This window comes from Centruroides vittatus, unplaced genomic scaffold, assembly GCF_030686945.1.
Source record: "Centruroides vittatus isolate TY-2023 unplaced genomic scaffold, ASM3068694v2 contig_466, whole genome shotgun sequence".
Lineage (NCBI taxonomy): Eukaryota > Metazoa > Arthropoda > Arachnida > Scorpiones > Buthidae > Centruroides > Centruroides vittatus.
Genome location: NW_027122260.1, coordinates 1,251,252 through 1,513,064, shown reverse-complemented (window position 1 = coordinate 1,513,064; position 261,813 = coordinate 1,251,252). Strand labels below are relative to the sequence as shown.

The following is a 261,813-nucleotide window of genomic DNA, read 5'->3' as shown; positions in this document are numbered from 1 at the left end:
AAAGGTTTATTTAAAAATCTTTATTGAATTTTAGATCTAATTTAAAGTTTGTAGGATGCTGCGGTGAGAGCGTGTGAATTAAGACATGGTTTTGATAGAATTTTATAATTTTTAATAAATTTTTTAAGCATAAAAGATAAAGAATAAAAACTAAATTCATTTTCAATTACCATTTATTATCATGCATCTTGGTTGATAAGAGAAATCGTCATTGTTAATCAGAAGATCAAAGATGGAGTTTGAAATGATGATGAGAGAAAATACAAGAATAATCAAGAATTATGTAAAAACACAATTAAAAATTTTTAATTAAATTTAATATTTAAACAGAATAAATATGTGTTATTATTATTTTTAAATATAAACAAATTTTTCAGAGCAAACGAAACTTCAGTTCCAATTCGTAACTGATGCTGATACCTTGGTTTTAAATAAAAGAGAATTTATACGTGACCTAAACAGGCTAAAGCTTCGGGCCTTATAATTAATCTAGAGCCTTAAATATCCTAAGCTGTAGTTTTTTAAAGGCCCACTATACGAAGCAGTAGTTTATAGTCTCATCGTTAAAAAAATCATTATTTAGTAGAAGCGTGTCACAACTTAGAGCTGCAACAAGTTTAAATCCGTTCCCGAATAAGAGGCCTTTAATTATTCATTAAATATGCCAGAATTAATCAGATTCGTTTCAATAATCTTCAAATTATTCATTTATTGTACCTAATAACAGCAGTATAATGAGATTATGGAACGAAGATTACGTAAGAATTCATTAATATATCATTTATAATACGTAATCGTGAGATATCAGCTAATGAAGTATATTTAGAAATATATCAAATATAAATTTAAGATCTCGCGTTATAAAATTCATAATTTGGTGGAAGAGAGGCCTGTTAGCATTGAGGCTTATCGTATGCCTGAGTCACACCTTTGCAAATTTAGAACTGTAACTTTTGATATGAATTCCTAGAAGATATTATCATAGATAAATTCAAGAAATTAAATATATTTTTTTAAACTAAAAAATAAATAATTAAAGTTTTAAAAGGATAAATTGTGCTGAAATGGGCTGAATTTAGACTCGTCGTGGCTCTAAGTTATAGAATATAATGAGACCCTTCCTCACTAAATAATGAATAAATTCAATAATTAAGTTTAAGGCCCTAACTGTGTCCTTATAGCCTAAGATATTTGCAGTCCAAAGTCTCAACTATATCTTTGTAGCATATATTTCTAAACCCGTGTGTAAATCTGGGGCTAAGTTATAACGAGTGCATTATTTACTGTAAAATTTATAAAGTTAATTAAGTTACGACATAAGAAACCTCATATCCTTAAATTTAGGCTCAATTGTGGAAAAGACTCGTGTATCTACGAAAAGTATATCAGGAACAAATATAGGTCTTAAGCTCATTAAAACAAGTTTTTTTTCCCTAAAACGTTCGCTCATAAAGCTTATATATATTCTTAATTAGAATTAAATTATTCAATAATAGGTATTCGAATTGATTTTAATTGTAGATATCTCATTAAGAGAGAGAGAGAGATAAATTATGCATCTTTTTATTTATTTAATTTAATTTTTTTTTATGTAATAAAAGTCTAGACGAGTTTAGAACAATGTCCCTTCTATAGACATCTAACACATTGCACATTGTCTTTAAGCGGTTGGTAACTATGTAATAATCTTTATTGAGCTATAGAGGTGAGTGAACTTCACACAAGACTATGGATTTACAGTATGTCTCGACTGATTAATGGCGTCCTGTTTTTAAGTCGCAGGAGTTCGTATATCCTAGTTCGTGTAGGATAGGCCAACTCGTAAAACCAGAATCTTAGTTTTATTCGTCCTGTTTTTAAGTTAAAGGAGTTCGCATATCGTCGCCAGGAACGTGTAGGATAGGTTAACTCGTAAAACCAGAATCTTAGTTTTATTTGACCCATAAACATATTCACTAAGTGAATAACCTATTACAAATCTATTGCTAATTTAGATCGTTGTAAGTGACGTAGGATTCTGCATTATTTTCTACAAGTTACACGTAACTGTTCCCAGTGTAGCATATGTGTTACGCTTGTGTTTGTTATACGTGCACGCTCTTTTATCATCTGTAAAGTTTTATAAGAATTTTATAAATAAACTTATTTGAAAATCTTACGAAATTTGAATTAATTATATGCATTTAAAGACTTTTTTAAATATAAAATTATATTCTGAATCTTCGTCAGAAGTAAATTAATGGTTAAATCAGTAGAAAAGTAATTGCTAAATTATAAAAAGACAATAAAAAGTTAGTAGTTAAATTAGCAGAAAAAAGTCGCTTTTTACTGGAATGAAAGTGGAAAACTTTAAAAAGTTTATAAAAATTTAAAATAAGAAACAAACAAAATAGTATATTTTATAAAATTTTTATATTTAAATATTATATATTTTGCATTATAAATGCATTGTATATTTTAACGAATTCATTTTTCCTTTGTTAAAAATGGCGCTGCATTAAAAATGCTTTTGTTGAATGAGTAACTTTAAAATTTCTTAATAATACCATTTTTATAAGATATAATAACAATTATAAATATAAATAAAATTTATTAATATTAAAATAAACTCTAACTAAATTTTTTAATAAATGATTTAAGCTTATAAATGCCAGCTTAGTAAGGATTTATTAAGGAATTTAACGGATTTATCTGTATAAATTCATTTGAATATGTGCATTTTATGTTTTAAATTTGAATTTTAATAAGAAAATCTAAAATTCATTATAATTAAATGTTAAATGTGATTACTTACAAGATTATAAACTAATTTTTTTTGTCCTAAAACTAAATAATAAGACTTTTATAGAATTTTTAATTCTTTCTTGTGCATGTATAGGGATGGTTTAAAAGTCAATTAATCAGCGTAAAGTTAAATTGTCGTCTTATTTAAACACTTCAGCATTTAAAATTGTTTAATGTGAAAGTGCTTTTCTTTAATAAGCAATTAAAGATAACGTTATTTAGATTCTTTGATAGGCTTGTTTGAGCGATTCACACGATCAACTGACTTTCGATCCATCCCTGTTTGTATACATTCAAGCCTGTAATAAAACAATAAACTATATATAAACAAGGTCAGAATGGAGAATGTTCTAAAATTTTGAATTTAAAAATTGACCCAAACCTTTATTTTCTTTCAATAATTCAAAAGTTTCACGTGTCAAAACAAACGTCAGCCCTATGGGATTGTGTATTTTTATCGACTTATTATCTAGTTAAAAGAATGCCAGTAAGCCTTGGCCTATAAAATTAAATATTCATTTTTAAAAATTATTTAAAGTCTGTTTATTGTTCAATTCCGGCACTTGTAAACCTTGATCCTTAATAAATTAATAGCCCAAGGCATAATTTTTGTGAAAATTTTGTAAAAAAAATAATAATAACCCACAATTTTAATGTAGTTCAAACAATACTTTTCAATAGGCAATGTGTGTAAAGTATTATTTAAGAAGTAAAGTAATGGGCTTATAATATAAAATTGGGTCAAAAAATAATGTTGGATCACTTATTAACTTTTAAAAATAGAAATTCTAATTAATAGATGAGATATATTTAAGTAAATATTAAGAAAATGAAAGGATTTAGTGGAGTAGTGATGGAGAAAGGGTTCATTTCTGATTGTACAAATTCGTTGCACAAAGGTATTTGTTTATAAATACAGCACGAACGTGTCATTTTAACGGTTAAGTCGAAGCCTAGCAACAGAAAATCCAAAGGAATTTGTCTTGCAAAACAAATCTTAAAAAGTAAATGAACCAGACAATCACCTTGACTAACTGCTCGGTCATGTTACGCTGTCTGGATGTTGTCTGGTTTTCTTAAACCTCTGATTGGTTGTTGCCATGAGACCGTTGGGACGTAAATTCTGGTGTTCTTCATATCGAGTGGTCCGTTCTTGTACTTAGGGGTGTGTGCAGGTCGATGGAAATCAAAAATTCCAAACCTAGAATACGGTTAATTTATTTCGTTTATTCGTTTTGTTTTTTACGTAACGGTCGTTTTGAAAAATAAAAAAATCATAGAAAATAAAATTATAACAGGGATTAACTTTATGCATTTTTTTCTTAATTTTTATATAAAATAAGAGTCTATAAAAGTGTCAAGTTGTAAATTATTTTAGTTACGAAGAAAGTTATAATCTTTTATGATTATCCTTATTCATATGAATAATTTAATATCTGTTATCTTGCCCTTATAACAGGCTCTTTATTATCTCTTAATTTGAATAAACAGGCCCTTTATCTGACTTTTACTTCTGTATAAACCGGCCCTTTATCTGACTTTTACTTCTGTATAAATAGGCCCTTCATTTAGCTATTTAACTGTCTATAATAGGCATTTATTTACCTGTATAAATAGTCTTTTTATTTGAGTCTATCTGTTTATAATAGATTTTTATCTGATCTGGTTATTTGTGTTAACAGGCCCTTTATCTGGTTCTAAAACTGTATAAATAGACCTTTCATTTGTCTATTTATCTGTCTATAACAATCTTCTTACCTGTTTATCTCATTTTATGTATAACTGAAATCAACCAGTAGGCCTATTGTTTTATTATTTTAAGAAAAATGTAAGAAATGTTGATAAAATATTAAGATTACTTAATTGATTAACAAATTTCACAAGGGCTCCACTGATTTTTAAAGTACGAGTATTATTGTTATTACAAAAATAATAACAATAATACATCATGAATCTTTAGTATAAACTTAAAGAAACGTTAATTAAAATGCATGAAACACTCGTTAAGTATTAATATATTATAAATATTATGTTTGAGTCTTTGATTTTGGTGCGAATTAATAAATACTTATACTAATCGATTTTTGTTATGATCATTTATAAGCTAATCCTGTTTATCTCTATATAGGCTCTTTATCTAAACTTACTTGCTGACAATAGACTCTTTATCTGATTTTTACCTGCTTATAGCAAGCCCTTTATCTGTGTAAACAGGCCTTATATCTCTCTTTATCTTTTTATAATAGAAACCAATCATTACTAATGTGTGCAGTAGTTATAACAGGTCTTTATTTAGTCCAGTTAATAACTGTTGGCTGCCTGAACAAACAAAACAGGACAGCCCGGAAAATATCCAGGAATGTATAAGATCCTATATTTTTGCCTGTTTCTAGCTTTATAGCATATCTCTTAAGCCCTGATCATAAACAAAACTGTGATTAACCTATCTTGATAAGTTGTGGGTTCCACTCATCTTAACCTATCTTACATATCCAGGAGTGCATGAAGTCCTATATTTATGACTGAATTAAGTCTCATAGCATATCTCTCAGGCCCTAATTATAAACAAGATTATGATTAACCTATTAAATTCATTTAATTTCTAAATAAAATTTTAAAAAAATATATTATTTTAATAATTTTAAAACGTTCTATTTAGAGTATTTACTAAAAAGTTTATGTACCGGTACATTTATATAAATAAATATTTATATTTGTAGATGCTTAATGAAAATTTCAACGGAAATATTCAGATAAAATTAAAATTAAATAAAATCGTTTAAAATTTATATTAAAATTAAATTAAATATTATATAAAAATGAAATCAATATAACTTTTTTAAACATTAATTTATAAACATTTTTTCGTTTTTCTATTCACTTAAGTATACTACGGTATAAAATTATTATATTATACATTAAATCTGTTTAAAAACTCAAAATAACTTTAGATTCTTAATAAGAAGCAACTTATATTTAGTCTTTATTAGTTAAATAAATGCAATAATTGTAAGTATTGTAAATTTAAAACAGAATTAAATGCCTTAGACATGAATTCTTAATCCAATAAAGTTTAAATATTATAACAAAATCAAAAAAGGAACTAACTATGTTTAAATAAAAAAAAATATTAATGAATAAATTCTAATATTGTTTAAAACTAATTAAGCTCCTTCTTTCTTCAATAAATCTCTAAAAAGTCAAAGCTTCAGAGATCCAAGTTTACATTATTTTTGTAATATCTATTCTTTTTTTTGCGTGTTATATTTGTGTAGCCTATTTTATGCATTAATTAATTTAAATCTGAGTTCAAATAGTGAAAAATTAGGCATAAAATATAGTAGAAATTTATTTTGTTGAAGGGACTAATCGATAGCAAAACCGAAAATAAATGTGCATTGTACGACGAAACATAAACAGCGTGCATTCAATAATATCACTCCACTTTGTACAGGTGATAACACCTATATATAATTTGAATTTCGGAGTACTCAACAGACATTCCCCTCAAAATATATTATAAATTGATTGTTTCTCCTTGCTAGTTTCCGAAGTTATACTATAATGAGCTTGTCTTTGTTCTCTTTCAGATTTTTTTTTTTCTTCTACATGATGGAGAGAATCGCTAAGAGATGATGATTATTATCTCTAAAAAGCAACAATTTTCTAATATCTCCATCATGTAGTTTCTCAACTAATCTCTCATCTCATTCATAAGCATTAAACTGTAATGTAAAGTAGACGTTGAGAGAGGCCTTTAGTATCATATAACTTATTAAAACAACGTTGAAAACTGTATTATATTTTTTTAAATAATAAAATTTGACAAAAAAGAGGGCTTGTTTTCTTAATAAACAAGAAATACGACATAAAATGAATAATTTCTTCCAAAAGTTATTAATAAGGGCTCTATAAATTACCTTACTGAACTCGCTATGAGAGAGGCTGATTTGTATTGAAGCATAAAATCTTTCTACTCCCTTCTAACAGAGTTACAATTTATATAATATAATTAAATATAACGCATTGTACGTTTATCTACTTCGATAAATTTATGAAATAAACAGAAATTAGATAAAAAAATAATTCTAAAAATTATGATTATTTTATAGCTTCTTATAAGATTTTTCGCCGAATGGATGCTTTAAAATTACACATACATATTATTTTATATGTTAAATGATGTAGAACAGCAGCACTAATGACAATTAGAAGCACTAATGGCAATTGTAATAAGCCAAAATTCGGATAATGGTGCTACTACTAATGGAATGCTTCTGGTAAACAATAAGCAATAGGAAGATTCCTCATCCTCCATCGAGATTAGCTCTCATTTTCTTTGTTCCTTCAATATATATTGATATCTCTAAATAAATCGATATATTCAATTAATTATTGCCGAATTTTAAAGATTTTAGACATAATTTTATAGTATTTTAACTTTTAAATTATTCAAGCCGTAAATTTTGGGAAATTTGCTATGAGTCAATTGCAATTACAATATTTAATTAAATTATTCAAATATTATATTAAAATAATTATATTAAAAATAAAAATTTGTTCCTTTATTTTTATATAATATAAAATATACAACTTTCGTTAACATTTTTAACATTAAATTAAGCTTTGATCTTTGATTTCTCTATACGAGAGTTAAATTGAAATATACTTTCTTTAAATGTAAGACCAAAAATAGTTAGAAAGGGCTATGTTTTGGGCCTTACATACAAAGAAAGGCCTCAAAATTTAGTCTTCTACATGAAAAACACAATAAAAAAGTAATATAGGCTAAATTAAAGTTTAAGTTAGAATAAACCACAGTAGGACATTTTGCAAAGCTTCCTACACAAAAAAGACTGCAAAATTTAGTGTTTTTTTAGTAAAAAAATATAATAAAAACATTGTAAATTAAAATTTATTATGATAAATGTTAAATAAATTTTCTTTTATTGGTTTTATTCATGTATTTTTTTATAACTTTCGGAGATGAATGAGACTCAAATCTGTGACTAGTTCATGCCTCACTTCACTCTTTAAGCCCTATTTAAGAGGATATTTAACACAGAATTTAATAAATAAGACATTTAATTAAATAATGTTTAATATATATAAAATTAAAGATTGCGCTATGGATATAGCCTACTCTTGTTGCTTGAACTTCTCAGAATTATTGGCTATTTGTTCTTTATAAATATATAGAAATAATGGGATTAAATTAGAGTTTTAAAACTGAAGAAAATATTTATAATTTTTTAAAATTATTAACGTAATTTATGTACTGAATTAAGATTCTAATAAAACATAACTTGTAAGAATTTTTAAAAAAATATTTGTTAAAGGTTTGCTAAATATGATTTATTTCGAATAATTAATTTTTAAACGTTCTTAATATTGTATTTCTTTTAAATTGCAAATTTGACGTCGTATTTAAAAATCTTATTTTATATGGCAACTCCAGATGGCGTTACGTGTTTAGTTTCGGGAAATTATTACTGTTTCAGTTAAATTTTGAATACGTAAATACGAATATTTTAATTATTTTATATTAAAATTTATTGGCATAAATTTTATAAATTCATTTTTATCAGCAATTTACATTAATTTTAAAATTAAAAAAAAATTATATTTTTAGGTTTGAGAGACATCTTTTAACGAAATTTACGTACTCGACGATAAAAAATAGGGGCAATTTTGATCAAATTTATTTTAAAAAATAATATTTTTTCTCAATTATTTTCATTTATATTTTCACAAAAATCAAATTAAATATATTTTTGACTAATTTAAATCTAAATGACGTATTCTTTATAAATGATGTAAGATTCAAATCTCACATAAATTTGATATTATATTTTTATTAAAAGATATATAAATATCTTCAAAATGTATAATTTATAAACAAATTAATTAGTTCTCCGATAAAAATTATATTAGAACTCTCTTTCATAAATGTTATTTTATATGACGAAATCATAATAATACTGACTTCGTTTGAAACGTGAACTCATAAACGCTACCCATTCAAATTATACGCTACAAATATTAAATCAATGACTGTTGTAAATGTTGTACACCATTAAGAAACATGCTTGACAAATTAGTCTGTAAAGCACAGAATATAAAATTTGTAACAAGTGTTTGAGACCGCTATAAATTGAGACCTAGGCAAATGGCCTTACTGATATCACTATTGATTTATCGATTTATGAGTGTATATATATTGTATATTGTATATATAATTTACAAGCCTTCATCATGAAGGCCTATAGTTTAATCCTGATCACTTGTGAAAGATCATACCATTTAGACCTCTTTCAGAAACAAGAACGCCCTACAACTGAAATGCATAAAGATTACAAACAGTAATACAGTAGAGCGTCGATAAGTGGAACGTCGGTAAGTGGAATGGCCGGAAAGTGGAACGATTTTCAGTCGGACTGTGTCGTGCCGAATCGAATGTTTTTGATACTAAATTTACTTCTAAAGTATAATTTTCATGTTTTTTATATTCTTTAATATATTTATTTTGTTTGTACAAAATGCAGAAATAATTTTTAACGATACGATAGCCTCGATGATTATTATAAAAATTTTCGTTAGGCTTAAAATCGACGAAAATTCAACAGGAAGCGATACGCAACGGAGAAAAATTTGAACATCGGACAGGTTAATGTATTTTTTCGTACAAAGTCGGAAACTGGAACAAATCATTAACTGGAAGGACCCCAGTCCCCAATTGGTTCCACTTATCGACGCTCTATTGTACTCGTATCAAGAAATTTACTGTGTGCACTGTAAACCGAGGCTACTTTGTGACATCTTACGAGAACGATTTATTTTGAATATGACGGATCTATATCCATTCCAAAATTTATTTTCGGGTAAGATGCCAATAGCCAGTACAACGATGTTACCTACACGAAAGTCGAAAAGTACAGTATAAGACATCTTATTTTACACTATTGGTGTTCCTTCCGATGACCAAGAAATCGAGTGGTGTATGAACTTGATGTCTCAAAAGTATATTTAAGTCAAAGTATTATTCTTACTTATAATTATTAATAAATAGAATTAACTTTTATTAACTGGTTTGGGTGTACTATAGATTACTCCCTAAGGAATTTCAGGACTCTGATTATATATTTGAACTCAGGGGACCGAGACGAGTTCAACGATACCCTACTTTTGGACCGGAGACGAAAAATAAAAAAGTTATCATACTTTTTTCGGCGATCGCGCGATGATAGGGAGTCGCGTCGCTCTCCGCTAAGTCGGCCTCGCTATCGCGATCGGGAGTCCCATCGCTTGCCGTTAAAATTGCCTTTAGTAGACGTTTCCCCCTTTTTTACTTCGTTCAAGAACTACCGTGAATCGATCACTAGTTTAGCACATGGCGGCGTGTGGTGGCGCCCATACGAGAGGTCAAGTCGGGCCGCCATGTTCGCTGCCATAACCGAAACGGCTTAAAAGCAATAGTCTCTAAATATTATCCTTTAAGGTTGTTTTCACCGTAGGCGAACAAGAGTTACAGGATAGAAAAAGTTTGTAACTAAAAAAAGCCATTGACAGAATTTTTTATTTTTAAAATACGAACCAATAGAAATTGAAAAATTGCATCTGCATTTCTCGTCAAAAATTACGAAAAAAGCTTAAACATTTGAAATATTAAATACTATATATATATATGTTAAAGTCAAAACCCGTTTTTAGTTAGAACGCGTTTTAACTAATTGAAACTAGTTTATACTGGATGTCTTTGTTAAAACCCGTTTTGTCTAGTCAAAACTAGTTTTAACTCAAATTCATTTTTGACTAGCAGTAAATTCTCGTTTTAACTAGACAAAACGGATTTTGTCTAGTTAATTTACTGCTGTACATGTTTTGATTTTAGATAAAACTAGTTTTAACTTTTAACATTAGTTAAAACTAATTTTAGCTACATAAATATGTTTGGAAGAAATAAATAGTTATGTACAGTGGTGCCTCATATAACGTACTTAATCCGTTCCAGGTGCACGTCCGTTAAGTGAAACGTCCGTTATACGAAACGCATTTTCCCATAGAAATACATGTTAAAACATCTAATTCGTTCCGCAGCATAAAAAAATCAACATGGGGTGCGTTCTTTTATTCCTCCGCGTAACTCTGCGCGAGCGACATCCGTTTAAAAATTCCTGCGGAACGCGTTCCTAAATTCCGGTGGGAGTGCACGCCGCCGAACGGCAAAAACGGCCGCTTGTAGCAGTAGTTTACCGTGGAAAGCAACATGGCGTCCTCCATGGCTCAGATAGTTTCGTTTCCGGGCCCATTATGTGGTTTTATGAATGAGAATTTAGAAATTGTGAAAGCGCGAGTTAGCGCACGCGGTGATGTAACTGTCTTTACGAATTTTTTTTTGAGGCTATTTTGAATGCTCTTTCAACAAATAATCCATTTTATGGTTAAATTTTACAATTGGGACTCTTCTTTTGCCTTTTAAAGCTCATATTTTAGAATTATAGATTCCTCCATCACGATACTATCGATAGTGCGGGCGCCGCCATCTTTCTTTCTTTCACCGTCGTTCCTAAATGCCTACAAACAGCAGCACACCTGTAGTAGCGGAGACGCAGAGCGACCGCTATTAAAAAACGCACCCATGGAGCAGTCACCAATTATGCCGGAAAGTCCGTTGTTCGCAGCCAGTCCGTTGCTCGAGTCACGTAACGGCCAAACAGAAAGTCCGTTGTTCGCAGCGTCCGTTATTCGAGGCGTACGTTATACGAGGCACCACTGTACAGTCATACCTCGGTACTCGAACGTTTCGAAGCCCGAAAAAATCGGTACCCGACCAAAAATTTCGAAAAAAAAATGCCCCTGTTTCCGAACAAAAGTTTGGTACTCGAACGGGAAAGCCCGCCAAGTCGACGCCGACGCCACGGCGGCGGCGTCAGTTACGAGACAGTCCAGTTAGGCCTAAATTTATTTAAATTATTTAATTAAAATTTTAATTATTAAATTTAGCAGGATATGGTGCCTAACGCCTAACTCTAGTACCAAATTATCTTAAATTATTAATATTACTATAGCCATTTGCTAGCCCGATAATATGGCAGTTGTTGGGTCTTTACGAGACGGTCATTGTTTCTAATGCACATTAACTTACGCTGTGCTATATTTTTTGGATTAGCATCCTTTTCTTTTGATTTATTAGCCATTAAACATGGGTCCCAAGAAGAATAAAAGTGAAAGTGGTCAAGTGAAAAGGAAAACAGTGAGAACAATAATCGAACTGAAAAAAGAAATCATTGCTAAACACGAAAATGGAGTGCGTGTTTCGGATCTCGCTGTCCAATATTCTATGGCTAAGTCGACGATAGCGACTATTTTAAAGAATAAAGAAACAATAAAAAAAATACTAGCGAATCAACTGGGGATTGGAACGCATTAATCCATTTTACATTATTTGTAATGGGAAAAAATGATTTGGAGTCCGAACATATTGGTACTCGAACCTCTTTCTGGAACGGATTATGTTCGAGTACCAAGGTACCACTGTATAGTGATTTGGGGGAAGATGCCTAACATTTTGCTTATGAAGGAAATTATAGCGATAATTTGGAGGCCTCTAACGAGAATATCATATTTTTGAGTATGTTTTTCAAATAAAACTTTGGAGTATATGAAAAATAATTGTATATTGTGTTTGCAATGACGACGTTTTTACTGTCTGGCATTTTAGGCATCTCACCCTAAGTATCCGGGGTGAGACGCCAAATGCCATTAGGGTAAGATAACAAATATAATTGCATAAAATTAATTTTCGAATATCTTAACCAAATTTAATTTATTGCATATGTAGTACAAAGTACTTCATATTAAGTATAACAGCACAGTATAAGTATTGTTAAGTTTCCGCCCGTTCTAATGTGCTCTATAGCTAGCTGAAAGCTTTTTTCAGCCCAAAAACCTTTTTGAGAAGTCCTTATATAATTTCTATGCATATCCTGCAATAAAACGAGAAAACAAAAATTTATAAAAATAGGCATATTGGATTAGATTCAACAACTGAAGTGCCTTTGATCGGTGTGCTTCTTCTCTCTTTCTCTGTAAATCGCAAACGTTTTCGAACCTCGTTGGGTTCTTCCTCAGGCGTAACGGAATTCTGTTCTACAAATTTAAATATCCCGTCGAAGTTGACCGTTGATTTAGAAAAACCTGCATTCTGGAACGCTGTCGCCTGGAATTCAATTAACAAAAAATAGACGTTACCCCAAGAAAAATGTGGCATCTTTCCCATTTGTCGGGGTAAGATGCCTAGTGGAGTCACGTGTTCTAGCATGTCCGATCGAGATCGGCGGTAGCTCACAATGGAAACTTTAGAATCTTAACTCACACATTAATTGTTTTTCGCAATTTTTAATAAATTCTATTTTAACTTTCAGTTTTAAAATGATTCTAGAAACATTTCACAACAAAAACTTCGTTCTTATCTTGCTTTTATTCTTCTCAGATGTAGAAAATGAGGTAACGGTAGCCAACTACAGCTTTCCGCACTCAATATTGGACCAACGATTCATCATACAAACACATGACAATATCTGACGTCACCGTTTCAAAATATCAAAAAGTAGGCATCTTCCCCCGCTTGCCATCTTACCCCGAATCACTCTATATGTTGCAGTCAAAACCAGTTTTTAGTTAGGATGCGTTTTAACTAGTTGAAACTATTTTATACTAAATGTCTTTGTTAAAACCCGTTTTATCTAGTTAAAAATAGAATTTACTACTAGTCAAAAATGAATTTGAGTTAAAACTAGTTTTAACTAGACAAAACGAGTTTTAACAAAGACATCCAGTATAAACTAGTTAAAACGCGTTCTAACTAAAAACGGGTTTTGACTGTAACATATATATATATATATATATATATATACAGTGTGAACCAAAAGTAGGTGGACAGTAGGTGGTATAGGGTTTGTGTTAGGGTTATACTGTAACAATGGTGTATATTTAACTTGGTTATGGTTATGGTTGAAAAATTACATCAGAGATGCATTTCAAGAAATTAATACACAAAGATACTTGTGCAAAAATGCTTGACGAAGCGTGAAATAGTGAAATGTAGACTTAAAAGCTGTGTAAATTGTGATGGACAGGAGTTTGAGCATCTGCGTTGATAAAATTGTATTATATTGTATATGCAATCTCAATATATCTTTTGTCCACCTACTTTTGGTTCACCCAGTATATGCATGGATTAAATCAAGTTTTGTGAAGTCATCTGATTTGATACAATAAAAGATAATGTATATAGATAGACATTTATGATTAATTAATAAAAATAAGTAAGATATACAAGCTTTTATGATGATGATTCACATTAAAAATCAATTAAATGCGCTTATACCTTTTTAGAAATACAGAATTTCTAGTATTATCCAGAATACGAACAGAGCCAATGTGCTGGATCTTGAATGTGTATCACTCCATCCCCGTAGCTAAAAATTTACAAATTTAATATATCACGTTATATGACATTGTATAACGTTTTTGTTTCGTTTTTAATATAGTAAAACATCGAATTAACGTATTAATTCGGGCGATGGCGTGTCCGTTAAAAGCCGAAAGTCCGTTATACAATAATGTAGGTTTTCTGAATGTATGTTAAAAATTGACAAATGACTTAGTTCCGTTTTTACTTATATACAGCACATACGTTTGTGTAATTAAAATTAGGTATGTACAAGAAGTTTAATTTCACATAAAACTTTCTGTATGTATTATTGTAGTTCTAAGACTAATAAACAAGTAGGCCTATACAATCTAAATCGAAATAAATTTGTTTATTTTACTGGAAAATACACTTTAATTGTATTTAAGTAAACAGATAAATAATGTTCTTAAAAAGAAAAAAGAAGCCTTATCCGTTCTTATTCTAAAAAAAAACTATAGACTTCCAGAAGATTATGTGTATATAAATATCACTGTTTTCACGAACGCTTGTACTGTACTGTACATCTTGTGAATATACGCAAGAATTGTACGAGCACCGTACACTACCTCCTCTCAGAATACATTGTAAATAGGCCTATCCTATTGAGATCAAGCATAAAAATTGCCTGGCCAGTTTATTTGTTGAATATTAATTTATCTCTATCATAACATGCTAAGAAACGTTCTGATTTCATCACTCATCAATCAAACTTACGCCCATTAATCATAAATGTAGTTATATTATTGCCGTCTTCGATTTAAATGATATATGTACAGTACTTCAGCTCTATCCTTCTACAGAGGACTTTAATAGGACGTGAAATATACACATCAAAAGCACCGAATATACACTTCTTTCTGAAAAAGTCTTCCAGTCCAGTTGATCTCAAAATTCTGAAAATGCTGCTCTAGAAATTTAATATAGTAAAAGTTCTTTTTTAGTGGTTATCACTAGAGAACCATATAATTATCAGAAACTAGCTCTGTAACTTTTAGGAAAAGTGTAAGAAACGAGAATTAAAAAGTAGCCTGTAGTGACTCTAGCACGAGGTATGGAGAACCTTCAAGAGACTGAGCTAAATCATTCATCTCATAAAAGACCTGAACATTTGTTCATTATATGAAAAGTCCACTGTATCTGTAAATTAAAATTTTCAAGATAAATGTTTTTATATGCAAATAAGAGACAGAATATAAAATTCTACATTCAGGATGGATGACGATGATTTGCAAAATCCTATTCCAACTTGTGAGGAATAAATGATATCGTTTCCTGTTTTCCACCGATCACAAATACTTGTAAGATTTATTGGGACAAAATTTTATTTGGTGTATTTATATTACATGCTTTGGTCACCTCTGTGGCCTCTTCAAATTATAGTAGTTGAAATCTGTACATAATTCAGAGGTAGGATATTCCCTATGTACTAATAGTACATAGGGAGTATTAATTCTCCTTACTCTTTCTTGTAAATGTGCTTGAAAGAATAAGAGGAATTAATTTGCAAAAAAAAAAAAAAAAAAAAAAAAAAAACAATAAATGAGAAAGAACTCTATATTTTCTTTTAATAGATAATAAATAATTTGAAAAATTGTTAACGTGTACTACTGAAATATAACACATTTTAATATTAATATTGAAAGTGTTAAAAAAAATAACATTTTTATCCATAAGTGCATGTTGTTAAAATGCATATAATTTTATACACAACACCCCTGCGTAATGTTATTAACTGATGTAAAAGTTAGTAACGTTATACGAAGACTGTACATTTTATACGTAAATTAGTTAATAGGTGTGAACAATTGAGATACTTCTAGTACGTCTTTTTTAAAAATGTTATATAACATTATTTTTACAACTTATGCTAAGAAAAGTGATAAAAACAATTAAAATAATAATAAAAAGACTAAATCTCTATTTTGACATTACGCGCAACAAAAGCCTAGTAACAACAGGTGCATCTTCACTTTTGCAGCATCCACTGTAACCGCTGCATAATTTTGAGGCTTTTGCAAACATTTTTCGAGGATGCCCATCGATTTAAGAAAGTGCAAATCGCAGTTTTTCAATCATTTTTTTTTCGTATTACACTAAAACGTGTAAATACAGAATAACAAACAAGTACAGAATTTAAATACTTATCGTTATCGAAGATGAACCAATGTTATCATTTTTAATCACCGACTTTAATATTACGGTATATCGGTTGTGTATTGATGTTATTAAGAACAGGTTACACCATATTTTCCCAAACACTAATAAATTTTTCCAAATATAATTACATAAGGTCAAACAACTTGAGCTAAAATAGGATAACGTATTAACATGTGTTATAAGCAGTGGTGATATTCAGCGGGTTCGCACAGGTTCGGCCGAACCCGTTAATAAAATTTTCAGTTTTCCGAACCTTCTTAAACACACGGAACTTTTCTCAGTGGTTTTGTTTTTTTTTTTTTAAATATATTAAAATATACGTATTATACTCTGTAATACCACTAAACTAGAGCCTTATATCCCGTTCGCACCGAGCATTTCAATCTAGATTGTGAGCAAGGTCGGGGACTATGTCTTGGTGCGATCTCTCTCGACCGACGAGGTTTAATCGCGATCGATTCAAGAGAGTTCTTGAAACTAGATCCAGTCATAAGAGAGATCCCACAATCTCACGCGCGTGAGATAATACAAGATGGCTGTGGAACACGTGTCGGGCTATGGACAGCGAAATAAAAAGGATATTGTATTTCGAGAGATGATGACATCTGTCTATTATCAGCAGTGCCATTCGGGGTGAAAAATTTCTCTGCCTAGAGAAAAAAAAAAAAGGTCGACAGCACTAATATACTATTGTTACCTGGTCTTCGCCCAGGGCTCGTTACGTTCCAAATACGCCACTGATTATTAGATATATCGCAAGAAAAATATTGTATTTATTTCTAGCCAAAACTTCCATTTCGTTTGTCGGTGATTGCCAGGGAAAAATTTTCTGCTAGCGAACCCTTTGTTAAATATTTCGAATATCACCACTGGTTATAAGTACTGTATACTGCTATATATAGTACAACAATTATAGTACTGTCTTACTACTACATCATACTTTACCTGTTAACAATGGAGTCATGACGGTCTCTAACTCCGTTCAGGAGAAAATTTTTCAATCGAAATGAGATTTTTAGGCCAGACCAGAGAGTTCGCATATAGTTAGCCGGGGCATCCTGCTCTAAGCTTTCGATACCTGGTCTCGAATTTCATTTATCTAATTCCGTTCTCGAGATTAAGGAAAGACAGACAGACGGTCTGACGCCAGGTTACAATTTTTGAAAATTGTAGCCCGACAGCAATTGTAGGATATACAAGTATATGTCGCTTAACGAAGGACCGCATCTACGTCAGAGGTCTCATGAGGTTATAATGGAACTGAAAAAATTTATAGCCGGCTGTACCATTTTTACATAAATACTTGTCATTGTTGTAACGTATAGCCTATAAGAGAAGTCGACTATAACATAAGTTTGTCCAATTAGCCTGAACTACGATTTTTCGGAACGTTGTGAGGTGCAAGAAAGATTGTTTGATTTGTAATTACACTGTATTTAACTTACATTATTCATTTTTCATTTTGTTTCAGTTATTTTGAGTTTTGGGATCGAGCTGTGTCAATATCGACGTTTCCCAACTAGAACTTCATTTGCATAATTCGTAGTAAGACTTGAATAATGAATGGAGAGGAATTGCATCCCATTTACAATTATTTTAATCATATTTTTTAAGATTTAATCTTATAAATAAATGTTGATAGAGACAAAAGTTAAGCAAAATCGGTTAATGTTACCTATGGTGCTAAAATGGCGGCTCGTCTCTGATTCAAGGAAAAACAGTGGGGACGCACCTTCTAACCTAACCTATTCTAATAAATTATCATAATTATTACCAACCAAATTATTAGAATAGGTTAGGTTAGGTTAGAACGTGCGTCCCCACTGTTTTTCCTTAAATCAAAGACGAGCCGCCATTTTGGCACCATAGGTAACATTAACCGCAAAATCTCATTTCTTGTAATCTGTTCAGTGTAAAAATCAGCAAATCTGTACAAACAGCGTTGTCAAATTATACACTCACTTCTGCTAAGTACTTATCCATAATCAAGTTAAGTAGCGGCCGGATGGCCGAGAGGTCGAGGTTAGCAGCCTGCCGCCCTGGGGGACCCGGGATCGATCCGTGGTCCGTCTGGATATCTCGGTCCCCGTCCCTCACCACCCGGCCGCCCCATTGTGGGCCTGGCCGAACCCATAATGGCTTGCTATAAGAGGCCCTCTTAGTGCCCACAGGGTGGAAAGAGTTACCAAAAAAATCAAGTTAAGTGTTTTGAATAATTATTGAATTCAAATTGCAAATATTTTAAAATACAAAATAAAACTTTAATGAAAGCACTTACCGCAACCAATTTGAAACAAGATTTTTTAGAATATGTATATACATTTTTACCACAGCTTAACTTACATGTTAGATTCCAACATACACCAACAAATGTCGAGAATAGTCTCAAACTATGGTCTGACTTTTTTAGTAAGTTTCTTCTCGTACATTTTTAAAATGTCACTTCAATAACTGATGTTAACTGGAAGAAAAAAAAAAAAAAAAAAAAACAACCGAACAGACAAATCATCGTAACGATGATGCGTGCGATCTCTCTGAACACATCATTTTTGCATCGGTCATATACAATAGTTAATTTCGCAGTGGCGTGCCGTCATTGGAAGCGGTGGAAGCGCCGCTTCCACCTTCCAATGACCTTCCCTTGTAGTTTCTAAAATATAAATTTTCATATTTTAACGTACTTTGAATTAATTATAATTAATATTTTATTATAACTGCATTATGTATCTTATTACAAATTTCTATACTACATGTGAAAAAAACGATAAGATTGCTATTGTATATTTGAATATCAGTGGCGGAATGGAAGCGCTTACGAGACCACTTCCACGACGAGAATAACTGAATGGTGTAAAGCAGCCGGAGGGCATTGGCGCATGCGCTTTACAGAGCACCAACATCAGCCGGTTTAATTGGTGGAAGCTACACACGTGTAACGCTTCCAACGATTCTATCCCTTAGCCACTGGCAGGGAGCTAACTGACTAAGTGAATTGTTTAAGATTTAAAAAGTAAAGAGTATTCAATGTTATTTTTATGTACGTTTTTTTTCGCCAAGTTATATTTAATAATAATTTTCTTTTAATTATACTGTAATTATATTGACAGATTTTCAGACAAAATCTTTAGAATTTTTATCACTTTTAGATGTTAATAATTTTAATATTATGAAAAACAATTTTTCCAAGCGTGTTTTAATTCTATAAATTAAGTAAATTTTATGGGAAATTTTTTGATTTATCTAAATTACGCAGTGAATCGCAATATTTACATTCGTGTCCGGACTATTATATATTGACAAGTAACTCTTAAACATAAAACATATTATAATTAATGTCGATCCGACAAAGACGTACTAAAAGAATTATATGATTTAATATCATTAATTTTTATGGTACCATCTACCAGTGCGTCTGTTGAGCGCATTTTTTCGACCACGGAGCGAATTCATACATTGGCCAGAAACACTCGGTCGGAGGAAAAATTGTCGTCGCTAGCATTACTTTCGATAGAAAAAGCTTTTAAATACGCTGATGGAGTCGACGACCAGCGACTTTTATGATAAAGTAATTAACGACTTTGCGGAAAAAATCGCCGAATAGAGTTAGTTTATAAAAAATTTAAAAAACAAGTTTTTCTATTATTGTTTGTATCGTATCAATTTGTATTATGTATGTATTATTTGTATTTTAGAACTAAAATACATAAATTGTTTATTTTTGTCATTTCCAGTATTTGTTTAAAACTTTTATAGAAATGTGAGGTTCCGGACAGGCCCGAACCGTCTCGAAAGACGCGAAAAAACGGTTAATTTAGAGAAAAATGTATTAGTTTAAAAAAACATAGGTAAAAGTCGTTAGTAGCCGGACACCCATTGTTTATATCAAAGTGCCAAGCAAAAACCATAAATCACGGTAGGACGTTGTCCTATGATCGGTGGAAGATCGAATTCGTCTTCGATTTTGACTTTTCTCGCGCTCCAGGTAAGAGTCTCGTTACGCTTAGTAACGAGGGACCAACCACTCGGAAAGCGTGATTGAGGGAGAATGACCAATCAAATGGACGAAACAAAGACCGGAGATTGATATAATCCCCGACAATCGAGGATACCTGGCACTCGGTTAACGTTCTGAATAACCAAAACGCCGTATGTAAATGCGCAAAAAAAAAAAAAAAAAAAAAAAAATACAATTTCTCGTTTATTGTGCCAACCTGTAACCCGTGTCACTTCGGACTTAGACAGTGTTCCCGACGCCAACAGATGAAGTCTCCCCGTGCCCTACAGACTTGTCAATGCCACTGTCCCGGGGCCACCTTCGATCGACAATCGAAGAACCACATCGACGCCCAGGATGTCCGAACGGCTGCTTGTCCTAAAGCAGTGATTCCCAACCGGTGGTTCGCGAACCCCTGCGGGGGTTCGCGAAAATAATATTGTAATGGCGGATTTTTTAAAACGCCATTAAAATCAAAAGCAAAAACAAAACAAAACAAAAACACAAAAATTAAAGAACACACCCACTGTAAAACAGATTGTTCGCTGCCTGTTTGTTAAGAAATCTATAATAAATTTCAATATTTTCATTTTTTTTTCTTTATTTGTTTTTCAAAATTACTTCATCAATATCAAATTATATCAACAATTTTATACATTATAATTTATTCCTCTTATTCAAGTAATCAAATACTATTCTCTTTTTATTACAAACATTTATTTATATTTAAAACATTTTATCAATGTGATTAGTATCATGTTCTGCTTTATATTTAAAATCATTGCAGCAGTTTTCCCTTCTATGTAATATTTTTTTTACAATACAATTGGAAATAAATATCAAATTAAGGCAGTTTACTACAGATTTTAGAATTAAATACTTGTTCACAACCGGAAACTGGGAGAGTAGTGTTGTATTAACCGACGTTCATACATAGGCTTAGCACTTGTAAAGCTTGAGTGATAGTGATACTGTGACTGTCAAGTTCTCGTGTAAATGATTTAATAATTATTAATTTAATTATTATTATAGCTTATTTTTATTATGGATCGATGGTTAAAAACGGGTCGTTTAGAAACGAGACATGATAATCGAGATGATAGTACTGAAAGCTGTAGTGAGGTACCGTTTCACCAGACGAAAAACAAAGGAAATGATGATAGAAAAGGGAAAAAGCGAAAATATGACAGCGACTATCTACAATTGGGTTTTCATTTTACTGGGGATGAGTCAGAACCTAAACCGCTTTGTGTTATATGTAACGAAGTTCTTGCCAACAGCAGTTTAAAACCATCACTTTTTCGTAGACATATTGAAACAAAACATCCGACACACAAAGATAAACCTCTTGAATATTTCAAAAGAAAATTAGCAGATATCAAAAAGTGTAGCCTTTCTTCTTTCTTGACTTCAAACGAAGATAGTAAAATGGCCCTTGAAGCACCATTTCGAGTAAGTTATAGAACTGCAAGATCTGGACAAGCGCATACAATAGCAGAAAATTTAATTGGACCATGTGCGAAAGATATCGCCAAATGTATGCTTGGGGAAAAGGCAGCAAAGAAAATTGAGCTAGTTCCCTTATCAAACAACACGGTGTCGCGTAGAATTGACGACTTGGCTAATTATGTGGAGAACGAACTTCTAAAAAGAATAAAATTGAATTATTTTGCAATTCAACTTGACAAATCGACGGGTGTAACAAATGCCGCAGTCTTGCTTGTCTACGTTAGATATCTTTTTACGAATATTGTTCAAGAAGATGTACTATTTGCAAAACCTTTGAAAACCTACACAACTGGAGAAGCGATTTTCGATATGATCAATGGGTATTTTGAAAAGAATGGAATAAGCTGGTCTTATTGTGTGGGTGTGTGTACAGATGGTGCAAAATCAATGACAGTAAAATTTTCTGGTTTTGTGGCACGGGTGAAGAAGATCAACGAGAAAATTCAATGGACTCATTGTTGTATTCATAGACAAGCTTTAGTATGTAAGCGTATTCCTGCAGAGTTATCTACTACTTTAAGTGATGCTGTGAAAATTGTGAACTTTATAAAATCGCGTGCTACAAATTGCCGTCTATTCCGTACGCTTTGTGAGGATTTTGAAAGTTTCCACGTTTCTTTACTACTTCACACAGAAGTTAGATGGCTTTCCCGTGGTAAAGTTTTGACGCGTTTGTTTGAATTGAAGTCTGAAGTTCAAGCATTTTTTATTGATCATCCGTTTCATTTGTCTTCTTGTATATCCGATGTTCTTTGGCTGCAAAAGCTTGCGTATTTAGCTGACATTTGTTGTAAACTGAATGAATTAAATATGTCTTTACAAGGCGAGGGTGTCACCATTTTCAGTGTACATGATAGAATTGAGGCTATGTTGAAAAAGATCAATTTTTGGATTCAATGCCTGCAGATGAATGATATGGATGTTTCGATTCTGTCAGCACTTTTTTATCAGAAAATTCAATTAAACTTGACGAAAACATTAAAAGGAGTATATGTGAACATCTGAACTATCTTCGATTAACTTTCGATGACTATTTTCCCAACAGATGCAATATATCCATCTCAAACAACTGGATACGTAATCCATTTCAAGGAAATGTAAGTTCAGAAACCTCTCTAAATATACTGGAAAAAGAAAAACTCATAGAGTTATCTTGTGACAGTTCTCTAGAAGCAATTTTTAAAGATCAATCTTTAATTGACTTCTGGCTCAGTATACAAAATGAATATCCTGTTCTGTCAAAAAAAGCCATTGAAGTTCTATTACCATTTTGCACAACATATCTATGCGAGAAAGGATTTTCAACATATACTTATCTGAAAGATAAATACAGAAACAGGTTAAATGCAGAACCTGATCTAAGACTGAAATTGTCAGATATTGAGCCTAACTTTGAATTGCTTTGTTCTATCAAACAGCCACAAATATCCCATTAAGAGTTTTTCCAAATGTAAAACATAAGACCAGTTTGTTAGATTTATCTTGTTTTCAACTTTTATAGCCATCATTTTAGTCTTATTAATGTTTTATTTAAATGTTTCACGATTAATATAATCAATTATTCTTCAATATGTAAAATATATATTCTATCAAATTTTACTGCTTTTTTTTACCTGTCATTAACGACTACATAGGGGGTTCGTCAAATTTTTTCGGACCTTTCTTTTGGTTCGCGAGGAAAAAAAGGTTGGGAAACACTGTCCTAAAGCAAACTATTTTGTACATAATATATGTTTATTTTATGTTTCTTCTTTGTCGGTTTTTGTCAGGCACGTCTCTTCCGCCACCACGCACGTACGAATGGACCCTAGGCCATCACTGACGCGCAATTAACTGATTGCCCCTGGAAGTCGGCTTCTTACAGAAACACAGCTTCCCTATCATCAAATGTCACGGCACGCCACTGTAATTTCGTACACGCAAATGGGCTTTCGCAGACTTGTCCCAATTTATTTATGACGTAATTTTTTATACGCGCCAGTTTCGACTTCATTTTTAGAGAGAGATCCTTCTCGAAACTAAAAATTTGTCAATAAATTTTTTATAAAAAGTGTTTGTACTGTTTTATTGATAATACACACACACATATATATATAACGTGGTCAATATTTATTGCTTCCAGATGGTCGAAAATCTGAAGCAAAACCAACATGTTTACTTATCCATGCTGTCATAAAAAATTTTTACTTGAACAAATATTCAGTACTATCAGATCTATCCATATCGTTCTTCAAAATGATGTTGGCCTTATGTTGTTTTGTAGCAAAATTTAGAGCTGTTTCATTTCCAACACGCAGAAATAGTTTTATTTTATTTTCAGATTGTATGTTATAATGGTTTTTAATCTTTTCCAAATGCATCTAGGAATTAGTGGAATAACTATAATTTCCTACAAAAAATTTTTCGATTCTCATCAATCTAAAAAAACGTTTGGTTTGATTTAATAAGGCAACGCAACACGAGAGCGTTCTACCTAACCTATGCCTTGGGAGAACTATGTAAAAATGGCATCTATTTAGTGTCCGTATTAGCTCCAAATTAAGCGCGCAACCTGGAACTAATAAGCGTTTAGTGGTTTTATCCATTTGTGCCATTACAGCTACAAGAAAAACAAAAACAGAGATTAGACTTATTTTCAAATTTAACATGTACTGTATATTTCACACACGAACAAAATTCTGTCAGATTCTATACACGAGAACGTTTTATTGTTAAGACCTTGACCGGGTGTCCTAAATGTTTGGAATCGTGAATATTTAGAATTTATAAATTCTATAACTTAAAAAAAAATTCCAAAAATTCAAGACTTTCTTTAAAAACCGAGACAAATACTAACTTACAAAATAATAATACTGTTTATATTGGTTAGTCCTGTTAAAAATAGCAGGAAATTATAATAACGGAATCTATTGGCTTTCATAGATCAGTGGTATAACTAATTTTATTGGAACGACTACAATTAAAACGTAGGCCTATTTATATATTTGTACATTAGTAAATAAAATTAGGATTTTTAACATGACGCTGTATGTATCTTACCAGATTTGAACTTTAATTTGAAGCCTTATCTTCCGGTCGATGCTATAATTCCCTCTTGACAAAATTATAGGCAATTTATTAAGATGAAAAACCACCATTAAAATAGATTGAAGTTACCGTAAATTGATTCCATGCTTCTTAGTTTTATTTAAATAATATTTATCTAAACATTTGAACATTTAAAAGGATAGCAATTAAATTTAAAAATTTAATTTATAGGCTTGTTTCAGCAGCAAATTTTTTTCTGAGATTAGAAAATTAGTGTAGTCAGTTATAATTTTCAGAATACAAAGGAGAAAATAGCTAATAAGCCAGTATTCCTCTTGCCAATGCAGAACTGGAAGTCAGTTTTGCGATGTCTTCACAGGTCTTTATTGCTACACTATCTACCAGAAAGTAATTGGACACCTGTGATAGAACAGAAAAACGAAGTTTATTCATCGTCAATAGGTGGAACCTCCACGGGCGGAGATTACAGCTGCGACCCTTCGGGGCATACTCTCCATTAGTCCTTGTATGACGACTGGCGGTATTTTCTTCTACTCGGCTTGGACATATGAGACATATGAGTTCCTTCACCGATTTCGGGCGGTGGGGACACCCCTTCAGTCGACGTTCCAACTCATCACAGAGGTGCTCGATAGGGTTCAGGTCCGAGCTCTGAGCAGGCCAATCCATTCGTTTAACCCCAATGTCACTATGCCAAGCAATGGTGGTCGTCGCAACATGACAGCTGGAGTTGGAAGTAACATTGGTCTAACCCGTAAAACTGCCACAACGTAAGAAGCATGTGGTTATCCAAAATAGTGCAGTAGGCATCAGCGTTGAGCCTACCATCGATTGCGACCAAGGGTCCCAGGCCATACCAGGAAAAACACCCCACACTATAACTCCACCTCTGTCAAACTTCACTGTTGGCACAACGCATTCCGGCAGGAGGCGTTCTCCAGGCAGACACCAAACCCAGACTCTGCCATCCGAACGGAAGAGGGTGAACCTGGATTCGTCATTCCAGAGAACCTGTTTCCACTGTTCTACAGTCCACTGTCTACGTTCCTTGCACCAAGCTAGCCGAGCAGCGCTGCTGGTCCTGGTGATGAAAGACTTGTGGGAAGCAGCATATTCACGATTACCGAGCAGATGGACTTCTTTACAGATGGTATTCATTGAAATAACAGTCCCAGCTGCCATTTGAAACTCCCCACGGATGTGGGCCATCGGTTGGGTGCAGTTCTTCCGAATTTCTCTGGAGAGCACCCGTCGGTCTCTAACTCCCAGTTTCGTGGGCCTGCCTGGTCTGGGCTTATTCTGACAGTTACCGCTCACCTTCCACTTGCGAATCACGTAGAACCACTGTTGATTTTGGGTACTTCAGCTCGCTGGATATGTCACGTATGGAACGGCCATTTCTGTGATAAACAATGATTACGTCTTTTTCGAAATCAGACAGCTCCGAACTGCGTGGCATTTTCCATGCGACCAATACCGATTTTCTTTCCCACTCGATATTTATCCGTGGCGGCCGTATTAAGACAGTGAATGTCACTGTTTGCAAGGGTGTCCAATTACTTTCTAGTAGATAGTGTATAGCTTGCAAGTCTGCTTGTGACTGGAACTTATAACCCTTCAACATCACTGTTATTTTAGGAAATAGACAAAAGTCTTCCATCTGTGTGAAAATGTAAGATGAACGTAGCCAATTTGTCAAAGCAGAACTGGGTTCTTCACCATGAATGCCTCTGCGCATCTGACTTCCTGATCAATAAATATTTCACCAGAAAAGGCATAATAGTGCTTCTCCAATTTCATTGCTTCCCTGATCTTGCTCCTGTATACTTTAATCCGAATTTGCGGATAGATAATAAAAGGAATGACATCAGCAATAAATTTAAAAAAATCTGAAGTGAGCACAGCATGCACTTGCACAATTCGTACAAAAGATTTTTTTGAAATTTACTAAGGACAGGTATTATTCTGTGGATCACTTCTTTGAATAATACCAATCTAGACTGTAAAACGAAAGTAATTCAAAAATAAACCCACAAGCATTATAGACAAGGATGAAAGGCATTAGCCTATATCAGGGATGGCAAACCTTTTTGAATCCGCGTGCCATATTGTAAGCATACTTAGCTTTAAAGATGTTAATGCGTGCCAATGTTTTAGACTTCGAATAATGATATTTAAAGAAATTAAACGAGTACGCTTTAATTCGAATAAATGTAAAAATCTGATTGAAAAAAAATGATCAGGTGATAAACAGAAAGAATGATTGAAAAAGACAGAAATCATGATACATTACGTGCCACTTTGGGCACGCGTGCCATAGATTTGCCATCCCTGGCCTATATGATATTAAATCAGAAATTTTAAAAGTTTTAAGTCCTCCTCAACAAAACATTAATCAATATAAATACAATAGAGGATGACCCTTTAAAATTATGAATACTCTGGAACGCGTAAACGTAAGAGCAAGTTGTAAACATCTGAATATACCTTATTTAATGTTAAACAAATCTACATTACAAAAGTGTTGAAGTATCCACACACAATGAAACATAAGGCTCCATATTCGCGAATGCATGTCACTATCGATGACAGCAATTTCATACTGGATGTTTTCTTTCGGTTGTCTGAGAGTCTTGAGTTTGTTTGCATAAGTCTTGTCTTTCAAATGTTCCCGCAGAAAGATATCTGGAGAACTTAAATCGTGTGACCGCGGTCAGGGCCGGATTTACCAATCCAGGAGCCCTGGGCACAAATTCGGTGGGGGTCCCCCCTTTAAGAGTAGGCAAATTTGATGATTTAGAAAATTTACACAAAATACTGTACTTTCAATTAGATTTGAACTAGGAAGTTGTAAATTTCATTTAAAAATAAGGTTATTGTAAACATACATATATTTTATTGTGTAAAACTAATTATTTTAATTTAACTGAAAAATACCTATGTGAAATTTTTTCTCGAAATTTTCCGATGTTTCATAGGTTTTTTCCCCGGGTTTGGTTTTCTCTGCCTGTTGCCCTCATGATTAGGCCACACTAGGCTGTCGCGGTAATAGAAAAAAATTATGTTTAAACATAATTTTTTTAATAGTTTTGTGGGGGCCCTGGGCACAGGCCCCAAATGCTCTTATGTAAATCCGGCCCTGACCGCGGTGGCCACTTGTTGAGATGACGCTTCACCAAAAACGACTGGATCTCTTCCATATTGGCATGAGAATAGCAGGTCACCCCGTCCGGTTGGAAATAATCTTCTTGAAGTTCATAATCGTACAGTACAGTTGGTTCACAAATTTGTTAAATATGGACAAAAATCGGTTGATATTCAGTGTCTTCAAAGAAAATTGGCCAAATGACAGGAGAACGGGCTCCTCTTGCTCCTCTTTACGGAATGTAATCAATTGTGTATGAAATAGTGAACATTTTGAGCCCTATTTCGTGTATGTGTATTATCTGTATGTGTTGCAAGGTTATTCGCAATTACAATATAAAGGGTCAGCTCCGAGTGAGACATCACGTATTAGCATATTAGCACGTATGCATCAAATTTTTATGAGTCTTATTTTGTATTGTAATAATATAAACAGTATTAAAAACTCAACTCTGACACCGTACATATAAAACAAGAAACGCTAATGAGTTTTGAATATTTATCCAATTGTTCTTTCTTTATAAACAGATGCTGAAGATTAAATTGTTAACAAGATCATTTTTTGACAAAAATTACTATTTCTTAAGTTGCTATTTCTACAGAAAATTAGGAAACAATGAATAATATACAGGGTACTGAACCAAGGTACTATACATACTAGTAGAATACACTTTCTGATAATGCTGAATTAAATCAATTTGTTATTAAGATTGACAACTTGATTAATCTAACCAACTAAATATTTTTAATTATTTAATTATTATTATTATATAAATTGATTTCTCAAATTTTTATTTATATTTTACAAATTTTAGCAATGAAATAAAAAAGGGGTATTAATTAAAACAGTGAATTCTTGATTTAGAAATCATTTGATAGTGAACAATTTTGTTGAACTTTGCTCTTAAGTGTATATTAAACTATTGATATAGTGAATAATTAATTAACTCAATACATTGAGTTCACTATATTTTATTATCCAAATAATAAAGTCGTATTCGCACTAATTAAAATGTTATAGGATTAAAATTTTCTATTGGAAAAAAACCTATTCCAAAGTCATTCAACAATGTTAATCATTTTTTATTCTAGAATTTTACTCAAAATATACCAAAATATTCTTGACCATAACCTCATATTATTGTAAGCAATAAATGTTATGTTGTTTTCTCTCAAACTGTAAATATGTTATCTAACTTATAATTAAGCCATATATTTTGTATGCAGGCTGAGGAGGAAGAGAATCTGAAGCTATCTTTAATTTTAATTATTTATGCAGTTGTGTTAAATTTTAGTCTAGAAGATCAATTTATATAATTTTAAGTGTATAAAGAGAGAAAAAGAAATGATAAATGTAAACTTAATCCTTTTTTGTAACATTTCTTTTTACTTAAAAAAAAAATAATAATAAAGACTTAGCAGACCCTAGTTTCACACCCTATAGTGGAAGCTTTTCAAGTTTTTAAAAATAAACTCTTTATTTAGACTATATAAAGAGAAAAAATATAAGTTAGTTTTACTTTAAAATGTTTGAATGAAAAAGTTTACTTGCAGGAGTGGACTTGATGATGCTGAGTTAGCCATTAATATTACTGCTTTGCTGTAAGAAATACTTGGATCTTACATATTTATTTACTATGACATTAAAGGATGAAACTTGTCTCCAGGGTCGTCAAGTCTGCTCGCAAACAAAGTTTTTGTTTGACTGCCCTGTAATGAACAGTACCAATAAGAAGTGGAATAATACATACTGTATATAAATAAATAAATACGTCATATCCTGATTCTAGCCGCAAGGAATCCTTTCTCAGGTTTAGCTTATTTCAAAATGGTCTAATCATCCAAGCGCTCACTTGAATAAACTATATTTAATATGTCTAGAGGTAGATCTAACTTTTCATCTGGTAATGTTAAGAGGATGTTAGTTGTTTCTTCTTCAAATGTTTCAATTAGTATTAATTCTGTAACTGTTGAAGATTTACAAGAAATTTTACAATTATTTTGGATAATAGAACATTTAGGAATATTAAAGAAAAGTTGTAAAGTAGACGATGACTTGATACCGCAAGGCTTTCAAAATAGTATTACGAAGATGGGAGAATGTTATGAAGTATCTTTATCTCGGAAAGAACAAACTAATATCGTAGAAGATAATAAATCTGCAGCATTAAAAAGACTTTGGTTCTCTTTTAAACTTTATGATTAATGAATAGTCTTGTACAATAGTTATTAGAAGGAGATTAACTCACAATTGGAAGCAGAAATAATTCAATATGTTCACAATTTTCCCTAAATTATATGCTTGAGATTGGACCTAACATGTTACCCTATTTAGATGATGTTTCATTTCAATTTAGAAAAACTCCTGTTGCAATAGCAGGAAATCTTGAAAAAGCATTTCTTTAAATTTCTGTGGAAAAATAAGATTGAGATGCTTTGTGATGTTTTGGCCTGAAATTACACATCACAGAGAGATCCTTATCAAGACATTGTGAATGAAAAGAATTTTGTTATGAGCCTTACAGAGTCATTTTTATTACTAGTGACCATTTATTGTCATTAAGATAATACAAGAATAAATATCCAGATATTTGCCAAATCATAGTAATAATCAAAGTACAGGTACATAGAAAATTAAATTTCTAGTGTACATGACGATGAAAAAGCTCTAAGAGTGAAATGGGAATCACTGAAATATTTAAAGATGCAACAATGACCTTGAACAAGTGAAATTAGCTATATTATGTAAAAGGATTCACCACTCTAGTGATGAGACAGAATCCATCCAATGCCAAGATATTAGGTCTGCTTTGAAATCATGACGATCAGACTCAGTTTAAATTCATTTTTTGTAATCTTGAGAGAATTTAAAACAAGAAATACAAAGAGTGATGATTCAAACAGTTGTGCTATTTATGGTTCCCTAGGATTTGGTTCTTCCATTCACTATACATGGTAAAATGTTCTAAGAAACTCTGGAAAGAGAAAATTTCAGAAGTGATAAAATTAAAGATCAGCTTCTTAGGGAATGAAAACAATGACTCTTGGAGACTCCATCTTTGAGAAATATACAAATAAAATAATATTTTGGGCACATGACAGAATCCAGACCAAAGTGAGATTCATATCTTTAGAGATGCAAGTCCCCTAGCATATGGAACAGCAGCTTATTTGAAGAGATTTCATAAGGGAAAACATCATGTTACTCTGATTTTAGAGGAAAATCACTAGTTTTTGCTATAAACACTTACCTTACCAAGAAGAGAATGATCAGCTGCATTATTATGTGCTAAATTGTCCTCCCGATTGGTGAATTTATTGTTTACTTCTCTGATATTTCTTTAAAGTGATTGTAAAATTGCATTATGTTGAATAAAAGATGATCATAATAATTGAAACCATCTATAAAAAACCAAGAGAGAGAGAAATAAATAATAGGACAAACACTACACAATGGATTTTCTGAGCTGACTAATACCCTCTTAACATTACCAGAGAACTACCTCTAGACATATTAAAATGTAGCTCATTTGAGCAAATACTTAGAGTAACTACTTTGATGATAAGACCATTTCAAAATAGGTGAAATAAACCTGAGAAAGGACTCCACAACAGAAGAGGTAAATGAATCTGAAATTATTTGGGTTAGAATATTACAAAAAATTTAATTTGGCAAAGTAATTAAGTTGCTTACTCAGAAAGAAGTATTGAAAAATTCTAATATCAGCGATTTACAGCCTTTTCTTGACAAAAACAGACTTAAGATTAGGAGAAAATCTCCAAAATACCAAACTAACAGACTGAATAGCAACCCTTTATTTTACCTGAAAGACATTAATAAACATCATAAACTGTTACACAATGGAATGAATGATATCATTGTCAAAATTAGAACAAAATATTGATTTTCAAAGATAAGGTGAAGAGTAAAAACTGTCATCATGAAATGCCTCATCTTTAGGAAGTTTAAAGTCAAACTGGCTGTTGAGCTAACAGTTTCCCTCCCTGCTGATCATATAATTGCTTCACCATCCTTAAAAGAACTGGAACATATTTTGCTTTTTTTACATACATGGTAACCAGAGACATACAATTAGATCTTGTAATCAATATGACAAGTAACAGTTTTATTCTTGTCTTGCCTTTCAATGATTTTATTTCAAATGAGGAACATCTTCAGTTTTAGACTCAGTTAATTCTAAAACTTTCAAGAAAACAGATAAGGAATTACTCTTGTTATTTTCTGAAAACAAAGTGATGATATCCAGAAATTTTGTCCTGAAACAGATTCAATGGAAATGGTGAGGTAGTTTTTGGGAATGTTTAGCACACTTTGTAAAGACCTGTCTTAAGAAAATATTTGATAAAGTCTCTTTGTTACTTGAGGAACACAGTTTTGACAGAGAGAAAACTTATTATAAATTCATGTCTCCTTACTTATGTCATAATAACTGACAATCAAGAACTGCTTACTAGAGTAGAGAGGAGACTTGTCTTTACACTAGTTTAAATGAATAACATACAAACAGTTGGCATCTTAGAATGAAGATAATAAATCAGTTATAGAGATGTTTGATGAGAGAATATTTGCTCAAATTGAAAAACATCTATAACAAGATGTCCAAGTACAGATTTAAATTTAAACCTGATAGTGGTGTACTTATAAGGAAAACAACCAGCCATTCTTATTATGGAAACTAAGGCCAATAGAGATGTGCATGAGAGTCGCAATAGGCACATCTGTTCCTGCTCCCTAATATTACTAAAAGGAAAGGATATACAGACACCAGATGGTCTGGCAATTATGTCCACTGTAGAAAATTGAAAACTTTGTTATTTGTACAGTGCCAAAGAAAAACGACAACCCCCTTTGACAACTCGTAGATGTGACAATGTTTCTTATAAATAACTTTTGTTCAGTAAAAGTCTTGTTTGTAAAGTGTACATGTGTCACTTCTCTTTCATTTTTTTTGAGAGATGAACAAAGAAAAATTGGTGCAAATTTATAAATATATGAAAATACAATACATCATAATCTGATTCTTAATAGTAAAAATAATATGGTTTTTAGATCTTTTTTGATCTAAAAACCATATTATTTTTGGATCATGATTTCACTTATTAATTTACTAAATTACAGAATTTGTCTAAGTATGCAATAAAAAGCCACTAATTTATGCTAAGACTAATAATTATAAATAAATTTTGATATTTAATTAAATAATTTAAAATAGTTCTTCTTTCAGAATTTTGTAATTTAATTTAAAAATTATTCTGCTTTTAAATAAGTTTGACTAATGTATAATATAAAGATGGCCCAAAAGAAAGTTATGTTTATAAAAATGAAAAAAACTAACTTGAAATGGCTGCCTATTATTCATAATTCATTCACTTTTAATGAAGTGAAATGCACACAATATCTGCATTAACTGATTTTTGGCTAACCTGTATTTTACAAAATATCTTTTAAATTCAAAATTAATTATTCGAAATGAAGAATCTATTGTTTTTCAGTTAATCAACTTTTCAAAATGTTAAATGCTCAATTTTGTTAAATAATATAACATGCAGAAATAAAATCATACAACAAAGCATCAACACATCACATTTTATTCTTGCTATTAACAAAAATTTGCATTTATATCATTGATAACAATGTATTTGAAATTCCAAACAGCTCATCTTATCAAATATATATTGTATTATATTTCACCTACAAAATATACACATTAGCAAATACAATAGTTTCTTTCATTCTTGATTAAACAATAGATTGTTACCTGATGCCGATATATATATATATTATATGTTCTCAAATTTTGGTGTTATATGCAATATACAATAAATTTTAAGAAATTTAATTTTATTAAAATTATAAAAGGAAAAAGTATTTAGATTTAATGTTTTTAACAATAAATGGAATTTATAATTGTAAAATTTACAAAAATAATCTCTGTACAAATTATAAACTTAAATATACAATTGTAGTGTTTTGGCATAGAAATTTAAATGCATACTAATTCAATCGAAAGATATTTCCTGAAAAATTTAGTAACAATCTTATTAAAATTTATAATTTTAATTATAATAATAAATGCCAGTAAAAATATAATTTTTGGAAGAGATTTAAGAAAATTGTATCAATAAATTTCATAATATAGTAATGAGAAATATTGTAGATGATATATTAACAAGTAATAACTAAAATATTACAAAATGTGGAGAAAATACAGCAGCATTGCAAAATATCATCATAACTTCTTTTTTTCTAAATAATATTTACTAAATGTACCATTTTCATTACCTTCATTCATATATATATAATATATATATATATATATATTCTGTCATTGTAAATTTAGAAATATGAAAATATCTATTAATCTACCAAATATACTGAGTTATATTTTTTAATTTTTGGCCAGCTAATCTCATATTTTGTAATAAATTAGAAAATATTGTTGACACTGAACAATAAAAAAAAAGAGAGGAAGACCAAAGAGAACTTTCATTTTTATGAATCAATGTTTGGTTGTTACAAATAGGCTGTGGACACATTACATAAAAACTGCTGACCCCAACTCTGGCTCTTCAATTTTTTTCATAAAAGCTTAATTGTATTACTAACCACAAATCTATTAATATGGTAAATGGTACCATAAAACATTTCATGTGAATCATCTTGCTACTTTTTAGTTATAACCTATATTTAAATGCAAATTTATATTGAGGTTAGAGTCTGATTCCACCAAAAATAGCTTCTGACTCTGACTCCAACTATGATTCCACAGCCCTGGTTTTTAAGACTGAACTGAAGATTGGAGTAAGAAACTCAAATATCTTTCTTGTTAAAAATTTGATTTGCGAGCCAGGTTATAATTTTTATTTTTGTTTACTATTTTATAATACAGTCAAATCTCATTACAGCATAATGATACAAAATATAGTTCTCGTACAGTTCGTAATAGCTTAACGTAAAATTTCTACCAATTAAATGACATCCTCTACTGGAACAAATCTCTGTTCATCAATACAATTTTTTTATGTACTCGTAAAATGCATAGTATTTTCCTTATTGCATTACTATTGTTATAGAGAAAATTAAATTTTAATTAATTTTAATTTACAGCTCTTTTTTTTGGAATCAAAGTGTACCACTCTCTTAATATAGTGATTCCAGTAAAAATGTTATCTGCAGTCAGTTGGCATCAGTACTGATGATAACAGGTTTCCAGATTTAGCAGCATGTTTTTGCTGTTTTAGCACCTAATTTTTTTTTGTTAATAATAATTCCATAATAATATACCTAATAATACTATGATATTTTGTTCAAACATTGTCTAACTTTGTAGAACTATCTCTATCTATAGTCAAAGACAAATGAGGAAGAAGAAACTTAAAAATTTTCACTATAACAATAAATCTTTCTATAACAGTATTTTTTTTCTTGTTTCACTAAATATTGCTATAGAGGGATTTGACTGTACTTGTAAGATACAAAGATCTGATAATTTTATATTTGTATAATTAGATGAATTATTTAAATATATTGGAGCTGAACAAATCTAATTATTAATAATGACTATAACACCATTTTTAAGACACAATTAACTAAATAAAACAATACCTTCAATTGAAAATTATGCTTATAAAAGAATAAAGCATCATCCATAATTAATTTAACTATATTTTCTCCTCATTTTGTAAAATAAATGATTAAAACTGCTGCTTTTGTTGGAAGAAAGAGTAAAATTTTTTATTTTTGTCTTCAAATAGTAAAATTGTTTTTTTCTTTCTCATCTCGATGAAGATTAATATCTTTATGAATAAGAATTTAGCAATTCACAATTATAAAATTTCAAATAAATACTTATTCAAGTACTTTCATTACATTTACTTTTAAACATTAACTAAAAAATGATAATAAAGATTAGTATTACACTCTTTTAAATTAATATTTTATTAGATATATATATATTTTATTGATTTATAGATTTAATAATAATTTATCATGAATAAAACAATTGTAAAAAAAGTCTACAAAATTCTAAATGAAAAAATGCTTTTTTAAAAAGCATATTAATTCCAGAAAAAAAAAGTAAACATCAAAATATAATACTAAAATTACAGAAGAAGACAATTCTGTCATATATACAAGGAAGTCATTCAGTTTAAATCCAAATTTAATGAATATTTAATACAAAATTAGTGCTTCAAATGTGACTATTGTAAATTGTGTCTAGAAGATTCATAAATTTGATTTTAAACTGATGAAAAAAGAGATTTATGAATTGATCATTAAATAAACATTCTAAAAATTTTATCACTCAGTTTCTTTTAAAAATATAAGAATTTTTGAAAAAAGAAAAATAGATTTGAAGTGAGATTCACTAAATATTTTAAAAATTATCTAAAAGAAAAGCTGAAGTCAATTATCCAAAGTACATTTTAAATAACTGAATAATTCTATTTTATTTTTTTTTAATTTAACAATGTAAGAAATAATTTTTTAGAATTTCATATAATAAAATTTTAACACATTTGATTACTTATATTAATAGTATAGGATGTGGTCACAATATCTTATCACTCATTAAATTTTGAACTAACTTAACTAAAATTTGTTTTGTTTGCAGTAGAAATGTATAAGCATATATATGTGTTTATATCATTTTAAGGAGTATATAGTTGACATTAGAACAAGATCAATTCTAATGAAGAGCACATGACATTTACTTAATCAATTCTATTATTTGCAAAGTTTCATAGGAAGCAGAGAAGAAACTAGTGACACTATTTGATGTAATTATCAGATTGAGTTAACTGCCATTGGATTCATGTCAAAAATTTTTTCTTTCAAAACATTTAATAGTTTCTGTAATTTGTTTTTATTTGTTCCATCAATTTTCAAGATGGAACCAATTGAAGAGTATGTGTTTTGGTGAAATTTTGATTTAAACTTGGAAAGACAACAATAGAAACATGTCAAATTTTGAAAATGGCCTTTAAAGAAGCTGCAGTAAGTTGAACCATAAATTATTAGGAGCTTCAAAGAAGACAAAACTTCAATCAAAGACTTAATTTGCAAAATTGATGAAAAGATTATCAAAGTTCGCAAATTTATTCATGCAAATCAGTAACCATTTTAATGTAGAATACTTTTTTATATACAAAAAGTTTATGATGTTAGTCCATGTATTTTTGATCAAAATTTTTATATACAATTCCTTGTATTGTTGATGTATTTTCTACTAGAAACAATGAACAATATTTGCAACAAGTTTTATTGCTGGTTACATAATCATATTGAGAGGTACAAAACTGAAGAGAGTGAAAAGACATTGTGACCATTCTGTACATTAAAACTGATTATCATCTCTATTTTTAAGCTTTGAACCTATAACCATGGAAATGAATTAAGATATTATAAAAATAATATAAAATGATATTATTATTAAACGTAGGAGTTAAAAAAATATAATTTCAATAAGAAATACGTTCAATATAATTAAAATTCTTTGGATAATCAACAATTGAAACAATTATATTATTATATGCACAAAGTAATTATTTATCCAATAAACATACCATAAAAAAATACTAATAATTTTTATAATATTTTATATTATTATTAACTCTCTGTACAATATTAAACAACAATACATATTCAAAATTTTGAAAAAGAAAAAAAATAATTATAATTATAATAATAATAATACAGTATGAAATATTTCATATACTTAGTCCAAAAATATATATTTTATATATCACAGATTATAACAAATATTAAATACATTTCCATCTGTATTGTAATAAAAGAACAAAATGCAGAAAATTAATTTAATTCCCTGAATGTAGATTTTTTTATATGTAGAAAAACTATAATACAGATGAAAAGAAAAAACAAGTGCAGAAATATTATACACAGTATATATATATATATATATATAATTTTTGAAAAAATGTTAAATATATTTTAATTAGCTCTTAGAGCAAACTCAAGACATTTATGCAACTATTAGTGGTTCATCATCAGAAAATCCACGTATCATTGGAGAATCTTCTTCCTCATCTAAAGAAATAAAAATGTAACTTGTAATTTAAACAACAGCTAAATTGGTTAAAATTATGCTAAATAGCTAATTAATAAAATTATTGTTTATGATATGTATCTCAAGATTTCAAAATAATTATTGATTAAATTGATATTAATGAAAATTTTTTCAAAAGCTTTACAATTATCTTAGAAAATATAACTATGTTGATTCTAAAAATTAACGAACACAAAACAATAAGATCATTAATTTTATAAAACTGTTTAAAAATATAGTTAAATTAGGTGAATTTCATTGATATGCTTTCACCAGAGGTGCTGGTCATTACAGGCTACAGATATCACCAATAATTTTACCAAACCAAATAACTCATTAAAAAAAGCAATTTGATTATCAAATTATTTAGTTTTTTATAATCCAAATTATTATTATTATTATTATTATGAAAACAAAAATAATTTTCTATTAAAAAAATGTATTTATTATCACATTCTATCATAATAGGAGCTGACCACCAAATAAATAGTGTGAGGTGATATTAGATATAAGAATGCACACTGTTGCTGTTATTTATCACTATAGTCCCTGCAAAGAAAGAGTAGATATGAGTCATCATGAGCTGGAAGGGTCTATGTCAGATGAAAGGAGGCATGGCTTGGGAGTTAAGAAATGTATCTGATCTCTTTCAGCTGTTCTGATTTTTATTTTTCTAAAATAATTTTTTTACACCATTTTTATCATAAATAATTTTATTCATTTATTTTTTATAAATTTTTTTATTTACTCTTAATTCTAGTGTTATTCACATGTCTCCATTCATCACTTTCGTCTAACATCCCTTCCAGCTCAGATGACTCATGTCTATTCTTTTGCTGTACAGACTATAGTTAGTGCACTGTTAGAATGTATATGAGTTTATGTATATGAGCATTGGGGCAGCTCTGTCAAGCCCTGTTTGGAATGTATTCTTAACTGTTTATTTGTGTTTAAGAATATGTGTATTACTACACACTTGCAGTTCTTATCTTTAATTAGGAATTACTGAATCATTAAAAAATAAAATCTTTTGCAATTGTTATCATATTTTTTAATGATTCAGTAATTTTATAATTAATGTTTATTTTTTCCATTTTTATTCATTGTATTTATTTTAATTTTAAATGCTTAAAAATTTTTGCAGTCTTCATTATTGTCCATTTTACTAAATTATTGATTGAAATGATAGTGCTTGTTTTAATTCAATTCAATGTATATAATTAAATATAGATTGAGTCTGTCATCCCAGTATTCTTCATAACTTTGAAGATTAATACTGTAAATCTGAAACAAATAAATAAACCATGCAAAAATAGACATGTTTGCTTTATTATTTATGTTAAAATCCTGATTTTATATTATTAAACAACTTTTTAAATCTGGTTTTATCATTTTTTGGGTCCACAAGCTTCATATTATTTTAATTATAGATGAATAAATCAAAGAACTGTGTAACCAATACTTTTAATAAAAGAAATGTAAATGGTGAAATAACTAACTATATATATCTATTATATCTACAACTACATATATATATTATAACCACACTATAACTACATAACTATATATATCAAATGAAACTGCAGATTTACAGTATTATAGTTTGGAACAACTTTTTAAAAAAAATTAAATAATGTATAACACAAACAACAAAGAATTCTTATCTTAGAAGTGTTGGTCTTAAACTAAGCAGTGTCTGTTCTGTTTTATTTATATGATATCATTTTAGATATATGTAAAATATTAAGTTTTTTCTTAAATCTGATGATAAATTAAAAGGGTTCAGATAATAAAAAAGTCATATAGTTTAAATATTAATAAACGAAAATATAGAAAACATACCCAGTTCTTCATTATTTGAAAAAGTTGCAGAAACGGCATGTGCATCATAATGACTATTTGCAAATGACAAAAAGCTTCTCTGCAGTCGATGATGTCTAACAGCAAAGAATACTACAGCAGCAATTAAAACAGTGATCACAATTACAATGGGCACCACAATGCTAACCAAATTGTTGATGGATACAACTATTTTTTGTGCTTCTGTAAAAAAATGTTTTTAAATGTTAGAATAATCTAAGTAAATCCTGTGGGGAAATTTGAATATTTTCTTAATTATTATAATTTTTCTTAAAATTTGAACTGTTTTCATTTTAATTTACCCTACAGAAAATTATAACACTTACATTGAGAAATTTAAATAGTAAATCTAATCATTGGTAATTTAACAAAGCCAATTTATTAAATGTAAGTCAATTTCAGAAAATTTATTTATTTTAGTTACAATAGGAAAAGTCTGGTTGAGTATATTAAAATACATTAGAACCAAAATGTCAAGAAGACAAAGATGAATTGAAAACAAAAATAAATATAAATGTCCAAACTATATTTAAAAATATGCAATATATTATGGTAATAGCATGCTATGAAATACAAAAATAATAAAAAGAAAGTTGATTGCTAAATCTCAATATTCATTTATTTTGAGATTTAGCAATCAACTTTTAAAGACATAAATGTCACCTCTTTATGTATATAGACAATAATTATGGGCTATATATAAAATCATTCACACTGATGACATTAGTTGTGATCTACCATCAATCTAAATAAACAATACATAAATATAAAAAAAATCAAGAATATTACTAAAATATGATTTTTAAATGTCATTAAGTTCTGCACAAAACAGTATAATATTTTATTCTTTTATTTCTTATTTTTATCCAAACTTCATAGCTAATTATTTATTCACTAAAAGATGCACTCGTGTATTAATTTATTCTTAAATATTTAATAGATTTATTAAGTTTGTTCTAGAATGCAATTTTTTTGGTAGTCTATACTGAGACTACCAAATAAATAAAAGTGGAGTAATTTCAAAGTTATACTTAATTTTGAAATTACTCCACTGATCAGAACTTTTCAAACAAATATTAATTCACTTCATTCTTAGTAGTTTACCAATATCAACGTTACTTTAATTTTCCAACATTAGAGGAGTTCTCTCATATGGACTGCAATTTTGTTCAGCATCTAAATTATTTTCTATCTTATGTTCTCTTCACAGGCTCCTTTACATGCTATTATCCAAGTCTTAGACTCATACAAAGCCTGAATCATTGAATAGAATCAGAAGCATAGAAACAGGCATCAAATAGAGCATATAAGATTGAATACAACTTGGATGTTGAATAAAACTGATGTTATGAAACTGGTTTGACAATTGTTTTTATTATAAAGTAATGTATTAAGAAACAATGTATTTTAAATTCATATTTATGATGGCTTCTTTGGAAAATCTATATCTTGCATAAATACTTACTTTTCTAAAATCAAAACTTTTCACAATTTTTTATAATATAAATTCTGACAATTTTTTGCAAATCAAAATGCTGTATTTCTATTTTTCTTGTTCTATAATCCTAAACTATTAGAGTTGAGTGTTTCATCTAGTAATTCTAACATCCAAAGATTAATGAAGACAAAATAGTTGGAACTGCTGAGTGAAACACTCAACTCTAATAGTTTAGGATTACAGAATATAGAACAAGAACAATGAATTCTGACATCAAAAGTAAACAGAAAGAATAACCTCAATCAATAAAATTAAACATTCAATTTTCAAAATTTTCAGAAATGGTTTTTATAACTTTTTCAATAGCTCTATTTTATCTTTTATGAAAGCTGTATTAGTTTTTGTAAAATCTTTAATTTTAACCATATAAGTAATTACAGGATTGTCAGAATTTTTAATAAATTGTAAAGAGATTTTAATTTTTTTTTTTTGCACTTTGAAGCTTAGGACTTTATTTGGAATTTCAAATAAATCCTTAATCAATTTTATTTACTGATGAAAAGACTTATCAAATCCAATAAAAAAATATAATACTTATACTAAAGAAAACATACAAAGAAAAAATAAGTTATCTTTAAGATAATTATTTGTAATAATGATATTAGACAATCTTAATTGAATATAAATCAATAATAAGATTATGTTTAAATTTTCAATGTATTTTCTAACTTCAAATACTCCCAAACCTGTTAAATAAACATATTTTTTCTTTTTCATTTATTTTGAATGCTCATAGTTCATGCTTCCTGTTAAGGTGTTTAAATTAACATACAATTGATTATATTATTTTGTTTAATTATTACATATATATATGGTAATATTCACATGTAATATACACATGTTCAACTCTTTTCAAATTTCAACTCAACTTGAATGTTCAACTCTTTTCAAATTTTATGAATTCGTCATTTAATTTACAATATGTATAAATGTTACAATAATCATTTGAAATGATTATTGTAACATTTATACATATTGTAAATTAAATGATGAGTTAATTGTGAGTTAAGTTTCAACTTCATTATTACAGCCAACTTGCATTAACACAAATTGTTATGGGAACAATAGTTAATTCATTTTATCAAAAATTTGTATAAACGATTTTCAAGGTCAAGGTTGTATAATTTACAGAGTTAAGAATTAATAGGAAACCAAAATATCTAAATTATAATATTTTGAATTAATTTACTAAATAAAATAAAATAAAATTTATTTATAAAAATAAATTAATAATCTAAATCAAACTTTCCCAAACTTTTTTGAAACATTGCCACCTTGGTTCCATAAACTTATACTCAACACTTCAATCCATTTTTCCTTTTGTGAGAAAGGCTTGGAAACATTCTTAGAAAGACTTTTGAGAACCTCACTCTTACCGAACATTGTTCTCCACATCTGAAAACCATTAAATGCAATGTTTCTTCTTACCTGTTTTAACAGAAGAAAGGGAAAGGTTGTCTGCAATCCCAACCCTTGCCTACAATTACCATTCAGTACCCTGCCTCCAGTGCCCTCCTACTGCCCACTTGCTTCTTTTCACCCACTTAGATTTACTCACCACTCCCTTGTGGGCAGTACAACCATTTTGGCATCATCACCTATCTAAATGATTTTCAAATCAAACAAAATGAGAAGGACACAATATATATGTTTAAGCATGGAGCAACACTTCAGTATGGATAAATAAAACAAAGATAGACAAAATCTATGATTTCTTTCTGTTGAAGATTGTTTGAAAAAGTATAAAATACTTTTTGGCATCAAAAGAGTAAAATGGAGCCAAATTTGGCATAAAGTATCCAAACTGATATGCAAACTATCACATGTTTGCATGGGACTGCATCCATTTAAAGAGGTGGGAGTCCTTAAACTTTAATCCTTATTTTCTGAGTACAGTAGAATGATCTGCTAAAATCAGATGTTTGAATTGCTTTATAATTGAAGATCAAACCAGTTTTTGCTTACTGGAAGAAGAAAATTTTTCTACACAAAATAAAACATTTATTACAGTACCATTCTACTTTTTATACTTTTTGACATGAATAATAAAATCATTATTGAAAATAGAATTTTTCTTGGGGGTTGCGAAGGTAATTTAGAGTTCGATTTAACAAATTCTGGTAAAATTTTTGTTTGCTTTATCACATGAAAATTAATATTGTGACAATGGTGTTTTGCCAGGGAAATGCAAAATTCACTTTATCAGTGTTCATTTTAAGGCAAGTCGACTGTATTGTGTTATTGTTTTTTTTTTATTAATGTACTTTATAATCAAAAAGTAAAGAATTAAACATAATAATTATCAGAATTATTTAAAACAAAGTATAATAATATAAATATAAAAATTTTACCATTTGGATTTCCAAAATCATTCCAATCTGAAAGTTTGCTTTGATATCCTTCTTTATCAACAATATTAACAGCAACATGGTAAATTTTGCCTTTAGGAACCGAAGGAATTATAACTGGTGGTGTTGAAGCAGTATAATGAGATGCTTTATTTATACTTTTATCTTCACTTAACCAGACAAAATACTTATAACTAAAACGAAATCAATTTTTTATGAAAATTTTCATTTTGTTAAGTATATCAGATTTAGATATCTTCTAATCACTATTTATCATTATATACTTATTTATAAGTTAACTATAAAAATTAACAATAATAATTGTAATCAAAAAAGAAAAGTATAAAACTAAAACTTCATTTAATACATTAAAATTTTAGTTTTCACTTCTCTTTTTTGATTATATTAAAATGAACTTTTATTGCCATGGCCATTGACCAATCAAGTGAAGTCATGGCATAACTTAAAAAAAACTTGTTGGACTATTTGTTTCAGAATTTTCTACAATGCAAACTAAAATGTTACCCTAGGATCCAAAATGGCGGCGGGGGAAATTTTTCCCTATGTTGGAGACTGCGACGGAGAAAAAAATTTTCCCTCCATTCAAGATGGCTGCGTTTCCGGCCGCCATCTTGAATTTCTCTGCACACTCCGCGGATATTAACCGAAATAAACAATAAAAAAAAAGAATTTTTTTACTCACTTTTCGATGGTGGTTGCCTGCTTCTTCCTATCTTTTTTTCCTTTCCGAACGTATTTTTAAATATACGCCCTTTCTCGTACTTTCTTTTACATATTACGGTCTCGTCGATTTCCACCGTTTTATTCGGCACTCCTTTTTTAAACGATGTCAAATTACTCAAAGCTATAAGCAATACCAACCGTATGTGATTGGACCAATCGACTCCCGTTTTTCTGGATTTGCCCGCCGCAATCGCCGAGGTTGTCGCCGTACATTCCAGACATAGTTAGTGCCATATAAACAACAGAATGCAACTCCAAGAAATGTGGCCAAATTTACTTTTAAATGTTCCATCAAAGGCAGAGGTCTTCATTCCGCACTTACTACATCGCAAGAAACAGCTTTCTCTATTACTCCGATAGTATAATTTGCATAAAGAATCGCAATGAATGCAAACGGACTCGGTCGGCTGTATGCCTAATTTTACAGCAAATTTCAATGCGTTATCGATACTGGGAGGCAAACCTGGTTCCAAAAAGTCGTCTTCAATTAACATGGAGAAATCACGGGTGGTGCATTTTGACCAAAATTCGTCGTTGCAACTCAAATCTGCAAAACTACTCATTATCGAACAATTGCAAATAAACTATACGTTTACCGATAATAAATTGTGCGAGAATGAAATATCATAACGAAATAAAACAGCAATTATTCCAATACGCAATTCGTCGCAACACTACAGCAAACGATTCCAACTGGAAACTAGTCGATTTGCATAAAATTGCCCGGAAAGGAACAGAATCACGTCGTAGATCATGCATTTGCATATTCGTTCGTAACACCCCTACGTATTTCCCGCCGATTTTACTCTCGCACGACGCTACGAAAAAGCTCCCTCTACCTTCGCAAATACACACTACCGTCTGTTTCGAGGTTACAGGAAACTCGGCCACGTCGAACGCAGGGTCGAAACCGAACGGGGAAAAATTCTCAACGGCATCGACGTCACGACTCTAGGGAAAAATTTTTTCCCCGTAGTAGTCTCCGAAGTAGGGAAAAAATCCCACCGCCGCCATTTTGGATCCTAAGGTAACATTAACCAAAATTTTTTCCTCTTTTTCTGAAGTTCTCATTATGTTCTAAGCGTCTGTTTACTTTTGTTTTTTTTTTATTGAAATTATTCAATAAACATTGTTTTGTTATTGACAATAACTGTCCATCTTCACTCTAACAATATCATTTATATGTAGGAGCTATCTACACAATAATAATTTATGCTATTATTGACTAGACTGTCATCCAATAGATAAGGCTAGGCTGACTTTAAAAACAATTTGAATGGAAGGGATGGTCTTCAAATCATTCCACTCTAAAACTTTTTTGAGATCAAGCTCCATTTATTTATATTTTTGTTATTAAATCAATTAAAATAACTTTTAATTGATTTAAATTATTCTTATTACTTTTAATAATTTCATTAAGTGTCGTGTTTTTTAATAAACCATCCTGCACCCTGTGACAATATAATAATAGATTTTAAAATATTTACATAATCTAATAATTGACTGTTCTAAAATATGCAGATATTTATTATTATTAAGGCTTAATGAACTTGTCAAGTTCCATGGATAGTATAATTAACAGTTATCATCTATTCATAAAATTTGATTATTTTCTACTTTAATCAATTCTTCCTCAATAATCTATAAGTAATAAAAAAGAACAAATGATGAAGCTATTATTGCCACAACTTTATAAATTTATTTAAGTTTTCATCAATAAGAACAATTAAATTAGTTTCTATATAAATTTAAGCTGAACCTAAAAAACAATCTGTTTATTACATATGAGATTTTGCAGAAATAAAAACCAAACCAAAACAAACTGTTTTAAAGAGAATGTACTTTTATATCTTCATTTTCACTAACTCTTAACCAAAATCTAGCACTTCCTTCAATTATGAATTTGGGAAACAAACTATAGTGCAGTTAGTAATATCTGTGACTTTAAAATAAAAATCACAAATAATTTCATATCATATTACAATTGTTGTAGATATCTTAAAATATTCTTTACACTCATCACTATATATTGTTGAAACTAATATCTCAAATACTATAGTAGAGATAACAGAAATTTATCACACTGCTACTGGTAACATCAAAATGACACTTCTTTCATCCAAATGCAACTTTATTACTGGTAGCATTTTGGTACACAAGACCCTCATTAACTATACATAAAAATATATAGATATCTACAACAAAATATATGTTTATATACAATTGAAATAACTCAAAAAAGTTTAAAACATCATTACAAAAAAATTTCTCAAAACTAACCTGTTGTAGAACAAATTTGCAGAGAAATTGACATTAATTACAATCTGCAATTTAAAACACACCTAATATGATTTTAAAAATCTATAAATGTACGTATACATATAATACTGGTTTACAAACTGTCCTGTTCAAGATTTATTTCCACCCACACTGCACAGTACTATGAGGATTACATTATAAACAGGCCTAAATTAATATAATTTAAGTCCCATTACAGACATGTTAATTATATATCAGCAGTTTAAAAAAAAATTAAATGCAATATTTAAAAGAAAATCTCTTGATAATCCACTATACCACATATAGCAGTCACAATTATCAAGAGATTTTCTTTTTTAAAGATTCTAAAATTTAAAAATTGTAAAAGTTTTAAAGACTTCTCATTTCCTCTCCAAAATTTGGCAGTTTTACAAATTACAAAACACTTGTACTAATTTTAACTTATCATAATGAATAATATACCTAAATATAGGTTGACAATTAGCATTGAAATAATAAGTTAAATTTATTACTTACGAATGATTTTTCAATTCAGAAGGCATTTCTGGCTCTTTCCAATCTATGAAGAGACTTCCATTTTGTTCAAGTATAACTTTCACTTGCTGTGGGACAGGAATTTCAGGTGCAGTAAAGGAAATATTTGTAAAATGAGAGCCAGAGGCATTAGTTCTCACTTTAATCAAATATTCTGCTCCTAAGTGAATAGAAGCATTTACACCTAAATGATTACTGTTTGAAGTTACATATAATTTTTCTGTTTTGTTGGTGATTAGATCTTTTATGACAACCTGTATGAAAAAAATACAAATACATATATATTAATAATAATTATGCAGCAGATGCTCAATAAATCAAACTTCCTTAACTCAATTTTTATTTTTAACCCAACTTAATGCTCATAGACTCAGTGTATTGTGTCTTTATAGTTGAAGTAGTTCTATTCTGTTTCAAAATTTACATTCTAAATTCAACTTGGAATATTTTCTATTTTAAAAATATAGAGAATATTCAAAGTTGAATTATAAGCAATTCTAAATAAAAAAAAAGTCCTGACAAACAAATTTAATATCTTCAGAGCAAAGTATTTAATTATACTGAATGTTACTAATAATCAAATGGTAGAGTTGGATTAACTATTGAGCTAGAACTTGGCTATTAAGTTATACAGATTTTATATAATTTAGACTAAAGATAGGTTACAGTTATCTTGTATTAAATTTAATACAGTAAAATCTGTCTAAACAAAAAAAATTCTTTAGAACAGAGTTCTTTTTTTTGGTTAAATTTTACTATAAGCCAAAAACGTGTCCAATGAAGAAATGGAAGTTTTTCAATACAAAGAATATAACTTATATAAAGGAGAAACTTAAGATTTCACTTGTAGACAAATAAGAAACATCACCTTCAAGTACTGCATCACTGCAGAGCATAACAAACTGTATTCTGAAAACAATTTCAAACCTTGTCAAAGAAATTAGCCAGGAGAAGAGTCAAATGACTTTCTGAGAATACAGTTCTTGAGAACAAGCAATGAATGTAATCTGTGAAAAACAATGAGATGAAGTAACAGAATACCAATGTGCCTTGTGTGGAGTGGTTAACACTTGCACTGAGTATTCAAGAACAAGTTCATTAACATATTGATGATTACAAACATTGAAGTAAATGATTAATTGGAGCATTAAAATTCCTTGAGAGTCACAGAGTAACATGTTCTCTGTATTTCTGTAATGTAATTAGAATTTCCAATGGCAGAACCAAGCAAGCTAATTCGAATATGAAGACAGTTCTTGGTAATCAAACTGGCTTGTTTGTTGTCATGTGAACTCATGAGGGCATCTGAGAACTATTTGAATACCTAGTACAAATTTTTGAGACAATGAAAACTTTTTACAATCAAACAGTTCTCAATTTTTGCATTCAAATATTTCCATCTTTAATCAGAATTACTTTAGAAATAAGACTAGTAATAAAATTTATGTATTTAAAAGTAATTTTACTATAAAAAATAAATGTAGTTGTGTAACATTTAACTGGTGTAGTTTAAAGATTACAAAAAATGTATTAAAACTTGTTCAAAAATAAACCTGCCAAAATGGAAAAAATAATTTGGCAGGGGTGCAAAATATGTCTGATCATGGAAAATGAGGTTCTGAAGAAATTAAAGCTGTCCTGGGGAAATCTGTGCTATAAAAAATAATATATGGCAATAGCTGCAAAAAATATTACAATAAATTAGAGTGGAGTCTCAGCTAAGCTTATAGATGTTTATTGAGAAATTTGTCAAAATGCAGGAACCCCATGTTTTAACAGTGAAATCAGAATTGTTTAGTTTATTTCTAATCAAAATTTGATCACTTGTTGCATCACTACCTATTTACATGGTTATGTTCTTGAAAGAACAAGGATAAGTTGATCTCAATTACTAAATCATGATGATGGCACATGCTTAAATTATTCTTTTAATTTATTAGTTTAGCATTGCAAGTCAAATTATGTGGTAGGCTTATTTAATTTGAATTTTTGAAACTAATAGTAACAATTCTTAACTGGTTCATAAATGGTTCTTTTTTTTTGCATGCTAATGAGCAATAATTTTTGGGGAAATTTTGAGCCCTGAAAATATTCTGCACTCAAATAATTTAGTACAGTGTAATTACAGTAAAACCTTTATAAATCAAAAGGTTTACACAGGTTTTATTGTAATTGAAAATAAATCAATTAATTAATTTAGACTATTCTGGAAGAAAAGATTCATTTGAAAAACTTGAACTGCAACTTCTTATCATGCAGATGCTTTCCCAATTATGCCACCAGGACCTTTATCCAATCTTTGCTTCCAGAACAATTAATTTACAAGATCTAATCATACAAATTATTAGCCAAGTTCTAGATTGAGAGAGCCAGTTTAACTATCATTTGATTTTTATAAAAATGATTAAAAAAATATACTGTATTTACTTGCATATAGGACGAAGTGTGGCTTTTAAAGATCAAAATAAAGAAAATTAGATTTATTAATCCAATTCTAATTTTATTTTGTTTAATTACAAATAAAATATTATCAAATGCATGTAAATGCACATATTGTCCCACAAAAATTACTAGCATTTTAAACTTTAAAGAAAAATCTTGTAAAATCGACAACATAATTTGTTCCTGTAATGCTGGATAATCGGGAACCTTTTTTACTAAATCTTAAGTCCAATTGCACTTTCCGTCGATTACACTTAAAGAGTTTCTCTGAATAATCATTGTGGGAACGGATTAAAACTTATATTGGGCTCCTGTGTGATTTTGGAATTTTGTTTGTTTTGTTAAGCTACGGCAATGTAACACTTGGGCAATCTGCCTAGGGGATGCCTTTTTAAGGATAACTGGCCCATAGTCAAACGTTACACATGTGGAGAAAATCTGAAAAACTGTACATGGACAGCCCATCCTGGTGAGGTGTGAACCCATGACCGAACTTGCAGTGCTCAGAGAACAGAACCACTTGGCCACTGGTGGGTCAATTTCAGAATTTAAATTTGGAATTCAATTCAAAAGCTTTGTTTTTTCTATTGCTATTCATTTTTACTCCTGATAATACACAAGAATGATTCAAACAACCCAGATAACATAGTTTTGTTTTCAAACACAAGAGGGTGAACATCTGGTAAAAATGCAAATACATAGTTGACAAAAATTATTGCAAAAATGCAAAAAATCCTTCACTTGCATGTATAGGACAACCTAGGTTTTTGAAGCAGTGAAAAATAAATAAAATCCTAGTCTTATATGCAAGTAAATATGGTAGTAAAATTATTTATTTGAATAATAGAACAACAACAATAACAACAACAACAACAACAACAACAAAAGATAAATTTTTCTTATGTATATTTATTATAGCTTGACAAGATGTTTTACTTATCATTATTAATTTATGAAAGTTTATTTTTCATTGGATTCTAAATTTAAAATTAAATTTCATAAAATATTAATTATTTCAAATCTATTCCATAATATTTATATTCCTTCAAGAATCATCTTCAATTTTACTCATAATATAGGATATTTAAATTTTATCATAATTACTTCATTATAAACTATAAATAAATAAATGCTTTGAGTGTATAATACTTCTTTCTTTTAAAATGAGATTTTTAGGAAAAATTTGATGTTAATTGGAAGTAAATATGTTTTAAAGACTTTACTAAAGAGTAAAAATGCTAATAATATATTTCAAAGCTATGTAATGTACATATGCATGTGTGAAACAAAATAATAAAACTATTTTATTATTTACTTTACCTCATATCCAAGATTTCCACTTGATGACAAACAAGATGCATTCCAGCTGATGGACATTTTGTTATTTTCTTGAGATAATTTTGCAGCAAGATTTTTAGGAGGAGCAAGATTATCAGATTCTGTTCTCACAAAATAAAATCCTCCAGAGGGCCCAATTCCAAATGGACCAATAACTCTAACTTCAAGTGAATACATTTCACAAGGATTCAAACCAGATAAAGTGAAATTTGTCAATGATGTATTTCCAATAAGTACTAAATATTTAAAACAGAAATTTAATAACAGGTTTATAACTCATAACAATAATATATTATTAATAAATATATAATATTTATATATTGTTATTGTTAAAAATTATCTACTAAAATTTGAAGTTAAATGTCTTAAAATATATTACATGAAAACCAAGTAATTGTAAAATGTCATTCCATTTTTTAAACTACTTTCAGATTTTAAAATATTCTAATTATTTATTTCCAATTAATTTTGCCTGTTTCAAAAATAAAATTAAAACAATAAAATTAGTTAAAATTAAATACTAAAAGTTTTTAATAACAACTCAATAATATAACAAGAAACTTTTCTTTCTGAAATACATTTTTATATGTATAAGTCTTTTTAGATTTATAAAAAAAACTGTATGCACAAATCGATTCTCAATATTCCCTTATGATAAGTTATCAGATTACATCAAAGGTTAATTTGCCATAATATCATCATCAGACACTATTGAAGAATCTTACCAAGTGGCATACTAAATCAAAATGTAATGAATCAACCCATGGACCACAAATTTTAATTTTCTGGCAAACAACCTTATTAACATCTTTCTAAATGTGGATATTACTAACACAAAGAAGTCTACAATATCCTTCTAAACTTCCCATCCAGAATCAACTACTGTTTTATACCAACCTCAATTATAATCTGAAAACACTATTTATACAACTTTGGCTGTACCCCTATGCATTATCTCTGGTAAATATTTTTACCCACTCAAGTGCTATCATACACAGGAAAACCTGTCTTAATACAACTTTTGATATGTACAAATTATATTAACTGCTTTAAGCAGGTAATTAAGCAGGTGTAGTATATTATAATCCTTAAAGCTCAAATTTAAAGAAAGAAATCATAGTGAAGTGCTGAAAATCCGGACATCAAAAATTCAGACTTGGCCACTGAAAATTAATATTAACCTTTTTAATGGTAACTTCATTGTCAATGTTCTTTTGGCCTCACTCTATTGATGTTTTAATATTTATTTAGAATTCAGAATTTTTTCATTTTAAAATTATGATTAATGTACTTTTTATTTAGATACAGTGATCTGTAAATCACATTTTGAATCTTTATAAGGACTCCTACATTCCTTGTGAAATACTGGCTTAAATTCAAGTTTAGGTCTTCTATTTAGAGTTTACAGTACTTAAAATGCTAATTTACATGTATATTCAAAAATCCAGATAGGGTCTAGCATCAATTAGTCTAGATTTTTCAATACTTCACTGGTATGACACTAAAATTATTTATTACAAAATGTTTTTCAGTTCAGCCCATCTTTAGCAGATATGTATACTAAAGATGGCCTAACCTAAGGCAAAAACATTTCATATTAATTTTGGTGTCATTAACCAAGCAGTTTTTGATTATTGAATATTATGGTATACTTACAAAAATAGCATTTTTTAAAATTGAACTTAATAAAATTTAAAGTTTTTAGTTAACAAATAAAAAGTTTATAAAAAAAAAATATTACCTAATGTATTAAAAGATTTTTGAAACATGAATATTCCATAAATCCATTTATTACTTCTTTTATCATTGATGGAATCCCATTGAAGAATGACTTTAGTTCCTTTCACTATACTCTTGATGTTTGACACAGAACTGAGAGGCTTTCCTATCAAATACATTTGTAAGTAATATAAATTTTAAATAAGTTAACTACATTTATACTATAACAATTTTTTAAACAGTTGTTTAATTATTTCAAGTTTATTAATTATATATGAATAAAATTCATTATTATTTGTTATTTATTGTGAACAAAAAAAATTTAATAGCATAATTATTTAAAAAAACTTGACTAAAAGTGGTGTTTATTTTTTAGATCAATCTTAATAAGATTTTTCATGAATTTATGTTACATAGAATTATTATTAAATCAGAAGTTTTATAAATAATAATTAAAACTAAATTTATTAATCTTATTAATTTTCAGAAGAAAACTAATTGAGAAGAATATATGTGCAGCTAGTCTATGACTTAACAATGGAGTTTCATTCTGGGCTTCTTTGTAAGTCAAACAAAAATTAATAATGATAATATGATACAATTCTATAAGGCCACCTATATAGTGACAGAGCATATGTATGTTAATTTCAGTTGCTATGTGTATGTACTTCAAATCAACATTTAATTAATTAATTATAACAGTTTATTAACAAAGATTCATGGATACCACACAGACTTTACCATGTTCAAAAAAATCAAAAATCATAGTGAGGGAGTATTGCAATCTTGTGTGTGAAATTTATTTTATTGTTAATTTTTATTTAGTTAATTTATTAAAAATTCAGTTTAGCCTTATAAAATTAAAACTAGAATGATAATCCTGAACCAAGCAGCTCTGCAGAGAGTTTTATTTTCAATTTTAGAGTACTAGTGATGCATACTCAAACTAATAAGAGTACACTTATCAATTATCGTTAAATAGAACATGCTTATTGTCCATTATAGTACAGTGGGTCATCGGTTAACAAACAAATCGGATAATGAACACTTTTGTGAAAGATTTTTATGTTCGGATAACGAACACCTCACAGAACAAACACAAGAAGAAGCGACGTAAAATAATGAATAACGATTGGTCTTCCCTTGTCTTCAGGCAACAATTCGAAACTTTTTGGAGTGTGGGAAATGACGACATCGATGCTAAACCTGGTATATACTAATCGGATAGTATTTCTCCAAACTTTGAAACTCTCCCTTGTAATTCCAGCCTTTTATTTTTCTGACAGAAACAATTCTTTTATAATATTTGTGAGGCTGTTGGGCGGGCACTCGTTAAGTTTTGCATTGGTTTTTATTTTTGAATGGAGAGAGTATAATAGCAAAGGTAGAGAGTGGGCAGATGTCTGATGTTGCTGGGCAGTATGGCTTAAACAGGTCTACAGTAGGCCACAGTTCAATCTTATCTAAGAAAAATATCAAGAAGACTCAAGCACATTAAGGAGTAACAAAAATCACATCTGAGAAATAAAGAACATTGAAGAGCTCATAATGGAACCTGAAACTGATCTGATGACAAAAGAATTCCAAGAAACTCAGCAAGATATGTTTCTTCTGAAAAAGAGGATTAATGCCAATATCTGTTATTAAACATCTTTTGAAGGAAGAAGTGGGAGGATATCAGAACAATGATCTTAGAATGGCATCCAATCCAGGTTGAGGTTAATAGGCTTGGAGATCCCTACAATTACAATGATATTAATTACTTTTGAAAAATCCAGAAGAAGAGAGAAAAGTGTGAGAATTCGAATTTACCGGCAAAATATAAATTTAAATTAGTCTTTATCTTGACATCAATAACCAAATTCCAAACCAAAAACCGACCCGTCTTAGGGGAATGACTGTACTTCTCCTCCCCTCGAAACTCGAAACTGAGTCACACTCGGAACTAAAGACAAAATTCGCTTATTGGCGAGAAAATTAACGAGGGGACGAAATAAAAAGGAGGGGAGCCAGACCCAAGGGGTCGTCGTTCGTAGCTCCCGCCTCTAGTCGAACTCGAAGCCTCTACGCCGAAATTCTACGCTCGGAGCCGCTACGCCACTACGATTGGATTTTGTATTGACTCAGTCATCCGACTCCAATACTTGTTGAGGTATGACGACCACTTATTTGTAAACTCTCTCTCGGGTTCGAACTTTCCTATGTCAGTCTCTAATATCTCTGTCAATGTTATTCGGTGTAACTGTTCTTTATTGTTTCGTAATAAATTCTGTTTGTTATTGTAACTGGTGTCATTTATTCGAATCTCGCCTCTGTCTTATCAACGATCACCCTCTCCTCCTCCACTCGACCTGACAAAGAATTAGTTCCAGACTGGACAAGCCATCCTCGACAGTGGGCAGGTCTTAACCGACCTGTTAACCGAAATAAAGGAGGCCGACTCCGTCCGACCTCCCAGTGATCCCACAAAAACAATTGACATTAGATAGATTCTTTAACCCCCACAAATGGAAAAACATGACTAATAAAAATGCAAGACTGTATATATATATATATATATATATATATACATATATGTATTTTATTATTACATATAAGTAAGTGTAGTAATAAAGTATATAGTTTTTATTTTTTGGGGTCTCCAAAACGAATTAATCAAATTTCCATGAAAACCTATGATAATTTGATAATTGGTTAATGAACAATTTGGATAGCAAACAAAGTCTTGTAATGGATTATTAACTGATCACCCACTATGTTATTTTTTAACATTTAACTGTTGAACTATGCTATTTTTTGAGTCAAAACAATCACTTACCATAAATGCAAGTGATTGTTTGGACTCAAAATTTTTTATTTATTACACTAATTTTGGCTGTTGTAAGTGCAGATGTTTGAAGTCAGGACAGGGACTGATTGTATGCATATATAGTGGGCAAAAAAATAAGCAAATACTGGTAAAATTGTGTGTGTGTACTTAGTTTAATGCAAATAATGATTCAACAAGCTAAGCTAATATCACAATTTTAATACAGTTGGATAGAACTTTTATTGGTATAAATTTTAGTTGTTGTGTTTGTTTATATTGACTTACAGGGGTTGGTCAAAATAACTAACACCAATGAAAGTTCACTTTTTGTTTATTAATAAGAGGTACAATCCCCTTTTGCTGATAATACAACTAAAATACATTGAGGAATAGACAAACATAAACCATAAACAATATTAGTGTCAATTTTGTACCATTCTTCAACCAATACTGATGCTAATTTCTTGACTGAAGTAGGCAACAGAAATTTGCAATTAACATTTTTTCAAGAATACTTCACACAGGTTCAATAATATTCAAGTCTAGTAATCGGTGTAGTGGTCAAGGTAGATGTTTAAATTCAATGGGTGTGTTCATCTTGGTTTGAGGAGCATGAAGCTCCTCAAACCAAGATTGAACACACCCATCAGTGTGGATAGGCACATTGTCATTCTGAAAGATTGCATTGCCATCTGAAAACAAAGTTTGGATCATGGGTGGAGTTGGTCACTCAGAATAGCAGATACCTGCAGGCTGTTATTTTGACTTTGAGGATGACTATTGGACCCAATGAGTTGAATAATATTGCTCCCTAAATCATACAGGAACTTTTGTCATGTCAACAGGAAGTTCATTATCTCATAATGTTGAAGATATTTATATATGTAAATCGCTGGATTGGTTTGGCATATTGGAATATCCATACATTAATAACTATATATTGACAAACTTACCATTTAACATTAAAAAATTCTTTATTCAACTTAGACTTAACAAAGATGTTATATTGATTAATAATAAATTTTATGTGTATTCTAATAATGCTTGCCTGAGATGTAGTGATAATTTTTCAAAATTTCACTTGATTTGTAGTTGTGAAAAGGCTAAAGAATTAAGACAGAGATATGGTCTTCATTTCTTAAGTGACTATACCTTGGAAAAATCGATGTATAGTTTTTTTACTCAGCCAACATAGAAACAATATATAAATTGTATAATTATGTTAACAAATTTGTTGTGACCAGTTGGGAAGCATTAACCACTTGACTTAATATAATGATAATGTACCAATAATAGCTCCCTATGTTATCTTTAATTAATATAAAGTGAATTTCTACAATAAAAAGTTTAAAAAATGAAACAAGTAAATCAAAATAATAATCAATCAATCAATCAAATCTAGCCTGTTACATAACAACTAGATACAGTTTAAAATATTATTATTATTTAATAACTCTTAAGTTAGAAAACAGTAGCAAAATAAATGTTTTCTTTATAAACAGCAATTAGACAAATGAAGCAAAATTATATAAATAAGTTCACCTATGTTTGAACAAGTATAATAATAATTATTACTTTTGATATTTAAAACAGTTCAATTTCAAATGTTCCAGTTTTTCTGTTTAATTTATTTTATAATTACATTTACAATAAATTGCTAATAGAAATAAAATGAAAGAAAAGGGAAAAATGGAATTTGACAAAATGCCTTCTAAACTGCATACAAGTTAAATTGACATGTTTTTAACAACTTCAGAAATGTAAGGTATACAATGATGTGAATTATGTGATAATTTATTTTCATTTTAGTAATCTCTTATGAGTTATATGTCAATGTAGATTATATACTAGAATTTACAATAAATGTAATTAATATACTTTCAAGTTATATATTTTTAACATGTCTTTTTAATGTCAAAGTCAATAAAAGTAGCATTTCCATTAATTGTAGTTTTATTTTCTTACCCCACTAAATGTTTTCAGTTGGTTATCATCATCAGCATGGTTGAGTCTCAAAGTGATTAAAATAAGCAGACGTCACTGTATATAAATTTAACTAAACATTTTATCTATAAATTTTGCTATTATATATTTAACATTCTAAAATTTACAATAAATAAATTAATTAAAAACATGATTTCAAATAATGGTAGATTAATTTTTTTGTTTCTTACCCAATGTTGTTCTTTCTATGCTTTTTGCAGGTCCTGAAATATCATTTTTAAGTGCAAATATTTTGAAAATGTAAGTTGTTCCAGGTGAAAGTAAATCAACTGAAAAGAGAACAGTAACTTTGTAATGTTTAGTTTATTATAAAAATTATATATATTTTTTTAATATTAAAATACAGAATATTTTTGTTTACTCAAAAACAGACAGTACCTTTTACATTGTTAGATGTAGTATTTATCTGCTTCCAAGGCAAATAATCATTTTCATAATTTGGATGATACAATAGACAGTATTTATCAACTTTATCAAAATTGTTTTTCCAAGAAACAACAAGGGAATTATCTGTTATATTTGAAACACTAAGATCTTCAATTGGACTAGATATATAATCCTTATCAAATTCCAAGTAGACTGGTGGAGAATTTTCACTTTCCAGATTACCAGATAAAGAAGTTACCTATAAAATATATTAATTACAATTAGATTATAGAAACTATAAATATAAAAAATTAAATAATCTAATTCTCCCAAAGTATATCAACAAAAATAATATCTACTTCAAGCAGAAATACATCATAATATATTAAATTTTGTTTATGATTTACAAAGTTTTAATAGCAGAAAGTTAAATTATTCTTTTCACAAAACTGAATCTCAATCAAGGACGCCTGCAGGATTTTATCTCAGAAAGTTAAGTACATATTTTTTTAATGTCAATTTTTGACTCAACAAAAAATCATGTTCCTTAAATAGGTTTCTATCTACTTATACAGAAACCTGTTTAAGTAGACAGAAACTCTGTTCTATCTTCATCTAGCTGCAAGAGTAAATAATAAATATGTATAAAAAAACATTACAAAAATCCAGCAATGAGTTGCTTAACTTTTCTAGCAACGTTTTGGATGGCATTTGTTAACCAGTTGTTTGCGGAGTACTCCCATTGGAGTAACTGGTTTTCGTTAAACTGTTGTGCAGTACTCCAGTTGGAGTAAGTGTCAATTTTTTTTCATAATTAACTAGTTGGTGGTGATTTAAGCACTGATTGGCTTTTACCTACAAAGACTAAGTCTGTTTCAATGAATAAGTTATTTGTTACCACCCTGTATTCTTAAATTTACTAACAAAACTCCTCCTTTCCATGTTAAGTCTATGAGAGATTCTTCTTTTGTTCATTTGACAATAAAATACTAGTTAGCATGCCTGTTGGGCTTTAATTGGTATATTATAGCTAAATGACTATCCTTTAACCATTAAGCATCGACTTGGGTTTGTGGAGTGGGAACTTTCTTGGAAAAAGTTATACCAACTTGAAGCTACATTGTCAGCTACAAATGTAAACAAACAATTATAAATCATTATTCTTCTCTATTTTTAGCTTGAATTTAATAAATTTTTATGTATATTTATCCTATTTAACAAATAAGCATGTTTTTTAAACCATTCGGCCATAAATTTTTCAAAAAACAAAGTACTTCCGGTTATCGTGGTACTTCCATACTACATAAGAAATATATGTATAGTCGTTAATATAATAAAGTAATAATCGCTTATTATAGTCTACTATTAGTACAACAGTGTAAATAACGTATAAATAGAATCAAATACACATCATCAATAATAAAAGTGTATTGACCTAGATTTACAAAAGGCCACCACTCCCCACGCTGATCAGCATTATAATCTATAGCAGAGGTGGCCAACTTTTGTGCACATAAGATCTACTTTTTATCGTAAAAATGTGTCGCGATCGACTTGTTGTCATAGGCATAGTCTAAGTGGGGAGAGGGAAGTGTGAAATACATACTATGTTTATACACTGTTTCAGTACAAAGTGCACTCACTGCTTATGAGTCGAGTCATAACTGCATGCATACAGTTGCGTTCGGTTACAAATATAATACATTAAGTCAAGACATTGCTAGCGATCGACCAAAATTGGCTTGGCGATCGACTGGTCGATCGCGATCGACTTGTTGGCCACCCCTGATCTATAGGATGTATTATTTCTCTACGTCAATTTATAAAACTGCAGTTTTTTTTATTTGACAGAAAATAGACATATCTAAGTAACGTATATAACAAATTAATGGATTATTTATAAAAAAAAATATTTTAAAATCTTAAATTTTATTAATTTTTTTAAACATACATAATATTTTGAAGTAAACAGTCGTAAAGTGTAATATGTATGTGATAGAAAACCGAAAACAAATCATATCTACAACAATTTTTAAGTGAGATATCGCAAATTGAAAAACTGCTTTAAAAATCACAAAACGTCTACACAACAGCAGTGTTGTTTCAGATTATCGAGTACACAGCTGACAGGTTAAAATATTTTATTAAAAAACTTTTTCTATTTTTAACTATTATAAAGTGGCAAAAAGCTTAATTTTTAGGGTAGAGATGAGTCTTATAAAAAATTGTAAATGCTAATAATGAGTAAAATCGTTATTAAGTCAGACCCTACTCGAGATATGTTACAATCCCCTTTATCTCCCCACCTCCTCAACATTTAACCACCAAAATTTAACAGCGTCAATCCCTCTAATATACAAATCTCCCTGCAAAATTTCAGAGAATTTTGACAAAAAGCACAGGAGTTATTAAGCTTCAAAGATGGTGAACAAAATCGTGCCTCATGCACACAAATGTCCATACTTAAAGAAAAAAACCTCTGAATTTTTCTTTTGCATTTCTTGATGTTTCAAGGTGACTCGAGTCCAAAAATGCAAAAATCTTGGAGAGTCATTTTTTTGACTGATCATATTTTCCTTCTGTTATATATAATAGAGTCAAGGAGAGTAATAAGATACCAATAAAAACTCAAACTTCCCTACAATACATGGTGTCTACCAAATAGTATAGCATCTCCATATAGCTTAAAGAACTAAAAAAGATCATTTCATCATGCATAGATTATAGTTACTTCAGTGTATTGACTATTAAAATAAATTTACTCTTACAAAATAACTTTGTTTCATAAAATCATTATTTGAAAAATATGTTAAAAGAAAGAATAAAGCAGGTCTCAGATGAGGCCCGTCCCACTGAGCACTGTAAATCTGAAGGTTATAAAAAACAAAATTGAAAATAAATTATTGATCAATGAAGAGATGGTATATGAGAAATTAAACAGTGTTCAGAAGAAATTATTATTATATTTTTATTTATTCTGCTTTATAAGTTAAGCTAAGTTGTTTTTCTATCTAGTAACAGATTATACAATTTAGCATTAGATAATGTCCAAAATGCAAATTTTAATCTGAAGAAAAAGCATGTGTAAAGCCCAATCAATAATGATAAGAAATATTTATAAATAGTGTATGGATATTTTGCAATTATATTACAAAAATAAGTTATTGTTCATATACATTTTCAATCGAAATCAGAATTGTGAAAATATAAAAGGTTTATGTTTCAAGAAAAAAATTCACAAATAGAAAAAATAAACATAAATTTGAGAAATTAAACATTTTTAATGAATTAAAGTTTCTGAAAATTCAGATTCCACAAAGCTACAAAATATTAATTCATTAAAAAGTTTATGCTTTGTATTTTCAAATTATTTTGAAAATTATTAATAAAGAAAATATCAAAGTTAATGCCTGAGTAAAATTTCAAATGTTATAAGATAATTTTTAAATATTCTAAAAAACCAAAAATAGGCACAGAACTGTAACACAATACATTTGTGAAAATAATTACACATTGAATGATTGTTATGATTTACCTATGTGATCTTATCGCGTGGGTGGAGGGGGGTGCAAAAGTGAGTATACAGTTGAGAATCTGAGAAATACAAATGTTTGGATTTCATTATTATTTTTTTATTATCTTTTATTAGTTTGTATTCCTTATTTGTGATTTAATTTGTACATAAGAATAAATGTTTTTTCTTCCTATTTTTTCCATAACAACTACTGTTTACCTACTTTTGCACCCCTGTATATTAAAATTTCTGCCAATAAATTTATAAACATTATTTCATCATTTAAAAAATATCTTTTCTGCAGTTATATAAATATTAATTTCTTTTTATTTTTCTTACATTGAAACTTAAAATCCATATAAAATTAAACATTTATATATTATGTTATAAATTGTACATAAATTTATAAATTTTTGAAATTTTTTTCATTAATCAGTCAAATTTTAAATACAAAAAATAAAAATGAAAAATGTAAAAAAAAATTTCATTTCTTTAATAATAATATGCATTTATTTTTATTAAAAACCAATTATTTATCAAATATTAAAAAAAATCATTAAAAATAAATTCAAAAATAGTATAATTGTTTTAGCAGAAACAAAAGTTAATTACTGAAATAATAACTACTATCAGATAAGTAATTTCCCTTGGATACATTAGCTTTATCAGCATACACCAGATAATCAAATGAAAGCAAAATTTCCAAGAAGCAGCTTCACAGGATAATATGCATTATGTGTAATAAATATAACTTCAACTTTGCAACAATTATATTTTAAGACTTATTTAAATTTTAAGTTCTCACAGCTAGTAATTACTATTTTATTCTATTAATTTATTAATTCTTTTCTTTTCTTTTGAAGACACAATGTAGTGACGTAAACTTAAACACTGGGCGAATTTTTCATCCTTTTTATTCGGTTGGAATAAACCAACTGAATAAAAAGGATAAAAAATTCGCCCAGTGTTTAAGTTTACGTCACTACATTGTGTCTTCGAAAGAAAAGAAAAGAAAAGAAAATACAAAACACGGTTTCCTCAAGATAGAATTTATTAATTATTATTTTCATCCTTGCCACAGCTGTTTAAAGAAAGAAATTCAATAAAGCAAAGATTTTCTTCTATGTAGAAACAATGTTAGAAATAAAAATTTGATTAAAAAAAATTAATACTAAAGACTACAAAATATACTTCTACTAGATGTAATATTATGACTAGCAAGGAAAGCAAACATATTTACTAATTTTATTTAAAAGTATTATGAAGTATTGTTGCAAGGAAAGTGAACCACACATATTGTACTGCAGTCTTAACTTTAGTATACTACATAAGTATAAATATATAGAGAGGATATTATTGCATTTAAATTGAATCATTGAGTCTCATTATTGAATTTTTTTATTGAAAATTTAACAGATATTTAAAAGGATAATGTTCATGTGGTCATTGTTTCAATGAATAAAAAACTAAAATCAACAAAGTATATAATAAAAGAATACAATATGACATAGATAATGTTCGGTCATATTAAGTATGTTGTCATGATAGTCTTCCAAATAACTTTTCATCCAAAACTGAATAGAACAGTATACAGTAAATGCTATTGAAAGTGCCTGATTATTTATGTCTACTATATAATGATTTCAGAATAGTTTATACTGCATATAAAATTTGTGTTTCATAGCTTTCCACAAATATATACATACATATTATACAAATGTAATATCATACCCAAATGGTATAATTAATTCCTGGAACAAAATCATATTGTAGTACTGTCTGAGTTGGAATTATTTTATTTAGTAATTCTATATGTGGTGGTGTTGGAGGGAGAACATAAATCTGAAAAAAAAAAAAAAAAAAAATTCATATTAAGAAGAAGCTTTTCATTTGTAATTTATTTTACAGTATAATTAATTATAATTAATAAATGCAATTAAAACAAATACATCCTTTATAGCTCTAAATATTTAATAACTAGATTAAACAATGTTTCACGGTAAATTAATTCCTTGTGGTTATAAAATATAAAAAAAATAACATTTCTTGAATAGATAATAAAAGGGTGAAAAATAAATTTATGCAAACAACAACCATTAAACATTTTAAATAAATATAATTTACATAGCATATAATGTACAACATAAAATTGTAAATATTAGTAAATTGAATGTCTCATTGATATTTATTGCTTGTCTGAATTAATATTGTAGTATTAGTTTTAATTTAAGAATGTGAAAAAATACAAAGACATTATTCAATTAGACTTATTGCTGAATTAAAGAAGGCATTGAATCATTTAACACAATACTTTATGCAAGTTTTTAAAATATTACTTAATATGGACTACAGACTAGCATGTAACATACATTTATATCCTAATATAATTAGCAAATTTCATTGTGTGTTGGATATAAAGGAGCAACACACATTGTTGCTCCTTTACACAATACATTGATGATATGAAGATACTGAAAATGTTGGATTGTACAAACAAGGTTTGAGAAAAATTTGCAGTAGAAAACAATATTATAGCAAAAACCACAAAAACGTTACAATAAAATTGAGTAATATCTCAATTAAACCTATACACATCAATTGGGAAAATTCACTGAAATACAGGATACTACATAAGTATCCTGTACTCAAAATAGAACATTTATTACATCATCATTCTGCTTTTTACACTTTTTGACATGAATAATAAAATCATTATTGGAAATAGGGTTATTTCTTGGGGTTGTGAAGGTAATTTAAGGTAAATTCTGATTAAATTTTTGTTTGCTTTATCACATGAAAGTTAATGTTGTGACAATGGTGTTTTTCCAGGGCAATAGCATAATTCACTTTGCTGATGTTTGCTTTAAGGCAAGTCAACTGTATCTAAATTATTAACAGTTCTGGATGGAAAGATTGGATGGAGATCTATGCATCTATATGGTAAGTGGAAGTTGTGGATTTAAGTCCTACTCTGGGTCAATTATTTTCTTCTGGAACTTTCTAGATTAAATATTAATTTATTTATAATTACAAAATTTATCAAGAGATGGCACCTAATGTCTACCTCTAGGCAAAATTACTTTAGATTTAATTATTAAATAGTAAGTATATTTTATCCCAATATAATCCTGGCAGATCATTTTTTTGCCATAATAGTTTAAATTATAAATATCTAATCACTTGATGTGGAATAAGATATCTTGTTAACAAATTTATTTACTCGGGTATTTATTTAATTTTTCAAAATCTTCTTCACTAAGTACTGCTGTTATCAAATTAGTGTCAAAACTTTAAATCCATGTATTTCACACTGTTAAAATGACATTTTATTTAACATTTTGACATTAAAAATTTAATGTTTCATAAAAGATACATTTTAATTTAAACATTATGGAGAAAGAAAAAACAGAAAGTAAATTTTCACTAAATTAACCTAAAACAATCTTAAAAAACAGAGAGATAGATTTTTACCTTATATCCTGTTATAACTTCATGAATTTGAGGTGCTGACCATTTTACAAATATTCCTTGTCCTTGCTGTTGAGCTGAAAGATTGCTGGGTGCAGAAGGTGCTATAAAGATTTTAATCACAATTGCATAATATTATAATTAGGTAGAGAAAATATATGTAATAAAATATTAATTTTGAAAACATTTCTATTTTTAATACAAAAATAAATCTAAATAAAATGAAATAAAATTTAAACTAAAAGCAATTCTTTATTTTTGAAACAGAAATTCAAACATATACTATATGATTGTGACATATTTGCAAAATATATTGTGTCTATTAGTCTGAAATAAATCTGTAAGATTTGAGAAATCTTAAACTTTTCTCAAGAAAGCAAGATCATGCAATTTATAGAGAATAATTTCAACTTTTTAAAACAACACACAAAAGTCAGAAAAATACTGTTAATTTCTTATTTGTTTTCAGGAATATATTAGTATCATCAGAAGTTTTTAAGAAAAAAAAATTACCTAAGCTATATTTTCAGTAATATAATTTGGAAATGATATTTTGTGAATATAGTATTATTCAAAAGTCTTTTGATAACTTCTTTTTGGAAAACCATAAAAGGTATATGAAATACATTGCAAACTGGGATTGAAAGAGAAAATCTGAAAATTTTATTTATATACTACAAGGACCAAAAGAACCTGTAATGTGACAAGGTGCAGAGAGAGGTCTCCAGTACCTACAGGCAATTCACCTCTATTCTGTTAGCCTCCCAGGTTATTAAATGTCACCCTTGTGACTTCTTCCTCTGGAGTATCCTCTTATATATGTTCCACTATTGGCAAAGGATTTATTCACATTTAATCAAAGCATTGCAACAGTCCTTAAATGTTTGAACCCAATATGCCAAAAAAAGTATAGCAGAAACTTGGATGTGTGTTATATAGGTGCACACATTGAGTTTTTGTAATTTTACAATGTGTATAGTATAAAACTTCCAGATTTTCTCTTTCAATCTTGACTTCTCAGATATTGTTACCACTTGCAATTTTCCAAAGAAAAATAAAACAAAGTTGTCAAGGAACTATGCAAGATTATATATCTAGATCATCTTACCCATTGTTTACCACAAGTCTGTAATCAGATACTCACAATTAAAAGAAACAACATCTAAGAAAGAGATGAGAAATAAGATAGGGTGCATAATAAATTCATTTTTTATACCATCCATACCAGGAGCTGATTTTCTTTTTAGTTTGCAAATTGAAGTTTTTCGCAGAAAAGAGAGGTGTTTTTATTAGACCATAAGGACAGAATCCTTGCAAATCATTGAAATGTTTAGTAATTTGACAATGATTCTATAATATGCAGTAACTTATTATAATAAAAAAACTGTTAAGAATAAATAATAATGTAAATATGAACTTACATATAAAGCAAAATTTTAGGCTACTTGTTTGTTTATTCTTAAACATCAAACAAGTATAAACAAATTTTACATTAAAATTAACAGTTATATTTTATATAAATAGATTAAAAAAAAAAAAAAAAATTTTAAACACTTTTATTACCTTTGTTTTCTGTTATGACTGTTATATAATCAGAACTGTGAGAGATGTATGAATTGTGTACAAATTTGACATCAACTTTAACTCGATACTTTCTTCCAGGATAAAGTCCAGAAAACGTATAATTTGTATTTGAAGTCCAATTTTGTTTTTTCCATTCCAAATTGTCAAAATCACTACATTAAAAAAAATTAAATACTTTTTTTTCTAGAATATTCTATTATATGAAACGTATAATACTATAATGTTGTTTAAATGTCAAAAAACAAACTTTTCAGGAGAGGTAAAAAAACACTTTTTAGTGAATGAATTCATTTCAATAATATAATAAAATGGTAAAAAAGACACTAGGTTACAAATTCTCTGGAATACTAAAATGGTGTAAATATAAGCCATAACATTTTAAGTGCCACTATCACCACAATATTTTTTTGCATCAGAAAATACTGCATTTAAAATTCAATTCTTCAATAAAACATATTTAGAGAAAAATGGCATTGCACACTTCATATAATTTTAACAGAATTAAAACAAATTTCATTAATAATAAATAATACTACATTAAATTAAATTAGTTATTGATATAAAATAATATTCTATTGTCAAGTAGAAGATATCAAAACAAAATCACACAGATTTTATAGTAGATGGCATTCACTCATGAGAAAAAACTAATTCAAAATTTATGACATTCCATAATTAAAATTTCAATAAGCCATTACATTTAATCATAAGTTGAAGAAATTACTATTTGTTAATAAACTACAAGTCACAGTCACAAATATCATCCCTCTGTTATGAAGACAGTAATAAACATCATAAATAATAAAGTTTAGAAATTCACAAATCCAAAATAAAACATTTTTAAAATATTACAAAATATATTAAAATTGAAGTCAAATATAAAATAAAATATTCTGATGCCTTTTTACATATCTTCATCAAGCCAGGAATATAATGAAAACATTAATAGAGTATAAGTATCTGATGCCAGATGAACTTAAAAATTTTTACATGTTTATGAATGAAGACAAACCTACAAGAAAGAGATGACCCTATATAACCCTTTCTTTTATTAATGTTTTAATTGAGTCCTAGGATTGAAGAAAATGTGTAAGAAGACATCAAAATATTTTATTTTGTATTTGTCTTTGATTTTGATATGTTTTCTAACATTTAACAATAAATTAATGTAAACATATTTTGCATATAAATATACCTTAACAGTTGTACACACATTAATTTATTAAATTAATATTCACATTATAAATATATTAAATAATTACCAAATTACCAACAATTTTTTTAATTTTTATAATGCATGAGATTATTATCTTTTGTTGTTGTTATTACAAATATTATATATTTAAAAAAACATTAACTAATCCAGCACCATAGGCATATCAATAAAGGCATGCAGCACCATAGACCATAATTATATTTCTAAGACATCAAAATTTATTAATAGCAATTTAAAGTTCATACTTTCAAATTAATCAAGGAACATTATAATAAACTTTAAATTGAATTTTTGTACACAGCACCTACTTTAAAGGTTTTCAATACTGTTTATAAAAACAGAACCGATATGCTTGATTTGATGGTATAAACTTAAAATCAAGTTTTAAGAAATGTAACCTCTCCCTAATTAGATCTACCAAAATTTAGTAATTAGATAACTTTTTTTTTTTATAAATATATCACAAATCTGAAATTTTTTCTTTTTCTATAACAATATTTTAAATGTTAAGAAACTCTTCAGAAACAGCTGATATGTGTTTGTAATTAAATATATACTTTAGCTAAGACCAATTACCATAGAACAACATTTTTGAAATTTTAAGTGTTCTAATAAAATTTATATGTAAAGAAAAGATTTAAACAAATAACACACCATCAACTGCTGTAAATCATCAGGTTATAATTTGGCAATAATAATAATAAATTACAGATAAATTTGGCCCTAGATTTAAACAAACAGAACAGCATTCCATTTATTATTTATATATTTCAATTTTCAGTCTTACAGACTAAGTCTACCTTAAAAATATTTACCTTAATAATGGTAAATATAGGAACTCCTTCACCTTATTTAAATCTGGTGATTCCCATGTTATAGTGAAATTTGTAGGTGTTATTGTTTTCTTATCAACCATAAGGTTTTTAACTGCATAATATAAAGCTAGAAATAAAAAAACACCATCAAAATCCTATTATTGAGTGTATAATATTAAATATTACTATATCATCAACAATATATAAATATTATTTTGTAGTTCTAATATTACAATTCATTTGAATATCTACCAATGTAAAATTATAAAATATTGCAATAACAATAAATATATTTTAATGAAAGTTAGAAATATTTTTCACAATGACAATCTTAATGCAATATACTTTGAAATAGACAGAGATCAATAATAACAATAGCAATATTTATATTCACATTTTCTGTAGAAAATTTAAGACAAATAAATTTTATATAAACAAACTAATTTATGTATTCTTTTTTTCCATGTAAGTTATAAATTTTTTATAGGTGTTCCTTTTGGTTTTTACTTTGTTATAAATAAATATAATAAAGTAAAGAACAAAAACAAATAAAAAAAAAATTATTAAAATGTTATAATTGTAAATTTTTGTCTTACATCATACAAACAAGGAAAGGTAAACTGTATATGAATAAATTAACATAATTTGCATCACATTTATAACAAAGAAATAAAAAACTATTAAAGATAAAATAATATTCTAGCACTGGATATAGGTTCTTGGAGTATGTTATTTAATACATCCCGGTGTTTTGGGGTATTATTTAATATTCTAGCTTAGAATAAATTCCTTTTATGTACTATTTAACTTAAAAAAATTAAATTAAAAATATATATTAAGAGATTTGTTTATGTTTTAAAGTAGGAAAATCCTAGTGATTAAGATAATAAATTTAGTTTTTTTTTCCTCTTCTATTTCTACTTTGTGCAAATTGTGTGTGAATTATGTTTTTCATGTCATAACATTTAAAATATTATATTTAATTTTTTAAATATTTATTGAGATATCAACTCTTGAAACAGAAGTACAATATACATACATTCTTCAGGACAATTCTGTTCATCACTTCCATCATAACAATCTTCTCTGTTATCACAATAATTAATGATATGGATACATTCACCACTATTACACTTAAATTGTGTATCAGATTCACACGTATGAGGACTTTCTGTAGCTATTAATGAAAGTAAAACAATATATATGAATATAAGAATTTTACAATTTTATAATTAAAAAAAAAAAATTTATAATACACACATGCTTTTGGCCCACAACCCCATTCATCACTGCCATCTCCACAGTCAGCTTTTCCATCACACAGATCAGAAGGAGATACGCAACCGCTACTATGCACACAACGAAACTGGCTTGTCAAACAAATGACACCAGCTAGAATAGATATTTAAATATATTTTATGAAAAGTTTTAATTATTTTAAACATAAAATGGTCCAAAAGTCAGTTAAGATATATTTCTATTATTGTTTTTTAAGAATGGTTAAAACCAATTTAGGATAGCTGAATGATTCATGATTTAGTCACTTCACTTGAAAATGAATCAATTATGAATTCAATCTTAAAGTATACCTAACTTAACTAACTTTTTGAATCACCGTGTACATTAGCTAGGGATAACGATCTACTTAAACAGTATGGAATACAGTTTGGCATCTCATAGTGCTAAAGCAGGAATAAACAAGATCTTTTCCTCACCATTTCCATATATCTAAATGGTGTACTAACAGAAAGACGTGCTTTTGATTTTTAAAAAAAAAATGCATAAAAAGTCATTTTTTCATATGAAATATATTTAATGTAAAAAAAAAAAAAAGAGAAATGTTAGTATCAAATTCACTAACATACAGCATATAAGAAATGTAGTATTCATCATGTCTATCACAATGAAAAAAATATAATATATTGATAACTCAATGTAATGGAGTTCTTGGGTTGAAAAAAATTTGATCACATTGTACACAAGATCATATCAAATGGAGGACCCTTTTCTGCCATATAAAGAAACAACTCATGTCATATGACAGCCACAGTTTGTCAAGTTACTGTTCACCTATTTAGACATACCTATCTGTCTATCTTATTCTGACTTTTTTCCATATGAAGACAATTAAAGATTAAGCAGTGTTTATGTAGTGGTAAATGCAATATACTGTGGTAAAATTTGATCAGTATGCATAATGTATAAATGGTGTTACTGATTACATTCTCCTGGTCAAAGTTTCCATTTTGTTGCTCTTGTTAGTTAGTTAACAGCAAAACTGTAATATAATATTTTAAGTTAACAAAAATAATGAAAATGGAAACTATGACCTGAATGTTGTTGATAACCCCATTCATAAGTCATATAAATTGATCAAATTACATAAAATCTACTTCAGTAGCACTGGAAACATGTAATATCTTCTAATCATTAAACCTCTTCAGCTTCTGAAAAACAGGTAAAATGTATCAAATTTCACTATGGCATATTGTAAAAAGTATAGGCACAGTTGGCAAAATATTACAAATTGAACCAATCAATTTTGAACTGCGTTGATAATTGCCTGTTTAACTTGGTAACCTATAATGAAATAAAAAACAGTAGAATCTGAAGAAGCTAAACAATAAACTGAGGTCTATGTTGTCTGCATTCTACTAAGTCACCAGTGTATTTTTTTTTTTTTGTTGGAGAATAAAAGTTTCTATAAAAACAAAAGTTGTAACTTAAATGGAACTAATATGAAATAAATAAAAAACTAGTAGCCCGGGATGCCCCCTAGTAGGCATTCTAGCAGCATTACAAATTCCTATGAGGCACATTTGTTGCACTTAATATATGAAAGTTTTGTGCGCTTAATATGTTCCTCTCCAGTGGCGTATTTCTTTGGTGGTGTCATAAAAGGTTTCTATTATCAAAATATTACTTTCCGGGAGTCCACTATATAATTTTCAAAACTATTTCAAAACTATCCATTTTTTCGTCATTTGCCCCTAGTGCACATTACAGACACTCCGTGACAATAATAAATTCCTATTACAAATATACTGAATTATTTATATTGTTATTAGCCAAATGGATAATAATAATTTACGTTAATTTAAATGTTTGAAATATGACACACGATTGGGGCGCCTCCAGTGTCCGTTTTTGGCATAACATTACACGGACGAACAGATGAACACATGTTCAATGGGTTATATATATAGATTTAAATCTATTCCACTTTATAAAAAATAAGCTTTTCTATAGTATAAACTTTTTCAGCATTTATTTCGTTCTGTTGTTAGAACCAAATCTGTGTTTGTAACAACTGACTCTATCCAAGTGTGAAATTCAATTTAATTTCCTTTGGTATCTATATTTAAGATAGCCATATAACTTACATATTTTTAAAAATTGTCAGAAAAATGAAAATTTTAAACAAATCAAAAAATAAACAATTAAGTCTATGAATGCTAAATGATTGATATAAATTAATATCAGATTATTCAGTTTATATACCAATTAAATTGATGATAGCTTTATGAGAAACATTGCCAATTCTATGAAATGATAGATTAAAAAGTTATATATAGACTAATTTAAAATAGTTCTTAAGAAAATATAAAAATATTCTTGAAATTTTGATATAAAAGAAAATATAAAACTAGAAAACACAGATACCTGAACAATCTTTTTCATCTTCACCATTCTCACAATCCTTTGTTCCATCACAAATCCATGAATTCCAAATACATTGTCCTACAGAAAAACAATTTATTATATATGTTATTATTTTTGAATTATAAAGAAAAAAAAAAATATATATATATAAAATTATATTAATTTTAATGTAGAAATAAACTGTCAAATTCACAATATTTACTTAGATCTAATTAAATGTTTTCATTATTGATTTTTTTCCAAATATTTCAAAATTTTCAAATAAAAATAATTCAATTAAAATTAATGTTATAAATAACAATTACTTCTTTCATTACTAATAAAAACTCTTAGCTTAATTATTTTATTTTATAATTTAAAAAATTAATATTTTTTACTAGATAATTTCCATTTAAAAAAAATATAATATGAATTTTAAATTTAAAGTATAAAACTGCAAATATTATAAACATTTTCTTCAACAATAATTCCATTTATGTAATGTTTGTGATTTACAGATACTTTATATATATATAACTGATATATATAAGTTTTTTGCACTTTTAATTTACTTTGCAAAACACAAGCTTCATTATCAGCAGTTACAAAGGTTACATTCATTCACATTATTACAAGATAAAATGTAAATAAACTTAAAATATTTATATTATTAATTTTCCTCACAAAATTCACTATTATTCACAAATAGTTTTATCTGAAATCCATGTCTCAAATATCTCTACTTGTTTTTACAACATTTAATTATTCATGTAAATTTTCATTTTTATTTAGCAATTAATGTTTGATTAACTATAAATTATAATCTATCAGAAACAATATAATAATTATTCAAAAATTTTAACTCATAAGAAGAATGTGCATAGAATATAGTATGCAAATAATTACAATAATTTACTGAGATCGATAATTAAATTTGAAAAACAAATGTTTACCTGAATTGCATCTGAAACGATCTTCACCACAATTTTCTGGCTGCTTTGTAGTTAAAGGAAATCCAGTTGAAGTCAGAACCTTTTCATTTTCTGCAATTAATAGAAATTTATAATTAACAATAAAAACTTAGATTATCTATTTTAATAATAAAAATTCAGTAGTGCTTATTTCTCTTAGCAGCTAAAGTCTTTTAGAAGGTATATCTAAACAAATAATGTTAAAAATAAAAACACATTTCAACTAAATAAAGAGCCAACATAGTTTTGGAAGAAGAAAAATTATTTATCTAATAGCAAATGCAAGAATATATTTCTGTTTTGGAAGTATTAATATATCTGTCAATTAGCATTAAAATATAGATTGGTCTATGTAAGAGTTCAGCAAGTAATAAAACTTAAAAATATATCTAACTCATTTAAGAAAGTCAGTTAATAGTTACTTGTAATAATTTTTGAAGATTTCATGCTTTATCTTCAAACCATTACTTCATGAAAGTTTGTTCTATTTAATCATCATTCAAATTGGAACACAGTTCAGATTTTTCAAAATATACATCTGACATGCAATGACTGAGTTGTTGAAATTAGTTGAAATCGAAAAATGAGTTGTTCTTTCATTTGCATTACTTTAATTGTGATCTTAGTCCTTTGTTTACAGGTACTAGTAATACAGATACTCCCTTACAGTGAGTTGGATATATTTTTAAGATAAAAATTTTTTATCTTATTTATAATCATAAAAATAAATTTAATAATTATTTAAAGAATTAACACTGTGATTATCTTATCATCACTACATAGATACATTATAAATAAAAAACATGCTGAAATTAATGTTAGATAATTCTAAATCACCTACCACACATATGTTCATCAGAATTATCATCACAATCATTTACTTTATCACATCTCCACAAGCCCGGAATGCAATTACCATCATCACACTTAAACATCCATGCAGAACATGAATGTGGTTGAGAAGTACTTGGAGTAATTGGCTTTGGAGTAGTAGTAACAGCTAAGAGGAAAAAAAATAATTTATTAAAAATGAAAATTATTGTTATTTTAAGAACTGATATTTAAAAATTATTATAACCATATGAAACAATTAAATCATCAACCAATATATAACAATGATAAAATTTAGATAAATATGAAAAAGACTATATCAGTTTCCCAACTTAGCATGAAGCACTTCCAGAGGCACATGAAAAAGTTGGTAATGGCTACCATAATAATTTTAAATCAGTATTTTTTAATCTAAAAGAAGTTTATACCTAAATTTAAAGAAATTTTTTAAATTGCTTATGACCATAAGAGTTGCTAGCTAACTTTTTATGGACTGCACAACATTCTATGTATTTCGGAAGTTCTCAGCTTAGTTATGTTAAATTAATATTTATTTTCAGTTGACTAACTTCATGTCTATATTACTAAAATAATATTGTCATTATAGTTAAATTGCAAATTAATAATGAAAAATCAATGATTATGGAGCAACCATTGAAAATTGTTTGACAACATTCTTTAACTGTTTTCAACTTTTGAATGTTGATTATACATGAAATTTTCCATTTACATAAAAGAGTACATAAAGTGCTGTTCTATATTATTGGAAATAAGATAATTTATAAAAAAGTTTTATGTACTATAGATTACAGATTATTATATATTTATTTACAGAATATTTCTAATTTAACTGACATTTTAATTTGTTCATGCTTTTATTAATTAATTGTCACATAATCTTAAAGATGTCAGTACAGTACACTGTTTGTCATTCAGAAATCAATGAGATTCTGTTTTTATAAATACACATTTCTCAAACAAATCTAAATATGTACAATTTTTTGTATTATTCATCACAGTTTAAACATAAACACTAATGATAAATAACCAAATGTGTTTTCTGAATTAGAAAGTGTCATTGTAAGATTTGCAATGTTTTTCTTGTTTATCATTATAACAAAAAGATAATTCGTAACAGTTTCAAATAACAGTGATTTCAATATTTCACTATTTTAATCTGTCCTGCATTGTTCCTGAATATTTTTGTGTTGACCTCATTTGACTTGCCCTGGTGACCACAAATTTCTGCATCAGAACATTTTTGATACTAGATCAGTGGTTCCCCAACCGGTGTTCCGTAAGCACCTCTTAAGTGTTCCGCAGATTTAGTCGCAAATCGGAAAGTGTACAATCGTATTCGAGCCGCCGAATATCAAAAAATTAAAATCATAAAATTTTCATATACTTAAATATATATGTACGACTCGTACTTATGGAGTGTACTACTGTTTCGAATAAGATAAAAGCAATGATAAAAACTGAATGAAATATGTGAAAAACATCAGGCACAAGTTTCTCATTAAAGTTATTTAGGTATATTTTTTCCTGTCTTAGAATTGGCATTAATAATATGAGTAGAGATTTTGAATTATAACTGCTCAATTCTAATAAAATAACTGATGACAAGCTTATGTATTTCATATTAACTTAAGTAAGTGTTCCGCTAAAGAAATTTGCTCACAAATATGTTCTGCATCCTAGAAAAGGTTGGGAACTACGGTACTAGATGTTGCTATGCATCATAATTTTTATATTAAAACAAACTTTCAAAATATAATGTTTTTTGTTTTTATATTTTTCAATATATTTATTTTGTTTATGCAAAATAAAAAATAATTTTTAACAATACAGTAGTCACAATTATTATTTAAAAAAAAAAATTGTTTTTTTTTTTGTTAGGCTTAACATTGACAAAAATCCAACATGGATGCTACATGCAACAGAGAAAAATTTCACCAAGGGGTAGGTTAAAAAAAAGTTTTAAAGAAATTGTTTTTATTCACATGAATGCACTAAAAAGTAAAAAATAACTTTTCTTAGGTTTTCACAGTATTATTTGTATTATATGACCAAAAATAAAATAATTTGGCACTCATGGAAAGCCCATAAACATTGATAGAAAGAGTAAGTAAGAAGAGTATATTTATTTTTTACTTTTTAGTGCATTTATGCAAATAAAAAGTATTTCATTAAAACTTTTTTTTAATGTTCTTTTATTTTGTACTGTTATTTTATACTTTTTTATAACACTGACTTATCATAATTCTTTTTGTTTTAGCACTTAATTGGAAAGTGAATAAAAAATTGAGTTACAAGTTTTTATGTAGACAGTATGACTAAAAAGGAGCAAGGATTTCCCATGTGTAGTGTCATCTATTATCAGATTTTTACAAACTTTAATTTTTCGTTAGTTTTTTGCTAGTTGTTAAAGTTGTTTCGAAACTAAAAAAAATGTATTGTTATCAGGAATACATATGTATGTAAAGTTTCAACTATTAATAGATCAGAAATCGAGAAGTGGATGAAAACTGAGTTACTTTATATGGACAGACAGGCAAATGGAGTAAGTTAAAAAAAAGCATTTAATAATTCAAACAGTTAATCAATAAAAAATTGAGTGATATATTAATAAAAAATAAGTTTAAGAAAGGAAATGTTCTGAAACAAAACTTGAAAACAATAACAATATTTAATGAAAGAGTGTGTTAATTGAATACAGGTGGTCCTCTACTTTTGTACATAATTGGTTACTGAAATGTGTATGAAAGTTGAAATGTACGAAAGTAAAACAATGTAAAAAAAAACATCAAAAAGGGTTTTCAAAATATTTATTTTTTATTGATTAGTATCTGGTGTTTTTTTTTATAAATTTGTCAAGAGACAATTGAATTGTACTCTTCTTTTTCTTTTCTTGATAAAGAGATCTATAACATGCTGTGTCTTTTTCTATTGCCCTTTACATGCTCTCCATTGGGATCACATTCTTCCATGATGATCAAAAATTTGTCAAGATGCATGAAGGCTAACTCAAGACATCCCTGTTCAAGACTGAACCTGTGACACTGAAAATGGATGTGATTAATGTTGAAGAGATGGAGAGGGACTAGTGACTAATAGTTCATGAGAAAGGGAGAATCTACATGATAGTACATGCGTTATGCCACATATATCAATAAAATCAAAAGTCACGAGGTCGTCCACGATGCATTTTCAGTGAAATTAACCTATCCAATTTCAAAATTTCTCTCTGTTGCATGTCTCTCCATGAATTTTTGCCAATGCCTAACAAAAATTTCCTGTATTTGAAAAAAATAATCGTGGCTATTGTATTGTCTGTTTGTAGAGTGTGTCTGTTTGTAGAGTGTGTGAATTTTACTTTGACTCAGTTCTCGGTCCACCGAGTACATACAAATCTGGTTTTTTTTATGCGCGCATGATTTGGGCACTTAATACTCTGTGCCAAATTGCAACTCCTTCATACCTCTAAGCTGGTTACCCAGCAGGCAGTATGATTTTATAAACAAGACATAGTCTTGTCAATAATAATAATAATAATAACTAATAAGCTGTTCACTGAACTATTTTAAATTAAAATTAAATTACTAAGCATTTGATGACAATCAGAAAATGATAATAAAATTACAAATAACAAACATTTTATTATAATAATGTATTGATTGGTATGTCTGCAAATCTTAATAATCATTTTATTTTGTTCCTGACAATGACCATTGTTCAAAAGCTCACATTTTTTATTAATTTTTCTTCAATTAAAGCAATTTTGTTTGAGATGAGTTAGAAAAATTTTTTTTGACAAATTCAAACATATTGAAAATATTAAAAAAATAATAATTAACTTACAAATTAAGGTTCATTTTCCTAATATAAACTATTTGGAGCTCATGCATCCTTTTTATAAAATTGTATTTAAAAGAAAAAAATTATTTCATATATAATTTAAAAGTTTAAATTATTATACAATTCAATACATTTATAATTTATAAGATTCAGAGTGTAAATAACATACATTCAACTTTTATTATTTCTAATAAGAAATGTGGCATCCTGTATTTCTTTCATTTCATAGTAAATTCTAAGATTTTCCAAACAATATGCTGAATTTTTATTGGGCTAAATTATTACTACTTAATCAGAAATATAGCAATTTGGCCAGAGGTAGGCAGTTAAACTGCCATCTCTTGATAAATTTAATAATTAGAAATAAAATAACTTTCAATTTTAATTTAGAATATTCTGGAAAAAAGAACTGGTCTGAAGAGAGACTGATCTTTGCTTCCAGTGCTATTAATTATTTAATTTTAATATAGCCATACTAGTTACTACATTTATAAGAATAATTATACTGGTTATTCTTATATATTATTCTAAGATGCTTGAAAATCATTTTAAGCTTTTCTTTAATACATCATTAATAATAATAATAATGTAATTTTTTCTATATCATTTTTTATGTAATAAACCTATTTTCAAAATAAACTTTGAACTGTTTACTAATCATAACTCAGAGTTTTTCTATAAATCAAATTATAAATATTTAAAATAATATTAAAACTTACTACAGTTTTCTTCATCACTATTGTCTTCACAATCTTTGTCACCATCACAATACCAAGTACTAAATATACAGTGGCCACTTTTACATTTATATTGCCAGTCTTCACATGTTTTAATATCACAGTTATTTTCATCACTTCCATCTTGGCAATCTTTTTCTCCATCACATTTCCAAGTTTTAGGTATGCACTGCTTTGAACTATTGCAACTAAATTCGTTATGATGACAGACTGAAGATGGTGCTAAAAATTATTATTTGTAATTAATATTTGCAAACATTAGACATTTGCAAATTATACTTGACAACTATTTCTAATTACTAATTTTAAATTAATAATAACATCTATAATTTGTATTGGATATCAAATTATTACTTAAAATTTCTTTTCAACATTTTTAAATTTTAGATTTTATCAGAGCAAACAAAGATGTCAAATTTTATAACTATTAAATGAAATTATAAATTGTATTTAATAAATTGGGTATTTAATTTTCTTTAATATTAGATTTTAGAATTATACTTTAGTTGCTTAGAAATTGTTAAACACTATAAATATACCATATTAAATAATAATGATTACGTAAATATTTTATAAATTTATTATTTTATAAGATGAGAGAGAGAGAAAGAATCAAATGAAACATTTATTTGGTGAAGTAGACATGGTAATACTATGAACTATCCATGCTGGTTATTGACTTGCTGTAACAGCTGTAAGAAATTCTTAAATTCCGCAATTTTGAAGATAGCATTAGTTTTGCAATTTGTCTGCTCATGAGTTCGAAGTTCATAAAAAGTTTTAGTAAGAATTAAAATGAATTTAAAAGTTTTAAAATTTACTTTAATTTTTGATTATTCTTTGCTAAGTAATCACCCTGAAAGATGAGCTGAAAGGTTTGAAAGTACTGAGGTCTCATTGGATTTTAATTTAAATTGCCAACAACACAGGGCTTCATTAAACATTTTGATTTGAATATTTTTTTATTTATATGGAAAGAGATAATGAACAGATAAGTACTAATTTTATTAATACTTATCTCTTCTTAGAGAAATACATAAAAAAGGATACATTTTAAAAAGTTACTAATTTTCATATAGTTTTAGTTACTAATTTTTTTGTTTTAGTTTATATAAGAATTTAACTAAAACTTGCACTAGTTGAAATTTGTATTTGAATTTCCTTTGATTAAATTGTAGCATTTGTAATTTTGTAATTATAATAAAAAATAAAGCATTACTTACAAGTACAGTTTTCTTCATCAGATCCATCAAAACAGTCAACATCAAAATCACAACGAAACTTCTCATTTATACATTTTCCATTTTTACAACGAAACTGGCCAGTTTTACATGAAGGATAATCTGTAAACAAATATAATTCAGTAAAGACTACAAGTATAATTAGTCAAAATTCAAATGTTAAGATTTATACTTACTGCAATGTGCTTCATGTGATTCATCAGAACCATCACCACAATCATTTTCAAAATCACAAACCCAACTTGACGGAATGCAATGATTATTTTTACATTTAAATTGATTACTACTACAAGTTGGTAAGGCTAAAAAATTCAAATAATAATAAGTATAATAAGAATTATTAATTTTATAATGTTTATAATATAAAAATATCAAGTTTACAAGTAGCATATCTTATAATATAATCAAGGTGGGTTGATGATGATGATGATGATGATAATAATAAGTGCAGAGCCCAAATGGTTAGGAGTTGAAAGTTGAAATTTGGTACACAGTTAGGGTACATCATGAGAACGTACACCAAGAAAGGATTTTTCGAAATTCTCCCCACGGGGAAAGGGAAAGGATTAAGGCTTATCCTAAAGAACTCAGCTTCTACTGTACTATTTTAGATGCAATTTTTTTATTTTTAACTGCATTTTGGTAGGGTACCATGTGGGGATGAAAGAAGTGTATTTCTTAACAATGGAAGTGTTAAGAGAAAGCAACATGCAAGATTTACAGGTGCAGATGCGGTTTTGACATGAATACGTCTTTAAATATGCTTCTGTAGTGGGAGGCAATTCAGAAAACTGATGATAACAAAATTGGGGGATATAATTTGGCATTGCAGCTACATATCTATCATCTACATCCAAAATTTAATTACACCACTTGATAGTTAAAGGATCAAAGAATTCATTACGTTGAGTGAGGACTGTGGTGCATTGTGCACAGCGGAGGGGGAAGCGCTGCCATTTTGAGGTCGTTTCGCCACATCACATATTTTCCGTTTAGTATACATTTTGACCTGGAGAAGCTATGACACTTGTTTGCGTTTCAATTTACAGCTCTTGTCAATATTTATCGATTGCATACACAAAACATTAGTATAGAATAGTTATGGTAAATATATATAGTGTTAAAGTTAAAAATTAAGAAAACTTAATACAATACTCATCAAAAAGACAAATTAAAATATAGAAATCATATACGGTTGAAAAGGGCTTCTCAAGAACAATCCAGTGATACCCATAAAACACCATATGACAGAGTGAAGTGGTGCCGGGAACGTAAAATACTCGGCTGTGTGTACATCCATCTGGGCACAGCATTAGCAGAAATTAAGCTCTGTATGTTACGATCATTGCTAAAGTATTCTGAAAACATCATTAAGATTATACCTGAATACAAACCAGATCTCACTATACCAATCATGATTGCCAGAGACTTTAATGTCACTGTCTCGCAAGACTTCTTGTTGCCCGACTTCATGCTCAATGAGTTTAATTTGTCTTATATTGAAACTCCTCCAACAATGCTAGGCAATACCTGTATTGATTTAATGTTCACCAGAAATCTCGATGTATCCTGTATGCCATTTATATCATACTTTTCATATCACAGACCTATCATTAATAAAATTATAACACTAATTATTTGATTTCTTTCCTGAACCCAATGAAAGGAAAATGTTGCGATCATAAATAAAAGATGGAGATCCGAAGGACTTCTTACTGTTAAGGAATAATTATGACATACATATAATATGCTCAAAGAAAATATTACCCATTAACGTACACGTATTCATGTAAAACACGTGGCCATGTCCCCGACACAACCACACCCCCTTTTTATTGCATTTTTGTGGGAAATCAAATGTATTTTTAGACCCATCTAAAAATTCTCTAATTAGTCTGGAAACAGGGTACCTAATTCTTGCATTCTGTGAAAATGGGTAAGATTGGCTACAATGTAATCTTAATCTTCACTATTGTTACTTTTTGCCCAAGCAACGCCGGACTTATCTGCTAGTTATATTATAGTATCTTCAAAAATATTTGATGGAATATAACATTCTTCAGAATATATATATGTCGTATTATTTTGCAGTCGTAGTCGTGGGGTCGAGTGTAGGGTTAGCAAGACAAAAGAAAATTGGAGACCATAAAAACACGTCCGTTCACTTTCAGGTCCTCACTCGAACTCTCCTTTATTCTTTATTGGTGTTGTTAACCTCATTCCAAAAGGGGTGAGATTAACAAAGTAAATTACAGAAAAATATACAAAAATATATACAAAATTTAAAATATGTTAAATGCCCCCCTCCTGAAAAGGCGACATCATGGAGCCTCAGGGAGGTTGGGCTGGGTGTTATACAATTTATCGGCTTGAACTCTAAAGTTGGTTGGATTATAATACGGTATAATTTTATCTACATTCACAATATCAGTTAATTTATTTAATGATTGGACAGGTCTGTCTATTTCTACGTTACAAGGAGATACTATCTTTAATATGGTGAAAGGTCCATGATACTTTGGAGCAAGTTTTCCTTGGTCGGGATGGAAAAAGGTTTGTAGTAGTATTTGGTCTCCTACTTTGAAGTTTGGAGTTTGGTGTTGACTATTATATTTATCTCTGCTTCTTTCATGAGCTATTTCGGTTCTTTCGGTGGCAATCTTACGTGCTTCACTGAGAGGGGGATAATTCAAGTTGTCAGGTGAATCGGGGATTTCTCCGTACATTAAAAACATTGGAGGGAATCCTGTTATAGTATGAGGCGTTTGATTGTATTCTTTCACAACGTCACGTAACATTTGAGTCCAGGATCGTTTTGGATTCTCTGAATATTTTATTCTTAGTCTAGAGACAAGTGTGGCGTTTAGTCTCTCAACTATCCCGTTGTGCTGAGGTCGCTGAGTACTTGTTAGATGTTGTTTGATTCCATTCTTTTCTAAATATCTTCTGAATCTAGAGGAGGTAAATGAAGGTGCTCTATCTGTTAGTAGACGTTTCGGGCTGCCTGTCTGTAATATTTTGCCTAGACAATCTATGTAGGCGTTTATAGAAGTAGATTTGGATGGAAAACACCAAGCAAACCTAGAAAAGTGATCGATGGCAACATGAAGGTAGCCTTTAGTAGATCCGTATCTTTGCATTCCAGAGACAGTGTCCATAGATAACATGTCAAATGGAGCTTTTGATGAAGGTAAATCACCTAACAAGCCAAACCTTTTATGGTTGTATGTCTTTGCTTTCTGACAAGCATCACAATGTTTAACAAACTCTACAACATCGTTGATGACATTCGGCCAATAGTAACGTGGACTAATTAGTTTCAGCATCTGTGTTATACCTGGGTGACCATAGTGTGCATGTGCCCTGGATAGCACCTTGTATTGAAGCGATGGAGGTATGACTTTCTTTGTAAATCCCTTCTTTCTGATACAGATTACATCTTCACGATCTCGGAAGAATTTGGGTGAGGTGAGTAATGAGGTATCCTGGTTGGAAAGGACTTCCTCAGTGGTAACAAAATGGCTCACGGGGGCTCTGGATAAATAATCAGCTTCTACATTCTGGCTTCCCTTCTGATGTTTAATATCATACTGATACATGCTTAGTTTCAAAGACCATCTAAATAACCTTCCAGATGGGTTTTTTATACCTTTCAGCCACTGTAAAGCCTGATGATCAGTGTGTATGGTGAAATAGATATCATGAAGATAAAAGTGAAACTTTTCAATAGATGCTACAATTGCAAGGCATTCTCTCTCACTAATGGTGTAGCTTTTTTCATATTCACGTAAGGACCTGGAGAAATAGGCAATAGGAAGTAATCCTTTAACAGGGTGTTCCTGTTTCAAGATACTCCCTATACCATCTCCGCTAGCATCTGTATAAAGATGTGTAGGAAGCAAAGGGTTATACATGTTTAAGATGGGTCTGGAGATAAGTGCTCTTTTTAATTTCTCAAAAGATTCTTGACATTTAGTCGTCCAAACCCAGTTTTGATTTTTCTTTAGGAGCTTATTTAGAGGAGCTCTTAAATTTGCATAATTTGGAATAAATCGATGGTAATGGTTTATGGACCCTAAAAAGCCCTGTAATTGTTTGATATTGGTTGGACATTTTAACTTTTGTATTGTTTCTATATTTGGTAATGAGGGGGAGTAACTTTCTGGTTTGATGTTGAACCCAAGATAATTAATTTCAGATCTAACAAACTGACATTTTTTAAGATTTAAGTAGAGACCCTCCCTTGAACATAATTCAAATACTTGCGTTAAATGTTTTAGGTGTTCGTCCACGTTCTGACTAAAAATTAACAAGTCATCAAAATAATTGATGAGAAAAGGAAATCTATACTTATTTAGGATATTTTTTAGAACTAGCTGAAAAATCTGGGGTGAAGTCTTTAGGCCAAATGGTAAACGATTCCACTGGAAATGACCAGAATTCGTTACAAAGGCAGTTAGTTCTTTGTCTTCAGAATGGAGAGGAACCTGCCAATAGGCTGACAGAATATCTACCGTAGAAAATATTTTCGCACCTATAAGTCTATCCAGTAGCTCATCTATTCTGGGAATAGGTTCATTGTTAACTTTAATCTTCTCGTTTAACTTCCTATAATCCATACATAATCTAGTTTTTCCCTCATCTCTTTTCTTGGCTAATGTGACTGGGGCAGCGTAAGGGGACGACGATGGTTCAATCAATCCCGACTTTAGCAATAGTTCCACCTGTCTATCAATCTCTTCCCTATCACGGTAAGATGCTCTGTAAGGTTTTAAAGTTATGGGTCTTTCGTCTTTAAGTAATATTCTAGGGGAAGCTATTTTTAGGGCTGGCACTGAAAACTTCTCAGCAGAAAAAACTTCCCGAAATCCTAAAACAATGCTCTTTAGCTTCTGCTTCTGATCATCCTTCAGATTAGGGTTAACAACATCCCTAATGTTAAAAATATTTAACAGAGATTCCTTTAAGGAAGTAGAACTGTTCCTACCCCTACAAGTTCCTGCTGCATTTTGAGCCAAAGGAGGTGGGAAGACAAGGTTAGGAGCCTGAGGGGTCTCCTTCTGATCTATCTTATATAAGCTATTACTATTTTTACTTATTCTATTACAAAAATGATTAATGTCTCTACTATAGTAACTATTTGTGGAACTAGAGTGATTTGAACGTACTTCAAAAGTATTAGGATCTAATGCTAGGATAGTCTGATTTTGGGAGATCTGATTAAGACTAGAATCTATGACAAGACTAAATTTTCTAATGTCTGGATAAGATAAAATTAAATAAGGGAAATACCTGGATACTACATGTAAAGTAATGTTTTTTGTCAGGTTTCCAATCTTAAGAGGGATTGATACATTAGCCATGCTTGTGGTAGATCCTGCAGCTGTAGTGATAATCTTCACATCCGATTGGTATTGAAAGTATTTGGATAAAGTATCTAATAGTTTTTGGGATATAAGGCTGATGGAACTTCCTGTATCGATGAGCGCAGGCATCGTCTTGTTCTCCATTGAAACAGTTAGTAGTAGTCAAGATGGTGAAGTTGGTTCTGCCTCATTTGCTTCAGATACCTTGTGGACGTCTCTGTGAATAGGAGCTGAATATCTTTGGGGACAGTCTCTTCTCCAGTGCTGTGCTGGTAATCCCTGCTGATAGCAAAAACGGCAAGGGGATGGCGGTCTGCTCATGTGATGTACCAAATTTCTGTACTGGGGTTGACCCCGTGGTGGAATCCAAGATGGCGTCGTTTTCTTTGTGTGCGGCCATGACAGTATCTGGTTTTTGGCAAAGTGTTGGGATCCTGTGTAATTTTCTCGATTCGGTTTAGTTGCCGGATGATTTTCTTTCTGGGTCTTCGGCGGATGATCTGCTTCTTCTTGAATTTTTATTAACTTAGTAGCCTTCTGAAGCCATTCGACAGCGGTGGCTGGCGGTGCGGCTATCATATATTTTCTAATTTCCGCATTTATGCCGGCATTGAGACCTGTAATGGTCTGTTGCATGTTTAACTTAGCTTTTTCCGCCAAGGAGGTTTTTTCCCTATAGTAAGTTAAGACGTCTTCATCTCGCTGGTGTTGTCGATTTACAAAATCGGTGAAGTAATCTTCTTCTTCCTGTGGAAAGTACTCGAGTAATTTTTGTTTAATTTTGTTCCAATCCGTTTCCTCCACTAAATTTTCACAAAAATAGTCGAAAGCTTCATGCTGTAAATATTCTGGTATGTAAAAGTGGAGCTCTTGTTCGTCAATCCTTTGTCTCGCCGCTTGCTTCTCAAACAGTCTCATCCACAAAGTTAGACTTAGCTTTTCACGTGGGTTAAACGGAATAAGATTTAGTTTAGGAGGAGAGGTAGAACTACCTGTTTCTGGGATGGATTTGTCTCTAGATTTACTCATTGCTGGATAAGGTAATCCTGTCGACTCTTATAAATTGTCGTATTATTTTGCAGTCGTAGTCGTGGGGTCGAGTGTAGGGTTAGCAAGACAAAAGAAAATTGGAGACCATAAAAACACGTCCGTTCACTTTCAGGTCCTCACTCGAACTCTCCTTTATTCTTTATTGGTGTTGTTAACCTCATTCCAAAAGGGGCGAGATTAACAAAGTAAATTACAGAAAAATATACAAAAATATATACAAAATTTAAAATATGTTATATATATATAAGCCCTGTGAGCACTTTAACTGCCTTAGGCCGCGACTCCACTAGCCGTAAAAGGGCCGTAAAACCCCTCACCGTAAAAGCTTTTAATCACGTGACCATGATATTTTACACCTGAGCAGGTCGTAAAACCAACGTAAAAGCGAGTTGAACACTGCTCAACTCGCTTTTAATCACGTGACCTCATGGTCACGTGATTAAAAGCTTTTACGGTGAGGGGTTTTACGGCCCTTTTACGGCTAGTGGAGTCGCGGCCTTAGCCATCTGGCTGCCAAATTACAACTTAATGTTATCTCACTTGGTTGTTTATCATTCCCCTGTGCAATAAATGGGATGCTCATCTACAATTCTCTGTATTATAATTTAATATGTCTGTGTTTTCTTTCTTTTCTCTGTAAACCTTACAAGTAAGTTTAAGAATTTCAATACAGCATTTCTAACATCTAAAGTCATCACCATTAAAAACCTTTGAATGTTAGAAATGCTGTATTGAAATTCTCAAATATACTTGTAAGGTATACAGAGAAAAGAAAGACAGAATTTCATCACCTCCTTATCTACATAATGTCTGTGTTTAATCTTTTTAATATAAGTCTTACATATACAGTCAAACCTGTTTTTATGCGGGGGATAGGGACCGCATTAAAAAAAATCTCACGAAACTTCACGAATGGCTGTAAATAATAGTTTCCGCGACACAATTAAAAAATATTTTTTTTTATGCGGTCAACAGGGACCGCATAAAAAAGTCTCACATAGAAAATAACTCAAAACCGTACGAAATAGAATTTATTGACAACAGATGTCAGCACGTGACTGCATCGTCTGGTCTATCGTCTGTCTTACATATTTTTGTCCAGGTGGTGTTTTGTTGACTTAAAAAGTAAATTATTTCATTTTTCGCATATTCATGCAATAATATTACTATAATAAGTGCATTTATGCTATAATAAGTTTATTTAGCTATAATAAGTCAACGTGAGACATGACGAATCGCACGACACTAGTCGCCAACTATACCGCACAAATTAAAAATTCGCATTAAAAAAATTCGCATTAAAAAAATCGCACATAAAAAGAGCGCATAAAAACAGGTTTGACTGTAATTTGTAATTGTAAAATTAGAAAACAATTATAAATAGAAAACTGTTAGAGAGTGTCAACAAATGATTTGATGACTTTAAAACATTTATCAGTTCTTATGGTGTCAATTAATACAAGAATTTTCCATTTTTTTGTTAGTTAAGTAGGATCATTCAATTCATGCTTTGAAAAAAACCATTTTATCATTTTACATGATATAAAGGTTATGTCAGGAAATAGACTTTAAATGGAAATATGCAGCTAAACTGGAAAGTATCAGATAACAAATTTAATTAAAACTAGAAATCCTTTTAATACAATAAAAAAACTTTTCATTTTTAAACATAAGCAAGGAAAATATGGTTTTTTAAAATATAAACAACAGATAGTGCTGAGATCAGTGTCACTGGTTCATTTTTTATATATAATTTTGTGATCAGGCTTATCAAAGAAATATTTATTTAGAAAAACATTAAAGACAGGGGATGGCACTACATTATTTAACAGTGCTGGTTCAAAAGGGCTTGTGTATGCAATCACCTTAATAGAATCATTTTTATTTTGTGTATGGTTTTGATTAAAAAATTAATTTTAATTCTGTATAATAATTTATATAATTACTATATAACAACAACAGACGTTATTTTGTGGTTATTTTTCCTTTGAGGGCTGCTGCTGTAACCAATTGTCAAAACATTTTAGAATGTTTCATATAAAAATATATATTAATAATATAAATATATATATTCATGTTTTTTGATTAATTTTTATAATTTTCAGTTTAAATATAAACCTACAACAAATTCTGTTTACTAATTTGATATCATAAATTAAATCTGAAATACTTATTCTAAAAATAAGGTATCATCAATGCTCAGAAGTTTCACTTGAACTGAAAATTGTTAAAAAAATCTAAGACTTCTAATTATTTTATTTTTTATTAATCATTTATGGGGTTATTTTCAGATAATATTTAATATATACTCACCACAATTAACTTCATCACTTAGGTCACCACAATCATTATCACCATCACATTTCCACAAATTAGGAATGCAAAGTGCATCTGAACACAAAAATTGTTCAGAAGAACAAGTTGAATGCACTAAAATGAAAAATGTTATTAATTGCAGTTAAGTAAAATTTAATTATTACTAATTGTTTTTATTTTTAATCTTTACTGTTTCTAATAGGTAAAATGTTTCCTGAAAAACAACTCATGTTTAAAAATTGGGAGAAATGCAGCCTTTTACATACAAATTTTTTTAAAAAAGTTATTTATTTATTTTGGCTGTGAGGTAAATACATTTTCAGTTTCTTCCTATCATTTCTGGACGTGATTACAAGACATGGCTAATAATACACTAACAAAAAAGTTATACATCTAGATAGAATTATCTGATTACTTCAAAACTCAGCATACAGCTATGTCTCAGACAAGTATGTAAATAATTACATCGGTGGTCCAATTGTGTACTACATAATACCACCAAAATTCTTAAAATCACTACCCCAGTATCTTATAAAAACACTTGCAGAGACTCGCTGTGTTCAGAATTTTCAGTGTACTTGTTCTTTGGAGGTCTTCAAATGATAGACATGCCTGTATGATGAAGTTAACGACATTACACATAACAGATAACATTTGAAAGGCCACATCATCAGGCTGAAGGAAGCAAGATGGTTGTTTTGCTGAATTGCCTATCATCTTGTCTGTTTTGATCTGACTGTCATGCAGGCACACATATATGATAGCCAGGCTGTGAATGCTCCTGACAGACTTCCAGGAGAGATGATCATCTGATCATGAATAGCTTTGACAGCATCTTTGTCCATCATCCAGAGACAGGTAGAAGCCTTGCTACTTGTACCTGTCCTGTCTGTTCTTGTATAATTGGCAGGTGACTAAAAGAGACAAGTTTGTATGCACAGCAACTGCTATATCTTTTGTCATTAGCACCCTAACGTTGTTGACTTTTTTTGCAGTAATGCTGTGATAGAAAAGTATAGAATGCTATGGATTGGCAATGTCTCATCTTTAGCAACAAATTTTAATTCTGTTTGAGAATGGATGACCATTGTATTTATATACTATTATCTTGTCTTTCATATTTATAAATATTTAAATTTTTTAGAAAACATTAAAATATCTTTTATGATGAAATGTTTGGAAGCAGAAAGTTTTCAACGGATACTATTTCTTTTTTTAATATGGAAAACCATTGGTAAGTACTTAGCCCTCACCTGTACTGTTGAGTATCATACTATCACTATTGGTGTGGTGGTCTGGAGAGCCAACTCACATGACAGTTAGTCATCCTCTAGTAGTAGTGTGAGAGAAAGATCAACTGCATTGTTCACATTCAGAAAATTCTTCATCCTCATTTGTGGTCTTTTGTAGCAAGGCCGAAAACAGTCATTTTTAAGATAAGCAAAATAATGCTTAGCTGTACACAATTAGGGTTTCTCAGGAATATTTCCATCATGTTTCTACACTTTTTTGGCCTGTCCAAATTTGTTGGCTGTCAACTATTTGTGGGACCAGATGGGATTCCAGCATTGGTCATCTATCACATGAGGAATCTGGAGTAGCACTTGTAACATTTGTGGAAAAATCTGTTGCAGGATGTTACCATCACAGTATGCTTCCATGTCTGACAGGAATTTTGCAGTATCCAGCAAGAGAAATCTTTCATACTATTAAAGTTTCTTTGAAATTATACCATTGTTCCATAGGAAATTGTCTCTCTGCTATGACATTGTAATCATTTATTACCATTATCATTATGCTCATACAAAAAAGTTTTATTTAATTCCAATGTTTTCTTCTTGGTTTGTACTTTTTGTCAATAAGCATATAACAGATTTTTGTGCAGTCATAAATACAAATGTCATATAAAATAATAAATAAAAATAAATATAAATTCTGAACTTACTATTTCATTTTCCTGTAAAAAAACATTTTAAGTCATTGAGCAAGTGAGTGAGTAAGTAGGTAAATCAGACCAATATAACTTTACTATTTTACAGTTTTTATTATAATAATTCAAGGAATTGATATTAAATATATTACTTTGAATTTTATAAATATGTTTATATTTAATTTGTTTTTTGATAATAAGTAAGTTTTTTATTTTCAAGTGAAAAGTGAAGAATCAGTGAATGAATGTGATAAGATATTCAAATGTAAAAAAAATTCTAAATTGTGACTAAACTAAATTAGATATCTGAAGAAACTAACTTTAAGATAAATTCAAAATTATTTTATATTAAAAAAAGAAATAGTATCCATTGAAAACTTTCTGCTTCCAAACATGTCATCATAAAAGATATTTTAATGTTTTCTAAAAAATTTAAATATTTATAAATATGAAAGACAAGATAATAGTATATAAATATCTCAAAAATATTTTTGTTTTGTCATCTGAAATGTTATTTTGCAAATTTAAATATTTCCATTTTTTTAGAAGAAATAAAAAAGTATTACTATACACAAAAATCAAAATAAAGACTTGATTAAATGAATTCTAAATAAAAGCCAATTACTTGAATTAAAAAATTAATAATATTTATTCAGAATTGTTTATTTCTAAGTTTTTTTATTCAAAGATATTGAATAAAAAAAGGATGAAATTAAAAAAGTTTGAAAATTTTGAGCTATTTATTCTTAGAAAAAAATATATCATGTTATATGAAAAAAATATATATTACAAAACATTTTGCCATTTTTTATATCTCAAAAGCATAGCGCACATCATTTACAAAGTCTTGAATCAATTGTATGTGATTATGACTTTATTGAAAACTATCAATATATTTTGTAACTAGTAACAATATTCATATGTTGTTTTTTTACATTACATAATCTGATCTGTATTGAAACGTATTTATTTTTGACCAATTCTATTCTTATTTTTACATAACAGTTTGTTTTGAAGATAATTTGAACAGAATCATTTAAAAATTTTAAAATCTGATAGAAAATAATAAAATTATGTAAAAAGTAACAAAAAATCATTCTTTTAAATCATTTAATCATTAAGACCTTAGTATCTTCAAACTAAAACATTTTACTTTTTGTTTAATTAAAAATTTTTATTTCAGATGGAAAAATTTTATTTTCTAAAAATTAAACTCCAATGTTTAAGTTTATTTTAAAAAATTAACATTTCTTGATTATTAAAATCAACTTGTTCTTAAGTCTTACAAAAGTCTGAAAAAAATCAAAATAAAAAAAATTATATATTTTTTTTATTTTGATTTTTTTCAGACTTTTGTAAATGCAAATGTTACTAAATGCATTTGTTACTTGTTACTTGGATGCAAATGTTAATAAATTTTTAAATGATTTACATCTGTAATAATGAAAAACAGAAATTGTATACAACTACATTAACTCAAAATAATAATGATGTAAGATATGGCTATTAAATAGTTTAACAAATGTTAAATAAATACTTTTATGAATTACATATAAATAACTTCAATTGATTAAAAATAATTTTTTTTAAATGTATTTTTTATATTAGAAAAAAGAAAGAAAAAAAATCAGATGAAAAAGATCTTATAAGTATGAATATGCATAAACTTTGATATTTTTTAAATTCCTACTATTAGTTCACACTCTCCCTATATATATATATATATATCTTGTTCAAATTTTCAATCGTTAATAAAATACTTTTTATTCATCCACTCAAGTTCAAATACATTTTTTTAAACTTGTAGTGGATTACACTTGATGTTAATACAGTTTTTTCAAATATTAATTCATTAATTAAATTTAATTATTGGTTAATATTACCTGTGGTATCAAAGATGGCAACGGGGAATTTTTTCTCTAGGTACTAGATGGCGACGAGGAATTTTTTTTCCTCGTCGCCGTCAAGATGGCCGCGTTTCCGGTAATCTCGAATCAGATTCTCGAGTGATAATCTGGAAGCAGATTAACAATGGATAATCTCGAAGTAGAATACTGAGTGATCTAAATGTTAGGGGGCATACCTGTACTATCTGTCGCATTATGCAAATTAATAAATTTCCCCGTCGCCGTCTAGTATCTAGGGAAAAAATTTTCCCATTACCATCTTCGATACCACAGGTAACATTAACCTAATTATTAATACTTTAAATAGAGTTTTAGCAGTTTGTAAATCAACAGGCAGTAGCTCAATCGGTAAACTGCAAGGATTTCAGTATTTTTCATGTGAAGGTGAAGAATGCGAGTTCAATTCTTGCGAAAATCAATAATTTTTTGATAAATTTTTGCTTTAAGTAGACATTTTATCCAAATGATTTTCGAGAGTGAGTTAGCAGTTGTAGCTTAGTGGTTAGAATGAAGGATTTTTCTCAAAAGTAAAATTGAAGAAATTTTATGCTTTGGGTTCAATTCCGATTTTTCTTTCTATTTTGCCACTTAATATTGTGATTCTGTCATATGTATATACATATTTATATTAATTGTAATTATTTAACAAAAAGTAACTAAATTAAAATTTTTCTTTGTTGACCTAAGTAGGAATTGACTTTAAAAAAATTTTTTTATATTACTTGTTCATTTAAAAAGTGACAAACAAAAACTGTTTATATACACTAGTTAAAAAATGATACATCATAAATTTAATTCGTTATTTTTTCTCTCTCTTCACTTCTATATTTTAAATCCTTCATTATTATTTTATTAAAACTTGCAAAATTGTGGGTTCACTGTTTAATTTGATGGTAATAAACCCGTTGAAGAAAATTAATATAATTTTTATCCTTAAATAGTTGAGCTTTATTTGATTTGAGGCATAAAATTTTCCATTTTACATAATGACAGTTTTTCTGAATAAGACCACAAAAGATAAATTTTCTATAATTTTATTCACTGCTCAAAATGTTTGTATCTTCCTTTTTTTCTTCAACAATTTTGTTTTCTTGTCAATGTTTTTGATATATTCATTCATATTTTAAGAAAAAATATATTTTTTTCATATTCAAATCTATTGTTAAAATTTATCAAAGTATTCACAAAATATTCAATGATAATTAGTATTTATTTTGAAAATCAATATTCAAATTTTAAAACTGTGTATTGTTATTTAATGTAAAATGAACAAGCATAAAAGAACATAACAGAAAAGATTATTTGACTTTAAAAATATATGCGTAAAAATTAAATTATTTTAAATTCATTAAACCAAAAAATTAATTTTCAATTTACCTGGAAGGCAAAAACCATCAGGTTGCATTAAATAATTTCCAGGACATAAGCATTTTTCACTTCCATCTTTTAATTTTTGTACATTTGCTCCATCAGGACAAACACATATTCTACTATTATGTGGATATGGAATACACATATGACTACAAGGAGTAAAACTTGAATTTTTACACATATTACTGCCTGTAAAATATAACAAAAAAATAAAGTGAATAAATATATAAATATAAAATACATTTTAAAACAAATAAAAAAAACTTAAAAGTGATTGTGCACTATTTTCTATTCAATTTTTTATTACTTCAATACAAGTTGTTAACTATGATAATTTTATATGTATAAATTTATATATCTATCTTTAAATTTTTATCCTAAAAAGTATTTACAAGTAGTGGTATTGCCTAGATGCAATTTTGCAATTTACACAAGAATCATATTACTTTTAGTCCAATGAATATAACTATAGTCAGTGCATACTATATTGAAATAAAAAACATTTTGCACATGTCACATAAGTGTATTTAAAATGATTCAAAAAGCACAATTAATTTATTGGCTTCTGTTGCTCGTGTTTCTGAAAATATTTTAATGGAGATTAGTCAGTATCATTGATTATTTTTTCAATTCTTGCCATTTTTGGAATATTGGTATTGTTATTGATGAAAGTAACCATCATTGTTCACTTACAAAACAATGCTATATCCTTTGACCATAACCACAAAAACACTATCACTTTGATCAAGGAATTTTCCATTATAAAATGCTGACAGTTGAGAAATATACTTGAAATTATTTAAAAATTATATTTAATTTGAACTTACTTCATTCAAATTATGCTTGAAATGATCATCATAAATAGGGACTGCTTTTTGTAAAAATACAGTAAAATAGAGAGAGATAAAATTCTACACAAGTCTATAATGTTTTTGATTATAAGATAGCAGATGGTAACTATAAGTTACCATGGGCTATGGGGTGCAAATACACTCCATTGAACATTTTTATCAAGTACAAGTGCAGTTGGTAAAAATAATAAATAGTAGTTTGATTATTTGATGTTGATACATTACAATGAAATGGAATGAACTGCAACAATGCAAAAAAGTAAAAAAATGTTTTAATAATTTATAAATTTAGTTTTAATTATTTTATTAACTAATTTGATATATTCTTATTGTATAAATATGTTTTTATAAAATTCTGTTATAAAATGCATTTTTATGATTAAGTTTATAATTTATTTTTATTAATAATTTTTTAAATGTTCTGTATTTTTAATTTTGTTCTACAACATTCAATTTACATGTAACCAAAGATGGTCAAAAATATTCTTAATAAAAGATTTTAGTTACCTGAAACAAACAATTTTGTTTTTTATCGTAATAAACAGTAACAAATTTAATGATAAAAAAAAGATTAAGTGTTTTAGAATATATATATATTTTTTCCCCAATCTTTCAACTATTTTAATCAAAATTGTGTAAATTGAATTTTTTAAAGTAAATAATTTACCTTAAAATATTCCATATATATAATTAAATTAAGTCCAACAGTCTTTTATAAGTTATTATGCTATGATTAAATATTGAGTGATGAAATAGATTTTCTTGCAAGAAGTAGAGTTGATAATGCTTTTTTCTATTCTGCTATAAATCATGAGAAATACTTAAATCTTGAATATTTATTTGCTATATACTCTAAGGATAACATTTGGAATCCATCATATCATTAGATCTGTTCTTTGCAAGTATACTTTTCATGTGTGTCACTTTCATATTAATGGTCATTAAGGTACAATAAGTAACATTTTTTTTCATGAATTGTGTTTTTAAAATAATTTTTTTTAAACTCGTTTAACTACTGCTTTTTCAATTTCTTAAAAATAATTAAATTCTATGAACTTTTTTTCCTTATAAATCCTTCAAAGAATTGAAATTTTAAAATTTGTATCAATTATATATTCCAAACAGCTAGAAATATAAAATTTAAATTTTTAGAAATTTTATCTTTTTAGATTAATTTAATTAAAATTTTCAATTTACCTTGCTGCATTCCTGATGAAAAAATTTTTAAATCCATTGGATGTTTAATTTCTGCCAACTGAATTAATCCAGAACCATCATATTTGTTTGCCATAAATATTCCTTTTTTAATCCAATCATCAAAATAAATCCAATCCTGAAAATAAAAAGACAAAAAATCTAATTGTTATTGATGAAAAATAAAAAAAATGAAATCATGAAATTTTATATAAAATTTTGTAGTTTTTTTTGCATCATATTTTTACATTCATCTAAAAGATGATATATACAAATATGAGCAATGCTCAAGTAAAATTGGGACTTTTATAAAAAGGAAAAGTTTTTAATTACTGTATGTCAAGGAAGCTTATCTTGTAGGTGACAAGATAGGTCAAGTTTTCTCACATCAGAGCATGTTTTCTGGAAAGGGACAGTTGGTGAGTCATCTTGGACAAGTTGAGACAGGTATGCTAACCAAGGCAGACCCAATAGAAAGCTCAACTCAGCTCCGGATTGGTTGGCTAATTCAGAACTTAGATATAAGGCAATGTTGGATCAAGGAAAGAAGAGCCTAGCCCAAAGATGGCCAACATACAGCCCGCAGGCCAGATCCGGCCTGCGTAATGGGTTTATGCGGTCCGCAATTAATTTTTCAATATTAGCTACTTAACTTCTAATAAATGGTCGAATGGATGATTTGTGATACTTCTTCATTTTTAAAAAAAATTTCATTGTAGAGATTTACAACTTTTGTATTCGTCTGTTATAAATTTACACTATTTGAAGAACAAAAGACCCCACACTCACTGAAACTCATCTGCCATTCTGCCATGTCACTCTGTTTGTGTTGATGTGTGATGCACAGCACCGCCTGCCTGTCAACTTTTTCTTTCTTTTTTTTTTTTTTGCTCATATGTTTCTTCGCATTGTAAATGACATTGCACATGCGTCAGGAACTTCTGTTCAAACAAACCTGACCTGTCGCCTGGGTCAACGTATTTTTATTTAACCCTTTGCCCCCGAAGGATTGATCGTTACCCTGGTTTGTTAAGCGAAACTTCAAGGGTACCGATTCATCGTTACTTTGGTAAATATTGATCTTTGTAAAATTTATCAACAACAGATGTCAGCACTTGATGGCATCGTCTTGTCTATTGTCTGTTTTACATATTTTTGTCCAGGTGGTGTTTTGTTGACTTAAAAAATTTTAATTAATGCCTTTTTTTTCTTAAAAAATTACCAGAAAACAATAAATTATTTCATTTTTAGCATATTCATGCAATAATATTACTATAATAAGACCATTTATGCTATAATAAATCAACGTGTTATAAATATTTAAGTTGTGGTCTTCAGTTTTGATATTTTACATATTTTTTATTTTAATCGAAAATATCAGCAAATGTTACATGTATTGCTAGTGGTAATCATATGTTTATTACAAAAATATATAATTTCATTCGATATGAATTGAATAAAGTATATTAGTTCATTATATTAGTTGATAGCAGAATAAAATTTTGATTTCAAACACATGTTTGATATAATGTGCAATAATTTTACAACGAATAAACGTACATGCATAAATTTTATATTGAATTGTACAAAACAATATTCTGTGTCTTTCTAGCTCAGTGCCAGCAAACAACTAGGTAACTAGACAATGTTAATTTTCATAAAATGTTACAAATTATCAAGTTTATGTGTCAGTTCTGATATATATTATTTTTTTCTTATGAATTTTTCTAATAAAATGTATTGAAAAACATTGTATTTAAAACTAAAGATATTAGTAAATGTGCGTGATTTTTTTCATATAGATATAATGATAATTTGATTTTTTGTGAATTTTTAAAATAATATCGCCTGACAGACCTATATTGCCTTAGGAGGATCTCAAAATAAACATAAACAAGATGTTGGGGGTAAAGGGTTAACATGATTTAATTTTAATATTTTGTTCGGCCCATGAAAAAATTTTTCTTTCCAATTTGGCCCGGGGGCAAAAACTGTTGGCCATCCCTGGCCTAGCCTAAGACTGTATGAGGAGAAGGAGGTCTGGACTAAGACCTTGTAGTTAGAAATAATCAAGATGTATTGTTGTGTATCTCTGTAAATAGTGTTAAATAAATAGACTTAATTTGTGTTCAAGGAGTTGTAAAGTGTTCTTTTTGATGAACCAGAAACGGGAAGACATGATTTGAACTTTACTCTGTATTTTAGAAACATTATTATTTCCAAATAGTAGGATAGATGCATTTTCTCAAAAAATATATCTATTCAATCATTTTACAAGTACTGATATTTTCAAACCTAATAAAGATTTATCTGACTTCCATAATCATTACCAACTACTTCACTTACCAAAATGACCACTGTCAGTCTTTCAGAAAACTAAACTCACAATCTTTTAGAACAGTGGTGCCCAAACTTTTTGACTGCTGGGTGAAAATGAGCATGCGTCATAGATACAGTAGGTGGACAACAGATAAGATATTTTTTATATTCCATATATACCAAAAGTAAGCCTATTTATGTGTCAAATATTTTTGCAGGCATGATTGATGGGCCAAATTCAGCCAGTGGTACACAAGAATTATAGTTTGGGCATGACTGATTTAGAAGATTAAAAAAAATTACTAGGAGAAAATTTAGAATTTATGTAAGATAGAGAATATTAAAGCTTTTCATTTCAATGGTCGTAGAAATTGCAATATTATAGAGTACAGATATAATTCGTTCTGAAACAGAAGCAAAGTTTAATTAAATCAGAAAATTTTTTCTAAAATAAGATAAAGAACTTTATATCAATATGATAAATATTAAAAAATTGTATTTAAAGTGATATTTTGTTTATGGAAAAAATATTATTATGAAGTTCCAACTTTAACTCTTACTGTGAGATAACTATAACCCTGCTGTAAAAGGGGTACAGTACATCTAAGTATCAACATCTTCATGGTTCAAATAAACACAGAGTACCTTTCTGCGAGAAAGTAAAATGTCTATATTACTTTGGTGAGTCATTGAACAAAATGCAACCTATAATCATACAAAATTATAATCAACTAGTTAAGTAACGCTACATCAGCGTGTAGTCGGAACGAAGCTGCTCGCACCTTTATTTTCTAGATTATGAGGAAAAAAGAAACAAAGAATCATTCGTTCTCAACAATATATATGATTTCTATTGGATCATTTAAAGGTACAAATATAAGGTCAGAATAAGCCATTAATTAATTGCTATGCCAATGTCTCATGAAATTCTGTCTATCACTATAGGCCTTGGACTTACAGATTGACTCGTTGCGATCTTTATTGTAACTCTTTAAAAATACTATGTCAGTTATTTTTTTCACTGTACTCAATGTAACATAGATAAGACCGATAGTTGAGTCTTTTTTCCATATATCTATTTTGATTTTTGGAAGAGTTAATCTCTGTGATTTATGTATAGTCATCGAGTATGCGAAGGTAAGGGAAACTGTCTACGAGATCACAATATACTGCCATCGTTTGAAGTGCGTGTTATGGGGATTATTGGAAACAGATTATCATAGATGAAAGGTCCCTGATAGCTATCGAATTCCACTAAAATAAACAGAGGAAGAGCTGGAGGGCAAGCATTAGAAACATATATAATGTAGTGTATAGTTCCTAGTGAACCATTGACGAGACCTCCTTGCACCCATAAGTTGACTCTCAGAATGATTCTGGCATTAACTGAGAGATTCAAAAACTTGGAGGGACCGAGAGACCAAGAACTTGAGTCATGTTTGGACGAAGGTGGGGCAATATCCGGAATGTTTTCAGATGATATATAACAGGCATGGCAAGTGCGGCTCTTTTTGAGTTACATGCGGCTCTTGCTGAAAGTGCTATCCTTTTCGGCTTACCATACTATCCACCACGATAGTACAGAACTGCGGCTCCATGCATTTTGCAAAACCTACATTTCGGCTCCCACTGAACTCTTGCTTGCCTCCCCTGCTATATAAGCAAAAGGGCATCAAATTGACTGCAAGTAGTCTTCATTGCTTTGTTTAACTTGCTCGTTTGTTGGATATAGCTCTACTGCCGTTTGGAACTGATCAAGTTCATCTCTGGATAAATAGGCTCGATTTCTTGTCGTCAGAATGTTCAGATCTGTATCAGAGAAATCACCTGAAGCTAGATGTTGTAAGACATCCGTGAAGGAACTATCTGCGCTATTTTGTCTATGAGAATTACTAAGTTCAATGAACTTCTCAAAAGGATCAAATGCGAATCTACCTTGTTGGGACATTACATCATAAAAAACACTCGAGTAGAGAGGAGTATCTTTAACAGGAGGAAGCTGATGAAAATCACCAAACAAATAGATAAAGAATCCACCAAACGGCTCATCTTTCTCGGGGTTTATCTCTCTCAATCTTCTCTCAATCATGTAAAGCATTCCTGCACCAATCATTGACATTTCATCGATGATGATGAATTTGACCGACTTCATCTCAATTTGGAATCTCTGCGCAGCTTCTCCATTTAGAGATCGAAATTTCGTACTAACGATAGGAAGACGAAGGAGAGAATGGATCGTAAAGCCATCAATATTGATCGCTGCTGCTCCACGTTTTAAAAAGAAGACTTGTTTAAACTTATTATTCTATAAAGATTCTTTATATTTGTTGTGTGTCCAGTTAGTGACAACATTTACCCAGGGCCGGATTTACCAATCCAGGGGCCCTGGGCACAAATTCGGTGGGGGTCCCCCCTTTAAGAGTAGGCAAATTTGATGATTTAGAAAATTTACACAAAATACTGTACTTTCAATTAGATTTGAACTAGGAAGTTGTAAATTTCACTTAAAAGTAAGGTTATTGTAAACATACATATATTTTATTGTGTAAAACTAATTATTTTAATTTAACTGAAAAATACCTATGTGAAATTTTTTCCCGAAATTTTCCGATGTTTCATAGGTTTTTCCCGGGTTTGGTTTTCTCTGCCTGTTGCCCTCATGATTAGGCCACACTAGGCGTGTGGCCTAATCATGAGGGTAACAGAATCATGTCGCGGTAATAGGAAAAAAATTATGTTTAAACATAATTTTTTTTTAGTTTTGTGGGGGCCCTGGGCACAGGCCCCAAATGCCCTTATGTAAATCCGGCCCTGCATTTACCTTTTCAAAATTACCGTTTTAATGCTTGTCATATTTTCCAACCACCAGATGGCGCTTCTACACATGTGTGCAGGAAGCGACTAACACTTGACTTCATGCATTCCTTGTCAACAAAATAACTCTAGAATGAGTTGTCCGATCTTGATGAAATTTTCCACAACGACTCATCATCACTCAAAGATGAACTGATTAAAATTTCAAATCTCAAAAATGATCCATAATGAAGAAAAACACCTATATCCAGTTCTACAAAAACGGATCATTTTTGAAAGTTGAAATTTTAATCAGTTCATCCTTGAGTGATGATGAGTCGTAGAAAATTTCATCAAGATCGGACAACTCATTCCAGAGTTATTCTGCGGACAAGGAATGCACGAAGTCAAGTATTAGTCGTCACTACATTCCGACAACAAGCCTAGAGTTTACAAAAAGCAGAAAGAAGGAAAAGACAATCCACCATAAGATCCACATTTTATGGAGGAGAAAATGTCTTAGTGCTAAACTCAAAAGGGGGATAAACAAGTTCTTGCTGAGGAAATCAATTCCAATAAAATTGGAAATACATGTGCAAGGAACACATAGTGGAAGTATTTAGATACTTAACCAAACCATCCGAGGAACTCATCAAAAGAATGGAAGAATGTCCATAGATGTCAATGAAGCAATGGCAGGAGAGACCCCCAAGGGAACCAAAAAGAAACTGCTTCCATTGGTTACTGTTATTTATGGTTCTCTCTCTCTGTGAATTAGTCAAAAATTGTGTTGTATCAATGTATATATATGGTAGAGTACAAGTCCTCCCTAAACAGTTAATAAAATTCTTTTCGTTAAAAATTTGTTGTTTTTGAGCAAATAATTGTCTGTTTCTATATGACAGTAAACTTTTCACTAAGACACATCACTATTTAAAGGTGAGGACATTGCCTGGTTACCACTTGTGCCATAGCTGACATAAAACCTGTAAAGGGCAACTTGAAAACCTCAAATTATCATAGTTTATATAAATCAAAAGTGATATTATTATTATTATTATTATTATGTTGGGTTAAGTGAGATATACTCGGTTAACACCGGTGGTTGTGTACTATGCCGGACCAAAGTCAAGGCATAGTAACCAAAACAGAAATTAAAGAAGTGTGTGTCTGTATTTAGGAATTTCCTCACAATATGACATGTATTCAATATAGTGGCCTTCTGTAGTGTGATGTATGTGTTTCTATTCAATTGTAATGTGCCCAGGCTTTTGTGTAGTGTGTGTGGTATGACACCTGTAGAGGAGAGAACAACAGGTACAATAAGCACCCTATCCATCCTCCACAGATGCCTTATTTCCTGGGCGAGTTCTGTGTACTTGCTAATTTTTTCAGTGCATGCGTTTTGTATATTGTGAGTGTTTGGAATGGATATGTCTATAATGTATGTGATTTTATTGTGTTTGTCAATGAGTGTGATGTCTGGTCTGTTGTGGTAAATTGTTTTATCTGTGATTATGGCTCTGTCGTAGTACATTTTGTGCGTGTTGTTTTCCAATACTGTCTGTGGGATGTATTTGTAGTATGGTTCGTGGATGTCTACTAATTTGTGTTTCTTTGCAAGCTCTTGGTGTATTATATTTGCTACTTGATTATGTCTGTGTAAATAATCTGTCTGTGCCAAGAGCTTGCAACCAGAGGTGATGTGTTGTATAGTTTCTGGCATGACGTGACATTTTCTGCATGTGTCATTTGTGAGTGTTGCATCTTTGAGTATGTGTTTTCTGTAGTTTTTAGTATTTATGACCTGATCCTGTATGGCAATCATGAATCCTTCCGTCTCCCCAAAGAGGCATCCCCGAGCTAACCAGCTGTTTGACACAGTTTTGTCAACAAAATCCTGGGCCAGATCATAAGGATGCCTGCCATGGAGTGCCTTTCGAGCCCACGATTGCTTAATGGTGTCTATGCTTTTTATATGTTGTGTTGTGTCCATATGATGTGAGTGTAAGTTTAATGGTGTGTTATTCGAGTCTGCTAGAGTTACTGCTTTATGTAATTGTGATGTTTCTTGTTTTTTGTAGAAAAACTCTCGCAGTGACTGTATTTGTTTGTAGTGAAGGTTAACTATGTCAATCAGGCCACGTCCGCCATCTTTACGTGGAAGGGTTAATCTTTCTGTGGCGGATTTAGGATGATGTTGTTTATGCTTAGTAAGTGTTGTTCTTGTTTTCCTTTGGAGTTGCTCGAGATCTGTGTGAGTCCAATGTATAACTCCAAAAGAATATGTGAGTACTGGGATGACATATGTGTTTATTGCTTTAACTGTGTGTTTTGCATTTAACTGTGTTCTGAGAATAGCATTTAACCTACTTTGGTATTCTTTAATTAATCTTTGCTTTATTTGTGCATGTTCTGTTAGTTTGGCCTGTTGGAATCCTAAATACTTGTAGAACTCGCCCTCTTCCATGGATTCAATAATGTCTCCATTTCCAAGTGCAAAATCTTCTTTCTTCAGGATTCCTTTTTCTATGTGAAGTGTTTTGCATTTATCTAGGCCAAATTCCATTTGTATGTCCTTGGTGTATGAATGTGTGATTTGTAGGAGTTGATGAAGTTGTTTTTGTGTGGATGCATAAAGTTTTATGTCATCCATGTACATGAGATGTGACAGTGTATACTGTGTTGTTTTTTCATGCCTGATATTGTAGCCATATTGTGTGTTGTTTAACATGTTGGATAATGGATTCAAGGCTAGGCAGAACCAGAGAGGACTCAAGGAATCTCCTTGAAAAATTCCTCGCCTAATAAAGATTTGGTTTGTTTGTATGGAAGTGTTATGAACCCTGAGATGTAGTGTTGTTCTCCAGTGCTGCATAGTGTTTTGGAAGAATGTAATGAGTGATGGATGTATTTTGTACATGTGTAGAATATGTAGCAGCCAACTGTGTGGAACACTGTCGAATGCTTTTCTGTAGTCTATATATGCCATGCGTATGTTTCTGTGTTGTTTGTGTGCTTGCCATAGAATGACTGAATCTATGAGTAACTGTTCTTTGCATCCCTTGTGATTTCTACGGCAACCTTTTTGTTGTTCCGTTAGAATGTCGTGTTCTTCAACATGTTTGTATATTTTGTTTGCAATACAGGATGTCAATAATTTGTAGAGTGTTGGAAGACATGTAATTGGTCTGTATTGTGTGGGGTCTGTGGTATTGTTGTTTTTAGGTTTCATGTAGGTGATGCCCTGAATAAGAAAATTTGGCATGTCTTGTGGATTGATGATGATGTGTGTTAGGTGTTTAGCTAGTTCCTGGTGCAGTGATGTAAACTTTTTGTACCAGAAATTGTGAATGTTGTCTACACCAGATGTCTTCCAGTTGTGTGTTCTGTTAACAGCGTATTGGAAATCATGTATGCTTATTTCAACACAGGGCATAGTTGGTATGTTGTGTAAGTTTTTGTTCTCCTCCTCAATCCAGCCTGCTTCAGCATTGTGCGTGACAGCACTGGACCAAAGAGAAGACCAATATGTTGTGAGTTCTTCTTCTGTTGGTGTGCCACTGTGCTGTGTATCAGTGTTTGCTTTGTTATTAATTTGTCTGTAAAAGAGTTTTTCATTGTTTGTAAATAATTTATTCTGTTGTTTTCGTAGTGTACATGTTTTGTATCGTTTGAGTCTACGTGCTTTGGCAGCAAGTTTTTGTTTTAGTGTATCAATGTATTCTGTAATGTGTGTGTTGTGATGTTCATGTTTTGTGTGTGTTTTTATTTTCTTGAAAATGTTTTTGAGCTGTTTCCTTAATTTGGGTGTTATGTTGTTTTTAGCGTATTGTGTCAGCTTGCCTAATTGCTGTCTAATGTCATTTATTTGTATTTCTATTCTTCTCTGCCAGGCAGGCTTGTGATAGAATTTTGTTTTCTGTGTGTTTGTCTGTGATTGTATTTTCAGCCCATGGTGTGTCACTACTGTGACTGCTCCAGCATAAACTAATGTATGAATGTCTGCGAGTGTAGAGATTGAATAAATGTAGTGTGGTAGTAAGTGAGTGTTTACGTAATTTAGTGTTTTTCCTACTTCCTTTGACGTGTTGATTTTTGGTATTCGTGGTCGTTGTGTGGGATCTGTGCCTGTATATTTAGTGAGTGTTTCCTGAAATATATGTGAGAGTGTATTAACTAAATCCATGTCTATGTTATCAGTGATGGATGAGGAAATGTCTGTAGTATCATTAGTGGTAATTGTTGTATGTGTGTTATTATCAATGCTTGTTGCTGGATTATCCTGACAGGTTACATGATCTTCATTAATGTTAGATGTTTCTGTCTGTTGATGTATTTGATCAGCAACCTGTTGTTTGATACGTTCAAGTGTTGTTTGTGGAATAAGGTTGTTGTGTATAATTGTTCTTTTTTGATCAACAACCCTTTGTTCGGTGACAGTGAGGTGAGGATACTGTTGTGTGAATCTATGGTGTAGTTGTTGTCTGTATGCTGTCATGTTTGTTTCGAGTTTTGTGATGGTGTAGTAACTACGGATGATAAACTCGTTCATTTCTACTGTCCATTTCATCCGTTGGCGTGGTTTTCCAGCCTTTGTGGTCTGTGGATGCATTGCCACAGAAACACCAAGGCTGGGTTTGTTCCTCACATCTGTTGAGGGCATTGCAGTAGCCATGCTTGGGCCGGTGCTGCTTTTGCCACCGGTAACCAAGGGAGACTGTGGCCTATTTTTCGGACGTGAGCCTCTGCCTAACCCACGAACGCGGACCTTGTTAACCCGGGCGACGTCCGAGCCGGTATCACACTTTGATCTAGTTATTACCATAATAAATATCTCCACAGAATGTGGGTGTGGTCACTCTTAGCTTCATTTCTCCCCATAGACCTTACTGGCATGGGTGTCCCTACCAGGAGCTTATGCTCCAGCCTGCATTGCCCTATGGATCAGTAAAATTACTGGGCTCTCCCACCATGACCAGGTAGTGACCACGGGAGAGTTATTATTATTATTATTATTATTAAATAGCAAGGATTCATGATCGTCATACAGGATCAGGTCATAAATACTAAAAACTACAGAGATGCAAAACTCAAAGATGCAACACTCACAAATGACACATGCAGAAAATGTCACATCATGCCAGAAACTATACAACATATCACCTCTGGTTGCAAGCTCTTGGCACAGACAGATTATTTACACAGACATAATCAAATAGCAAATATAATACATCAAGAGCTTGCAAAGAAACACAAATTAGTAGACATCCACGAACCATACTACAAATACATTCCACAGACAGTATTGGAAAACAACATGCACAAAATGTACTACGACAGAGCCATAATCACAGATAAAACAATTTACCACAACAGACTAGACATTCATTGACAAACACAATAAAATCACATACATTATAGACATAACCATTCCAAACACTCACAATATACAAAATGCATGCACTGAAAAAATTAGCAAGTACACAGAACTCGCCCAGGAAATAAGGCATCTGTGGAGGATGGATAGGGTGCTTATTGTACCTGTCGTTCTCTCCTCTACAGGTGTCATACCCCACACACTACACAAAAGCCTGGGCACATTACAATTGAATAGAAACACATACATCACACTACAGAAGGCCACTATATTGAATACATGTCATATTGCGAGAAAATTCCTGAATACAAACACACACACTGATACACTTCTTTAATTTCTGTTTTGGTTACTATGCCTTGACTTTGGTCCGGCATAGTACACAGCCACCGGTGTTAACCGAGTATATCTCACTTATCCCAACATAATAATAATAATAATAATAATAATAAATGTTTATTCACAAAAAGGGAGAGTTTCTCTGTTAAGGGGGTGTTACATTTAATAGGGAAAATTACAAAAAAAAAAGATTGAACAGTTTACATATATAAATAATAATCATTATAACATTAATTACAAGTATATTTTTGTTGGATAATAACAATCAAAGCCTTAAAGTTGTTAATACAGATAAAATCACAATTATTTAGTAGTAATGAACAATGAACTATAAAGTTAGGTTTTCTAACATTTCTGTAATTTTGATAAAGTAATTATATAGTTTGTATAAAACTTTTTTATTATCTTTGTTGATACACATTCTAAGTTCAAGGAGTGATTTATGTTGAACTGTTTGTTTGATATCAAGTGAGTCGTGCACATTTGTTAAGCCTTGACAATCCTGTATCAGATGGTAGAGTGAGAGTTTTTCGGAATTGCACTGAATACAACGATTATTTGCAAAATTAATATAACTGTTGTTGATGTTAATAGAATATTTATTAAAACATATTTGTGCTATTAATCTTTTCACATTTAAATTAATTGATTTAGATATATATGGTTGCGAAGATGGAATATGGAGCAGATTGGTATACCAGGGATGATATTTACTCTGATTTAAATTTGTTTGATCCTTGTTAATAGACTGAGATATTGCAGATTCGATTAATAGAGTATAGCCATATTTCCATTCTTGCAAATTATCTTTGAATAACAGGTCAGATACACCAAATGAGTTTAAAATGTTTTGAACCTTAGTTTGATATAGTTGGTTTGAACTTATGTTTTTGTTTTTTTTTGATAATTTCCTGATAACAATTAAATTATTATCACTTTTAAATTTTATACGGTAGTAGACTTTTATTATATGTTTGAGAAAAAACGGAATGAGCATATATAATTGGTTTCATTATGTATAGCATAACCAGGAATAGATCTTTCTAGATGGAGAAGTTTACGAAGAAATAAATTTGAAAAGATTTCAGTTTATGTAAGTAATCGAAACCCCAAATTGGACTGGCATAGTATATAATGGGATTAATTATTGAATTATATAACTTCATATAAATATTCAAGTTTAACGTTTTCAGAGTAGAACATAGATACAAGAGATTGTCAATTGCCAGCTTTCCTTTCTTATTAATAGTAGTTAGATGTGCTTTGAAAGTAATATTCCAATCAAATACGACACCCAAAAAATTAACTTCTTTAACTATTTGTAAGGGAGTATTATTTAGATACAACTTTGATAATGTTTGTGAAATTTTACAATTATTATGGAATATTATAATCTTTGTTTTAGCGGGATTTATTGTTAGATGTAGGGAATTGAGATATGAGTTTAATTGATTAATTTTCCTCTGTAAAGAAATTTTAGTAGGTGCAAGTAAAACCAAATTGTCAGCAAATTGAAAATAGTGAAAAACTCTGACAGTGATCTCAATCCCATCACTGGTTTGGAGAAAAATCAGATAAGTAAAAATTGAATAGATATGGTAGAGAGGATCACACTGAAGTATTCCATGTGATAAATTTAATGATGGAGAAATGGAGTTTCCCTGTTTAATTTTTATACAACAGTTTGAAAATAATTTAAGTACTGTTGTTGAAAATCGGTCACCTGCACCCTTAATTCTTAATTTATGAACCAATAAAAGAACGAAGACAGAGTCAAAAGCCTTTTTGATATCTATAAATGCATATACTTTCCTACATTTTATTATTAATTGAAGTTGTATTATAGACAGTAGTAGAAAAATTGCAAATTCGATTCCTTTATTCTTTGTGTAAGCATCTAGATCTGTATCTTTGGTCAACTGACAAAATTTAGAGGCTAGCATTGACGTAAAGCATTTCCTTAAAGGAGGATGCACACATGCAGCGCGGCAATGAAGAACGGTGTTGCAAACGCGTCTTCGCCGCGTGGCAGCACAACCACACAAGCGGCAATCCATTTACATTTCGGCACATGCGTTCAGTATTCAAGATGGCAAACGATAGTGACACTGTTGCTATCCACGTGTTTACAAATTTTGTTTTGTACGGCTCGTTTCATTTAGCTAGAAGATTTCATCGAAGATTCGAATGAAGATTTTGGATTAGAGATATCATATTGGCAAGAACCTTGCCAAGATATTTTGTTGGATCGATAAAGAACTGATGTACAAAATAGACTTATTCTTCAATTAAGATCTCTCGATAAAGAATACTATTTTAGGTAAGATTTGGTTGTTTTGTTCTTTGAATTAAATAATATATGATTACTGTATTTGTGTAGAATTTGTGTTAAATTTACTATTCTTTCCTCTTTATTCTGATATTAGTTATCTCAGTTAACCATGTCAAACTTTCCGCCATTAAAACACCATGTGATTGTATTTTCTCACGTGACTGCCAAATGAATTGTTATTGGCTGATAGAAATGTGTCTTGGCGGCAGCTGCCGCGAAAGATAGAGTTTGACCAACTTTTGTGGCACAAAATAGACTTCTGCGGTAAAAAAGTGACATCATTTTGTCGCTCTTCCTTGCCACACTGCATGTGTGCATCCTCCTTAATACTGAAAGCAATGCAATGGGTCTATAATTATCTGGAGAAAGATGGTTGCCTTTTTTATATATCAATGTAATCGTAGCTGAATTCCAAGAGTCAGGGTATGTAATTTCTTTGTACATAGAATAAAATATTTTTAGTAGTTTTGATGAGGAAGCATCTTTAGAAAGCTAGTTGGGATGTTGTTGCTACCTGGCATAGATTTGATTTTGGTTTTATTAATAGCATCTTCTAAGTCATTAATTGTAAAGTATCTAAATATTCATTATGAGTATCAATAATAAAACTTATTAGTGAGATAGGTTGAATATCTGATAATCTTTGATAGAAACTTTTCCATACATTAAAGTCTATAACTGAAGAATTTGTTCTAGGATTTATGTTGAAGCAAAATTTATGTATAGTGGTCCAAAATAAAAATATTGTCCTTACTGTTGTTGATTAGGGTTGATTCGATGTTTCTAAAATAATTCCACTTTTTTGCCTTAAGCAGATTATTGTAAGTTTGTTTAGCCTTTCTATAATTAGAAAAGTTTACAGCATTAAGTGATGCTATTTATATAAGTATTAAAATATACATAAATATATTTTTTATGCAGATACACAAAACAATAATTGGTTAAAAAAAGATGGTTAATGTTACCTATGGTAGCGAAGTCGGCGACGGGAAAATTTTTTCTACCCTACATTCTAGCCGGCGATGGGGATTTTTTTTCTACCCTACATTATAGACGGCGACGGGAAATTTTTTTCTACCGCACATTTAGACGGCGACGAAGAGATTATTTCTACCCTACGTTCAACGTGGCCGCGTTTCCGGTTGCCGTCACAAAACAAAAAATACTACTAAAAAATACAAATAAAAAATAGGATAACTTACTTTGTTACTGAGCTTTTCCCCTTTTCCCGTCGACTGAACTTGATTCTCCAGTACGAGACGAGGCTCTTTTTTTCCTTTTCGTTTTAACAATTTTCTCTTTTTTTTCACCTTTTTCTTGTGTTTTTCTTTCTTGCTGGCAATAGGTACAGGAGCAACCGGAATAGTCTCCGGTTCTTTCCAACTAGGTATTTTTCCGTGACCGGGATATATCATTCTTACGTGTTTAATAAAGGTGTGGAATTTTTCACCGGGATTTTTTAACGGCCATTTGTGATACTTCTTATACATAAATGCGTACATGTATGAATCCGACAAATCTTCTGTGTAATGTTTCGGCAAATTCTTCTTGTTTTTTAAGAAAACCCACAATCTTTCGATATTCTGAGTATGAACGCCTGTAATCGGATTGACAAAATTTTTGGAGTGATTTACTGTTTTATGAGTGATTTCTATTACTTCTAAATCGTCTATGTGGTTATAGCCCTTCCATTCGTCTGTGAATACTATGCTGCCGGAATTAACGTATTTCGATATTATCCAATTATTTCAGAGTTATTTCAGATCTGTCATTAACCTGGCATATAAAACAAGTCTTGTCCTCCTGGCATATACCTCCAACGACCCATTTAGTACTTTTCATTTTTCGTCCTTTCTCGTATTTACGTTTACATATCACTGTTTCGTCTATTTCCACCATTTTTCCAACCTATTTTAAACGATGTCAGATTGTGTAAGGACACTAACATAACAAAACGTATGTGGTTCGACCAGTTATGCCTGCCTTTTTAGAAACACCCGAGGAAATTGCCGAATTACTCGTCATGCACTCTAAACCAATATAGTTGTGAGACCGCGGATTTTAGCGGAAAAATCTGTGTAAATGAAAGAAAACTTTCATTTTTTTTCTCACAAATTAGTGTAAACAATCCCTGAGAGAAACAATTCCTCGCAGAGAAATGGAGCAGAGGTCTCCAGTAACTATCAACAGTTAGGTGGGAAAGTTGACACTTGGCTGTCAAGAATTCGCAAGTCATCGTCAACAACCGACAGCTTCCCACACTAACTCTTTAAAAGCTCGTGCAACCGGAACTTTGCGCGCTCGCATAGGAAGTTGTTTCTATATTTGTGTCTATCATTCTCCATGTCTAAGACCGGAATCCCGTCGGAGAAGACCTTCAGCGACTCTTCCATATATTTGGCGACCGCCACACTTCGAGTTATCGTCCAATCTCACCCCAAGAGGTATTTTGTTAGGACCTTTGTAAACTCTCTCTCTCCAGCAACGGCAATAGGCTTAACGCATAGCCGTCTTAGTTAGAATCTGTAAACTTGCATATAGTTGCAGTCAAGCGTATGTTAACCGCATTTAATCTCAGTCTATCGTAGAATACTTTGTAATCGCCTTGTATGTTATTCTAGTTATTCAATAAATGTTTTATTTGTTAACCTGTCTCCTGTCAATCCAAGGTGCCTGTCGACTTACTGACGCACTTCCCTACTCACTTTTTTGCCCTCCTAGCCATCCGAAATGACAACAAGATCGGGTTTTGCCAACCCATGCAGTGTAAGTGGTCAGCGAGGAAAACCCCTGATCCTCTGCTTATCTCAGCTTATCTCACATAGTGCCATATGAATGTCAAAAGATTCGCCCATGAAATATTGCCACATTTCCCTTTGAACGTTCCTTCGAAGGCCGAACTATTCCGCCAGCATTTTCGGCAACGCATCATGCAAGATTTCCGGCTGCTGCGATAACTCAATTTGCATGTTTGGCCACATTTCTGGCAAACTTCCTCGGTGTGTTGGAGGCCCAGTTTTACGGCAAATTTCAATTCTTTCGTCTAATCCTAATTTGGAAGACTCTGCTTCGATTAACTGATAAAAACGTCGCCTAGTACACTCTTTCCAAACTTCGTCCGACTCTAAATCGCAATTCGACATGACTAACTTGTGAAATATTTATTCCAAAAATTGCAGAAAACACTTAGCCAATTTTTCAATAAATAAATTCCAATCGCTTAAATTCACAATGAAAATTAATATTACTATTAATTACCTTATAATACAAAAATTCCAGAAGTATCCAAACGTCAAAATAATCTTTTCACACGAGAACACACCTACTCCACTATCGGGGAAAAAATTTGCATAATTGCCGATCAATAGCGATTCTACGAATCAAAGCGCCCTCTACGGATTTCATTGATTGATAACGAAATCCCAAAAAATTTCCCCGTTGCCATCTAGAATGTAGGGAAAAAGAATTTCCCCATCGCAGTCTAGAATTTCCCCATCGCCGACTTCGCTACCATAGGTAACATTAACCAAAAAGATTATATCAACAAGTTAGATGAGTAAAATATTAATGCTTGATAATGTTAAAACATATTTACTAGCTGGACACAAATAAATGGATTTTCAATGACAGTATTTATATGTTAAGAATGCTTAATGTAACAAAATTTATAAACATATATATCAAAATGAATCAAAGTGCATTCAAACAAGTCACAAATTGGATACTGATATCAAATAATGAAAATCTATATTAACTAGCACTAATTTTATAATGAGTACTTTGACCTTTTGAAAATGCCAGAAGTACTTGTAATTAAAAAATTGGTGTTGGTTAGTAAAAATCTTAATTATTAATGAATAATTAGGTATAACATACTTAATTATTCATTAATTTAAGATAATTGTGTACTTTGGTAATGATCCAAAGTACACAATTATTTAAAATTATTTTTTAAATAATTTAAATTTATTTAATTTTAAATTGTATTATTTAAAATTATACTTATTGATTTATTCTGAAAATGTTAAGGAAAACTTGATAAAAAGATGAAAGAATTCTTTTATTCATGTAAAAAAATAAGATATTTAAATAAAATACAGTAAAACCTCTCCAGACCACCAGATTTTTCTTACAACAGAATTTTTATTCCATAGAATTCCATTGTTTTTAATTCTCCTTAACCTGACCACTCCTTTACTCACCAATAATTATCTAGACTAATAATCCTTTGTCTGAAATACTCTCTTTGAGGTAATCAGAGGTCATGAGCATGTATAATGTTAGGCATTATACATGTCAATTGCACTGTTGTATTAGATGTAAAAATTCAACTTATTGTGGAGAACATACATAATTTGCTGTTAATATCCTCAACAATTTATTCTAAGCTATTGTTCTATTTATTATTATTAAATTAAATAATATAACAATGCCAATGAATTAATTTTTATTATTAGGGAAAGTTAAAATGGTAATTGATAACAACAAAATTTGGGTAAAATTTTGAATTTTTCAAATTTGTTTGACTAAATAGAAAAGAAATATCAAAAGTTAAAACAGAAAGCAAATGTCCATTTCAGAATGCTAAAAACAAACATTTAAGACTATGTATTACATTTCCAAGTACAGTAAACAGAATTACATGTGATATATTATTAAATAAATTTTCTTGCAGTAAAGTGTTAATCAATACATAGGATTTTAAAATAGTTTTTGCTATATTGCTTACTATTGCTTACACAGTAGTGTGGATAGTGTTACACTAGAATATTATATATACTATGTATTACTATTAGACACAGTATTATGTACATTATTTTGTACACATATTTTTGTCATTCCCCCTTTGAGATGACCAGCTTTCATAAGTTTTGGGATGGTAGTCTTAAAGAGGTTTTACTGTATATGTATAATTTGAAGATTTAAGCATGTTTTACCTTATAAACTGCTATTGCAAATGCATGAGGAATGACTGAAGCTCCTTGTAACACAAATCTGATGTTAAGACCATCAAAATCAGAGGATGCAATATAATCTTTTTTGGAATCTGTCCAAAATATTCTTTCTTGTTGATAATCAATAGTAATTCCATTTGGCCAAGCTACTACTGAAGAATTAATTAGAGTAACAAAATGAGATCCATCTAGGTATGATCTAGCAATTTTAGGTGTTTTATCACTCCAGTCTGTCAAAAATAAATACCTAAAAATAGATATTAATTTAGTATGAAATTTTGTATGTTAATAAAAAAAATAATAATACATATCAGTTTTATAAAGAAAATAATTAATTAAAATTATTAATCTACAAACCTTAATTCTCAATATTAAAAATAATACATTTAACAAAAATGACAATTGAGCACTCTTTTAAATAACTGTTCCTTACTGAATTATTTTAATATTTTCTCTAAATACAATAACATCTCTCTTGTGACAACCAACTCCATTTTTCATTAAAATCTTCAAACAAAGAAATGCTATATAGTTTAAGGAGTTGTTGTAATGCAATTTATTCTAATTTGTTAAATGTTTTCTAATATTTTTCCACATCTCATTTTCTGATATGTTCTAAAGTTGATTCAAATTTGTTTATATATATTAAATAGATTCAAACAAAGAACATAATATCTTTAATGTGTTCAAACTAAAGATAAGATGCATAATATCTTTAAATCTGTTTAATTGATCTATGTTGCATTTTGATTCCTTAAATTGTATAGTGTTTTTTCTATTTCAAAATTTCTAAAAGCAAACAACATTTGGATTTTAGATTAATGTCATCTATTATTGAGAAAATGATTTTAAGATTTTAAATCCTACAAGAAATATTTCTTAAAAAATAAAAAAACTCTCCTAAAATATAATTTTCCTAATCTTGATCAAAACAATTATAAATCTTATACATCTTAAGTTTTATGCAACTTTATTCAAAATATTAGACCTAATAAATCGTGATACTGAAAACTTTCTTCAATTTTATCAAGAAATTTGATATATTAGCCCATATTGTTGGAATCATAAAAACTCCACACTTCTGATTTAAATTTTCAAAAACTGAAAATTCAGAGTTATGGATTTTCAGAATTTGGAAATTTTAAGATGTGTGCTAATTTAACACTAATTTTAGCACTAATCAGATCTAACCAACCATGTTAATACTGAACTATAAGAAAATTGATTAAACTTGAGAATTGGCCTAAAGACAGGTGGTTAGGCCTTCAACCTGTAATAATATCAATTAAGCAATTTGAATTAGAAATTAAAATTTAATTAAATAATTTTAAAATATTCTGGAAGAGAAGAATGAGCTGGAGAGGGGGACTTGAACCGAAACTACTGTATATCATATATATCTCATCAAGTGCATATCTGTACAATATACATGTTAGTATCCAATTCCAGGTCAAACTTTTATTACAGAAGCTTCAAAAATATTTCATTAAATTAATTTAGTTTCTAATTATTATTATTATGAGATGATATCCTGATCATCTATCCTTCAGGCTAAATTCTCTAGTTTAACAAAGCTTTTTATAGTCAGTAATAATTTGATTTGTTAGACTTAGTATTAAATATAATTAAAAATTTAATTGATTAATATGTTGACCATATCTAAAATGTTTAATCTTTCAATCCTTAACATTGTATCTTAACAGTTTAAAAAAGATTGAATTTAAGATAAAGATTCTAATTCCAAAAATATTTATTAATTTTTATGTGAAGATATTACAGAACAATTTCCAGAGAAAGTACAAAATCACTAATTCAACATTCCTGTCTTTTTTTCTTTTTTTGAAAAAAGTTCCTAACAGAAATCCTCTGCTTGACTGTTAAAGACGTTTCTTTATAAGATATATAAAGAAGGATTTTATTTTAAACAACACCTTAAATGCTCTTTCCAGCAAAACTTTAACTGAAATCTTATTCTGTTAAAACTTTTTAAAATTTGTTTTAAAAATCTGTTAGAATGTCAATTAGAACTTAAAAGTTAAACTTAAATAAATTAAAATTAAAGTATTGCTGAAAAGTGTATTTAAGGTGTTATTCAAGCTAAATTAGTTTCAGCTTACATACAGGTGTTTTTATTGAGAATTTTATTATTTGAAGGAATAAAATCCTCGTTTATGTATCTAATATAGAAAATAATTGAATTCTTTCTTTTTATATAAATAAAGTTACAATTAACCAGATGCAGAATCGAATATCTTTAAAAATTGAGAACTTCCAAGAACTGGAATGAGTTTCTGAAAACAAACAACAAATGTAATTCATGAAAACAATGAGAATAAGCTTATACATGCTGCCAATTTCTTTTGTATAGATTTTTTCCCCGCTTTTCATCATGTGGGCACTAAGATTTAATCAAACCCATCATAGGTTTGACCAGGCCCACAATGGAGCAGCTGGATGATGAGGGACAGAGTCCAACATATCTGGTATGGACCACCCCCAAAGAATTCCAAGGTGTTTGACCTATCTAGATTTGTTCTAGGTCTTCCAGAACAATAACTGACATACCACTCAGCCATCCAGCTGTTGCCTTATATGAATTAGTAACTAATATAATATATGTGAGAACAAGTTGATTAGCATGTTGATAATTACAGAAATCGAAGATAATGATTAATTAAATATTAAAATTCCTTGAAAAGTAAGATCCCAGAATGACTTGGGTCTTTGTATTATTGAAATATGATTAAATTTCCAATGGCAGAACAGGAGACTAATTATAGTTCTTGTTTACTGCCATATCAACTGATAAGGATTATAACTTAAAAGTATTTAAATATCTAAGACAAATTTTTGAGAACAACAAGGACTTTTTGCAATTGAATAGTTGTCAATTGTTGCATTTGAATACTACCATCTTTAATTGAAATCAGTTTGAATTAAACCTAGTAATAACTTTTTGCATATGTTAAAGTAAAAAAGTACAGTGGAACCTCGCTTAACAAGTGTTTTGCATAACAAGCAAAATAAATTGTGAAAAAATGACTCGCTTAACGAGTGAATTTTCGCATAATGAGTGGCCAGGAGAGGGGAAGTCTTGGACTGTGCACATGCTCCATCTAGCACTCATTCAGCTAGCATCTTAGTGTTGCTTGTGATCCCACATTTTTCCAAACTTTTTCCAACACATATTATGTATAAACATCAACAACCATAGCTTGTTATATAATAAACCTGCCAAACAATATGCAAATTCTTAGGCTACGTAAAGGGGATAATTTCATATTAGAAATTAATTAATTTGACTAGAGGTAGGTAGTTATGCTGGCATCTTGTATTAAATTTAATGATCAATTCCAAATTAAATTCCAGAAATGTCTAAATTAAAAATTAATTATTTATAATTATTAAATTTAATATGAGATGGAAACATAACTGCCTACCTTTAATCAAATTAATTAATTTCTAATATTTAATTATAGCCTTTGCATAGCCCAAGAATTTGGCATATCAGTTGGTGTGTTTATTGGACAAATTATCTAATTTTTTTTTTTTTTTTGTTTTCTGCAAATCGAATTCACATTTCAGGTTGGTTCATTCCACGCTAGAAGAAAAGATGATGATTCACGCTCCTTAACAATGTTTATTGTATAATTTTCTTTGAATAAACATTATACATAAAACATTTGAGTATATTTTTTGGCATGGAATGCATTATTATATTTTACATTAATTTCTATGGGAAAAATTGTTTTGCTTAATGAGTGTTTCGCATTACGAGTAAAACTCTGGAATGAATTATGCTCGTTAAGCGAGGTTCCATTGTACTATTAAAAAATGAATGTAATGAACATTTATCTGGTATAGTTTAAAGACTAAAAAATAAAAAAAAATACTAAAATCTGTTCAAAATGGAAACAACAATTCAATACTGTGTAATTCTATTTACATAGCTTTACTTTCTTAACTAGTTATGTACACATTTTGTTACATTATAAATGTATTATTCAGTAAGCAAAATGATACTCAACTATTAAACAACACTTTGTTGACATTTAAGAAATACTTAAAAGATACAATGATAATCTTACCCTCTATGAGGATGAACTGCAATTCCTCTAGGTTTATCAACAAATGTTGCATTTAATATAGTTCTATGAAGAGTTGAAAATGAATTATTAACATTTATTATTTTCACAGCTGGTGCAAATTCATCAGCAAAGTATAAATTATAGCTGATCCAATCCAGTGCTAAACCTTCCACTGATAATTTGACAAAATGTAATAAAACTTCAGGTTCACTTTTTCCATCGAAACATAATCTCTAAAAACATTAATAAGTATTATAATAAAAATCACATATAAAATATTTTAATTAAAAAAAGTAAAAATTTAATAAAAGGTATTATTTAATTTTCAATTATTTATAAAAATCACAAATAAATAAAAATAATTTCAGTTTACTACAAGATCTTTTTATTTTTATTTTCTTCAAAACATCCTGTCTAAAACTTATTTTTAGTGACATGCCCAAGTACAAACTTTAATTTAATACAAAATCATCCTACTTCAACATTATAAAACTTTACTATTTCAACAACTTTACACTTGTATTAACCCTTTTGCAGGGCTTAAAGCAGTCATGGCAATAAAAAAAAAAAGTGAGAAAAGAGAGTTCACACTGAAAAAAAGCTAAAAAAGCTAATAGTGTTAAAATGAACAAAAACAGGCGTTATTAAAAAACACACAAACGCACACATATTTTGTATCAATAACATTGCATATGATATTAGATTGATTATTAAGTGGACTGATAAGATTAAATATGAAAATAGTTAGGCTGAGTTTATACTCAAGAAAAGTGACCAGTAAGACTGCATTAAGCCAGAACAGGCCCGCATTAAGTTTTCATGTGCCCCGTACAGAATTCCCACCGTTACACAGCAAAGCAAATGGAATAGTAACCTAACTACCAGATTGTGTTTCCATATAACATGCCAAATTTCAAATGCCATTTATTTCAAGGTACATTTTTTGATTTCTTCATAAAAAAAATGTAATTAAAGAAGAAAAAAAAAACAACTTCTGGCAGAATCAGTGGGTTGCATGTTCATTGTATAGCAGGGGTGGGCAAGCAAAAGTTCAGTGGGAGCCAAAATGTAGGTTTTGCAAAATGCATGGGAGCCGCAGTTCTGTACTTTTTTATTCTGTACTGCAGTTCTGTACCTCGATTTTATTATATAATATAAAACAAGTATTGAATTTTTTTAATAAACATATTTTCACATAATTGTGGAAATAAAACTGTAAAAATAATAATAAAAAGCAGAAATTAACACTTTCAGCAAGAGCCACATAAAACTCAAAAAGAGCCGCATGCGGCTCTCGGAGTCGCATTTGCCCATGTCTGTTATATAGCAATACCACTAGTAATTGTGACCCAATCATTTATTTGGTAATTTTATCAATAGTTTTTAAATGATTAAAAATAAAATTACAGAATTCATTACTGGTAATACTAGTCTCCAAATCTATTCCTCTGAAAACAATTTGTTAGTCATTCGACCCACAACTGACAGAGAAAAGAGTTTATGAAAACAATGTAATTAAACATTTAGCAGTTTGTTGTCCTTCACAGTGGGGAACCGGCAGAGTCTATTACTTTCACGGGAGAAAATATACAAAGCTTTCTACTACCCTGAAGTTGAAAAATAATACAATCCCATGAAATTTAACAAATCTGACGTTAATAAGTAAATGATGAAATTATTTACAGAGAGTTGATATTTGATAAGTTTAGTTTTTTGCTCTTATAGATCAAATTACAGAAATTATAAATAAAAATTTCATTTTTTAAAAATTAAAATCATAAAATTTCACTTACAAAAGATTGAGATGGAATGCACACTTTTTATTTTTATAATCGCTTTGTTTTATTAGACACAGATATTATTCCTATATAGATTTATTAATTATAATAAACATACATTATGTATAAAATTACATTAAAATAACACTGTAATTAATGTCTGAAATGAAAAAGTAATTGAATCGAGTCTAGCCTCCATATTAATTGACGCGCATTGGTGTAGCCAGAGTTTGTTATGGGGGCCTAGTAGAGGCTGTAATTTTCTGGGGAGGGGCACCAGGTTAATTGGGGGGGCGTGCCCACCCATGCTCCTTCCTGGCTACGCCCAGGTTAACGCGCCACAGTAATTAATTGATCACGTTGCATCAAATTAAATAATTTATAAAAATAAAAATAATAAATACATTTATAAAATAATTGGCTGTATCTGTTCGCAATGATAATGTAAAACACACTGTACTTATAGTTTAGCATTTCCGATATTTATTTTTGAATTTTAAAATATAAGCAAAACAATTTTTTAAATAAAGTTTTACGCATTTATATTTGCAACTTTAGATAATACAAAGATATAAGAATCCATCAAAAATGTTAATAATAATTAAAATTGAGAAAAAATATAAGTTTCTTTTGAGGTAAGGAAACTTGTAAAAAGTCAGGTACGTGATGCCCGTCTCCCCACTTTGCGTAACCAAACGATCGAGGTTGAAATAAAACCCCAGCAGAAGTAAAAACGAACATTGGCGCGTGTATAGGACAATAAACTTGAACGGGAGCGAAGATGAGACACGACACCATGTAATTTATGCTAATTACTTTCTAATATTAAAAAATTAAAATCTTCAATAAATTATAATTAAATTAATTTTTTGACTGAGTTCGACTAGAAGCATATCGAAAAGCTAGATTAAAGTGAAAATAGTGGTTTTTCGATGCTAAATATTTACAAATTAATTTTTTAATTTGGTGCCGGATTGACCGCAGCTGTTTGAATGCGCACGCGCGTGACAAGTTTTATAGTTTCTGTCGAAATCGAAAATGGAGGACACCGTTAGAATGCAGAAAACCATGGTGCATACCAAATATATAAACACCCACTTAAAACCAAACTTTTGTCTTTGTCTAAAGATTGTCTCTACAGAAGTTATTAATATTTAGGATATTAGTTTAAAATCTTGTATTTTCTGGCACGAGATTTGCTCGATATTTAATTTACCAGAGTGCTAGAAAGATACAAGCTTTGAAACGAGTGTCCTACAACGTTTTATTTAATAACAACAGTAAAAATCAAATTTATTATCGCTCAACAATCATTATTTTCGGTTTTTCTACGGTAGTCAAAAACGAGTAATGTCATCGTTTAAGCTAAAGAATAGCAGGCGTTGGGAAGAAGTTTGCTTAGCAACTTACTTCAGAAAGTATTGGGTTATATATGATTTTCCATTGCTAAAACACGAGTTTCTACTGTTAGTATTAAATAAAATCTATTTCTTTCTTTTGTCCACTGTGCTTAAATAAATACAAATACTAAAAATAATGCTGTATAAAAATCACTCTTAACACCAAACTAGAAGTGTACTTATGTCTTAATGCAGCGTGATTATATCGAAGCGCCGCGGAGATCGGTATTTCACAAGGATACAAGCAAGGATAACCCACGTGCAAATTCCTACAGCATGTGCAGAGTATCAAGCTTTGGGAAGCTTCTCGTTTTGTTAGTCTATATAAATGTAGTACATTACATGTGTATACGACAGTGCCTTATCATGTCGCGCACGGTCCATAAGGCATATGGGGACGTGCCTTTCGCTATTTCGCTCCTGAGCGCATTTACGAAAAAAAAAATTCACATAGGAAGTGAAAAAAGCTAAAAAAGTGCGTTTTTCTCAGAAAAAGCTAAAAAAGAGAGGAGCTATGAAAAAAAGCTAAAAAAGCTAAAAAAGAGAGTCACTTTAAGCCCTGCTTTTGCAGTCAGGGTCCCAATCTATCATAAGACTAATTGTTAAGCAAAAACGCCAGGGTACCGATTGATCGTTACCCTATTAACAATCGATTTTTATAAAATTTATCGACAACAGATATCAGCACTTGACGTCTTGTTTATTGTCTGTTTCACATATTTTTGTCCAGGAGGTGTTTTGTTGACTTCAAAAATTTTAATTATTGGTTTTTTTCTTAATTTTTCATTTTCTGATAATTTTTATTTCATTTTTAACATATTCATGCAATAATATTACTATAATAAGTTCATTCATGCTATAATAAGTTTATTCAGCTATAATATGTTAATGCATTATAAATATTCAAGTTATGACCTTCAGTTCTGGATATTTTATATATTTTTTAAATTTTTAATTTTTATTTTAATCGAAAATATCAGCAAATGTTACATGTATTGCTAGTGGTAATCATACGTTTATTACAAAAATATATAATCTTGTTTGATATGAAGTGAATAAAGTATATTAGTTCATTATATTAGTTGAAAGCAGAATAAAGTTTAGATTTCAAACAAATGTTTGATATAATGTGCGATAATTTCACAACAAATAAACATACATGCATAAATGTTATATCAAATTGTACAGAACAATATTCTACGACGTTCTGGCTCAGTGCCAATAAGAGTGAAGTAACCAGACAATGTTAATTTTGACGAAAAGTAACAAATTTTCAAGTTTGAATGTCAGTTATGATACAAAAACTTAAACAAACACCTTAATGTTCGCTGAGAAATTTATTAATTTAACTAACGTTTTCGGCTTATTCAATAAGCCATCTTCAGGTTTTAACTTTCGAACAAGAAACAATATCGTTCTATTAAAAGAATACAATAGTTTGAAAAAATTCAAATCATTAGTAACGGACAAAAAATAAAACAAAGAGGATGAACACGGTAATAAAAATAAATAAATAAACATAAATAAATAAAAATGGTAATATAAATAAATAAATATACAAAAATATATACAAACAAAAAAAGAAAAAAAGGAAGAACGTGGTAATATAAATAAATATACAATAAAATCGTAAAAGATACAACAAATGTAAGGTAAAAACGTTTTACTCGTGCCCATATATACTACTATCTATCCTAACCAGAAATACTTTCCCATAGAGCTCACGTGTCTCTTATAAATTTTTAACTGCATATTTCCAAGCAGAAGGAAGACCTTCTGCGTCCCTTGCGTTAATACATTTATCTCTTAGTTTGCTTCTGTAAATTTCTATCTTTTCAGCCGCTCTTGCCAAAGTTGGGGAGTGTACCTGCTTTATGATTTTCGCCTCATTCCAATGTACTAAGGATCCCTCCACCTGCCCCATCTGGGCTAATACCGTTGTGTTGGAACCTTTTCTAATATCATATTTATGTTCCTTGATCCTTATTCCTAGGTTTCTAGTAGTAACCCCTACATAATCTTTATTAATACCTAATAGCTGGTTCTCGTAGGGAATCTTATACACACCCGCCTTATCTTCTTTTTTAACTAACCCTTTATCGTTTCTAAGTATTTTATACAAATTCGCAGCTCTTTTCAAGATCACCCTTGTATCCTTAGTTCTTGCTATTTCTTTCATAATCCCTCCCAGATACTTATTGTATGTAAATTTCGTGTATCTGTAAGGCCCGTGCCTGGTGTCCTTATCATTACTGGCCTCAAATTTTCTAATAATTCCCTCAATGACTTTCCTCCTATAACCTAATGTTCCTGCTATCTGTATAATTCTTTCTATCTCTGTATCCCGGTCTATCACATTTTTACAGTATATAAAGGCCCTTCTAACCAATGCTCTAAATGCTGCTAACTTATATTTATACGGGTCATTAGAGCTTGCAGGGATATATAGTGGGCTATGTGTAGGTTTAATGAAAACGCCGGTGGATATATGCCCTTTGTTAAATATAACATTAATGTCTAAGAAATGTACTATCCTGGAGCTTTTCTGCTCTAGCTTTAGGTTAAGGCCCTCTTCGTTCTCGTTAATTCTATCTACAAAGTTAGCAATTACTCGATTGTTCCTCCATATTATAAAAACGTCGTCTACATATCTCTTGTAGAATACTATATCCCTTTTGAAGCCCCGCAAAACCTTTTCTTCTACTTTACTAATCACAAGCTCGCAGAGGAGCCCCGAAATTGGGCTTCCCATCAGTACTCCCCTTTTTTGCTTATATACTTGTTCTTCGTACGCGAAGAAGGATTCGCAACATACTAGGTTAGCCATTTCTATAACCTCATCTCTGTGTTGTGTTAACGTTGGTTTATCTCTGAACAAGAACTCCATAAGTGCTTCTACACAGGACTCAATCTTAATAGACGGGTACAAACTTTCGTAATCTAACACAGTTCCCACTTCTTCATCCTTCAAAGCGATGCTTTGTAGCTCTTTAACTACCATAACAGGATCCTTTACCACTAATTTATTATTTTCCATCCGTGAGGAGAGGTACTCTTGTAATCTTTTTTCCAGGAAAAATGTAGGTGCTCTTCGTTTTTCCACAATAGGCCTTATTTCAAGAATCAAGGATCAAGGAACATAAATATGATATTAGAAAAGGTTCCAACACAACGGTATTAGCCCAGATGGGGCAGGTGGAGGGATCCTTAGTACATTGGAATGAGGCGAAAATCATAAAGCAGGTACACTCCCCAACTTTGGCAAGAGCGGCTGAAAAGATAGAAATTTACAGAAGCAAACTAAGAGATAAATGTATTAACGCAAGGGACGCAGAAGGTCTTCCTTCTGCTTGGAAATATGCAGTTAAAAATTTATAAGAGACACGTGAGCTCTATGGGGAAGTATTTCTGGTTAGGATAGATAGTAGTATATATGGGCACGAGTAAAACGTTTTTACCTTACATTTGTTGTATCTTTTACGATTTTATTGTATATTTATTTATATTACCACGTTCTTCCTTTTTTTCTTTTTTTGTTTGTATATATTTTTGTATATTTATTTATTTATATTACCATTTTTATTTATTTATGTTTATTTATTTATTTTTATTACCGTGTTCATCCTCTTTGTTTTATTTTTTGTCCGTTACTAATGATTTGAATTTTTTCAAACTATTGTATTCTTTTAATAGAACGATATTGTTTCTTGTTCGAAAGTTAAAACCTGAAGATGGCTTATTGAATAAGCCGAAAACGTTAGTTAAATTAATAAATTTCTCAGCGAACATTAAGGTGTTTGTTTAAGTTTTTTGTATATTGAATTCTGCTGGGTACGAGTGTGGTCAGTTATGATATATATATATTTTTTCTCATAAATTTCTCTAATAAAATTTATTGAAAAATATCGTATTTAAAACTAAAGATATTAGTAAATGTATGTAATTTTTTCGTATGAATATAATGATAATTTGATTTTTGGTAAATTTTTAAATAAATATTGCCTGACTGACCTATATTGCCCTCGGTCGTTTTTCAAAATAAACATAAACAAGGGGCGGGGCAAACAGGGGCAAAAGGGTTAATAAACTTCTTTTATTTATAAAATGAGTGAATCAAACAAAAAGTTTAGTTGTGAGAAATGGACTTGAATCCTTAATTTTAGTGAGGGTTCAAACCTGTCCAGAGCCTCACATATGTATGTTAAAAATGAATGCATGTGATCACAAATTAATTTAATAAATATAAATAAAATTTAAATTAAAAATATAATGTAATAAATAAAACATATATATATATATATATATATATATATATATGTGTGGTACGATCCAAAAGTTTGGGGACTGCAGTAATCTATGAAAACAAAAGCATGTATTTGAAGTTACAGCATATGAAATGGATTCTACCAAACTACCTCTACGTGTTCAGGTTAACTTCACCCATGCCATGTGATTAAACCACAAGTGCTGCTGTTTTCTTCTGGAGATAGTTACCTTTGTTCTGTGACGTAATAAAAGTGGAGTTTCAAGAACAACCTCCAACATTTCGACTTTGCCATGTTGGTAGAATCACCATACACCTTTCTTAGCAATTTTAAAGTCTCCGTAGGTGTTTTACCTAAACACTAACAAAATTTAATGTTGGAGGTTGTTCTTGAAACTCCACTTTAATTACGTCGCAGAACAAAGGTAACTATCTCCAGAAGAAAACAGCAGTGCTTGTGGTTTAATCACATGGCATGGGTGAAATTAACATGAACACGTAGAAGTGGTTTGGTAGAATCCATTTCATACGCTGTAACTTCAAATACATGCTTTTGTTGTCATAGATTACTGCAGTCCCCGAACTTTTGGATCGTACCACATATATATATATATAAGTAAAATAAAGTATAAGTTAAATAAGTAAATGAAAAAATATATATATACTTTCATTTACTTATTTAAAAATTGTTATGTTCAACTACTAAAATTCTGTAATATGCAGAGAAATTCTATCATCATGAAATTTGAGGAAAATAATGTAAATATTAATAAATAAAATTAATTTCTCTGTCAACAAAAAATTTAAGAAATTATGATACTTCTGCTATATCATAATATAAGTTATATAAAAATAAATTACCATTAACTTATTTCCATCAAAATCTGCCCAATAGACACAATTATTATGATAATCATATTCAACAGCTATGACATTGTTTAAAGATGGAATTGGTAATGCTTCCAGATGATTTTCTTCTGTATTTAATGCCATTCGTTTTATTTCCTGATGATCTGCTATAATTAAGAATTCTGGTTCTTCTATAAAATAAATAAATAAAAAAATTTAAATGCAGTTAATCGTAAATATTCTGTACTATTAATTAATTCATTTAATTATATATCAGGGGTGGGCAAGCAAGAGTTCAGTGGGAGCCAAAATGTAGGTTTTGTGAAATGCATGGGAGCCCGCAGTTCTGCACTGTTGTGGCAGATAGTATGGTAAGGTGTGCGATTTTATTATATAATATAAATATAATATAAAACAAATATTGAATTTTTTTTAATAAATATATTTTCACAAAATTATAAAAATAAAATTGTAAAAATTATAATAAACAGAAATTAACATTTTCAGCAAGAGTCGCATGTAACTCAAAAAGGGCCGCATTTGCCCGTGTCTGTTATATATATTACAAGCACATAAAACAATCTAATATATACATTATTATATAGTCTGTATTAAATTTCTTTTATGCTGCAATGTATTTTTGATTTGCTTTTGTTACAGTTAAATATTTATAAATATGTTCAAGAAACAATATATGCTAATAAAACAGAATTATTTTAAATTAATTGTTTCGATTAGCTACATGAAGACAGATATCTACAATAAATAAACAGTGTAAAATAAACTCCACTGTAACAGAACTGAGTGTACTGTCATTATCAGTATCCAGAATAGGAATAATTCTCATCTCAAACAATTATAAACACAAAAGTAATTAAGAAAGTATTTAATATAGCTACTATCATAATATATGTAGATTATGACAACATTTTAAAATCAAAATGTGCTGTAAGTTCAGTAGATTCTCAATTTAACAAACTTCACATATAATAAACAAAAAATTTTGGTCCTAAAGAGAAAATTTAGAATCTTTTTAATATTATACATTGTAAATTTATTATTAATGTATATTTTTAAAACACACTCAATTTAATGAACTTTTGGCAATAACAGATACCCTTTCTTCCAATTAATCCCATTAAACTGGGGACCTACTGTACATGAAATCCTCACCTCACTTAAATTTGTTGTGTGTGATGTGGATCATTAACACAGTAGTGTTAATATCAACATTAACATCTGAAAACAACCAAGATATAGCATGAAAATGCTGTGTCTTGGTTGTTATTAACCAAATCAAACTTATTTATTGCATAAATATTAATGTAATGTAATTTGTTCTTTCTTACATAATATTTTTATCCAGGGGTATAGCTAGGAGGGCAGCCTGTCCCGGGTGTCACCCGTGTAGGAGTGACACCCAATAGGCCTGTCCCTTAAAAAAAAAGGTCAATGGCTCGCCTCCCATGACAGTTTCTTCGCTATGAGGAGACGCCACGAGAGCTTGCACCAGCTGAAAATCTTACTATGATTTATTCTATAAATCTAAACTCATACATCGCAACATCACATATTCAATAATATAGCATTCAAGTTGCTCAATTGCAAAGATATTACAATTCAACAGTGTTTTATAAAAGAGTTAAAAAGGGTGACACCACAATATCTGCACTGGGTGTCACCCTTGCTAGCTACGCCACTGTTTTTATCATTGTTAAAAAAGGTATAATGATATAAATGAAGTTATTCATTTAGAATCTTTGAATAATCATATAATAACACCACTCTCATTGCTATGAGTCACATGTAACTTGTGAGCAAAGTTCTGACCATCATTGTATTAGATTATAGAATAATTTTTTACATTTAAAACATTTAAGCTTAGTGGATAGAATAGCTCTTAAAATTTTAAGATTAAATTCTTAAGCTTAAGATATATTATTAAATATTACACTGCAAAATAATTACAAACTTAAGTAACTCAAACAAATAACAAACATCTAAATCATAAATTAAAATTAAAAATAACTGATTAAACAGTGGCAATACATAATATGGCATTAATTAAAAATAAACTCATCCTATAAATAACAAATATATTATTATTGATGCACCATCTGAAAAATTTATACCAAGAATTGTATTTTTAAATAGGTCTTTATCCATTCTATTTATATAACACAATTTTTCTTCCAAATTTCTAGAAATGTCATTATATCCATGCTAACTTAGCATCTTTCAAATTACTATACAAAAAAAAAAAAAAAAAAAAAAGAAATGATCATCATCATCTACATTATTATTGAGCTGCAAATTTAAAAAAATTGTAGACCTATAAATTCCCACTATCATCCATCTATCTGTTTTTCTTTAATCTCGAGAACGAAGTTAGATAGATGAAAGCCAAAACCAGATATGGAAACCTTAGGAGCAGGAGGCCCTAATTAATTATATATAAACTTTTGATGCAAACCAGAAGTCAAATTATTTCAATTCAAGACTTTTTCCCTGAAAGCAGTTAATATCAGATGATCAGCATCACACTATTGTTAAAGAAAAGTATAATGTACAAGGACAAGACACTACAGTACTAATTTGAGGTGGAGAGCATATATTTTAAATTAAATAAATTAAAAATATGATTAAAAACTGCAGCCTGGCATTATGATGATGTCACAATAAATAATTGCTTGTATTGTTTAAAGTGATCTATTGCTTTTCAATTGCAATAAGAGAAACCAGGAAAAATATATTGTTAAATAAATAGGTAAAGTGTTGAAATAATTTTTTATAACTTTAAAATCAAATAATATTTATTTATTGTTATCATTTTTTATAATAAACATTTAAATAAAAATTATTATTCTATAAAATTTTCTCATCAATATACTTATATATATAAAACTAGGAGCTTCCCACTTAACCAGCTTTGGCAATCCAACCCTTGTGTTTTGTATTCCCTCATAATGTTCTTTGCACATTTTTGTAATGTATAACAATTTTTTGGAAATAGTTTGTGCTTTATGCATTATTTCCAACTATTTGATGTACATATCAAAATAGTTTAATAAAAAAAAAATAATATTTTGTCTGTAGTTTTTTATTTTATTTTATTTTATAAACATTTACCATTAAATTTTGACATCTCATAAAACATAAAATATCAGACTTTTTTAACATTTCAGATTTTTCTGATAACATATTTTGGGTATCTTCTTTCCAAAGAACCATTTATTTTTTTTGTAATAACTCTGCTTTCACTAAATACAATATATGTCAGTGAGGACAATATATTATTTAATATATAAAGCTACAGACTTGTAGAGATTCAGTCATCATAAAAGTATAAATTTAAAAAAAAATATAAATTTTCCTTTTTATAAAGATTTTTAAAAAATTCTAATTTTTGAAAATTAAAAATTAAAATCATAGTACATTTTTAAGATTATTCAAACTCATTTAATAATAAATAATAATATCAGCTTTTAAACAAATTGCTTAAAATTTTTTGAATATTCAAGTTGTTTATATCATTATAATAACAATTAACTACAATGAAATAATTATTAATCAGAACTTTTACCTTTTAATGGACAAGACATGAGTTCGGGATTATATCGATAATCTTCACCTCCCACACATGTATCACCAGACACCTTCCGATAGCTTTTAAAATATACATCAGTTAAAAATAAAATATTTTAAAATAAAAAATGAGGTAGTTGTAAATAAGTAATTACAAACCCTTTAGTTCTGTTATAAAATCCACCTGGCTTACAATCTTGTGGAATGGAGTATGGATCAATTTCACTATCATTATCTCTTATGCAATGCCCAATATAACGATCTTCTTTAAATCCATAATCACTAAAATATAACGTAATTAAGATACAATATTTTAAAATCTCATCTCAAAATTAGCATATTAAATAATTATAAACTGAAATTAATAAATCTTAAATTAAGAATGTCTCTAGGATATTTTTTGGAAATTAAACACACTTCTTTAGACATTCTCAGTGAATATATACAAGACATAACAATAAAGTTTTTAGACAGTGCTGTTGCACTGTTTTTGAATAAACAATGTCTTGATCCAGCATATGAAACTTAAATGCTATCTTTTAGAAGTTTTTCCAATACAATATCCAATCCTTATATGAATATAATCTGATAACAAAAATTTAAAATACTAAACCAAAACTAGTAAGCATTCAACCAGTAGTATAAAAATTATCAGACATAATTTGAAAATATAGCTGTACCTTTAAATTCTGTACAAAGAACTTTCAATCACATTTAACAATTTTTATATATCATAAAAAAGTTATTTCATGATTATAGATAAGATAAAATAACTCACTAAAAACTCCATCATTATTTATTAATATAATTTATAAATATTTGGATTATAACATTTGATTGAGAAACACTGAAACAGACAATAAAATCCTACATAGCTAATAAATGAAAGCTGAACATTTTTTGTTAATGTGAGTAAATTTTGGAATGAAATTACAGTACATACAATAACTAAGTGACCAATTTTATTAATAAACAACTAACATCAAAACTTAAATCCTTTTATTGAAAGGACACAGAATTTATAACATGATTATACTTTGGATATTATCAATTCACTAATTATGTAAAATAAAATGTTACAAATTTTTTTGAAAACAATATTAAAATTGCATACCATTCAAAATCATCAATTGCACATGGACAATTCTCAGTTAAAACTGGACGTTTATAATCTTTTCCATTATAACAATGAATACGAGAGATACGCCTGTGATAAACTTCTCTACGCCCAAGAAGGCAAGTTTTATTGGGACCATGTGGACTCCAGTACTTATAATCTTCTGATTTACATTCATATTCTAAATAAAAATATTTATAAACAGAATAATAAAATTTTTAAACTAATAAATTTACTAACATAACTACAATAATATGCTTAAAATTACTTAATGACCTTTTAAATTTTACAATATGTTTTTACATCTAAAACATTAATTAAAAATCATTTTCATTATATAGTAATTAAAACTTATTTGAAAGTTTAAATGTATTTTATTAATTTATAATTTAAATATTAAATAAATATATTTTTGGATTTAAAAATAAAGTTTTAAGTCATTTAGTTGTACATAAACTGTAAAAAAACTATACTGTTGTCACCAACATTTTGTTATTTTTCAAAATAAATGATATTGTCAGACATTTAGAGCTGATTGCAGAGACAAGCTCTTTGTTAGATCTGGTTTGGAGTGAAAACAACATTTATCCATGGGATTGTTAAGCTTAAGCCTTGGTTTAATTCATATTGCGAGATCTGGAAATTTCCCCGATTGTAAAATAATAATAATTGTTCCCTATATTAAATTGAGAATTTTTCCTATTATAAACATCCTCGCTAGAAAATGTCCTGGCTGAGAAAATATGCATCCCTGGCCGTAAAACTGTCAACTATCCACTGTTCTTATGCTGAGTACAGATCATCTTGCAACTTAAGTTTATAGTTAGCGCCCGAATTCGCCGTATTGTTTCCAATCCCGGGAACACCTATGGCCTAATCACATTGACGTGACCAACTCTCCCAGCAAAAAGCTATATAAGATGCTTCCTCCCCCCCTTGGGGAGTCAATCATCGACCTAGATCAAGTCACGATCTAGTCCATCTTGTCCTTGTGCCTAATGAAACATTTTATTTTGTGCCTCTAGTGTTACCGACTCTTACACTTTAAAGGAATTACCGATCCTTGTGATCAACGGAATATTTGAAATACAGATGTTCTAAGAGGTATGGAATCCATCTATGTGAGCTCTCTCTCTCTCTCTCCTCGCGTGTTAGGGATACCGTATTTTACGGACTATAAGACGCTACAGACTATAAGACGCACTTTAATTTTTAAGCATTTTTAAGCATTTTTTTTTATTTAAAAAATACCTATAAGATGCTACGGACTATAAGATGCACCTGAATTTTGGAGGCAATTTTTCGAAGAAAAAAATGCGTCTTATAGTCCGTAAAATACGGTATATAGATATATATGTTAGACGTTTGTAATGTTTTCTCTTGATTCCAATAAATCGTTGTTATCTTGTTAAATGCTTGAATATTCGCCTATCGCCTTACCACGACTCCACTTTCCCTTCTACACTCGACCAGATGAAAAAGTAGTCCTGTCCCTGCGGAAAACCCTACCGACAAATAAGCCATCTCTGACTCGTGGGTAAGTCTCTCTGACTTGCTAGCTGAAATTACACAGCAGTCTTACTTCGTCACACATCCTCAGTACCCACAATATCTTTGCAATGAAGTTGCAAAGATATGAATTAAATATCTTTGAATGAGGTCTAAATGAAGTTTGGAGAAACTCTAGAGATTATATTTAATGCTGTTACTCCTAGTTTTTAGACATTAATGAACCAAATTGAATAAATCATTTTGTGATGTAAAAAACAAAAAAATGATGATAAAGAATGTGAATGTATGAAAAAACTTCACTGAAAAAAAAAAGAAAAAATTGTTTTTACTAAATTAATCCAAACTTTCTGACTACTAAAGAAAAAAAAAGTTAAATGTAATTCATAAATCAAAAACAGCTTATATTTTATTAAATATAAACTTTAAAGTACAGTATAAGATTTCTAAATTGCAAACAATAGATTATTACCATAGTTTTATTTTTATTCATATTTTGCACAAACACAAATAAAAAATTAGTACTTGCTTGTTTTGAATTATAAAAACCAATAATCAGTGAGGATTTGGACAATTTTTGTTGTTGATAATTTATAAATACAGAGCCTCTTTTATTGTTTTTTACATTAGGCTTGGATGATCTTTTGCTTTGTAAATTTATTTATTATTCAATTAGCTTAACTGTATTCAGTATTGACAAAAAGCAACACAAATCTCTTTCAAACTTGTATCTCAGAGTTAATCTAATTTTTCTGCAGTAAAAGTTATAAACAGTAAAAGCAATGTATAATTATCAAATAATTATTTTAAAAAATTTCTCTATAAACAAAATTCTTATTCTGACTTTGAGTTATTTTAATTAATAATCAATCTTTTATCCTCAAATGTTTAATTTTGTATCCAATTCAGTTCAAAGTATGCATGATTTAGAAAATATGTATTGAATTCAAAACTTTTAATCAGAATATAATCCTAAAGTATTATTTAGATCTTGCGTTATTCCTTCCTTTCATAGTTTTCCAGACAAACATTGTCTCTCAATTGCATTAATCTTGTTAGTCTAATTGAGTCAAACAAAAATGTTGCAATTGAGTCAAAAGCTGTTTGAACATTTATAGAAAATTTGAACAAATTTCAAACATTTGCAATGTGACAACAAATCAAAATAAACAAAAGAAAATTAAAACAAATAAGATCAAAATACAACACAACACAATACTTACTAGTTAAACAGTCTGAGTAGCTGAATTTCACATGTATATCCATTCCTTGTATGTTGTGTTGCATTTTATTTTCATCTTATTTATGCTTTAATTTTTCTTTAATTTATTCTCGCATTGCAATGTTTGAAATGTGTCCAAATTTTCTATAAACATTCAAATGGATTTATAATACTGTTGCAATATTGCAATGAATAAGAGATTCTGTGGTTGTTTTAGATATGATGATGATGATGATGATGATGATGATGATGATGATGATGAACAAAGGTTACAAAACTATATCTTGCTAATGACAGACTAAACACAAGACAAGACTAATAACAGTTAAGACCCTCCATATTACACTAATTTAGTCCCTTCTCCAAATGCCCTCTCTTGCATTTTAAAAAGGGCTTAATTAATAAAGTTTAAAATCTTAAACTCAATTGTAAAAAGATGTTGACTCTCAATAGATAAAGATCTATAGGATCCAGTGATGAAATAGCACAGTCTCAAAAAAGGATTTAATACTGAATAAACTTGACTCTTTAACTGATTACAGTTTTATGTATGTTTTGTTTTATTTATGGAGTTGGCAAACATTAATAGCTGAAAACATTTATTATTAATGCATAATTAACCAATAATAGATGGTTTACTTGCAATGATTGATGATTACTGTTATGAACTGAAAATGTAATACATCAATTCTAAAATACATATCTATTTTTTGGATAAGTAAAAGAAGGCAAAAAATGCAGTATCTACATATTTACAAATAAGACAATAAACTTGTAATCGTATTCTTTTGTATACAAGATACTTTTTATATAAATGATATATATAAAATTTGAATTTGAGAAATAAAATTTTATAAATGTTTCCTAGAAAAAAAACCTGTAAAATGTATAAAAATACTAAAATTACAAAATTTTTAAGAACTATTTCAAAAAACAATAAAAAATGTTCACAATGTGGGATATTTGAAATATTTTTTAAAAAGATAAAAGTACATTCCTTCATTTCCAATATCCTAATATAAAATTTCTATATTTATTTTAAAATATTTTAATAATTCATTATTAATAAATTATAACATATAACATACGGAAATATTTTCGAAGATCTATCTTAATTAAAATCCATTGGTGGTGATCTAATTTAGATCCAAAAACAGTAAAAATAGTTGTTTTCTCTCCAGGTTCAGTCATTAAACCATAAACTCGAATTGTCGTATCATCATTATATAATTTTAAAGGTGTCCAAACTTCCCCTTCATCTAAAGAATATCTACAATAACAACATTTAAATTAGTTACTGTAACTAATTTCAAATATAAATTATAATTGTAACTAATATGAAATATAAGCAAAATATGTTTAATGTTTAATATTTTAATTAACTATCTGAAGACAAAGACGCCCAAATTTAATATTCTGAAGACAAATTTAATATTTTTTTTTGATACATGATATTGGCTCTAAATTCCAAAAATGTCATAAAACATGTCAGATTTATTTTATTTGTAATAAATAATTAAATTATTTATCTACACATAATACAGTAATAGTTATGTAAATACATTTTATTATTATTGTTGTTGTTTACTAATGTATATATATATATATATATATATATATATATATATACACCAAAATATATAAATTTAAATATGAATTTTTTATTAAAAGAAAGAATACCTTAACTTTTGAAGATTTAAACTACCTGGAAAATTTTAGTTAAATTTTACTTAAAGATTAATATTCTGCAACTTTAACAACATATAATTTATGCACTCTCTACTTCTGTTATTTATTGTTATCTAGAAATTATCATAAAGTATTAATACCATTGTATTTTGCATTGTCAAAAGTGCTATCCATTATCAACATGGCCATGCATTACAAAAAAATCATTATTTCATATCAATATTAAAGTCAGTATTTTTTTGTTTTGAATTCAGATTAACAAGAACTGTTCCCAAGTTGTGTGTATTAAGTGCTAGAAATATAATTGATAAACAAAGAAAATGCCTCCTATAATAACCTTTAATCATTACCATTTTTAGTAAACAAATGTTTTTGATTGCTTTAAACATTTATCATCTGTAACACAAATAATGTTTTATAAATTTAAATTTATGATGAAATCAAATGAATGGAACATAAAACAAAAAAATAATAAAAAGAAGTTTATATACAAGTTTAAAAATAAATAAAGCAATCAATAAACAGGTAATAATTATATATATGTAAGTAATTTGAAAACACTGAAACTTGAAAAAGCAGTTAATCATACACTACATGCTATGCACAGGATAACAAGTCCATACCCTATTGATACAATTCTTCCTAAGGCCATGTTCTGTAGTATCATTCAACATTAAGTTCTTTTACAGCTGAGAAAAAACTAATGCAACACTTAACAATTTTTTATATATCTTTTTTCATATTAAATAGATTTTCTTCTACCATTGTAATTCTTAAACTGTTCTAAAAATCAATATGATTTTCCAAAAAGCAGTTAATTAATGAAGTATCTTTTAGAATAAACTGAATATTTTGATTTTTACTTAATTACTTTTTTTTATAACACAAAATATTTACCAATAAATGTAATAAGTTTCTTAAAATACATTTATAATAATAAATTCCATTCTAGAGCATGATATTAATTACTTTAATTTAAACTGTAATAAATTTATTAAAATATTAAAAGTAACTCTGTTTCTACTTACAAAACTTCATTTGTACTTTTGCTGCTATATTGAACTGCCAGCAATACACCTCCAAAATCACCAAAATTATATAGATATGTTCCATACAGCACCTAAAAATACTCTTTTATTAAAAATTTAATGAAGACTTTTCATTATTATTGAACTTATAATTATTCTTGTTTATGTAGAAAAAATTTTTAATTCTGAAGTACTGAAAATGAAAGCAATACAAATAAAGATACTTAATATATATTATATACGAATTTGAACTTATATTAAAATCTACATATATAACTTTTATAACTTTGAATAATTGATTTAATTAAACACAAACCTAATATCACAGGTTATAAATGTACTTTCATCATTAATACATTAAGTCTTTTTAGATGTATTAAGAATATATATCTAGGCTGCCAGGGAAAAAGAGTATAAGTCAAAAAATGACATTTTTCAAAGAAAAGAATACCTCATAATCAAATTGTATGTCCACAGTGGCCGTTTATAAAAAGCAGCTGAAGTATTCAAAAACGGAGTCGGCAAACACTGTTGTAAGTCAAAAGTGTAACATAGCATCGAAATATCTGAGCTGGAACATTTCTTGTCTTTGTCCTTTTGAAGGTATGCATTGTCTCAGTGTTATGAGCAGCTAAATCAACTTCTTCCATAGAACCATCTTTTACTGACGCAAATTTCTTTCTAGCATGTAGATCATCACATTTGTGACATGTATCCACTTCAGGCTTTTTAAATGTAAGGTTTATCTTATGGAACTCTCTCTTGTATATTCCTCTGGAAAATGGCCTATCTTTTCCATCACAGTAGAGCTTGTACATAGTTTGCAAATTCAGATATGATGGCAGATAAACTCTAATACTTTCTCTACGTGTGTAGTGTGATTTTGGCGGCAAATGGTAGCCTCCATAGAAAGGTCAACTTTGCCGTGTGGAATTGTTATTTGCCTCGTACAGTGTGTGAAGGGACAGACAGTAGAATAAGACCCATCTATGTATGTATGGTCAAAAAGAAATATATTTTTTGTGAATGATATAATTTGTCCTGGCAATTTTTATTTTTTATCAAATGTAATTAATAATTTTGATGTGCTACCGCTGGAGGACGTTGTTAACTGTTTTACATTTTGGCGGCGAATGGTAGCCTCCATAGAAAGGTCGACTTCGCCATGTGGAATTGTTATTTGCCTCGTACAGCAGGTGAAGGGACAGACAGTAGAATAAGACCCATCTATGTATGTATGGTCAAAAAGAAATATATTTTTCTGTGAATGATATAATTTGTCCTGGCAATTTTTATTTTTTAACATTAGCCTGTCGATTGGTAAGTGCAAGTGTAATGAACATTTAAGACTCATCAAGGGTATTCATGAAACATCCTCTGAAAACACGAAATCATTCTCCTTTTACTCTGAAATGATACAAATAAGTAACCATATGGCATTTTGCTTTGTCAGGATCCTGGGTCCTTTTCCGTGATGTTGCAGGTGCTTTCAAGTCAATGAGGCTGACCACATAGCTTACTCTTTTGTCTCAATCTCCAAGAGCCCAATATTCATTAAATATTTCTGTCCCAACCGTGTTCTGTTACTATTATTCTGTCTTATTTAAGTGATCAAACCACCAATTAAATAATACTCACATCACTATACTATACACTAATAATACTGAAATTGTTTTCTTACTCTAACCAAATGTTTACAACATCAAATAGTAAAAAGTCAAGGAGTATAACATGACTTTTACTATGTTGCACTTCGGCACTAATAGGATAAGTTGACTTGTACTTTCTTCCCCAGATAGATATCAACATGTTTATTTGTACTATTAGGACCAAATGACATACAGTATATTCTATTTAATTCTGACTTAAACTACTTAGACCAAAAGATTGAAATCCCTTCCAGGAATCCGGCTATGGACTTATCTTATTTTGACCATTTTCTGACTTATACTCTTTTTCCCTGGCAGCCTAGATATACATATACATACTAGCAGGTAGGCCCGGCGTTGCTCAGGCAAAAGTAATGATAGCGAAGATTAAGATTATTACATTATAGTCAACATTACCCGTTTTCACAGAATGCAAGAATTGGGTCCCCCCGTTTCCAGACTAATTAGAGAATTTTTAAATGGGTCTAAAAATACATTCGATTTCCCTCAAAAATGCAAAAAAACTTCATCTGCGTCTTGCATGTCACTTTCTCTTAACAATTCCATTGTTGATGTAAGTGTTAAACCTTAATCCTGTCCCTCTCCCCCATGGAGAGGAATTTTGAAAAATCCCTTCTTAGTGTGTGTTCTCGTGACATACCCTAACTGTGTACCAAATTTCAACTTTCAACTCCTAACCGTTTGGGCTCTGCACTGATTATTAATATTATCAACTCGTCTCGATTATATATATAGATTATATATGTGTGTATGTGTGTGTAAATTTATTCTTTATATTTCTGAATGTTAAATGTTAGTTTACATTCAAAAAGACAAAGAATAAGCTTATACTAAAATGATATTAAATAATAATAAAATATTTAAAAAAGTTAGTATTACTGTTTAGATGAAGTTATACAGTTTTATTATGGATAATTTTTATTATTTAGATAATAATTAATAATAATAATATGTTTATTTCCAAGGGAAGTTCCCCTATTTTGGAGGGTATACATATAGTAATGTAATATTACATTTTATTTTATATAGTTATATAACAAGAATCATAATATAAAAATTAAGTCAGTAAGTCTACATGACTCATCAACACAACATTGGTTGATGGTTTAAGAAATCAGAGATACAATTTGTCTAATAGTTCGTTTTCCAGGATTCAAAGTTGAGCTGGAAGATCAATGGTTAAATAACATAGAGAATTTTCTCAGTCAATTTTACAAAGAAATTAAAAATTTTATAAGCATCTTTTTTATTGATGTTGATTAATTTATTTCTGAAGTCAATAGGTGATTTTAAGCAGCATATATTTGTGATATTGCATTTTTCTCGTATATTATTCAAGGGTTGACAGTTTTGTAAGAGGTGAAGCACCGAGAAGTCCTCTTGTTGACATAACAGGCAGTGTGTATTTGAAAGATTTATATAAGTATTGTTAATAAAAAGCGAGTATTTATTTAGGCGTAGTTGAATTATTAGTCGTTTTATATTCAGGTCTACTGGTAGCCATATATAAGGTTGAGATGAAGGGATATTTAAGATGTTGGTGTACCAGGGGTGATAGTTGCTTTGGGATAAGGAAAGTTGATCTTTATTGATTGATTGAGCGATAGCAGAATTCATCAAAAGAGAATAACCATATTTCCAGTCATGAATTGAGTCTGTAAATAATAGTTCCGATATTCCAAAGGAATTTAATATTCTTCGAATTTTATATTGCCATAACTGTTTATTATTGTTGTTTTTACTTTGTTTTACCATTTCTTGGTATAATAGTCTAATATTGTTATCACTTGTATGTTTAAGTCTATAGTAAAATTTTATTATTCTTTTTAACAATTGAGGAAAAAGCCAAGAACGTGATGTTTCGTGTCGAATGGCATAGCCAGGTATAGTAGTTTCTAGTTGTAACAATTTACGTAGGAAATAAATATGTAAAGATTCAAGGCTGTAAATGTAATCCAAGCCCCAGATTGGACTGGCATAATAAATGATAGGGCTTATAGCAGTATTATAAAGTTTAAAGTGAATGTTTAAATTTGACGTTTTCATTGTTGAACATAAGAATAAGAGCTTATCAATTGCCTTTTTGACCTTAACATTTAATTTGGATACTTGATGCTTAAAAGATAAGTTCCAATCAAATTCCACTCCCAGATATTTGACTTCATTGGTTATTTGTAGTAGAGTATTTTCATGATAAATTTTCAAGTCCTTATTGGCTAGTTTTTTGTTTTTACGAAAAATGACAATGTTGGTTTTTGTAAGATTTATTTCGAGATAAATTGAGTTAAAATAGTGATTAAGTTGATTGATTTTACGTTGCAGAGAGATTTTATTCGGAGCCAAAATTACTAAATCATCGGCGAAAAGAATGTAGTGAAAGGAGGTATTGTTTATTTCAATGCCATCTGAGGAATAATTAAAAAGTTGATCAATGTCGCTTAGATAAAAATTAAATAAGTACGGTGACAGGGGATCTCCTTGAAGTACATCACGTGAAAGGTTTAGAGGTGGAGATAACAAATTACCTTGTTTGATTCTAATGATATAATTTCCATATAACTGTTTTATTAAAGAGGTGAATTTAACACTTGCACCGCTAACTTTTAATTTATGTATTAATAACGGTGTGTAGATTGAGTCGAAAGCTTTTTTAATATCGATAAATGCGGCGTAGACTTTCCTGTGTTTTTTTAAAAGATGTAGTTGAATTATCATTAACAAGATAAATATAGCGGATTCTGTTCCTTTGTTTCTTGAGAAGGCGTATTGAAATTTGGCATCTAGTTCATTAGTTTTAGTCCATTGTTGGAATCTATTTGCTATAATGGAGGTAAAGCATTTTCTTAACGTTGATAAGAGTGCAATAGGTCTATAGTTATTTGGAGATGATCTGTCACCCTTTTTATAAATCATGGTTAAATTAACTGTATTCCAGGATTCGGGAAAAGTAGATGTTTTGTACATAGTATTATATAAATGAAGTAATTTTAATCGAGAGCTGTTAGACATTAGTTTTAAAAATTTCGTGGGAATATTATCATGACCTGGAGCTGTGTGACTTTTGGTTTTTTGAATTGCATCGTTTAATTCTTCGATTGTAAAGTCAGCATCTAGAAGTTCGTCATAAACTTTTGCGTTATTTATTGTTGGAGGTATTAAGTAAATAGTTGGGTAACGCTGAAAGAAATTTTTCCAGGTATCAAAGTCAATAATTGAAGAGATTTCATTTATACAAGGTTTTGGCCGGTATTTCCTTACAGTGGACCAGAAAAATTTATTGTCTTTATTACATTGAATTAGATTTAGTTCCAGCTTTCTAAAATAGTTGTTCTTTTTTGTCTTAATTAAGTTGTTGTACATTCGTTTAGCTTCCTTATATTTGTTAAAGTTGATTTCATTTGAATATTTTCTGAACGTTTTTAGTTTTGTTAGTTTTTCCATTTTCATTTTGTAGCAGTCGTAGTCGAACCATCCCTGTCCAGGCTCCTTATGAAGTTTCTTTCTGTCGCTATCCACAATTATATAATTTTTCATTATATTTATCATTGAGTTATAAATTTGATCGCTGTTACACTCTGTAATTTTCGGGATGTTATCAAATCGGTTTTCGAATTCATTAGCATATCTATTTACTTTATATTGTATACTTATTTTTCTATCCAAGGTATTTTTAGAATTTTTTTCCAAGAAGAATAAAAAAGTTGTTTTTGTAGGAAGATGGTCCGAAATGTCAAAATCAAGAACATCAAATCGCAAGCAATAGTCCAGTCAATAACTCCGAACATATCGTGTAGTCAATAGTTGATCTTCCATTGTGAGTTAGGCAGGTATATTCTGCAGGAATATCGTTCTTAATTCGTCCATTAATTATATACATTTTAAGATTTTTTGTTATTTCAATTAACTTTTGGCCGAGGTTATTTAAATGCTTATCTTTTGATTGACGGATATTTTGTATTAAAAAATTATTACCGGAATATTTAGAGTCCATTATCTCAGCAATTCTCGCGTTGAAGTCGCCGACTAGTATGTAGTAAGGAGTCATATATTGCCAAAGTTCTATTTGTTTAGACATTTCGTTCAATGTTGATATGTCTTCGGGTGGAATATATACGAGCATCAAACTTATTAGGTTATTCGTAGTGTTATTTAGAATTGGTTTCGTGAATTGGATAAGAAGTAAAATGAAGTTGTTAGATTTTTTTGTCTGTAGAATTTTACAAAGACCTTTTTTTATTAGTAAGCATAGGCCTCCACTTGGTCGGCCTGGGCCCGTTTGTTTTTTTGCTAGAGTTGATACCAATGTATAATTTTCGAAGAAGTTTGAGTTATAGATTGATTCTGAGGTTATCCAGGTTTCAGTAATTGCGGTAATATCCGGATCGTGCTTTGAAGTAAAGTTATTTAGTTGTGATATTTTATTTTTGAGACCTTGGCTATTCCAATTTATTAATGTTAAGTGATGATTATTAGAACATGATTTGCGGTATTGAGTTTTCTCTCTCCTGTTGATCTGTCATATAGATAATGTTGTTATCACTGATGATGGGAGAAACGTATCAACATGTACTAATTTTCCCGTTCTTAAACTGTAAGTTAACCTTTCTCGCTCAATTATCAAAATATCATTTCGTAGTTTTACCTGGGGATTTTGTCTTCGTAGATCATAAAAGTTTGGTAGTAGATTTTTACGTCTAGTTCTTGAGTTAATAGTTATATCTGGGGAGATCTGAACATTTTGCCAGTCACCAAGAAGATTTTGTTGTTTTCTACGTATAAATGAAGAAAAGATGAGATCTCTCGTTTGGTTATTACTAAAAGTGATTCTAATTATTAGGTTTGAAGTTTTTGATAGTTGAATTATCTCGGATATATCCTTTTGAGTTATTTCTTGTAAATTTAATGTATTAGTAATAAAGTTGAGTATTTCTGCTTTTGAAGTGGTTTTATGAGTTGGATAATTATACATAATTATATTGTTGTAACGATATTCATTTGTTAACGAGTCCATTTTAAATTGTAGAAGCTCTTTATCCGTTTGTAGTTTGTCTATTTCTTGCTTCAAGCTATTAATCTCTACTTCCATTTTTTTCTGAGATTCTTTCGTTTCACGAATGTTTTCGTGAATAGTATCAAGTTCCTGTTTGATAATAACCATTTGATTAAAGAGTTTATCGTTAGTTGAGTTTATCAAATCCGAAATTCTGACCCAAAGCATGGAAGTAGTGGAGTCTAAAGAAGTGTCCGGTTTGTTAGTCAAAGTCTGTTCAGAAATAGTTGACTCACCTGAAGTTTCATTTGCACCAGTTTGCGGTGATTTTCGATTATAATTCATTTCTTCAATACATTCTTCCTGGAGGTTTTCTTCGGGGAGAAAATTAAAGTCCTTTATTGTTTTAGAATTTGATGAAGATGACTGGTTCTTCTTTGTTCCCGATTGAACACGATTTAATGGAGGTCTTCCTCGTTTAGGTGGAGAACGTTGCATAATAGTTATTTTTGTTATAGCCAATATAAGTTATAATAAGTAGTTAACAATAACAAATTTAAGTTATTAGTGATGATTAACGTTTAAAAATGATGAAATTCTTGTTCTTGATGTAGAGAGCCGAGTGCCTCGAAAAATGCGCCAGCAGCCTCGACGGAAGAACACGCCCCCCAATACAGTTTTATTATTCAAATATTTACTTTTAAAATTCCTATCTAGGAATTCTTAAAAGTAAATATTTGAATAATAAAACTGTCTGACTATGAAACATGTTTACATACCCCTTACTGTTTTGTTTGAAAATAAGATTTTTGTTGGTAAGTTTTTTCACCTATTGAAGCAAATACAACATTATGATGTCAGAGCATCAGCAGATGAAAAATCTTTTGTTTAAATGCTCTTAATTTTTTTAATGACCAATTTAATTGCATACTTAAACTTTCTATTGTTGGTCACCAGAACTTTTTTATCCTTTAAAAACATACTTTCCAAGATTATTTTTTCATTTATATTGATTTCTTATATTATTTTTGATCTATTTCTTGTATTTTATTTATCCACATAATAACTAAATAACATCTACATACTATAGGGATCATGTATAAATTGTTGATAAGCATCAAAGCTTCTCTGCTTCTTCTTCAAATTCGTCACTTTGTTCTCTTCTAATTATAACATTGTTTCAAACGTTTATAGATCTCAGTTAGAAGGCATTTTCAAATAAATTGTTATGTCATATTTTCTAATATTTAGATGTATCCAATATGATGATATAATTTACAATTTTTACAATCTTAATATTTTTTAGTTTAGATGCTTCTAATATGATGTTATAAACATTAAAATTCTTCAAGAGTTAATATATTTTTTAAAAAACTAGATAGGTTTTAATATGATCTTACAATACAAGATTAACAATATTATAATATCTTTTTCATTCAAATATAAAGAAACAAATTTTAATAATATTTTATATGTAACTATTATTTTCATTGTAGTTTTAGTGACTATATCTGTGAATTCAACAATAGAAACATCACAGATTTCAGCTTTGTTCAGAAACTCTCTTCAGGTGAAATAACAAGATAGAATTATAGTTCTATCTTCATCCCATTGGGACTCTTTGTTTCTGCACATATGTACCGTACAATCCTTAAAAGTAAAGAATGATGAATAACAGGTTTATATTATGTGTGCTAGGTTTAGGAGGTATTGGTGGTACTTACATCTTATATGCTATGGAGAATCTTCAGCAAATATTTTGTTTTCCAGATCAACAAGAACCTCCTCAGTTTTCTGTACATGTTATACCTAGCATTTCAAACAATTTTTTGAAGTCACATGAAGGGAATTTCGGGAATGAGCATGTCACATCCAAGCAGTAATTTCAACTGATAGATCAACATAGAATAAACTTTATATCTTTTATGTTCAAGGTATTACAAAATCCATATTTTTTTTCAAAATTGAATTTTGGAGTATCTTAAAAATTACTTGAATCATTATTGGCTGAACAATTGAAACTTCTAAATTAAAAATTTTAGAATGCCTAGAACACGATATTCAAATAAATTAGAACATATAAAAGCTCAGTTGAAGTATATAATTCTATCTTATTTCACCTGAAGAAGGCCTCTAAATAAAGCCAAAAATGCTTGTGTTTAAAAACTCAGTGTGTTGGAAATTTAAATTTTTTTGTATCAAATAATATACTTACATGATGCCATGTAAGTCCACCATCAGAAGAAACAAAAACACTTGGATGACCTTTCAAAGATTTGCCAACAACACCTGTAAATATATTTTAAATGCATAAATCTAAATTCTTTAATCAAATACATTTTATTCAAAATTTATATATTTTATAAATACTTATTAAATTATGAAGTAAAATTGAAACACTATAAATCATTATGTAGTAGTTATGCTAATCTTTAAGAAACTAAAGAATATCAAAACATTTATATTAAAGTTGTTAATTATTAGTTTCTTTTATTTGTTTCTTGTTTTATCGTCAACCATCCATTTTTAAAAAAATATTTTATGAAAAGTGCAAAAAGCAATAGAATCAATCACAGAAATTAGTTTATAATAATTTCTATGATTGATTCTAATATTATAAAGATTATAATTACTAAGAAATGAAATTAGATATATATGTTACAGTGAAAGTGGATTGTATGAATGTGGAACAAAGCTTCATAAGTATGCTGTAGATTGAAATGAAGGACTAGTGCTTATTTTTAAGAATTAGTCAGTTTTTTCACCTTTTCTTATCATTTGTATCAAGTACAGTACTCATATAAAAATTATTCGTTACAGTTGTTTTTTTTTTAAATGGCATTTATTTTGCATTTATTTGCACAGTTTTTTCTTTTAACTTGGCTAAATTCTTGGTTTGACTTGATCAAGCAATCATCTTGAGTACTGAAAAATTGCTTCAGGTTGCATTTCAAACTATATCAATATTACTTCTAATGCATTAAATGCTTCATTGTGCATAGACACAGTAAAAAATTCAATGAATTAAAAGTCTGTAATACATTAATCATGCTTTTCTACTTGTACTGTAATAAATAAAACCTAACTTTAGTATTGATAATAAAATAACTCAATATGGGGCTTACAGAAGATTGCTCACAATCATTGTCAAAATTTCTGGAATTAGATTTCCAGGTTCTGATTTCAGTTATTTGATTTTTTGATAATTTTTTTTTTTTGATGATCGATGCTCTACTGTACTGTACATGTTAGATAGTTTTCTTTTTGTATATTCTCAAATTACTTGATAATTTTCATTTATTACATAATTATGAGAAATGGATGTATTAATAAATTTAAATACATTGACTGTAAATAAAACTTGCTATTTTTTAGAATTTTCCTGCAAATATTAAAGATTATTGACATACCAGATGCCATGATGATTCCTACTGCTGATTCACGTGATAAAATTGTAGGAGTTCTTGTTCTAGAATATAACTGGTTAAACCTCTGACTAACATGTAATGAACATCCTTTACTCTGTTTAAAAATATAAAATTATTCATTATTAGTTATTATTAAGAATAAGATTTTATAATAACAACAACAATAATAATAATAATAATAAATCATGGTAGTAACCAGATCTAAATATGGTACCGACTTGGATGTTGCCTGGTTAACAAAGTCTGCATTTGTGGGTTACGCAGAGGCTCATGTTCGAAAAACAGGCCACAGTCTCCCTTGGTTACCGGTGGCAAAAGCAGCACTGGCCCAAGCATGGCTACTGCAATGTCCTCAACAGATGTGAGGAACCAACCTAGCCTTGGTGTTTCTGTGGCAATGCATCCACAGACCACAAAGGCTGGAAAACCACGCAAACAGATGAAATGGATGAGTTTATCATCCGTACTTACTACACCATCACAAAACTCAAAACAAACATGACAGCATACAGACAACAACTACACCATAGATTCAAATAACAATATCCTCACCTCACTGTCACCGAACAAAGGATTGTTGATCAAAAAAGAACAGTTATACACAACAACCTTATCCCACAAACAACACTTGAATTTATCAAACAACAGGTTGCTGATCAAATACATCAACACACAAACATTTAACATTAATGAAGATCACATAACCTGTCAGGATAATCCAGCAACAAGCACTGATTACAGCACACCACACACACACACAACAATTACCACTATTGATACTACAGACACTTCCTCATCCACCACTGATAACATAGACATAGATTTAGTTAATATGCTCCCCCTTATATTTCAGGAAACACTAACTAAATATACAGGCACAGATCCCACACAACAACCACAAATACCAAAAATCAACACATCAAAGGAAGTAGGAAAAACACTAAATTATGTAAACACTCACTTACTACCACACTACATTCATTCAATTTCTACACTCACAGACATTCATACATTAGTTTATGCTGGGGCAGTTACAGTAGTGACACACCATGGTCTGAAAGTACAATCACAGACAGATACACAGAAAACACAATTCTATCACAAGCCTGCCTGGCAGAGAAGAATAGAAACACAAATAAATGACATTAGACAGCAATTAGGTAGGCTGACACAATACACTAAAAACAACATAACCCAAATTAAGGAAACAACTCAATAACATTTTCAAGAAAATAAAAACACACACAAAACACGAACATCACTACACACACATTACAGAATACATCGACACACAGAAAAACTTGCAGCCAAAGCACATAGACTCAAACGATACAAAACATGTTCACTACGAAAACAACAAATAAATTATTCACAAACAATGAAAAACTCTTCTACAGACAAATATACAAAGCAAACACTGATACACAGCACAGTGGCACACCAACAGAAGAAGAACTCACAACTTATTGGTCTTCTCTTTGGTCCAATCTTAATCTCTTGGTCCAATTACACACAATGCTGATGCTGGCTGGATTAAGGAGAAAAACAAAAACTTGCATAACATACCAACTATGCCCTGTGCTGAAATAAACGTACACAACATCCACTACTCTGTTAACAGAAACACACAACTGGTGTAGACAACATTCACAATTTCTGGTACAAAAAATTTACATCACTGCACCAGGAACTAGCTAAACACCTAACACACATCAACATCAATTCACAAGACATGCAAAATTTCATACTCAAGGAATCACCTACATAAAACCTAAAAACAACAATACTACAGACCCCACACAATACAGACCAATTATATGTCTTTCAACACTACAAATTATTGACATCTTATATTGCAAACAAAATATACAAACATGTTAAAGAACACAACATTCTTACAGAACAATAAAAAGGTTGCTGTAGAAACCACAGGGGATGCAAAGAACAGTTACTCATAGATTCAGTCATTCTACGGCAAGCACACAAACAACACAGAAACATACACATGGCATATATAGACTACAGAAAAGCATTCGACAGTGTTCCACACAGTTGGCTGCTACATATTCTACACATGTACAAAATACATCCATCACTCATTGCATTCTTTCAAAACACTATGCAGCACTGGAGAACAACACTACATCTCAGGGTCATAACACTTCCATACAAACAAACCAAATTTTTATTAGGCAAGGAATTTTTCAAGGAGATTCCTTGAGTCCTCTCTGGTTCTGCCTAGCCCTGAACCCATTATCCAACATGTTAAATAACACACAATATGGCTACAATATCAGACACGAAAAAACAACACAGTTTACACTGTCACATCTCATGTACATGGATGACATAAAACTTTATGCATCCACACAAAAACAACTTCATCAACTCCTACAAATCACACATTCATACACCAAGGACATACAAATGGAATTTGGCCTAGATAAATGCAAAACAGTTCACATAGAAAAAGGAATCCTGAAGAAAGAAGATTTTGCACTTGAAATGGAGACGTTATTGAATCCATGGAAGAGGGCGAGTTCTACAAGTATTTAGGATTCCAACAGGCCAAACTAACAGAACATGCACAAATAAAGCAAAGATTAATTAAAGAATACCAAAGTAGGTTAAATGCTATTCTCAGAACAGAGTTAAATGCAAAACACACAGTTAAAGCAATAAACACATATGTCATTCCAGTACTCACATATTCTTTTGGAGTTATACGTTGGACTCACACTGATCTTGAGCAACTCCAAAGGAAAACAAGAACAACACTTACTAAGCATAAACAACATCATCCTAAATCTGCCACAGAAAGATTAACCCTTCCACGTAAAGATGGCAGACGTGGCCTGATTGACATAGTTAACCTTCACTACAAACAAATACAGTCACTGCGAGAGTTTTTCTACAAAAAACAAGAAACATCACAATTACATAAAGCAGTAACTCTAGCAGACTCAAATAACACACCATTAAACTTACACTCACATCATATGGACACAACACAACATATAAAAAGCATAGACACCATTAAGCAATCGTGGGCTCAAAAAGCACTCCATAGCAGGCATTTCTATGACCTGGTCCAGGATTTTGTTGACAAAACTGCGTCAAACAGCTGGTTAGCTCAGGGACACCTCTTTGGGGAGACTGAAGGATTCATGATTGCCATACAGGATCAGGTCATAAATACTAAAAATTACAGAAAACACATACTCAAAGATGCAACACTCACAAATGACATGTGCAGAAAATGTCATATCATGCCAGAAACTATACAACACATCACTTCTGGTTGCAAGCTCTTGGCACAGACAGATTATTTACACAGACATAATCAAGTAGCAAATATAATACACCAAGAGCTTGCAAAGAAACACAAATTAGTAGACATCCATGAACCATACTACAAATACATTCCACAGACAGTATTGGAAAGCAACACTCACAAATGACACATGCAGAAAATGTCACATCATGCCAGAAACTATACAACACATCACCTCTGGTTGCAAGCTCTTGGCACGAACAGATTATTTACACAGACATAATCAAGTAGCAAATATAATACACCAAAAGCTTGTAAAGAAACACAAATTAGTAGACATCCACGAACCATACTACAAATACATTCCACAGACAGTATTGGAAAGCAACACGCACAAAATGTACTACGACAGAGCCATAATCACAGATAAAACAATTTACCACAACAGACCAGACATCACACTCATTGACAAACACAATAAAATCACATACATTATAGACATATCCATTCCAAACACTCACAATATACAAAACGCATGCACTGAAAAAATTAGCAAGTACACAGAACTCGCCCAGGAAATAAGGCATCTGTGGAGGATGGATAGGGTGCTTATTGTACCTGTTGTTCTCTCCTCTACAGGTGTCATACCACACACACTACACAAAAGCCTGGGCACATTACAATTGAATAGAAACACATACATCACACTACAGAAGGCCACTATATTGAATACATGTCATATTGTGAGGAAATTCCTAAATACAGACACACTTCTTTAATTTCTGTTTTGGTTACTATGCCTTGACTTTGGTCCGGCATAGTACACAGCCACCAGTGTTAACCGAGTATATTTCACATAACCCAACACAATAATAATAATAATGTTTAAAAAAATAAAAAGTTTTTAAAATACATTTGATTTAATAAATTTTTGCAATAGCAGATACCTCTTTCCCAATTAGTCTATTAAATCAATGACCAACTGTATACCAATTTAATAATGAAGCAAACTAATAAGAGAATTTTTGCTGTTTTAATTTCTTTAACTTTTTTCTAATTTTATAAAACATATTATTTAAAAATTTTATTAGGGTAACACAATCTTAGATTTATATTATAATCTCTGAATACCTCTGAAAGTCAACAAAAATATTTTCATTCAGGTCTGAAGTGGCATAAATTTCTTTAATAAAAATTATTTATACATATTTGTTAGTTTAATACTTTCTAATTTTTCAAACAGAATTTTTTTCAAAGAAATTACTAATCATTAATAAGTAACTAAGACTTACACTTTAATTAATAAGTGTTGATATATAATAACAGTTAAAATTGAGAATATTACAATAATATTAATAATAAAAGAAAATAATAATAATCACTTAACTTCAATTAATTTAACATATTATTATAATTTCAATACCTGTTGGCACAGTAATAGGTTTCCATTTTTATCAACTTTAGGTGCTGCTAAGTTTTGCCATTTTCCTCCTTTATCAAAAGTAATAACAGAAACCATATTTTCAAATGATGAACTAGATGATACATTTTCTTTCAGCTGAGTTGCAATATATACACCTCTAAGTCCTTGAACTTTGTGAAAATCTATAATTTCCTTTTCACTAAAAAAAATTATGAGAAATTTAAAAATGTTATAAAAAGATTTTTTCATATATTATATTACAAGTAAATAAATCAGAAGAATTCATAAGATTTAAACAGTGTAAGGAACCGAGTCCGAGCATTATTTTTATTTTATTATTATTTTTCGTTTTATTATATTTTGTTTGGGGCTTATGTTTAGTTAGGACGAAGGTTCCCCACCACTCTCTTAGTAACCAAAGAAAGAAGATAATAAACCAACTCACAAAAGAACGAGCGCTGTAGGAAAAATCACGCGCACTTGCGCTGCCCAGCGAAAATGAACAGTCCGCAGAAAAAATGGAGGGGGGAATCCCCACACTCACTAAAAAAGAAATACTTACTAAACCATCATAAAACATCCCAGAAAATTGTGCTAAATGCTTTGTAAACGGTTTATAAGATTTTGTCAGAAAATTGAAGCTGCCAGAAAGAAATTTGATGTTAGACAATTAAGTATGTAAATAAGGAGAGTAACCTAGCTGAATTGTGACGTCACCTCACAGCATAAAACCAGCTTGCTAACCGAAGACGAATGAGGTGATTGCCAGAGTGAGATAATTCCTGACCGAGGTGTAGTACTGAGTGAAAAATTTGAGGCGAAGTCCAGATTGAAAGTTAAGTGATCCAAGGAGTTTAAAAAGGAATTCGATTTGATGATAGCAAAAGGATTGAGGAAACAGGTTCCCAGTATAGTGAGGTGACGGATAGGCGGTTAGTTTGTAAGAGATTTTGTTCATAGTTCTTAAGTATTTGGTTTGTCGAATTTTCAAAGGGAATTAAGATTAAGTTAAGCTAAGTAGCTGAGTTTTATTGTTGGGTTGACTTGTTGATTTTCGTTAATAAATTTTGTTTTGGATTATAGACATTTGTACATAGTTAAATTCGATTTACTAATTAAATATATTTGAAACTTTTTCTTTGACTTGATATTTGTCATTATTCTTACTAATTTTTTCGGCGCACGCATAAAAGTCCAGGCCTGGCAAACTAATCTCGAATCCGCGTAAAGTACCCGTTAGGTTAATGGAAGTTTTACCAGCCGCAGTTAGTGTCGGTTTCCTGAGATACTAAAAATAGTACTTTACAACAGAGCTGATAAGATTTTATCAGCTCTTTGCATGACATCTGACAGACATCACAATTTTTAATTTAGTCCATAATTTTAACTGCAAGCAGTTCTTTTACCTTAGTCTGTTTATACAATGAAATGTTTTTAGCTAAAATCACTAAATCATTTTAACAGATATACAACCTTTTTATTCTAATGTGAGTCTATTAAACACTTCATGGGCATCAGCTTACAAATATCAGTTTTATTTCCAATGCAGTGTGTTGATCATAAAAATTTTATACTTTTCACTTTATATTATTAATTAATTATATAAGCTAGCAGTAGAAAAAGTCAAAAATACATGAGAAGACTATAAAAGTACTATCATATTCTGATGTCTTATCACTGAGCATATATATATTTAATACAAACAACACAGCAACTGGATAATAATAACAATGTTAAAGAAACAAAAAAAATGAAAAAACAAACAACTCCAGCGAAAATGAAAAATATTTAATGATAAATGTTTTTGTTAATTAAATACAATCATGGAAAAGTAGCCTGATGTAATCCGTGGTTGTTTGGCTTTACAAATTTATTGGGTTTTGTGATGTTTGTTTATGTATATATATACACACCATGATGAGTTGAGCAATGGCCAGCTGAGTGCCATGAGTAGGAGTTTATACGTTTTTAATAATTTTAGCTGTCATCATCAGGTTAAATATGTTTGAAAAAGAATGCAGGAACTACAACAATAGATGTAGACCAAAAGGATTAGAACTGATGGAGTTGGTCTACATCTATCATTAGAAGAAGAATGCCTTACATTGATACATTTCCTCAATCTTAACATCATCTTCCAGGAAGGGCAGATATCCACAACAACATACAGGAAATAGTCATACCATCCCCTAGTCATTCCTGTGATATACAATCCCTTCTCTTATAAAATGGCAACAGAGCCCTCATCAGAAGAGCCTTAATGTACATTTCCAACCACAACAACAGAGAGCAAGAACTAAATTACATATCAATATCACAGCACAACATGGTTACCATCATAGAATCATCAAGGTCTAATCAAATCTTATTATGTGTGGACTGCATGGAAAGGGAAGGGAATAAATTGTAGAAATTGGTGACATACAACTAGCAGTTGAAATTACCATGGTAATTATAAAGGCCAATAATATTGACATAGCCTTCAGAAGGAACTCTCCTGTATACCCTCTGCTGAGGAATTCTAAAGATTGTATCAAGGACCTTCTCTCAGCATTTACTCCATGCCAGCACTCACCCAGCCTTGGACAAGAAACAGAACATATTGGAACCACAACATGCCTGCTCAAACAATGTGTAAAGGAACATGTAACCTTGATTAAAAATGGGCATTACATAAGAAGATTAACCAGCCTGGCGACAGAATGCCAAATCCAAGCGCACATAAATGGAGTCTGACTTCTATACACAACTAGAATGCTAGAACGCAATCATCTTTCATGCACCTGGAAAAGCTAGATATATATAGGGTGTAAGAAAAATAAGGCCATAAAAGACTTACTTCTAACCAAAACCAAAACGGTGAATAACTCGACGAATATGTCTTTCACTAAAGTAAGTCTTATATTGTGAGCTGTGTTTTCGGTGTGTTGGTTTAAGGCCATAAATTTCAAAAGATAGCAACCTCCTTCATCTAGTGTAGAGATATATTTTTGAAATCCAAAAATAAATACTAAACATAGCATCAACAATCAATCAGATGATGACTCTTCCTTTAAATTACAACATTCAATAAATTCAAATGATTGCCACAATGAAGAGGCCCAGAGTGGGACTCAAATACACAATTCCTGCTTACCATGTGAATGCATTGCCAGTTACACTATCCAGACTTCCAGCTATTCCTTCACTTCCAGACATTTAATTTTAGATATAACCATCCATAGTTACTTATGGTATCAACTGAAAATGGCTTCTCATCCTGGTCCATAACATGGATCATACATATAAAAACATCTCAAACCCTGATGTTATTAATATCTCAGGTTAAGAACTGAAGGGGTTAATTAAACAAATCCAAATGATCACTGTAATGAATTGGGCTATTTTTCAGCTACTATTAATAATTAAATTCTAATTTAGTACTAGAGGTAACCATGGGTAGTATATCTAAAATTAAATATAACTGTTAAGTGAGAGTTGCAGGTTTGAGATTTTATTAATAACACCAAGCCTGATGATAATAGCTAAAGTTATTGGAAATGTTTATTTATCATTAAATATTTTTCATTTTTGTTGGAATTTTTGGTTTTTTGTTTCTTATATATATAATATGATAAGTTTAAACATCTAGAATAATCTGATTATGTTTTGTGATATTTGCAAAAAATAAAAAATATTTAATACATACTCTGTCAAAAAAAAATCAGTGATTCATCCCAAAGAAGACATCCATTATAATTATTATAATTAAATGTTACGTGTATAAGAAACTAGAGAAAGAAATGATTAGAATTTCAGAGCAAAATGACTAATTTATTTCACAAGAGTAGCATCACAAAACAGTGCAACTTACTTATGTACACTAATACATGGCAAAGCATTAAACTGAACAAAGTTCTTATGTTGTCCAGTGATGGATTTTGCCATATAGTCTATAACTGTTGTTCAAGTTCATCAACTTTCTGAGATGGTTGTAGCCTGACATGCTCAAATGGGGATAGGTATGTTAATCTGACTGGCCAAGGAAGGGTTTCAACTTCATAAAAGCACTTTTGAGAAATGCAAGCTGTGATCAAATGGCAAGTAATATATCAGTATGACCAGCTGACTTCTCAAACTAACAATGTTCACTTCCTCAACATACTCAGTTATTTATAGGAATATCAAAAATTTGTTGTAATATTCTTCAAGTAAAGCAACAGACAATTCATTCATACTTTTTATAATAATGATGTAATAGCTCTTAAATAGTAATAGGATGCTTAATTCCAATTCATGCATTGAAGTCATGCATCTTATGACTACTTAATTCATATCATCAGCTACTTACATACAACCATTTGGAATGTTCTCAATTTATCTAAGTACATCACTTTTTGGCAAACAGTATATTAATATATAGTATTAATATTATATTTTGTATTCTTAATTTTTTTTACTAATTCTTTTAAATTAATAATTTTGCAAATAAATTTAAGTTTAATGATAATTATTTCATTAAATTTTATATTAAACTGTTTAGAAGAAAATTTTAATAACTAAATAATAATAATATTTTCAATTTGTTTTTCCTCACAACTAGGTGTATTAATGAACACAAGGCATTCTTACGGATGAGGGGCCTTTGCCCAAAACGCGTATTGGCCTATAGAAGATTCAGAAATAATGATGATGTAAGAATGCCTTGTGTCCATTAATACACCTAGTCGTGAGGAAAAAACAAATAAAAGAAGACAAGGTCTCGGAATACATAATATTTTCAATTATTTTTATGCTTTTAATAAAATACAATCATTATGTTTGTCTAGGCTTCTAGAAGGTATATATATTATAAAATTTGGTAAAATTAACAAAAGGTTATAAAGTTAATCAAAATAAATAAATGAATAAATAACTACTAATTTCATAAAGCCAACTTTTATTAACTAAAAGAAATGTTTCAATCAAGATCTAATTATCTTCAGCTTGGAATCTTAATATTTAACAGTTCAGAATAACATAAACAGGTATCCCTTGATTAACAGTTAATTAATCCCTCAATCCTACCTCGTATATCAAAATTACATTAATCAAAACATGATATCTATGTTAAGTAGAGATAGCTGGGAAAGTCATGTATATTAAAACTTCTGCCGCATGTATAAAGGAATTGCCACAATTAATTTTGCACATTAATTAAATCCCATGTTAAGCAAGGGATACCTGTATAGAATATATAAAACAGAACATTCAAAAATAATGTTCTGAACAGTTACAATTTTTGAATTTGAAACAAATGTAATAGAACACATGAAATTAAATAAAATAAATTCATTCATTTATTCATTTATTTACAAGATGGTGCCAAGATTTATAAACTTTTATGTTAATCACAATTTTTCTTTTTGAAAGACACTATTTTTTTTCTATTATGTTAAAAATTGTTGTCTTACTTCCTTAACAATTTAAAATACAATTAATAATGCCTACTTTTCAACCAATAATAAATTATAACACAAGTCAAAACAGTAACCAATCAAACTTAAAAATTAGTTCATTCAACTTAGTAATTAATATCTAAAAAATTAAAGAAGAGTAATGTTAAGGAATAATCAGAAATTTAATAAATGTTCATTATTTTAAAATATTGAAAAATCATTGCCATATTAACTTAATACCAACCCTTCAACAAAAACATTTATTGCACCAGGACGAAAGTAAAGAATTCTTTCCAAAGAAAGTGAAAATTTTATACCACGAACATCAGAAATATATAAGTTCGTTGTTGATGTATCATGTGTAACACACACAAAAACCTGATCTTCAGATGCATCAGCAATATAAAAATCCTGTAAATAAAATATTTGAAATGAAATTAAGATGTATAAATATTTTAATAAAGCATGCTATCATTAATCATACAGTCATTAATACAAATCACTAGGGAAACAGTAATTCATTTTATCAAAAATTTATATCAATGATTTTCAGGGTCAAGGTCATATAATTTAGGGAGTTAGTAATTTTGATTCCTATTAATAGGGAATTGAAATCTCTAAATTATAATATTTTGAATTAAATTACTAAATAAAGTTAAATAAAATTCAATTTATTTACAAAAAACAAATTAATGTTCTAAATGATTTTCAAATCAAACAAAATGAAGAGAAGACAGTATTTGCCCTTGAAGTGTGGAGTGGTATATACAAGTGGTTTAATAAAACAAAACTATAAGAAATCTGTGATTTTTTCTGTTGATTGTTTGAAATAGTAGTATATATTTTGGAATCAAAAGAGTAGAAAAAGGAGCTAAATTTGGCATAAAGTAGACAATCCTAGCATCATGTATTCACTCCCCAATATGCAAACTAGCACATATTTGGATGGGTCCACATCCATTTAAAGGAATGGGCACCCTTAAACTTTAACACTTATTTTCTGAGTACAGTAAAATCATCTGCTAAAACCAGACATTTGAATTGCTCTAAAATTAGAGATTGAACCTGTCTTTGCTTACTAGAAGAAGAAAATCTATTCTATTAAAAATGAAACATTCTACAGAACCATTTTTTATTGTTCATGTCAAAAAGTGTAAAAAGCAACCATTATTGAAAAGAAGGTTATTTCTTCAGGATTTGAAGGTTTTTTACAGTTTGGTTTAACAAATTCTGGTAAAATTTTTGTTTGCTTTATTGCTTGAAAATTAATGTTGTGACAATGGCAGTCAATGGCATAATTTGCTTTAATGTGAGAATCTGCTTTATTGATGTTCATTTTAAAGTGAGTTGACTGTATTAAAACTATCATCATTATCTAAGTTTACTACCAATTTATTTTACAATGTTTTTCAAAATAAAAATGTACATTTTAAAATGCATTTAATAACATAAAATTTTTATTGCTGTATTATAAATAGTAATTATAAGTGAAAACAATATAATAATAATAAACATTTAATTTTGTTCCATCTTTCTCATGAAAACCTCTTGCTAAGTATAAACAAATTGAATACTTAATTTCCATTATCACTGTTATCTACAAATTCTTAAATAAGAATACTATTTGATTTAATTTTTTGTCTTTAAAAGAAACAAATAGGTTGATTTTATTTGTATACTAGATAGAATTAGAAACGCAAATTGAATGAAGTAAGCTCTTCTATAAATGTCCATCCTAAAAAAATGTATTAATTTTAAGAGATTAATGTTAAGGATGTAAGAATCAAATAAAATTTTAGGATATTCACAAATTTGCTAGATAAACAGTTACGTTTATTATCAGCAAGAAATCAAATTTTAAAAAATTTTGTTCTTTCCTACTACAAAAATTGTTTTGCTTCATCAAAAATACATATGATTGTAAAAATTGGTAATGCTTACAACAATCTTGACAAATTGTTGGTCAAATGGTGTATTAATTTTTTGACTGATTAATATTAATTGTGCAATTAAACAAAATTTTTGTGTTTAAAATATAAAGAATATTTCATCAAGGTTTCTTCCAAAAAACTACTTCAACATGGACTTTCTCTAAATGGAAATAGCCATAACAATATGATAGTAGTTGATACCAATGAAACAACACATGGGGCTGCATGTTCACTGGCATTTTGAACATAACCATTGCAATTTAAAATTAAACAAAAATTTACTTTCAGCATTAATATTGAATACAACAGAGAAAAAATGTATTTGCACAATGAAGAGCTATATGAAAGAAATGTCATATGACACAAGTGACACACATCAGTTATGTGACATCATAGTAATGGCAGTAGACAGAGGAATAGTGTAATAGGTTTCTTTTATCACTAAGGAAAAGTCTACAATTTGAAGAAAAAACTTTTTCAATCTGAAGAACCTTATAAAAAATATAGGAAAAGTAAAGTAATATTTTAATTATAATGCCAGAAGAGCATGATCAAACTCAGATTTGAGTACACAGAAATCTTTCCCCATAATCAATAAATCATCATATAAAATTTGGTTTTGATTGTAAGTGTAGTTTTTAAGTTATTATTCTTCAAAGTTTTCAGTAGACCAACTGGCAAGGAAATCCATTTGCTTTGCTCAAAAAATTAAATCAAATAAACAAACAGGTTGAAATCATTTGTATATTAATTTTATCAACCAACTAACACAATAATAATAATTCACAAAATAATATTTTAGAATCTATATTAAAAATTATATTAGATATATCTTAAATTAATATTAATTCATACCTTTCTTTCAAGATGACTTGGAAACAAACTATTTTGAAAAGGTTGTCTATTATAAGAGACCCATAACTGCAGAGTTCCATTTAAATTATGAGATCCAAATAGATGCTATTCATTAAAAATATCAGATTAAAATTAATAAAATTAAATAAAAAATTGTTTATATATATATTATTTATATATTACAGTAGAAGTTCATTAATCTAGCATCTATATGACCAGATCAGAGTAGTGCTGGATTATTGAAAATTCCATATTATAAGAAATTTATATTTTCACAAAATTTTTTAAGTTATATGCAATAACAATTCAGATATTGCACATTTTGTCCCATTGCACCCTGCTGTGTGTTTCTGATTTGTTACATACTCTCTTTAATCAATTTGAAATGATACAGTACATGACTATGCTATGTTAACATTGACTGGAAAACCTCAAAAACATTAATATGTTATTGCAAAACATCAACATTCATAATGATTCATGTGTATATAACATTTATTTTTCAGATGTACTGTATACATGATTCTCAAAAGCTACATATGCTCCAAATATGAGAATTCTATTTTTAGGTATTTCATTTTTCCTATTCATTCCTATTTTTGCCAATGCAAAGAAAGATACTGTTCTTGCATTGGCCTGTGGGAAATACATCAATCATGCATGTTACTGAACACAAAATAAATGTGCTAGCTCTAACATGTGCAAACAAATTCTAATTTGCAAAATACTAACACCATGCATTATAATTGGACAATTCAAAACTATTAAATATGTTACAGATGATGTCAGATTACAGGACATTCTGGATTACTGGCCAGATTAACAAACTTCAACTATACTTGTATATTTAACAAAGCATAAAAAGAAAAAAATAAACATTAACAACTTTATTAATCAGAATTGTGTAAATTGCATAGTTATATGTATGTATTTTTATTTGAATAAATTATTTAAAATATAGTTTTTGATAATTTCAAGTAAATCTATTCTGCATCATATATTTATAAAATTACTATAATTTCCATATAACCTCAAGTTATTTGTGTTTTAAAGTTAATTTGAAAGCAAGTATAGACTATATGATCTAGTTATTTTTTCAGGTTATATGCAACAAATTATGAATAATATAATTAGTTTAAATATAACTTATCAATAAATATTAATAGAAAACATATCATCATTATTAATCATTTGCTTATTGTCAGAGTTTTTCAAACTGTTTAATCTTTTAATATGAAAAAAAATCTATGTATTGAGAATAATGTTCATAACAAACTAAAGTTTATTTTTTGTATACTTATATCATATTTGGAAACATCAATAAACAAATCTGTTGAATAGTGCAAAAATAGTAAAATTAGAAATATAACATTTGTTTAAAAATTGAAGATAAAAACATAAGAATAAATTAGTAGTAAATTTTCCCATCAAGAATGATGTTTAGTTAATGACACTAAATGAAATAATTATTAAGGACAATATTTTATTGAAGAAGTTTAGTATATATCATAAAATTTCTAATGGATGTATCATTTTTATCATCATTACATGTAATTTTTATTTTCATAAAAAAATTTATTGAAAGAACACAATGAAATTTTTAAGAAGTTCTCTTGATTAGTTCTATTAATGGTATCTAAAATTCTTTACAGTTCTTTCAAGCTAGCAACATAACAAAGAAAACCAACAATACTTTTTTGGACATCCACTAGACATGATAATCACTTATTAAAAGCAAAGAAAACAATAACTTATTAACATTAAGTTAAAATAGGCATTTAACCAAACCATACAGATTCCATATTGCTGCAACAATGTAGACAACATGTGCTGGTAGACACTTGCAATCACCAATGTTTCATTCAATAATTACTCAAATTTTAATGCATAAAATAAACCTTGTAATAATACAAAATTTTTAACATCTTGTTTATCATCACAGTCAAAATAAAGGACAAGATAAGACAAATAGCCACATAACAAAATGTAAAAGTTTTTATAAACATTACAAATGTATTTAAAGCTTACATTATTATGTATAGATAATTCCATCTATGATTTCCTGACCAATTATGACATTATTCCCTAACCTATTAAGGTCTCTGCATTTACCCTTTCAGTTATGTAATATTTGGCCAAGTCTATTTAAGCCTATTTTGTGCAATTATATAAATTTTTTATTAAAAAACACCTTATTCACTTACAAAGAACAAAAAACTTTCTGTAAATTGATTGCATAATTAGCTATATCATTTCTATGTCATATAAAAAAATTTCATGATTTTATTTAAATTCATTCGTAAATTTTATTTAAATAAGAAAAAGACTATTATCGTAAAATAGAATTTTCTTAAAGCAAAGAGGTGAGTAATTCAAAATAATTGAAACAAAATAAATTGTGTATTCTGTCAGAGGGCAAAATTGCTTATTGTGTGATATTTTTGGTCTAGTACGGACCCATTCAAGGTCATTATGTTTCTACCCCTTTCCCCCTGAAACTTATAATGAGAGTTTTGGTGGGAAAGAGAGTCGTTGTCGATAGTGTTTTTTGAAAAACTGACTAACTCTATGGTGATATTTTAGTATACTTCCAAAATTCTGTGGACCACCTACAGATGAAAATTTGCAGTTAGAGAGAAGACATATCACAGAGCACAATCCATCAAAATTGGCAGGATTATTATCTCCTCTTACTGTATACAGCCAATAGTGCAGAATACAATAAATAAAAATACATGAATTGCACGAGGTCTGCTATGCAATCCAAAATGTCTTGTACACAATATTGTTAAGCCAACTGACAGTTCTTTGCCTACCCCACAGCATCAACTGACTGCAAAGGTTCAGGTCAAAAAAAAAAAAATTGGGAGAGTTATGTATAGGACACAATTGCAATCATTTAAGGTATGAATCCATCTTTGTGTTATTAGAGGAAGGATAAGATGTAAACAAATAAAGTCTTGGTGGTTATCATGAGTCAATATCCATAGGTTCAGGTGGCAGTGCACTTGAAGTATTCCTGTCAAGGTTGACACACTGTTTTCTTACACCCAATATATAATCTGCATCATTTGGCATTAGTCATTTTGGGATTTTCTAATTCCTTTTAAATTTTTCTTTCCAACAATATACATTTCTGTTCATATTTCCTTTGCAATTTCTTTGACATTATGAAAATTTTCAACTCACACACTTATTGGCTGATAACTTTATAAATTCTATTTTATCAGTAATTATTGCTAAATAATATTGTATATCATGTCATTCTGTATAAATCAACACTAATTTCAATGTCCTAACTCTTTGCAATCCAAACTTATACACTGCCCAAAAACCATGCAATGTTGCCATTTTCAGCATTCATGTGCAACCACAAACCCACCTCACAGTTGCAAACCTCCACTACCCACTAAAATTTTAATCATTAGATTACCATTTATATAGTTTACGTCATGTAAGTGTGACAAATCTTTCATCTTTTGGTCACTCCAGTTTTTGTAGACTTCACTATACTGAACTGAATTTAGATGTATTCAGATCCAAAAGGAGCAAGAGCAACAGATGAATTCAGTGGTACTTGCAGATTCCCTGGCTTTTCCTGCTAAAATTCTTATTTCCTGATTTTTCAGGTCTGTATGAACCCTGTATTTATGAAAAATATATATATTAAGGCAATTAATGTAAAATACAAATTATTGTACAATGTGATTGGAACTTTGAGCTGACCAGACCAACTTTGTTACTTTGTTCTTCTCAAACAAAGTCTTCTATGTCTTACAGTATAGCATGGGGCACTATCTCGCTAAACACAGACAGGTCTGTTCCAGCAAGTACTGCCATATTGTGTGCACCATAGAATTATCCTAAATGTCTAAGTACAGACCAGTTATCATAGTTCCAGGTACAACAAACAGTGATCCAAATCCCATTCACCTGAAACAGCCCAAACCATTACAGACTTGCCACCAAACTTAATAGTGAAAAAATACAGTGTTGTAGTTAATATTCTCCTGATGATCACATGTCCAAACATGTCTATCAGATAAAAACATAATATAGAGTGATTCATCACTCCATAAGATCTTCTGAACCTCTAAAGTTCATGAATAGTGAGAATATAACATCAATATAAACATTTTTGGGCATAAGATAAAATAATGTTTGGCTTAGATGCAGCTAGCCTGCTCTTGAAACTTGGAGAGAAATTCTTTGTACATTACAATTTTCTTAAAATTATATATGTTCTACAGCAATTTTCAGACCAGCCAAGAGTCCTGTTGCAAACAATGTGCTTGATTTCCAAAGGTTTCTTCAGGTTTGATCAGTAAATTTGTGAGGTGTTTCAGTGCATGATTTTATTATAGTCATATCAACATTCTTCCATTTTAAAACTGCATTACCTACTGTTGACTTTTGAATTGTTTTGTAAGTAAAGATTGCTAATGTGACATCCAACTACTGTTCCAAGTTCAAACTCTAAGTCCTTTTCTATTTGACACAGTCACTCAAAATAGTAAAATGCACAAATGTATCTTTAGCAGGCCAAGTCATACACTTGTCTTGCTAGAGGATTAATCAAGATACTTAAAACTGTACAATAAGAGAGCTGTCATATGCATAATTGTCAACCAATATGTAGCAGTTAGGTGTCCAGACACTTTTGTCAACACACTGTATTATTCTGGAATGGCTTTAAAAGTATCTACATAATTGAATATGTCTATTTGTTGTAGTAAATAACTAGTAAATATCAAAAACATACTTTAAGCAACACAAAAAGTTTATTTAGAAAATAAAGTATTTGTACTGTATATATACCTGTTTTCTTGTTGCAAAAAGATATTTATCATGAATTTCAAAATCTTCAATGTTTCTTATTACAACTGATGTATTTGCTTCATTTTTAAAAAAATCTGTGGAACGTAGAACTGTTGAAGTATGTCCAGGTTCTTGACGTTCTATATATAATGTATTTGGAGGATCAATTCCATCTTTTCCCCTAAAAAATAAATTGAATAATATTAATTGCAATTTTATGTTTAAACTATATAATTTTTAAAAAAAATATTTATAAAGTTTGTAATTTTAAAAATATTCATTAACTTTTCAATGTTGACTCAGGATGATATTTCTTCATATTATGAAGTTTAGAGTATTTACAAAAATTTTTTACATTTTTGAGTCTATCTTTTAATCCTTTACACTACTCCAGAAGTAACAGTTACTATGGTTATTTTGAAGAATAAACTTCTTTTACAAAGGTAAAATATATAAAAAATTCACAAATTCATAAAGGATTAAAAGATAGACTCAAAAATGTAAAAATTTTTTGTAAATAGTCTAAACTTCATAGTATTCATTAACTTATTTGCCCTTGTAAAGGGTTGATGACCCTTATTTTAATTTTATTATATATAAATTGCATATAATAGCTTACAGAGAAAAATCAAGGTGCTGCTAGATACTTCTGATCAAGGTCAACAAGAATGTTCAGATGATATTTTACCAAAAAAAGAAAAGCCCTCATTTCAGGATGTTTAGCAGTAAAGAAGAAAATTAAGGTGTGAAAATTTTGATTGCAATTGTTAAATAATTATTGATTATTAATTATTTATTGTTTTAATAAATATATTTCTCTTAAAGTAACAAAAAATAATAATATACTTTTTTTTAACTTTTGGAACATGTTTTGTACTTGTCCTTTGTTTCATATAGCATTTTTTCAGAACCTAAGTACTACCCTTTATAGGGAGATATCTGTATTTAACATTTAAGAATTTACATCTTAAAACAAAAGCTGCGTTTCTTTATGCAGTGAGAGTGTAGCGAAAATGATGTCACGAGCAGCTATCGCTGCATCATAGTTTAGAAACGCTTTCCACTCAAGCTAAACATGGATGCCGTAATCTAACCTTTAATTTCATTGTTACAGCCGAAAGTAGTGCTTTAGTTAAATAACTATATTTAAATAAAGAGATATAAAGAATTGAGCATTTCTCTTTCCAAAAATGTGAACAAAGTAAAGAGATAGGAGATATATAATTATATTTAAAATATAGTATTTTCTTATTCTTTAGATAACTTTCAGAGTCATTTTATAAAATTTAATCCTTCTTAATGTTTCCATAATATTTTTATCAACAGTCACTTTGACTTTTTTTATTTTTGCAGCATAATATCGTATTATACAAGTGTCCATTTTGCTTTATACGTGTAGCAGACGTAAAGCCGCTTTATCTTTGCTTGCAGCGATCTCTTGCGGCAAACATTTAGAAACGTTTTGCTACATTGTAGCGTTGCATTTAGAAATGGGTTTCAGAGTGTTTGCTGTAAAGCATTTCTTGAGCACTGCATAAAGAAATGTGGCCAAATCTGATAGGCAATGTCATTTGAATGTTCTTTGATGATAAAATTATTTATTCAGAATATAACAACATTACTGTTCAACAATTAAATAAGACTAAAATTAATGAAAAATCTGGTTTTATTGACTAACATTAAAAGGACTTGCAAAAACAATTTTTAAAAATATTTATAACTTGAAAATTTAATTATAATCATTATTATTAACATGCATGTTTTGAAACATACTAACTCTGACAACATTAAATGACACAACAATATTTGTATGAATTCTTTTGTACTAAATCCTATTATCATATATAGTAGAGCATTAATTATTCAAAATAATCTAGATGAAACAATTTTGGATAACTGATTTGTTCAGATAACTGATCACATTTGTAAGGAAAGAATAAAAAGATAATATTTTTAATTTATTTAAGGTATTTAATTTATTTAATTTTAATTCTAGTACACTTGTAAAAGATGAAAAAAAAATTGCCTAATTTATCTACAAGCAACTGGTCTTTCATTACAATCTACAATATACTGATGAAACTTTGAATACAATGTGGACATATAATACTTTTTATGTGGATATTATATTAAATAAAATACAATATCCACATAAAAAGTATTTATTTCAGTTTTTTAAAAGAAGTCACTTATTCTTCTTTGTTTTGCATAGTATTTTTTTATTTCTGTTAAATCTCTGACTTGCTTGATCGTTATGAGAATTCAAAAATCTGCTTTATGTTGTATTTCTAACCATGTCCATGCTGTTTCCAATGCCTGACTCATTAATCATGCTTTTCTATATGTACTGTAATAAATTAAACCTAATACTAGTTTTGATAATGACACAGCTCAATAGTGAGTCTACAGAAGATCACTGACAATTATTATGGCATTGTCACAATGACAGGCTGCAACTTTCAATCATATTTTAAATTAAAAATATATCTTATGGTCTCAATCTCAAATTAGCAGTTGTGTGCTGTCCATAGAAGCTGTGGAAGCACCACTTCCCTTGTATTTTCTAAAATATAAATACATATTGTGTGATTATTTTCATATTTTAATGTACATGTGAAAAAAATGATAAGATTGCTATTGTATATTTGAATATAAATGCGTATATACATATTTCTAATGAAAGCACTGTATTGTTGAATACGATACAGCTTTCATGGTGAAAATATCCGAATGGTGTAAAGCAGCCAGATTACACGCATTTACACGTGTTTTACAGAGCACCAACCTCTAGTGGTTTAGCTGGTGGATGCTACACACCAAAATATCATATAACACTTCCAATGATTCCATCCATTAGCCACTCGTAGGGAGCTATTTGACTAAGTGGATTGTTTCAAGATTTAAAAAGTGAAGAAGATTTTATGTTATTTTTATGCATGTTTCTTTACAAAGCTATATTTAATTATAATTTTCTTTTTTAATTATAATTATATTGACAGATTTTCAGACATAAAATCTTTAGAATTTTTATCACTTTTAGATATTAATAATTTTAAATATTATGAAAAACAATTTTCTGAAGCCAGTTTTAATTCTTTAAGTAAATTCTATGGAGAATTTTTTGATTTATCTAAATTACATAGTGAATTGCAATATTTATATTCATGTCCAGACTATTGGCAAGTCACTCTTAGACATAAAAAATATTATAATTAATGACAATCTGAACAAAGATGTATTAAAAGAATTATATAATTTAATATCATTAATTTTTACGGTACCATCTACGAGTGCATCTGTTGAATGTAGTTTTTCAACCACGAAGTGAATTGATACATTTGCAAGGAACACTCAGTCAGAGGAAAGATTATCGCCACTAGCATTACTTTCAATAGAAAAAGAGCTTTTAAATACTTTGGGAATCAATGACGAGTGATTTTTATGATAAAGTAATTAATGACTTTGTGAAAAAAATTGCTGAATAGAGTTAGTTTACAAAAAATAATAAAAACAAGTTTTTATATCTTAGTTTCATGTCAATTATCTATTTTAGAATTAAAATAAATAAACCATTTATTTTTGTCATTTCCAGTATTTGTTTAAAATTTTTTTTCGGAAACAAAGCTTCCTTATCATGAAATGTCACAGCTCTCCACTGTAAATTAGTAGTGTCTTGCCCCCTGTACTTCATACCTTTCCTGATAACAACAGAGTAATGCTGGTCATCTATCTAACCATGTTCTGGAGAAATTTTTTAAATTAAAATCATGTAACTTCTGGTCTAAACTGGAAGTTCATATATAGTTAATTAGAGCCTCTTTTGCAAATCTGGTCTTGCCTTTCATCTATCTAACATCATTCTCAAAATTAGGAAAGAACAGACAGAAAGATGAACAACAGTCAAAATTTATAAATCTACAATTTTTTTTAAATTGCAGCCCAAAGACTTTGTAATTTCTGGAATCAGTACACTCTGAAGTTAATTTTGGTTAATCAATTTTTTGAATAATTAGTTTAAGGTAATTAACATTCTACTGTATATTTTGAAAAATAAAAACAATTGAATGCAATGATTTTTTGTAATTTTCCCTCATAACAATTTTAAAAATCCTAATAATTTCCAACAGATATGAAATGGTAATAAATAGCCTGGAGAAAAAAACAAAAAAGTTTATTTGTTTCTGAAACCAGACTACATATACTATACATTGTCATAGTCTTAACTTTTTACATTAGCATTATACATAGCATAAATAGTGTACTATGTATGCTATGTATAATCTAATGTTAGTAGTTATGATATTAACAATAAGGTGAGAAAGAGTATATACGTAGTTAATATATTGTTATTATTTCCTATGAATTCAAAGTTATGATACAGCATAGATAATAAATCAAAAATTAAACAGAAAACTTTAATCTGAAACTGGAATAGCTTCAAATTGTATAATTCAGACTAATAATTGAAACATAACAAGAGCAGAGAGATATAAAATCCCTGTTGTAATCTTTGTTTCAAGTGCTATGGAAAAATTTATTCTTAACAGAACTAACTAAACAGTGCACTGTATACAAAAGAAAAGTATTCCAGTAGGAAGAGTGAATGTTCACAAATATGATATCACATAACATTGACAAGTCAAGGTATAAAATTAACTTGTCTGGCTGTTACTACCTGTTGCATCTGTCTGGCAGTTACAGAGTTTACTTAAATATTTTAAAGTAATTCTGGTCTGATAACAACTGCCAGATAAGTCAACATTTTCCCCACTTCTTTGGATAAGTGATAGAATCAGGGCAATTTAAAAGGATAACAAATGAAGAGTGCCAATGTCAAAGTAGTGCCTGTGGAAGAAAAGATATCAGGTCATAAGCATTCCAAAAAAATAGACTATTTTGGCAGCCCAAATAACAGATTCTTACAATTGGATTCATTGTGAACTTTATGAACTAAAAGTACTTTTAATCAATGTAACTTTACATTCATAATACATTTCTGTTATTAAACCGTTCATCATAGTCACTCTCCACTCAGATCCATTTGATGCACCTTTTTACAAAGATGCATCAGAAAGACAATAGCATATCATGCTAGCAAACAAACCACATATTTTGCCTTTCATATCAGTTAAACTGTTTAAAATTAATTAATTAACTGACTAAAACTGTTAAAAATATTTTATAATGTCTGACACTTATAATTTAATTTATATATCAATCAAAACTGCAAAGAAAAATTGCTCTTACCAACTAAATGATTTCACATGTGATTCAAGTACATTCCATGTAGCACCAAAATCTTCAGATAAGTATAACTATGAAAAAAATTAAATAATGAAACAACTTTAAAAAATTTATGTATATAAATGAATTGCTGTTGATCTCCAACATAATTGACAATACACAAAATAGTCTATTTTGAAATGATTTCTACTTGGATGCTGGACTAAATTAGTCTGAAAAATGTTTCTGAAAGAATAAATACCTTGGCTACATTAATTTTAGCAGTTACTTTCAAGAAATTTTAATTTTACTATAAGTTACTGGAACAAAATTTTAAAATGAATTTTTCTAATATAATAAATATGAAAATACTTTATACATTATTACCCTTTTCAAAGAATCACTCTTGTCCATTGCAAGAATAATTTCACTGTTTGTTGGATGAAGAGCAAGAATCTCTGGTTTAAATCCCAACTGTACTCTTTGAAATGTACGACCAAAATCACGAGTAGTAAAAATACATTTGTGAATAACATCAGTAAATACAAACTAAAAAGACAATGTTAATTATTAAAATATTTTTTAAATTGCATTTTATATAAAGAAGTAAAATCATATAACTATAATCAATCATTACAATTGTATTTTAATAATAAAGTAAATATTTAAGCAATTTGTTTGTTTCAAAAAGTCTGCAGAATGAAAAGTTGAAGTGGTTTTGCAAACATTCTTATTTTATTTCTTTATTTCTTATTAGCTCAAATAATTTTGTTAAAATTGGTTCATTCAGAATCTCTATTGAGAATACTGATAATAGCTTTTAATAATTATTAACTGCTTTATTTGATATATTTTAACATCATTACAATTACCAAATGATCGCCTAAATAATCAGGCTATAACCCCACTAATTTTAATAATTAGTACAAAGTAATTTGCTATTAGAGGTAGACGCTAGGTGCCATATCTTAACTAAATTAATAATTATAATTTTAATAATTTATTAAATAATTTAAAATTTATAATTATTAATTTAGTTAAAAGATGGCACCTAGCATCTACTTCTAATAGCAAATTACTTTGTATTAATTATTAAAATTAGCAGAGTTATAGCCCAGTTATTTAGGTGATTGTTTGGTGATATACATATCAGGTTTCAGGATGTCTTTTATCATTAAAATTAATGAAACAATCATAAGAAGTTATATTTTACCATGTGTGAATCCATTGTACTGATATAAACTTCGTTTTGAAAAAAATTTACTTTAAAAATCAGCCACAACAGCAAAATTTGGTACTCTGTTCCTTTAATTTGCATATTATGTACATTTTCTAACAAATTTCAGATATAAAAGGAATCAAAAGGTTCTTCACAATTCTTTGACAGATGAACAGTCACAGTACTCGCTTTGCTATACAAAGAGTCTCATTTATCAAGGCAATGTTCACAACCTTGTTTAGTGAATATGGTTTTTACAGTATGGAGATGGAAAACACATATCTCTGACGTAATCAATTCTACATTCCATGTTTTGTTAATCACAACTGTAATTGAAAGAAAGCTATTGCACTTTATTTTATAAACTTATGAAATTTGTTAGAAAACATAAAAAATACACACATTAAGAGACCAGTAGAGCTTAGTGGCTGACTTTTGAAGTAAAATTTTACCTGAAAATCAAACCTGTAAACTCAGAATGGTATGTTAAATCTTAATTATGATCACCCTGCATGTAATAGAAAATAATTTTAATATTGTATGCTATATAAAATACAATGTTTTAAAAAATATAAAATAAATTTAATTTAAAATATAAAATAATGTTAGTGACATATGCCAATAATTCTTAAATTTTCCATGATCCATTTTACAACACAGGAACACTGTTATATTTAACAGCATTCATGTATGTATGTATGTATGTATGTATGTACGTATGTATGTACGTATGTATGTAGACACACTGTACTTTTCTAATATCTTTATATAGTACTTCAAATTATATTTAAACCATTGTCTAGAGTTAATGTAATTTTAAAATCTAAAGAAGTGTTACATTAAAATGACTATTACAATTCATTCATCAAACATTTACTATATTACCAAACAATCTGCTGGATTTTTTATTATGGTATATTCATTCTAATTAATAATCTGAAACAAAGTAATTTGGCCAGAGATAGGCAGTTAAGCTGCTGTATCTCTGATGAATTTAATAATTATAAATACAGTAATACCTTGATTTTCATTGACTTCAGTTATCGTTGGTTTCAGTTTTTGTCAATTTTTTTTTGTGAAAAATCTGTCTTGGTTTTTGTTGATTGCCTCGGATTTTGTTGGTGTGCTTAAGTGACCTCGCTGCTAATTTTGCAAAAACAAAGAGCGACCCATGTGTTTTCTGGCTCAGTGTGGCGTTATTTCTCATTGTGTGAGCATTACCCCACGATGGCTTATGACTAGCAATGGTTCCATTCCCCGAACACTGGGAGTTTGGTCGTGGGTTTGCGCTTCGCCAGGATGGGCTGGCCACGTGGAGTTTTCCAGGTTTTCTCCATGTCGGTAATGCCTGAATAGGAACCAGTTACCCTTAAAATGACCTCCCAGAAGGCATTATTCTCCACAATGACTATCAAAAATGCATATAACTACTATTACATGACAATTACGTCACACTTTACCCCACAGGGTGTTATAGGCTAGAAGCTCGCATCCAACTAGCTTCCACAAAACAAGATATTACCCCACGTGTCTAGCCAAACAATTCCATTACTTTTATCTTTATGCTAATTAGTCTTTTATATTAATTTCTTATTGCTTTACTATTTAATGCTATATTAATTCTTTATAAAATGTGCTTTTGGTAGTATTTTGGAGTGTCTATAACAAATTAATTGGATTTACATTAATTCATATGAAAATAATTGCCTCGGTTTTCTTCGGTTTTGGATTTCACTGATTGTTTTCAGACAGATTATCAACAAAAACCAAGGTATCACTGTAAATAAATTCTTTACTACATTTTGGTCCTGTGTACATTCCAGCATAGATGCCATAAAGCCACAGATCTTGATAAGTTTTTCTGATACTTGAAAATCCTTATAGAACAGCTTGTTATATTGTTTTTCTATATTTTTTTGTTTCCTTAAATACCTTTTTTCTGGTTATAATTTTTATTGTTGTAGAGTATTTTTGTTATTCCATTCAGGTACTTTATACTATACTATACATAAATCATATAAATAAATATAGTTTTCATTCCAACTTACAAACTGAACTTTTTTTGAAAATGATTTATACAGTAAGTTGAGAATGGTGCCTTTAAACTGAGAATTCTGTCAAGCCCATATTAATGTTTCCTCAATTTACATCTGTTGTGTTTAGTGAGTTTAGCTTAAATAATGTAAAATCCACATCTTATATAAATCTCCAGCAAGCAGAATCTGTTGTACAAATTCTGCTTGCTGGAGATTTCCAGCTGTAATCTTGAAATATAACATATATTAAATAATGTGATGGTATATATGGTGAAGGCAGTTTCAGTTTATTTGTTGTTATCTGCAGGTACTTTATACACCTTAATTTTATTTTCTATTTTAATGGATTCATATATCATTCTGTAAAGTGCAGTATATGATGGGATTTATTAAAGTTATAAAATATTTATTAAAGTTAAGCAAATCTAATATTTGACAAAAACTTACATGATTATTTAATACAGGGCTAATATAAAACATATTTATGATAGAATCTTTCGTAGGAGAAATCTTCATTGAATCTTTCTGTTTCTCAACAAAAGTTGCTCCATAATCATATGATACAAAAACTTGTGATGTACTACTTTCATTTTGTTGTCGATCATATGCTAAACATATAATAACATCACTTCCTTTACCTGCCCAGTGAACAAGTAACTGGCTATGATTATCATTTAATAATGACTGTAAAAGAAATAAATTCATATGAATATTAATTTATAATTTAAAAATTTAAAGATGTCTAAATATACACTATCTAACTTACACTTAACTAAAAAAATGTAGAAATATTTAATTCAAAAGACAGTTTGATAAAATTTAAGTGAATTTTTAGAATTAGAAAAAAAATTGATATTAATAGCCATAACATTAAAAACAAATGAATTTATACCATAATCTAAATTTGTATTAAAATTCTATAAAAAAAAATACAATCAAAAATAAAAGAAGTGTTAAATCTTAAGCCATTATATTTTAATTGTAAAATATTTGCAAATTTTCATCATCAATAGATTATTACAAATTATTTTTTTATTTTATTACATTATCATCAAAACAAAATACAATTTTTTGAATATCAGTAACTACATATTTTACCCTTCAATAACAAATTTCATACAATAAAAAATTTTTCAAAAAACTTTCATTATAGTTTTTTGGCTGAAAATTTCAATGATTTAGTGGTGAATGTGCTAAAATGTTTGTTGTTTCTACTTCACCAGATTGTCTGGTTTAATCTTACTTTTAGCATGGATGTTTATGATTGTCAGAATTTTAGATTGTGGCTGCCAGCACCAGAGATCCAGAACACTTTCTAACGAGGAGTTGCCTGACAATGGAAAGAAAAAAAAAGCACATAAAAGTTCATTAGTTTTTCCCGAGTGTTGCCCGAAGATGTAGATGACAGATCTGACCTTATTTAATAAAGTTTTTGTTACTGTTCATGTGTGACTGTTTATTGTCAGTATTTAAAGATCAGTGGGATAGAATAACAAAGTGGTAACTCAAACGTGATCCGATTAATGAACTGCCTGGACTTTCGACTGAATTGGATATTGAACAACTCTGTGCCTAAGAAGGAACCTTTTAACAGGACATGCAGGTATGATCAGTTTCTGAACCATAAATTCAATAAGAGGACTAGGAGTATGTGACTCGAGCTAAGCCTAATCCAAGACTATCCCATGCTTTTCTTGTAGCCACATAGTTAGGCACCTGGAATGGCAGAACAGAACGAGTTGGAAATCGGACATATACAAGCAAAAAATGCCTATCTTCACTAAAACCAACATCAAATTATTTTTTGTGCAGCTAGATGTAATCTGATTAATGGCAAAAGCCACAAGTGAGAACACTAAGTACAACTATTTAATCAATTCCCTGGGTGCGGAGATTCTATCTAATGTCAGTGATTTAGTATTTGACTGTCTAGCTGAGGCCAGTGTTCTAAACTCAAAGATCAACTCCTCGAAATATTCCAGAACTCCGTTGCTAAAGAGGCTAAAATTCTGCTAGCAGATCTGGCATTAGGGGATCAGAAACCCAGCATTCTACCCGTAAAATGAGGGAGTTTTCAGAGGGCAAAATTACCAAAGAATTTCTTAGAAACTTAGAAAAGACTAGAAACTTTACAAATTTGAAACATTTGTAAAGTTTGAAATGAAACTTTTCTAAAAATTGCTGAAGGAATTGAAATACCAGATAAAGTTTTCTCAATTTTAAGTTTGAATCCAATGATGGAGGATAGGAAATTATGATGAGGGAAGCTAAATTCATTATTCAAAGATCTTTGTTGTGCCAATAACTGATATATTAAACTGAAACCAATAAATGTTTACAATATAAACATCAACATTTTAATTTTAGAATATTGACATACTGAAACTGATAACAAATACTGATACTCAATATTTTGTCAACAACAACTCTACTTCTTTAGCATAACAATTTCTCCAGCTGTCAGGAGATTCTGCATTAGTGTTAAACACTATATTGCAAACTTCTAATGCTGGAGGAATTGTTATGTTGAAAGTAGGGTTGTCACCTTTGAAAACTGGCTTTGTTGGCTGATGTGATGACCAGGAGGGGGAGGGCAAAGATAAATGAGGTGATGCACTTCTTTTTTCCCCATGATTCTCACAGTCAGCATGCCTTGTAAATAAATACTTTAATTCTGTCATATTTAACACTAAATGTTTGGAAAATAATGTAATTAGCTGAACAAATATCATCATCACGAGTTAACTAATTTCTAAATTCATTTACTTGAAGTCAGATTTCCTTAAATGTACAGTAAAATTGCATGAATGTTTTTTTCGAGGAGAAGTAGAATCAGATGAATGTCTAGACTGGCTCATCTTGAAAAATCAACTTTTAAAACTCAAAATGGCAGTTGACTTAATTTTTATATATTTTAATATATAAGAGAAAATATAAAAGTTATATAAATATTAGTTCTCTTATATATAAAATAAAAAATATTAAAAATATATAAAACTTTAAATAAATATTAGTTTAAAAAAAATAAATAACTGATGCAATTTATTCCAGAAACTCTTGCTCAAATCATGCAGAAAAGTATATCTGAAGGAGCATCAAAAATGGGTATGGTTTCAATGTATGTGAGAGATTCTGGAATACAAATTATCTCAGAATCTGTCGACCAATTTTGGAATTATGCCAGAAGCCGTTGTATCTTTGCCCCTGCTCGACGCCTTTCCCTCAAAATGATGAACTTAAAATGTTAAACTTTTTACAAATTATCCCAGAGGTTCCAGAGGTTAACTTTTTACAAATTATCCATATATATACTACTCATAGCATATATCCAGATGGTACTTTAATTCTAACCAAACCTTCTCAAGCATCTTGTGTGAATGTCTGATGATGGTGTGAATGCATTCACACCATCATCAGACATTCCTTGATGTCCCTGATGGATGCCAGAGATTACTTAAATAAACACCTGCCAGGTCAATGAGTTGGTTGTGCAGTAGTGGAAGACAAAACCTTCTACACATGGCCACTCCAGTCAGTGATTTCTTCCTGTAAAGTTTTGTTGAAGACAATGTTTACATCCCTCCACTTCTAACAACATTGCCAGAGTTGAAATGGCACATTCATACCACATTCAGACATAGAGCTGGATTTTAACCATGCGAGGGTAAATCACCTGTTAAAATCTAGGTCTATGTCTGAATCACTGATGTAAACAGCAAGAGCAGTGGTAGTCCTTGTGTGCTGTATGTGGTGCTCTTTCATTCTAACTCCCAAGGAGTGCTTAGTGGAGCTGATGTAGATGAGATCTCTATCACATCTGTGATCCCTAAGTGGGATGGTGTACACTCTGGGGAGTCTGTCCCAGTTGGGAATGTCCTTTCTGTTATGAAGAATGTCAAATATGATTGGACATCTGTATGCAATGAGAATGCGGTGCTTCTTGGCTATCTTGGTATATAGTGATTTGAGATATGGGTTGTGACTGGAATCCTTTCTTCATCTTCAAGTCAGTTTTCACCACGAGAGTCAACTTGGACTACACATTGGGAGTGGTGGAATCTTTGATCAATTTAAGGGTGAGCTTGGGGTACTCATGGTCAGCGGCTATGTGATGTGTGCACCTCAGTTTGGTGTGGAGAGCTTGTTGAGTGGACGAGTGAGTGTATGCCCTCCTAATTAAGGCATTATACACTGCAGTTTTATATTGATGTGGGTCACAAAACCCCACAGGTATGTAGATGGACTCTGATTCCGATTTATGGTACACCTTGGTGTGGATTGCCAAAAGGAAATTGACCTCCGTAGGGTGTGCTTGATCGATTTCCAGGGTCAAGCCATATGGATTGTCGTTAACGAAGTTGACAAAGGCTGAGACATCTGGTATTGTCCTTCATAGAATGATTATGTCATCTATGTATCTCCTATATAAGAGGATGTTGGGTAGGTGGCAAGAAAGGATCTTCTACTCTAGTTGTCTTATCACCATTTCACATAAGTCCCCTGAGATGGGGCTTCCCATCAGGACTCCTCTTCCCTGTGTGTAAACTGTACCGTTGAACTGAAAAAACAAACTGCAGGATAATAAATATGCTATCTCCAGGACTTGATGACAGCTTACACCAACAAGTCGGTGTAAGCTGTCATCATTTACAATGTTGAATAGGAGATCCCTGAGGGCACAAAAGGTAGGCGGGAGTTGAATTGAGGGGTGTAGGGATTTAAAGTCCAATACCATGAGATATTGAGGAGGGGAGGTGATCTCACTGAGAAAAGTTATGAGGTCTACAGGGTTACTCATGGTATAAGGGTACCCCTCCAAGTGTGTGAGAGCTTCTCAAGCTTGTGTGTTGGTGCTCTAGCTTTATCGACAACAGGGCATAGTTGTTGTCCCTGTTTATGAGTCTTAGCAAATGCAAAAAGCCTAGGTGTATCAGGGGAGTCAACTAGAATATTTCCCAGTATCAGGTGTTTAGCTAATTTGGTATTGGCGAAGCACTTAACCCTCAAATGTAATTTGTCCACCATACTGTTGTCCACAACCTCACATTGGGTTAGACTGATGTACTCCAATAACAGTCATTCATAAGTATTGTGCCTCATGATGACCAGAGATTTGGTTTTGTAAGCCCTGACCAGGGTGACCCCATTTTGCTACATCCAACAGTGTGTGCATCATAATTTTGTTCTCAACTGAGCTACTTTGTAAGGCTCCTTGGTTTTTTTAATTCTGTGTATGGCCATCCATCAGTAATACTGCTTTCGTCTGTACCCCTCATCACATTCACTATACTCAGGACACATTAGATAATCTTGTCACCAGGCTTACAAATACAATCACTAACTCTTATGTTATTGCCTCCCTGGTCAAACATTGTAAACACAAAAAGGTTCCTTGGTGGACGACTGAGCTAGAAAACAAGAAAATAGTAGTTAGGAGATTAATGAGGCAATTTAGGAATGAACAGGACCAGAACATTAAAGTCACACTTAGAGACCAGTACAGGCATGAACACAATGCTTACAAAACCCTTATAAATAAAACAAGGACTAACACTTGGAAGGATTTCTGTACCAACACTTGCAGTCGCAACCCCTGGTCTGAACCGTACTACTTAGCTTGTAAGAAAAAACGCCAGTTTCAAACCCCTCTACTATTTGGCTCCCTGATGGTTGCTACACCAACAACATGGAAGAAACTATCATGCACATCCTCACCAGCCTTTACCCTTCAAATCTTCAGATGAACCACAGCAGGATGACAATACAGAAGCGGTCATCCGGAGTTCTATACTCACTCCGCCTAATACAGACAATGACCACAACGTCACCTACATTGAGGTTTCAAATGCCATCTGTTCGCTCACTGATAAAAAAGTCCCAGGTCTTGATGGCAAAACCACTAGGATGATAAAACACGCATTTGAGACCAATCCTACAACATTTGTTATTCTCTTCAACATCTGCTTGAACACTGGCCTTTTTCCTACTCAGTGGAAAAAGGCTAGTGTCAAATTGATTCCCAAACCCACCAGTGCTAACACTTACAAAAAATACAGGCCAATCTGCCTTCTCCCAACTCTAAGAAAAGTGAGACGGTCTAATGATTAATAGGATCACGTGGCATCTACGCAAGTGTAGAGCCCTGCATCAGAATCAGTTCGGCTTCTCTAAAAACAAAGGTACAGTAGATGCCATCTATCAAGTCGTTAACCACATCCACCAAGCTAAACAAAACAATCAGCATACAGCAATTATCACTATTGACTTTAGAGGTGCCTTCGATCATACCTGGTGGCCTTCTATCCTGCACACATTATGTGCTCATCACTGCCCTCAAAATCTTTACAAACTTCTTCAATCCTATCTTAGCAACAGGAGTACAGGTGTTTACACAACACAAAATAACATAGTCATACCCATCACTTGAGGCTATCCTCAGGCTGGTCCAGGTCTCTGGAACATAGCCTATAACTCTATTCTGCACTTAAATGACACCCTGCCTCCTGGCTGTTGCATACAGGGCTATGCGAACAACACAATTATCCTAGCTTCACACAGGAACAGAGAACACTTACAGGACATATGCAATGACATTCTCAATAACATTCACCAGTTGAGTATTAAACATAGGCAACCGATTAACACAGACAAATGTGAAAGCATGATAGTTGGTAGGAATGCGCCACTCATCAGGAAGCTTACCCTTCGAATAGGTGCTCACAAGTAAACAACAGAAATTAAATATTTAGGTGTTATCCTTGATGAGTGACTTAACTTCACACCCCACATTAAATACATCACAGACAAAGCTAAAAAGATGGCCAACGCCCTCATTAGTATTGCTAGGAACACATGGGCCTTGGCCCTAATGCTATTATGCTTATTTATAGGGGTGCAATTCAACCAGCATGCTCCTATGCCATACAAGTCTGGGGCCACGTGGCTGCCAAAGTCCATAACCATAAAAAACTGTTATCTGTTCAAAGAATTGTAGCTCTCCACATTTGTAGAGCTTATAGGACTGCACCCAAAAGTGCCCTTTTGGTAATGTCAGGATTACCCCTATCGACTTAGAAATTAAATGCATTTTTGGCAGGAAAATCTCGTCACCTTACCTTGGCGAGATTATAGAGACTCAGATGTTGACAAAATGATTAGAGTTGGTAAGATTCCTCTCAGTTTGACCTTGATCGATGATATCAAAAAATTCAGCATTGACAAAAATACCCTCCTGACTTATGATTACCACTCCTCCCATCAGCTTGCCCCTGACGTTTATTACAAAGATCCAGATGATCATTCCATGTTTAGGATTTATACTGACGGTTCCAAGATGGGTGACGATGTGGGTGCCACTTTTGTAGTTTACTCCGACTTAGGCTGTGAGCTACACAATGCATGCTTCCATCTAAGTTCACACTGCTCAATAGCATAGGCGGAAACTTTACCTATTTATATGAGCTTAATTCATATTAGGCATAGGAAGGACAAAAGACACTACTTACACTATTGCATTTATTCTGACAGTAGGATAGCTTTACACAGGACTGCAAAGTCTGATAGCCACTTAAAACTCATCCATCTCATACACCACATTCTCAGACACTTAGACAACAACATTAGAATAGATTTCCAATGGGTCCTGGGTCATGCAGGGGTTCTTGGCAACGAGGCTGCTGCTGTCTTGCCAAGCAAGCTTCAAAGTCTTCAGTCACTAGTACTTTCAGTTACATTCCTACCCCGTACATCAACAATCACGTCAAGAAGCCAATCTTCATCCTCTAGCACAGTGGTCCCCAACCCTATGCCCGTGGGCACCATAGCGCCCGCCGATCGTTTTACGTGTGCCCGCCGCTGCACGACCACGATAAAAATAAAAATGTTTCAGTTTTCAATAAAATGCTATGTAAAAGTTTTTTCGTTTTTAATGATTAACCACTCAAAAGTAGAAATGGCGTCCAACACAGATAAAAGCGAAATGCGACCCAACCCTTTTTTCCTCCTCCGCCAAATCTTCACCAACCAAATTCCCATACCTGAAATGAAATAAACTGGTCCGTTCCGAATATCATAAAATCAAAGTACAGACCACGACTTACAAATGAACACCTTGACGATCATTTACGAGCAGGAATATCATCATACTCTCCTAATTACGAAGCAATGGCCAATGAAATGCAATGCCAAAAATCACATTGACTTTCGGATTTATATTTTTTATAAAGAATTTTTATACTTTGTAGATTTTGTGTGCATTGTTTAGTAATTACTTGTTTTGTAAAAATGATTATTAATAGTCTTGTGTGTGCTTTTTTACATTTTTGGAATTAAATGTTTTCTGTACATTATGTGTATGTATTATTAACTATGTCCAAGTATAAATTCACCTTGAAAAAATAAATGGTGCCCGCTGTCCGGCCGCTATTCTAGAATGTGCTCTTAGGTACAAAAAGGTTGGGGACCCCTGCTCTAGCAAGACAGCTGGAACCGTGACACCAGTGGTAGGCTCACCTATACTTTCATCCCCAAGGGTGACACTATGGCAATTCTTCAAACTTTTACCCTAGTTATATCCTACTTACAGGATACAGAAACTTTAAGCAATACTTGCATAGATTTAACCTTGGGGACAATCCATAATGCAATTGTGGTATTCAGGAAGACCAAACGCCACTTCACTTAGTTTTTCGCTGCAATAGGTACAATCACATTAGGGATAATTTAATGAGAGCTGTTATTCTTGAAGGGTACAACTGGCCTTGCAATCTGCACCAACTCATTCACACACATACCAGTGGCGTAGCGTAGTGGGGGCGGCGGGGGCAGTCCGCCCCGGGCGGCAAAATTTCACAATAAATAATAGTATCTTGTAAAAATTTGAACCATTTCAATTCATATTTTTGTCACACCTACGATTCGGACCGATTGAAATGAGCACGGAATTTTTCATTACTTTACCTAAATAAGAGGGTGGCGAAATTTTCCTCCGCCCCGGGCGGCTGACACCCACGCTACGCCACTGACACATACAGTGTTCTATCATCTACTTGCATTTATATCCCTTAGTAGGGCTCTTGAGAGTACTCACTCTAGGGACACTGATGGCAATTAGCTTTTCCTTGGTTTGTTTCAACTGTCAGTATATAGCTGCCTTTAACTTTTTAACTTTATATTTTAATTATTTTTCTGTCTTCTTTTTCAGTCTAAATTCCACTAGTCCTAGTTGTAAGTTAGATTACGGACTCTTAGTTTGGTTTCTGGTTAGGATATGATAGGTTAGGGTTTGTTAGCTTTAGTCGTCTGGTTAGGTTTGTTCTAGGTTATGGTAGGTTAGTTTAGTTAGCAAGTAAGTTAAAGTAAGAAAGTAAGTTAATGTTTAAAATAAAAAAAAAAAAAAAAAATAATAATATTTAAAAATTTGGGGTCTTGCCTGTTTATCTCTGTCTGTCCGTTTGTCTCATTTACTTTTGTCAATTGTGTTTCTTTCCTTTTCAAGCTGTCTGTCTAACTGTTAAGTGGTATTAAGATTTGCAATCGCATTCAGTTTTATTAGTATTAAGTAGATATAAGTCTTTCTACTAACAGCCACTTGGCACTGACTTCTACACTTAGCTATTTGTGGCAATACTCAATTATTGGTGTTTACCACACTAAGGTTTTCTTTTAGACCCTTTCGGAGACTACAGCCTTGCAGCATAAAAACTGCATGCCAACATCAAACATAGAGGGTACTATAGCCATGTATGCCGTTCAGAGTAATCCTACTTTTCTCTACTGTCTATCTCCTCTCCCTCCTTCTTCCCCTTACCCTCTTTTCTGCTGGCTAAACACTTTGTGTATGGCCAATGTCTTTCTTGTATGTATGTATGCTTTCGTCTTTCTGGTAGGCCTTGAGGACCAGAAAACTTTATTAATTTAAAGAAAAATAGCTTCTAAATACATTGGTGATTTTCCTTTAATTTTTGACATTATTTCACTTATGATTATCAGTTTAATACTGAATCAGATGAACTATTATTAAGTTAACACTTATCTGAAAATTTAGTTATTGCAAAATTTCCTGTTTAACTTTAAATTTTATTTTTATCAGTTTTTCCTTGTATGGATTTATAGTTATTATGGAAATGACTTATGCTGAGTATTATTCATATAATTTAAATCTTTTCTAGCTTGTGTATTATTTTAAAGTATAAATTTAATATGAACAAAGGTGTCAAATTACACAAGTCTTCTCTAGATATTCATGTTATAGTATATCATTAAAAAATATTCTTTACTCTTAACAAATAAATCTGAATAAATAAATAAAATTGATTTATCACTTATATTAAAAACAATCTGAAAATTAAATAATTATATCACCACTTCTTAATTGCAGATGTTACTCAATTTATTAGTAACTTTTTGTAGTACAACATGAATTATCAATTATTCCTTATATCACAGCAATAAAGTTCTGGTGAAATAAAAACAAACTTTACTATTCAAAGCAAGCAGAATTCAATATCAATAAATCTGACAATGTTGAATAAATGTAAAATACAAAGATTCACAGCATACTTAATTACATAAAGTAAAATAAACAAAGTTTTGTAATGCATACAAGTACAGTATCATGAAATAAAATAAATTGCTGATTAATAATATACTGGTAGTTTCCATTGAAAATTTGAAAAACAGTTTTATAATCAATTATCAAAGTTAAAAAAAGTCAAGAATAGTAGTAAAATAAACTGATTGATTAAATCATGTTATAAAAAATAACTCATTAGCATACAATAAAACATGAATTAGCAATACAGAAAGGAATTGAAATTTATACTCAATAGAGAGGAATTTGAATTTAGAATTTAGCATTATTAATGATTTCTAAACTGTATGTAGATTTGATAATCAACAAATATCAGATAGAACTATCAAATGATGATAAAAATATTTGGAAGTTTAAGAAAAAATTTTCTTTAAAAAAAAAAAAAAATGCTAATAATGTACAGCATTATCTTCTCAATCAAAACACATTTCAGAACATTTTTATAATAATAATAATAATAATCCCAAAATATATATTTTATTGACCCCATTTTATTAATAATGTGCTAATAATCTTGCATTTATCAATAAAACAAAATCATTACAAAGAAAATCTTACATTTTAAATTTAAATTCTTTCTGAAGTCAATAAAAAAAAATATTGTAACCAATTAATTACTTTTGATATTTATTCTTACACAAGTCCATAGAAAATATTAATAGAAAATTCACAATCTGTTTCCAAACAAAATTAGGCCTACATTAAATGAATTTTACCAATTCTTGTAATATCATTCTATTATAATCATAATTTTTAAAAATTTCCACTTTTAGAGTTTTATATATACTGTATTTTATGGACTATAAGACGCACTTTAATTTTTAAGCAATTTTTTTTTAAAAAAATACCTATAAGATGCTACGGAGTATAAGACACACCTGAATTTTGGAGGCAATTTTTCAAAGAAAAAAGTGCGTCTTATAGTCTGTAAAATACGGTATATATATATAATACTTATAATAATAAAGATAATATATATTATATATATATATTACTCTAAAAGTGGAAATGCTTTTAAAATTACAATTATTACTCTAATAACTTTCTACATCACACACACACTATATATATATATATATATATATATATATATAATGTAAGAGTTAAATATGGGTCAAAACTTTTTATTTCCCATTCCACACCCATACTGACATCATTGTGGGCCAGTCCTGCCAGTAAGTAGCAAAATTAAAGCCTGCTATATCTTCCAACATATGCAAAACAACTGAAAAACAGATCTAGTCCAGTTTAACTTTATAAAATTCAACACTTTAATCATTACTCCCATTACAAACATGTGATTAAATTTTTATTAGTTTTCCAAGACTTTTATTTACTTAGATGTAAGAAAATTAAAGTGAAAGACTTAAGTACTTAAAGAATGATTTAAGACAATTCAGTTCTCAAAAGTTCATTTATATTGACACAAGGCTATGAAAAACAAATATCACACTTCTAATACTGTGCATTAAATTTACAAATATTTTCAGCTATTTTCTTATATTTTGATGTTTAACACTAAAATATGATGTATAATTTAGAATTTTTTCACATTCATTATTTGTTGAATGCTTCAATTCATTATATATCAATCTATTTTCTCACCTTAGATTTTATTTATTTACATTCTATACAAATAAAATATATATCAGCATCATCATTTATAATTGAAAAAAATCATAATCATATGTATTTATAAACATATTTATACTATTAATGAATGCTTTTAAATTAATGATTAGATATATTGCAGACAATGCTTACTAAGAAAATATTTCTATAAAATAATTTTGTGTGTATAGGGTAGATGTACCAGTTTGGCCAGTGTACCAGTTCTGGCCAGAAAACAAATTTAACTTAAAAATATAATCATTACATATTCAAATCTGTCCAATGAAACAAACTTTTATTGTTAACTGTGTGAACAGTTAACAATAAAAGTTTGTTTCATTTGTGATTATATTTTTAAGTTAAATTTTGTTTTCTGGCCAGAACTGGTACTACACTGGCCAAAACTGGTACATCTACCCTATGCATGTTTTGTGTTCTTTCATTAATTTTATATATCTACTTAACTTTTAACAACATTTTCACTCCTATTTTAGAACAAAAGAACAAATAATGAACTATACTTTAATAATCTAGAGATCAAATAAAATTTTGATAATGAAACTGTCTCAAGAGCAAAGTATACAAATGATACTGATAAGATGTGGAGGTAACTATGAATGATTATGATTCTGCTTGTTTATTTTCTTGTTTATTAATATTTTATTAAAAAATTTGTTTTGCAAATTAGGTAATTTGTTTTAAACCATGGCATTAAAGATAAATTACAATTCATGATAAATTCATGCCAACACTATACTTTTCACAATCTCATATGTAGAAAAAATACTTATATAATGAGAATGTAAAAATTGTACTAAATCTTTCTAAACATCATATGAAAAAATTATTAAAATAATTACAAATATATAAAAATTAGTTTAAAAACTTTGGTCTAAATGTAGTTTTAAGGATGATCAATAGAACTTATGTTTTAAAACTCTACTTAAGTAATATAGTATTGTACATAAGTAAGAGTCCTGTGTTATTATGCCAGATAAAAAGTAACACTGATTCAAAAAATTATACCATTTATAACTACAAAAGTACTGTGTTTGAGAAAGAAAACTGCTCTCAAGAAAGCATGTTTCTGCCATTAACACTGTATTCTGCATATCTGTTCACATAATTACTATTGTATTTACAGTAGAGCGTCGATAAGTGGAACCAATTGGGGACTGGGGTCCTTCCAGTTAATGATTTGTTCCAGTTTCCGACTTTGTACGAAAAAATACATTAACCTGTCCGATGTTCAAATTTTTCTCCGTTGCGTATCGCTTCCTGTTGAATTTTTCTCCATTGCGTGTCGCTTCGTGTTGAATTTTCGTCGATTTTAAGCCTAACGAAAATTTTTATAATAATCATCGAGGCTATCGTATCGTTAAAAATTATTTCTGCATTTTGTACAAACAAAATAAATATATTAAAGAATATAAAAAACATGAAAATTATACTTTAGAAGTAAATTTAGTATCAAAAACATTCGATTCAGCACGACACAGTCCGACTGAAAATCGTTCCACTTTCCGGCCATTCCACTTATCGACGCTCTACTGTACCTGTTTTACAGTAATTGTCGACACCTATTTTAAACATTATATACCAGTACAGTACAGTACATTCTCTTAGTGCAAGTAACCAGATATATTAGCATCAGTGCATGTTGTAAATAATTATATTTCCCATTTAAAACAGTCAAAATGATGATAGTATAGAAACCAACTTTAAACTACTGGAAATTAGAATTAATATGAAAATTTGCACTTTTAATTATCCAGCAACAAATGTTTTAGTAAATTAAAAACGTTTTCGATCGTTTTTAACGGTCTTCTTCAGTTAATATCGACCGCAGTTAATATATAGAGCTCTTCATCGACCGCATGGAAGTCGTTTTATAAAGATAAACAATAACAACGTACATGGGATGCGGCCACGTATTTTTATTATATAATTTTATTCATTTATTCTGTAATATATGTATATTAGGCATCGTGCGCGATATATTTATAGTTGCGCATGCGCATTTATTATTTTTTCGTATTTAATTACATGTATTCCATTTTATCGTTCTTTTATTAATTTGAGTTGTAACTGAAGACCGTTAAAAACGATCGAAAACGTTTTTAATTTACTAAAACATTTGTTGCTGGATAATTAAAGGTGCAAATTTTCAGATGATAGTATATATAGAAAACATATCTGTAGGTTATTAAAAAAAAAACATAATTTTTGAACTGCTATTATTTGTAACCTGCATGTTGTAATCACATAAGACTATTATAAATGTACAGTACAATACCATATTACTTAAAATTAAAAAATGTAAATTATATTTGTTATCTTTAAAACTACACTCAGACCAACATTTTAAATATATATTCTGATAAATATATATTTATTTTATAGTTCAGATATTTACCAATTTATAAGTTTTAAATTATAAAAATTCATTTTTTATCAAGTTTCTTTTGATAAATTGTATATATTTTACTATATATATATTGAAGAAATTTTCTTGTACTTAGTTTATTTCTGTTATTTTTAAAAATAATAATTTTAACATGCATTTCTTTGGTTAAAACTTCATTTCTACAAAAAATCATGTCAGGAAAATAAGATATACATACATACATAATCAAAGTCAAGATTGAAAAAGTGGTTTATAATGTCATAAATTCATCTTGGAAACTGTGTCATATGTGAAAGAAAACAAGAACTTACAGCACATTATCACAGATCTATATATACTTAAATACAATATTTAAATATCTTAATTAAACTTTTTAAATTAAGATATTCAACATTTCAAATTTATATACATTAATAAATTCAATTTAATGACAAAAACAATAATTGTAAATAATAGATTACTTACAATAATATTTATGTAAATATTATACAATTTAAGTATCAATCAACTAGCGATTGAAGACACTTCCGAGTATAAATGTACAGTACATATATACAGGTTTTTTTTTTTTTTTAACTCTTTCTGCCCCGTGGACACTAAGTGGGTCTCTTTTAAGTGAGCCCATTATAGGTTTGGCCGGGCCCACGTCGGGGTGACCAGTCGGCGAGGGACGGGGCCGACATATTTGAACGGACCATCCCTGAAAAATTCCAGGGGATTTTTCGACCCTTCCGGATTCGATCCCGGGTCCCCCAGAACGGGAGGCTGCCAACTTGACTGCTCGCCATCCAGTTGTCTATACAAGTTACTTATAAATAATTTGTACATACAGCATATACCTTATACTGTATTTAAATTAAATTACCTAAAAGTAACTTTTACCTGGTTGTCAATGAAAAATAAAATTAATGTCAACATATTTTACTGTTAGAATTTAAAATTTTATACATAAAATTAACCATTTTTAATAAGAACACGTTCCATTTATCGTTTAAAATTCCTAAATATGTAACATTCGACATCACTCAGATGATTTGTGACTACAATATAAGTAAAAAATAAGCTTTCGTGTAATTATTATTTCATATAAACATAACATGGAAGTAAAAACTGAATTAGAAATAGATTCTCGAATGTTTAATTATATAAAAACCGGGACAACTTACGATTACAACGTTGGGATTTTCTACCGAGCGCTTATGAAGTTTACCACTACTTCTTGTCGTGAAATGAAAATCATGGTTGTCGCTCGATATAAGTTGTGGTTGAGGATAATTATTTAAATGATTAATGTGAGGAGCTATATGTAATGTCCGAGAGGTAACACCGAATGGTAAACCTTGCGTAAACTTATTTGCGACGAAAATCAAAACAACAAATATCAACAGAAGTCTGCCGTCCGCCATCTTGTCATTATAACAACAAACGGAATGATGTTTAGTTTCGTAAATGTTACTTCCAGGAACGTTTAGAATATTTTTATATATTTTATTTTACTCAAAATAAATTTTATATTTGTATTAGTAATAATAATGAATGTAATTAAGCATTTTTGTATCATCGATTTTATGCAATATAAAAATGCGGAATTCATATCTTTATATATTTATTAGGTTTTAATTTTTTTAAAAATATATTTTGTATACAAATATTCGATATAATTAAAATTGCGGTTACAAAATACAAAATAACAAAAGGTCTAGTTGAGGAAATTGATTTAATTTTTTCATTTGCTTCAATGTTTTCAAATAAATAAAGCGTATTTAACGTTTCGTTAACTAATTTAGCTAAAAGGATATTCTAATTTAAAAATTATCTTGATGATTTTTAATCGTAATATGCTGTAATAAATATTTTTTAAACATTCAACCTGAGTCTCTATCGTGGATTCGGGGGTTGGCGAAGAGGAATGAATATTTAAATTAACGCTATAAAAAATTATTGATATATAAAAGTGCGTATAAACTTTTCCGATGAACAGAATGATCATAATTAAAGATTAAATATTTAGAGATCCTTAGAGAAAGAATTATTGGGTAAATCTCAAGCAAATTTAGCAAAATAGACGAAAAAGGTTGCACCCGAAATGCATTGTGGAATAAAGAATGATGAGGATAAAACCCAGTAGTCTTTGTCTCTGATAAAATGCGGTACAGACAAAATAACAACGGTTAAACTAACTGTGAAGTTAAATCAATTAATTTTTAAGAAAAGAAAAGTTTCTTTAAAGTAATTGATATTTAAACAATAAAAAATTTTACTTCAAAATATAGCCAATGTGGTAAAATTTGGCGCCGTTGTCCCTTTAATGTGCATATTACATACGTTTTCTAACGAATTTCGAAAGTTAAATTATTGCACCTTTGTTTCTTGACGATTACACCAAATATATGGTCTTCTATGTGATCTCCAGCTTTATGCTCTAAGAACTTCGTTCGCTGCATAATACGTTAGAAGTGGGAAATCCAGATCCGTTTCTGGAACTGGAACTATTTCGAGTGTGGAACGGTTCTTCGGAACTATTATATTTCGTCGGAATTGCTTAGTCTGTTGGACTAGACCAGTGATTCTTTAACCAGTGTTCCACGAAAGAAAATATTTTAAAGTTTTCATTCAAATTTATTCTCATTGCTATATTAGTAGATAATTCCATGTTTCTATTTTATTCAAAATATTAAAGTTTATTAATTTATTGCTTCATTGTTTCCTGAGAATAGAACACGGAATTGCTTATCAATTTTTTAATATATTAATGCTAATGCTCCTTGTAATAAAAAGTATATGAGTGGTTTTCCGCGGCTTAGAAAGGTTGAGAACCACTGGACTAGACTGTTCCTCTTCGGTTGTGTATATACAGTACCTGTACCGATACATAATAGAATTTATTTATATCTGAATGAAGAAATCTTCTATGGATCGGGTTTAGTATTACTTTATAAGAATTTTTTAAATATCATTAAATGATGATCCAAAGTCTTTTCTTATCCCAATTTTTGACAGTCATATAATTTCACACAAACAACAATAACAGACCTTACTAAGGTCAGTTATAGCCCTTTGTATATGTAACTGTTAAAAAATCGAGATAAGAAGAGACTTTGGATCAGCATTTAACTGATATTTAAAAAAAAAAAAAATGTGAGGACCCGAACGGGGGGTCGACCAGGAGGTCCGAATGGGAGATGTTAACAAAAGCTTAAAAATCTCCCTTTACAACAAAAAGGGACGAAATTGGAGGTCTACCTTGTTCAATGGAAGTTTTTTTTTAAATATTTAAACAATGGAAAAGAACGAATTCGAGAAACACGCGACGAGAGAGGAATCAAGTTCTATCGCGACGATGACCTCTCCCGCGCCCTCCATCGGGTTTCGAATTGGCACCAGCTGACAATGAGAGACCAATGGAGAGGCACCATGGGGGGAAAACGATATAAAACTCATCGTTTCTCAGGGACGTGGGTTCTTGGTTGGTCTTGTTTGGATACGTGAGTTTCCTCTCTTGCCGTGTGTGCTCCCGAAATGTTTGGAATACGGACCGTTCGGACTTTGTGGAAGCATTGTCAACTGTGGTGTTTCCTAGCAATCTCCAGATTCGTCGGTTCATCCAGGGATCGCCGTCGAGCCTTGTTTTACGCCCCGGGGCATACGGATCGTTCACCGACACATCGAACTGCCAGCAACGAAGACCCGGAATTCTCGAACTTTATTTAACTTTATTCTCCGCGATTCGGATTGTGAATCTCTTCACACAAGAAAGATTTGTAAAGATCATTATATTTTTATTAAACGGTTTTCGATGGTAACCCGTCTCAGTGAGTCAGTCCACTCCCACAAGCCGGTTTGACCGCTCGACCGCCGTGGCATTCTTTCTCTCCCATCGGCTAATCCTACAAAAATGTCCTGTAAAGTATTTATTAGAATGCTTGTGTCTCTCTTTTCTAAGTTTTTTGGTCGATCTGTGCAAAATTTTTTATACTTTATTCTCTCAGGCAAATATATACTGTACTTCCTTGAAACCAGGACATTCTCTTATTAACTCCTTTTACCTTTTGTTTAATCTGCACCAAATTTTCCATATTTTTATTCTCTGAAATCGAGAGGAAAATATAAACTTCCTTGAAACCCGGACATCTCAATCTTTCCTATTTTAACACTATGACAAACATAACAATGGTAGATTAAAATATCTAAACTTTTAATAACTTTTACACTTTAATAGTTAGCCTTCTTACTTTTTGGCTGGACAATGCCGGACTTTGTGAACGATTTCTTATTAAATTCGTGGATGTCGAAACGTTTACAATCTTGTAAAACCGCAAGTTTGATTTTACAGAATTCATGTATAATCATCATTTATGACGTTCTACAATAAAAAAAATTGTAAGGTATGATGGTGCAAATATGAAAGCCTTACAGTATTGCAACATTTTACGTACGAGAGAATGATTAGCCGATCATTTCCAATGTCAAGGCTCCCACGATCATCGGATCTAAACATCTATGACTTTTGGTCAGAGATGGTGCGCCAGCTCAGATAAAATCTCCTTGCTCATCCATCTGGCCACCCTGAAAAACTTCACTCAAGTCTATCTATACCTTTTTTTTTTTTTAACTCTCTACCCTGTGGGCACTAAGAGGGCCTCTTTCAGCAAGCCCATTATGAGTTCGGCCAGGCCCACAATAAAATAAACAATGTTTTGCCCCATCTCAGCCCACTCAGAATGAAAGTATTAGCTCCGTTACTGCTTTCGATTACCTAAAGAACTTCATTCATCAAGACAATGTTCTCAATCTACTATCTTAAAAGACAGAGTTTCGCATGTCCAACAACTCTACGCTGGGAATTGTTCAACACCGAGTCTTAAGACAGTTCCAGTTGGAATTGCCAACGCGTTCTTCTTTCTGTGCTTTTATGAATACAGATTTTGACGGAGCAGTGAACTCTTTATCTGGATTTAAACTTGAACTAAATGAAAATGTCTCACAAGATTTTAGAAATAATGAAATTGGTTTTGAATATCTTAAATTTATAAAAAATATTTTTAAAATTTAATTTTTTATTAGAGTTCATAATTATTTGTTTGTATTAGTAACTAGCAAACTTGCGGTTTTACAAAATTGTTAACTTTTCGACATCCACGAATCGTTCATAAAGTACGTGACGCGTTTTTATACTTTTAAACTATCACTCCGCCCTCTGTAAAGACTACCATCCCACATCCAAGGTCCTTGCCCCACATCACTAGAAAATATACCAGAAACAGAAAACAGAAACGGGAAAACGATGTCACTTCCTGTCAAAAAATTTCCGTTTATCCGATTTCAAAATCTGATTGGAAACCTAGAGTAGAAAGTACTGTACTTCAACTTTTCCGTTTGTATTTGATATTCCGTCGTGTTTTGACCAATAAAAAACACAATTGTTATGACGTATAATAGTGACGTTTTACGTCTTATTTTATCAAAGTGTGAGGTCATGAATACGTCTGAACCCTCACTAAAATTCGCGTTAAAATGATTTTTTTTTTTTTTAAAGATAAAAATAGAAGCTAAAAATAATTTTTTTGTATGGAAACGCGACGTGATGTCTTGAACAATAGAAGAATGTAAGTCCTAAGATCGACCATCTCCGGTTGCAGATCGAATTAAACTTCGATTTTGACCTCGCATATCGCGTTACACATAGATAGTAACGCGTGATCAACCACTCAGAAAGCAAGAACAATGAGGAAAAGCAAACCAATAGGAGTGGGCGATTGAGGATGGAAATTAATAAAAATCCGGAAATTCAAGGACGAGACGATTTTTTCTTCCGAAAATTCTAAGTGTCGGACCAATTGCTGTGTATGTGTGTAGTGCCCATCTTAGTTTTCGTTTCCTGTCCTCAGATCGACACCTTCCCATCACCGAAAGTCGACCACATCGTCCGGAGTCGTCGAGGGAACCTTCATTCGCGAACCGGGACACTACTTTTAGGACTATCTTAGAAAGGAGAGGAAGACCCAGAGGCCCCCCGACTTAGAACTTCCAAGATTGTGGAAATCTTATAAGCTACTTTCGTGTCAAATAAACGATTTCTTGTAACCGTAGAGTCTGTCTCGGTACCGATCGCACCCGCATACGACCCTTTTAGCGACCCCTCGACCCTACGTCGTCGGGACCTAGCAAAAGGATGACGACAACTATTCGTAAAGACCCAGATGAAGCGAAGAATTAGAATATCGTTTGTTTATCTTATTATAAAAGAAAGATATCAATCAATAGAAAAGTATGTAAATTAACTTAATTCTGTTCGCGATATTCTGGTATTGTAGATATATAACTAAGTAGATGTTGAAGGGAAATGGAATCTATTTATTTTTTCGTTTTCACTTTCTATTTATGTTTTACGATAATGTGAAAACCAGTCTTCGTGGCCCTGTTGCACGCACAGGTACTCACACCTAAAATTACGTAATGCGTATCTTCGATCAACTCCCGTAATTGTACTAAAATCAGGAGCTACTTTTGGCCAGGGATATGAGCAGCTGCCCTGGGCTTCCAAATTTTTAGGGGTATCCAAATATAAAAATTTCGTTTTTTTATTTTATTGACTTACTATTTTGAATTTAAAGCATATTTTATATAGAATAGAAACCACAGAATGGAATATTACAACATAATTAATTCCCTAATTTTAACACAAGTTTTTCTATACAACCGCAATAAATTTGCGAGATATTACTCGTTGACATTTTTGGACTCAGAGGATCTACAAACGTCCAGAAGTAAAAATCATTTTTTTCATCAAGCTTAATAACTCCTGTGCTGTTTGTCAAAAATTTCTGAAATTTTGCAGAGAGATTTGAGTATTAGAGGGATTGATGGTATTAAATTTTGGTGGCTTAAGATTGAAGAGATGGAAAGATTTTTTTTCCAACTCTTTCTGCCCTGTGGACACTAAGAGGGCCTCTTTTAGTAGGCCCAGGGTCGGATTTACATAAGGGCATTTGGGGCCTGTGCCCAGGGCCCCCACAAAACTAAAAAAAAAATTATGTTTAAACATAATTTTTTTTCTATTACCGCGACAGCCTAGTGTGGCCTAATCATGAGGGCAACAGGCAGAGAAAACCAAACCGGGAAAAAACCTATGAAACATCGAAAAATTTCGGGAAAAAATTTCACATAGGTATTTTTCAGTTAAATTAAAATAATTAGTTTTACACAATAAAATATATATATGTTTACAATAACCTTATTTTTAAATGAAATTTACAACTTCCTAGTTCAAATCTAATTGAAAGTACAGTATTTTGTGTAAATTTTCTAAATCATCAAATTTGCCTACTCTTAAAGGGGGACCCCACCGAATTTGTTTCCAGGGCCCCTGGATTGGTAAATCCGGCCCTGAGTAGGCCCATTATGGTTTCGGCCAGGCCCACAATGGGGCGACCGGGAGGTGAGGGACAGGGCCCGAATATCCGAACGGACCACCCCCGAAAAATTCCTGGGGATTTCTCGACCCGTTCGATCCCGGGTCCCCCAGAGCGGTAGGCTGCCACCGTGACCGCTCGACCATCCGGCCCTGAGATGGAGAGATAGAGGAGGTCATATGTCATATCTCGAGTACGGACTTAACAATGATTTAACTTATTAACATTTACAATTTTATATAAAACTCGTTTCTGTCCTCAAAATTAAGTTTTTTGTCATTTTATAATAATTAAAAGTATTAAAAAAATTTTAAATAAAATATCATAACAGATAGTGCCACACGCAATTTTAAATGTTGCCAGGGGAGAGATAAGCAGCTCGTTATTGGATATTTTTTACTTGGGAGTTTTTCTTTGGTAAAGATAAGCTGGGCGCTTCGAAGCGATACCCACAAGATATTTACTGTACGAGTATTATTGTTTTCTACGTTCCGCTTCAGAGTGCCAAGCTTATTTTTACCAAAGAAAAATTCACAAGAAAAAAAATCCAGCAATGAGTTGCTTAACTTTCCAGGCAACATTTAGTGGCGCCATCTGTTATGATATTTTATTTTAAAACTTTTTATATTTTTAACTATTACAAAATGACAAAAAGCTTAATCAAGATATGAGACATTCCCACCTCTATCTCCCAATCTTTACAATAGCATTTAAAACCTCGTTTTGAGACGTTACAATCTCACTATCATGTATTTAAATTTTTATATAGGATCGTGGATTATTCTGATACTAAGACTCAAAACCGTTCCGATTTGAAAAATGTCAATCTTCTGAATTACTAGATAACATCAACATAATAGCAGATATGCTTTCTATCGTTGCCAAAACCTATCGAAATTTCCTCTTTCAGTATCCGAAACAAATATATGAATGTTTCTTCCAAATTTCTGATAGCCATAATAATTTTGCTAATGCTACTTGGTTCCATTGCATCAGAAGAAAGGAACTTTTCTCGATTGAAACATGAAGAATATTTGCGAACAAATGACAGAGGAGCGCTTGACAATTATGGCAGTTCTTTTTGTATAAAGTGACAATGCAGCAAAGATCAAAAATGAAATTATCGAAATCTCTATAACTATAAAAGCCAGAAAAACTAAATCTGTATAATTTAATCGTTAAAAATGACTGTAATTGGAAAATAGTGTTATAATGTTTTTAGTGTTGTAAAGGTTGTCTCTTAACAGAGTAAGGTCAAAAGTCACACGGCCTTGTAAATTACCCCCACCTGCGTTGTTTATTTGTAAACAGTTTATTGGCCTCACGGGTGGTCGGGCAAAATATGTTAAACTATTAGTAAAAAAAAAACATAAGAAAATGTAAACAAAAGCGGACGCGATTGTGAGCTTGGCTCGGCGGAGGACCGCCAACGGCTTGGAAAACTTCAGATGAAAGGAAGGATTGTGATTGGTCGGAAGTTTCCGCCAAATAAGTCCTTAAATAACGGGACGACGGAGAGAGGAGGAGAGCAGGGCAAGAAACTGGACGTGGGAGCCTAACACTTGGACAACCCGCAGAGCTTAGAGAGAGTGTCTCTCCTCTTAGAAAATTCTCTGGGTCAAATAGTGTAGAGACGGGAACGGACCACACAGTTGAGCCGACTCCATCAGGCGACTAGGCCTCTCCAGAATTTAGTAATCCCAGAAAAGGACAACCTGTTGTTTAACGTACCACGTGTCATCATCCTGCATATACTATGTTTCTAACTTGTGTAATCTACATTTTGGATTTGTAAATAAACTGTAAATAGTGTATAATTTGAGTGTGGAGGTACGAACCAACATAAAAACATTTCTCGAGTCAAAGAACCAACTCAAGTCGGATATTCGTAAAGATCTTCACTGACGCTGTAGTCAACTGGAACAGCTTAGTAGATTCACTAGCATGTAAAATTTTTTCTTAGGGAAACTATTTAGACTAACATAACAGGTCTCATTTTAAAGTCTGCCATGGGCCAAATTTTGGATAAAGCCCCCTTGTAACGAATACGCACGGGGTACCGAACGTCAGGGCCACTTAGTGTATACGAGCAGCCTTTATGCAAAATTTAAAAAACCGTTCCTTTAAATCAATGAAATTAATTTAAAATAGTATATATACGTGTATTACAATTGTAAAAATGTTTACTATAATAAGTACAAGAGTAATCACAAAATAAAACAAGTAAATCACATATGAAAAGTAAAGTACTGTATACAGGGCCGGATTATCGAATAGGCAAAGTAGACAAATGTCTAGGGCCCGTAATTCGGAGGGGCCCGGCTTCAGTGCAGAAGATTTCTCTGTTTCAAAACGAGTTAAAAATTTTTTAAGAAATCCGATAGGACAGAAAATGCTGTATTTAACAATTCCTACTAAGCTCCGCTCGACTAGCCATTACCTAAAAAAAAAAAAGGTCAACAACCACCCGTGCGTCAGAAGTAATGTACGCCACGGGATCTCTCGCACCATCTAGAAATATTCTTAGGGCCGCCTCTCGTGGTAGTACTGATGTATGGTTATGATTTATTTTCTAAATCTAAACTTATACGTCGCGACATCGCATATTCGATATAGCGTTCAAGTTGCTCGAGTGCGAAGATATTACAATTCAATAGTGTTTTATAAAAGAGTTAAAAAGGGTGACACTACGGTGTGACTTGGGGTGACACCACGATATCCGCACCGGGTGTCACTTTCTTGTTAAAATGTAAAATTATATACAGTATATTGACTTTCCTATTAAATAAGTTAATTATAAACAACAAAAATACCCTAATAATTTTAAAATTAACTCTTAAACTAATGCATTTTTAATGAATTTTTAGGAGAATTAGTTGTAAGAAAATAGAAATATTGAATAAAACTTTTATCAATTTATTTAAAATTTCTTTCAATTAAGTATTCTATAGTTTATCTAACAATATATAATTATATATTCTATTGATTTTATCACAGTCAAATATGGTCACATATATGATAGTTAACTAAATCATCTGCCAATAAAATTTTGAAATTTGATGTGATGCATCATTTGAAACAGACTACTAAAAAATGAAGCATGATTCATTTTTTACATAACTCAATCTAAATCACACTGAAAATCAAAATAGTTTACTAGAATTTATTTATCTAAATTAAAGACAATCTTTCTCTTTTAATTTGTAGAACTATATACATTATATTTGTATTCTACACATGAAAAATTATTGCAATTTGGATTTTATATCTTATCAATTAAAAACTAATATTCAGGAAACATATGATTTAATTTTGATTATTTCATTTTAAACTATACACATGTACTATACTATCTCTATACCTTCTTGTTTCTCAATAAACAAGATTAACTATACTTAAAAAAAAAAGCTATGAAATATATTAAAAATTATTCTTTTATTTCTAAATTTGGAATAATTAAAGAATATTTTTTCCAAATAGCAATATTAGAAAGCACACTATTTTCAATTTTACAGAAAATATTTGCAATGAAATTATGTTTGATTCTGATTATGTTATAAAATGTACAGATTTGCTTCTATGTGCAGACAAGTTATTGATTAAAAGAAAAATCAAATGCTGCTGACATTCAATGATTTTCTTATTACAATGATGCAATTTAAAATTGTTTTATATCAGAGTACTTATCCAATGATCAAGCCACAACCAAACCGGCTCTGCTTTTTACTATGACTGATCATGCCACTGAGTGTAAATGTAAATGGCAATGGTTGTAATTTCTTTTCAAGCACACCACCCACTGTTCCATTACTATCGACCATACCTATAAAAAATTAGTAAAATTACTTAACAATACTATTAATTTTATTAAAATTTTTAAGTTTTCTAATATATAATAACAAAAATTATACTAATTCCAACAAAAAATGCTCTTTAATAGAATTTAGATATAAAATACAAAATATCAAGCAACTCTACATCACTTTCAAGTATTGAAAAAAATCACAACCAATAAGATATTAATAATAGAATGGTTAGATTTAACAAAACTATTGAACAATATTAGACTATAATACATTATACAAATTTACATGTGTGTACAATTTTAAACATGTTTAAATTTAAATTAATGTTAGAAAACATTACATTTTATATCATATTCTACATCTTGCATTATTTTTATTGTATCTTATTGTAATCTTGGCTAACAATTTGATTATGTTTAGCCTCAACACTTTCATTGTAGATGCTATGTTATGATGATAAATTTTCCAAATACTTGAAAGTGCTTGACTAAAGTCTGTCTATGGGAAAAAAATCGACTTGCTTCAGTTAAACCAATCAGCACATTCCCTAATGATATTGGCACTTTTCACTTGATATGTCATGCAATGCATGAATTTTGTTTTATTTTCTCTCACTAGATAGCAGAACAACTTTTTTATTAATTTTGTTAATTTTTTATAGCCTATATTAACTGTAAAAAATTGTGCATTGAACAATTTCTATAGTGAACTTCCTCATATTCCAATGCCAGGATGTGAAGTTTCCTCTAACACTGTTTATAATGGTGGTGACATGTTTAACAAATGAGGAAGAAACAAGAAATAACTTGCCACAACTAAGCAATCAATGACTGATGAGCATTGGTTAATACCAAAGTTGATTCTTTCCATAGACAGATTATAACAGCTTGATACTTTATATTTTATATCTTTCAACTCTATTAAAGATGTTTTTACAAATGATAACAACTAAAAACTAATAAAACAAACCAAAAAGTTTCATAATGTATACATAAATTTCTAATTGTTTAATAAAAAGCCACAAATATTGAATATTTAGGGTACATTCATAAAGTCAAACGAGTTAAATGCATTAGTAACGAACTGGTCAAAAAGTAGTAGTCTCGCTCAGTGTGCATGCTCTGCAGTGATAACATTTTGAACAAAACTCTAATGAAGTTCATGAAGGAAAAAGTTAGTTTACTTTGTTAAGAAAGCGGTGCCCAATGATATCAATGTTTCTAAATCTACTCAAGTGTTTAAATGTGAATTAAAAAGGTGAGATGATAGAAATAAATATCCACCCGAAACATTCTAAGAAAAATATTTTGGATAATGCTGCATTAGCAACATTCATATATTCGATTTTAGAAACAGCCATTTAGTTATAAACGAATCGGTCGAAAAGTCTAACGAAATAAGAATAACGATGATGTCATTCTCATTTAATTTGTTCAATTTTACGAATGTACCCTTAATCTGTACAAAATAAAGTTTGAGATTAATTTTCTTATTTTTTAAACATATCTTATATACAAGTTTTCATAATTAATAAATAATTAATATAGCTTACCCCGAAAAACTAAATCCGCTTTTGGCAAATCAAGCATATAGCCAATGGTGGCAACACTATCTCCAAGCCTGAAATCTGTTTCTACTTCAACTCCTACCTATTGAAAGTAAAAAAAAAAAAAATAATAAATAAATAAATTATTAAACAAGGCTACATCATTTTAAACCAGTTGAAAATATTTCAGTTAATAAAAATATAAGTAAATGATAAATGAACATATTTATGTAATGTATTTATCAATTTTTTTTGTATGTTTATGTATAGATAAACATGATTACAACTGATATATATGAATGTAATTATGAAATTCACTCATCCTGATAATTCTGTAATGCAAATCAATTATCTAAAAGCTTTCATATTTAATATGCTTATGAAGATGACAAGAGATTTATGAAAAAAATCATAAGATTAAAAATGGACAATAAATTCACTACACAGCATTTTAAAAGTATTGATATTATAGAACAAAATAGACAAATTTCAATAATTGGTCTTTTATTTCAAAAATGTGTTTCTGAAGGTCTCATCATGTATTCATTAAATAATGAATTGTATAAACTCCTATTTGATTAAACTTCTGCATATTATCAAATAACTATTTTATCTGTACATTCATTCTTTACATGGTACTTTTTATAAAAGATATTTTTTTATTGTCTGGAACTATCGTATTTATTGAAATTATTAAATAATAGTAGGCTAAAAATTCTTACTTGATTGTACTTTTTATATCATTCTTATTTAATTTTGATTGATTTTGAAAGCATATTAACATTTATTCAATAAATGCCTTCCAAAAATTTGTTAAGCTATAAAAAACTTTTAAAATGAATAAAAATAACTATATTTCTAAGAATTTAAAAGATAAAATATAGAAAAACAGTCTCTGAACTAAAATACTCAATCAATGCCAATTCAGAGGTAAGAAATTATGACATTAAACAAGTAACAATAAGATGTTTATTTTGTTCTGATTGCTTTTTTCATATTTTTATCCATATGCAATTTGTCTTCTTTCTTACTTATAAGACTGAAGTTAATGTTTCATTTTCTTGCTCTTCAATGCACTATAGCAATGACATATATTAAGAAGTTGTGTAATCCAAATTTAAATTAGTACAACATTGACTATAATGCAGTCAGTTGCATTTATAGAAGTGCCGTATAACACGGCACTTCTATAGCACGGATTCACTCTGACATGGTTCGAGAATTGGGTAAAACCCTCGTACAACATGAAATGTAATAAATTTTTACATATTTAAGTACCAAGAGTTCACGAAAATAATAATTTTTGTGAACTACTAGTAGTTAAGTATGTAAATTTTCTTTTCCCACCTTCTGTCGATACACATGGTCCTTCTCGAAACTTGTTTCAATGTTGCCAGATCTGGACACTTCTGCTTTTGATGTTGCCAGATGTTTTTCTCTTATTCCATACTTGCTTTATTCTTCATAAGTGCTTAGCACCATATAAGGAAATTTATAAAGATCTTTTACTAAAAGCATGCAATCTAAAATTACAAACTTTTTGCAAAAGGTAATGCATAGATCTGAAGATAATGCAGAAAAATGTTCAGAGAATAAGGCCCTAGGTTAATAGTGCTTAGTGAAAATGAAGAAAACATTGTTTAATTTATATTAATATGTATCACTTAAGAAAATTTTAATAAAGATATTTATTTTAATTATGAAAATATAATAGCATGCTTTTTAATTTTTGGAACCTAACTTCCCTTTTCATACTAGTTCTTTGTTTTGTATAACACAGATTCGCATAACACGGCAATTTTTTGGAACGTAACTCCCATGTTATACAAGGGGGAGTTACCTGTACATAAAGAGAATTGTTCTCGTTGAACAACATCTAAAGGATAGAAATCCTAGAGAAAAACAGTTATACCGTAACAGCTATGTTCCATATGGAGTAAATATTCTCAATTGCATAAAGTATTAATTGCAAGAGGCTAAAAGATACCCTCTTTGGCTCACAACAATATAATTCTAATACTAGACAAATTAAATTTGGACCAACTAATTTCCTTTGTATTCAAGGAAATGCTACCGTAAAATTGTTATTAAATAAATATTATATTTAATAAAGCATCTACTTTTACCTTTATTTTCCTCCCAATTCTTCACAAATATACAGATATGTGTATACAAATTTAGTAATCAAAAAACTAATTTTTTTTTGAAGTAAAAAAAAATTGTTGCTATTTTTGTAGTTAAATACAATTATATGTAGATATGAAATGTATTTCATATTGATTAGTCATCTATTGATTAGTCATGACTAATCAATAGATTCATCAATTGAAATATCCAAAACTAATGACTAATATAGGCGTCATTAGTCATGATTGATTAGTCAATTAAAAAATGCCCAATACTGGTACAATTACCTTAGTTTCTTTAAGTGTAAACAGAAATAATAGCCATAAAAAGCAAAAACCAACTTTGCCTCAGAAAAAAGCAAATGACTTTAAGATCTGTATTCCAAAAATATCAGGTTGTACGATATTTTTGCAGAATGACTGGCATATTGGTGTATCCAGGGAGACCATGAAATCATATATTTCTGTACAGTAAAATCCAGCATGCCGATTTATCTTGGAAAAATGCCAGCATGCTGGTTTAAGTGAGGCTATACATCCCTCTCTAAAGAGCACATTAAAAAAACAAACAAGTTTTTATTATAAAACTGTGAGCATTACATCAAAAACTATGATTGTGTGTTTAATTTCATTTTGTCTTCTTTCTAACAATGTAAAATACTCTTGAAATTCCAAAAGTGCTTTTTTTATGTGTATTTTATTGTTATTCAATTCAAAAATGCAAAAATAAACATATTAAATTTGCTGTAAATTATCTCAGCTTACACCAATTCCACATTGGTTTTGTGTGAAATTTGAGAGGAAGGTGTTACTTTTTAAGGTCAGAGTAAAAGGTCAGTGTAGCACACACTAACTACTACTAATACTAATATCAACAAGCCATTAATTTAATAAATATAAAAAATATAAATATGACTTTACAAAGCTGGAACTTTGTCTTTTGTCTTTACTTCCACCATTCACACCATCAGCAGTCCTTTAGGATTCACAGTCCCTCGGAGACATCCTTTCTTTTGAGGCAGTAGTCTCAAAAGAAAGGTCGGTGGAAGTAAAGACAAAAGACAAAGTTCCAACTTTGTAAAGTCGTATTCATATTTTTTATATTTATTAAATGTGAATAATGCCGGTGATGTTCCTGTATTTAATTTTTACTTAAAAGCCGTTAATTGTTTTTATTGTTTGTAAATGAAAATTCTCTTCCTGATTTTAAGTCAGTCAAATTACAATGTTGTTATTTTATTGTACTCAGAAGAATGTTTTCTTTAACGTATAATTAACAACTAGTTTTGTTACATCTGATTAATTTTATATTTTAGTTGCAGTTTGACCAGCACACCGGTAACCCTGGAGTTATCGGCATGCTGATCTCCCCCATTTTTATGCAGCATGCTGGTCATTCTGTGAAAATATAGTATATATATATATATATATATATATATATATATTCTATTCTAATGTAGACAGAGTATTTGATGTTCCTGCCATTTTTGCTATTGTCCACAATATCCAGGTTTTGAATCTAACAACTTCATAAGCTTGATCATAGATCATAATAAGAATTAGGAATTAAAACTAACATCCATTTAAAATAATAAAAAAGCAGAAATGTAGGAATAACAATAAAAGAAAATAATTACATTACCTGTAAATTTTCAGAACCTTTGTGATAATAACATGCATGAGCTGAATTAGCACTAATTGTACTGCTCCAAACATAATTAGGACCTGAATGATGATAAAAAATAAATTTATATTTGAATCAATTGCCAAATCATTAAAAATTCTAAAGCAATGAAATATGTTTTATTTATTATTAGCTAATATAAATATTTTCAAACAAGAAACAGAAGTATAATAATAAAATTACCACAATTAATCTGAGTTATAAAGTTACAATAAGTTATATAATACCAGCAAGTTTATTTTACAATCAATGCTTTCAACCTTATTTAAAAACCTTCTTTGGATAAATAGAATTGTGTTGAATGTTCTAATGATTTCAGAACAAGAACATGCAAAAAGTTTTTAAAAATCAACATGCAGTTCAAATTGTGTATCACATTTTAATTTGGTATTTCAATTCATTCTAATGTTTGTTTAAAACTGTTGTTGATTAGCTATATCCAAAATATGTTATTTTGGGTATAGCTTCTAATCATCTACAATTTAAAGCAACCAATTATCAATGCAAATACTCCCCTACTTATAGAGACAGATTAGATTCCTGACGTTTTATTATAAGTCATAAACTAAAGTACATTTTACACAGAATAACCACTTAGTGTTTGATCCTTCAATGTACTTAATAGAGTACATTACACTTTTTTTTTATCTGCTTGCTGCTGCTTAGTAGGTGTTTCAAATGAGGTTTTTTCCCCTCCACTTAACGTACTTAGTTTTATAATGCCCAGTTTAGTTTCCATGGTAATAGAGCAACACTCCTTGCATTTATATCCACTGCTAGATTTACTATTATGTTTTCGACACATTTTTTAAGGATAAATCGTAAAAGTTTTTAAAAATTGCAAACAATAGCTAAAAACCCCATTACTCCAAAGTTACCAACTTGAATGAGTGGAAATAGAACCTCAGAATTGGTGCAAAAACAAAAAATGATGGTATGCAATAGAAATAAGTTCACATTAATTATTTATTACTGGCCAAAGACTGACTTCAATGCCACCCATGAGCAGAAAGAGAATTTCAGTCAAACTTCAGAAAACCAGTCAAATTGTTCATAAATGGGAAAACTTCAGTACCAAAAATATTATAGGAAGCATCCTATCATAGCAATTTAACATAAAAAAGAAAGGGGGGAAAAATTGTTGACCAGCATTATGTGAAAAAATTTCATGTAAGACAGATAGTAAGGGGGAAAAAATGTTTTTATATGTACTGTACATTACCTGTACATTTAACTGTAAAAAACTTTTTCGTAATTCTGCTATATTTTTATCTTTATTTATTGTATTCATTGTTATATTCAGTAATCATATAAGTTTATACCAAGTATAAAGTGATATATTTTGTAATTGGAATAAGGGTGTTTTTTTGAAGTTTTTAATAATTATTAGTGAATCTGTTTTATTTTAATCTATTAAATGTATTTAGAATTACATTTTATTATAGTTTTTAAAAATAAAATAAATTATGACAAAATTCTTTGCTTTTCCCACATGCCAACTGCAACTGCCTATAAATTGTGAAAGCAACCTACAAACTGATTTTTTTTGCCTGGCCTGATCTACATGTTGCAGATCAGGCCTGGCAAAAAAAGGTTGCTGCACAACAGCAGCAACCTTGATATATTATTAATAATAATAATAATAATAGTAATAAGTTGACAAAACTGCGTCAAACAGCTGGTTAGCTTGGGGATGCCTCTTTGGGGAGACAGAAGGATTTGTGATCGCCATACAGGATCAGGTCATAAATACTAAAAACTACAGAAAACACATACTCAAAGATGCAACACTCACAAATGACACATGCAGAAAATGTCACATCATGCCAGAAACTATACAACACATCACCTCTGGTTGCAAGCTCTTGGCACAAACAGATTATTTACACAGACATAATCAAGTAGCAAATATAATACACCAAAAGCTTGTAAAGAAACACAAATTAGTAGACATCCACGAACCATACTACAAATACATTCCACAGACAGTATTGGAAAGCAACACGCACAAAATGTACTACGACAGAGCCATAATCACAGATAAAACAATTTACCACAACAGACCAGACATCACACTCATTGACAAACACAATAAAATCACATACATTATAGACATATCCATTCCAAACACTCACAATATACAAAACGTACGCACTGAAAAAATTAGCAAGTACACAGAACTCGCCCAGGAAATAAGGCATCTGTGGAGGATGGATAGGGTGCTTATTGTACCTGTTGTTCTCTCCTCTACAGCTGTCATACCACCCACACTACACAAAAGCCTGGGCACATTACACTTGAATAGAAACACATACATCACACTACAGAAGGCTACTATATTGAATACATGTCATATTGTGAGGAAATTCCTGAATACAGACACACACACTGATACACTTCTTTAATTTCTGTTTTGGTTACTATGCCTTGACTTTGGTCCGGCATAGTACACAGCCACTGGTGTTAACCGAGTATATCTCACTTAACCCAACATAATAATAATAAAAATCACCTGTATATCTTCCAGCTAAAGAAAGAAGAGAAATTTCATTTCCAGGTACTTGAGGACCATACTGATATACCATTTCTGCTCCAAGAGATACAGCTTTTGTAATAGCTTGAAGATAATGAAGAACTATAACACCTGATTTATTTTGGATGTCTATATTTCCCAATGTTGCAGATGTAGTAAAATCAGATCCTTTATAATCCGTTGTCAGTTGGGATACAACATATTTGGAATCTTGAATCTGCAATTTATGAAATAATTCATATGTAAGATATCTAGATAATTTTTATATCATTTTAAAGAATTTAAGAAATTCTTTAAAATGATTTAAATAAAATGTATTTTAAGGATGATACGGTTGATTTGCCTTAAGACAAACACAGATAAAGTGAATTTTGCCATTGCCTGGCAAAAACACCATTGTCACCATGTTAATTTTCAAGCACTAAAGTGAACAAAAATTTTACCAGAATTTGTTAAACCAATGTGTATATTACCTTCAACCCCAACGAAATAACCCTGTTTCTAATAATGGTTACTTTTTACACTTTTTGATGTGAACAAAAGTGGTCCTATAAAAAAATGTTCTATTTTGAGTAAAATAGATTTTCTTCTTCTAGTGAGCAAAGACAGGTTCAACCTCCAATTGTAGAGCAATTCAAACATCTGGTTTTTAGCACACCATTCTACTATACTTAGAAAATAGGGGTTAAAGTTTAAGGACGTCCACCCTTTTAAACAGATGAAGTCCCATGCAAATGCTAGTTTATGTATTGGGGAGTGCATACATTGATGCCAGGTTTGGATACTTTGCACCAAATTTGGCTTTTTTTTTTTTATTCTTTTGACACAAAAAAATATTTTACACTTTTTCGAACAGTCTTCACAGAAAAAAATTATGAATTTCTTACAGCTTTGTTTTGTTTAACTATTCTGATATACTACTCCCCACTACAAGAGTGAATACTATTTCATCCTCATGTTTTGATTTGAAAATTATTTAGAATATTAATTTATTTTTGTAAATGAATTTTATTTTATTTAACTTTATTTAGTAAATTAATTCAAGATATTATAATTTAGAGATTTCCAACTGTTTATTAAGCCTTAACTTTCTAAATTATACAACCTTGACCTTGACCCTGAAAATCATTAATGCATAAATTTTTGATAAAGCTAACTAACTGCTATTCCCCTAGTGATTCATATTAATGCAAGTTGACTGTAGTACATATAAATTACCAAAACATGACTTAATATTCCAAGTATATATAAACTATTCAGATTGCAACTTACTTTTGGTTAAATACAGTGGGTGATCGGTTAACAAACATAATCTGTTTCAAGACTGTATTTGCTACCCGAATTGTTCGTTAACCGATTATCGATTTATCATAGATTTTTATGGGAGTTTGATTAATTTGTTCTGAAAATAAATAAAAAATTATATACTTTCTTACTATGTTTTATTTATATGTAATAATAAAAATACATATATACACAGTCTTGTGTTTTTATCAGTCATGTTGTTTTTCTGTTTGTGGGATGTTAAAAAATCTGTCCAATGTCAATTGCTTTTCTCTCTTCTTCATGATTTTTCAGAAGTAATTAATAGCATTGTCGTCATAGAGATCCCCAAGCCTAATGGCATCCAAACCTCATCCTGGGTTGAATGCCATTCTAAGATCATTGTTCTGACATCCTCCCACTTCTTCAAAAGATCTTTAATAGCAGATATCAGCATTAATCCTCTTTTTCAAAAGAAAACAAGCTCACAGAGTTTCTTGGTGTTCTTCATTCAAGAGTTCTCGGAGTTCTTCTGTCATCAGATCAATTTCAGGTTCCATTATGAGCTCTTCAATGTCATCTTCATTCACCTCGAATTTCAGATCTCTAGCAGTTGCCACAATTTCATCCATAATTTCAGGGACATCATCTCAGTCTCCCTGAATCAGAAGAGACAGCTTTTGCCAAGCAGAATCCAACTGTCGTTGAGTGACTTCTGACCATGCCTTTTGAATGAGCCATATAGCTTCAAGAATATCAAATTTTTCTTTCCAAAACATTTTAAATGTCAATTCTAAAAAACTTTAAATTAAAATCCAAGTAAAAAGCTACTCTTTAAAATCTGACTTCGAGTGAGTTAAGAAGACAAAAAAAGAACGAAAAGATGCTATACTTTCATAATTTTATTAGTTCTCTTTCCCAAATGCATTTCGCAACGCCTCATCAGTGTGACCCACTGATGAGGCGTTGCGAAATGCATTTGGGAAAGAGAACTAATAAAATTATGAAAGTATAGCATCTTTTCGTTCTTTTTTTGTCTTCTTAACTCACTCGAAGTCGGATTTTAAAGAGTAGCTTTTTACTTGGATTTTAATTTAAAGTTTTTTAGAATTGAAATTTTACCAATCCCATTGGTTTTTAAATTTTTTGAATAATTTTAAATGTTATTGAGGAGAACTGGCATGCTTCAAAACACCAATGAAACAGTGCTTGAAAGCACAATTTCTTGAAACCTGTATTAACTTCTTGATCCATTGGTTAAACCAATAAAGTGATATTCGGAGGCAGAAACTGAACTGTCAGTCAGGGAAAGTCTTCCAGCAAATTATCTTCAAGGCTAAAATTGTTTGCAAAATCTAAAAAAATGTATCATCATCTAGAATTATATATACAATATTTCAACTAAATTGGAAATTAGAAAGTGGATAAAATTGAGTTACTTTATCTGAACACAGACAGAGTAAGTTAATAAAAAGCATATAAAACAAATCTTTTTACATATTTAAATATTTTTATGTTAATTGTAAATACTTGTGTGTGTTTATATATATGTAGAAAACATCTGGGGCTATTTAGAAAAAAAAACCAAATTTTTACAGGATGAATATGGAGATCCTAGCATACAATATAGTAGTATTCTATTATTCAACTATCTCAATTGAATATTTACCACTCCTATTATAAAATGATATATTAACTGTAATGATTATATAGTAGTTTAAATTTTATATAGTCTGAACTGGAATGTTCAGGTGATGCGATTAGTGATATTAGTTGACAACAGTTGTATAAATAACCACACAAATTGTAACCTGTGCAGCAGTGTGGATGCACCATCCTTACTCTTCGCCATATTGACACATTTACCCATTTCTACTATCCTTACTCTACTTTCCCTCCTTTACTTTACTATCGCTGCTTGTCTCTCCATTGTGAAGAGGCTCTGTCCTCGTCTGACACTTGGCTGTGAGCCAACGTGTCTTGTGTTTGCTGCCACCATCTCCTGGTGCAGTATGTGGCAATTTTCTCCCCTGTTCTTGGCTTGCTTGGTATTCTCGCAGACACTCTGGTGGATGTTTGCTTGCCATCTACACTTATCATTTCACTTTATCACAATCTATTACTCTCTTATTCATGCTGGGCACCTCTTGTTCTTGTCTGAGCCTCAGGAGTAGTGCCATTTGATGGATGATGGGCTCACCATATACCTTCTTGCTTATTTTCAAACTGTTAAGCACTGTAGTAATCCATCGCTTCACTTTCTTCATAAGCAGTACTTTGCTTATTAAACTAGCTTTCCTAAATTTCCCTGTCTATAAGGTGCCTTCTCTCTGTCGCCTTCCACCCCTTCTACTTGCGTAAGAGGACAACCAAGTATTTTTCCTTTCTGGATGGGCATTAGGTGTTGAGGTTCATGCACTGGACTCACCCGTCCTGCATTTCTTTGAGGCCACTGCTTTGGTTGGGTGGACCTCCTCGACCATTGTGCAGGGCCTTTTTGTTTTTCAGATAGCAGCTTTGATTCCAATATGGGTATCTCTCAGTTGATTGGCAGCGGTGGTTTTGCTCCGGGTTGCCGTCTGCAGTCGGCAACAGGCTTCTTCGTCTTGCCTCCCATGGGTGCCTCCTTTGGTGTGGCATTAGTGGGCTGCTGCACCTATTCACTGCTGCTATTGTCTAATCTTTGTTTGTTTCTCATCCTCTACACCTAGCCCTGCAGGACTCCTTCTATTAGCACTCTGCAAGGTACTAATCATAATCTTAAAATTACAGGTCAAGATCATCATCCACCACACAGAACTACACACCTGTTGGAGATTGTGTGGTGAAGTCACTGGTCTTATAGACTCTCTACTCTTCTTTGGTCTACATTTTTATGTGGTAATAGTTTCCAGCATACCTTTCCTTGTTTGTTGCACTTTGTCATTGTTTAGCATTCTGTTCTCAGTTGGGTATCTCAACTATGTTTTAGTATTTCCCTAGCTGGCCAGGTGGAGTTTTCTGGGTTTCCTGCACCCTTTCTCCCAAATGGGAGCCTGCTCCCCCAAATGTCCTCCCAGAAGGCTACTGTTTTTATCCCTATGGAGTGTAGTACATTTATCCTATCAAAATTATTATTCCAAATTTACTGGAAACTGTTATCATTGGATTGCTCACTGCTGCTTTCTTTTCCTCAGTAGCTTTGAGTAACTCAGAAAAAATTGGTTAGGTCTGGTTGGTTATGAAATGCTAACTTTCATATCAATCTATTTTTCCTTTCTTTTAACAGATAAGAATGGTAAGTTAAAATAGCACAACAATATACACAACATGCAGAATAAAAATTGAAACATAACATATACACGTAATATTATGAGCCCTCACAAGGGACTAGCTTTTCTTATGAGCCCTATATGGGACACCATCTACTAACCAACACAGACACCCTTGTTTATATATCATTCTGTGGCCTTTTTGTGCTCTCTGAGTGGTAAAGGGCCTAAAACCACAAAATAAAAATAAAAAAAGTTGACAATAGTTTAGTTAAGTACATTTATATAATATATTATTTCATTATAAAAAAAGGCTCTATCACTCAGATCCAACATTTACTTAATGCTTATAATAATTAATGGATAGGACTATTTGTGTTGATCCAAAAGTACTGGAATCAATTTACTTGCTTTAACTTCATAATTTTAGTTCAATGCCTTAATTATTTATGATAATTCAACTCTTATTATTTGTTTTCTTTTATAAAACACTACACTCATGACACCTTATAAATTTGCAGCCGTGTTTATTCGGTACAAACGAACGTTTTCGGTCGTGTTTAACGAAACGTTAACGGTTAACGTTTTTGGTTGTTTGTACCGAATAAACACGGCTGCAAATTTATAAGGTGTCATGAGTGTAGTGTTTTAATAAGATATGCAGTCTACGATGAGTTTTCTTTTATAAATCATTGAGTAGAAATGGGAACAATATATGAAAGTAAAGAACTATTAACATTCTGAAATAGAAAGATTGATATAATGATAACGTATGCCATTAAAAATTCAAAAAAATAATTTAAACATCACCTTTGATATTGAAAATAATAATATATACAATAATTGTATATATTATAAAAAGAGATTACAGGTAGCCCTCTACTTATGAACTTAATCTGTTCGTAGCGGTCGTTCACAAGTTGAAAAGTTCGTAACTCAAAAAGACAATGTTTGGCGCAAAAACTCAGATACAACGTTGTTTTTACAATTATGTAATGTTTAGGCTACTTGAATAATGTTGAATTAAGATTGTTAAAGGGAAGTATAAATTCAAATCAATCACATGTACATTATTTATTAAAATTACTCATTTAAAACAACTACAAATGTACTGTACATATGTACTGTAAATTGTTACTTCGTTTTCTATGGAAGAAAACCGGCATAATGCAAAAAAGTGTGATTTTTCGGTTTTGTCATAATCAAAACAAAAATGTAGTAAATTTTAGAGTAGATTTTGATAATTCAACACTAACATAACTGCTCCCTAGTGGGGAATACGCAAGTTACTTTTGTGACACTCTTCCGCATAAAAATTTACTACATTTTTGTTTTGATTGACATAACCGAAAAACCACACTTTTTTGAGTTATGCCGATTTTCTTCCAAAGTAGCAAAATGTTTTTAACGTAAAACTTCAAAAATAAACTTGACTGTACATAAAAAATAACCAATGCACTTTAAATTAATGGTAAACAAATAATGCCACACACAACTGACACATGACTATAGTCTAAATTCAACTAAGAGCCTCTCACGCTTAGAGTACCTGGATATCAGAATAGCGACACACGAGTCATCGCCACCATGTTCTGTCGTTCGACTGTCATCACGTGGTCTATGGGTTTACATTAAGAAATTATGATTTTTTTTAGTTTAATAAAGCATTTTATTCGTAAAAATGCTTTATTAAACTAAAAAAAAATCGTTATTTCTTGTGTCGCACTTGTGTGTCGCTACTCTGATATCTAGATACTCTACTCATGCTCATGTTAACCTGCCATCTGTCGGCTTTGTTCGTAACTTCGAAAGTTTGTAAATCGAATGTTTGTAAGTAGAGGACGCCTGTATAGAAAATTTTAATCTGCAAAAAATTCTGATTTATTAATACAAAACATTTTATTTAAAGATTCAACTGTTTTTACAAATTAAATTAGTCAAAATAAAATTTGAAAATTACTATTTAAAATTAATATTACTTACCTGGGCTGCAAACTTTGTACGAACATTTCTGTTTATCTGATGAATGATATTGGCATTTAAATTACCATTTGGATCTATATCACCAAGAAGAACTGGATATGCCTAAGTTTAAATAGAATTAATGAAAGTATTTAATTACAAAATTTTAAAAAAATATATACAAAATTTGATAGTACAAGAAAAATATTTTTATTAGTAGTTCTTTCCTGAGGTATCGTTTTTCTTTGAAATATATAATAGATTATTTAATATGATTGTAAATCAGATAATAACTTAATTATATAATTTTGTACTAATTTTTATTTGTTTGATATTATTCATAACAAGGAAGAAGCAAATAAAAATTAATAATCACTTTAAATTATTTAGTTATTTCTATCTTTGAATAAAGTGATTTGATTGATGAGTTTAAAAATGAACAAATTTTAAATAGTTATGTTACATTATATTATTAAGCAAATAATAATATCAGGTATTGAATTAGATCTTTACTGCTTTCTAGATGTATCCTCATTACATACCAACTTCTAACCTAAGTACTTTCAGACTGACAAGCCCATCATCAGAGACTCCAAATATATTTTACAAAATTTAAAAAATTTAGAACAAACATATCTGATTTGATTGTTTTTAACCATTGAAATTGTCAGACTGGAAGTACTTAGGTTAAAAGTTAGTATGTAATTAGAATAAAATACTAATAAAAAAAAAGTAAAGATCTAGTTTATTAATTTACAAAGGAGTATTTTTCATGTATTAGTTTTCTGTAATTATCATAAACAAAGTTAGATGAGAGCATAGTTTAAATATGTTATTTGATGTTTATAGTTATATGTAATAGTACATGTATATTTTGATATATGCAAGATATCAAGAGTTGAAGTATTACAGGATAGCATTGCTAGTCTATCAATTCTAGTATTAATTTAACTGATTTTACAAAAGTTTTCTAGAAGTTTTTATTTGTACAAAGTCGATAGAAAAGATATCTTTAGAGGACAGTTTATTAAGTATGATAGTAATAAGTGGTGCTATTTGAAATGCTATTAATAAAACCAAGTTAACACTAAAAATAAAAAAAAGAGGTTCTGTAATGAATTAAGATGTTTGAAATTAAGCAGTGTGTCTAATAAATTTTAAGACAAACTGTACTATTAAAGTTTTACAATTTGAAGAATGAAGATAAGGAACTTAGAAATCAGCACATTAGAAGTTTCTATAAAGAGCTGAATTTATGAAGAGAAAATACAGATTTGCTCTTTAACTGGCTTTTATGAAATATAAGATTTTAAAAATTGGGAAAAGTTCAAATTATCCTCAAGTCTTAAATTACCAAATTATTATTAAAAGTTCAAATGAAAACCAGTAATTTCACTACTCCTGATTTTATTTTGATATGAACAAGAAGAGTGCAAAAAAACTACAATTCATAATGACGCAGAACTCAATATTCAGAACTTGCATCCAAGTTTAGCTTATAGATAATATATTCACTATTATGAAAAACCAACCTAACAAGCAAGGATGAATTAGTTCTAGTCACTTGCCACAGAGAACTGAAGGTAAAATGTAATAGTATGGATTCAAGCCTTTAGGATTCTCAATTCTATTTTTTGTCTGTTGCACGTGACTTATTTGCAGACAGACCAGAAAAAGAAAAAAGTAAGGAGAGAATAATAAATAAGATTACATTGAAAAATCTAGCAATCTAATACTAGATGTAGTTAGGTCTTCTTATACAGCTAGGTGAAAAAATCAAAACATTAGAAAAGACTACAATATAATCTTCAATTTTCTTTTCCTGTCTTACAAATAAAATGTGTGAACCTCCATACAGTGGAACAACCAGTTGACCTAACTTTTGTACTTTTGTAGACCTGACATAAACCATATGTACACAATAGAAAATCAATCTCTCTATTTAACTGCACAACACACTAGGATGAATATATAAAAAAGGGAGTGACTCATATTAACCAAATAACTGGAGTGCATATGATCAATATTTTCAAACATTTTCATAGCCCCTTCTGGGCTCTTCCTCAGGCTTCTGTTTTTGTTCCAAACAAGCTGGCAAATTACCAAATCTAATACCATTTGATATATTTTTGAATGTTAACTGCCAGCTTGTTAATATCGATCATATGCACTCTAGTTATCTGATTAATGAGACTCGCTCCTTTTTTATACAATATTTATAAATCCTTTTTTATACATCTCTCTATATTGACCACCTCTGTAAGTTGTATCTTGAACATCTGGACTATAACACAGTATTAATTTACTCTCTAACTTGACCAGTTGAGTCCAATCTGCACCAAGGGCAAGAAAATGAAATGAAGAACTGGTAGCAATGAATTTCTTCAAGAAGAATATCAAGAATACAATAGTTTTGACCTTGATTTGGCAATTTAACAATGATAATTATGTATTAATTTAATCTGGTAAGGAATATTCGTAAAAATTAAACCGGTGTGTTCTGTGAATAATACAGTTTAGAACCTTTTTTTGTGTTCCATTGGTTATTCAGCATATTTCACCCGAGGAAGATCTATCAATTAGGCTTAGCTGTTATCTTGCCGTGGTCAATTGTCATGTCTATAGGTGGTCACTTCAGCCTAATTCATATGTTGCATAAAAACAAAAATAAAATTACACTACCTGGACCTCTGAGCAACTCTTTGCTCCCAGACACATTAAAATCTTTAATATAACCATGTGAATGGTTATATCATAAATGGTTAATGGCTATATCAAAGATTTAAATGTCTGGAAGTGAAGAGTCGCTCAGAGGTCCAGGTGGCAAAACTGGGCAGTGAACTGCATGGTAAGAAGAGGTTGCAAGGCTGAGTCCTGTTCAGGCTGATTATTTTCTTCCAGACTGTTCTAAATTGTTTAATAAATATTAAATTATTATAATTATAAAAATAAAATTTAATCCATCAGATAGTACAAAACAAACTGTTCTATCCTAAAGAGAAAATTTATCCAAGTCCAATAAAAAAAACTTTGTCAGCTGACCAATTTTCAACTGTGCAAATGATTTTTGAAAAAGGTGGTAAAAAAGTAGGCAGTCTGTTTGCTTTCACAGTGGAGTGTGAAAGGGAAGTTATTACTTCTGTGAAAGAGTGTGAATGACATATTTATAAGGTGACATTGACAGAAGTGTTTTTCAATAATTAGAAAGAACTGAGCTGTTTTACACGCATTGCAATGACCATCAAAGCAAGGTATCAAGCAGTTGTATGAGAAAGAACCAGGCTTTATGGAAGTTGACTGGAAATTTTGCTGTTAATTAAGTCATGGTAGTGAAAAGGGAAGAACTGAAAGAGCCGACATTGAAGAAGAAGATTGATCTTTTACATTTTCTAGAAAACAGCAACCAAAGAAAGACAATGAAATGTTTTGGTGTAAGCAAGACGATAGCAACAACATCTACACATATCAACACCAAGGATGGAAATCAACACCTTATCCAGAACCTGGCACCGGTGTGTTCTGTGAATAATACAGTTTAGAACCTTTTTTTGTGTTCCATTGGTTATTCAGCATATTTCACCCGAGGAAGAACTATTTAACAGTTCAAAAACATTAGTGATAAACTGTATTATTCACAGAACACACCGGTAACAGGTTCTGGATAAGGTGTTGATAGTAAGCAATATCCAAAAATGTAAGGATGAGTACTTGGAGAGATATAATAAAAAGAAAGAGAAGATTTATAATAAAAAAGGAGAACTTTGCTGGATGAAGTTGATGAAGCCATGTTATGCTGATTCAAACGAGGGTCATTAACATCCAAATTTCTGCCCAATGATCCAAGAAATTGCTATAAAGTTCACAAAGGAGCTTGAGGTATCAGATTTCCAGGTACCACATAGTTGGCTCAAGAAATTGAAACTGCAACACAAGCTCTTCCAGAAAGTGTAGTCTGGTAAATCTATGAAGTTTCAATAGAAGTTATTGAAGAGTTCATTGAAAAGTTTCTGGACTTTGTCAACAGCTTCAAAGATGACAGCATCTTTAATGCTGAAGAGTGTAGACTCTTTCGTGACAGGAGCATCATTATGAAGGGTAATAAATGTAAAAGTAGAAAATTTTCTAAAAAACATTGCACAATTCTGCTGTGCACTAGCTTAACTGGAGAAGCTAAAACCTTTGGTGATTGGTAAATCAGCAAAGCCATGCTCATTCAAGAACCTACAGCACAAAGACCTGCTAACAAATCTACATGGATGACTGGTACCCTATTTAAGGAGCGGATAAGAGGTATTGACAAGAAATAAAGAAGAAATGGTCCATTCTCCTGGTAGTGGACAATTATCTAAGCCATCCCCAAGTGAATCATCTTACAAATGTAAAACTAAAATTTTTGCCTCTAAACATTATATCAAAAATTCAACCTCTCAACTAAGGAATAATCAAAACATTCAAAATGCACTATTATGCCCAGCTTCTACAATGGGTCATTGCTAAAATGCAAATGTATGGTCTGTCTGCACAAGCAAATTCATTTGCTGCATCAGTTACTACTTTGGATTAGTTGGAATTAGTCACTTGGAATAAAGTTCAGCCTGGAACAATTCAAAAGTGCTTCAAGAAAGCTGAATTTGTTACAACCCAAGAGCAAGGTGTTGCAGCCCCACTAGACAACCCACTTCCCATGGCAGAATTCAAAGGAGTAGATTTTGATGATTTTGTTGCAATGGATGATGACATGGCAATCTGCAATGAACCTGACCCTGAGGCAATTTTCCAATCAGTATTTACCAAAGTACAAGCTGACAGAAAAGTGCCAGAAGCAACTGATGAAGCAGAAGTGAGGACACAGAAATTGCAGATATTATGAAAGAAGAGAATGTCAGTCATTTGATAATGCAGTTAAAGTCATCTGCCGTGAAAAAATTCCCAGGTATACTGAGTGGTGTAGACAGTATTGGAAGTGCTTTCTCCAATTACTTTTATATAAAGAATAAAAAACAGATTAAAAATGACTCTTTTTTTTCAGAAAGAATGACCAAATTATGAGAAAATAATACATATGTAAATATATTGGTTTTGTTTGATACAGTATTAATTAGGAATGATTTTCCCATGTTTTTACTTCACATGTTTCTGTAAGACATTCTTTAATAAAAGCCGTACAATAAAACAAAGCACATCTATGTATCATTACAGTTGTTCCATTGTTTACCATTTCCTTCAGTCCTTTGGGTGGTCTGGTCAGGCCCATCTTTAGCTGTGGGCCTACTGGGCCTGGGCCCAGGAGCCTTCAGACATTGGGAGCCCCCTAACAATCAAGACCTCGAAAACATGCAAAATTGAATAGAGCAACAAGTAATAAAATTATTATAAACAGTGAACAATCAGAAGATATGTTTGATAAATTTTATTAACATAAATATAACGGTATGTTTAGCAGAGAAAGCTAATTGAAAAAATTTATGAACATTAACCCTCCATTACAAATTCCTTAAGGGAGCCTCCAAGCTTTTCTTGGCCCAGGGCCTCAAACATACAAAAGACAGGCCTTAGTCTGGTCAACTTTCAGAGGTCTTACTATGTGCATAATATATAAAAAATTTTAAGATATATATTGGGTTGTTCGGAAAGTAAATTCAGTTTTTTTCATGGAAAAAAAAACCAAATTTCTTATAATATATAAATATTTTATTGAATTATATATTGACCATTTTGGTCCAATATCTTTTGCCATCCTTCTGGTAGTAGCATGATTTCACACTCATAAAAGTTCTGATCTTTGCTTACAAAAAACTGATTCAAGTGATTTTTGACATCCTCATTTAAAGTAAATGTTTTACTGTTTAAAAATTTTGTAAAGACCAGAACAAGTAATATTTACCATATTCACCATCACCTTCAGCATATTCACCATATCCCATCCAAGTTGTAACAGTTTCTGATGAGTTACCAAACTTGTGTGAGGTTTGGCATCATCATGGTGAAACGCTACACCTTTTCTGTTGATCAATTCTGGACTTTTCTGTTTGAAGGTATCACTCAATTTGTCCAGTTGAAGGCAATACACTTCTAAATCAACTGTGGAATTGTCTGGCAAAAGCTTGAAAAAAACAATTCCCTTAAAATTCCACTAAACAGAGAGCATCAGTTTTTTAATGAATATTGGCTTTCAAAGTGCTTTGAGCCTGTTCATTTCTTCTACTCAATGATCACTTGCTTTCGACACTGTCATAAACAATCCATTTTTCATTGCCAGTTATGATTCACTTCAAAAATTTTCTTGACATTTACGAAGCAAATCATAGCTGTCAATGTAATGGAGCAGATCTCTTTCTTTAAGAACATGTGGAACCCATATCTCAAGCTTTAAAATGAAACCAAGTACAGTAGAGCATCAATTATCCGACTCAATTGGGGACTGGGGTTGGTCGAATAACTGAAAAAACAGATAACCAAAATGTATGAAAAAATACATTATTAGTATAGTATATTAGTATATCCCATGTAATTAGTATATTAGTATCTCGCTATATTAACTTACTTCGCGTTGAATTTTCATCAATGTTAAGCCTAACAAAATTTTTTTATAAAATAATAATCATCGTTAAATTATTTCTTTATTTTGCACAAAATAAATACAAAAATAAAGACAAAGTAGAAAATTAAACCTCGTTTATACACTGGCCTCCCTTTCATGGTCGAGCCAGTGTTGCCAGCTAAAACGCTCAAAAATTTAACAAAAATAATATTAAAGTAGCCAAGACATAGCCAAATATTGTAGCGCCACATCACTAGCGGACAATTGAATTTGCCGACTAGAATGCGGTCAGTTAACCAATGTGATGGTTGATCGGGGGGTCGGATAATCGATGATCTACTGTAGTTTCAAGTGATTGTAAACAGTTGAATTTGACAAATTTAATCTCTTAGTGATTTCTCATGTTGTTATTTGGTAGTTTGCTTCAATCAATACCTTTATTTTGTCTTTATCAGCTTCAACTGGCCTTCCAGAATGTGATGAATCTTCAATATCAGAATTGCTGAAATGAAATTTTGTGAACCAGTTTTGGCATTATCATTCTGTCAACACATCCTCTTCATACACATCACCTAATTTTTTTCTTGCTTGAACAACATTCTTACCTTTTACCTTTTCAATAATAAAAAAGCAAAATATGCCGAAAATGCTGCTTTTGATTTTCCATATTTGATGGAACAAAAAAATTGCAAAGAATCAAACAAAATTTTTTACAAATAAGCCTTAAATGTCAAAATGTCAGCTGTCAAATATATAATGACAATATGATTTAAAATGAAACTGGCAAGTAAAAATACAATTAATCCTTCTGGTGGTAAAAAACGAAATTACTTTCCGAACAACTCAATAGATATATTAAAAAAATTACAATAAAAACTATAAAGTATTTTTTACAATTACATTTACAGAGGATAAACTCAAAAAATAAAAAGGACTTCACATTTAAAGTTGTTGTAACTGCATAATAAAGAAATAACAGTTTAAGAAGGAGGCCTTACAAGGAGTCCATCATGGATTCAAATAATATTGTGTGCGCCAGGGCCTGATGAAAAAATTTATTCAAACAAATTTTTTGAGAGAAAAATCATCCAAGAGATGATTAAACCTGTTCCCACGAACTTGCTTCCTTTCAAGAGTGACTCATTGAATGTGTCATCCAAAACCAACGAGTGAACATTTGACTATTGGTCCTAAAATACTAAAAATCTTATCAAAGTCATGGGAAAATCCCAGGAGGAGAATCCCCCCTAATAAAAGGGAGGGGGGGTGATGACAATTCGGAGCAGTTGTCATTAACCTTTTCCTAAAGTGTGTGTGTTCCAACCCGTTGTTCCAGCCACCATCACTCGCTGCCAACCAAGAAGACAAAAAGGGATTACTCTCTGAACTGAGTTGCCAAACTTTCACACCAACGTCGCATCAATACATCTAGGACTTACAAGTATTTTAAGGTATTTATCATCTCACGAACTTACTGTGAGCTCTCTCTCTCAGTCAGGGTCATGATAGGTTTATCCCTCTCTTTTTAGCAATTGTGCTAAGCATCTATATTAAATTTTTTAGCTGTTGTGCTAAGCTTCTGAAATGTTGTCATAGAATTTGTAAATAATATCCATTAATAAATGGTATTTTTGTTCAGTGTTGTAGAAAGTACTTTCTCCGGTCATTTCCTTCCGCCTCCATTCCAAATCCGGAAGCCTACAAGCATGACCGCTTGGGCAATGAAATTTGCGGCCAACTCGGTTTCCGTGTCTGTACGAAAAGACACTGGTGTCAGTCTGACAAGGTACCAAGGAGGTACTGATCCTGCAGTCACAATTGTGTGTGCGCATGGATAAGTCTCAACATAAACCTTTATTAATTAAGCAAAGAGAGAAAATGCACTTCTCAAGCATTTTCAAGAGAATTGACATTAAGAAATCATCAATGACTTATAAGCAAGTTTTACAAACTTTGTTTATCGAATGTTTTGTGGGCACTATCGTTTCATTTTCATGTTTGCAAGGTTGTGGGATATATATATATATATATTTCCCCCCTCCAAATAAGTGTGAAATTTTCACATAAATTAAATAATTAAAAATTATTCTACATTTTGTTAAATTTGCAGAATAATTTTTATTCTCTATGTACATGGTGAGTTTTTATCTTGAGACAATGAAATAACTTAATTGGATCTCATTATTTTGGGAAAAAGGTATAGACAAAAGTTGTAGGGTTTCGAAGAGCCAATCAATTGATGACCTTGGATGTGTGCCTCCAAGGTCATTTGAGAGTGAAGTCTGTTTTTTTCAGTGGGAACACACATTTTTGACCCTGGCAATGGACAGAGTGGGAAATTTCACAACCGGATATACCTTTGACCTTATGGTCTAGATCAAAAATTATAAGCTGTTTCTAATGGGAAACATGGAATAGGCAGGGAGGTAAAAGTTACATTTTTTCATGACCTTATTACTCTGACCTTTAAAAACATTCACTACTTTTAGCACTACCCAGGAGTAATAATGTGGACGTAGTAGTTTTCTGCTCCCTTTGAGGTGCTTATTTTCAGTGAGTCCCCTTGCCTCTCATTATCGCGGTACTTGTTTTCGGTGAGTCACTTCACTTCTTGCCATTGCTTGAGATGTTGGTTTCAGGAGAAAGTTTTATAACAAATGTTCAAAATGATGCCCTTACACTTTAATGCATTTGTTCAGCCACGCTTAAAATTATCACACTTGAGATGACCTTCAGAGGTCAAATTTTGGGTATTCAAGATCATGTCTAATTGTGAAATTTATGTTAATGTAACTTTTTTTTTTACTACTCAGACACCTTATACCTCTGAGAAATTTCTCAGAGGTATAAGGTGTCTGAGTAGTAAAATTTTAAAACTCTGAGCATTTATTCAAGTTAATGTAACTTTTACCTCCCTGCTTATTCCAGTAATAAAAAGTATGGTTTCCGATTAGAAACAGCTTATAATTTAAACCTTAAAATAATCTTGACCTTTGACCTAGACCATAAGGTCAAAGGTATATTGGTTGTAAAATTTCCTGCCCTTTCCATTGCTGGGGTCAAAAATGTGTGTTCCCATTGAAAAAACAGATTTGACCCTCAAATGATCTTGGAGGTCAAGATCATCAATTGATTGGCCCTTCAAAACCCTACAGCTTTTGTCTATACCTTTTTTCCAAAATAATGAGATCCAATTAAGTTATTTCTTTACCTCAAGATAAAAAACTCACCCTGTATACAGCAGTAAAACCTGTCTATGGCGACCAACCACGGTTCCTTCAAAAAGTGGTCTTTCAGACAGGTGGTGCTGTAATACCATATTTCCATACGTATTTTGTGCACTTTAGCCATTTCTAGTAAGCAAAACTAGAGGAGAGCAAAATAAGCAAATTTTTTCAACAATAGAGCTATATTGGTATTGTATTTTATTCTTATTGGATAACTTGATTTACAGGAGTCGTCGTGATTTTATAAGACAGATTTAATACCAATATTTTAAAAATTAATAGAATACTCACATTTTCTTGATTATAATGCATACTTTCTTTTTCCCCACTTAATTAATTCAACTTGGTTCTTTTCGTTTGCTCCTCAGTTATGTGCATTACATCTTTGATATCCAAGTGCATCCTCTCTCCATCACTTTGGTTTTCATTAGTTTAATCTTATTTTAACTTTAAAAATACTGTATTTTTTTTAATATTTAATATTTTTTTAAGTATAATAAAAAAATTATTAATTAATAATAAAACAATTTTATTATTTTTTCTGCAATTGTCCAATGACAATGGCAGAATCAAAACAGGAAGGTTGCCTGTAAAATTGATTTTTGCATTAATGTGTTTATTGTTTCTTGAATATTTTGCATGTGAAAATTACTTGGATATTATTTTTCTAAAAATATCGTGGAAATAAGGTAGGTTGATATGGAAACTATTTATCACATATGTACTGTATATGAGCATTAAAAAAAAAAAATTAATTATATTTTATCAAACAATGAGATCAGCCGATTAATTGTATCATGTACAATAGTTTATACTCCTAAGGAAAATACTGTAAATACTGAAAATACTGAAAATTTGGTTTTTTTTCCATGAAAAAAACTGAATTTACTTTTTGAACAACCCAATATATATCTTAAAATTTTTTATATATTATGCACATAGTAAGACCTCTGAAAGTTGACCAGACTGAGGCCTGTCTTTTGTATGTTTGAGGCCCTGGGCCAAGAAAAGCTTGGAGGCCCCCTTAAGGAATGTGGTAAAATAAATTTTGTTTTCCCACAGTTAAACTTTGCCGCTAATTGCCGTTGTGATAAACCATTTTCACTTTCTCTGATAACTTTAACACAATTTTCTAACGATAGCACTCCGCATTTCTTTCATTTTTTGGTCAATTTCAAACAAACTGAAATGAATTTCCTTTGTTGCTAGACTAATTCATTAACACCTGCACCTAATTTCAAGGGTGGGTTCGAACAAGAGTTTAGACTAATTCATTATACTAGGAGTGGAAAACATTGTTGAGATGGGTTCAAACAATAGTTTAGACCAGATATATTCGTGGAGGTAGTCGCTTATTATAGTTGTTGTATCTTGTTTCGGACCAAAAATTGATGCCCGCGGTCATGTTACACAAGTGGTCATTTAATATTGGTAACTTATACAAAGATTCTATGTATAAACTATTCTGTGCCAGAAATTTTTGCCCGTTTTGACAGGTGCCCGTCGAATGCAAGTGGTCGCTGCCTAAGCAGTTTTCACTGTATTCGGTTTATGGTGTCTGACATCGCCTTCCGATCTCCAGGAACCCTTTCCATCTCTCTCTATCCATACACCATTCCTCTTTTTATCCCCTTTTCACTACATGCTTACTTTACTCCGTCGTACCAAGTTTGTCTGGGTCTTCCTGTCTTTTTCTTTTTTTGTGGAATGTATTTCATTGACATTTTCAGGAGTCTCTCATCATTCATTCTTTTCACATGTCCAAACCAAATAAGTTGTTTCCTCTTTATTTCTTCCAAAACCATCTCCTTCAATTCCATTAGGTCTTTGATTCTCTCATTAGTTATTCTTTCTCTTTTTGAGATTCTGCATGATCTTCTCAATGCATCCATTTCAATCATTGTTACTTTTCTCTTTTATTCCCCAGACATTCTCCATGCTTTTGCCCCGTATAACAGAACGCTTTTAACAATAGCATTATATATATATATATATATTTTTTTTTTCTTGATCTAGTTATTTCTTTACTTCACCATATTCCATTTAATCTTTTAACTGCTCTCTTACCTTGTGCTAATCTTGTATTAATTTCTAATGTATCTCTTCCATCTTGATAAATTTGTATTCCAAGATAATTGTAATGTTCACATCCCTCAATCTTTTCTCCTCCTTCCAGTTCCATGTCTGTTTTAGCCCAACATATGCATAAATATTTTGTTTCACTCATGTTTATATATAAACCTCCTTTAAAATATTCCTCTTTTATCTTTCTTGCCATGTATTCTAGATCATCCTTATCTTCTGCCATTATCACCTGATCATCTGCAAATTGCAATGTAAACATTGGTTTACCATTAATATCTATTCCCATATTACAGCATATCCTTTTCCATAGTTTCAATACTCCTTCTATGTAGTTTTTAAATAAAGTTGAGATACAACATCCCTGTCTCAGTCCTTTTGATACCATAAATCCTTCTGATATTTTTTTTCCAATTTTTATTTTCATTAATAAGTGTGTTATTCAACCTCAAATCAACTTTAATAAGTGTGTTATTAATATTTATATCTTTTAATGTCTCCCATAATTTTAATGTTGGGGCATTATCATATGCTTTAAGTCTATAAACAACAAATGAGTTTCCTGTCCTATTGCTAATCTTTTTTCCATAATCTGTTTTATACAGAAAATATTGTCCATATATGATCTTCCTGTTCTGAATCCACTCTGCTATTCTTTTTCTTTTGTTTGATATTCTTCTTTGATTACATCTATTATTATTTGTCCATATAATCGATTAAATGTTGCTGTTACTGTAATTCCTCGATAGTTCTCACATTTTTGTTTATCTCCATTTTTATAGATAGATGTCAAAAAGCCAATCTTCCATTCTTTTGGAATGTCTTCTCCATTAAGACACCTTTTGAATAATTTTGTTGTCATTCTAAATAATTTTTCTGTTCCATTTTTTATCAATTTTGCTGGTATTCCTCCAAGACCGATGGCTCTGTCATTGAAGAATAATAGAGCCATCGGTCCTGGAGTTTCTTACATGCTTGTTTAATCTGTTTTGTCTCTAAATGAATTGATATATCCTTTTCTATTTTTATTTATTTAATAATTATTTAAATTAATGACGGGCTTATACATTTTGTCTATCTACTAGTAAAAACGTGCATTTTTCTTTTACTTTCCTGGCTGTTATATATACATAATAAGGGAAAGTATTGAAATTACGTCAAATTTGACCCTCAGAGTTTTTTTGCAAATCCCCACGTTGAGATCTCCTAAATAAAATAAAAAATGATGTGGATATGTGTGCTGGCATCTATTTTGCTTATCATCTCAGGAAGAGGTGGAGATAAAAAAAACAAAATTTAGCATGGTAGCTTGTATGTAAGGAGGCATTGATGCTATTAAATTTTGGTTGCGAAAAGTCAAGGGGATGAAGAGATAGAGGATGGTCACATGTCATATCTCATGAGGGGTCAGACTTAATCAAGGTTTTACTTGTTGTTAGCATTTACAATGTTTTATAAAACTCATCTCTACCCTCAAAATTAAGTCTTTTGCTATTTTACAATAATTAAAAAGATATAAAGTTTTTATAACAAAATTTCAAAACAAATAGGAAGCACATACAATTTTAGTTATTTTCTTTAATAATACAAATGCTATTTTTAAAATAAAATCTCATAAATTGGGTTTTAGATCTTTTTACTTGTCTATAAAAATGGACCTCCAGAATTTTAAAAATACATTAATCCATTTACAAAGCAAGAGATTTAAAAAAGAAAAATACACATTTTTACTAGTAGATAAATAGACAAAATGTATAAGCTCGTGTAATTTTTAATTATTTAATTTATGTAAAAATTTCACACTTATTTGGAAAGGGGAAAAATATATATATTCCATTACCGAGATTCAATTCCAAAACCTTGCGAATGTGAAAAAGAAATGATAGTGCCAGGCTACAAAACATTTGATAAATGAAGCTCATAAAACTTGCTTATAAGTCATTGACAATTTATTAATGACGGTTTTCTTGAAAATGCTTGAGAAGTACACTTTCTTCCTTTGCTTAATAAAGGTTCATATTAAGATTTATCCACACACACATTATTATTTGAATCCACGATGGGCCCCTCATAATGTCTCCTTGAATATAAAGAATGATTCTTTAAAAATAAAGATTTTTGTTTTTACTCTTTGTTTTTATTAATATGAAAATCAAATAAATCACTTCAATTTCAATTTAAAAACTAAACTAAATTTAGAATTTAAAAAATTTTTTTACCTCAGTAGGACTAAACTGTTTAGAACCAACATACGTTGCTCCAAACCTATATCCTGATGGAGTAATTGAGCTCATGTTTAACGTATGACTGATTTGAAAATGATTACTTAATCCTTTATTAACTATTAATTTAGCACCTTCAAAGTTAACAGGAAATATATCTAAAAAAAAAAAAAAGCTATTAATGAAACAATATTGTCTATCAGCACATTGCAATTTGAATGTTATATGATTTTCTACATAGTTCCCTCATTATCATTAAAGATAATGGATATGAATACAGTTTGATACGTATTTAATTTTAGCTTAAATAGTATTATGGAAAAATCAAATTTAGATAAGAAAGAGAAAAATGTTATAAGTTAATTAACTGGTTTAGGAAATGAAATACAGCAATACCTAGGTATCTGAACTCTGTATCCAAAATTCCTGCTACAATGAATGATATTCTTTATATGCATTGTAATAGCTGAATCAAATAATTTAATTATGAATTTCTTCAAAGCATATTTTGAAAAATTTGAAATTCATGCTAATAAAAATGGGAATTAGGATGCAACTCCATTCCCAATAGACCTTCTCAATGAGAATATATTCTGCTTCATTTGTTTCAATGATGATATGTTTGTGTTCTACCACAGTTAAGTAATTTAGTAATTTTAATCATAGAATTTCAGAACAATCTTATGAGTTTAATGTGAGAACTCCCATAAAGATATCAAACTACTAAGAAGTAGCTGATATCCTTTTAGTGAAAGAATACTGGCTGTTCTGGATATAGAGTAAAATACCAAATGTCAAATGATATGGACACTGGAGCAAAAATTCTGTTGCATAGAAAATGGTTTATTAGAGACAAATGATGTCCTTACACAATCTCCCACAAAGTCTTCCAAGATGCACAAAACTTAAAGTAAGAGGATTCAGTCCTTATTGAAAGTAATTTGTCCCTTCTTTGTGAATCCACTGATGTGGCTAGAAAGTGAAGATGACAATGACAGGAAAGCAGAATATATTCTCATTGAAAAAGTCTAGCATGCTCCAGCTCTATGGAGTTCTGCATAGTTGAATGAAGGGTCCCTTGTCAAGCTTCAATCCAGTGGCATAACAAATGGCACAAAGGAAGTCTAAGAAAGTGTGCAAAAGCACTCTGCCAGATGGACCAGGTGAGAAGTCTTGGTGCTGCTGAGAGAGATCTGTCCGAGATGGAAGTTCTCACAAGCATGACCAAAAGAGGAACGAGGAATTTCAAAAAGAAACCTTGAACATTAAACAAGAAACACGAAAAAATTTGAAAAAAGGAATCTGAGCAAAAGGAATCCCATGTCCTTGGAACACAAGTTTTTTTAACTGTTCAGTCCTTTGATTGGTTTTGGTTCCAAGATTTTGCTTGTGCATAACCTGTATATGTATCTCCTCACAAATGGAATATACCCATATCTTTTCACTCTCAAAAATTATTACATCTAACTGTACAGTACCTTATATACAGGGTGTAGACAAAAAATTACCCCAAGCTATATCTACTTCTGCTACATATTAGCTAAATGCAAGTGGATGAGAATGAGCTATTTTATAGTTTAGTTGCATGTCCAACTTCCTTCTCATGGGGCCAAATTCTATTTCAGCTTTCATGAAAAACAGCAGTTCAGTTTAGATTGCAAGGTCATCAAATGTCTCAAAATTAGTACAAAACGTTTTTTGTCCAGTTAAAATGAAAGTGGATGAAACCATCAAATAATGGATGAAGAAAATTTTGCAAAGCCACCATAAAGAAATTGGCTAATAAACTAGTACAACACAATGCTGATAGTAAGTTTGTGGATCGCAAATTGGTCTCAATTTATAACAGTGTAAAACCTGAGGCAGGTCCCTAAAAGAGATCAAAAATGTTTATTTATTAAAGATTATTGCTGAAAAGGTGTAAGGAAGCTGTGTTTATTACAATAACAAAAGTTCTAGCTTTAGATGATTTATCTAATAGAGGTTATAAACAAACTTATTCGTTGCATTCTACATACAAGTGTATTCTTTAATGACCTCATTAAGTAATTAGTAAGATTACTTAGAAAATATTAATTTAATAAGAGATGGCACCTAACATCTACCTTTAGTATCAAATTACTTAGAATTTAATTATTAATAGTAATGATGTAGCATCTCAATTCAATATGGCAATCATTTGGCTTATTAGTAAATTTTAAAACTAAATTAAAAAAAAAAAAAAAAAAAAAACAGATTTGAACAAAGGTCAGCCATGAGATACAGATTCTTAGACCAAAGTCTGAGTTTGTATTCCATGGCTTACCTACTACTACTATTATACCACTCATTCTTACAAGTATCTTTGTGAGAGAAAAAAAATCCAATGTCACTTAAAAATAATTCATTTTTTTCTCAAGACCATTTATAATCTAAGATATCTGATTATTATGTATAAATTTCACTTCACAAACTTTTATTTTGAACATGACATGTTTAATAGTTATTTTGTTACCTTTCCTTGAAAGTTTTTTTCATTGTCAGATCTCTAAACACAAATTTTAACATTACTTGAATAAAAAAACAACAACATTTTTGAATACTGGAGATTTGATTTGACTTACATATATAATGGGCATGTGTAAATTTACATGTTCACATGTATGTTTGCAAGTTTGAATTCATTAATTTCTGATATTTGAAAATTTTATTGCTTTTTGTTCATGTTGGTGTTGAGAAATTTGATGAGAAATATTTAGTTTCAAGAAATGTTTAATATTATAAAATTTGCTGACTTCTTTCATGCTTAGCATTTCAGTATTTGTTTATTGTTATATTTTGGTTATAAATAATCAAAATTTATTTGGAAAAATTTCAAATTCAGACTAGTAATACAAAGAAATTTGCAAAATCAAGATGACAGGCTTTGTCACCATAAGTTTTAAATTAAAACAGTTAACTATTAACTATTTCTCATTTAATTTGAGAGCATCAAACATTAGTTTTTTGTATTAAATACAGATAGATTTATAAATTTTCTACAAAATAGAAATAAATTATTGTGCATAATCATGCTCAATCATAATTAGCTAGCTATGTAGGTTACGCCTTATATGAATGATTTTTAAAGCCATTCACATATTTAATTGATGAGATTATGTAATTTTAATTGATTTTATGGAATTTTACATGATTTTTATATTATAATTTAAATATATATCTTTAAAAAAATTGCTAAATCATTATAAAGGAAAATTTAGTAATATGATAGTATAAATCTATCTTCACTTTTTCATTCATTTAAAATATGCAAATATAATGAGTTCTCTTTTAATACATTTTTCTTTTACATGATTTCAGTTATGCAGTCTATATTTACATTTTATTTACAAAAAATCCAGTTATATATAGGATTTATACAAAAACTGACTTATTAAAAAACCTGTTTTTGAATCTCAACTTCTCTATGAAACCAGTTTTCGAATTTTCACCCCCCCAAAAAATGGAGATAAGAAATATTTATAACTCCTTTTGAAACTTTTAAATTTATTTAATATTTATAAAATTTCAAAAACAACAAAATAAAATTGACCAACGTCTACACAAAACAAAACAAAAAAGAAATTGCTAGATTATCACATTAAACTATAAAATTTACTCGATATAAAACCATAAAGAAAAACGAATAACAATGAATGCCTACAAAATATAATTTTATTTCTTATTTTTCCTAAGAAAATATGATTTTAGAATGCAAAGAACATCTATAGATCTCTTTTGCACAGAAAATTGCCAGAACTAGAAAAAAAACACTCACATGCTACTGAGCTGGGTTTAATAGTCTTTAAAGTATTAAAAAATAATAAATCTAAATTTTTCATTCTTCCATTTGTACTCTCTAATACTAAAAAGTCTTTTTTTTTTAGTGTTTTAGGGCTGGACAAAGTCATTTCTTCAGGTTCTTGAAGATATTTAAGTATCGATTTTTCCACAGAATTTGTTAAAGCTATCACTAGATTTTCTTCTTTGCCACTTTTTCATCATCACAGTCATCTTCAATAGAATAATTTGGATATAATCTCGATAATATTTGTCCAGATAACTTAATACTAACAGATTTTGCAGCTAGTGGAAGAAATATGCTAGAAGAATTCGTCCAAATGTTCTGTGGATTTTGAAAATAAAGGAGAAGTGTTACTAATCCCATTTGTCTTCTCTCTTGAATTCATACCGCTACAACATTGGAACTATCAATAATTTCAGTTTTCAAATTCACATAACAAAAATTCAAATAAGCCTTCACTTGTAAATAAGTAGGACGATAAGATGCAAATCTTGTCATCCTAAGGCATCAGCTGCTAAACGTATTGGTCTTAAAGCTTTAAGGAGCTCTTCAATTTTACAATATTCTGCTTCATTCTACGTGTGAGAAGCACCGATGTCATTCAAAGCTAAAACAACACATTTTTTTAAGTGTACAAATCTTTCTATCATTTTTCTGTTGTTTCAAGATTTTTTCCTACTGTAGGGAGAATTGGATGCTTTTTTGTTTTTGTAGTTAGTTTTATGAATCAGTATTTAACAATATTCCTGTTTTATGCCAGAGACAATTTTGTGTCAAAATGTTGATATTTTTAATCAAATAATTAATTAATTTTTATGTTTAAGTCTAAGCTCAAAAATCTGTTTTTTATTTTTAGTTGGGAAAACCCGGTTTTCAAATTATGTAAATTTCTTCAAAAAACCGAATTTTCAAACCTGGGTTTTAAAAACCGATAAACCCTAGTTATATGACCCAATGAAGACATCAAGATTAAAGCCGAACAACAACTGGATTCTATCGGGCTACTTTTTCACATTTATATTTAATTAATTACTAAATAATTTGTCATTAGAGGGAAGTTTTAGGCACCATCTCTTATTAAATTTAATAATTATAATTAAATTAATATTTATTAAATAATTTAGAATATTCTGAAAGAAAGGAATTGATCCAATGTGAGACTCAAATTACTGTGCGATGTGTTGCCAGTTCTGCTATCCAAGCCTCAATTCCAATCTCCCCTTCCAGACAAATTTAAATATGATATAACCATCCTCAGATACATATGGTGCTGACTGGGGACACTTTCAGTGCCTTGTCCAATAAACTGCTACTCATGGCACTCAGCCGGCCATTGTTCAACCTTGGTATGGTGTATATACAGTATAACCTCCAAATAACAGACACCATAGGGACCAAGAAGTTTGTCCACTATTCGGAGATACATGCCGGCAGACTTATGGTATTGTAGCCTGGTCATTATAAAGTGAAGAATATGATTGATTACAAAAATATTAAATTTGTGTTAGGAATGTTCAAAAAGCATATGTAGAATAAATAATTAAAATATATATACAGTATATTATTTATCATTTCAGCTGTAAAAATCATATTTTAATTAAATGGAACATAAATATTATAACAAAACATAAACGTTGATTAATCATCAATTCATGAAAAATGACCCGAGCAAAAGTAAGGAAAAAGAAAAATGAAACTGATATTATGAACAGAAGGGTTTAGGCAATGAGAGTTTGGAGGCAATTTGCTACCCAATTCAAGGGGTAAAAAATAAATTTGGTATACTTGCATTTATGATCTAAGGGACTAATAAAAATCGATATAGTGATTTATATACTTTGTAGTTATCAAGTAGGTGTAATTTTTCGAACATTTTTGCTTTTTTTCAATAAATGATTTATTAAAAATTACTTTAACCACCACAAAGCTGTTAAGATCATAAATTACATCATAAATGCAAGAAAACTGAATATCTTCCCACACTTTAAAGTGGTTGGCAAATTGCCTTTGTAACATGATCTTTAAACTTTTACCAAATAAACTGTGTTGTTTTAATTTTTAAAAATAAGCCAGGACGATTGGTTACAAATAAAGAAAAAATATATTTCTCTTTTAGACAATACATTACAAAACGTGTCTTTTTATCCAGAAGTCCTTTCTCACGCAGTTGAGGGATAAGACAATTCCACGGCGGAGTCGACCTTTTATTTGAGGCTTTTCGTCCGCCTCACGATGTAAAATAGTCCAATATTTCCCTCTAGCGGTGGCAACACAATTTGAAAAATAATTTACAATTTTTAAAAATAAGCCAGGATGATTGGTTACAAATAAAGAAAAATATATTTCTCTTTTAGACAATACATTACAAAATGTGTCTGTTGTTCTGGATAAAAAGACACATTTCGTAATGTATTGTCTAAAAGAGAAATATATTTTTCTTTATTTGTAACCAATCGTCCTGGCTTATTTTTAAAAATTGTAAATTATTTTTCAAATTGTGTTGCCACCGCTAGAGGGAAATATTGGACTATTTTACATCGTGAGGCGGACGAGAAGCCTCAAATAAAAGGTCGACTCCGCCGTGGAATTGTCTTATCCCTCAACTGCGTGAGAAAGGACTTCTGGATAAAAAGACACGTTTCGTAATGTATTGTCTAAAAGAGAAATATATTTTTTCTTTATTTGTGTTGTTTTAAGCTTAAAACTCTTTCTTTTTCATTACAGCTGTGCTACAGTTCTTGTCAAATGAATAAATAACTTCGAAAAAGTTTATAGTTTCTTTGTATCATAAGCTTAATGCCAACAATAAGACAGAAGTTTAATAACATTAACATGTATGACGTTAAATGGTGATTGACAGCTTAACCAGATTATAGTCTAATTATTATGCCTTTGTGTCCTTTTTAACTATTTAAAATTTATTTTGTATACTAGTACTTTCTATATATTAACAGGACTTATTATATTGGAAATGGGTGAACTGAATACAGAACATTATTTTTGATCTGTAAGACTAAATATCTGCATCCATAATTTCCAGTATAATAAGTCCTGTTAATATATAGAAAGTACTAGTATACAAAATAAATTTTAAATACAGATTATAGTCTATTTATCGTAAGTTGGCACCTACTGTAAACAAACTAAGATACACACCCCTTTGTTTATTAGTTTAAACCTACATCCATCAATTAGAAAACGCATTGCATCTCATTCATCCGCAGAAAATAGTTTCTCGTTATTTATAAAATTATTAATGAAATACTGGTCACTTACCGATGATTATAAATGTAGTTATTTCATATTTGTTAAGTTGTTATTTTTAATGAATATTGCACATTTTGAATCATTGAAAATAAACTTTTTCCAGTCATGAACATTATAATGTTTTCCTTTCCTATACATCCACAAGAGCCGAATTATCGGGCTAGAGTTGGCTATAATAAATAAATAATTAATAAGACAATTTGGCACTAGAGCTTGGCGTTAGGCGCCAAATTGTCTTATTAATTATTTATTTATTATAGCCAACTCTAGCCCGATTAATTCGACTCTTGTGGATGTATAGCTTTGTGACGGGTTAGTCGTTATTTATTTATGTTTTCCTTTCCATTACAATAACTATCATTATTCCAAACTTTGTGTAAGAAATATGAAATAACTAGATTTATAATCTTTGCTAAGTGACAAGTATTTCATTAATAATTTTATAAATAACGAGGAACTATTTTCTGCAGATGAATGAGATGCAACACGTTTTCTAATTGATGGACGTAGGTTTAAACCAATAAACAAAGGTCTTAGTTTGTTTACAGTAAGTGCCAACTTACGATAAATAGACTATAGTGTTCTCTAATAGATAGTGAATATTAACAACCACTCACCACACCGGGAAATAGTAACTGACGTATTCTGAACCAATTACAGTGTGTAGATGACCTTAAAAAACCTGACGAAGGACTCAGAAGGAGTTTGAAAAGATTTGTTTTTGTTTGTTTTTGTCATTTACACACCGTAATTGGTTCAGAATTCGTCAGTTAAGAGAGTGAATGTTGTTTGGCTTTTTACAACCTGCCCTCCTCCCCTATTTTTTTGCCAGTCTTTGATGCCTATGGCCAAAATTCTTCCTCTGAAAGAGTATTTAAACTGATTCTTTGTTTTAGTTTTAAAATATTTCATACATAATTATTTCAGAATATTGAAGGTGAGACTGCATTTTCATAAGGTAGGTTATGGACATCAGTATCCATTATTTAGAGGTGAATATAAAGTCCCATTTGAAGGGTCTGGGATTATAAAAATGTCTATTTAATAGAGGTGTCCACTATTCAGGAGTGTCCTTTAACGGAAGTTTCACTGTATATACACAAACAAACTTCACAAAATGGGTTTTGTGAGATTTGTTTATGTAGACATCAAGATTGCATGGAATAAAATGTTACATAAATGCATGAATGGAGTATAAAAGAATCTATACCTTCATGGATGAATAAGATATTCTCAAGTATTTACTGTTGCAAATTCGAAAGCTTGAAGAGATTCTATTTCTGGAACACAACCAGATAGCAAACCTGAAGATGCTTCCATAGATAATCCAACACTACAAGAAACTAAATCTTGTAATTTGGTGGCTTACAATCATCACATGCATAATATATATAAAGAAACAGCATTGTATGTGGGCACAAGATTAACATACAGACATAATCACCACTTGTTTAAAATGCTCAGAAATGAAAAACACTTGATCAACTACAACAGAGGAACAGGCATATACAAGATACCTCTCAGAGATGAAAGGTTCTAGAGAGACTTTGATAAATCATTATGAAAACTGTTTTACAATTTCTACACTTGGATGCATCCCACTGACTGATTTTAGAGGATTTTAAATTAGAATTTTCATATAAGCTCTTCTGCACCTGACACATTCAAACACCAAAATGTTAGACATTCCATCTATTTGAAATTTTGAAACTTCTTAAATAAAATTAGAATGAAATGAAAGTTGAATTCAACTATAGCATTACTTGCTTTTGACATCAAGAAAAATATTAAAATAACTATTTTTTGAATATAAATAGCAATCAAAATCAATTAATTAAAAATAGCATCTATGTAAGACATGAAAATAAACCAAAACTGCAATAAACAGAAGTTTATAAGATGACTAAGTTAATGGAAACAGCTAAAAAAAAAAAAAATCTGTTTTAAATTGTACTCACATGCAAATAGGGTAGATGTACCAGTTTTGGCCAGTGTACCAGTTCTGGCCAGAAAACAAATTTAACTTAAAAATATAATCACCACATATTCAAATCTGTCCAATGAAACAAACTTTTATTGTTAACTGTTCACACAGTTAACAATAAAAGTTTGTTTCATTTGTGATTATATTTTTAAGTTAAATTTGATTTTCTGGCCAGAACTGGTACTACACTGGCCAAAACTGGTGCATCTACCCTAGATGATTTTCAGAACATAACATTTAAAATATTTGAAAGTCAAATTAATTTGTTTGAGTTTGTGTTTTGCCATTCTTTTCCTTCTTTTGGAACTTTTGCCAGTTATTTTAAGTTTATTTTTCACTTTAACTATTTTGAAGTAAATAATTTACAAAGTTAAAATTTAGTTTGTGATTAATGTTGATATATTAGTTACAATTTTCCATGAGAACCACCAAATTGGTAACAATAAATAGAAGCAGAAACTGAAAAAATTAATAAACAAATCAACACCTTATATAATTCCAGCAAGTAAATTTAATGAATGCAACAAGATTTTTGATTCAATTTAATGGATCTTCTTCAGTTGTCAAACAAATAAAAAAGAATATACAGAAATTTAAAACATTTGAGACAAAGACAGTGATATTTCAAAATGTGAAGATACTCCATGCCATGCAATGGATACAGAATTAACAACACAACTGTCTATCAGAATTACAGAGCAATTTATTTAAGAGAGTACTTTAAGATTTAAGAAACAAGGTGGGTACTTTCAACAGTACCCACCTTGTTTCTTCTTAAGAAATTAGTTTTTGTGACACCTGCCATTCTGTATCTGGATTTGATCTCATTGCGTATTTGCCAGGTTTAAAAAAACATGGTTACATATTGACACTAGCTCCCCAGCCCACACTGTGCAGGATTCTTTGTGAAAATAGAGACAAGGTTCTGCTGTTTGAAAAACCTGGGGTTTATGCTGTTCCCTTACAAAAGTCAGTAACACGGTTGAAGCTATTGTACATTGGAGTGACTGCCAGAATGCTTTGCCTCTATCTCATGCGAGTAGTAATACAGAAAGGAAATGAGAGAAAAACTTTTGAACTTTAACGACACGGTAGCCGTTAATGTGCAAATTACCTAGGTAAAATGCAGAAAACTCTCGATTCCACACGTTAACAGATCAACCTAGTTAATCTGGAGATTAGATAGGTAATGTACAGGTATACCTTGAGTTACGTCGTTTTGAGTTACATCATTCTCGATTATACGTTGTTTGTCAAAAAAGTAGGCCTATATGGAAAAATAAAAATCAAGTTTAAGTCATTTTATTCGACTTTACATCCATTTGCCACAAATACTGAAGTCGTAATATCACTAGAAAAGCGTTAAAGGCAATAAAATCATATTAAAATATGTACATTTACAGTAAATGTTAATATAATCACCATAAATCCTAGAGAACGAAACATGAAAACATCTGTGTTTCTGTGTTGTTGTCTTATTTAGCAGTCTTTAAGTGCTCATTATTGGCATTTTCCACTGTAGTTTAGACTTACATTGTAACTACACAAGTAAATTTGACTTACATCGCCTCTCCTGGAACCAATTACTGACGTAAGGCAAGGTATACCTGTATACATTAATGGCTTTCAAGCTTTAGCGTAACAGATATACAATAGAGCTAAAAAAATACTAGTGGATAAGTTTGATTCACTTTGGTTGCAGACCTCGTTCCTAAGACATTGGGTTCATTTGTAAAGTTGAACAAGTTAAATGCATTACTGACAGGTCAGTCATGAAGTTTGATCATGCACCTGCTCAATGTTGGTGACATTTCAACTCTATGAAACTCTAATGAAATTCACAAAGGAAGAAGTTAGTTTACTTCGTGAAGAAAATAGCACCCGGCGATATCAATGTTTCTAAATCTGCAGTCCTGTTTAAATTGTAGATTAAAAGATGAAATGATATAAATAACTGTCCATTTCAAGCAATCTAAACAAAAATTTTCAGATAAGACTGCACTAGCTACATTCATAACTTTGATTTTAGAAACAGCCATTTTGTTGTAAATGAATTTTGAAATGACGAATAAAAGTAAGAATAATGATGACGTCATTCTTGTTTAACTCATCCAACTTTACAAACATGCCCATTATGGAGATAAAAGAACATTATTTGTCAAGGAGTCTCTTTTCATTACATCAATGTTACTGTGTAATTCCCCATGCTTGCCATCCCACAGTTGTGGATAGTGTTATTTGAGCTTCTGAAATCTTAAAGTGTGTATATCACAAAAGTTGGACTATAGTATAGTCCAGGGGTCACCAAACTTTTTGGTTAATGTTACCTATGGTAGCGAACATGGCGGCACGTCTCTGAAACAGTGGGGATGTACGTTCTAACCTAACCTAACCTATTCTAATAAATTACCCCTATTCTAATAATTTGGTTGGCAATAATTATGGTAATTTATTAGAATAGGTTAGGTTAGAATGTATGTCCCCACTGTTTCAGAGACAAGCCACCATGTTCGCTACCATAGGTAATATAACCAGCGGGCCAGATAACCGAGAGAACGACAAGCGCTGGCTGCATAAACCATTTTGTTCAATATAGCACACTGAATAAAAAAAATAAAGACAACCAACATATTTATTTGCAAATACACAAACACGATTGCTGTAATTGCTTTATACATATAATACACATCTCAAAGCCTAATGAGTTAATATAATCATTCAACGATCGCCTAAATATTCGGGCTAATAAGCCCGAATATTTAGGCGATCGTTGGATGCAGGTAATTGCTTTCTTTAGAAACTTCATTGCAGGTACTTATACAAAAAGCCCTCTGATATCGAGTCACAAAAAGTCGCCAAATTTTTTATTTCACTGATTTTTAGGAAGTTGTATAGATTGCATCCTATGGAATTTCGGGACTTTGGGTATATATCTGAACCGGGAGACCGAGACGAGTTCAACGATACCCTACTTTCGGACCAGAGACGAAAAATAAGAAAGTTATCATATTTACGATTTTCTGCCTTTCACAATGCACTCTATGCCATTTTAGAGTTTAATAAAAAAATATATATATATATATTTTTTTTTAAATCAAGAGATTATCATTATTAAAATATTTATTTATCACCAGTTGAGATAATGAAATCACTAAGAACACTCAAGAAAATCTGTAGTATTACCTTTGCATTTTTGGTGCAATTCTTCCATCGTGCCGGGATTTGATAAACCATTATCGTCATCCCCATTTTTCTCTTTATGTAAAGACGGAATCGGTTGTATTCCACTTGAACCGACTGTCAATGGACTCGACGGAGAACTCGCCGCAAAAATATTACCCATTTCTACAGTAATAACTTCGATCGTAAAATACACAGACAACTCACGTGTCACACAAAACAAGGAATGGAATGATCGGAGGCTGCCATCTTCTCTTGCGACAAAAGCGCCGAACATGATATATTTATAAAGATATAAAATTGCAACTTTAAAAATATAAATATATAAAAAAGAAATATTAAGATATAATAAATAAACATGTTTGTAATATTTTATAACAATAAAGTATAACTCTCTTTTTTTTTTCATTTTTTAACGACCTGCGGTACAAGGCCACCCGACCTTGTACCGCAGGTCGTTACAAAATGGTCACTAAAATATAATTATTTATATGAAAATATAGATTATAGATAAACTTACTATGCAAAAAATTTAAAATAAGCTTAAGTAAAAATGCCAAAATTGGTCCAATCTGATTTTTGCATCTGACAGTAATATAATTTTTGTCTGTTGTATAGATTGCACCTTGTAGGCTGTACCTTGATCGCTCATCAATATGCAGCCTACCAAGGTCCTAGAATATATTCTAGGACCTTGGCAGCCTACTGCCTTGAAGGACCGGCGATCCGGACGGGTCGGAAAATCGCCAGGAATTTTTCGGGGAATGATCCGATAAAATATGTCTGTCCCCGTCCATCACCACCCAGCCGCCCCATTGTGGACATGGCCGAACCCGTAATCGGTTCGCTAAAAAAATTCCTCTTAGTGTCCACATAGCGGAGTTTAAAAAAAAATTCTTCGAGTAGGCGTCCTCCGTGCCTCAGATAATTTCGTTTCAGTCTCCATTATGTGGTATTATGAATGAAAATTTAGAACTATAATAGCGCATATTAATGTACTTGGTGATGTGTCTGTTCTATTTTTTTTTTTTTTCGAATGGAAGCCTGCTTTATAATTTAATAGCTATTTAAATGCTCTATCGGAAGACAATTCGTTTTACGCTTAAATTTTATAATTGGAACCCTTCTTTCAATTTTTTTTCTAAAAACGTATATTTTAACATTATAGATTCCTTCACCACGATACTATCGATAAGGTTTCTAGGTATTGTTTTTCCTGTAAGCTTTACGTTTTTTTCATACATTTCACGGCTTACGTTTTTATTTTGCCTGTAAGCCGATTTCTTCCTATTTTTCTTTCGCATCCAGATTTGTCAGATTATATACTCTAAAAACAGTATTAAATTTTTTAAAATAAACAGAATCCACAAGGAAGTAGCAAAATGCACTGGTGTCACGAAATTCTCGCTAGAAGCGCCACTGTCTGTGGTGTTTTGCATCGGCGAAGTGCTACTTTGAAGTGCAATATCTGTAAAATGGCTTAGATGCTCCAAAAACACCTATATATGCCGAATAAGCGCAAAATATTCTATCACGACTTTTTTCAGATTTTAATTATGTATACCGTACATTCGCGAATGTAAGAATTGGAATCCATTTACACACAACAGTGACGCGACCGTGCAGTGCAGCGATTTTGGTGGAAAATCGTTGACCTAGTTTTAAACCACCCTGTCCAGACTCGTCCGTCACAGTGCTGTGCAGTGAAAGTGGCGTAACCGTACCGTGAAAAGTACATTTGACGAGAACGATATTTTCACTGACGGGTCAATTTTGTTTTCCAACGGATGACGAACATTTAATTGAAATCATGCATTAACACCCTGTTGTGTCCGTAAAATAAACGATTACTGTTAACGTATATAAACAACTTTATTAAAATAGAACGTAACGGCGGGTAATACAACGTAACGTTTGTGCCTCCAGGTCTAAGTGTTACAACAGCTAACGCACGACTGCCCGAAGACAAAGAAGCACGACAAAGACAAAGGTCAGAGGTGCGGGGTCGCCTAACTAGGTCAAGGGGCAATTCGGTGTGAGTTATCCTCTGGAGGTTTACATACATAACAAATACATAACACACCCTATTCTATTTGATTTATCTCATTCGATATTCACGGACATTGGGTACAAAATGAATAGTTCTCTGTTTTGTTTAATAAAATATGAAAGGCATGTTGGGACATTCGAAAACATTAAAAAATATATAGATTCATCATCTCAATTTTTTATAAAGAGTATGAAACTCCCATTCTGTTAATATTTTTTGTCCATGCTTGATGTACCCACTTGCGGCGCTTTCTTGATTGCATTTCTTTTTCTTCTTCATCCAAACACATAGCTATCATAGCCAATTCATCCTCAGAAAAGTCTGTGACCACTCACCGACAGCACGGTCACGTCACTTGTGTGTAAATACTCATCAGTGTGCCGTGCTCGACGTCACTTTTGTGTGTAAATGGACCCTTATCGTAATATTAATTAACCTCCTTTCCATCATCGGTAGAATTTTTATGAAAATCATTCAATTCAGGCTTCAGAATTACCGTAAACAGACCAGCCGAGAGCAGCAAGCACTCTTCCGGCCAAACAGAGGCTGTTGCGATCAAATTTTTACTCTCCTCCAACTTATGGAAGAAAGAATTAGAAGTGGACACCGAACCAGTCATCGTCTCTATTGACTCTTCAAATCTAGGTTTCACTGCGTCTACCGGCCAGCCCTACGGAAAGCACTAGAAGCTGAACAAGTCCCTCAGAAGATCATTCGACTGCTGCAAGCTTCATATTGCGGTTCGACGAGCTTGGTGCCGATCCGAACTGAGCTTTCAGAGGAATTCTCCATCCATTCTGGTGTCCGCCAGGAAGATGTTGTCTCTCCCCTGCTCTTCGACACAGTGATCGATGCTTTTTTTTACAAAAGCATTTGAGGGCAGAAATGGGGTATGGTATGCTGAAAACAACTTTGTGACTGACCTGATGTTTGTTGATGACAGCGCTCGATTCGCCGAGACTGACATTGAAGCCACTAATGCTGTCTCTGACATCGCTCGTATCGCTCAGTATGGCCTAAAAATCAATGTAAATAAAACCAAAATTCTGGTCACAGATGGATCGCAAGCCAACGTTCACCTAAATGGTGTCTTAATTGAACAAGGGCAAGAATTCAAATATTTGGAATCATTGATCCAAGAGAGGAAAGTGTCATCTACCTCTGACGTCAATAGCCGTATCGGTCACGCAACCTTGGCATTCGCCTCACTAAAATGGTGCTTACAGCGGAAAACTAACATCGCACTTAAAACTAAAATTTGCCTATTTCGGACGTCAGTCTTATCGATTCTTCTCTATGGATCTGAAACGTGGACTTTACCCAAACCAGATCTGAAAAAATCGGTTTTCCAAATGCGATGTCTGTGACAGATCCTGGGTGTTATCCTTCGCGATCGCCTACGAAATGAAATTATTCGGACCTACTGAGACAATCAACCAACCCTTCCAACCGTCGAAGAGACCATCCAACTGTAAAGATTGAGATGGTTTGGCACATGAGCAAACCATCTCAATCTTTACAGTGTAGAATGGACGCCAGTCGGATACCATATAAGATGCTCTGGCGGAAACAGCCTGTGGGCTGCAAAGTGGGAGAGAAGCACCTAAAAAGACGTGGTCCAACTAAATCAAGAAGGATCTGCAAAATCTGCGATTAATCCTCAATGATGCCAAAGCTATTCCCATTTTTCACCGGATGCTCGCCTTCTGGTGTTTAAAAACAAAACTATTCTATCTGGGTCGTTTGATTAATTCTTGGTAATTATCAGCAGTAAAGATGAATAGCAATTAGGGTTTCTCAAACGGGATCACGGGATCCCGGTTGTTTTTTTAACCCGGGAAATCCCGCAAATTTCTTAAAAATTCACTTTTTTCTTATTTTGTGTTAATGTCGGGGAAATTTTGCAAATAGAAAATATAATTAAGTCATAAACTGTCAGAATACATTTGTATTTATTAATTTTAAACCTACTTATTAGTTTTTTTTTTTTTTTTAATTTTTACTCGTTATGGAACGTCACAAATGGTCAATAATCAATACGTTGCTTATTTGTGGCAGGACTCTCAAAATTTTTTTACCTGTAATATCTGTAATAATTGTGCTTATGTTGTCTTAACTTTTAACCATGCCCGGTAGCTTCAATAACTGCGTAACGCCAAGTTGTGCAAATTGGGCCAGGATACGAACAAAGTCTGCAAGTATGAGGTTTTTCTTCATAACCTGATTATTAAAGACAAACGAACTGCCGAATTATTGGGCTATGATGTTTCAATTAAAGCAGTCGACGTAGACAAATCAAGAATACTAGAGAACAAAAGAAGTACTACAATCTCGAAAACGAACTAGAAATTTTTCAGGACACATAATATTTGTCTTCTCTTAAATGCATTAAACACGATTCCAATCACATCAATTGAATCGGAAAAGGCATTCTCGGTAGCAAGACATTTTATTACTAAAATAAGAATTAGATTGAGTGATCGGAGTATTGACCATCTTTGCTTTTTAAAATCTTATAAAAATTTACAATATTTTGTATTATATTTTATTTAAAAAACGAAAATTGCCTTCTAAGTTAGAAGTTTGATCTAAGTTCATTTTTTTTAAACTCAATTCAAAGCATTTTGTTGTTGTTGTATGCAGTTTCCAGCAAGCTTTAATAAATTTTTTATATTTGTGAAAATTTCTGGTAGTTCAAAGGAAATTTTTAATATATATCTTACACAGCGTTATTAATATGATTTTGGAGGTTGCGGAACGTATTAAATTACTTTAAAAGACAAAAAATAATTATATCATTTGATTTCATGATAATTTGTATATGTTAAAAATAATTAATTTTGTCCCGGTATCTCGGGAAACAGTTCACTTTTATCCCGGAATCCCGGGACAAGCAAAAGACCGGGAAATGAGAAACCCTAATAGCAATAGAAAAAGCAAAGCTTTCTGTTGCGTTCCAAGTTGCAATTTCAAAGACTTACGGCAGCCTAATATAAATTTTCGTCTATTCCCACATGAAAAACAGATGACTATTCGGAAATTGGTCGATTACATTTATGAACTTCTCTGAATTCTAAAAGAGTGGATTAGACTATTAAGAATTGGCAGTCTTCCAATTGTCCAATTTTACACGAACAAGTTATGCTGTCAATTTTAAAACATTTTTTTAAAGTTTAAAATGCCAGTAATTTTGTGTAGGACACAGGGTCGGATTTAAACATTTCGAAGCCCTAAGCTGAACTCTGTAAATCCCCTTACCAACCCTTTACAATTTTAGAGGTCAATTATAAAAAGAAAAGAATTAAATCAGACTATCTCTCTTATTCAATGCGGTTATTGGAAGAGAAAGATGCAAGGTTTCACTAGTCTTATGTTTTATAACTGAATTTAATTAAACTTTTATACCCATTTCATTAAAACCCTTTTTAAAATTGGTTTAATCAATCTTTTTAAAAAATATCTTATGATAATTCTTAGAAAAAAATTAAATTTGACTTCAATTTTCTTTTTTGTACAGATGTTTGAGGCCCGTTGAAAGTCGAAGCCCTAAGCAACAACTTACATAGCTTTTCACTTGTAAATCCGGCCCTGATAGGACAGATTTCGTAGCTGATGTTTTTTTAACACAAAAGGAACAAATATGTATAGAACGATCTCGCTCACTTGTTTCGATACCACATAATGACGTGTCCCGCTAGCAATAATTGTTCTCCTTCTATAAAATTTCTCGATAAACAGCTACAAGTAGCATATATCATTATATCGGACAGTAATATATGATTAATTTTACATTACTGGTTACAAGCGACGCAGATAAAGTAGCCATTTTGTAAAAATGCAGCGCCCTCTATAGTTCATGAAAAACGCGAATTGCTTGTGTAAAATGTTATTTTGGGAGGGAGAGAAAAACAAGGGAGTCTTGTGGTTCGTTAAATTTTGGTTTATTAAATTGTGCGATCCGATCATAAACCACTTACAGATGCAAAGAACAGCAATAAGTAAACAAGTGGGAAAATGATCACCTACATTCGGGTCAGCGCGTAAGAAAATCTTATCCCGAGATCAAATCTTTCTGATTGATCGGAAGTTGGCTCTCAAAAAACATTTAAATTGGGGAGAACGTTATGAAAAAGAAGTGGAGGATATGATAGCACTTGGATCTTTGGACTAGGCAAGCACGCTGACGATAGGAAGAGAAGTTATACTCCTCCGGAAACGACGCTCAGGTATGGGGTTAGATCTGAGATCGGATGAAAAGTGCAGATAGAGTCCACGGTCCAAAATTGTCATTCGATTTTCGATTGTTCCACACTATACTTGATTATTAATGTGTCACTCGGTACTTTGTGATGACGTGATAAACTCTGTATATTTCCTGTGAATAAACATTGAAAAGAGTTGAGTGTGGATGTGTATTTTTTTACGAACCTACATTTCTAACATCTCGGGTCGTACTTACTCAAGAAATCAGCTCGAGGAGACAGAAAATAAAGAGGAATTTCCAATTCATAGAGAAGCCGTTTTTATGAAAGAACAGAATGAAGAACACGTTAGTAGCTTCGACTGGAACTATCTCGACACTCGAACTATCTGGAACAATTCCTAGTAGTTTTGAGTTCGGAACTGCTAGATTTGTTTGTTTATTTATTAAGTTACGGCAACGCAACACTTGAGCGATCTCTCTAGGGGGTTGCCTTCCGGGAGGAATTTTTAAGGGTAACTGGTCCCTATTCAGGTGTTACAAACGTGGAGAAAATCCGGAAAAGTCCATGCGGCCAGCCCGTCCTGGCGAAACGCGAATCCACGACCGAACTTCTAGTGTTCAGGAAACGGAACGGCTTGGCCCCTGGTGGATTCCGGAAGTAGTACGAATTGCTCCTTCAGAGTATATTTGAGGTGGATGGTTTCAGTTCCGACCCGGAGCTAACACCATGTATATTATATTTATATTTATCGCATTTGTTGTTTCTATACAATGTGATAAAATATGCAACTACTTAGTTTATATTAAAGTCTGTAAGCTTATATTACATATCACGCATGTATATGGCGATAATACGTTCCAGTTTCTCCGGAAAATACCAGATTTCTTTTGTTTTTAGCCCTCAAGAATATAATAAAATTTTAAATAGTAGACAGTCATTTTATAGCTTGTCTGTTGTAATATAACCAATTTATAGGTCAATATATAATGACCTTAAATATAATTTCAGCAATTTTTAGACCGAGTTTTCACTCATTCTTAAAAACTATCCCGGTATCAGTCTGGGTATCTTGTAAGATAATGCTTTCGATGGTTTAGAATAAAATACAATGTAAGGTAGTGTTGATAATATAATTTGATTTGATTATGTAATTTTTATATGCAAATATTTCGAAAAAAATTAAATTGAACGTAAATATTTTTCCTGTTTTTATTCCCAATCGTTCAGTACATATTACATATTAGGCTTATTTTTAAAACAGTATTGAACATTAAGATAGCATTTTGAATAAATTCTTAACTTTTGTGGAATATTTAAATTTATAACTTTATTATTATCAGAAAATTACGATCTCACTTCTTTCAGTATAAGATGTAGAGATTTCTTCTTGAAAAGATGATACAAATATTATCCTTAATGTGGATAACATTTGCATTTTCCATTCATGCATTTTGCTCCTGCACTTCTTCCGAATTTTTCTTTACACGGTGGCAAACATTGATTTGATGAAGTGCATTTAACATTTATAATTGTTGATTCATTCAAATTGACTAAAATGTATAAATTTAGAATAAATAATATTATTACATGTACAGTACATAAATAAAGAACGAAGATAAAAGTAAACTTACGCATGGAACAAAAGAGTAAGATTATCAGAATACCATAAAAAGCTTTCATGATTTTGCAGAATAATAATAATAATAATCAGCTTACACCTAAAAACAAAAACAATTATTATTTATATATGGTAGTATAATTATGGTTTAACTTGTTACCTTTCGAAAATATTCTTTGATTGCATTTCATTCGAAAAATTGCGGTTTATATAATGAAAATAAGCAATAAAAAAATCATAATAGCCAACGAGAATCCGCATTACAGAATTAAAGATTTTAATGATTATACGAGACAATTATAATTATTTTCATATACATAACTTTCGATTTAACGGAATAATTAGGATAAGCGGTGTTTTCTATTGCCGAAAGTCTGTTAAATCGAATGTCTTTTTAAAACATATATTAAGAACGAACTTATAATACACGAGATATTTTAAAATATTATTACGATATTACGTAGGAAAAAGTATGATAATAATGTACTGTATATTGAGTAATTTATAGTGATTGATTAATTTAACTCACTAGCCCACCCTCTGTGGTGCGCTATTGGCTAATAAAATAAGATTCTATAGTTATTTCCTTTGTGGAAGAATTTTCTGTCGGTTAAATGCGAAGTGAGTAAAATCGTTACTGTAACGCAGATAAGAAATTTTTATGGTAAATGACTTGTAAATGATCAAATGTTTAAAACGAAATTAAATTTCTCTCAAATGTTTGTCTCGTTAATAGAAGTGTGAATAATTGTGCAGTTTTCTAAGGATAACGATTTTATTTGAGACTTTCTAATTCTTGAATATTGATTAAAAATAATTATCAATTATTTTTTATACAATATTAGGAATTTCAAATTCTATAAAACACGTTTATTTACATTTAAAGAAGAAATGAATTTTGACTTTGTTTGGTAACGTAAAATTCCAATGTAGCGATTACGAACGTCACGAAGAGTTTAGAACATTATAAAGTTTGGAAAGTTATAAAGAATTTTCTGTTGTTAGAAAAATTTAATTTCAGTATCAACATTTATCCTAACACAATCGAATTTGCTAAAAATTACACTCTGCAATATATCAATATTATTAAGAAATGTGTTTTTAATTTTTCGGTTAAAAAACATTAACTCTTCTTAACTGTTATGTCTTAATGATCTTAAAATATTTTTATAAATAATTCTAATTAAATTGTCATATTTCGTTTGTTTCTTTTATTTTTGAATTAATGTTTCTTTTGTAGGCACTAAAAGGATGTTTTCATGCTCATTAGAGGTTTGGTCAGGACCAATAGAGGTTTTAACAGGCTGGTGGTTTTTTTTTTTTTAAATTATTTTGCCAATTGAGCACTAAAAAGCCTTTATGGCAATCTTATTATGGGTTTGGCCAAATACACAATAAAGAAACCGGGTAATGAGGGACGAGGTTCGAATATCTAGACAGATCTCGAAATAATTTCTCGAATTTTTGACCTGTCTGTATTCGATTCTAGGTGCCCGGAGCGGTAGGCTGCTCCTTAACTCCTCAGTCATGTGGCTGTCAGAGAAAATGAGTGGTGAGAGACAGGTTCCCATCTATGTGAAGAGATCACCTATCAAAAATTTTTTAGGTTTATAGTTTCCAGAGCGGCAGTATGAACTTTTTCCGTCTTAGCCGTTTTGCCGTCCACATTATTTATAACCCTCACCGAAAATAAAATACTGATTTTTCAATGATAGCAAGGGAACACGTATTCATAATTATAAGAATCATTTAAGGTTCTTAAGTGTTATTCCTCATAGGACCACTGCGCCTCTAAATTTTCCACTACATGACAGGCCTTTTTTTTTTAATTTCATTTTAAAATAACAAAGTTGTTTCAAACTACATAGTTATAAAATATGAATTCTATTCTATTATAATTTTCTTACGGCTTTTGCTATACTCTAAAAATACATAACAATATTGTAATAAAAATGCTATTATAAGATACAATTTGTGTTAAATTAGATAAACTTTTTAAAGATTCGATTGTGATCATTAAAAGTGAATCAATTATTAACTTTACCTAACGAATTAAAACTTTTCCTGGAATGAAAAGAGAATGAACATCTGTTTATAACTCTTTATTTTATCTTATTTACGACTAGAGCTAGGACATCGAGACACTAAAAATCACATAAGTTGTAAACTATTTTATAAATAGTAATTTTATAACTATTTATTTGATATTTAGTGCTATAGATGTCCTTGCTCTATTTATGATAATATTTAGTGATTAACTTGTCTAGAGCATTAATGTTTGAAATATAGAATCAAATCATTACTGTAAAAATTATGTCCGAAGTTATCTAATTGCATTAAAATCTTTCATTATACGAAATTGATTGAAAATTTGGACAGATGAAATTAGAAATTTAGCGTTCCAAGTTGTACTATTAAATATTCTTTTCAGAAAAAAGCAAAGATAATTACGGAATAAGTTTTTCAGTACTATTTATTCTATATTTCAAACATTAATGCTCTAGACAAGTTAATCACTAAATATTATCATAAATAGAGCAAGGACATCTATAGCACTAAATATCAAATAAATAGTTATAAAATTACTATTTATAAAATAGTTTACAACTTATGTGATTTTTAGTGTCTCGATGTCCTAGCTCTAGTCGTAAATAAGATAAAATAAAGAGTTATAAACAGATGTTCATTCTCTTTTCATTCCAGGAAAAGTTTTAATTCGTTAGGTAAAGTTAATAATTGATTCACTTTTAATGATCACAATCGAATCTTTAAAAAGTTTATCTAATTTAACACAAATTGTATCTTATAATAGCATTTTTATTACAATATTGTTATGTATTTTTAGAGTATAGCAAAAGCCGTAAGAAAATTATAATAGAATAGAATTCATATTTTATAACTATGTAGTTTGAAACAACTTTGTTATTTTAAAATGAAATTAAAAAAAAAAGGCCTGTCATGTAGTGGAAAATTTAGAGGCGCAGTGGTCCTATGAGGAATAACACTTAAGAACCTTAAATGATTCTTATAATTATGAATACGTGTTCCCTTGCTATCATTGAAAAATCAGTATTTTATTTTCGGTGAGGGTTATAAATAATGTGGACGGCAAAACGGCTAAGACGGAAAAAGTTCATACTGCCGCTCTGGAAACTATAAACCTAAAAAATTTTTGATAGGTGATCTCTTCACATAGATGGGAACCTGTCTCTCACCACTCATTTTCTCTGACAGCCACATGACTGAGGAGTTAAGGAGCAGCCTACCGCTCCGGGCACCTAGAATCGAATACAGACAGGTCAAAAATTCGAGAAATTATTTCGAGATCTGTCTAGATATTCGAACCTCGTCCCTCATTACCCGGTTTCTTTATTGTGTATTTGGCCAAACCCATAATAAGATTGCCATAAAGGCTTTTTAGTGCTCAATTGGCAAAATAATTTAAAAAAAAAAAAACCACCAGCCTGTTAAAACCTCTATTGGTCCTGACCAAACCTCTAATGAGCATGAAAACATCCTTTTAGTGCCTACAAAAGAAACATTAATTCAAAAATAAAAGAAACAAACGAAATATGACAATTTAATTAGAATTATTTATAAAAATATTTTAAGATCATTAAGACATAACAGTTAAGAAGAGTTAATGTTTTTTAACCGAAAAATTAAAAACACATTTCTTAATAATATTGATATATTGCAGAGTGTAATTTTTAGCAAATTCGATTGTGTTAGGATAAATGTTGATACTGAAATTAAATTTTTCTAACAACAGAAAATTCTTTATAACTTTCCAAACTTTATAATGTTCTAAACTCTTCGTGACGTTCGTAATCGCTACATTGGAATTTTACGTTACCAAACAAAGTCAAAATTCATTTCTTCTTTAAATGTAAATAAACGTGTTTTATAGAATTTGAAATTCCTAATATTGTATAAAAAATAATTGATAATTATTTTTAATCAATATTCAAGAATTAGAAAGTCTCAAATAAAATCGTTATCCTTAGAAAACTGCACAATTATTCACACTTCTATTAACGAGACAAACATTTGAGAGAAATTTAATTTCGTTTTAAACATTTGATCATTTACAAGTCATTTACCATAAAAATTTCTTATCTGCGTTACAGTAACGATTTTACTCACTTCGCATTTAACCGACAGAAAATTCTTCCACAAAGGAAATAACTATAGAATCTTATTTTATTAGCCAATAGCGCACCACAGAGGGTGGGCTAGTGAGTTAAATTAATCAATCACTATAAATTACTCAATATACAGTACATTATTATCATACTTTTTCCTACGTAATATCGTAATAATATTTTAAAATATCTCGTGTATTATAAGTTCGTTCTTAATATATGTTTTAAAAAGACATTCGATTTAACAGACTTTCGGCAATAGAAAACACCGCTTATCCTAATTATTCCGTTAAATCGAAAGTTATGTATATGAAAATAATTATAATTGTCTCGTATAATCATTAAAATCTTTAATTCTGTAATGCGGATTCTCGTTGGCTATTATGATTTTTTTATTGCTTATTTTCATTATATAAACCGCAATTTTTCGAATGAAATGCAATCAAAGAATATTTTCGAAAGGTAACAAGTTAAACCATAATTATACTACCATATATAAATAATAATTGTTTTTGTTTTTAGGTGTAAGCTGATTATTATTATTATTATTCTGCAAAATCATGAAAGCTTTTTATGGTATTCTGATAATCTTACTCTTTTGTTCCATGCGTAAGTTTACTTTTATCTTCGTTCTTTATTTATGTACTGTACATGTAATAATATTATTTATTCTAAATTTATACATTTTAGTCAATTTGAATGAATCAACAATTATAAATGTTAAATGCACTTCATCAAATCAATGTTTGCCACCGTGTAAAGAAAAATTCGGAAGAAGTGCAGGAGCAAAATGCATGAATGGAAAATGCAAATGTTATCCACATTAAGGATAATATTTGTATCATCTTTTCAAGAAGAAATCTCTACATCTTATACTGAAAGAAGTGAGATCGTAATTTTCTGATAATAATAAAGTTATAAATTTAAATATTCCACAAAAGTTAAGAATTTATTCAAAATGCTATCTTAATGTTCAATACTGTTTTAAAAATAAGCCTAATATGTAATATGTACTGAACGATTGGGAATAAAAACAGGAAAAATATTTACGTTCAATTTAATTTTTTTCGAAATATTTGCATATAAAAATTACATAATCAAATCAAATTATATTATCAACACTACCTTACATTGTATTTTATTCTAAACCATCGAAAGCATTATCTTACAAGATACCCAGACTGATACCGGGATAGTTTTTAAGAATGAGTGAAAACTCGGTCTAAAAATTGCTGAAATTATATTTAAGGTCATTATATATTGACCTATAAATTGGTTATATTACAACAGACAAGCTATAAAATGACTGTCTACTATTTAAAATTTTATTATATTCTTGAGGGCTAAAAACAAAAGAAATCTGGTATTTTCCGGAGAAACTGGAACGTATTATCGCCATATACATGCGTGATATGTAATATAAGCTTACAGACTTTAATATAAACTAAGTAGTTGCATATTTTATCACATTGTATAGAAACAACAAATGCGATAAATATAAATATAATATACATGGTGTTAGCTCCGGGTCGGAACTGAAACCATCCACCTCAAATATACTCTGAAGGAGCAATTCGTACTACTTCCGGAATCCACCAGGGGCCAAGCCGTTCCGTTTCCTGAACACTAGAAGTTCGGTCGTGGATTCGCGTTTCGCCAGGACGGGCTGGCCGCATGGACTTTTCCGGATTTTCTCCACGTTTGTAACACCTGAATAGGGACCAGTTACCCTTAAAAATTCCTCCCGGAAGGCAACCCCCTAGAGAGATCGCTCAAGTGTTGCGTTGCCGTAACTTAATAAATAAACAAACAAATCTAGCAGTTCCGAACTCAAAACTACTAGGAATTGTTCCAGATAGTTCGAGTGTCGAGATAGTTCCAGTCGAAGCTACTAACGTGTTCTTCATTCTGTTCTTTCATAAAAACGGCTTCTCTATGAATTGGAAATTCCTCTTTATTTTCTGTCTCCTCGAGCTGATTTCTTGAGTAAGTACGACCCGAGATGTTAGAAATGTAGGTTCGTAAAAAAATACACATCCACACTCAACTCTTTTCAATGTTTATTCACAGGAAATATACAGAGTTTATCACGTCATCACAAAGTACCGAGTGACACATTAATAATCAAGTATAGTGTGGAACAATCGAAAATCGAATGACAATTTTGGACCGTGGACTCTATCTGCACTTTTCATCCGATCTCAGATCTAACCCCATACCTGAGCGTCGTTTCCGGAGGAGTATAACTTCTCTTCCTATCGTCAGCGTGCTTGCCTAGTCCAAAGATCCAAGTGCTATCATATCCTCCACTTCTTTTTCATAACGTTCTCCCCAATTTAAATGTTTTTTGAGAGCCAACTTCCGATCAATCAGAAAGATTTGATCTCGGGATAAGATTTTCTTACGCGCTGACCCGAATGTAGGTGATCATTTTCCCACTTGTTTACTTATTGCTGTTCTTTGCATCTGTAAGTGGTTTATGATCGGATCGCACAATTTAATAAACCAAAATTTAACGAACCACAAGACTCCCTTGTTTTTCTCTCCCTCCCAAAATAACATTTTACACAAGCAATTCGCGTTTTTCATGAACTATAGAGGGCGCTGCATTTTTACAAAATGGCTACTTTATCTGCGTCGCTTGTAACCAGTAATGTAAAATTAATCATATATTACTGTCCGATATAATGATATATGCTACTTGTAGCTGTTTATCGAGAAATTTTATAGAAGGAGAACAATTATTGCTAGCGGGACACGTCATTATGTGGTATCGAAACAAGTGAGCGAGATCGTTCTATACATATTTGTTCCTTTTGTGTTAAAAAAACATCAGCTACGAAATCTGTCCTATCAGGGCCGGATTTACAAGTGAAAAGCTATGTAAGTTGTTGCTTAGGGCTTCGACTTTCAACGGGCCTCAAACATCTGTACAAAAAAGAAAATTGAAGTCAAATTTAATTTTTTTCTAAGAATTATCATAAGATATTTTTTAAAAAGATTGATTAAACCAATTTTAAAAAGGGTTTTAATGAAATGGGTATAAAAGTTTAATTAAATTCAGTTATAAAACATAAGACTAGTGAAACCTTGCATCTTTCTCTTCCAATAACCGCATTGAATAAGAGAGATAGTCTGATTTAATTCTTTTCTTTTTATAATTGACCTCTAAAATTGTAAAGGGTTGGTAAGGGGATTTACAGAGTTCAGCTTAGGGCTTCGAAATGTTTAAATCCGACCCTGTGTCCTACACAAAATTACTGGCATTTTAAACTTTAAAAAAATGTTTTAAAATTGACAGCATAACTTGTTCGTGTAAAATTGGACAATTGGAAGACTGCCAATTCTTAATAGTCTAATCCACTCTTTTAGAATTCAGAGAAGTTCATAAATGTAATCGACCAATTTCCGAATAGTCATCTGTTTTTCATGTGGGAATAGACGAAAATTTATATTAGGCTGCCGTAAGTCTTTGAAATTGCAACTTGGAACGCAACAGAAAGCTTTGCTTTTTCTATTGCTATTAGGGTTTCTCATTTCCCGGTCTTTTGCTTGTCCCGGGATTCCGGGATAAAAGTGAACTGTTTCCCGAGATACCGGGACAAAATTAATTATTTTTAACATATACAAATTATCATGAAATCAAATGATATAATTATTTTTTGTCTTTTAAAGTAATTTAATACGTTCCGCAACCTCCAAAATCATATTAATAACGCTGTGTAAGATATATATTAAAAATTTCCTTTGAACTACCAGAAATTTTCACAAATATAAAAAATTTATTAAAGCTTGCTGGAAACTGCATACAACAACAACAAAATGCTTTGAATTGAGTTTAAAAAAAATGAACTTAGATCAAACTTCTAACTTAGAAGGCAATTTTCGTTTTTTAAATAAAATATAATACAAAATATTGTAAATTTTTATAAGATTTTAAAAAGCAAAGATGGTCAATACTCCGATCACTCAATCTAATTCTTATTTTAGTAATAAAATGTCTTGCTACCGAGAATGCCTTTTCCGATTCAATTGATGTGATTGGAATCGTGTTTAATGCATTTAAGAGAAGACAAATATTATGTGTCCTGAAAAATTTCTAGTTCGTTTTCGAGATTGTAGTACTTCTTTTGTTCTCTAGTATTCTTGATTTGTCTACGTCGACTGCTTTAATTGAAACATCATAGCCCAATAATTCGGCAGTTCGTTTGTCTTTAATAATCAGGTTATGAAGAAAAACCTCATACTTGCAGACTTTGTTCGTATCCTGGCCCAATTTGCACAACTTGGCGTTACGCAGTTATTGAAGCTACCGGGCATGGTTAAAAGTTAAGACAACATAAGCACAATTATTACAGATATTACAGGTAAAAAAATTTTGAGAGTCCTGCCACAAATAAGCAACGTATTGATTATTGACCATTTGTGACGTTCCATAACGAGTAAAAATTAAAAAAAAAAAAAAACTAATAAGTAGGTTTAAAATTAATAAATACAAATGTATTCTGACAGTTTATGACTTAATTATATTTTCTATTTGCAAAATTTCCCCGACATTAACACAAAATAAGAAAAAAGTGAATTTTTAAGAAATTTGCGGGATTTCCCGGGTTAAAAAAACAACCGGGATCCCGTGATCCCGTTTGAGAAACCCTAATTGCTATTCATCTTTACTGCTGATAATTACCAAGAATTAATCAAACGACCCAGATAGAATAGTTTTGTTTTTAAACACCAGAAGGCGAGCATCCGGTGAAAAATGGGAATAGCTTTGGCATCATTGAGGATTAATCGCAGATTTTGCAGATCCTTCTTGATTTAGTTGGACCACGTCTTTTTAGGTGCTTCTCTCCCACTTTGCAGCCCACAGGCTGTTTCCGCCAGAGCATCTTATGTAAGACCGCCGACTTCCAGGGGAAAACAGTTAATCCGCGTCAGGAAAACCTAGGGTCGAAAACGTATGTGGGTGGTGGCGGTAGGAGACAAAGATGACAAGTGTCTTACACAAAACCGTTTATTCTAACTACTAAGTTAACTTACATATTATTGGTACAAATTGCGATCTAGATCGACTCTTGTGGTGATAGAGATCTCCAGTTGTCGGTAGTCGGATGCGGTCCGTCTTCCGAAGATGCGTGCCCGGGGCTGGGATGACGAACTGTCTATTGCACTGGACGTGTGGCTTGGACGGGGGTCACCAGCTGGCGGACGTAGGTTCTGGCGTCTGAGGTAACACTGGTCCAGAGGAGAACTGCTGCACTTCTTCCAAGAACGACGGAAGGAGGGTCCACACCCTTGACCTTGCGACTCGGGAGTTTTATAGGAGTTTCCCCCCTGAATTTCACCCTTTTGATTGGTTCTATTCTTCCTCTCCCTTACCCCGATTGGTCATTTCTTTTGTTTCTATGCGAAACTGGAGACCGATCTGGGTCGGGAGAGTTCCGAGAGGTGTTGACGGAGTCTTTGAAGTTCGTGCTCGTATATTCCGGCCGTTATGGTCCTCTCTTTGACGTTTTTGACCTCACGCGGTCCGCCAGATGCTTCGGTGGCCATTTACCCCCCTCTGTTTCCCGTTTCCGACACTCGTACACGAGCACCTGGACAAAGCTCCCTCTCTCTCGGTTGACATCCCCTCGGTCGTTCATTATCGTGTCGCGTTTGTTTTAGGATAAGTTTGGGAGAGTTTCTTTCGTGTCTGGTTTACATCACCAACACATGTTCCTGACACGGTTTGACTCTCGAAACTTTCCGACTTCGGAACTTTATAATTATTCACCATTTTTACGCGTTTTTGCGATCCCTACACGGCTCCCCGCCATTTAAAAATGTCGCTCCAAGGTCAGCGACATTTTACCTGGCGACTCGGGTTGCCAGTCCGATCTCCGCGCCTGCAGAACCTGCGATCCCGTTTTCTCCTCCCCGGCCGAACCGCGTGGGTTTCCGCTTTGGTTCGCGACCGATCGGTTATCGCATTGACCGTCAAACAAACTAATTAGTACAAAAAGTTTAATATGGATTATAAAAATTTTCTATTACTACATATACTAACTACATCATAATTAATATAGATAATTACAAAACAAAGGGTTATAACAAATATTATAAAATGCTTATATTTTTTTTTTTGTTTTCATCATTGGGGGCGCCAACTTCTGGCTCTCCCCGCCGCCAGGAACATTTCTTCCCTTTTTTGGAAAGCTTGTCTCTCCCGATCTTGGCGCTGGATAATTCTTTGCATCTGTTCCAAGATCGCTTGGCCTCTTCCCACCCCCTGTCGGGGCCGAGGTGAAAGGGCGTCGTTGTTTCTCATCGGCGGCAATCGGGCTCCTCCCGCCTGCAGGGAATCGTCCTCCTTTGGGGTGCCATTCACCTTGTTTATGGCCGCCGATACCGCTTTTTCCACTTCCCTCCGCAGGTCAGGGTCTATTTCGGCCCGCTGCGGCAAGAGGATTATTTCGGGGTTTCCCCGCCGGGGGTTTTGTGTCACCCGCCGAAGGGCGCCCCTCACGGTGTCCGAGTTCACCGTGAATTCGCTTTCTGGCCATACCGAATGGCCTGTTGCTCTCTCGGCGCCGCCTTCTTCCGTATTCCATGTTGTCTCCATGTCGATTGTCTTTTCTGTTAAAGATAAAAGGAAAGAATGATTAAATGATGAAAGCGTGTTTAATATGCCGGCTGGTCCCCTCTTTTTCTACGGAAGAGCGATTTCGTACGCGATCTCTCCCGAATATGTATGCATATATGTATCTTTATAAGCCGAGGAGGGGAACCTCATCTGACGCCGAACAGGGGCCCTTTCAGTTCTCGCTATCCGGTTCGGGTTCCTCGACAGTCCCTCGATTTCTTACGGGGAAGATAGTCACCAGCACATTTAGGACGTGACTCTCGAGCATCCGCTCTAACATTTTTATGCTTACGGTCATGCAATCTCTCATTCGTATGATGAACTTTAAGTCTCCGGTCACGCTCCTGGGAATAGATTCCCATTGCAATGTCTTGCCTCTGCCGCGAACTTCAATTCTTACTCGGAAGCGCCCTGATTCTTTGCGGCTTCCTACATTTTGAGCTATGATATAAAGTGGGGAGTTCTCGTCGATTGTTTCTGTCTTAATGATTTGGATAATGAAATCCTTTTGGTGACAATGGAGACAGGATATCCACGTGAGCGGTATGGACGCATCTAATCCTACGATGGACATCCGTACTGAGTTATGGTTTATATGATGTATGTAAGAGTGGTGCTCGGTTAGGTGCGGTATTACTTGTTGGTATACTCCTTCCCAGGTGCAAGCATCATCCAAGGAGGGGCAAGAACACGTCCGGAAGGGACAGTATTGCTCATGCACTCTTCTGTCCTTGAGAGGTCTTCTCTCCGGACATCCGTTGTCTTTATAGGCACACGGCAGAGCTATGATTTCGCCCAGCTTTTCTAGGGTCAGATTTCTAATATTTCTCAATTCTCCGCGGCAGACGGGGCATTGTCGAACTTGTGATTTGCATCGGGCACAGACTGTATGGCCCGACAGACATTGGAAGGTAGGGGGTGCCATGTGTTCATAGCATACCGGACACTCGAACAAGGCCACCAGGGCAGGATCCGGAAGGGAGTCTCCGGGTGATGCCTGTTCCGGGATAGCCACTGCTCGGTCTTCCTCCATTTTCCTCGTTTCTATACAAAAGGAAAAGAAAAATTGGTTGAGTTTTCTAACTAACGGATTAATATAAAATTCTACTGCGACACGAGATAAAATTTTTCGCGCCGTTTTTTTTTTTTTTTTTTTTTTTTTTTTATAACCGTCTCATTTGCGACGGAATCGTTTCAAAACCGACGGGAAGTGTTATGGCTTCTTCCCGTTTCGGTTCGGTTAATTTTTCTCGCTCGTCCTCTCTTTCCTCAGGAATGTTGGGAAGTGGCTTCGCTTTCGTGGTCCTCGGTAACTGTTCTGTCATCTCCAATATGACGGGTTCTATTCGTTCTTCCCTTTGGAAAGATGGATAAGGACTCATTGACCTTTGTCTTCCCAAGCAGTGTGGCCGCTTGTGGCATTTCCAAACCATCAGAAGGATCGATATAATAACAGCAGGGACCACAAGACTTAGATTCCACATTGAGAATGGTTGTTCTGACACACCTGGTGTTGACGAAGGGATATCCGTCTTTACTGATTTGATCTCTTGATCTATTTCCTGTAGTCTTCGTTTTGATAATTCCAGGGACCACTCCTGTCCTCGGGGTTGGAGCACACCCGGGGTGATGTTTCCCCGGATGTATCCCTGCAAAATTCTCATCTCAGTACGATTTAGAACGTCCGATATTGCGGGTATCACGTATTGATTTCGGAGCGCAATTCTAAAGGAGGTTCTTGATTGGAAGTGTGCCGTGAGTCGCACGCCGGGCACATGGCCGGTGCAGGTCATCGGCAGTCTAAATATTCCTGTGTTGTTCAGTTTAATCATCTTGACTGGTGAGCGTTGCTGATCTCTCTCCAGATTGCACTCGATAACCAAATTTAGAGGTGATGGGGTAGAGTATATCCAAGTCCCTTCTTCGTCGATACGACGGAACATTGGTTTCGGATATACAGATACTCTTCTTTTACAGAGTTTGTTTACTACTGGCTCATCTGCCATGAATAACGCATATTCGCACGACTGATATGGAAGTCTCCACACGGCGACTTCTGGTGCACAAATCGTGGTCAATCCAGACCTACATTTTTGCAAGTCATGGGCTTCTAGCAACATGTAAAGTTGTCGATTCCTCGATAAAGCGATATACGGATATTCGGTCTGGTAATGGGCAAATGTTTTGGAAGCGGGAAAGTATGCGGGAAATTGTACCGCTTCGTACAAGTCAAAATATCCTTCGGGGGTGATTAATGGAAACTTAGCAAAGATTCTCAGCGTCGACGGAAGTGCCACTGCTATGGTGGTTATCCATTGATAATATTTAAAGACGTTGTCTTTGTTTAGGGTCTCGATCAACGAGATTCCGCTAGGTAAATGTTTGTTTATTTCCGTTAGTGCTTCTAACAGCTGTGACCTTGGCAGGAAATATGAGCTGAGTCTGTCGTTCTCTAGCATCTCGACTGCCTGTCTTAAGTTCGTGACGCCGATTCGGAACTCCATGACGGCATTTTCTGCATATCGAAGTGCTGTACTTACGACGAATGTATAACTGAACATTTGGAGTTGTTTGTCTAAATAATCTTGACGTCTAATCATCATGTCGATGTACTTCCGGTTGTCCTTGACCGCTTGTAGGGTTTGGTTCATGACGGTTGTTTGGGCCTCTAAAATGTGCACAAATTTTTGTTGATTTCTGGATAATTTATTTATTTGACTGTTCATTGCTTCAACTTCCTCCGAGGTTGCAGTACCGAAGAGGAACTTCAAGATTTTTCCTCCAACGTCAATTAATCCTCGTTTCGATCGGGAGGGATTTCCTGTAGTTACGGTGGATTTTAGTTCTTTATATTCTGTCTCGAAGTCGGTGAGGGATCGTTGTAGGTTTGTCAGTTCTGCTTCAGCTAAAGTCCACAAGGGTTGCATAGGGTCATCTTGCTTCCGTTTACCTTCTTTAATGACGGGGACTAATGAGGTCAAGTGACGGTGCAAACCACGAAGATAATTGTCGTATTCTTCGAACGATATCTCGATGACCATAGTCCATTGACTCGTGGTCATAAGGAAGTTTCCCTGATGTAAGAATATGATACCTTTGGTCAATGCAGGTACGATCGTTGATACGTCGTTTACAGCGTAGCTTAGCAACATGAACACATAGACTACTATAAACTTTTCCATCGTCATCTGACAAAAAGGGAGTTTACATTGTTACTAGTTTCGATTTGGTGACAATTGATTTAAATGCGCACGCGTATTTACAATAGACCTCGCTCCAGTTGGAGGATGATATCTCCTCTTTCACAAGAAAGAGAAGCTACCATTTACAATCGGCGAACAATCCAGTTGGAGTAGGGTGTGGCAGCCGCGGAAGGCCCTCATTTTGCCGACCGGTCTCGGCGACCTTCGCGTCCCGCACCGCTCCCATATTTGGTTGTATACTTCCCGAAGACTTGGGAAGGACCCACGGATAATCGCTTACTGGTCCTTGACTTCGGAGAGCATAGTTGTGTGTAGGTTGTGACGGGATCACGGGTTGTTCGACTTCCGTGTCTCCGGCGGTGTTTGTGATATCTGTCTGGCTTTGCTGCAGTGAGTCTAAAATGATTTCGTCCCAGGGGTCAACCTGTTCTGTTTGAGGTTGCACCTCCGTTAGGGATGATGGATCTGCGTTGTTCACGCCGGGGCTTCCTTCTCCTGCATCGGGTGGTAC

The 261,813-nt window shown here is 30.6% G+C and overlaps 3 protein-coding genes across 3 annotated transcripts; 1 reads left to right on the top strand and 2 right to left on the bottom strand.

Moving 5' to 3' along the window:
* The first annotated feature begins 20,345 nt into the window (after positions 1-20,345).
* LOC136977687 (zinc finger BED domain-containing protein 5-like) lies at positions 20,346-23,356 on the top strand. Its single transcript, XM_067273231.1, has 3 exons — positions 20,346-20,399; positions 21,444-22,852; positions 22,966-23,356. The coding sequence occupies exons 1-3, from the start codon at positions 20,346-20,348 to the stop codon at positions 23,354-23,356; spliced, it is 1,854 nt and encodes a 617-aa protein (XP_067129332.1).
* A 10,350-nt stretch (positions 23,357-33,706) lies between these two features.
* LOC136977662 (sortilin-related receptor-like) lies at positions 33,707-188,988 on the bottom strand. Its single transcript, XM_067273194.1, has 41 exons — positions 188,714-188,988; positions 173,386-173,622; positions 170,071-170,232; positions 169,708-169,775; positions 164,461-164,641; positions 159,643-159,747; positions 157,101-157,267; positions 151,440-151,638; positions 146,725-146,836; positions 145,530-145,603; positions 136,655-136,746; positions 135,026-135,207; positions 131,204-131,387; positions 130,249-130,371; positions 130,088-130,170; positions 126,517-126,695; positions 118,214-118,446; positions 114,108-114,372; positions 96,011-96,146; positions 93,969-94,151; positions 88,752-88,868; positions 80,199-80,324; positions 80,005-80,124; positions 78,764-79,003; positions 74,197-74,355; positions 73,338-73,427; positions 72,406-72,483; positions 70,003-70,134; positions 69,782-69,919; positions 68,743-68,869; positions 66,691-66,863; positions 65,131-65,231; positions 63,391-63,501; positions 58,158-58,404; positions 57,950-58,048; positions 52,989-53,132; positions 51,230-51,483; positions 47,450-47,721; positions 43,913-44,103; positions 40,046-40,246; positions 33,707-38,184 (listed from the first exon to the last, which is right to left on the bottom strand). The coding sequence occupies exons 1-41, from the start codon at positions 188,951-188,953 to the stop codon at positions 38,120-38,122; spliced, it is 6,390 nt and encodes a 2,129-aa protein (XP_067129295.1). The 5' UTR covers positions 188,954-188,988; the 3' UTR covers positions 33,707-38,119.
* Positions 188,989-198,247: 9,259 nt separating this feature from the next.
* Positions 198,248-239,719, bottom strand: LOC136977660 (mitochondrial import receptor subunit TOM40 homolog 1-like). The gene is made up of 7 exons (XM_067273192.1): positions 239,460-239,719; positions 227,200-227,360; positions 213,152-213,253; positions 206,634-206,871; positions 204,080-204,162; positions 200,318-200,414; positions 198,248-198,782 (listed from the first exon to the last, which is right to left on the bottom strand). Exons 1-7 carry the CDS (start codon positions 239,617-239,619, stop codon positions 198,643-198,645), a joined length of 981 nt encoding a protein of 326 aa, XP_067129293.1. The 5' UTR covers positions 239,620-239,719; the 3' UTR covers positions 198,248-198,642.
* Between the last annotated feature and the right edge of the window lie 22,094 nt (positions 239,720-261,813).

Coding starts and splice junctions, on each gene's coding strand:
- LOC136977687 (XM_067273231.1), top strand. CDS start 20,346: ATGATCGGTGGAAGATCGAATTCGTCTTCGATTTTGACTTTTCTCGCG. Junction 20,400..21,443: donor TGACTTTTCTCGCGCTCCAG/GTAAGAGTCTCG, acceptor TTATTATTATAG/CTTATTTTTATTATGGATCG. Junction 22,853..22,965: donor GATATGGATGTTTCGATTCT/GTCAGCACTTTT, acceptor TTTTCCCAACAG/ATGCAATATATCCATCTCAA.
- LOC136977662 (XM_067273194.1), bottom strand. CDS start 188,953: ATGGCGGACGGCAGACTTCTGTTGATATTTGTTGTTTTGATTTTCGTC. Junction 118,447..126,516: donor TTGATGGAAATAAGTTAATG/GTAATTTATTTT, acceptor TAATGTTTTTAG/AGATTATGTTTCGATGGAAA. Junction 72,484..73,337: donor TCGTTTCAGATGCAATTCAG/GTAAACATTTGT, acceptor GTTTTTCTGTAG/GACAATGTATTTGGAATTCA.
- LOC136977660 (XM_067273192.1), bottom strand. CDS start 239,619: ATGGGTAATATTTTTGCGGCGAGTTCTCCGTCGAGTCCATTGACAGTC. Junction 227,361..239,459: donor ATTGCACCAAAAATGCAAAG/GTAATACTACAG, acceptor TTTTTTTTTTAG/ATATATTTCCTGTTAACTTT. Junction 200,415..204,079: donor AAGGTTCTGAAAATTTACAG/GTAATGTAATTA, acceptor TACTTTCAATAG/GTAGGAGTTGAAGTAGAAAC.